At 41.7% G+C, this 238,206-nt stretch overlaps 1 protein-coding gene across 1 annotated transcript; it reads left to right on the forward strand.

Moving 5' to 3' along the window:
* The first annotated feature begins 26,498 nt into the window (after window positions 1-26,498).
* On the forward strand, window positions 26,499-216,472 carry LGR5 (leucine rich repeat containing G protein-coupled receptor 5). Its single transcript, XM_040409920.1, is given in 19 exon segments — window positions 26,499-26,747; window positions 108,060-108,131; window positions 144,969-145,040; window positions 147,410-147,481; window positions 173,307-173,522; window positions 175,216-175,287; window positions 178,906-178,974; window positions 181,296-181,367; window positions 185,422-185,493; window positions 186,916-186,984; window positions 187,072-187,143; window positions 190,898-190,963; window positions 191,169-191,240; window positions 198,172-198,243; window positions 202,515-202,640; window positions 210,855-211,000; window positions 211,378-211,424; window positions 211,426-211,456; window positions 212,135-216,472. Coding segments are annotated over 19 exon segments (2,712 nt in total). The 5' UTR covers window positions 26,499-26,538; the 3' UTR covers window positions 213,220-216,472.
* The last annotated feature ends 21,734 nt before the right edge of the window (window positions 216,473-238,206 follow it).

Genomic DNA, 238,206 nt, shown 5'->3' on the forward strand with positions numbered 1-238,206 from the left:
ATATCATATAGAGAATCTTCATATCAGGCCAGGCTTCTCATGATGTCTCTATGGCAGGTGATTGATGTTTCTCCACCTGTTCTGGCCATAAGTTTATTCCTCGAGAGGATGTTGTCTCTCCAGACATAACATTCTGAGAGCATGAAGGCATGTGCAAGCTAACATGCCGAAGATCGCCAGTCCAATCTTTACAAAATTCATCATTGAGCTGCGATAGATGCCTTTCTCGCTGAAGTCTTTGTAAATGATAATTTTGTCTTTCTGTTTGGTTGTTGGCGTCTTTACAGGGGAAGCGGTGCTCCCTTCCATCTTTCTTCCCCTGGGTATATATGGAGGGCGGGAAAAGTATCCTCTGTCTCTGTTCTTCTTCCGATTCATGATGACTTTGAATCTTGGTCTAGACAGTGGAACTGTGGGGCCGTCCATATTTTCCTCCTCATATCCAGAGCTAAGCAGTTCTTGTGGCTCATCGTTCTCCTGCTTATTTGGAAGCGGCCTGGCCTCTAGGTGACCTCCGAGGAGCAGGCAGAGAACGAGCAGAAAGCAGGCAGTATACATATTGTCTATACTCCGCTCTAGGCAGGAACTGTTATGCACTCTGGAGAGTTTTCGTGCTTTAAGGCAGTAGCACGCAGACTGCAGCGGCAGTTGTGCCGAAATCCAAAAATTAGCTTGAAGGCAAGCGAGATGCTGGACACTGGAACTCTAGAAGAGGCAGCGAACAACTGAGGAGATTATGGTGCACCAACACCTATATACTAGTTGTCTTGTGACATCACCTCATTATAATATGTCTATGACGTCACCTCATTAGCATATCTCCATGACAGCACCTCAATATAATATTTCTATTGATAATTATAGTTCACCATCACTTACCTTCTGCTTGCCGGCTGTGACATCACAATGGCCCTATGGATATTACCTTTAGGTCTACTAGGTCTGGATGGAAATGTTCAGATAAGCTAAATGTCAAAAGAACAACAGCCTGAGGCCACCAATACGATTCCAGCTTTCATATTCTTCAGCCAGGAAAGAAGATTAAAGCTGGAATCCGATGAGGAAATGCTGTGGTATTGTTTCTGGTTGATCTGATAAATGTGGCCAATGTCAGTCTGGGGAGCCTTGGGCCCACCAATAAAAGTTGTTCTGGGTACCCACTGTATAGTTACATGCAAAATATAACCTGCTAACACAGTGGCAGGCAGCAGCAAGACGCTACATGATGAGTGATTATGGGGTCCCCGAAGAGACTTTGAGAAGACGGATCCCAGGGAAAAGAGCACGCTGGCTGGTCTGCCTCTGTACCTACAAATAATCTCAGCCATCTAATGTATCTCTAATAATAAACTTGGTAGTTTGTTCAATATATCTACCCAGTTTTATATGGATTCATAGGCTGGTTGGTAGTGATCGACCGATTATTGGTTTTTCCGATAACGAATCGGGAAAACGGATCGCGCTGCTGTCAGCGCTCTCCGTGTTCCCTCAGCAGCACAGGGGAGAAGGAAGCAGTGTCTCCCTCCCCCCTGTGCCGCTGCTGCCACCAATAAGAGGAGGGGAGGACAAGAGGAGGGGAGGGGCTGTGGCCACTGCGCCACCAATGAAGATACGTCTCTCATTAATTCATATACAGGAGGCGGGAGCTGGTTGCAGGATCACATAGCCGGCTCCCGACCTCTATGACAAGTAGCTGCGATCTGCGGTAGTTAACCCCTCAGGTGCTGCATCTGAGGGGTTAACTGCCGCGGATCGCAGCTAACGCTCATAGAGGTCGGGAGTCGGCTATGTGATTCTGCAGCCAGCTCCCGCCTCCTGTATATGATTTAATGAGAGAGGTATCTTCATTGGTGGCACAGTGCACCCCCCCAACCCCAGTATTAATCATTGGTGGTGCAGTGCGCCACCCCCAAACCCAGTAGTAATCATTGGTGGCGCAGTGCGCCCCCCCAAACCCAGTATTAATCATTGGTAGCGCAGTGCGCCCCCCCTTACCCAAGCCCCCCAGTATTAATTATTGGTGGCAGTGGCCACAGGGTACTTTCTCCCCCCTCCTCAATGGCAGTTCCGATCAGAGCCCCACCAGTGTAAGCGCGGGGATACGATCGGTTACCATGGCAGCCAGGACGCTACTGAAGCCCTGGCTGCCATAGTCAGCTCCCTGCTAATGTGTGTACTATGCACAGAGCAGCAGGGACAGTGTGAGGTCCTATTCACCCTGATATAGATCTATCAGGGTGAATAGGACAAGGGTTCTAGTCCCTAAGGGGGCTAATAGTTAGTAAAAAAAAAAACAAACACACCAAAATATTAAGAGTTAATTTGCCTCCCTTTCTTCCCAGAATTCCAGAGGAGCATGTACGGCCTATAAGTCTCCTCATGCCAATTAAAGTTATCTATGACCCACCCGAAAAATGCTTTTATAAATATGCAAATTAGGCTGAAAAGAGCCCATGGGGCTGTACTTATCCATTGTGGAGACCAGCCCCTCCCCTTTTCTTCTTCTCTCCTCCTAGATGCCCTAACGTCACTATGCTGCCACTGTAAAATCTCACACATGCGCACATTTCCTTTATGTGTTTCCTTGCCCGGTCTGTATTTATCTACTGCCAACAGCCTTATGAAATGAACTGTGCATAGGCTGTTCAGTTAATGAGACTGCTGGCAGCAGATAAATACCGACCATACGGGCGAACACATAGAGAGAAGGTGTGCATGCATTTACAGCTGTAGCATGGAGGAGGAGAGAAGAAGAGGAGGAGCCCCACAACGGATAAGTACAGCCCCCTGGGCTCTTTTGCACCTAATTTGCATATTTATAAAAGAGAACTTTGAATTGAACATAAAGGTATATTTAGCAATGACTGTAGAAGAACTACAATGTCATGAAGGCAGGTAAAAATGTGGTAGAGTGGTGACAGATTCCCCTTGTATAACGCTAAAACCAGTCCCTACAATACTCGCACCACGGCCCTGTGCCCACTATGACAGTTAATGAGAACCTCTCACCGCTCCTGACATGACTGTTGTAATAGCTACATGCATTCCCCATGTAATAACAATTCTGGAACATCTATACTTATGAGACTATGTTGTGCCGTTCCTTTACAGGGAGTGCAGAATTATTAGGCAAATGAGTATTTTGACCACATCATCCTCTTTATGCATGTTGTCTTACTCCAAGCTGTATAGGCTCGAAAGCCTACTACCAATTAAGCATATTAGGTGATGTGCATCTCTGTAATGAGAAGGGGTGTGGTCTAATGACATCAACACCCTAAATTAGGTGTGCATAATTATTAGGCAACTTCCTTTCCTTTGGCAAAATGGGTCAAAAGAAGGACTTGACAGGCTCAGAAAAGTCAAAAATAGTGAGATATCTTGCAGAGGGATGCAGCACTCTTAAAATTGCAAAGCTTCTGAAGCGTGATCATCGAACAATCAAGCGTTTCATTCAAAATAGTCAACAGGGTCGCAAGAAGCGTGTGGAAAAACCAAGGCGCAAAATAACTGCCCATGAACTGAGAAAAGTCAAGCGTGCAGCTGCCAAGATGCCACTTGCCACCAGTTTGGCCATATTTCAGAGCTGCAACATCACTGGAGTGCCCAAAAGCACAAGGTGTGCAATACTCAGAGACATGGCCAAGGTAAGAAAGGCTGAAAGACGACCACCACTGAACAAGACACACAAGCTGAAACGTCAAGACTGGGCCAAGAAATATCTCAAGACTGATTTTTCTAAGGTTTTATGGACTGATGAAATGAGAGTGAGTCTTGATGGGCCAGATGGATGGGCCCGTGGCTGGATTGGTAAAGGGCAGAGAGCTCCAGTCCGACTCAGACGCCAGCAAGGTGGAGGTGGAGTACTGGTTTGGGCTGGTATCATCAAAGATGAGCTTGTGGGGCCTTTTCGGGTTGAGGATGGAGTCAAGCTCAACTCCCAGTCCTACTGCCAGTTTCTGGAAGACACCTTCTTCAAGCAGTGGTACAGGAAGAAGTCTGCATCCTTCAAGAAAAACATGATTTTCATGCAGGACAATGCTCCATCACACGCGTCCAAGTACTCCACAGCGTGGCTGGCAAGAAAGGGTATAAAAGAAGAAAATCTAATGACATGGCCTCCTTGTTCACCTGATCTGAACCCCATTGAGAACCTGTGGTCCATCATCAAATGTGAGATTTACAAGGAGGGAAAACAGTACACCTCTCTGAACAGTGTCTGGGAGGCTGTGGTTGCTGCTGCACGCAATGTTGATGGTGAACAGATCAAAACACTGACAGAATCCATGGATGGCAGGCTTTTGAGTGTCCTTGCAAAGAAAGGTGGCTATATTGGTCACTGATTTGTTTTTGTTTTGTTTTTGAATGTCAGAAATGTATATTTGTGAATGTTGAGATGTTATATTGGTTTCACTGGTAAAAATAAATAATTGAAATGGGTATATATTTGTTTTTTGGTAAGTTGCCTAATAATTATACACAGTAATAGTCACCTGCACACACAGATATCCCCCTAAAATAGCTAAAACTAAAAACAAACTAAAAACTACTTCCAAAAATATTCAGCTTTGATATTAATGAGTTTTTTGGGTTCATTGAGAACATGGTTGTTGTTCAATAATAAAATTATTCCTCAAAAATACAACTTGCCTAATAATTCTGCACTCCCTGTATTATTCCTGCTAGAAGTTATTAATTAATTGCTAGCAGTCTGCAGTAAGGGTACAGAGGGGTGTTACCTGCACAGACTGACTCTATTCAATCAGTGCTGCCATTTTCACACTGTGCAGGTACCCCCCCCCCCCCCCAACTGGTTACCACCCCTCGGTAACCTTACTGCAGACAGCTAGTAATTTATTCATAACTTCTTGTAGAAATAATACAGGAATATCACAACATAGAGCCATGAGAATAGATGCTCCAGAACTGTTATTACACAGGGAGCACATGCAGCTATTAAAACAGGCATATCAAGGGTGGTGACAGGTCCTCTTTAACCGATTAAGGACTCAGCCCTATTTCACCTTAAGGACTTGGCCATTTTTTGCAAATCTGACCAGTGTCACTTTAAGTGCTCATAACTTTAAAACGCATTGAATTATCCAGGCCGTTCTGAGATTGTTTTTTCGTCACATATTGTACTTCATGACACTGCTAAAATTGGGTCAAAAAAGTTAATTTTTTTGCATAAAAAATACCATATTTACCAAAAATTTTTAAAAATTAGCAAATTTCTAAGTTTCAGTTTCTCTACTTCTGTAATACATAGTAATACCCCCGCATTTTGGGAATGATATTTTATTTTTTGGGGATGTTACAAGGCTTAGAAGTTTAGAAGCAAATCTTGAAATTTTTCTGAAATTTACAAAAACCCAATTTTTAGGGACCACTACAGGTCTGAAGTCACTTTGCGAGGCTTACATAATAGAAACCGCCCAAAAATGACCCCATTCTATAAACTACACCCCTCAAGGTATTCAAAACTGATTTTACAAACTTCGTTAACACTTTAGGTGTTGCACAAGAGTTATTGGCAAATGTGGATGAAATTTAAGAATTTCTTTTTTTTGCCTAATTTTCCATTTTAACCTATTTTTTCCACTAACAAAGCAAGGGTTAACAGCCAAACAAGACTGTATCTTTATTGCCCTGACTCTGCCGTTTACAGAAACACCCCATATGTGGCCGTAAACTACTGTACGGGCACACAGCAGGGCGTAGAGGGAAAGGTGCGCCGTATGGTTTTTGGAAGCCAGATTTTGCTGGACTGGTTTTTTGACACCATGTCCCATTTGAAGCCCCCCTGATGCACCCCTAGAGTAGAAACTCCATAAAAGTGAGCCCATCTAAGAAACTACACCCCTCAAGGTATTCAAAACAGATTTTACAAACTTTGTTAACCCTTTAAGTGTTGCACAAGATTTAATGGAAAATAGAGATACAATTTCAAAATTTCCCTTTTTTGGCAGATTTTCCATTTTAATATTTTTTTTACAGTTACAAAGCAAGGGTTAACAGCCAAACAAAACTCATTATTTATGGCCCTGATTCTTTAGTTTACAGAAACACCCCATATGTGGTCGTAAACCGCTGTACGGGCACACGGCAGGGCGCAGAAGGAAAGGCCAAAGGCCATACGGTTTTTTTTTGACACCATGTCCCATTTGAATCCCCCCTGATGCACCCCTAGAGTAGAAACTCCAAAAAAGTGACCCCATTTTAGAAACTACTGGATAGGGTGGCAGTTTTGTTGGTACTAGTTTAGGGTACATATGATTTTTGGTTGCTCTATATTACACTTTTTTGTGCAGCAAGGTAACAAGAAATAGATTTTTTGGCACGTTTTTTTTTTTTGTTATTTACAACATTCATCTGACAGGTTAGATCATGTGGTAATTTTATAGAGCAGGTTGTCACGGACGCGGCGATACCTAATATGTATACAATTTTTTTTATTTATGTAAGTTTTACACAATGATTTCATTTTTAAAACAAAAAAAATGTTTTAGTGTCTCCATAGTCTAAGAGCCATAGTTTTTTCAGTTTTTGGGCGATTATCTTAAGTAGGGTCTCATTTTTTGCGGGATGAGATGACGGTTTGAGTGGCACTATTTTGGGGTGCATATGACTTTTTGATCACTTGCTATTACACTTTTTGTGATGTAAGATGACAAAAAATTGCTTTTTTTACACCGTTTTTATTTTTATTTTTTTATGGTGGTCACCTGAGGGGTTAGGTCATGTGATATTTTTATAGAGCCGGTCGATACGGACGCGGCAATACCTAATATGTATACTTTTTTTTATTTATTTAAGTTTTACACAATGATTTCATTTTTGAAACAAAAAAAATCATGTTTTAGTGTTTCCATAGTATAAGAGCCATAGTTTTTTCAGTTTTTGGGCGATTATCTTGGGTAGGGTATGATTTTTGCAGGATGAGATGACGGTTTTATTGGTACTATTTTGGCGTACATGCAACTTTTTTGATCACTTTTATTACCTTTTTTGGGAAGTAAGGTGGGCAAAATTTCAATTTCCTAATAGTTTTTATATTTTGATTTTTATGGCGTTCACCGTGCGGGGAAAGTAACATGACCATTTTATAGATCAGGTCGTTACGGACGCGGCGATACCAAACATGTGTAGGGAATTTTATTTTTTTCATTTTTAATCAGTGATAAATGTGTTTTTTGATTTTTACTTTTTTTTCACTTTTTTTTGACCCAGACCCACTTCGTTCTTGAATATCCAGTGGGTCTGATGTCTGTGTAATACAGTACAGTACAAGATATATTGTACTGTACTGTATTTTACTTACACTTTGTCTGAACAGATCTCAGCACAGATCTGTTCAGCACCATGGACAGCAGGATGCCTGAGATGGCGTCCTGTTGCCATGGGAACCTTCCCCGTCTGCTCAGTAGTTGTCAGAACTGCGCAGACGGGGAAGGGTAAGGACGGGGCTGTCGGGGGGCTGTCTGGGAGCTCTCTCCCTCTCCATCGGGGGGCTGCAAAGGCACAGCAGCCGATGGGAGAGGGAGGGAGCTCCCTCTTACTGTTAACTTTTTCCATACAGTGGTCCGTACGGACCGCTGTATGGAAAGGGTTAAACGGCTGACATCGCATCATCGATGTCAGCCGTTTATACCAGGGTGCCAGCAATGTGCTGGCACCCTGGTATACCCACTGAACACCAACGATTATTCAATGGGAGGCGGGCGGGGGATCGCGATCCCGCCTGCCGCACCGCCCGCCTCCCGCACCGCCCCCACCGCCCGCAACTCCCCCCCTGCACCACCCGCCGGCAAAAAATCATGCAGGGGTGCAGGGGGGGTGTAAAATATATATTTTAGGGACACTAAAGCTTCTGATCCCCGCGGTCAGGGCCCACGGGGATCAGAAACTGCAGAAAGCGCAGCAAACCGCAGGTCTGAATTGACCTGCGGTTTTCTGCGATCGCCGATGCGGGGGGGTCAAATGACCCCCCCTGCATTGTTATGGGATGCCGGCTGAATGATTTCAGCCGAAATCCCGTTCCGATTAACCCCTGGGGCGCCGGAATACCGATTTCAAGTTATGACGTACCGGTACGTCATGGGTCCTTAAGGACTCGGGACCCATGCCGTACCGATACGTCCTAAGTCCTTAAGGGGTTAATACCAGTGTTTATTATCTCTGTACTGTAACATACCTGCATGCACCATCTTGTAGCTTCATTCCCCCCGTTTATTACAACCCTGTTGTAACATCACAGTATTAATAGCCTCTGTACTATGACATCACTGTGTTCTATTACCTATGGACCATGACATCACTGTGCTATGCAACTTTTGTGTGGCAATGTGTACATTATTTATTTATTTTACTCACTTATATAGCGCTGACATATTCTGCAGCACTTTACAGACATTATTATCACTCACTGTTCCCAGAAGAGCTCTCAATCTAAGTTCCCTATTAGTATGTGTTTGGGGTGTCAGACGAAACTGGAGTACCCAGTGGAAATCCACACAAGCAGAACATAAAACTACATGATTATCCGTGTACTATGATAATGTGTTTATACCACCCATGCTGTGACATCACTGCATTAATTATCTGTACTGGGAATTATTGTGCTCATTAGATCTGTACTGTGACATCACTGTGGTCATTACATCTGTACTGTGACATCACTGTGTTAATTATCTCTGTACTGTGACATCACTGTGTTCATTATCTCTGTACTGTGACATCACTGTGTTAATTATCTCTGTACTGTGACATTACTGTGTTCATTATCTCTGTACTGTGACATCACTGTGTTCATTATCTCTGTACTGTGACATCACTGTGTTAATTATCTCTGTACTGTGACATTACTGTGTTCATTATCTCTGTACTGTGACATCACTGTGTTCATTATCTCTGTACTGTGACATCACTGTGTTCATAACCTCTATATGGCACTGTGTGCATTATCCTTCTATCATGATGCTGTGTTTATAACACACCTGTGTACTGACATCACTGCATTAATTACCTTTCTACCAGGAATCATTGTGCTTAAAACCTATACCCTATGACATCACTGTGTTCATTATCTCTGTGCTGTGACATCACCATGTACATTATCCTTGTATTATAATGCCAGCACCCCTGACAAAGCTGCATTACAGGATCATCACTGTGTGCATTATCCTTGTATCATGATGCTGTGTGTATTATTCCGGTATTGTGACATCACTGCAATAGTTATATCTGTACTATGACATCACTGCATTAAAGGAGTTTTCAGAGATTCTCTTCGAGATTCTGCCTCAAGCCAAGGCAGGAATGAAAAGAAGCATGGAGCCAGCGCCGGGAAGCAGTTAAGTATGCTTCCCTTCGCAGGTCTGCCCAAGAGGGAAGTTTATCAAACACCCCCCAAAAGGTGCACAACCCCTTTAAGATCAGTTTTCCAGTAGGCTGCTTGTCATAATTTGGGCCAAATTTAGGAAATACTGCACAATATTTGATAGATTTGGTGCATCTTTAAGTCTAACACTTCTATCTTACCTGCTTCCCAGCGCTGGCTACCCGCTCATTCTCTCCCCTGACTCGGCTGCTCTGCTGCACTCCCGGGTTGTAAATTTCCATTTTGGCGCCACTGCAGGCAATCGCTGGCAGTGTGGTGACCTGTTCTCCTTGCGTCATGTGACCAAGAAGGGGATTTTGTCAACCCCTTTATCATTCCACTCATGATCGATTCCATCTTATGTGTGAAACCACTCTTATTCATGTGCAGATACTTCACGTTGGCTATCACATGTGTGCTGTGCCATCACTATATTATCCCTATGCATTTTCATGGTCATTAGCAGGGGCGCACCACCAACGAGGTGATTCCCTAATGCGGCCCACATAGGGACAAGTGAGGTTGGCAGCAGGGCACTTATCTGTCTATATTCAACTGTATCGGTGTCCTCAGGATGAAGCTACAGTTGAATGCTGCAGCGGGGCACGGAAGCAATGTCTCCCTGCCCTGCCATTACCAGGGATAGGCTTCAGACAGCACAATGGTGTCATGATGTCGTCATCCTCATGCTGCCTGAGCAAGGCAGCAAACATCTCAGGAGACACCAGGAAGAGGCCTGTGTCCTGCACTGCATCCTGACAGCAGCATGGAGGTAAGTATTTGAGTTTATTACTTTTGTTTGACAGCAGGCTGTTGGTCCACTATCAGGGGCATCATTATAACTCGGGGCACTAAAAGGGGGTATTTTTTGTACTGTCAAACATAAGGGGGGCATTATGCAGACATTGGATCTACTTGTGGCACTAAAAAGTTGCATGTTTTGCACTGGTACACGTTATAACAGGGCATTTTTGTACTGGCACACAGAAGGGGGCATTTTTGTACTGGCACACATAAAGGGGTATTTTTTTTATCCTGACACATATTATACAGGACATTTTTCTACTAGCACACATTATAAGGGAAAGTTTTGTACTGGCACACATTATAGGAGCCATTTTTTAGTACTAGCACATATTGTAAGATGGCATTTTGTATACTGGCACACATTATAAGGGGGTATTTTTTGTAATGACACACATTATAAGGCCTCATGCACACGGCAGTTGTTTTGGTCCGTATCCGAGCCGCAGTTTTGGCGGCTCGGATGCGGACAAATTCACTTCAATGGAGCCGCAAAAGTTGCAGACAGCACTCCGTGTGCTGTCCGCATCCGTTGCTCCGTTCCGTGGTCCGCCAAAAAATTATAACCTGTCCTATTCTAGTCCGCGCTTTGCGGACAAGAATAGACAGTTATATTAAAGGCTGTCCGTGCCGTTCCGCAAATTGCAGAATGCGCACGGACGCCATCCGTGTTTTGCGGATCCGCGATTTGCGGACCGCAAAACACACAATGGTCTTGTGCATGTAGCCTAAGGGATATTATTTTACTGGTGCACACTATAAGGGGGTAATTTGTATTCTAGCACACATTGTAAGGGGGTATTTTTTTGTACTGGCACACATTAGGGAGAATTTTGGTGGGGCATTATGGTGGGCTTTATTACCACTGAGAGACTATGGGGAACATTATTACTAGTACAAGCACTATGGGGGAACTTTTACTTCTGAGGGACAATGGGGGACATTATTACTATTGGGGGTACTGTTCACACTACATGCACTACAAATTACTATTGGTGGGACTTTTGGGAGCACTACTGCGGAGGCACCCTGGCATAATATTATCTTAGCACAATTATTTTTGGGGGGACACTATGTTTATGACACAATTTGTGTCAGTGACACTATTTGCTTGGCACTAGGGCTGAAACGATTACTCGATTGAATCGAGTAATTCGACACAAAAAATGTTTTGCATCGAGGATTCGTTTGTGTCATGTGACCACGGAGTGGGAGTGAAGCGATTGCTATTACTCACCGCTCCATGGTCACCCGCCGGCCCGCACCGCGCGGCACTGTACTGTATCCTGACACATCGTCAGGTCATAGTGCACGTAAGCGTGCACTATGACCCGACGTTGTGTGACATCAGGACGACAGTGCAGCGTGCGGAGAAGAAGATAAATGAGCTGTGGAGCGGCGCCCATACAGGAAAGGTAAGTACTGGTGCTGGGGACATGGCTAGGAGGGGGAGATGGTGGCACTGGGGGGGAAGCTGGTGGCACTGGGGGGCAGTTGGTGGCACTGGAGGGCAAGCTGGTGGCACTGGGGGGCAGCTGGTGGCACTGTGGGCAAGCTAGTGGCACTGGGGGGCATCTGGAGACACTGGGATCAGCTGGTGGCACTGGGGGCAAGCTGGTGGCACTGGGGGGCATCTGGAGACACTGGGATGAGCTGGTGGCACTGGGGGGAAGCTGGTGGCACTGGAGGGCAGCTGGTGTCACTAGGGGCAAGTTGATGGCACTGGGGGTGGCTGGTGGCACTGGGGGAAGCTGGTGGCAAGATGGTGGCACTGAGGGGGCAGCTGATGGCACTGGGGGGGCAGCTGGTGGCACTGGGGGGCATCTGGAGACACTGGGATCAACTGGTGGCACTGGGGGCAAGCTGGTGGCACTGAGGGGCATCTGGAGACACTGGGATGAGCTGGTGGCACTGGGGGGAAGCTGGTGGCACTGGAGGGCAGCTGGTGTCACTAGGGGCAAGTTGGTGGCACTGGGGGGTGGCTGGTGGCACTGGGGGAAGCTGGTGGCAAGATGGTGGCACTGAGGGGGCAGCTGATGGCACTGGGGGGGCAGCTGGTGGCACTGGGGGGCATCTGGAGACACTGGGATCAGCTGGTGGCACTGGGGGGCAAGCTGGTGGCACTGGGGGGCATCTGGAGACACTGGGATGAGCTGGTGGCACTGGGGGGAAGCTGGTGGCACTGGAGGGTAGCTGGTGTCACTAGGGGCAAGTTGGTGGCACTGGGGGGTGGCTGGTGGCACTGGGGGAAGCTGGTGGCAAGATGGTGGCACTGAGGGGGCAGCTGATGGCACTGGGGGGCATCTGGAGACACTGGGATCAGCTGGTGGCACTGGGGGGAAGCTGGTGGCACTGGAGGGCAGCTGGTGTCACTAGGGGCAAGTTGGTGGCACTGGGGGACAGCTGGTGGCAAGATGGTGGCACTGAGGGGGCAGCTGATGGCACTGGGGGGGGCAGCTGGTGGCACTGGGGGGCAGCTGATGGCACTGAGGGGGCAGCTGATGGCACTAGGGGGGAAGCTAATGGCATTGGGGGGGAAACTGATGGCACTTGGGGGCAGTTGATAGCACTGGGGGGCAGCTGATAGCACTGAAGGGGCAGCTGATGGCACTAGGGTGGAAGCTGACGGCACTGGGGGACAGCTGATGGAACTGGGGGGCAGCTGATGGCACTAGGGGGAGGCTGATGGCACTGGGGGGCAGCTGATGGCACGGGGGGCTGATGAGTTTTTATAAATAAAAACAATCTTTTAATTCGTTTTTTGTTATTAGAGTACTCGATTAATCTTTGGACTAATTGATAAAATACTCGATAACAAAAATAGTCGATAGCTGCATCCCTACTGGGCACAGTTATTTTTTAGGGCACTGTATGCCAATAATAATAGTATTTTCAAGAGACTTATCTGTTTGTGCAGAATATTATTGGGGAGAACAGTGAGTACAGTATTAGGGGTGGCAGGATGGCGTGTTCAGAACGTGGGAGGATGATGGAAAAATGGGAAACTAAGATGTCTGTTTGTCAAATTCTGCAGAGACAAGAGATGGCTGAAAGAAATCATCATGGCGGTCTGGTCTGAATGGAGAAGACGAGGAAACACAATGTCTACATCAGTGGATGTAAGAGGTATGTGGCGCTGTATCACACTGTATATTTTGTAGTGCTGTATGTAATGTTTTCCAAGTATGTCTTTAACAGCAGGGCTGGAGAGAAGGGGTTAAGTTAAGAATATGGCATGGGGGAAGGGGGCACCTTATCCATTTTCAGAAAGGCAAGGGGCACCTCTGCACATTTGTAAATGAGTTGACAGCTGCACCTGGGAACTGTTGTCTGAAGTGGGACAACATTATAAACTACGTGAAAAGTTTGTGGTCCTACTACAGAGTTAACAAGAAAAATGCCCTAGAATTCTATAACATGCAGCAAAATGTGGAGAACAACGGCATGTGACAAATTCATTACTTATTTTAGATATCTGTCACCGCGCCAGCACTGAAAAACGGATGAGGGCTTATGTGGCCAAAAGGAGTTGGTAAGTGAGTCAAATTTATTAATATAAAATATTGGTCTACGTGTACGCCGGCCATGAGGTGGCATAAGGAAATGTGTCTAAGGCTTCGTTCACATCACTGTTCAGCCTGTCCGTTCTCCTGCCCCGTTTAGGGGCAGGAAAATGGAAAGGACGGATTCGGCACATAACTGAGCCGAACGGAGCCCATGGGCCCCATAGACTATAACGGGGTCCGTTAGGTTCCCACTCAGAAGAAGATTTTTGAGCGGAGACAAAAGTTGAGCGCGCAGGACTTTTGTCTCCGCTTCAAAAATGTTCCTCCGAGCGGAAACCTAAAGCACCCCATTATAGTCTATGGGGCCCGTGGGCTCCGTTTGGCTCAGTTATGTGCCGAATCCGTCCTTTCCGTTTTCCTGCCCCGAACGGAAAGGCTGAACGGTGATGTGAACGAAGCCTAACGCTCCTAGTCATGTGTGCCAAATCTAGCATAGTAAAAGCACCATTTTGATAAATATGGGACAATGTACCCCATTTTCACTGACTTCTAAGTGCATGCAATCTAGGAAGAAATCATCTGTGATGAAGATACAGTAGAAGCTGATGGAATTGAGAAGCTCCTCCACCTCCGATTACATTCCACATCTGGAGCACCTATGCAGAGGGCCACAAAATATATGGAAGCACGTATGCTGAGCGGGAGCTCATAAATCACAGGGATATGGGCTTCTTTATATGACATTTACTACTGCTACAATACTACCTAGAAGGGCTGGTGTAGACTCCATAGATGTAGGTCCTGTTCACACCGCCAGCATGGCTTCTGTTTTATAGGATCCATTACAGATATGACTGATCCACTATGACATGTCTTATCCATCTGTGCTAACTTATAATGTGTCTGCCAGTTTTTTGTAGATTACATCTGTTATAAGGCAACACAAACCTGATGAATAAGAACTAACACAAGTGTGAATGGAGCCTGAGATGGCACTGCTACGTAACCACACTGGGGGGGATATACCAAGACTCAGGCTCGGACTGGCCCACAGGGGTACACGGCCCTAGTCTCCCACCCCCTACACAAGTGGCACATAACACATTCGATTTACTGCACTAAACACATATATTCCATGTACAGCACCTCAACCAGCCTATGTTCATATAAAAAACTTGTTAGATTATTTATTATATTTGAATGTATCCGTACGGTGGGCCCCCAAAATACATTTTACTGGTGGTCCCTAGGTACCCCAGTCCGACACTGCCAAGACTTGTGGATCCGTCCGCCAGTCTTGATCTCCCTACACTGGCTTGAGATGCGCCTGATTTGTTAAGAGGCAGAAGTTGGCGTAAACTTCACCTATAACTTCCGCCACTTTATGGCAAAGGTTATAGCAAATGTGGCGGCAGCGTGAAGCCACACCTCTAAGCCGCGCCACTTTTTTATCAGCACTTGTTATGGGAACACTGAATATTTTAGATCGATCTCTTGTTAAAGGGGTCATCCCATTAGGACAACGTATTCCCCATCCACAGTATAGGACATGTGTCTGAGTGGCAGGGGTCCGATCACGGGGGCCCCCCACTGATCACGAGAACGGTGGACTGTGTTCCCAAGTTTGAATGGAGCGGCGATCACGCGTCGGCGCTGCTGCTATATTGGGCTTTATGGGGCTGCCAGAGATAGCTGAAAACGAGAGCACGGGCCCCCGTTGTTGAGATCATCTGACGCCCCGTGAGGACGGACACCTGCCAATCAGACACTAAGGGCGACATTTCTCAAATCATATATGTGGTCTAAAAAAGAGATTTTTGCGACATTTCGTGATACTCGCCACTTTTCACAGTGGTCTATGTTTTAGAGCTAAACGTGAGATTAGACCTGGATTAAATGGTAAACCTTACATGATAAATGACCCCCTTTGTCCCTAAACTGTGGATAGGAGATACGTTGTGTTAATGGGACGACCCCTTTAATTACTACTAGCGAATACTACACATCATCAGTGACCTATTCTCATCCAATACTATGGTTCCTTATTAGATGACCCGATACGGGGCCGTGATGAGGGCGACCTGTGATAAAACAGGTAGGTGGGCGCTCCCTTTAATTACTACTAGCAGATACTACACATCATCAGTGACCTATTCTCATCCAATACTATGGTTCCTTATTAGATGACCCGATACGGGGCCGTGATGAGGGCGACCTGTGATAAAACAGGTAGGTGGGCGCTCCCTTTAATTACTACTAGCAGATACTACACATCATCAGTGACCTATTCTCATCCAATACTATGGTTCCTTATTAGATGACCCGATACGGGGCCGTGATGAGGGCGACCTGTGATAAAACAGGTAGGTGGGCGCTCCCTTTAATTACTACTTCGAATACTACACATCATCAGTGACCTATTCTGATCCAATACTATGGTTCCTTATTAGATGACCCGATACGGGGCCGTGATGAGGGCGACCTGTGATAAAACAGGTAGGTGGGCGCTCCCTTTAATTACTACTAGCAGATACTACACATCATCAGTGACCTATTCTCATCCAATACTATGGTTCCTTATTAGATGACCCGATACGGGGCCGTGATGAGGGCGACCTGTGATAAAACAGGTAGGTGGGCGCTCCCTTTAATTACTACTAGCGAATACTACACATCATCAGTGACCTATTCTCATCCAATACTATGGTTCCTTATTAGATGACCCGATACGGGGCCGTGATGAGGGCGACCTGTGATAAAACAGGTAGGTGGGCGCTCCCTTTAATTACTACTAGCGAATGCTACACATCATCAGTGACCTATTCTGATCCAATACTATGGTTCCTTATTAGATGACCAGATACGGGGCCGTGATGAGGGCGACCTGTGATAAAACAGGTAGGTGGGCGCTCCCTTTAATTACTACTAGCGAATACTAAACATCATCAGTGACCTATTCTGATCCAATACTATGGTTCCTTATTAGATGACCCGATACGGGGCCGTGATGAGGGCGACCTGTGATAAAACAGGTAGGTGGGCGCTCCCTTTAATTACTACTAGCGAATACTACACATCATCAGAGACCTATTCTGATCCAATACTATGGTTCCTTATTAGATGACCCGATACGGGGCCGTGATGAGGGCGACCTGTGATAAAACAGGTAGGTGGGCGCTCCCTTTAATTACTACTAGCGAATACTACACATCATCAGTGACCTATTCTCATCCAATACTATGGTTCCTTATTAGATGACCCGATACGGGGCCGTGATGAGGGCGACCTGTGATAAAACAGGTAGGTGGGCGCTCCCTTTAATTACTACTAGCAGATACTACACATCATCAGTGACCTATTCTCATCCAATACTATGGTTCCTTATTAGATGACCCGATACGGGGCCGTGATGAGGGCGACCTGTGATAAAACAGGTAGGTGGGCGCTCCCTTTAATTACTACTTCGAATACTACACATCATCAGTGACCTATTCTGATCCAATACTATGGTTCCTTATTAGATGACCCGATACGGGGCCGTGATGAGGGCGACCTGTGATAAAACAGGTAGGTGGGCGCTCCCTTTAATTACTACTAGCAGATACTACACATCATCAGTGACCTATTCTCATCCAATACTATGGTTCCTTATTAGATGACCCGATACGGGGCCGTGATGAGGGCGACCTGTGATAAAACAGGTAGGTGGGCGCTCCCTTTAATTACTACTAGCGAATACTACACATCATCAGTGACCTATTCTCATCCAATACTATGGTTCCTTATTAGATGACCCGATACGGGGCCGTGATGAGGGCGACCTGTGATAAAACAGGTAGGTGGGCGCTCCCTTTAATTACTACTAGCGAATACTACACATCATCAGTGACCTATTCTGATCCAATACTATGGTTCCTTATTAGATGACCCGATACGGGGCCGTGATGAGGGCGACCTGTGATAAAACAGGTAGGTGGGCGCTCCCTTTAATTACTACTAGCGAATACTACACATCATCAGTGACCTATTCTGATCCAATACTATGGTTCCTTATTAGATGACCCGATACGGGGCCGTGATGAGGGCGACCTGTGATAAAACAGGTAGGTGGGCGCTCCCTTTAATTACTACTAGCGAATACTACACATCATCAGTGACCTATTCTCATCCAATACTATGGTTCCTTATTAGATGACCCGATACGGGGCCGTGATGAGGGCGACCTGTGATAAAACAGGTAGGTGGGCGCTCCCTTTAATTACTACTAGCGAATGCTACACATCATCAGTGACCTATTCTGATCCAATACTATGGTTCCTTATTAGATGACCAGATACGGGGCCGTGATGAGGGCGACCTGTGATAAAACAGGTAGGTGGGCGCTCCCTTTAATTACTACTAGCGAATACTACACATCATCAGTGACCTATTCTGATCCAATACTATGGTTCCTTATTAGATGACCCGATACGGGGCCGTGATGAGGGCGACCTGTGATAAAACAGGTAGGTGGGCGCTCCCTTTAATTACTACTAGCGAATACTACACATCATCAGTGACCTATTCTGATCCAATACTATGGTTCCTTATTAGATGACCCGATACGGGGCCGTGATGAGGGCGACCTGTGATAAAACAGGTAGGTGGGCGCTCCCTTTAATTACTACTAGCGAATACTACACATCATCAGTGACCTATTCTCATCCAATACTATGGTTCCTTATTAGATGACCCGATACGGGGCCGTGATGAGGGCGACCTGTGATAAAACAGGTAGGTGGGCGCTCCCTTTAATTACTACTAGCGAATGCTACACATCATCAGTGACCTATTCTGATCCAATACTATGGTTCCTTATTAGATGACCAGATACGGGGCCGTGATGAGGGCGACCTGTGATAAAACAGGTAGGTGGACGCTCCCTTTAATTACTACTTCGAATACTACACATCATCAGTGACCTATTCTGATCCAATACTATGGTTCCTTATTAGATGACCCGATACGGGGCCGTGATGAGGGCGACCTGTGATAAAACAGGTAGGTGGGCGCTCCCTTTAATTACTACTAGCGAATACTACACATAATCAGTGACCTATTCTCATCCAATACTATGGTTCCTTATTAGATGACCCGATACGGGGCCGTGATGAGGGCGACCTGTGATAAAACAGGTAGGTGGGCGCTCCCTTTAATTACTACTAGCGAATACTACACATCATCAGTGACCTATTCTCATCCAATACTATGGTTCCTTATTAGATGACCCGATACGGGGCCGTGATGAGGGCGACCTGTGATAAAACAGGTAGGTGGGCGCTCCCTTTAATTACTACTAGCGAATGCTACACATCATCAGTGACCTATTGTGATCCAATACTATGGTTCCTTATTAGATGACCCGATACGGGGCCGTGATGAGGGCGACCTGTGATAAAACAGGTAGGTGGGCGCTCCCTTTAATTACTACTAGCAGATACTACACATCATCAGTGACCTATTCTCATCCAATACTATGGTTCCTTATTAGATGACCCGATACAGGGCCGTGATGAGGGCGACCTGTGATAAAACAGGTAGGTGGACGCTCCCTTTAATTACTACTAGCGGATACTACACATCATCAGTGACCTATTCTCATCCAATACTATGGTTCCTTATTAGATGACCCGATACGGGGCCGTGATGAGGGCGACCTGTGATAAAACAGGTAGGTGGACGCTCCCTTTAATTACTACTTCGAATACTACACATCATCAGTGACCTATTCTCATCCAATACTATGGTTCCTTATTAGATGACCCGATACGGGGCCGTGATGAGGGCGACCTGTGATAAAACAGGTAGGTGGGCGCTCCCTTTAATTACTACTAGCGAATGCTACACATCATCAGTGACCTATTCTGATCCAATACTATGGTTCCTTATTAGATGACCCGATACGGGGCCGTGATGAGGGCGACCTGTGATAAAACAGGTAGGTGGGCGCTCCCTTTAATTACTACTAGCGAATGCTACACATCATCAGTGACCTATTGTGATCCAATACTATGGTTCCTTATTAGATGACCCGATACGGGGCCGTGATGAGGGCGACCTGTGATAAAACAGGTAGGTGGGCGCTCCCTTTAATTACTACTAGCAGATACTACACATCATCAGTGACCTATTCTCATCCAATACTATGGTTCCTTATTAGATGACCCGATACAGGGCCGTGATGAGGGCGACCTGTGATAAAACAGGTAGGTGGACGCTCCCTTTAATTACTACTAGCGGATACTACACATCATCAGTGACCTATTCTCATCCAATACTATGGTTCCTTATTAGATGACCCGATACGGGGCCGTGATGAGGGCGACCTGTGATAAAACAGGTAGGTGGACGCTCCCTTTAATTACTACTTCGAATACTACACATCATCAGTGACCTATTCTCATCCAATACTATGGTTCCTTATTAGATGACCCGATACGGGGCCGTGATGAGGGCGACCTGTGATAAAACAGGTAGGTGGGCGCTCCCTTTAATTACTACTAGCGAATGCTACACATCATCAGTGACCTATTGTGATCCAATACTATGGTTCCTTATTAGATGACCCGATACGGGGCCGTGATGAGGGCGACCTGTGATAAAACAGGTAGGTGGGCGCTCCCTTTAATTACTACTAGCAGATACTACACATCATCAGTGACCTATTCTCATCCAATACTATGGTTCCTTATTAGATGACCCGATACAGGGCCGTGATGAGGGCGACCTGTGATAAAACAGGTAGGTGGGCGCTCCCTTTAATTACTACTAGCGAATGCTACACATCATCAGTGACCTATTGTGATCCAATACTATGGTTCCTTATTAGATGACCCGATACGGGGCCGTGATGAGGGCGACCTGTGATAAAACAGGTAGGTGGGCGCTCCCTTTAATTACTACTAGCGAATACTACACATCATCAGTGACCTATTCTCATCCAATACTATGGTTCCTTATTAGATGACCCGATACGGGGCCGTGATGAGGGCGACCTGTGATAAAACAGGTAGGTGGGCGCTCCCTTTAATTACTACTAGCGAATGCTACACATCATCAGTGACCTATTCTGATCCAATACTATGGTTCCTTATTAGATGACCAGATACGGGGCCGTGATGAGGGCGACCTGTGATAAAACAGGTAGGTGGGCGCTCCCTTTAATTACTACTAGCGAATACTACACATCATCAGTGACCTATTCTGATCCAATACTATGGTTCCTTATTAGATGACCCGATACGGGGCCGTGATGAGGGCGACCTGTGATAAAACAGGTAGGTGGGCGCTCCCTTTAATTACTACTAGCGAATACTACACATCATCAGTGACCTATTCTGATCCAATACTATGGTTCCTTATTAGATGACCCGATACGGGGCCGTGATGAGGGCGACCTGTGATAAAACAGGTAGGTGGGCGCTCCCTTTAATTACTACTAGCGAATACTACACATCATCAGTGACCTATTCTCATCCAATACTATGGTTCCTTATTAGATGACCCGATACGGGGCCGTGATGAGGGCGACCTGTGATAAAACAGGTAGGTGGGCGCTCCCTTTAATTACTACTAGCGAATGCTACACATCATCAGTGACCTATTCTGATCCAATACTATGGTTCCTTATTAGATGACCAGATACGGGGCCGTGATGAGGGCGACCTGTGATAAAACAGGTAGGTGGGCGCTCCCTTTAATTACTACTAGCGAATACTAAACATCATCAGTGACCTATTCTGATCCAATACTATGGTTCCTTATTAGATGACCCGATACGGGGCCGTGATGAGGGCGACCTGTGATAAAACAGGTAGGTGGGCGCTCCCTTTAATTACTACTAGCGAATACTACACATCATCAGTGACCTATTCTGATCCAATACTATGGTTCCTTATTAGATGACCCGATACGGGGCCGTGATGAGGGCGACCTGTGATAAAACAGGTAGGTGGGCGCTCCCTTTAATTACTACTAGCGAATGCTACACATCATCAGTGACCTATTCTGATCCAATACTATGGTTCCTTATTAGATGACCCGATACGGGGCCGTGATGAGGGCGACCTGTGATAAAACAGGTAGGTGGGCGCTCCCTTTAATTACTACTAGCGAATGCTACACATCATCAGTGACCTATTCTGATCCAATACTATGGTTCCTTATTAGATGACCCGATACGGGGCCGTGATGAGGGCGACCTGTGATAAAACAGGTAGGTGGGCGCTCCCTTTAATTACTACTAGCGAATACTAAACATCATCAGTGACCTATTCTCATCCAATACTATGGTTCCTTATTAGATGACCCGATACGGGGCCGTGATGAGGGCGACCTGTGATAAAACAGGTAGGTGGACGCTCCCTTTAATTACTACTAGCGAATGCTACACATCATCAGTGACCTATTCTGATCCAATACTATGGTTCCTTATTAGATGACCCGATACGGGGCCGTGATGAGGGCGACCTGTGATAAAACAGGTAGGTGGGCGCTCCCTTTAATTACTACTAGCGAATACTACACATCATCAGTGACCTATTCTGATCCAATACTATGGTTCCTTATTAGATGACCCGATACGGGGCCGTGATGAGGGCGACCTGTGATAAAACAGGTAGGTGGGCGCTCCCTTTAATTACTACTAGCGAATACTACACATCATCAGTGACCTATTCTCATCCAATACTATGGTTCCTTATTAGATGACCCGATACGGGGCCGTGATGAGGGCGACCTGTGATAAAACAGGTAGGTGGGCGCTCCCTTTAATTACTACTAGCGGATACTACACATCATCAGTGACCTATTCTCATCCAATACTATGGTTCCTTATTAGATGACCCGATACGGGGCCGTGATGAGGGCGACCTGTGATAAAACAGGTAGGTGGACGCTCCCTTTAATTACTACTTCGAATACTACACATCATCAGTGACCTATTCTGATCCAATACTATGGTTCCTTATTAGATGACCCGATACGGGGCCGTGATGAGGGCGACCTGTGATAAAACAGGTAGGTGGGCGCTCCCTTTAATTACTACTAGCGAATACTACACATAATCAGTGACCTATTCTCATCCAATACTATGGTTCCTTATTAGATGACCCGATACGGGGCCGTGATGAGGGCGACCTGTGATAAAACAGGTAGGTGGGCGCTCCCTTTAATTACTACTAGCGAATACTACACATCATCAGTGACCTATTCTCATCCAATACTATGGTTCCTTATTAGATGACCCGATACGGGGCCGTGATGAGGGCGACCTGTGATAAAACAGGTAGGTGGGCGCTCCCTTTAATTACTACTAGCGAATGCTACACATCATCAGTGACCTATTGTGATCCAATACTATGGTTCCTTATTAGATGACCCGATACGGGGCCGTGATGAGGGCGACCTGTGATAAAACAGGTAGGTGGGCGCTCCCTTTAATTACTACTAGCAGATACTACACATCATCAGTGACCTATTCTCATCCAATACTATGGTTCCTTATTAGATGACCCGATACAGGGCCGTGATGAGGGCGACCTGTGATAAAACAGGTAGGTGGACGCTCCCTTTAATTACTACTAGCGGATACTACACATCATCAGTGACCTATTCTCATCCAATACTATGGTTCCTTATTAGATGACCCGATACGGGGCCGTGATGAGGGCGACCTGTGATAAAACAGGTAGGTGGGCGCTCCCTTTAATTACTACTTCGAATACTACACATCATCAGTGACCTATTCTCATCCAATACTATGGTTCCTTATTAGATGACCCGATACGGGGCCGTGATGAGGGCGACCTGTGATAAAACAGGTAGGTGGGCGCTCCCTTTAATTACTACTAGCGAATGCTACACATCATCAGTGACCTATTCTGATCCAATACTATGGTTCCTTATTAGATGACCCGATACGGGGCCGTGATGAGGGCGACCTGTGATAAAACAGGTAGGTGGGCGCTCCCTTTAATTACTACTAGCGAATGCTACACATCATCAGTGACCTATTGTGATCCAATACTATGGTTCCTTATTAGATGACCCGATACGGGGCCGTGATGAGGGCGACCTGTGATAAAACAGGTAGGTGGGCGCTCCCTTTAATTACTACTAGCAGATACTACACATCATCAGTGACCTATTCTCATCCAATACTATGGTTCCTTATTAGATGACCCGATACAGGGCCGTGATGAGGGCGACCTGTGATAAAACAGGTAGGTGGACGCTCCCTTTAATTACTACTAGCGGATACTACACATCATCAGTGACCTATTCTCATCCAATACTATGGTTCCTTATTAGATGACCCGATACGGGGCCGTGATGAGGGCGACCTGTGATAAAACAGGTAGGTGGACGCTCCCTTTAATTACTACTTCGAATACTACACATCATCAGTGACCTATTCTCATCCAATACTATGGTTCCTTATTAGATGACCCGATACGGGGCCGTGATGAGGGCGACCTGTGATAAAACAGGTAGGTGGGCGCTCCCTTTAATTACTACTAGCGAATGCTACACATCATCAGTGACCTATTGTGATCCAATACTATGGTTCCTTATTAGATGACCCGATACGGGGCCGTGATGAGGGCGACCTGTGATAAAACAGGTAGGTGGGCGCTCCCTTTAATTACTACTAGCGAATACTACACATAATCAGTGACCTATTCTCATCCAATACTATGGTTCCTTATTAGATGACCCGATACGGGGCCGTGATGAGGGCGACCTGTGATAAAACAGGTAGGTGGGCGCTCCCTTTAATTACTACTAGCGAATACTACACATCATCAGTGACCTATTCTCATCCAATACTATGGTTCCTTATTAGATGACCCGATACGGGGCCGTGATGAGGGCGACCTGTGATAAAACAGGTAGGTGGGCGCTCCCTTTAATTACTACTAGCGAATGCTACACATCATCAGTGACCTATTGTGATCCAATACTATGGTTCCTTATTAGATGACCCGATACGGGGCCGTGATGAGGGCGACCTGTGATAAAACAGGTAGGTGGGCGCTCCCTTTAATTACTACTAGCAGATACTACACATCATCAGTGACCTATTCTCATCCAATACTATGGTTCCTTATTAGATGACCCGATACAGGGCCGTGATGAGGGCGACCTGTGATAAAACAGGTAGGTGGACGCTCCCTTTAATTACTACTAGCGGATACTACACATCATCAGTGACCTATTCTCATCCAATACTATGGTTCCTTATTAGATGACCCGATACGGGGCCGTGATGAGGGCGACCTGTGATAAAACAGGTAGGTGGGCGCTCCCTTTAATTACTACTTCGAATACTACACATCATCAGTGACCTATTCTCATCCAATACTATGGTTCCTTATTAGATGACCCGATACGGGGCCGTGATGAGGGCGACCTGTGATAAAACAGGTAGGTGGGCGCTCCCTTTAATTACTACTAGCGAATGCTACACATCATCAGTGACCTATTCTGATCCAATACTATGGTTCCTTATTAGATGACCCGATACGGGGCCGTGATGAGGGCGACCTGTGATAAAACAGGTAGGTGGGCGCTCCCTTTAATTACTACTAGCGAATGCTACACATCATCAGTGACCTATTGTGATCCAATACTATGGTTCCTTATTAGATGACCCGATACGGGGCCGTGATGAGGGCGACCTGTGATAAAACAGGTAGGTGGGCGCTCCCTTTAATTACTACTAGCAGATACTACACATCATCAGTGACCTATTCTCATCCAATACTATGGTTCCTTATTAGATGACCCGATACAGGGCCGTGATGAGGGCGACCTGTGATAAAACAGGTAGGTGGACGCTCCCTTTAATTACTACTAGCGGATACTACACATCATCAGTGACCTATTCTCATCCAATACTATGGTTCCTTATTAGATGACCCGATACGGGGCCGTGATGAGGGCGACCTGTGATAAAACAGGTAGGTGGACGCTCCCTTTAATTACTACTTCGAATACTACACATCATCAGTGACCTATTCTCATCCAATACTATGGTTCCTTATTAGATGACCCGATACGGGGCCGTGATGAGGGCGACCTGTGATAAAACAGGTAGGTGGGCGCTCCCTTTAATTACTACTAGCGAATACTACACATCATCAGTGACCTATTCTGATCCAATACTATGGTTCCTTATTAGATGACCCGATACGGGGCCGTGATGAGGGCGACCTGTGATAAAACAGGTAGGTGGGCGCTCATAATCAGCTATGATGAGGTGAGAAGTGCTGCCAACCAGAAAGCATAAAACGTGCGATTGGTGGGCGGTTAGACGGATTAGCGATCGGTCGTAGGAACCGTGTCTTAGTGACAACGTATCCTTAGGCCACTTACGGTATATACATCATAAATTGGGACAATCTACACCTCCTGTACCAGCATTTGAAGGGGTTATCCAACCTTTAAAAAATATATAAAAACTGCAGCAAATTATATAAAATAACAAAATATATATATATGTCTTTCCAACCGGAAAGCCCCCCGGTCTTGGTCTCTGCAGTCCCTTGCCATGCCTGGGCACACGATGTTATTTCACGTTTTCTGAGTGTGTGGCGCGTTGCGGTCCGGCAGCGCTGAGGTACTACAAGTGGCAGCAGCTCCCCGTCCTGAGTGGCTCTGGTGCCTGCAGTGACGTCACTGGGCGCGCAGTTCGGGCTCCCGGCTCCGTATAATAACGCAGTGGGAGATGCTGCAGGCAGTGAGGGAGGCAGACACAGCAGAGTGGAGGCTGCAGCCGTTACTTCCCTGGAATACTTACCGTACAGCATGGACACCTCCCAGACCTGCCTGCTCGTGTGCTCCCTTCTGTGCACCGTACAGCTCGTTAGCGCGGCCAGACCGGGGAAGCAGCAGCAGCACCGGAGCTGTCCCGCCGCCTGCCTGTGTGAACAGGACGGGATGATGATGCGAGTGGACTGCTCAGACCGGGGGCTCACTGCCGTGCCAGCTAACCTCAGCATCTTCACGTCCTACCTGTAAGTGGCACCCATGCCCACTCCTTACAGTTCCAGCGCTTCGTCCCTTCCTGTTGTGGCTTGTAAACGTTATTATTGATGCATGTGGCGCCGACATAGTCAGTGGTGCTGTACCTGTCTAGGTGCCATATGATGCACATGCCGTCAGTGCTTGCCCAGGCTAGCTTGGCATCACATGGCACCAATCATACCGACAGACAAATCGGATCATCCATGAAGACGTCTTATTAGATAGTTACTCGTCTCTAATAAGCATCTTATGTACAAGAACGTGTCCATTCTCCGCCATTCCTCCTACATGTCCGCTCCCTGCACTTACCCTGATATGACTGTATAGCATATACTGATGTAGCAGTGCTGAGTGTGTAGATTGAAATGATATCGTGTATGGATCAATGTGCAAATCCCACTGTCATCATAGTACAGGACTACTCTGGTCAATTTAGCATTCATGGGACTGTCAGTGTAGTATAGGACTAATGTGGTTACTTTAGACTATTATGGGACTGTCAGTGTAGTATAGGACTATATGGTTATTTTAGACTAATATGGGACTGTCATTGTAGTATAGGACTAATGTGGTTACTTTAGACTATTATGGGACTGTCAGTGTAGTATAGGACTAATGTGGTTACTTTAGACTATTATGGGACTGTCAGTGTAGTATAGGACTAATGTGGTTACTTTAGACTATTATGGGACTGTCAGTGTAGTACAGTATAGGACTAATGTGGTTACTTTAGACTATTATGGGACTGTCAGTGTAGTATAGGACTAATGTGGTTACTTTAGACTATTATGGGACTGTCAGTGTAGTATAGGACTAGGTGGTTACTTTAGACTATTATGGGACTGTCAGTGTAGTATAGGACTAATGTGGTTACTTTAGACTATTATGGGACTGTCAGTGTAGTATAGGACTATATGGTTATTTTAGACTAATTTGGGACTGTCAGTGTAGTATAGGACTAATGTGGTTACTTTAGACTATTATGGGACTGTCAGTGTAGTACAGGACTATGTGGTCAATTTAGCATTTATGGGACTGTCAGTGTAGTATAGGACTAATGTGGTTACTTTAGACTATTATGGGACTGTCAGTGTAGTACAGGACTATGTGGTCAATTTAGCATTTATGGGACTGTCAGTGTAGTATAGGATTATGTGCTTACTTTGGACTATTCTGGGACTGTCATTGTAGTACAGGACTATGTGGTCAATTTAGCATTTATGGGACTGTCCTAGTACAGTGCTAATATGGTCACTTTAGCTATTATGGGACTGTCGTAGTAGTATAGGACTTATGTAATTTTTGACTATTATGAGACATGGTTGTACAGAACTAATGTGGTCATTTTGGACTATTATGGGACTGTCTTAGTACAGAACTAATGTGGTCACTTTATGATGGGACTGTCATTGTAGTACAGGACTATGAGGACATTTTTGACTATTATGAGACATGGTTGTACAGGACTAATGAGGTCATTTTGGACTATTATAGGACTGTCCTTGTAGAGAACTAATGATGGGGCTGTCCTTGTAGGACAGGACTAAGTCATTTTATCTGTTCTGAGACTATACAGATGGGTAGCAGTTTTTTACATGGATTCCCATCCAGAATCAAAGTGACAGATTAAACATTATTCTGCAGTGCCATAACTCCTGAAGGCACCTTTACTGGATCAGGGACCACCCTACAGAATAAGGGAGGTCTGTCCGATCCCAGCAGGAGCCGGGGAGATCAGGTAGTCCGATGAAGTGCTAGTAGGTCCATTACTGATCTAGGGTCAGGCTCTGTAGCAGACAACGTGTGGTAATATTATTTCTTTTCGAGCTCCAGGGCGCTGTACATATGGAAAGGGTTTACATACATAATGTGACAGACTGGAGGGGGAGAGGGCTCAATCTACAGGGGAACAGCAGGTGAGGGTAGAAGCTGCTCAGACGCTGCTGTGTAATTGTAGGTTGTCCTTATACTATTATTATCTGTATTTATACTATTTTATTCACTATAGAAATCTCCAGCCTTGTGAACCGTTTATGAGAAGCGAAGAAATGCCCTTGTGGGTGCAGAATATCGTTACGGTTGTGAGCCCCTAGACAGGTTTAGCTGGTGGACTTTTAGGGGGGTCATTTATCATTTAAGGTTGTTTTTAAGTCTGGCTTTTTTTTTTTTTGCGTGCCTTCTCCAAATTTATGAACTGGTGTAATGTGATTTACACCTTTCGGTGTAAAAGTAGACCAGGGGGTTGCCTGGCGTGAGTTTCGTCTTTTGCAAAATTTGAGCCATAATCCAATTTAATCCTGGTCTAACCTCACCTATAGACCACTGTGAAAAGTGGGGAGGGTCACCAAATGTCGCCACCGTTACACCCCAAAACGGACATATCTGATTCCATAAATGACCCCCACAGCATCCCTGTGAAGACAAGCTTGTGCTGTGCTCCTGCCAGTCTAGGGCCATTTGGCAGCCACCTACCTATATAGGCTCCTTATCGCGTGGTGTTAGGAAAGCGAGATCCTAGACTGATTTCTGAGAGGAGTTCTATTGATATTCCAGTTACTCCGTCTGCCCGGCCATAACCCAGGTCACTGTAATGGTGGAGTAAACATCCGCATAGAGATCGCTGGATGCCACGTAGGGGTGGCATAACTGCAGGTTCTGGTTTTAAGAATGGGCTTTGTTTTTAAAAAAAAGAAGGGCTTTGTTTCTTCCTTATGGGCGTCTGTAATATGGTATTTCCCACCAAATTAATTTTTTACAGCGTCCCTTTTCTTTTAGTAATGTGAAGGGTTACTTGCCTTTTTTTGGAGGGGGGGGGTAGTAACATGATTTCCTTTGACTGATACAGTGTGAACTTTCATGACCATCTATAATGCAGTCCCTCTGCTTGTCAGGACTATTGCAAGCAAAGCCAAGGGAAAATGTTGATTACAGTTGCAAAAACGTTATCTCTACCTTTGGTTTATGAGACAAGTCTTTGAAGTGTACAAGTAATCTTTAACTGCGATATTAAAACAAAGGAGACAAGTGAAGTCGCCGTACAGGAAGCACGTGCCGGCCTCCAGGAGGTTTACACCAAGAATGGGGCGGCTGCAGGTGTCTTCTAGCACCTTGCGTGTCAACGCGGCAGAGCTGGGATTTGGCTTGATTTCACTCCATTCAACGTGGTACCTTGGGGTGATATGAAAGAGTTAACATAGAGTCGACGTCCTAGGAGGTGTATTTTCTGATGCCTAAAAGAAACTGGTGCACGTGTCCACGCTGCATCATTACGCCATTGCTGGGAAGACTGCAATTCATCAGCAGGGGACAGTTTGAAGTTTGTTCTCAAATTTGTCTGATTCTGTAAAGGTAACGGTCTAGGTGCCAAGTTCATGAGGGTGGCACACAGCACTTAGCACAGGTTAGGGTACGTTCACACTAGCGTTTTTTTTTTTCCGGTATTGAGTTCCGTCCTAGGGGCTCAATACCGGAAAAAAACACATCAGTTTTATCCTAATGCATTCTGAATGGAGAGCAATCCGTTCAATATGCATCAGGATGTCTTCAGTTCAGTCACTGAACGGTTTTTGGACGGAGAAAATACTGCAGCATGGTGCGGTATTTTCTCCATCCAAAATTCCGGAACACATGCCGGATGCGGCATTATTTTACATTGAAATGCATCAATGCCGGATATTGCAATGCATTTGTCAGATGGATCCGGATCCGTCTGACAAATGTCATCCGTTTGCGTCCAGATTGCCGGATCCGGCAGGCAGTTCTGCCGACGGAACTGCCTGCCGGAATCCTCTGCCGCAAGTGTGAAAGTAGCCTTAGGCTACTTTCACACTAGCGTTTTTACTGGATCCGTCAGGATTCAGCAAAACGCTTCCGTTACTGATAATACAACCGTCTGCGTCCGCTATGAACGGATCCGGTTGTATTATCTTTAACATGACCAAGACGGATCCGTCATGAACTCCATTGAAAGGAAATGGAGGACGGATCCGTTTTCTATTGTGTCAGTGAAAACGGATCCGTCCCCATTGACTAGTATTGGGGGTCATGACAGATCCGTATTGCTCCGCATCCCAGGACGGATGTTGCGGTTTGCTCTCTGGTATGGGAACGCAACTAAACGGAACGGAGCATTCGGTTCTGTTCAGTTCAGTTTTTTCCCCATTGACAATGAATGGGGACAAAACTAAAGCGTTTTTTTTTTCCAGTATTGAGTCCCTATGAGTGATCTCAATACCGGAAAACTAAAACGCTAGTGTGAAAGTAGCCTAAAACTAGGCTAGGTCAGGAGTGGCATGCAATTTGTTGAGACAGTCTTTATGATAAGCCAAAATGACAGGAGCTGCCACAAACCACTGGACTTCTGAAGCTGACGGCAAAGAATAGACTATTGGTGTCTATCTCATATCTATCTATCTATCTATCTATCTATCTATCTCATATCTATCTACAGGGAGTGCAGAATTATTAGGCAAGTTGTATTTTTGAGGATTAATTTTATTATTGAACAACAACCATGTTCTCAATGAACCCAAAAAACTCATTAATATCAAAGCTGAATATTTTTGGAAGTAGTTTTTAGTTTGTTTTTAGTTTTAGCTATTTTAGGGGGATATCTGTGTGTGCAGGTGACTATTACTGTGCATAATTATTAGGCAACTTAACAAAAAACAAATATATACCCATTTTAATTATTTATTTTTACCAGTGAAACCAATATAACATCTCAACATTCACAAATATACATTTCTGACATTCAAAAACAAAACAAAAACAAATCAGTGACCAATATAGCCACCTTTCTTTGCAAGGACACTCAAAAGCCTGCCATCCATAGATTCTGTCAGTGTTTTGATCTGTTCACCATCAACATTGCGTGCAGCAGCAACCACAGCCTCCCAGACACTGTTCAGAGAGGTGTACTGTTTTCCCTCCTTGTAAATTTCACATTTGATGATGGACCACAGGTTCTCAATGGGGTTCAGATCAGGTGAACAAGGAGGCCATGTCATTAGATTTTCTTCTTTTATACCCTTTCTTGCCAGCCACGCTGTGGAGTACTTGGACGCGTGTGATGGAGCATTGTCCTGCATGAAAATCATGTTTTTCTTGAAGGATGCAGACTTCTTCCTGTACCACTGCTTGAAGAAGGTGTCTTCCAGAAACTGGCAGTAGGACTGGGAGTTGAGCTTGACTCCATCCTCAACCCGAAAAGGCCCCACAAGCTCATCTTTGATGATACCAGCCCAAACCAGTACTCCACCTCCACCTTGCTGGCGTCTGAGTCGGACTGGAGCTCTCTGCCCTTTACCAATCCAGCCACAGGCCCATCCATGTGACCCATCAAGACTCACTCTCATTTCATCAGTCCATAAAACCTTAGAAAAATCAGTCTTGAGATATTTCTTGGCCCAGTCTTGACGTTTCAGCTTGTGTGTCTTGTTCAGTGGTGGTCGTCTTTCAGCCTTTCTTACCTTGGCCATGTCTCTGAGTATTGCACACCTTGTGCTTTTGGGCACTCCAGTGATGTTGCAGCTCTGAAATATGGCCAAACTGGTGGCAAGTGGCATCTTGGCAGCTGCACGCTTGACTTTTCTCAGTTCATGGGCAGTTATTTTGCGCCTTGGTTTTTCCACACGCTTCTTGCGACCCTGTTGACTATTTTGAATGAAACGCTTGATTGTTCGATGATCACGCTTCAGAAGCTTTGCAATTTTAAGAGTGCTGCATCCCTCTGCAAGATATCTCACTATTTTTGACTATTCTGAGCCTGTCAAGTCCTTCTTTTGACCCATTTTGCCAAAGGAAAGGAAGTTGCCTAATAATTATGCACACCTAATATAGGGTGTTGATGTCATTAGACCACACCCCTTCTCATTACAGAGATACACATCACCTAATATGCTTAATTGGTAGTAGGCTTTCGAGCCTATACAGCTTGGAGTAAGACAACATGCATAAAGAGGATGATGTGGTCAAAATACTCATTTGCCTAATAATTCTGCACGCAGTGTATCTGTCTATCTATCTATCTATCTGTCTATCTATCTATCTCATATCTATCTATCTATCTATCTATCTATCTATCTGTCTATCTATCTATCTCATATCTATCTATCTATCTATCTATCTATCTATCTATCTATCTAATATCTATCTATCTTTCCATCTATCTCTTATCCATCTGTCTAGCTCATCTATTTTTTATCTACAGTTTATTCTGTTTTTTGTGGATTAAAGGGGGACTTGGGGGTCTTCGGGCTTGCACCCTTGGTATTGGACCTTTTCCATTTTTATGGTGCAGTTTTGTTCTGTCTGTCTGTCAATCTATCCAATCCCAAAGGCATTTAGAAAATGTTTTTATTAGCCCGTGCATTTAACCAATGCAATGTTTCAGCTCACATAATGGAGCTTTTCTATGTAAGCTAAAACGTCACAGTGTTCCAGGATCAGGAACTATATGGCTGCCATTACCTACTTGGATATACACTGCTGCTTTCTAATCTGTCTGTCTGTCTGTCTATCTTATCTATCTATCTACCTACCATATCAATGTTATCTATCTTTCGCATATCTATCTATCTATCTATACAAGTCCAAGATAACAGTACTTCCAGTAGATAAGGCAGCTGGGTGCCAGCGACAAGGTCCCAGATTCCGAGGTCCACTCCAAAATATGATGAAATATAGTGAAGTGTTCAAGCAAAGTGCAGCGGAACATGTCTATATTACATAGCAAGTGCATCAAGTACATAATTAAAAAGAAATAAATCACATAATACAATCTATACAATACATGGATGATAGAAAGTATTTATTTCTAATATGACCTTCTGAAGAGTGATATAAAACATGACATAAAACATAATAAAAACTATAAATCACATAATACAATACATTGTATTATCTGATGGATATATTTTATACTATATATGTTTTTACATCAGTCATCTCAATAATGTAGTTCGCACACTTGCTGCATAATATGGACCCAGTCACACTTTGCTTGAGAAAGGCTCTGAGGACACAGCTGAAATATGGACCTGGGGCAATAAATACTTCACTATTTCTCATCGTATTTTTTCTTATCTGTCTTCTGCTTGTCTATCAAGTTATCTATCTGTCATGGTTATTATGAGGTGAGATGGTTGATCTTACTATAACTAAAAGACTTTTAAAACGATTGCTTAAAATGGCCTGAAATGCGTAGAGTCAGTGCTATTTCTCCCCAGCATTGGGTTGTAGTAAGCAGTCACAAGGCAGACAGTAAACTGTTATTTGGGGCTACCCATGGTGTTTATTGTGTTTCTGCAGTCTGCGTTATTTTGTGGTTTATGTGTCTGAGGATACGGCTCTGGTATGAAGAAGAGCTTCTTCTCTTGTGTGGTCGCCTCCAACATCCTGCCTCCGCGTTCCATGTTTGTTTTGATGCCTTAATCCCAGGGTCCTGTTTGCTTGTGTGAAGAACTTTGAGTCTTCCAGATGCTCTGTATGGCCGTCGTTGTTTTATTTCATTTCTGCTCGGCTTCCTTGCTACAGATGAGGTGCCATTAAAGCCGGCAAAGGTGTTCACAAGAACAACAGTGGCTTGAGACAATATGATACCTTTGTCTGGTAGCGTCTACATAGATCAAAGACGCATCTTAGGCCACTCAGGTGTCTCCTTAGAAATTCACGATTCTCCCCAACAATGAACGCATTGTACTAATGTGATTACTCTGCCGAATATTATTCTGCGCTTTCTGGATAATAGAGCGTATTTATTGCTAATATGACCTTCAGAAGAGTAATCCTCTAGGTGTAATCCTACAGCATGTACAAATTAATTTATGCTGCCTGAAGCATTTCGGGATAATGAGACATGCCAAAGATGACAAGAAGCTGACTGGGATTCAAATGGACTAATCCTACCAATAGACAAACTATTTTCAAGGGGTTTTTAATATGATATCCCCTTTCCTAGCTAAAGTCTGTGGCCTTCAAAGCTTGTTTGTGATGTCAGAAGTGTCATCTGATAGTTTACTCACTTCCAATCCATGAAGAAATAGCTGGGCTCCCTCGGAATACAGACGCGGCATTCATACTGTAGCTTTTTCCGTTATTTCGACACTGTAGCCATGCTATCTAGAATGTAGCAGCAATCCCTCCGAGAGTGAATCCGTGGAATGCAGCAGGCAAACTAGTTGGGAGCATGGTGTGACTTTCAGACCCACAACAAGAGCTCAGTAAAATAGCACAAAGCCATAGTTTTACTAGCGAAACAAGCTCCAGATTTAGCTGTTTATCAGTTGCTATTTATCGGAGGACTATCGTTTTTGAAAATATTACATAACGAGCTGCATTTCTGTCCGTTCACTGTCTGGTGTCAAATATCTGAGCCGATGATTCCTCCACACGTAGGTGCCGCATTTCGGAAGCATGATATCACCATGCTTTGGTACAGGATACATATGGGAACAAGTAGAATGCAGTTTATCTATTTTTCACTCTGGTTTTCAATGTGGATTGAATTATCAGATAAGCTAAAGAAGACGCATCTTTATTACATCTGTGTCATTGAATACGTTATCTGTGCAATTCATCAGTGTCCTCCCACTACAATGTCTAGCGGATTGACTTACTCGCTTTAAATGAGCCCGAATCTAGCAGAGAAACCCCCCCCCCCTCCCCTCTAACTTTCTCATACTGTAAAAAGCTTAGGACATAGGAGGAACAATAAACTTCCAGCGTTAGCGTTACGCGATATCGCTTCAAACGGTGGAAAATCGGAAATCTCAGTGTGACGGCTATTGTGCGCTGCACACACCTTTTAGCAGCCCTCTTCTTGTTCCAGCACATTCTTGCTGAAATCACCGCTGCTCTATTTATTTCCGTGCCACTATCAGGATTCATAGTAAGCGCAGTTGCATAATCATTTACTTTGTAGTATTTTCATGTGCCTAGATGAGTAAGGAGAGGTTGCGCGCAGTTAATCATCATACTAGAGCCCTACACACCATTGTTAATGAATGACAGTTTATAGCTCAGTATAAAAGCATTTTTCATGTAGCATGCAGCACAATAGTAGAGCATGCTCCTGGGAGTCATTGGAACAGTGTAAACAGGTGTGAATTAAGCCGCGTGGATTGTGGCGACGAGGCGTACAGGCTGCAGCAATACTGCTATGATCAATGGACACACTGTTTCCTTTCATGACATTGTAAAAACTCTTGTAAAAAAAAAAAAGACTGCCTATAACGTACAAGGTGAAGATATGAGGCAAGTAGGCCCTATGTACCGTGGTGTAATGTCACACTCATCACTGTTTGTATTAGCAAAAGATAGTTGTCATTCCCGCCATTTTGGTAAGGACAGGAGAAAGAAAAGTAAATTGTAACTGGCCACAGAAAAGTCATTTAGACCTGTAAAATAATACACTATGCATTATGATATAATTAGAATAAAAAAATTATAGAGTTAAAAAATTGCTCCAGCCAAAAACGGAGACATCTGCAGAACTCCAGGTACAGTTCTTGTTATTGCTTCCGGAGGGAGAGTAGGAATATCCATGGCACTCCAGTTAGAGTATATGCAATTCTTTTTAATGGTCAAAGTAAGATTAACATCACCTATTTTTCCAAACAGTATTACATATCCAGGAGTAGAAAAAAATATTATAGCCACATTGTATTCCCCGGACGTTTCGGTCTATCATTAGACCTTTTTCAGCGGGATCTCATTGGTGGCAATTCTGGACGCGATGCTCGTCTGTCATGGGGATCAAGAATCCATCATGTCAACATCCATCATGTCATGTGAATTGATAAACTGGTGCTTTCGTAAAAGAGGAAGCCTGGCACAGCATACCTCACTGCAGTGCACATGCCCAGGTAGTACATACATATCAACAGCGCATGCGCAGCACCACTTAGGCTACTTTCACACTAGTGTTTTCAATTCCGCTATTGAGATCTGTCATAGGATCTCAGTAGCAGAGGAAAACGCTTCAGTTTTGTCCCTATTCATTGTCAATGGGGACAAACCTGAACGAAACGGAATGCACCAAAATGCATTCCGTTCTGTTTGGTTGCGCTCCCATCGCGGACAGAATAACTGTGCAAGCAGCGTTTTTTTCTGTCCGTGATGTGTCGTGCGGAGCAAGACGAATCCCTCCTGGCACACAATGTAAGTCAATGGGGACTGATGACGGATCCGTCATGAACACCATTGAAAGTCAATTTTCCTTTGTGTCAGAAAAAACGGATCTGTCCCCAATTGACTTTCAATGGTGTTCTAGACGGATCCGTCATGGCTATAAAAGACATAATACAACCGGAACCGTTCATGACGGATGCATGCGGTTGTATTATGGTATCGGAAGCATTTTTGCAAATCCTTGACGGATCCGCAAAAAACGCTAATGTGAAAGTAGCCTTAGGTGACTCTTCATTGGTAACTTATATATATGTATATAGCACGTGGTGTTTTAAAAAGTAATTTATGAGATTTTGCCTCATCCGAATTAGCATACTGGGAGATCACTTAATATAGTATTGCTTGGTGGCAGTTTAGGGGCCGAAATAGAGGTACTAGGTTATTTTTTCAAAAAAAGTGGTCGGTCTGCGGTGCAGTCCTTGATCTCGGACCATGGTACCTGGAGAAAATGGAGAATATGCCCCCTAAAACCTGTATCTTTTGTGCAGGAAGTTTCTTCATGAACTGGGGAAACTGGAAGTGGGCCAGCCTCTGGCCAGAGCCTCTGGCAGTCCAGTTATCATCTTTCCGGATTCCAAGGCACCAGAAATTGTACAACGAATTATAGACTTTATACTATATTGACATGCAGCAGATTTGTTACAGCTATTTCTACAACCTAGGCAGGTTTTCTGCAAGCTCTATGTAAATGAATGAGACAGTTGCAGAAATATATTCAGCAAATCTGCCACAAGTGAATGTACCCTTTAATGTTCCATTAAATCAAGTGGAAGTTGTTAATAGCTAAAGACCCCGTGTGGCCAAAACATTGCCGCTTTTGCTATATTTTATAATAGCTTTTGCAATAGGCTGACTTTTCATGTCCCTGTTCATCTTGTGCTGTGGGACAGAGTCAGCAGTCATCTTATTATCATCAAAGGGCAGGATTTAAGGGGGCAAATAACACAGGATCCACCATTGATAATCGGTAAGGGGGCAGCTCACCCTCCCTACACATTGACCTCTGTACCACCATGGATAACTCAAGTCATGCCATGTCAACATGTCAACGTCAGCAATTCAGGCAAGATGATGTGAATAGAATAAAATATTCAATGAGAGAATAAAAAGATGGGAATAATAAATATCTTTCAGTGTCTAGAAAAGAACAAATGAATGAATTTCCTCTTTAAAGTTTTCTCTTTCAAAATCAAAAGCTGTAAAAAGTCAATGAAATACAAAGGCATGAAACAAAGGGGCTGACTTTAGTCTTCAGTCGGATGGGTGACAGGAGAAATAACTGTGCACACCTTCACAATGTTATCACCAGAGCAGATAACTCCCTGAAACATTTTCATACATATCTATGAATGATATGGATGCCGTTTTTGTAAGCTTTGGTCTTAATGGTGTATTACATGTTCAGATTTTGTGCCTGATGACCGCTAACAAGCATTCATATGATCAGCGTAATACTGCCACCGATGTTCCTCGATGAAGCGAGTAAATGATCACATGAGAACGAACTTGCACCCCATAATCTTTGCATGAAAAGGCTGGTCTGTCATTGGCTTTAAATTGCTAAATGCGATTGTGTTGCGAAACAGCTAAATGATGATCCACTCGTCTAAACGCACCATAAGTCCAAGTTATTTAAAAAGTCGGATTTGCCCCCAAATAGAACCAATGAGAATGGTTGTACTGGTATCCCAAAGGCCGTTCAATAGCAACATGGCACCAGTAAACCAATCCATCAAAATCTGGTCTGCAAAAGCCATATGGTGGTCCTCCCCTTCTGAAACCTCCAGTGTACCCAAAGAGCAGTTTACGTCCATATGTATGACATTGTATTACCCAGTAGAGCCCACCTAACAGTTTAAAGGGCGCTCTGTGTTTCAGATTGCAAGAGCTGGCTTGAAAATACTAGTAAACTGAAGTACAATGTGTCATGAGAAAATGGCTTGGATGAGTAAAAGCATTCCAAAGTTATTAACACATAAGTTGATACATGTCACATTTGCAAAATTTGGCTTGATCTATAAGGTGAAAATTGGCTGTGTCCTGAAAGGGTTAAAAGGGGAAGGGAGGGATCAAATTCACTTAAAATACTGTAATTACATATTTTCTATATACTCAATATTTTCACCATGCACTGTTTCTTCACTCAGAAGTCAAATTCTTGATGTATTATATTTTGTTATCAATAAGCTTGTGTATATATATTGTGTGGATGTGTGTATATATATATTTATACAATACTGTGCAAAGTTTTAGGCAGACAAGAATGATTTCAAAAATAGAAGTGTTAATAATTTATTTTTATCAATTAACAAAATGTAAAGTGAATGAACAAAAGAGAAATCTAATGCAAATCAATATTAGGGTCCATTCACACGTCCGTGTGTGTTTTTGGATCTGCAAAACACGGACATTGGCGATGTGCTTTCCGCATTTTGTGGACCGCGCATCACAGGCACTTAATAGAAAATGCCTATTCTTGTCCGCAATTGTTCTATTTTTTTCGGGATCGGAATTGCGGACCAGGAAGTGCGGATCCGCAATACGATGTGCTGCCCCATAGAAATGAATGGGTCCGCAATTCCGTTCCGCAAAATGCAGAATGAAATTGCGTACGTGTGAATGGACCCTTAGATGTAACCACCCTCTTCCTTCAAAACAGCATAATTTATTCTAGGTAGACTTGCACACGGTTTTAAGGAATTTGGCAGAGAGGTTGTCCGAAACATCTTGCAGAACTAACCACAGATCTTCTGTGAATGTAGACTTGCATTGTGTTAATTGCTAAAAATAAACTATTAACTCTATTTTTGAAAGCATTCTTATTTTGCAGCGGTTTTCCACACCTGCTTACATCTTTTGCACAGTACTATACATACATACTCAGGTCTATTATAGCTTTCTCCTTTGAGGGCCAGTGCACCCCTATCTTTCTGCAGCCATAAGGCACCTAACCATAGGGGAAGGTGCCTGAACATTAGGTAGTCTAGCTTGCGGGTTCTAGTAAAGGTGTGCTTTTCTATTTGTCTGCTCATGTACTGAATTCTGCCTTTGTACCAACCTTTCCTGCATGCCCTGACTTCTGCCTGTTTACCGTACTGATCCGCAGTTGCTTGCCCTAACCTCCGACTTCTTTTAGATATATGCACAAACCCTGCCTGGCCTGACCTCAGGCTGTTTCCTGACTACAAGTATGGCATGTTTCTTCTTTGCGGCACACTGGTATCTCTGACCCCCGTGGGTCAGCTACCAACTATACCAGGACTGTTCCAAGAGGTAGCAGCCTGGTGGCTCCCCTGCAGTGAAGGCTAGATAGAATAGCGCCCTTAGCACTTGTCCAAAGTCAAACTAATTAGTTGGCACAATAATTCCATACCCACTGTCTGTTACTATTATATATATATATATATATATATATATATATAGAAAAATAAATACACCGCAGCACGTCCATAAGGTGAAAATGTGGGATCCTTTATTCACCCAAGCAGCGACGTTTCGGTCCGCTTGCTGGTCCCAGCAAGCGGACCGAAACGTCGCTGCTTGGGTGAATAAAGGATCCCACATTTTCACCTTATGGACGTGCTGCGGTGTATTTATTTTTCTGGTTGTTTGACACTGTGGTCGAGTGTCGATACCGCTGGCACCCAACATTTGCTACTAGGAGTGCTGCCCTGAACCTTCATCTATTATATATATATATATAAAATTTCTATGTGTATCGGTCCTCAGCTGGGAAATTAAAAAGATAAAATAAATCTATTATATGTATCTATTTTATGTACAGTTTTAAAAGTGTGCAAAAGTTACAAAAGTATACAATTATAAAAGTACAAAGATGCAACTGGATGTAGTGTTGTACTTACATTTAATTTTAACTATTAGCACTATCACTGGGCATTGTACAATTGCTTTCCACGCAATTGCGCCTCTCATGCCCAATCTGAGGATTAGTTAAGAGAATAACATTGGAGCACCACTTTAAATAGTTGCTTCTAAAAGAATAGCAAGTAGAGTAATGGTTACAGAATGTATGTTATGCCGCTTTCAAAGGTGAGATAGCAACAGACTTCTCATGATCCTGTGGAATGCAGGTGTGCACCATACTTTTCAAGGAAATCCAAACAGCATCAGTTCTTAAATTTTTTTGTTCACATTCAGTGTACAAAAATGAGAAGTCTGCACCCATGTGGCACTAGTGAAAGTCAAAGCATGCTCATTTTGTGCACTGAAATTTGCACATTAACCCAAAGAGTTGATTAACCCCTTAAGGACCCAGGATGAGAATGCTCGTCCTAAATGGCCGGCACTTTGTGCATTTTCGTCCTGTGGTCCTTTCTCCCCCCCCCTCCCCCATGTGCGGTGCCGCGATCAGCAGCACGGATCCGTGCTGACAGCCGGATCCCTGCTGCATCCACCAGCATCGGTGATAATGCTGATGCCGGTGGATTAACCCCTCATATGTCGTGGTTAGTGCTGACCGCGGCATATGGGAGGTTTGCACTCCCTCTCCTCATACATCGGGTCCCTGCGCTGCGGTGGCGGGGACCCGATGGTTGCCATGGCAGCCCCAAGCCATTCCAAGGCCTTGGGGCTCGGCATGTACAGAGGCCTATGAGGCCCAGCCTCCAGGCTCAGTTTCATAGGCAAATTATCAGTGTATTACACTATGTATTGTGCTGCATTGAAACAGGGATAAGACCCTGTAATGTTGGTCCCATAGTGGGACAGAAATAAAAGATAATAAAAGTGAAATAAGTGTTTTTAACAATAAAAAAAATGAAAGTTTCAATTAAGAAAAAGCCCCTTTACCATAAAAAGAGACGTATAAAATTGTAAAAAATAGAGAAAAATTAAAAAAACAAACATATTAGGTATCGCTGAGTCTGTAACAACCTGCTCTATAAAAATATCACATGAGATAACCCGTCTGGTGAACACCATAAAAATTTTTATAAAATGAGATCCTAACTGAGGCAATCGCAATCGCCCAAAAAATAAAAAAAGATATGGCATTCAAAAAATAGAGACACTAGAACATTTTTTATTTTTTTTGAAAAATGCTTTTATTGTTTAAAACCAAAATATATATATAAAAAAACAGACATATTGGGTATCTCCACATCCGTAACAACCTGCTCTAAAAATTATCACAAATCACAAAAAGTGTAATACCAAACGATCAAAAAGTAGTATGTACTCCAAAATAGTAACAATCAAACCTTCACCTCATGCCGCAAAAACTGAGCCCCTATATAAGATAATCGCCGGAAAAAGAAAAATAATACGGCTTTCAGAAAAAGGAGACACAAAAAAAGATTTTTTTCAAAAATGCTTTATTATGTAAAACTGAAACAAAAGAAAAATAAAAGTAGACATATTTGGTATTGTCATGTCCACAACAACCTGCTCTATAAAAATAGCACATGATCTAACCTGTGAGATGAACACCGTAAACAAAAAAAAATTTAAACTGTGCCAGAACAGCCATTTTTTGGGTTACCTTGCCTCACAAAAAGCGTAATATAGAGCAATCAAAAGTCATATATAACACAAAATAGTACCAACAAAAGTGTCACTTTATCCTATAATTTCCAAAATGGGCTCACTTTTTGTAGTTTCTACTGTAGGATTTATCCCAGTGAAATCTGACCTCCAAAATCCATATGGCGCTCCTTTCCTTCTGTGCCCTGCCGTGTGCCCGTACAGCAGTTTACAACCACATGTGGGGTGTTTCTGTAAACTACAGAATCGGGGTAATAAATATTGAGTTTTTTTTGGCTGCTAACCTTTGATGTGTTACAGGAAAAAATGAATTAAAATGGAAAATCTGCCAAAAAAGTGAAATTTAAAAATGTCATCTCCTTTTTTCCTTTAACACCTAAAGGGTTAATAAAGTTTGTAAAATCAGTTTTGAATAACTTGAGTGGTGTAGTTTCTACAATGGGGTCATTTATGGGTGGTTTCCACTATCTAAGCCCCACAAAGTGACTTTAGAATTGAAGTGGTCCTTAAAAAACTGGGTTTCTTAAAAATTAAAAAATTTGCTTCTAAAATTCTAAGCCTTATAAGATCCTAAAAATAAAAAAATATATAATAAAATTACATTTACAAAATGATGCAAACATGAAAGTGGACATATGGGAAATATAAAGTAATAACTCTTTTATGATGTATCACTATCTGCCTTAAAAGCAGATAAATGAAAATTGCTAATTTTTCTAAATTTTTGGTACATTTTGAATTTTTTAAATAAATAAAGGTGAATTATATCGACTTAAATTTTTCACTATCATGAAGTACAATGTGTCGCGAGAAAACAATCTGAGAATGGCTTGGATAAGTAAAAGCATTCTGAAGTTATTACCACATAAAGTGATACATGTCAAGTTTCCAAAAAACGGCCTGGTCCTTAAGGTGAAAAATGCCAGGGTCCTTAAGGTGTTAAAGTTGATGTTGATGTTAGTTTCTGTCCACAGAATATATTATCAAATGAAGCCTGGACGGACCTGCAGTGGCACATAAAGTTCAGTCAGTACAGTAATATTCACATCCACATACTGAAGTGGTCACACGTGCTCAGCTCCATCTTTCAACTGCCACAAGCCATATCTACTCTTCGAAGCTGTAACTGTTACAGGTAGAGACCTACTGCAGTAAGAATACACCCCCTGAGGAAGAACACACAGCCCTGAGGAAGAACACACACCCCTGAGGAAGAACACACACCCCTGAGAAACAACACATGCTGAGCTGCCAGCAATTGGAGCAATTAATGGGGGATCTCAGGATCGATGTGACGTACAGGGCTGGTTCTAGCTTTGTTAGAAACAGACTGTCATGTACTATTTGATTTCAGATTTTCATTTTTTACGTCAATCATGGCATGACCCCTTTAAGAAATAATGCACATAGCAGTATACTGTCTCCACACAACCTCTTGTATGGAAGCTGTTATATGGTAGCAATAACAGTCTATGGTAATTACAGAGATTTTGCCGTAAGATTCATTTTGAATGTGACACAAAATAATAATTTGTGACGTGCTCTGTTGGATGCCAGATTGCAGAGACATTTTTTTCTAAGGGAGAATATCCTCGTAATATGGTGCCATACAGTCACACTCAGAGTGCCTGTATCTTCATAGCAGTGTTCCCTTTAGCTATGTGTACCACTGTAAAGATTTACAAGCGGCCTGAGATGGCACAAATAATGGGAATATGTAGGCATAGGTTTTGTGTCAGCATGCTCCTGAAAAACTGCTTGCTGTATATCTAGTTGCCTACCCTTCCAGTAAGCTCATTAAGATTTTTTTTAGATGACCAAGGAAATGAAACATTTCTCTAAATCCTAATAGCACAGACTAATGGTACATGATAATATGTGTTGGTTTATACAAGGTATCTCTACTTCTTGGTGGAAATATTTGGTCAAGCTTGATGCTTAAAGGGGTTGTCTGGGTTCAGAGCTGAACCCAGACATACCCCCATTTTCACCCAGGCAGCCTTAGGAGATCCGGTGACATACCGGGCTCTCCATGGGTAAGCGAGGCTGAGGCTTCTGCTTAGCAGTGGGCCTGTTGGCGTCACCGGCACTAATGGGCGGGCTTTGGCGCTGCCCTAGCCTGTAAAAAGGAAGCCTCTGCCTTGTAGTGTTAAAAACATAAACAAAAAAAAACTTTGCTCTGTGTTATACATTGCAAGGCAAGGGAGAGCATCGGAGCATGAAATGCTCAGATGCTCATATCAGGGGGTCCTCAGGGGTGAAGATAAGGATATGTCCAGGTTCAGCTCTCAACCCGGACAACCCCTTTAAAAAGGTCTAATAATGCTAATCCTTTCAAGTAACAGATGCATATTCATAGCCTCTGACAATGTGCTACATACATGTCAACCAATAAGATACACCATTATAGCATATTTACTTATTAGTAATTCAACTTCCTATGCATTATATAAGCATCTTGTCAGCAAAATACAGAAAATGACTCATAAAGTAATTCTGATGATAGCACGTTATAGTTACTTGAAGAGCTTGCATGACAAAGTATCTCCAAATCTGTTTTCGGCCTGAAGTGCGGAGGACAATTGTCCTGGCATAGGGAGCCTGTTTCCAGCTGTTAACGCGTGCACCAAGCTGACCTCTTCAGTCTACACGCCAACCTAAATTAGAATTTCCTAAAGCGTTCCTTGTTAACCTAGCGTCACTTCACTATGGTAAGCCAGTATTTCACATCTTCCCTGGATTAATGTTATGCACAGGAGTTCTTTATTCTGTGGAAAGATGGATTATAGTTTGCAATTGTGCCCTTTGTATGATAAAAGTATAAAATAGAAATCGAATGTAGGAATATTTTAGAAAATTCTTATGACTAAGCACATTACTACTGCACATTACTTTAAGAGATCCTGTGAAATGAATTACATTATTTGTTTTAAGTGAAAAGTTGTTAGCACTCAGAAAAATATATATTTATATCACTATAATGAAAAATATATATTTATATCACTAGAATGAAAAATATATTATATCACTAGAATGAAAAATATATACTTATATCACTAGAATGAAAAATATATACTTATATCACTAGAATGAAAAATATATACTTATATCACTAGAATGAAAAATATATACTTATATCACTAGAATGAAAAATATATACTTATATCACTAGAATTAAAAATATATACTTATATCACTAGAATGAAAAATATATACTTATATCACTAGAATGAAAAATATATACTTATATCACTAGAATAAAAAATGTAAACTAGAAAAATGTATACTTATATCACTAGAATAAAAAATATATACCGTACTTATATCACTAGAATGAAAAATATATACTTATATTACTAGAATGAAAAAATGTAAACTAGAAAAATATATACTTATATCACTATAGCTAATTAAAAATATGCTATATAGGAGGGGAAGAATTTACCTTTTCCTCTTTTTTCCTTCGCATTTACCCTTTAACTTCATTCCCTGTATCTGTGCTGTGCTTATTTCATACTTTATCTCTAAAATAGAACGAAGGAGTATTGTGCTTGTGGAACCTCCAACTAAAAGCTGAAGCTCAGGCTTGGGTTTCCACTGTAGTCTCAGCGCTGTTTTCAGTGCTGGAACTTCCTCAAGATAGGACAGGGAGCTTGTTTTTTCTGTGTGCAGAAAAGCAATGAGAAGAAGAGTTGTGACCATGCTGATATTGACGTGCTTTCTGCATCAGAATGGACACCAACAAGCGCCATGTGAATGAGGCCTTCTTGTGTTTCTCCTATACTGTATTTGTGTGATGTATATCATAGTATGTTTTATCTGCATCTGTATTTTGTAGATGACAATCTACATTTTTTAATTCTGGTGATCTAGTAGGTTGAAATTGTACAGCTGTATATGCCATATACAGTCAGGTCCATAAATATTGGGACGTCGACACAATTCTAACATTTTTGGCTCTATACACCACCACAATGGATTTGAAAAGAAACGAACAAGATGTGCTTTAACTGCAGACTGTCAGCTTTAATTTGAGGGTATTTACATCCAAATCAGGTGACCGGTGTAGGAATTACAACAGTTTGCATATGTGCCTCCCACTTGTTAAGGGACCAAAAGTAATGGGACATAATAATAATCAGAAATCAAACTTTCACTTTTTAATACTTGGTTGCAAATCCTTTGCAGTCAATTACAGCCTGAAGTCTGGAACGCATAGACCTCACCAGACGCTGGGTTTTATCCCTGGTGATGCTCTACCAGGCCTCTACTGCAACTGTCTTAAGTTCCTGCTTGTTCTTGGGGCATTTTCCCTTCAGTTTTGTCTTCAGCAAGTGAAATGCATGCTCAATCGGATTCAGGTCAGGTGATTGACTTGGCCATTGCATAACATTCCACTTCTTTCCCTTAAAAAACTCTTTGGTTGCTTTTGCAGTATGCTTTGGGTCATTGTCCATGTGCACTGTGAAGCGCCGTCCAATGAGTTCTGAAGCATTTGGCTGAATATGAGCAGATAATATTGCCCAAAACCCTTCAGAATTCATCCTGCTGCTTTTGTCAGCGGTCACATCATCAATAAATACAAGAGAACCAGTTCCATTGGCAGCCATACATGCCCACGCCATGACACTACCACCACCATGCTTCACTGATGAGGTGGTATGCTTAGGATCATGAGCAGTTCCTTTCCTTCTCCAAACTCTTCTCTTCCCATCACTCTGGTACAATTTGATCTTGGTCTCATCTGTCCATAGGATGTTGTTCCAGAACTGTGAAGGCTATTTTAGATGTCGTTTGGCAAACTCTAATCTGGCCTTCCTGTTTTTGAGGCTCACCAATGGTTTACATCTTGTGGTGAACCCTCTGTATTCACTCTGGTGAAGTCTTCTCTTGATTGTTGACTTTGACACACATACACCTACCTCCTGGAGAGTGTTCTTGATCTGGCCAACTGTTGTGAAGGGTGTTTTCTTCACCAGGGAAAGAATTCTTCAGTCATCCACCACAGTTGCTTTCCGCGGTCTTCCGGGTCTTTTGGTGTTGCTGAGATCACCGGTGCGTTCCTTCTTTTTAAGGATGTTCCAAACAGTTGTTTTGGCCATGCCTAATGTTTTTGCTATCTCTCTGATGGGTTTGTTTTGTTTTTTCAGCCTAATGATGGCTTGCTTCACTGATAGTGACAGCTCTATGGATCTCATCTTGAGAGTTGACAGCAACAGATTCCAAATGAAAATAGCACACTTGAAATGAACTCTGGGCCTTTTATCTGCTCATTGTGAAAAGACCATTGTCTTGAGGGATCCCTGTACTATAAAGCTCACCGCTGCAATGTCATTGGCAGTGAAGGGAAGGGTGCGCTTGCATGGAGCGCAGCCTTCTCTTCAACCAGCTGATCGGCGGGAGTGCCGGCTGTTGGCCCAGAGAATCCCTTTAAGACTGACATGGAAAATGCTGGTCTTAATAAATGTCTCCCTATATACATTGAGAACTACCATAGAAATTTACAGCATTACAGCACCCTTTTAGTCAGAGCTGCAAGCTTTTGTTTCTTTACACTGTATGGTGGGGGTATGGGAAGGTGCTATGCATGATGAGATGTAGGGATGGGCAATATAAACGATATACGATAATATTGTCATCAATTCGGCCGACGATAGATATAGATTTTAGTTATATCGCCATATCGCGATAGATGACCACGGAATGGTAGTGAATTGAAGAAGCTTCTCACTCACCGCTCCGTGGCCTCCCGACTCTGTACCGCTTTGTGTTCACACATGGTCAGCGCGCTGGCCGACGCTGTGTGTGACGTCAGGTCCCTCCCAGTGCATGCTGGGAAGAAGACGCACCCCGTCTCCTGCGGACTCCATCAGCCAGTCGTGCAGGAAAGGTAAGTAGCAGGGGCCCGAATCTATCGGGGGGTTAGGGGATGTCGGATGGCTGTGGCATGGGGCTGATGGTCCTGGCTGGGGGACATGATGATGGTGGCAATGGCACATGGGGCTGATGGCGCTGGCTGGGGGACATGATGATGGTGGCATTGGCACATGGGGCTGATGGCGCTGGCTGGGGGACATGATGATGGTGGCAATGGCATGAGGCTAATGGAGTTTTGTAATTTGTATACATACAGAAGAAAATAATACATTGTGACATATCGTAATATCGCACATGCTTCAAATTATATTGTGATATAGATTTTAGGCCATATCGCCCAGCCCTAATGGGATGTTTAAAAAGTTGCCACTTTTTTGTTATATCTTATATGGTGAGTACAATAAAGGAATTCAAGAGGGGTCTGGATGTATTTCTGGAGTGTAATAATATTACAGGCTATAGCTACTAGAGAGGGGTCGTTGATCCAGGGAGTTATTCTGATTGCCTGATTGGAGTCGGGAAGGAATTTTTTTCCCCTTAAGTGGGGAAAATTGGCTTCTACCCCACAGTTTTTTTTTTTTTGCCTTCCCTCTGGATCAACTTGCAGGATAACAGGCCGAACTGGATGGACAAATGTTTTTTTTCGACCTTATGTACTATGTTACTATCTTTATATATAAACAGCAGAATGGTTTTCAAAGATAAGGTATTTTATGTATTTGCATTTTTCTGATTATTTCATCGATATATTGTGTGGTAACAATTATATATATATATGTATATATATATATATATATATGTAGTTATATGTGTTTAACAGTTTGGGAGTATCTTTTAAACAGGCTCAATTGGTTTTGATGTACCTGTATATCTTATGCTGCTTGTTTGACTTCTAGGCAATACACTTAGCAACTGCAATATCTACATCCTCCTTTTCCTATTTGATTTGAAACTAGGGTATTTCTTGGGTCTGGAAAGCCTTAGATACAGTGGCCAGCATAAAGTAAAATATTACTGCTACCTAAATTCTCGGCAAACACTTTAAATGAGATCAGATTTATCTATGTATCTTTGTTGAATATGGTAATGAGATTAAAGGAGTTGTGCAGGATTTTACAAATGATGACCAATCCTCTGTGTAGGCCATCAGTAGTGAAATCGTGGACAAGCCCTTGGAACCTCTTTGTAAATAGTCTGTTTATTCATTATAGTTACTTTATATTTGCATTATATTTATATTTATTATATACGCTATATTTACACCATTTATAAACTATACATATGCTACTCTGTGCCTGGGTTATAGCTAAAAATGACATTTCGGAGACACATTGGGAGAAGCATTGCTGAGCATACTCCATCCTTCCTGCGGTGGTGATTGACACAATATCCCTCACAACTGTCCTCTTTGACGAGACCAGGATAGGAAACAAAAAGCTGAACTGTCAGCTTCCTTCAGCTGTAAGGCTCATTGCATATCTGCACTAGGATTCTGGTATTCTCTTCAGGCTTAGGAACAGAAAAACAAGATCACAAGATTCGGTATGTGCCGGACCCTGCCAGTGTCCCCTTCACTATAATGGGGTCAGTGTAGTTTGGTGTGAATACCTGCAAAATATCACTTCATGCATCTGCTGGAATCTGTGCCAGCAGCTTCTAGCATGCACAAACGTATTTTCCAGGTATACTGGCGCCAATTTATAAAAGGTGAATTAAGCTAACAATATCATGTTTTTGCGATGTGGAAGGAACTCTATGCAGATTTGGCTGGATTCAAACCCAGTGCTCAAGCGCTAACCGCTGTGGTGGCCTTTTCTTTAGTTTCCTGGACCTGAGACTATTTTAATTACCCCCTTCTTGTTAAAAGCTTTATTCATTTTACAGTTTTTGTCTAAATAAATGGATATTTGTACATATAGACATGGACGATATGTTTTATAGGTAGGGCTGCAGCTATCGATTATTTTAGTAATCAAGTAATCTATCGATTAATCCAACGATTAATCAAGTACTCTAATAAAAAAGAACGTTTTCCTTTATAAAATGTCATCAGACCCCCCATGTCATCATCAGACCCCCGCGCCATCAGTCTTCTGTGCCATCAGCTCCCCCCAGTGCCATCAGTCCTTTGTGCCATCAGCTCCCCCATGCCATCAGCTCAACCCCCCCAGTTGCCATAAGCTCCACTGTGCCATCAGCTCCCCCCAGTGCCATCAGTCCTCTGTGCCATCAGCTCCCCCCATGCCATCAGCCCCCCTCAGTGCCATCAGTCCTCTGTGCCATCAGCTCCCCCCAGTGCCATTAATCCTCTGTGCCATCAGCTCTATGTGCCATCAGTTCCCCTCATGCCATCCGTCCTCTGTGCCATCAGTCCCCCAGTGCCATCAGCTTCCCCATGCCATCAGACCTCTCTGCCATCAATCCTCTGTGCCATCAGCTTCCCCCAGTGCCATCACCCCCCATGCCATCAGTCCCCCAGTGCCATCAGCTCCCCCATGCCATCAGTCCTCTTTGCCATCACCCCCCCCAGTGCCATCAGTCCTCTGCCATCAGCTCCCCCCAGTGCCATCACCCCCACGCCATCAGTCCTCTGTGCCATCTGTCCCCAATGCCATGAATTTTCTGTGCCATTATCCCCTGTGCCTTCAGCTCCCTCAGTACCACCATCTCCGCTCCTAGTCTCCAGCAGCCCTTTAATACTTACCTCTCCTGTAGGGGCGCCGCTCCACAACTCTTCTGTCTTATTCTCCGCTCGCTGCACTGTCATCCTGACGTCACGCAGCGTCAGGTCATAGTGCACGCATACGTGCACTATGTCCTGACAATGTGTCAGGAGGACAGTGCAGCGCGCGGGTTGGTGGGTGACCACGGAGTGGTGAGTAGCAGCAAGCACTTCAGTCCCGCTCTGTGGTCACATGACACAAACGAATCCTCAATGCCAAAAATTTGGATAAAGGATTTTTTTGTGTCGAATTACTCGATTCAATCGAGTAATCGTTTTAGCCCTATTCATAGGTTTTCTAAATTACAGTAGCAACCTTTCTGGAAGGTAGCAGGAGACTTTGTAGAATTTAACAAGTGTAAAGGGAATATTTTAAGTACAGGGACTCTTGTAGAAAAATAGTAATTTTCAGTACAGAAATAAACCCACAAATACTATAATTTATCTCCAAATATAACCAGGCATGCTCGACGACACTGGATACTCCGTGGATTTCTTTCTAATGCTGTCTAACAAAACTATTTTTATAATCACTGGAAACAGTTTCCTTCATCTCCTGTGTATTCACTAGCTGTTTATGCTTTCTTAAGCATTTATTTATTTTTTTGCAAATTAGTTTTGGGTGTTTTTGCATAGTAACCACCTTCGATTTTACGGTGTTCACTGCAGATTAAGAAAGACATGTTAAAAGGGTTGTCTCACTTCAGCATTTATAATGTAGAAAAAAGTTAATTCAAGGCACTTACTAATATATTGTGATTGTCCATATTGTCTTCTTTGCTGGCTAGAGTCATATTTTCATAACATTATACAGTGCTCGTATCCAGGGGTTACAACCATCCTGCAATCCAGCAGCAGTGGCTGTGCTTCCACACTATAGGAAAAAAGACCGGCCTCTGGTGGCCATGACTGTGGGAGTCTGCATAGGCCGCCACTTTTTACTATGGTGTAGGAACTTTTTTTAAAAATCTTCCTTCCACAGGTTAGTACAAACTCCTGATTAACTGAAATACACAGAGAACTCTATTAAATCATGGGATATATATATATATATATATATATATATATATACACACACACATATACAGTCGTGGCCAAAAGTTTTGAGAATGACATAAATATTAGTTTTCACAAAGTTTGCTGCTAAACTGCTTTTAGATCTTTGTTTCAGTTGTTTCTGTGATGTAGTGAAATATAATTACACGCACTTCATACGTTTCAAAGGCTTTTATCGACAATTACATGACATTTATGCAAAGAGTCAGTATTTGCAGTGTTGGCCCTTCTTTTTCAGGACCTCCGCAATTCGACTGGGCATGCTCTCAATCAACTTCTGGGCCAATTCCTGACTGATAGTAACCCATTCTTTCATAATCACTTCTTGGAGTTTGTCAGAATTAGTGGGTTTTCGTTTGTCCACCCGCCTCTTGAGGATTGACCACAAGTTCTCAATGGGATTAAGATCTGGGGAGTTTCCAGGCCATGGACCCAAAATGTCAACGTTTTGGTCCTCGAGCCACTTAGTTATCACTTTTGCCTTATGGCACGGTGCTCCATCGTGCTGGAAAATGCATTGTTCTTCACCAAACTGTTGTTGGATTGTTGGAAGAAGTTGCTGTTGGAGGGTGTTTTGGTACCATTCTTTATTCATGGCTGTGTTTTTGGGCAAAATTGTGAGTGAGCCCACTCCCTTGGATGAGAAGCAACCCCACACATGAATGGTCTCAGGATGCTTTACTGTTGGCATGACACAGGACTGATGGTAGCGCTCACCTTTTCTTCTCCGGACAAGCCTTTTTCCAGATGCCCCAAACAATCGGAAAGTGACTTCATCGGAGAATATGACTTTGCCCCAGTCCTCAGCAGTCCATTCACCATACCTTCTGCAGAAGATCAATCTGTCCCTGATGTTTTTTTTTGAGAGAAGTGGCTTCTTTGCTGGCCTTCTTTACACCAGGCCATCTTCCAAAAGTCTTTGCCTCACTGTGCGTGCAAATGCGCTCACACCTGCCTGCTGCCATTCCTGAGCAAGCTCTGCACTGGTGGCACTCCGATCCCGCAGCTGAATCCTCTTTAGGAGACGATCCTGGCGCTTGCTGAACTTTCTTGGACGCCCTGAAGCCTTCTTAACAAGAATTGAACCTCTTTCCTTGAAGTTCTTGATGATCCTATAAATTGTTGATTGAGGTGCAATCTTAGTAGCCACAATATCCTTGCCTGTGAAGCCATTTTTATGCAACGCAATGATGGTTGCACGCATTTCTTTGCAGGTCACCATGGTTAACAATGGAAGAACAATGATTTCAAGCATCACCCTCCTTTTAACATGTCAAGTCTGCCATTTTAACTTAATCAGCCTTACATAATGATCTCCAGCCTTGTGCTCGTCAACATTCTCACCTGAGTTAACAAGACGATTACTGAAATGATCTCAGCAGGTCCTTTAATGACAGCAATGAAATGCAGTGGAAAGTTTTTTTTGGGATTAAGTTAATTTTCATGGCAAAGAAGGACTATGCAATTCATCTGATCACTCTTCATAACATTCTGGAGTATATGCAAATTGCTATTATAAAAACTTAAGCAGCAACTTTTCCAATTTCCAATATTTATCTAATTCTCAAAACTTCTGGCCATGACTGTACACATACAAAAAGGGTTTGTTTGCTTTTTAAATATTTTTAAAAGCATTTTCAACTGATTTTTACAATTGTTTTCATCTCATTAATAAACTGGAACAGCTTGTGCTATACACATAATGGCTGAAATGTTTCTGTATTACAGTGTATAGGGATTCTTATAGGTTGGAACATGGCAGGCCTGGTGGCCTTCAGACAACTACTTTATGACACCTGCTCTGCAACTGCTTTATGTTTGCATACTTATCGTGCTGATTGGAGGACAAATAGAGCTCCCTTCGTGTATCTTAACTGCACAGATGCTGCCATTGACTGCAGCAGCTGAGGTTTTAAATGGCTGGGATTGGAGTTATCCCTGATACCAGCAGTGAGAGCAAGGTGCTTATTGTACAGGGTGGGCCATTTATATGGATACACCTTAATAAAATGGGAATGGTTGGTGAGATTAACTTCCTGTTTGTGGCACATTAGTATATGTGAGGAGGAAAACTTTTCAAGATGGGTGGTGACCATGGCGGCCATTTTGAAGTCGGCCATTTTGAATCCAACTTTTGTTTTTTCAATAGGAAGAGGGTCATGTGACACATCAAACTTATTGGGAATTTCACAAGAAAAACAATGGTGTGCTTGGTTTTAATGTAACTTTATTCTTTCATGAGTTATTTACAAGTTTCTGACCACTTATAAAATGTGTTCAATGTGCTGCCCATTGTGTTGGATTGTCAATGCAACCCTCTTCTCCCACTCTTCACACACTGATAGCAACACCGCAGGAGAAATGCTAGCACAGGCTTCCAGTATCCGTAGTTTCAGGTGCTGCACATCTCGCATCATCTGAAGGCAATCGTCTATGCTGTGAAGATACGAGATGTGCAGCACCTGAAACTACGGATACTGGAAGCCTGTGCTAGCATTTCTCCTGCGGTGTTGCTATCAGTGTGTGAAGAGTGGGAGAAGAGGGTTGCATTGACAATCCAACACAATGGGCAGCACATTGAACACATTTTATAAGTGGTCAGAAACTTGTAAATAACTCATGAAAGAATAAAGTTACGTTAAAACCAAGCACACCATTGTTTTTCTTGTGAAATTCCCAATAAGTTTGATGTGTAACATGACCCTCTTCCTATTGAAAAAACAAAAGTTGGATTCAAAATGGCCGACTTCAAAATGGCCGCCATGGTCACCACCCATCTTGAAAAGTTTCCCCCCTCACATATACTAATGTGCCACAAACAGGAAGTTAATATCACCAACCATTCCCATTTTATTAAGGTGTATCCATATAAATGGCCCACCCTGTATAATACAGCTTGCACCCTGCTCCAGTGCCCTTGCCATCACTGTGACATACTGTTACGGCACTGAATGTCAAAGGGGTTATCCAAGATTTATAATGCCCCCCATATGCCCTTCCCCTCACAGAGGTTGTACTTACCTCGCTCCCCAGCACCCGCCTCGCTTCTCTGAGAAGCGACGCGGGTGACGGGGAGCGAGGTAAGTGCAACCTCTGTGAGAGGCAGGGCATAAGGGGGGCATTATAGATCTTGGATAACCCCTTTAACTACATGCACTCAGTGATCTAATAGTACGTCACTGAGCAGGAAAAGGTTTATGTATGATTAATCCTCACTACATTCTATGCTCTCCAAGCACAACATTTGTTCTATATTTTTGTTGAAGTTTGTCAGGATTTTTTTTTTTTTTGGGGGGGGGTATTTTTAGTTAAAAGGTCCTGTGGCCAGACGTTGATATTTAAGTGTACCACAGTTTTCAAAGAAGTTTGCATAATGGCTGTGCTTCTTTGCACAATCATAACTGTGAAGGAACAGTTATGTTTGGACTTCCCTAAAGTCTCTTGTAGCCATATTATTCCCTGTTTCAGCTGCACAGCTAGATGCATTTCACTCTGAAGCAGTGTGTGTCTCCCTTTTGTTGAATCTGCCAATATTGTATGCAGTACTGTCACTTCCCACTATGTTTGTTTTCTTCTAGGGAGCTCAGAAACCTGATAAGGAGGGAGGGATCACACTTACAGACACATAGGAACGTCTTTGCTCTTCAGAAGCAGTGTATAGTCAGTGCTTCTATCAGGTTGGGGAGCTCAGCTAGTTCTGACATGCCCTCACTTCCTCTCAGCCGTCTTCTGAGTCTCTGTTACCAGGGATGGATCTTGCCTGACAACAGGCAGTGGACTGCAAATTAGTTAGAAGTGAGATCCCTAGTGGCAATGACTTTACTACTTTTTCGGGTGGATGTGGACATATTTTTTAAATGAAGTGATTTAGAAATTTGCTAGTTACTCTATTCTCTATGAAATAAATTAGCGTGAAAGTACGGTGACTCTTAAGTCAATATTTAAATTTGGAAAATCTACATGCAAAGCATTTGTGGATTTTTGAATGCTGTTATTTTTTTCCAATAGGGTTGTCAAAGGAACTTGAAAAAAGCCAGGAAAAATGTATGTTTAACAAGTTTCATTAGAGAAACGACCACCATAAATACATACTTGATTTAATGGGGATTTTTTATGTGCATAGCATGGTGGCTCAGTGGTTAGCACTGGTGCCTTATGGTACTGGGTTCAAATATGACTAAGGGCATTGAGTTTGTATGTTCTAATCATGCTTGTGTGGGTTTCCTCCCACACTCCAAAGACATGGAGAAAAGGCTGGAAAAAAAGCCACATTTTATAGCAGTTTTTCATGCAATTTTTTGAGCCAAAGCCAGAACGGAATTCAAAAGGAATGGGTTATAAAGGAAGTTCTTATATTTCTCCTTCCTGCAGAATTCACTTGATGCTTTGGCTAAAGAAAACTGGCACACAAATAGTTTTTTAAAAACCAAACAAACAATGGGTGTGAAACTACCCTAAAAGAAGCACAATCAACTTCAAGTATACTGATTTAACTTGCAAATTTGGCTGCACTATAGCTGTCTGAGCCCCCCTCCCCCGAACAATTTGTTTTTGTTACTTCTTTCTCTCTTTAGTTTGGCAATACCTATTAGAAGTTTTGTACATCTGCAGTACATCTAGCTGCATTGCTAGTGCAGCTCGAAATTTGCTGCTGGCATCTTGCTTTCATTATTATTTTTTTTAAATTCAGTATTATAGAAAAAAATTGTATCATTTTTAGCTGTTTTTCTTTTTCATTGCAACAGTATTACGCTGTTGAAAAGTGGTAGCTGCAAATACAGTGAAGGAGTTTAAGCATGTATGGGATAGGCATAAGGCCATCCTTCATATAAGATAGGGCCAGGGGCTATTCATAGTATTCAGTATATTGGGCAGACTAGATGGGCCGAATGGTTATTATCTGCCGACACATTCTATGTTTCTATGAAATACAAATATTGTCCTTCTGTAGCAGTCAGCACAAATGATAAGACCTGTTATATAGATAAGGGTATAGGGTAATAATCATGATAATAGTAGGTGTAGAATTAGGATACCAGTATGACAGCGCTATCGTTCTCTTGACAGTTCTAGATAAAGAGGTCCACAGAAGAGCATTGCGCGTGATTTGTAATGCTATAATTGAGTTGCTCACCCTCTCTTCTCTATAGTCAGAATGATGGACTGAATGAGAAAGTTAAGTGAGGCTGTTTGCTGTGCTAGTGGTCCAAACAAGGAGGAAGTTAAAGAGCCAGGACAGGAGAATGCATGGTTTGACTTAAAAAAATTATATCCAGAAAACGGTCAGTTTTTTTAACAAAAATATTACATAGAATATTCACATATAGGTTGTTAATATGTGATAAAACATTTTTGCTGCAAGTGTCACTTTAAAGCACCCTGCTGAATATTGTGGAGTTCTTGCTGCCAAAACAGCTCTGACCTATTGAGTTATGGACTCCACAAGACCTCACAAGTTGTCCTGTGGTATCTGGCACCAATATGTTAGCAGCAGATCCTTTAAAGGAACCAGTCATCAACTTTATGCTGACCTCACTGAGGGCAGCATAAAATAGTGAAAGAAATGCTGATTTCAGCGGTGTGTCACTCATGAGCTAAATGTAAGTGGTTGCCGAGAACCAGCATCATAATCATTGCAGACTGGGCCTTGAAAAGAGTCAAATCTACCTGAGAAGAGTCCTGGTTATTCATGAAGTCCTGCTCTCCTGCCACCTGCTGATGACTGACAGTCTTCTACCTAGTTTTCTCCCTTTCTCTCTGGGAGAGAACTGCCAATCATCAGCAGATGGGCGACCACTTACTTTTAGCTCATGAGTGACACACCGCTGAAATCAGCATTTCTGTCACTAATTTATGCTGCCCTCAGTACGGTCAGCATAAAGTTGATGACAGGCTCCCTTTAAGTCCTCTAAGGGCCCGTTCACACAGTCGGAATTTTCAAAGCGAACAACCACAGCAGAAAATGCTGCAGTTTCTTCTGCAAAGTACACAGCAAGTTTTGACATAATCAAAATCTGCCATGTCAGTGTATATTAAGTTGTGAGGTAGAACCTCCATGGATCTAAATAGTTTTTCTAGCACATCCCACAGTTGCTTCAGATGTGGGGAATTTGGAGTCAAGTCAACATGTTGAAATCTACCATTCTTAAAAAAATATTTAGCTCCACAGACTGGCTTTGCTCATATGCTCACTGTAGGTGCTATTGACAGGGGTTAGCTATGTGGCCCCATACATAGCAAGCTATGATGCACTATATGACTGTGTGTTCTCACACCTTTCTATCATGGTCAACATAAACTTTTCAGCAATTTGTGCTGCAATAGCTCTTCTCTGGGATCGGAGCAGATGAACTAGCCTTCACTACCCACATGCTTCATTGTGTCTTGGTCACCAATGACCCTGTCAATGATTCACCTGTTGTACATTCTTAGACCACTTTTTTGTAGGTATTATCCACTACATATTAGGAACACCCCACAAGATTTTGGAGATTTTCTGACCTAGTTGTCTGGCCTTCAAAATTTGTTCAAACTTGCCCTCATGATTATGAATTTCTTCCAACACATCAACTTCAAGAACTCACTCATCTACTTTCTGCCTAACATATTCCACCCCACAGGTGCCATTGTAGGGAGAATTCAGTTTACTTCTCCTGTCAGCACACTGATATATGAGTTCTTATTAGCCGTCTACTAAACAGATCATACTTGCACCTAAACTCTAAAGCAATTTGTCCATCCCTGAAATCATATGAAAACCAAAAAGTCACCAATTGAATAATTGTGGTGTGAGAAATGATGCTTCTTATTTCGAAACTCTTCTGCTCTTCAGGGCATTTTACTGGTGGGATATAGTTATATAAAAGAATATAATTTATTCTGCTAGGAAAATGACTTTGTAGATCGTCGTTCAGTGTATGCATAATGACACCAATAATACAAGTGTGGCCTCATTTACTTTGTGAATTTCCTTTATCTGTAAATGAATTGTTGGTGACACTCCTTTATTACCATTGTTGGCTTAAGAGAAACACACAGAGCGAACTAATGAGGCGCCATTTAACTGAATTGACAAATTACCCTTCCTGTCCACCACCATACAGAGAGCGTGAGTGGCTCTCTTAGCAGATCCTGCCAGCCAGACGTTATATTGCGTAACAGAAACCAGCACTGGATTTTAATAGGGGAGTTAGTGAATGCGGCTCGAGCATTTGCAGTGTACACAAGTTTTCTCTTGTAATCTTAATTGTAGAGAATTTGGAACCAATAAGAAGCGCCTGAAATTCTTGGTTAAAGATGACATTACAATGAATTTTGCAATGAGATCATTGGGAGCAAAGTCACCCATTCATATTTATCAGTTTTTATATTTTTCTAGACTAAAAAAGTTGCAAACCCCATGTTTGCAACTTTTTAAGCGCCATGGCGACAACATTTTGTCACAGGTGGCTTTTCTGCACCACCCTCTCCAAAAAGGTGCGGTACCAGTAGCCTGGCACATTTATCTTCAATTACAACAATTTTCTGGCTGCCATAGATTTCTGTTTAGGCGCACAGACTGCTGGAGGAAGCACCTAATATGACTGCGGCTTGTCATAAATTGGGCAAATCCTCCGGCAGAGCACAGGACATCACAGACTAGCGTAAAAAATGCCAGTCTATACACAATTGCCCCACTATGTCTTTCCAAGCTAGCAGGTCAACCAATTTACAGTAAAATCTCTCCAAAAGACCACCTCTTTGAGAAGACTACCCCTTCTACATGCTATTCATATTGGCCATGTTGTGCAATTTTGGATGGGTTTCACTGTATGATCCGATCGGAGGTTCTAAAATTAGGGAAATTCTTATGATCTGATCTGAGGTTCTAAAATTAGGGAAATTCTATTGACATCTATATGTTACAAAGCTTTCCCCAGCCACGTAATATAGAAGCTGTGTTTCTAGAGACGACAGTCTGTGTAATAAGGCTTGGATCATTTTGTGAGTATTGTAATATCATATGTACAGGATGAGTCTATAGAGTTGTGTACATGCGCTTTTTCTTAAATTTGCTGTATCTCCGATGATGGTAAAATGACAAGAGTGATGCATCTATGATCGGCCTTTTAACAGTAAGAGACATCAGCATTTTAATTGTGCAGAGAGCTTTCCCTTCAGTCTACTGATATGGGGACAGATTAGTTGAGTTGACTGAGGTTTTTCCCTTGTACCTACTCGTCTTAGTTTGAGTACATAACATTTGACAAAGCTGCAACATTTTCAGCACAAGTTTGCCCTCCAGCGCTGACTCCTGTCACTGTCAATCATTTTCTTCTGAGCGATAATTTATTTGGCACATGACTATGCAGGAATACTGTCATATATGCTCATTTAGAAGTTTCTAATAAACTGTGGCATCACCTACCTCAACGTGATTATATTCATGACATTTCGTGTCATATATTTACATAATTACTCACAGTGGAAGCAAACCATCTATCCAAATGTTGATCTTCCAAATGACATGCTTCTAGGTAATAATGATTAATGGTTCGGTGGTCTGCAGGACTCTGGAGTTGGAGTCGGAGTAAATTTTGAGTGGAGTCGGAGATAGAAGAAATGTACCAACCTTTATGGCTTAAAAAAATGACTTGGTGGTGATGAAAAGCCGATGTTACCATCATTTTCCTGTAATAAATTTGTTATCACTTTTTATCATACCTGAGCCATTTATTTGCACTATAGTTTTTCTTGGTATTTTTTATGAAAGATGCAATAAAATCCCAGTTGATGTTTACATTCCTCCATAGCAAAGATTACAACTATAATTAGATAGTATCATTTAGAAGCGTTATCAATTTGAAGCCAAAGTAATAAAGATAGTAGCAAGGTAAGAAAATTATTAATGCCAGAGAACAAGTATATGGCCGTTTTTCATGCATATGAAGGTCGCGTCTTGGATAGAAATTTTTTATTGGCAAATTCAGAACATGTCAAATAATTAAGCACAGCAAAGTATTAAGTGACACATGCGGTTTATGAACGGGGTCTCATAAAATTGTGTTAGGTAGTGCCTTGGCGTAAGGGCCAACCTTCCATCGCGATTGTGCCTTCATCCTGGATTGCAGATCAGGAGCCTAAATGAGTAATTTATGAAGGAGTCAGAGCTGGAATTAGAGTGTGGAAACAAAGGGGGAGATTTATCAAGACGGGTGCTTTCTGGGCCGATCTTGATGTCCCCTGCACCACATTTACGACGAGGCTCAGGCCTCTTCATAAATTAGACACATCCTCCTGCGGTTTGTGCAGTCCAGCTCAGAGCTGCTGTAGATTTCTAGCTTCATTTGCACAAGAGAACTGGCATAGATGAAGATAAATTTGTCTCTGCTGTTGGCCACGCCCCTTTCCCAACCTTTTCACACCCCCTTTTGGACAAGTGGCGGGTGATGTAAAAAGAGGCACTTGTAACTTTTTATTTTATTTTTTATTTTTAAAGTCACATTTAAAAAGTCTCAAACACACACATTGCAACTTTTAAAAGTCCCTTTTCTGGTGCAGGAGAGATGATAAATCTCCCCCATAGAGCAGTTGGATTTTGACTTCCCAACCCCAATGATGCTTCACAGTCCTGAGTTCATATTTCACCTGTGCTTGGCCCTGGGTACTTGGTTGCCTCTCTCACACATAAAACATACTGATAGATCAGTGTGCTTTTGAAATGTGTATGTGTGTGCAGTTTGTGTACAGAGTCGCTGTATTACATTGCAAATTAGCTCTCTTTCCAAAAAGAAAAGAAAGCTGATCCTCTGATGCCACCAGAGACTAGGCGCTCTCCATAAGGGCTCATGCACACACACGGTCTGCAAAACATGAATCCGCAAAAAAAAACAAAAAAGCGATTATGTCCGTGTGCATTCCGTATTTTGGAGAACAGAACAGCTGGCCCCTAATAGAACAGTCCTATCCTTGTGCCTAATGTGGACAATAATAGGACATGTTCTATTTTTTGGCGGAATGGACATACAGATACGGAATGCTTTAGTTTTAGTTTCTTTGCGGACCCTTTGAAATGAATGGTTTTGCATACGGTCCGCAAAAAAAACGAAGGAACACTTGATAAATAAAATACGTTTGTGTGCATAAGCCCTTAGGAGAACAAGTAACCTCCGAAATGTATCACATTGAGAAGACATTTCCTTCTCTGGTTGTACAATATAGTGTCACCTTAGCCTTTGTCCACTCCATAATAGTTCTAAGGGAAGACCCTGACACATGTGATGGTTGTATAAACCTGTTTATACCGATTAGCGATCTACATCATATTCTGCTGGCTGTTGTATAGTGGAAAAATACAGCAATTGAAAACACATTGCTGTAGTCTGCAATCATATTTCCCCAAATAGGAGGAAAGAAATAAGCCAGACATATTGCTCAGTTCCCAAGTTGGTGTTAACATCAAATTACAAAAACATGGGAAAGCAAGCTTCGCTTGTGTGGTCCTTTTCATCTACCCTTCTGGGTCAGCCTGGGAGTTAACAATGGATCAACAGGTGACAAAAGCAAGGACATTAGACATGACTGAAACCAGTTACATCTTTTGTTCTCTGGTGCCACAGAGGAATGTTATGGCTTTTCATTCATATTTTATGGGGCTTTGTGATCTGCTCCTCTAAAGTAATTCATTAAGAACTTTTAGCTATTTTATGTCATTTATAACTATTCTCACTTGTTATCGTGCAGTGAAAACCAGTCCAATTGACTAATGTAGGCGAATCTGTTTCAAACGTTAGTAAAACGGGGATTTTTAGGATTACTTGGGCTTGCCAGTCACCAGAGTCATGAGTACACTCTTAGTATTTGCAAAGTAGCAATAAACTTTAGTCCAGGTTCACACATGACTTGTGACGTTTTATTTATTTATTACTATCCTTTCCCCCCACATGTTATGCTTCATGTATAGGACCATATTTTTCATTTGGCTGTATTTGCATATTTTTTTGTGCGGATAGCCTGTTGACACAGTCACTTCTATGGGATCATGTACGCATCCATATTTTTTGGCAGATCCATGTGGCTGTAATGCAAATTCTAGACCAGGTCCTATTCTTCTCCATATCGCAGATGAAAATAGCCTTTCTATTAAAAGGAGTGATAAAAATACGGAATACACACAGAACATATCTATATTTTGCAGTTCCCTTTTTTTGTGGACCGAAAAGGAGACATGGCTGTGTGCATGCTGCCCTGTTATGTAATATAGTCACATGATCATCAGCCTTCATTAGCAAGGTGATGCTGCTGATATACTGCAATCGACAGTCATCAGTAGTATAGTTTTCTTTAGAAACCCACATGTCTTTTCCTTTTGGAAAAATATGTAGGGGGAGATTTATCAAGACTGACACTTTCTTCTTGATACCGCCTGTGCTGCAGGAGGATGCGCCTAATTTATGACAATGCACAGGCTTCATCATGAATTAGCCACATCCTCTGGCAGTCCATGTCCTTATACAGCGCTGCCGTAGATTTCTGGCTTTGTTTGCGCCAGAAAACTGGCGTACATTAAGATAAATTTATCAATGTTATTGGCCTTTCTGAAAAGTGGCAAGGGCAAAGTAAAAATTGCTCTTCACGACTTTTGTTTTGTAAGTCATATTTAAAAAGTCAAAAACACATGTGTTTGCAACTTTTTAATGCTACTTTTCTGGCGCAGGGAGATGATAAATCTCCCCCATAGACTGTATACTTTTTTAGCATATACCACAGTTTGATTTAGTATCTCAAAATTGCCTTTGATCTTTTTAAAATCAAATGCTGATGAAGAGTAGCAACTATAGTGGCGATGGGACGTTGCTTTCCGCGGACTCTGACTGTCATATTAATCTGAATTGCTAGTTCCATACCCAAGTATTCTCCCTCCTCTTGTTCTGCCTGTGTCACAGTCATAATTCTGGCATTTTGTTCATAAACCTGAAAGTATACAAGAATTGTGGTAGATAATATGATCAACATCATTTAGCAGAGGATTGAAGAGGTGAGTAATGTCATTTTTATTTTATAGCTTCTGCTGCTGTTATGTTGGATAACACTTTTAATAGGAGGGATTCCATAGATCACATTACTTACATCATGCAGTGGGGGGGATGTGTACTAAGTGCACAAATATGATACCTCTTGCCGCAAATACACGACCTCAATGGATGTATATAAAATCTTTTTTTATTTTCGATTGGTACAGAGCGACAACGCGTGAATATACTCCTTTTTCAAGTCTTTGGGGTCCGAGCTGGTGTAGATGGCGTGGCTGATCACAGAGCTGTGGGATCCATGCTGCTGCGGGTGGTGCGGCTTACTTACATCATGGGGTCAATGTTCTCATTGTAAAAAATGGTCATTTTTTTCCCTAGAAACAGCATCACTGTTTGTGGACATTGTCTGTGTCACAAACTTACCTGTCAGTGCTCCAGCAGTGACATCTCCAGCTTTGGTGCGACTGCACCAGGAGAGATGCGCTCACTAGCTAGGATTCTGGTTCTTGGATTCATTTGGTAGCACTTTAGTAGCATATTGACTGTCGACCTGTTGCGGTCTTGCTACCTAGGGCTTGAACTCCAAATAGGTAGGGAAAGTGGGCTGGGTTCCAGGTCAGGGCTCACTGTGTCTGTGTCACGGCCTTTGGTGTGCGCTGTGACATTTTTGCCACGCTTGCTGTTGCCTGTGGCAATGTGTTGCTGTTTCAGCATACGGGGGCAGTGTCACAGCCTTTGTGGTGTGTGCCGTGACATGGTTGCCTTGCATGTTTTTGCCTGCGGCAACGTGTAGCTTTTTATGCTGGTGTGTGCACTTCCCCTTTAAGTTGTTTCCTCCTTTGTCCGGTGCTGGAGGGGTTAACCACCTTGTTGGGTGTGGTCACTAGGTGCTTCAACTTACCTGTGGCTAGAGGCCAGGAGTCAGTGGTACTCCAGCCATGGTGTATGCTGGAGTTATGCTCCTGGTCTTCATGTTTCATCTCCCAGAGTAAGGGCTCCTAGTGGGACATCGAGGTCTCCAGCGTTGTCTTCCCTCCCTTACATGTGTTGTATGTTTGGTGTGGGGTTATGATTTGGTGTGTTGTAATTTCTAGCTTGGTGTTCCATGTTTGGTGATATCTTCCAGCATGGTTGCTTGACATTTGCCGTTTGTCTTCCTCCGGAAGGGGGCTGGTTTCCCGGAGGAGTGAACCAATAGTTTGTATGCTGCGCTGCCTGGGGCCGCCGTGCATCTTGCTGCATGAGGGTCCAGGCAGTTACTGGTGAGCTGGTTTCCTGTATGTGTTGTTTGTACAGTGCCCGGTTTAGTGTGTGGGCTGCTGTACATATGCACGGGTTCCAGTTGTGGTGGCAGCGGCAGGTAAGTGTGTTTTCCGGTGTTCTGACCTGCCGATCCAGTTGCTGCATATGGTCTTTTCCTTTCCCTGCTTCTAGGCCTTTTGAGACTTCTGTTCTTCCGTGTCCTGGAAGAACAGGGCACCTCTCCTTAGCTCCTTTGTGAGGGATTCTCAGGGCCTCAGGTATCCAGGGTATGAGCTATGAGGTACCATCCAGGTCAGCTCATATGGCGAGGAGTTATGGAGAGGATTAGGGACGCTATAGGAGGTGACCTGTCCCCTTATCCTTGTGTTCAGGCCTAGTTGCTTTCCTTATTTCCCATTCAGCTTAGGGTGGTGGGTTTTCCCCACTTCCCACCGCGACAGTATGTCCCACTAGGAGACCCTCACTCTGGGAGATGAAACATGAAGACCAGGAGCAAAACTCCATCACACACCATGGCTGGAATACCACTAACTCCTGGCCTCTAGCCACAGGTAAGTTGAAGCACCTAGTGACCACACCCAACAAGGTGGTTAACCCCTCCAGCACCGGACAAAGGAGGAAACAACTTAAAGGGGAAGTGCACACACCAGCATAAAAAGCTACACATTGCCGCAGGCAACAACATGCAAGGCAACCATGTCACGGCACACACCACAAAGGCCGTGACACTGCCTCCGCATGCTGAAACAGCAACACGTTGCCACAGGCAACAGCAAGCGTGGCAAAAGTGTCACAGCGCAGACCAAAGGCCGTGACAGTCTGTCCCTACCTACTAATTTAAGAGAATGAAGTTAAGGTGAAAATGACTATACATATGGGCCACTGACAGCAGTGGTGCTGTGTCTCAAAAAAAAAAAAAAAAAGATCCTCCTTCTTTTTCCAAATCTTCTAAAGCCATTTAAATGTGGCACGTTGTAAGTCTAGGTACATTTTTCGGCAGTTTTTGTGGCACTGATTGTATTCTGCATGCCTATTATAATTTACATTTTTGACAGTTATTCAGAGTGACTTCATTTGTTTTTTTTCATTTCATATACTCTGCAGGTAGCCTCAGATTTCCATTCAGTTTGTTAACATTAAATCAACAAGCAGAGCTTCTGAGCCTCTTACAGGGGCTGGAGTAATGGGTTTTGGCAGCACTTGTGCTGCGTGCTGGATGGCCTCTTGCTGAGAATGCTAGCAAGCTTGACTAATTCCCAGTGGTGATAACTTCATAACTCTATTTTCTGCTTTCAAGTCTAAAGGTAATGACTTCATGCTGTTACCTTTTGGTTGGGTGATACTACAGAGAGGGATCAAATATTATTTATGTATGCATAAATAAACATATCCGATTAAAAGCATTCAGTCAGCAATTACGTTTATCAGATGCAGCCTGTCCTCTCTGAGCCATGAAAGTGTAAGGTCTATGCTGTCCATAAACAGGAACATGAAAGAGCTGTTTTATAACAGTGATCTAATAGTGTAGTCTTAGCTACAGTTTGGCCAAGTTAAAATCCAGCCTAAAACGAATTTATTAGGCTGATGCTTGATATTAGCTTTAAACACATTTGAGTTTAAAATAGGGTATATTTAAAGGGGTTCTCCTACAAAAAATATTGTTCATTTTTCAAATCTGCACCTTGATCTGAATACTTTTGTAATTGCATGTAATTAATAAAAATGTATTATAGCCACCAAGTGATTCACTGAAATCGATTTGTATAGTGCCACATTCTGTTTTTTTTTTCTAATTTCTCTTTTCTGCTCACTGAGATGGAAGCACATCCTCAGTTCCATCCTACAGCTGCTAACAGCTACAGTAGAAAAGACACATTCCCTTGGAGCACAAGCCCCTAACCTACTAGCCTGAAATAAATCTAGCAAAGCAATTGGAGGAATGATTGGGAGATCTCTGGATTATGTGAGGTACCGGGCTGGTTCTAAGTTTGTTAGAAAGAGACCGATAAATACTGTATGACAGTGGTGGCGAACCTATGGCATGGGTGCCAGAGACGGCACTCAGAGCCCTCTCTGTGGGCACCCACACCCTGGAAAAAGTCTACCTTAGACTTTTCCTGCCATTTAACAACGCGGGGGGTGCTATGAACAGAACAGGCAGCGCATTGAATGTAGGCAGGCTATTGTAGCTAAATGATAAAGTACATGGAAGATAATACTATATTGGACTGTAGTATTCAGGTAGAATTGACCTGTTGGCACTTTGCGATAAATGAGTGGGTTTTGGGTTTCAGTTCGGGCACTCGGTCTGTAAAAGGTTTGCTATCACTGCTATATGATATCAGATTTTCATTTTTACATTGATCATGGGATAACCCCTTTAATAATTATATGTACACTTTGAACCATGTATTATCGGGAGAAGTCCTAGATGGTATGTTATTCTTTAATGGGTTATCCTATCAAAACTATTGATAAATGCAAAAGGTATGTTAAAGTAAGTAATCATTGAATCGTCTTCTATACGTGTCTACTTCTCTACTTGTGGTAGGAGGGTACAACTGCACAAACTCAGTTCCCTCTGACAAGCAGATAGGAAGCATTGCCAAACTGGATTAATGAGCAGCCCAAAGTCAGAGCTAGCAGACCAAGAAAACGCTGCATGCATGTCCACCACAGCTTGGTTCACTGGGTGGATCCAACTTTTGTTGGTAAAGAAGAAAAATTAAAGAGGGCTCTACCCCTGCCACCACTGTAAGCCATCTCAACAAAGACAAAATATTTGTAATACATGTAAATAAACAACATATTTTAATTTTAACATACACTTTGCATTTATTAATATTTTTCATTGCATGATGTTTTGATTTACTTTATAAATTATGAAAAGGCAGGCCTTGCCTAGTTTAAAGTTCTTGCCTTCATTCTGTATGCCCTTCATCAGGGGGGCCATCCAGCATACTCTTCATCTACGAAGAGACAAGTGCGCACTCTCTGAGACTCCAATAATCAGTACTGACAGCACAGGTCCTATTATAATCTGTAGGAGAATCATGGCTAGGGCACGCATACTGGATATGAAAGCCTAGGAGACATTTTGAGGGGAAATTATTTAGACTGGTGCTTCATACACCAATCATAAACTGAAATTTGGTGGTGTGGAATGCAGTGGTGTGCAGTTTACATGACCCATAATAAATTGGATGCGTCTTGGGTTTACCGCAGTACAACAAGTGCCAATTTATGATGTAAGTTATAGAAAAACAATTTTTTCTTAATACTCGACCCTGCCACTAAACCCTGGCCATTTTTATCACAACTTTAAAAAAAAATGTTGAGAGACCTAAAAATGTAATAAATTTTAGGTCAAATCTGAAAATTTTTAGACAACAATGCTCAGACAAATGGTGTGATAAATTCTCCCTATTGTGTTTTCTCTCAATTTCTATATTTTATCAAGTACATGAGACTAATCAGAGGCAAACTTATGCATTCTGAGCTGATCCTTTTCCATTCAGAATGCATTAGGGCTGAACTGATCCGTTTTGGACTGATTGTAAGAGCCCTGAACGGATCTCACAAACGGAAAGCCAAAACGCCAGTGTGAAAGTAGCCTTATTAAATGCATTTTCTGATTCATTTTTTATTGCCTATCCACTGGATAGGCAATAAAGAAAGGGGGAATTCAGCATGCTTGCCCATTTCTGTATCTTCCTTTGACGTTCATGAAGCATAAATGAGTATGCTAGCTACTTATTTGCCAGGACCAGCACCCCAATCCTCAAGATTAGTGGGTCAGACTCCCGCCATTGATATGCCATAAATTATTTATAAGTCATGTCTGTACCTACATCATCTTGAGTAACTACACTAATAGTTAACTAGTACCAGGGTTGCTTATGACAACATTTGGTAAATGTGCCAAACTATTTAAATCTAGCCAATTGATTGTACCATTGTCTAAAGTTTAATGTGAACACAGAAATAGTTATAATGCCCTATCAATGTGGTTTGATTTATGAATATATATATATATATATCTCTGAAGCATGCTGACGAGAAGATCCTAAACATGAGTTACTGCTGTGGCAAATAAGAATTGTGTTCCTTTACAAGATGTTGTCCCTGTGAAACCTGCAGAAGCTAGTTGGGTGAATAAAAGCTTGGAGAGAGCTGGATTCTTTTATTCCTAATTAACACCTTCAGTCTAGGAAGAAGACTTACAGAAATACCATAAAATGTTGCAGCTGCATTGTTATTCCGCTTGGTTGGTTTGTTAAAAGTCGGCAGCTGAAGTAAAAAGGAGCGCTCAATAGACGTTTTGTATTGTGCCCAAGGAGGTGGAAAAAGCCAACCATTTTATTTTCAAATAGGCAGCTGGCAAGACAGCGTTAAATGCAGCTAAATGTAAGTTTTACTATTAATTTCTAGTAATTGATTATAAATAAAGATTGGGTTAATCTCGATCACCTCTTCACAGTCACCGCACACATGCCACGGCCAGAAGAATTCTGGAAAGGGCAATTTTTGTTGGCTTTTTCTGGCATGAAATGGTAATAGCGAAGGGAGGATTTTTACATAAAAAAAATATAATGGCCCCATGCGTCTAGCACAGTAAAAGCAAACCATTATTCTAAAACCAACGTGTTCAGATAGAAAGGTACAGGGAAATGTTTATTCTTTCCAGCCGCCTGTCTGTACTCCTCGCACAGCCCTTCTGGAAAAGAGAAAAAGACTGCGCCCTTCTAAATGAAGAGATCTACAAGGAGAATCTGCAAGAGGTTGCACAGTTCTTAGCCAGTTTTCTGTGTTCGTGTGAGAGAAGAAAGAAAGCATTTAACTCTGTTCAGATAAATCTTAGTCAGATTGGAAAAATGCAATTAGAGAAATATGTAAATCTAGATGTTCCATCAAATGGTGGTTAAGGGGTTACCAGCTCTCTGCTCATACAATGACTGAACTAAAGAACCTTAGTGTCTGTGTAAGCACCATTGTCTCAAAGGCAGAGCTTGCTGGAAGCAGAGTCCGGCCTGGCCGTGGGAAATACCTACATATTTGACACAAGCCCTGTTTCAGAGAGAAAAGGCAGTGGAATAGAAAAAGTATGGAGATTTTACTGTTGCATTCTAATCAGCCATGATCTGTGTCAGTTGCTTTGATCAGGAAGATAAACTCATTTTCCTATATGCCAGATCAAAGTAATTAGCAATCCAATGCTTTTATGTGTCTTCAAGAGAGAGAGAGTCATAAAAGAGATCAGGGATTGGGTTATTGAGAGCAAAGTCCTTAGGTTTTTGGCTCATCTGAAGCCATTGTTGTTGGAAAATGGGAAAGTACGACAAACCCTTCCAGTTTTTAGGGATAGCAAACAGAGATGAGATTGAGGCATATCTGCAACATTAGTAATGTTCAGTTTTACTATTAAATATAAAAAATGTAGATTTATAATATTACAGCCGTGTTTCAGATGGAAATGATGGGATAAAGGTTTGAAAGTTTGAAAACCTGATAGATTGCTGGTCTCCAATAAGAGGATTCATCAGCTTAAAATAAAGACAGGAGTCTATCATTAATGAGCATTCCACTAGAATACTAGATGACCCCCTCTAACCGAGCACGAAAATATGTATTTTGCACATTTAGATAATGTATTCATGTTTAGATATTTTTCCCAAAAATTTAGTGTAATACAGACATATTGTCTTTGAGCAAGTCAGTCCTTATGCACTCAGCAGACCCATGTACAGTACATACTATGGAGTCTTAGGGACACATTGTCTCAATGTTCTCTTGGGTGTCATTTGCAAGAGATTGTTCAAAAACTCTGCAATATGACACGCAGTTTTATTTCATTTTCATGTCAACAGAATACATCAGAATAACACTTAAGTATTCCTCAGTTTGAAATCAGAGGCATACAGAGGTATAGTAAGGCCACAAGCACCAATATGGGTGCCAGTCTTGTATAAAGCTGTAATATAGGCATGTGCACTGACATCAACGCTTACGTTTCTGAACGGTCCATGATAGATTTTAATGAGTTATAAGTGATATGTAACTGATCGCAATTACTATAAAAAAAAAAAGAGTCTTTTGGGTTCCTTATATGTTTCTTTTAGAATATCAGTCTGTCTGTCAAAAATTATGGTGACGAAACAGAACCTATCACAAAGCCAGCTAAAATATCATAATGTTACTATCATTTAGTATATTTCTCCCTCCTTTAGGGCCATTTACATGGTAGATAATCTGCCTGTAACAAGCAGTGTTTGGAAGTTATTTCCTTCCAGGGGCGGACTAGAAACTTAAAGTGACACCATTTTGTAGTCAGGTCTAAATTAGGGCTGCAGCTATCGATTATTTTAGTAATCCAGTATTCTACCGATTAATCCAACGATTAATCAAGTACTCTAACAAGAAAAAAACTAATTAAAAGAACATTTTCTATAAAACTCATCACCCCCCCTGCCATCAGTGTCCCCCCCAGTGCCATCAGCTCCCTCCAGTGCCATCAGTTCTCCCTCCCATGTGTCATCAGTTTCCCTACCCTTGTGCCATCACTTCCTCCCCAGTGCCATTAGCTCCCCCAATGCCATCAGTTCCCCCTCCAATGTCACTTGCTCCTCCCCCAATGCCACCAGCTCCCCCCAGTGCCACCAGCTTCCCCATGTCATCAGTTGCTTCCCCTCCCAGTGCCATAAGCTCCCCCTCCAATGCGCCCAGCTCCTCCCCCAATGCCACCACTCCCCCCACTGCCATCAGTTCCCCCACTCCCCCTTCTAGCCATCAGTGCCTAGCCGCGGCGCTAGTGAACTAAAATGTCCTGATGATGTGTGTACGTGAGGATCCAGTGCAGCGCTGTGCTGGCAAGCGGGTGACCACGGAGTGTGAGTAATAGCAAACTCTTCACTCACACTCCGTGGTTATATGACACAAACAAATCATCTATGCAAAAAAATTGAATCTAGGATTTTTTTGTGTCAAGTTAATCGATTAATTTGAGTAATCGTTTCAGCCCTAGTCCAAATTGACAGAAGGCAGTACCAACACAAGTAGCCAAATACCACAGTGCATCACAAAATACTGCCCCAGCAGCACAAAATACCTCCCAAAATGGCTCTGTCCCCCTACTCAAGATGGCAATATAGTTAAATTCAGGAGTCAGGAGGGGAGTGTCAGATCATCACTCACATTGGCATTGGCCCACCAGAACGTTTCCCTTTGAGGTCTATGGCAAGTCCACTCCTTTTTAATTCTATATAAATGTACCAGTCCTGAGAATGATTCCGATACATTTTGCATTATTGTCATAATCATATCTCCTTGTGTAAACAAATAAATTTTATGTCCGATACGATCAGATGTGGTCAGTGACCAGCCTTCCTTTGTTTTTCTGTTTGGTTGCTGGTCATATTTAAAGTGAGCAATGATCAGGATTAAATATTCTTATGAACAAGTGTTCAAGCAATTATTGCCTTTTGTAAATGGGCCTTAAATGGGTTCTCCGGGCTTTTAATATTGATGACCTATCCTCAAGATAGGCCATCACTATCAGATCGGCAGGGGTCCAACACCCGGCACCCGAGCCGATCAGCTGTACGAGGATACGGCGTGCACAGTGTGCACGTCTTGTCATCTCCCGTTTCTCTTCCTGCACTGTTGCTGCTTTGCCATAGACATAGCAGCAGCAGGAAGACAGATCTGAATTATGATTTTACTTTTGAAACTACGGCTAGGCTAGGTTCACATGTATGTGGTGAAATTCCAATTTTCTTTTCCAGTATAGGACATTTAAGGCATTAAATTAAAAAAGACTTCCTGTAATTGATGTCCTGTCCGATAAGCTCAGAAGAAGTCATAGCGAGTCTAAATAAGATTGTACCTTCTCTAAATTATTAATTAAGCTTCTTCAAAAGCACGATTTTTATAATGTTTTAATAGTATTAAATCATTTTAATAATAAAGGTTTTATATAAAATGTCAGTTTATAATAGGCTTTCCTTTTCTTGGATGTTAAGTACAACAATGAGGCACGTTTACAAAAAGCAGGGCTGCAGTGTAAGCCAAACTCCGACTCCAACTCTGTCTTCTTTAAATGGTTTATTTGTAATAATTAGTAAATAATTTACTGTAGCAAAATCATTGTAACATCAACATTTTCCTCAACATCATGTAAATAATTGGGCTACTTATAAAATATATTAACTTGTAAATATGCAACAAGCTTTATTAAATTATGCAATATTAATAATAAATATCTAATATTTTTATCTCAAAGTTGGAATCAGTACATTTCTACCAAGTATAAATCCACCGAAAACTGCCACTAACTGGCAACAACTCTTTAATATAAATTCACCTTTTTGTCACAGTCTTGTATGCGATGCTTAATATTGAAGCATTCTCATTAAAGGCTATGGTATCATACAGATACTACAGAACAAATGATATTGTCACATCTGTGAGTGCTCAGTCTGTTTTCAGCTATTATGTCTGTCTGCTCTTAAACCTGTTTAGCGTGGAGGATCCTATAAACCTTTGTTCCTAAATACACTGTCAGGCTATGTATTACCAGATATCGTCATTGTCCTTCAACACTAGCTGACTTTGAGATGTCCATCAGCTGTTAAATCCCCTCTAGGCCTATTGTTCTAGTTGGATCTTCATTCGTCTGTTAGTGACAGTTACACAGAAGCATGGTCATACAGTCCAGCAGGATAAATTCATTAGGATTTCCTTACATTCATTTTTCATTGCATCTATTTTTTACTAAATTCTATACTACTCTATTTTAGATGGAATTTATTAGGGCATATATGATTTTTGTATGAAAAATACATAATTTTAAATTACTACAAGATGAATAGAAATTGTGATATTCTTGCCCTAAAGGACGCACCTGCCCATAAGACAGATCTAGGTTTTAGAAGAGGGAAATAGGAAAAAAACATTTTTTTGATCCGACCGTAGATCAGAACCCCAATCAGACCCCCAATGTTAATCATATCTCAGCTCAGAGCCCCAATCAAACCCCCAATGTTAATCACTCCTCAGATCAGACCCCCAATATTAATCAGATCTCAGCTCAGACCCCCAATCAGACCTCAGATCAGATCCCCAATGTTAATCAGACCTCAAATCAGACAAAAAGTAAATAAATCAACTCACTTCTCCTGTTCCGGACACCGTGGTCAGTAAACCAGAAGAAATATATATTACAAAAAAGACTTACGCCACTTTTGTCTCAAGTTGTGCGCGTGCCATATTTGCACTGTAATTGACGATGCTTCACCCACCCTCATACCTTTTTAAAAGTGGCAAGAAAAGTCAGTGTGACTTAACGGGACTGGGTGAGGCCAGCAAGATTCTGAAAAATGAAAATATTTTAAGCCAAAATAGCACAAAATGGTGGTATGCCTGTTCATAGCAGTGGTAGATTTCCTTATCCTGCATTAAGACAGCTCAAGATGCACCCAATTTCTTAAGAAGCGTATTAAAATTATTAGAATTTTAATACGTTTAATTAATTTGGCATATTATACTCCAGTCCACTTGAGGTTACAACTGGCTTATGAAATGCCAGTAATAATAAATATTTGTGTGCTCAGATCAGAACAGTATTTGGATAAGAAAGGAAGTGTAGATGCTGAAGCCATTAATTAAAAATGGCTGTTTTAGTCGATTGCCTTTACTAAAAATAAAATGACGAGACAAATAGAGGTGCTAGCTTTTACTAATTCGCAACAGAATGACATTCCATGTTTTTGTTACAGAATGTCTTGTTTGTAGCCATGCCTTCAAGTTGAAATAACATCACATGAATGCCACTAGTGAAATAGCTATGTACACAAGACGAATGCTAAAGTGTTCCTTCTGAACAGACCTATTAATCCAGGCATTATTCTGGCCCTTAAAAACTTTCCAGTGGAAGTATGTACAGATTAATGGGAAAAGCAGAGTCTCAAGGTTGAGCTATTTGCCGAAACAGTTTTAAAGATGCACTGATGGTTGACGAATACCGTTTTAACTTTCAATGCCATCAATGTGCCATTGAAGGGCTTGAAGGGAAGTGTCCTCCCACTGTAGAAAAAGGGAGACTTTAAAGGATCTCTGCCGTAGTCTTCTTTCATTGCCTTCCTTCTAAGTGCTGGTTTTTGGAACGCGTGGCTGGAGAAAAAGGCAAGGGGCGCCTCTCCTAGAAAGTGCCAGTAAGCTACCGTATTGTTCAAGTGTTGGGATGGAATAGATTTAACTTCATGGAATGCCACAGCCATTACTTGCTTATTTATTGCAAACACTTCAGTCATACAGACTTAAAAACTCAAGGCTCAGGATAACTCTGCCTACATGTATTGTACCTACCTTGTGATATTGGCTGTGTATACATTTTGACACAAGTTGTTAACATTTGTGCATTCTAAGTCTAGTGCCTTTTCACAGGAAAACAGGCATGTTTAAAGAAATATGTGACATATCATCATGAAAAAAAGCATAATTGTAGTTACCAATAGTATGGTGCTTACTACTATTAAAAGAGTTTTCTGGTTTCCCATATTGATGACCTAACCTCAGGATCGGTCATGAATACCAGATCAGCATGGGTCCGACTCCAAGCACTCCTGTTATCAGCTGTTTACCTGCACGGTGTCAACATTGATGCTCGGTTCCATTCAAGTGACAGCAGATCCCCGACTATCTGATATTGTTGACCTATTCTGAGGACAGGTCATCAGTATGGGAAACTGGACAACACCTTTAACTCCTTAAGCAGCCAGCCTAGTTTGGATTTTCCAGCGATTTCTTTTTTTTTTATCTTCTCATTTCAAAAGCCATAACTTTTTTGCTTTTCCTGTATAAATGTTTGTTTATGTCTGTTATGTTATCTTTATTCTACTCGCCAGTATGATTATAAAGATACCAAATGTTTTTTCTCATGTTTAACTACTTTTACAAAATGAAAAAGCTATTTTTATTTTTTTTTTTGAAAAAAGATTACTATGTGTCACCTAATCTGACACCTATAACTTTTTGTTTCTCTACTGACTGAGCTATGTGAGGGCTCGATTGTTGCAGGGATCTTTAGTTCTTTTGATACCATTTTGGCATACATGTGACTCTTTAATTATTTTTATATTACATTTTTTAGGGGAGGCAAGGTGTCCAAAAAACAATACCAGTATTGTTTTTTGTGGAATAACGTAATAGATTGGGTCAGTGGGATCCTTCAGAAGGCGCCTGGCTGCCATGAAAAATACCCAGCACCATGTAATTGTGTTCGCAGGGTGCCGATCAGAGGATAGAGGAAGCTTCCTCCCTCTGTCTAACCTCAGATGCCGCGGCCACTAAAAACTCTGGCATCTGAGAGGTTAAACTGATGTGATCCCAGTGGTGAGTGCCTGATTACAGCTGTATAATACAGCTGGCACCTGCAACAATGGAGTTGACCATCTCCTGAGCCTATGCCATCTGTGTGACATACTAATGTATTACGGCACACAGTATTAAGAATTGTGTCTGTAAATTATTGATTCTTTTTCTTTTTATTCTTTTTATCATTATATATTAAATACAAAGAAAAACTCCAATGAGCTAGACAAATTTACATGGTCGAAGAAAACAAAATGCAAAAAACATATGCCCCAATTAGTGATGAGCGAATCGACTTTGAATGAAACATGCGAAGTCCATTCGCATAAAACTAAGTTAGAATTCTTTACGGAGCAGTATTAGAATGTATTGACTCCTATGAGCTGAAGTTATTACTTCGCAAAGTCTCGCGGAACTTCGGGTAATAACTTCAGAAATTAATTTCTACTGTTAAAAAACTTTTATGCGAATCGACTTCGAATATCCCTAACCATAATCAAACCACATAGTTTTCTTCTTGAGAAGAACTGTTATTCTCTGCCCTCTCCCATTCCCTTTCCCTTTCCCTTTGGATATATATTTGTTTATAGTACAGATAAGACCTTATGGATGGTGCAATGGTAGGAATAGACAACCTTCTTTAGTTTAATTTGTGGGGTACTGCAGAACAGATGTTACTTTGCACTGTCCATATGTTACTCTATGCAGAGAATACTATTGAGCAGTTCATTCACTACAGTGATGAGTGATCAGACTCAGAAAGAGGATGAGTAAAGGTTCATTATAGTAGACCTATACCTCATGGATTAGACAGTGCAGTGTCTTATGTAAACTTTCTGTGAGATTTCATGGATGCATTATAATATTAAATTGCCTGAGGGGTTTGTATAAGTTGAGGATCTGGCTGGTGTTTTTTCAGTCTAAAGATAAATGATATTAGGAAATGAAGTTAAAGTGTGTGTGCTTGAGCAATCCAAACCGAACATTTTGATCTATTATCCTTGGCTGTTTACAGTGCAAAGAAACTTCAATTAAATCTGTTTGACTACTGAACACTGCAGCAGAAACAAGAGGATTTTATAGGAATGAATGCAACAAAAAAAGTATTTAAACGCTATAGACATCTTGAAAAAATTATTTTTATATACAATGATCAGCCATAACACTGAAACCACTTACAGTGAAAGGTGAAGTGAATAACATTGATTTTCCCATGACAATGGCACCACTTAGGGGATGGGATATTGTAGGCAGTACTTGAACTACGAGTTGATGTGCTAGAGCAGGAAAGATTGGCAAGTGTAAGGATCTGAGTGTCTTCAAAGGGGTTGTCCGTCCCTGTCTCCCTGAACATAAAATAAACCCTACTCACTTACCTGCTGTCTTACCATTGCTCCGTTCCCATCCCCGCAGGACCAGAAAGTGGCTTGGCCCCCTAATCACTGTGGCCAATTACAGACTACAGTGGTTACAGTGGCTTGAGCGCTACATCACTGCTATGAAATAGCATTCAAGCCACTGTGACAGCTGAGGCATGTGGGTACTGGAAGTGGCCAGGGACGGAGCAGCAGCAGGACCGCGGACAGGGGAGTGAGTTTATTATGTTCACTTGGACAGGGGAGGATCCCAACAGTTGTCTGCTCCAAGGCCAGACAACCCCTTTAACATGAATTAAATTGTGATGGTGAGATGACTGGCTTGGAGCATCAAAAATAGCAGATCTTGTGAGATATTCCTGGTATGCAGTGTTAGTACTTGTAGATGAATCTGGAATAATCCTCTGGAACTCGTTAAAAAACTCCATTGTTTTTATTGTTAGTGCTTTAAAACCATCCAGGAGCATAAAAATTATACCTGTATTAGATGTAGCAAAACATCCTTCCTCATGCACCTACCAAAAGTAAATCAACAAAGGACAACCAGTGAATACAACAGTCACATTTATGTGTGTGGTTACCAAAAGCTAGCCCATCTGGTCTAATCCCTCACAAATTGTGAAAGTTTAATGCTGGCAATGATATACACTCACCTAAAGAATTATTAGGAACACCATACTAATATGGTGTTGGACCCCCTTTTGCCTTCAGAACTGCCTTAATTCTATGTGGCATTGATTCAACAAGGTGCTGATAGCATTCTTTAGAAATGTTGGCCCATATTGATAGGATAGCATCTTGCAGTTGATGGAGATTTGAGGGATGCACATCCAGGGCACGAAGCTCCCGTTCCACCACATCCCAAAGATGCTCTATTGGGTTGAGATCTGGTGACTGTGGGGGCCATTTTAGTACAGTGAACTCATTGTCATGTTCAAGAAACCAATTTGAAATGATTCGAGCTTTGTGACATGGTGCATTATCCTGCTGGAAGTAGCCATCAGAGGATGGATACATGTTCTCATTCTGTTTACACCAAATTCGGACTCTACCATTTGAATGTCTCAACAGAAATCGAGACTCATCAGACCAGGCAACATTTTTCCAGTCTTCAACAGTCCAATTTTGGTGAGCTCGTTCAAATTGTAGCCTCTTTTTCCTATTTGTAGTGGAGATGAGTGGTACCCGGTGGGGTCTTCTGCTGTTGTAGCCCATCCGCCTCAAGGTTGTGCGTGTTGTGGCTTCACAAATGCTTTGCTGCATACCTCGGTTGTAACGAGTGGTTATTTCAGTCAACGTTGCTCTTCTATCAGCTTGAATCAGTCGGCCCATTCTCCTCTGACCTCTAGTTTCCACAAGGCATTTTTGCCCACAGGACTGCCGCATACTGGATGTTTTTCCCTTTTCACACCATTCTTTGTAAACCCTAGAAATGGTTGTGCGTGAAAATCCCAGTAACTGAGCAGATTGTGAAATACTCAGACCGGCCCGTCTGGCACCAACAACCATGCCACGCTCAAAATTGCTTAAATCACCTTTCTTTCCCATTCTGACAATCAATTTGGAGTTCAGGAGATTGTCTTGACCAGGACCACCCCCCTAAATGCATTGAAGCAACTGCCATGTGATTGGTTGACTAGATAATTGCATTAATGAGAAATAGAACAGGTGTTCCTAATAATTCTTTAGGTGAGTGTAAAAGTGTCAGAACACATATTACATCACAGCTTGCAGCATATGGGGCTGCTGTAACTGCAGACCGCTCATAATGCCTATGCTGACCCCTTTCACTACTGAAAACATCTACAATACGCATGTGACCATCAGAAACGGACCATAGAACAATGGAAAAAGGTGGCAATAAAAAAGTATATTAAGAAAGATTGAAATGTCAGGTAGACATCATATGGTTTGTGACCATTATTAAGAACTTCAAATTTTATCAAGTAGCCAAGTCCCTTTCTACTTCACTTAAGCAAAGTATTTATGAGTATATTGCTATTGTGTGGTATTGATTCTCAGCATTTTCATTTGCTTGAGAGCATTCAAATATCTAATAATCAGGAAGGACAGTTAAACTAGTCTATTATGTGTGCAGACAGCTTTAAAAGCCGAAGCTCTGTTTCTACTGATGCTTTTCTCCTGCATCCAGAAAGTATAAACTTTACGCGGTAAACAGGAGAAGACCTTGGATATTCGAAATTGGAGAGACGGAACACCCCAAGGTGACAGAAGGTATAGAAATCCTATTATGAACTATGTATGGTAAGTCCAGGTTAACTGGAAAATTTTTATGCTATTGCATTAAAGGCAGAGGGACAGAGATTTTGGGTTTGTCCATTCTTCACCCTTCCAATTTTTTTAAAGTTGCCACCAAGAAAGAAGTACTTGTGGAGAAACCCATACTCATCTGCTCCGTTTCAGCTCCCTGGCTCCTGGCCTCTCTGTATGGGACTTTCTGTCCCCGTCTATCAACATCTGCTCAGATGGGTCACATGCACTGCAACACATGACCCAATAGTGACATGCCACTTGGGAAGACATCACAGCAAAGGCCAGTTGTTGGCTGCAGCAGCACACTTGGCTGTCACGGACGTACCGAGACATACGGACGTTCCCGCGACAGGTGGCAGGAGATCTGTGAGATTGGCAACACGTGGTTTGATCTGACCTGTTTTCCTTTTGGATCAAATGATGTCTGTGTTGTTTCTGGTGCTTGCCACACCTTCTTTCCCCAGATGTGGTTATGGTGGTCTTTTAACCTTCTCTATTTATTGTTGTTTCTCCCACTATGCTATGCGGTTTATAGCTTCTGTTGGACTTTTGGTTAGCTTGTGTTTGGTTCTCGGCTAAGTTCCTGGTGCTACCAATGCTTCATTGAAGATAAGTGTTTCCTTTCCCTTTTGTATTTTGTTTATATATTTGTGTGTGTTTCCTTTCCCTGTTGTTTGTCATTAGGCCTGAGGGAGACTCCTGTTCGTTCTTCCCTTTGGAGGAACAGGTAGACTCAGTCCTGACATTAGTTGCAGGGTCCTATAGGGTGAGATAGGATTCTAGGTATCCGGTGTATGAACTTGCCTACCTTTGGTGCCTGTTCATTCTGGTAGTCTGTCAGGACTCGAGTTAGGGTTTTCTCTAGGAGCTCTCCATCTTCCTTCCCTAGTTTCCAGGCCTTATTCCGGTATCCCCTTTTCCTCCTATGCTCGGTGTGGTGTTTTCCTCCCACACATGAGCGTGACATTGACCCTGTCTGTGCGGAGGTTGACAGATAGGGACAGGAAGTCCAGTGAAGAGATCCATGGACCCTTAAATGGAGTGGCAGGGAGCAGGTGAGTATAGATTTCTCCACAGATACGGCTGTCTGAGTGGCAAATAAAAAAAAAAGAAAAACTAGACACCCCTTTAATATCCATGGGAAGTTAGATAATAGAATTCTTAGGCTTAGGAATATATTGCTTGAACAATACTTCTGTGATATACAGTCTACAGTGCATTCGGAAAGTCTTCGGACGCTTTCACTTTTTTCACATTTTGTTATGTTGCAGCCTTGTGCTAAAATAAAAAAAAAGTTCACATTTTTCCACATCATTCTGTACTCTATACCCCATAATGACAAAGTGAAATAAAGAATGTTCAAAATTTTGGCTAATTTATTGAAAATGAGAACTGAAATAATGCATTGACATAAGTTTTCAGGCCCTTTACTAAGTACATAGTTAAAGCACCTTTGTCAGAAATTACAGGCTCCGATGTTCTTGGGTATGATGCCACAAGGTTTTCACACCAGCATTTGGAGATTTTCTGCACAGCAGATCTTCTCAACATCTGCCAGGTAAGATGGGGACCATTGGGGGGCAGCCATTTTCAGGTCTTTTCAGAGATATTCATTCGGGTTCAAGTCAGGGCTCTACCCAAACCACTTAAGAACATTCACCGAGTTGTCTCTAAGCCACTGCTGTGGCTGTGTGCTCAAGGTCATTGTCTTGTTGAAAGGTAAACTGTCAGCCCAGTATAAGATCCAGTTCACTCTGGATCAGGAGTTCCCAGCCTTTGAAAAGCATCCCCACCATGCTGCACTATAGGGATGGTATTGGGCAGTGCCTGTTTTCTTTCAAACATGATACTTTTTGATTCCAAAAAGTTCCATCTTTGTTCCACCAGACCAGAGAATCTTTTTTTCTCACAGTCTGAGAGTCCTTTCGGTGCATTTTTGCAAACTTTTACTGAGGCCACACTGCCATAAAGCCCAGATTGGTGGAATGTTGCAGTGATGACCTTCTGTAAGTTTCTCTCATCTGCATACATGATCTTTGGAGTTCAGCCAGAGTGACAATTGGGTTGTTGGTCATCTCTCTAACAAAGGCCCTTTTCCCCTGCATACTAAGTTTGGTGTCTAGGAAGAGTACTGGTTGTACCAAACGTTTTCCATTTAAGTATTATGGAGGCCACTGTGCTTTTGGGGACTTTCAGTGGAGCAGACATTTTTGTACCCTTTTCCAGATCTGTGCCTCCACACAATCTTGTGTCTGATCTCTACAGGCAGTTCTTTCCTCCTCATGGCTTGCTTTTTGCTTTGAGATGCATTGTTAGCTTTGAGACCTTATATGGACAGGGTTTCCAAACATGTCCAGTCAACTGAATTTACCAGAAGTGGATCCCAATCAAGGTCTAGAAACCTCTCAAAGATGATCAAGAAAAATGGGAGGTCTCCTGAGGTCCATGTTAGTTTTTCTTTTTTAGTAAATTTGCTAACATTTCTAAAATTCTGTATTCACTTTGTCAGTATGGGGTATTGAGTGCGGATTAATGGGGGGAAATTAGAATTTTTTAATTTTGCACAAAATCACAACATAACAAAATGTGAACAAAGGGAAAGGTTCTGATGACTTTCCGAATGCACTGTATATCAATCTTGCTGTAGATACAGGTGAACCTGTCTTTGTCTCAGGTTGTTGTGAAAGGAGATGTAGCTGCCACATCATAGCTGTGTAGCTGCCATAGTCTACTGCTTCTGCTTTGAATGGAAGAACTTGGGACAGGTGTAAGGAAAGAAGTCATTGTTGTTATGGAATAATCATTACCATCTTGTCCATTACTGCCAGAGTGGTGCCTGTACAGTCACCAGGTAAGGCTGGGTTCACATCACCATTTATTTTTCCGTTCTTCTGATCCGTTAGAAGAACAGGAAAATAAAGAAAAAAAATATAAATTTTTTTCCTTTAGTTTTCTGTTCTTCTGACGGATCAGAAGAACGAAAAAATAAACGGTGATGTCACGTGAACCCAGCCTAAACCAAGACATGGTTAAAGGGGATTGTACAGGTTCAGAGCTGAACCCGGACATAACCTCATCTTCACTCATTTAACATGTAGGAGTGGAGCATCCTAGCATTTCATGCTCGGATGCTCCCCCTTGCCTTGCGCTACATCGCACAGGGTAAGGGCTTTTTCTTTACTACTAGTGACGTACTAGGCTTTACATTAGTATGTTAGGTACACAAATGGGTGGTCTTATATGGCTGCTCTAGGTTGTTTTAGACCCTAGTACAGCTCTATAGACCGCCCATTTGTGCCAGTGAGGTCACTGGGATTGATTCTAGGTGGAGGCCTCCGCCTGAAACAGTGAGGATGTAAACAAAACAGACCTTGCCCTGCACAATGCAGGGCAAGAGGGAGCATTGGAGTAAGAAATGCCCTGATGCTCCACTCGTATATATGCTAAATGAGGTAATGTCATGGTTTAGCTCTGAACCCAAACAACCCCTTTAATGGTAACACACATAATGTGCTAGGGGATTTACAAAAACATCCTGTATGGCACAGTTGTATATGAAACGGATGTGGTTTCAGGATGGGATTTTGAATTCCTGATACTTCCCTTGACTCAAGTAGTAAATAGTGGTAACACTCCATGGTGGGAATTTCTCATTCCATTAGTGCCAGAAAACTGGCATCAAAAGGTCACAAGCAGTGTACGCTTCAGATTCTGGCACGTGGACCTTCTGAGATGAATCAAAATTATTAACAGGAGTGCGCCTCTTGGTACACTTGGCAAATCTCACTTCACAGCAAACTTGATCAAGACTTGCTTTAAAATGTGTTATATCTGAAGGCTTTTACAAAAAGGCAAAAGCGAGGAAAATAACATATTTGTGAATGCAGGGCCTTTAATATTGTCAGTAAAATTCAGTATTTTTTTCTCCCGTGCCCTGCTTTATTTACCCTATGATCCTTTCTTTCTTGTTCTTAATTGTTTGCCTGCTCCCTCTGCTGGAGTCTTGGCTCAACTGAAAGAAAAAAAATGTTTCCTGAAGATTAACCAGTTAGGTGGTGTTTGCTTTGCAAACAGATCATACGTCTGCTGAGCCCTACTAGCTCTTTGATGCAAATAGTCTTTCATGTTCAAAGGAAGTTTTTTTTTTTTCTTCCTCTTTCTTTATAATGGATTTTACAAAAGGTAACCTGAGCAATCCTCTGCAAAGGCAGACAGTTTTACAAGACGTCTTTGGATATGCCGTTGCTATCAAAGTCTAGAAAACATTAAATATATGCCAAATGGAAGGAATTCAGGCTCATTCCAAAAGTCTTACAGTAGACAAAGCACTTAGGTACAACTGCTTGGAAATAGGATAAAACCAATAATGGAGACAGAATTACTAACTATTCAAAGGGCAGTAATGCATTCAATTCAACCTCATTCAGTGCACAATATCTTTCTTTTTATTAAGAACACATGAAAATAATGTATGTATTGGATGGGTAGCTCTGTCTAGTGCACCATAGAGATATCATGATGTGGTAGTTTTCTGATGGAAAGTGAAACAATTCCACAACCAAGCCACTTATGGCCTTTTCTTTTGCATATTCTATACATGTCTTCACTGCTGTGAAACATATGGTAACATTATTTCATCGTAAAGGGAGAAAGACAAGAATGAAAGTATAGTATATTAGATCTAGTATAATAGATACAATTAGGTCCATATATATTTGGACAGAGACAACATTTTTCTAATTTTTGTTCTGTACATTACCACAATGGATTTTGAACAAAACAATTCAGATGCAGTTGAAGTTCAGACTTTCAGCTTTAATTCAGTGGGTTGAACAAAATGATTGCATAAAAATGTGAGGAACTAAAGCATTTTTTAAACTCAATCCCTTCATTTCAGGGGATTAAAAGTAATCGGACAAATTAAATAATTGTACAAACCGGATTCCAAAAAAGTTGGGACACTAAACAAATTGTGAATAAAAACTGAATGCAATGATGTGGAGATGGCAAATGTCAATATTTTTTATTTGTAATAGAACGTAGATGACAGATCAAACGTTTAATCCGAGTAAATGTATCATTTTAAAGGAAAAATACGTTGATTCCAATTTTCACGGTGTCAACAAATCCCCAAAAAGTTGGGACAAGTAGCAATAAGAGGCTGGAAAAAGTAAATTTGAGCATAACGAAGAGCTGGAAGACCAATTACCACTAATTCGGTCAATTGGCAACATGATTGGGTATAAAAAGAGCTTCTCAGAGTGGCAGTGTCTCTCAGAAGCCAAGATGGGTAGAGGATCACCAATTCCCACAATGTTGCGCAGAAAGATAATGGAGCAATATCAGAATGGTGTTACCCAGCGAAAAATTGCAAAGACTTTGCATCTATCATCATCAACTGTGCATAACATCATCCGAAGATTCAGAGAATCTGGAACAATCTCTGTGCGTAAGGGTCAAGGCCGTAAAACCATACTGGATGCCCGTGATCTCCGGGCCCTTAAACGACACTGCACCACAAACAGGAATGCTACTGTAAAGGAAATCACAGAATGGGCTCAGGAATACTTCCAGAAACCATTGTCAGTGAACACAATCCACCGTGCCATCCGCCGTTGCCAGCTGAAACTCTACAGTGCAAAGAAGAAGCCATCTCTAAGCAAGATCCACAAGCTCAGGCGTTTTCACTGGGCCAGGGATCATTTAAAATGGAGTGTGGCAAAATAGAAGACTGTTCTGTGGTCAGACGAGTCACGATTCAAAGTTCTTTTTGGAAATCTGGGACGCCATGTCATCCGGACCAAAGAGGACAAGGACAACCCAAGTTGTTATCAACGCTCAGTTCAGAAGCCTGCATCTTTGATGGTATGGGGTTGCATGAGTGAGTGTGACATGGGCAGCTTGCATGTCTGGAAAAGCACCATCAATGCAGAAAAATATATTCAGGTTCTAGAACAACATATGCTCCCATCCAGACGTCATCTCTTTCAGGGAAGACCCTGCATTTTTCAACAAGATAATGCCAGACCACATTCTGCATCAATCACAACATCATGGCTCCGGGTACGGAAATGGCCAGTCTGCAGTCCAGATCTTTCACCTATAGAGAACATTTGGCGCATCATAAAGAGGAAGGTGCAACAAAGAAGGCCCAAGACGATTGAACAGTTAGAGGCCTGTATTAGACAAGAATGGGAGAGCATTCCTATTTCTAAACTTGAGAAACTGGTCTCCTCGGTCCCCAGACGTCTGTTGAGTGTTGTAAGAAGAAGGGGAGATGCCACACAGTGGTGAAAATGGCCTTGTCCCAACTTTTTGGGGATTTGTTGACACCATGAAATTCTGATTCAACATATTTTTCCCTTAAAATGGTTAATTTTCTCAGTTTAAACTTTTGTTCCGTGATTTATGTTCTATTCTGAATAAAATATTAGAAGTTGGCACCTCCACATCATTGCATTCAGTTTTTATTCACGATTTGTATAGTGTCCCAACTTTTTTGGAATCCGGTTTGTAAATAAAATGTTAATTTCTAATACTTGGTTGAAAACCCTTTGTTGGCAATGACTGCCTGAAGTCTTAAACGCATGGACATCACCAGACGCTGTGTTTGCTCCTTTTTAATGCTCTGCCAGGCCTTTACTGCAGCGGTTTTCAGTTGCTGTTTGTTTGTGGGTCTTTCTGCCTGAAGTTTAGTCTTTACCAAGTGAAATATTGGGTTCAGATCAGGTGACTGACTTGGCCATTCAAGAATATTCCACTTCTTTGCTTTAATAAACTCCTGGGTTGCTTTGGCTTTATGTTTTGGGTCATTGTCCATCTGTATTATGAAACACCGACCAATCAGTTTGGCTGGATTTGAGCACACAGTATGTCTCTGAAAACCCCAGAATGCATCTGGCTGCTTCTGTTCTGTGTCACATCATCAATAAACACTAGGAACCCAGTGCCATTGGCAGCCATGCATGCCCAAGCCATCACACTGCCTCCGCCGTGTTTTACAGATGACTTTGTATGCTTTGGATCATAAGCTGTACCATGCCTTCTCCATACTTTTTTCTTTCCATCATTCTGGTAGAGGTTGATTTTGGTTTTATCTGTCCAAAGAATGTTCTTCCAGAAGTGTGCTGGTTTTTTAAGATTTTGTTTAGTGAAATCCAATCTAGCCTTCTTATTCTTGAGGCTTATGAGTGGCTTGCACCGTGCAGTGAACCTTCTGTATTTACTTTTATGCAGTCTTCTCTTTATGGTAGATTTGGATATTGATACGCCTATATCCTGGAGAGTGTTGTTCCATTGGTTGGCTGTTGTGAAGGGGTTTCTCTTCACCATGGTAATTATTCTGCGATTATCCACCACTGTTGTCTTCTGTGGGCGTCCAGGTCTTTTTGCATTGTTGAGGTCGCCAGTGCTTTCTTTCTCAGGATGTACCAAACTGTAGATTTTTCCACTCCTAATAGTGTAGCAATTTCTCGGATGGGTTTTTTCTGTTTTCGCAGATGAAGGATGGCTTGTTTCACCTCCACGGAGAGCTCCTTTGACCGCATGTTTACTTCTCAGCAAAATCTTCAAAATGCAAACACCACACCTCAAATCAACTCCAGGCCTTATTTTTCTTTTTTTATGTATTGTATTGCATTTTGAGAATTTTAATACATAGAACATTTTGTACAAACATTGTACAGACAACATATCTGCACATCAAATAAAAAATAAAATAAAATATGACACGAAAAAAGAAATGAAAAATGAAAAATATCCCTGCCATTTCTCTATATCCCATGGTGTACGTGGGCGCTCAATGTGGACCCTATGGAGTATAAGGTAAGGGTAAGATATACATAGCTCTTATAACATATCTCAAGATCTCAGTTGCAATCTACCTAGTGTGTTTTTTAATTGCTCTGTCAAGTACCATTGAGTTAGAGAGAAAGGTCTGATCACATTGTCAATTTCTTCCTCTGTAAGGAAATGTAGTAGAAAATTACGCCACCTTCCCACAAATTTTATTACACTCCGTTTCTTATGTCTCTCAGCCTCCCTACATTCCAGTGCCAACAAATCTTTCAGGTTTTGTATTACTTTCTCCCCAGTAGGGATGGCGGGCCATAACCAGTGTTGTAGAAGACTTCTTTTAGTCACCATGCATACATACCATGGAAGAGATTAGGCAAATTACTTTCCCCCGGGCCGTCTGTTCCCCGCCCCTCCCAATAGTGAAACAGGTAGGTTATGGGGGTTAGTGGTATCTCCTGTTTCCAGATATCTCTAATGAATAGCGCAATACTTTCCCATAATGCCGCAGATTGTGGGTCACGTCCATAGCCCATGAAATAGATCAGTCTTGGGCGCTAGGCATTTAGGGCAACTAGTTAATCTATCTGGTCTGTTCGTCGTTTGAGGGAGGTCAAAGGCATACACAGCATTATGCATAATCCTGAAGTGTGTATCTCTCCAGGTTTCGTTCAGTATGGCATTCCTCACGGAACCCCAACCCCTAAGTATCTTGTCACCTGCTTCTTGGTCCCCCAGAATTCTACTCCATGTTTTAAATGCGCTTACAGGCATACTATCGCCAATATTTAACCTGATTTGAGAGTATAATGAGGAAATTGATTCTGGACCTGAACCTCTATTTAGGATCTTGTCAAACCTGTTCGCCTGTGTTTCAAGAGACACATTGGCCAATATGGCAGTAAGGAAGTCTTTGACCTGTAAAAACTGAATGGCTTGAAAAGATCTTAAACTATATTTCTCTGTAGTTTCTTGCTGAGTTAACCACCGTCTGTCAGAAGTGTCCATCATGTGTTGAGCAGTCATGATCCCTTTGTCCCTCCATTCCCTGAAGAGAACACTAGATCTTCCTTGCTCAAACTCTGGATGGTTCCATAGAGACAAATATTTGGAGATCCTTTGGCTAAGGCCAAAGAGTTTCCTAAGGGTCCTCCATGTCGCCCATGTGTGTCTGAATATCACTGAGTTCCTTAGATACATAGGTAGATGCTTTAGGCTGGTATGTAGTAGGGTACAAGGATCCCAAGGGTGACAAAGACTTTTTTCCAGTGAAATCTAAGTGGAAATTGGATCTGCGAACCCAGTCTATGATATGTCTGAGGAGAAAAGATAAATTGTACAATCTGACATCTGGCAGATTCATACCCCCTTTTGACCTCAAGGCCATAACCTTTTTCATAGCTATCCGGGGCCGTTTGCCTTGCCATATGAAATTAGATATTGCCTCATATAATTTGGAGATATCCGCGTGTTTGATTAGTAGGGGCAAAGTCTGCAACGGAAATAAGAGTTTCGAGAAACTCATCATTTTGACAAGATGAATTCGTCCTAAAAGCGATAAAGGCAGATTCTGCCATTTTTGGAGCTCCTGGTTTATTTTCCTAAGTAGGGGGACATAGTTAAGACAGTACAAGGAGTCAGGTTTATGTCCTATTCTAATCCCAAGGTATGTTATATTATCTCTTGCCAACGGTATACCGCAGATAGTAGCATTTGGGCCAGGCTTACCCCCTTTCAAGGCCAAGACCGCACATTTTGAAAAGTTCAGTCTGAACCTCGAAAGTGCCCCAAGCTCAGTTATTTTATCCAAAACCTTTTGTAGGTCTCTCTTAAGGTGCCCCATGAACAATATAACGTCATCAGCAAAAAAAGCTGCCTTAATTCCCGCGTATGGTGCACGCTTATTCAAATACTGTGCTAAAGGCTCTATAGCCAAATTAAACAATAAGGGGGACAATGGGCAACCCTGTCGGCTGCCCCGGAACAACCGAAAGGGTTCTGACAAAAAGCCTGACGTGCTAATTCTAGCCTGTGGGTTTTGGTAGAGTTGAGCAATGTAAGATCTGAAGGGTCCCACTAACACCATCCTATCTAGGACCCGCCCTAACCACTCCCAGTGAACATTATCAAATTCTTTTTCTGCATCTAGGGTGACTAGGGCGGGGTCCGTATCTCCCCTTGCATTCCTCGTCACTTCATCCAGAGCCACCAATACTCTACGCATATTGGTGACGGCCGATCGTCCTTGAGTAAAACCAACTTGCATTGGAGTTATCAAATCTGGGAATATCCCTGCCAATCTTTTGGCCATGAGTTTAGAGATGATTTTCACATCTTGGTTAATTAGGGAGATAGGTCGGTATGAGGCAGGATCCTCAGACGGTTTACCCTCTTTAGGTAGCAATCTAATGTGAGCCATATTCATCTGAGAAGAGAGACTATCTCCCTGAAGGAAGGCATTACCTACGCATGACAGCAGAGGGGAAATTTGTGTCGTAAGAATTTTATAAAAGTCACCTGAATACCCATCTGGTCCCGGCGCCTTGGAGCCCGGTAAGTGGGAGATAGTGGTTTGAATCTCCTCTGCTGTAATGGGTGAGTTCAGTTCGTTCATTTGCTCTTGAGTGAGAACTGAAAGTCCTAGCTTGTCCAGAAACTGATGCCCATCCTCTATATTGTTAATTGGCTTACTATATATCCCCACATAATACTCTTGAAAAACCTGTAGGATCTTCTGCGGATCTGTTTCAATGGACCCCCCTGAGTTTCTGATGTGACCTATAGGCCTTACCAACCGTCTTCCCTTTGCCATTTTAGCCAACAATCTCCCTGCTTTGTTCCCGAACTTATGAAACTCTAGTTCCCAATTCGCTTTATAGAGATTTTCCTTCCTGTCTGCCCATAAATCAAAGTCACATCTGGCTTGTATCCAGGCTTGCTTATATTGTGATGCGCCGAATTGTAGGAATTCCCTGTATGTTCTCTGGACCTCTCTACTAGTTTTAAGGTATTGAGCCTTCGTAGCCCTTTTGAGTCCTGCAATGTGTGATATTAACCGACCTCGTATTACTGCCTTGCCAGCCTCCCAAAACAACATCGGGTTAGTGGCATGTTCTTGGTTTAGGGAGCTATACTCCATCCACCATCCTTGTATTAATTCTGCAAAAGAATCGTCTTTTGTTAGGTAGGATGGAAATTTCCAAATAAACTCATTGCCCTTGGGGGTTGAATCTGCCAGAGTCAATAGAACTAGGGAGTGATCAGATATCACTAAATCTCCAATATGTACCTCTTGTATCCTGGTTAACAGTTGAGGGGCTATAATCCAATAGTCTATCCTTGACCAGGAATGTTGGGCATGAGAATAGTGTATGTATTGCCGATCATCTGGCTGTAAAGTCCTCCAGGCATCTAGCAGTGATGCGTCTTCTAGTAGAGAAGCTAAAAGTTTGCTACCTGCGGAGGATTCAGTTGTAACCTCTTCCATCCGCCTACAGTTTTCTATGGGAAAGACCACGGTATTAAAATCACCCCCCAGCATTTTATCTCGGATTGGGTGTGTCAGTATTTTATCTCTTAAAAAAGAGAAGAAAGGACCTTGAGATGCGTTGGGGGCGTATATATTGTAAATGTTCATGTCACCCTCAGGTCAAGATAGAGTAGTAATCAATAGTCTCCCCTCAGTATCCGAGAAATGACCACAAATCCGGTGCCTGATGTTTTTATGAACCAATGTGAGGATTCCTGCCTTTCTTTGCACCGCCGGAGAACCATGCACCTCCCCCACCCATAATTTGGCCATTCTTTGGAAATCTGATTCCTCAAGGTGTGTTTCCTGCAGAAGAGCAATATCCGTCCCCAGGCGTTTAAGATGGCGAAGCACCATATTGCGCTTGTGCGGGGAACGGAGACCCTTCACATTCCATTATATTACCTTAACCATGATATATAACACCTTGTTCTAATACCTTCACACATTTGGTTCATGTAACGTTTGAATAGCTTGTCAGGGGTATAAAACCTCTATAACTTATAGACTTTAAGAAACATTGCGGAGAATTCTGGTATTTTCCTGAGAGTGTAAGATAACAAACAAGAAAAAGATTCACTAATGCACTTCACTTTTTTCTGGCATTAAACATCTCTCCAACCCTCCATATCTGATCTGATATTGCGGGTAATTAATATACAACCTAAGGAATATAAGGTCTATATGTGTGAGAGGGGTCTTCCCCATCCAACAAGTAGCTCAGCAATGCCTTATATAAACTCGGTCAGAGAAAGAACATAGGAAAACTCACGACAGTCTATGCCTGAAGATGACCCGAGGTAGTCCCGGCGTCTTAGAGTCTGCCACAAGAACCTCAACGAGACTTTGAATAAACGACTCAATAAACGACTCAATGCAGAAAGTGAGGACCAGCAGAAGGTCCACTCACTTTAGTGTTTCAATCCTCAGCGACGTTGTTTCCTCTGCTCTTTGGATGCAGTATTCCCCAGTCCCGTTTCTCGCGCTCTTGAGGCTTGCGATGGTGTAGACGGTGGGTATCGTGGCGGGCGTTCTCTGCCATTACATTGATCCTCAGAGGCGTCTTTTTCAAGGAGGTAGGGGCCTTGTGAGAAGAAAATTTCTGCCTCAGAAGCTGATTCAAACATCTTAAATGCGCCATTGGCACATTTGGCCCTCAGCAAAGCCGGGTACAACAGTTGGAAGCGTATGTTACGTCTGAAGAGGGATGAACATATGCCGCTGAAAGCTCTCCTCTTTTTGGCAACTGAAAACAATGACTTTGTAGCAACTGAAGGTAAGCGGTTCTTTACGTGCGCGATAGGTGACTTATTATCTCCTCTTTATCAGTATAGTCAAGGTATTTCATTATAACTTGCCTTGCTTTGGGAGACGTTATGTTGCTATCTGACGCGCTTCTGGGGGCATTTAAGTTTGGGCCCAATCTGTGCGCCCTCTCCACTTTTCTCGGCGTAGAGAGGCCCAGGGCTCTGGGTAGGTCTGTTTCGCAGATCCGTCACAGCTCTGAAGCTCGTACCTCCTCAGGCAGCCCCACTAACCGGAGATTGCTGCGACGGGAGCGATTCTCCAAATCATCCACTTTCTCTCTTAGTTCTCGGATTTCCCTCTGCATCTTGTCAACTTTTGTGTGGGTGCCACCTAGATCCTCTTCCATGCACGAGGTTCTTTGCTCCAGTTCATCTATGTGATAGCCCTGTTGGGTAAAGTCGTCCTGCAGCTCCGTTAATGCTAATTGGATAGTTACAGCCAGCGATTCTTTTAGATCTGGAGCCAGGCGATTGGCCACCTCTATGGGCATCTGTTTAAGATCCACAGCCGGAATCGGGCTGGATGTGAACAGGTCCTCTTGCGAGGAGGGCAGCTTTGAGTCCCGTTGTGTGGAGCGGGACGCTGTATTAGACTCCTCATTCGCCGCCATCTTAGATGCTGCCCCGCATGGCGCGGCCCCTTGGTCTTCTCCCTCTCCTGACATCTTCCCTCTGCGCAGAAGATACCTCTCAATGTGTCACGGAGTGTTGCTGCGCGTGTCCCAACCTTCCGGTATGGGAATAGAGCCTTATGGCGATGTTAGGAGGGTATCGGGTTCTTGAGGGTAATGGAGCTCAGCTAGATGCTTCACTCCATGCCAGCTCCGGAACCGGAAGTCAACTCCAGGCCTTTTATGTGGTTAATGGAGAATGAAATAATAAAGGAATTGCCCACGAAACAGCCTTTGAGTCAATTGTCCAATTACTTTTGGTCCCTTTAAAAACAGGGTGCCACATGTAAAGGAGCTGAAACTCCTAAATCCTTCATCCAATTTTAATGTGGATACCCTCAAATAAAAGCTAAAAGTCTGGACTTTATGTCCATTATATAACTATAACTTGAATATGTTTTAGTAAACAGGTAATAAAAACAAAATTTGTGTCAGTGTCCAAATATATATGGACCTAACTGTATATGATTGTGTTGTTTCATTTCTCCAGATCAGGTAATTTACTGACTTTCCTTTAGTAAGTTTGTGGTTTTACTTCTGCCTACCAGCAATGGGATCCTGGATTCAAGTCTGCCTGTGGAAAACCCATTTTGAACATTCTCCACATGTTTGCAAGTATATGTGTCTGCATTAATATGTGCCCACCATGAGCATGTCAAAATGACACATTATGAAAGAGATTTATTATTGCTGTCTTAAATTTAGAAATCTTAAAACTAGACCAGGCAGGCTGAGGATGCGCCAAGTTTATCACAGTGGCTTCCTCTGTCTGATAGAGTTGGCACCTCTTGCTAGACATATTAGACATTTTTCCTACCACCACCCTTTGGTTGACTTACTTTAGTCCAATATTTGGTGCCAGAAGTTTGGCTCAGTTTGGTACGTTTTAAACCAAGCCTTTTTTCCTAGACACTTTTTAAAACTGTCTAGTTCCTAAAGCACATAATAAATGTGGTGCAAGCCGTATACGCCAGTTCATTTGTGCACATTAATCCATTAGTCTGGTGCATTTAGCTTTGTAATTCTCACCCTTTGTGTCTAAAAAGTATAACCAGTAAATGGCAGTTTAAAAATATCATTGGAATATTCAGCAACAATTCATCATATTGACTGGACTAATGCAGTGTAAAAAGATTTGTTTACCCTCATTCTGACTTTTTGTCAGATCCTAACTTTTTATGTGTGCCAATGTTGAATTCATTTATATAATAATTAAGAAGCTAAAAGCTTGAATTGATGCCAAATAATGTACATGTTAGCACCATAAGCACTGTGTAGAATAGAATGTCTGGATAGAATATGAAAAAGGATATCTGCCAATGATTTTTTTTTTGCTCAACAGCAGATGAAGAATTCAATAAAGACTATAAAGAATGCCATTTAAATTGATTTGAGAATATTAATTGCTGGATAACAGGCCGAACTGGATGGACAGGTGTCTTTTTTCGGCCTTATAAACTATGTTACTATGTAAGTGATCTTGTCTAAGGCTGGATTCACACACAACATTCAGACCTGGTTATTTTGCTGTTTGTTTCACATTTAGTCTGTTTTGTGGCAAGTGTGTTTTTGACCCTTGTTTTTTTTTTTTCTAAAATGCAACATGTTTTACATTGGCATTTTTATGGCGTTTTCCACCCATAGACTTTAAAGGGGGTCTTGAGAGTAAAATATTGATGACCTATCTTCAGAATAGGTCATTATTAATATCAGCTTGGTAGGGTCCAACTCTTGGCATGCCTGTTTGAAAAGGCTGCTCCAGTGATCACTGCAACCTCTTCCTAGGCCAGTGTTATATGGCCTATGTGCAGCTTCTAGGCTGCAATACCAAGCACAGCCACTATAAAATGTACGGAGCTCCGCTTTGTATGCTGTGAGGATATTTCATCAATATTATACTCCTGTAAATCCCCTTTAATTTTAACAAAAAGTTCAGCAAAAACTGCAACTGCCTTTGTGACCTAAGCTGCAGTTTTTTGTAGCCAAACAGAGGAGACCGTACAAAAGAGAATGGGAGTGTCAGTCTTCCTTTATATTTGGATCCACTCCTGACTTTGGCCCAAAAATCTCCATAAAAAATTGTGTTTGTGATTCCAGCTTAAATGTTCTTCGTAAAAAAAATTTTTTAATAACCAAAACAAAACACTATAGCGATCATTTATTATCCCCTGTACACCTAACATCTGGCACCAGAAAGTCGCAGATTTTGGTGTGCGCCATACTTGTTCTGAATTTTTGGACTTTTTAGGAGTTTTGAGCCCTGTTCGCCACTTTTTTAAACAAGCAGTGTAGAGGGCGGTGCAGGCCTGGCACAGCCAGCTTGTCACATTTGTTGTACTCTACTGTACATCGGCTCCCTTTCTGGTGTAGATTAGCTTTTTCTTTTTGACACATGGACCTGCACAGATTTATAGGTGCACCTCTCAATAATTGTGGCGCATCTGATTTTATTGGGGGACAGGTTAAGACTAGCATGTAATGCACAGGTCTTATTAAGGCCCCTTTACATGAGTAGATAATTGATTCAATCAAGTCATTATTTGAGTCGTTAATGTTCGAACGACAACCCTTTAGATGCACAGAGTATCGTGTAAAAATTTGTTAGTATGATCATGTTTGTCAGGCAAAACCCACTGTGGAATCATCTGTGCTGTAAACGATACCTGCTTACACTTGTGGAATTCTGGACGACAAACAATGATTTAGGTGTCTACATCAGAGATCGCAAGAACGACAAAATAAATGGTTATCACTTGTTGTTCAATGCTTTTACACTGCTCGATAATTGATCACTTTCACTAGTTTTCACAATTTTTTTAAACAATTACCTACTAGAGTTGCACCGGGTATCGGTACCCAATCGATACTTTTAGTCCCGGATCGATACGATACCGGTTCTTACTATTTACCGAATCTAGGCTGCGCTGCTGCGGCACCTGAGGGGTTAATTGCCGTGGATCGGCGGATCGCATGCCTTGTTATTGAGGCCGGATGCTGGGTCTGTGATACCGCCGCCGGCACCCGCTGCCTATACTTGAATTAATGTGTTTTACATTCATTGGTGGCGCAGTGTGCAGCCCCTCCCCCAGTATTAGTATAATTGGTTCCATAAAATTGGTTCCCCCAGTATTAGTATAATTCGTTCAATAAAAAAAATTTGTGTAAATTTTTTTTTTGCATGGTATCGAGTATCGCAATACTTTTTTATGGTATCTAAATCAAATCAAAATTTTGGTATCGTGACCACCCTATTACCTACTGGTAAGGATCCTTTGGGTCTCCCCATGTGTGTAACTCCCAATGGCTGGAATTACACAAGCAGTTTTTGTGTCGTTTTTTGAGACAAAGCCTGGAGCACCCAAGAATAGGTTCTTGTTACTCTTCAATATTAAAGTCCATTGTACACATATCTGTCAATTTGTTTTCCGTTTTTTTGTGCAAGTGTAAACTGGGAAGGGTGGGTTCATTTAAAGTCCTTTATTTATTCTTCTGCATTTTCATCACCGGACAGAATGGACATGGGCTATTATGTTCAGTTTGTGTCAAATGAGGGTGTGTGGTTATTATGTCTGAACGTTCCCAAACAAGTCTTTATCCGATTCGCAATCAACACAAAGTTCTCATAGACCACACAAAACAATCCTTTTTGTAATATAAAAAATTGTTTAGAGAGCTTGTCTTTTTTGGTGTGGTTGTCATATTGGATTTCAGTAGTGAAGGAACAGGATACCTGATATTGCTGCCTCTTTTTATCTAACTGGTGAGAGTGCTTGGACTTAGTGGGTGATGATCACAGTGCAACCCAAGGCAACCTGTATAAAACCTTCTAGCCTGGAGCACATCCTTTTTACAGAACCTGATCTCCCTCACATTAGGGTGTATCAGTAGGCATATTGGGAGGCCGCTTTTGTCATTTGCTGTTATCTGTGTCATAAGCATTGTGCTGTATGCTGCAATTGATATCATGTGGTTCTAGTCTGTCCTTTTATATAAAAAGATTACTGGAGATTTTTGAATAATCAGGCTGCTTTTACCATGTTTATTAGTTAAATTTGTTCTGTAATATGTATATCTAATATATGTATCGTACTGGCATTGTTCAACTAAGAATAGGCTACTTGGTAATATGAATGGGAAACATAAAGCATTGTAATTGGTTGTCCTACATATTGTACTGTAATTGACCCTCTAAGAGCCCTTCCTGAAAAGTTTTAAATATGGCTCCTGATTTGTGTTTACAAGAAATGTGTAATACATATGTGCAGACAAGATTTCCTGCCTCGAAATTGTTACATATCTTTACATCTGGCAATGACGTTAGATCTATCTGATAGCTTGTAAAATCCACCAAGGACAAATGCCTTTAATAAAGGAGCCTTGACCTACAATTTTAGGTAATTGTCTGAAATGTGCGCTTGCATATGTTTATATAATACTGACTACATGTGTGAATTATATTCATTTACAAATGTCTTTTCCTGCCTTAATATTTACTTACTTCAGCTGATATATAATAAGCTCACAGTAGAAAAGTGATATGTTTGTCTTGGCTATCATCCCATATGTCCAGTTATGATATGAAGCACTTCAGATGATACATTTTGTGATATAGGATCTTTTTAGAAACCTACACTTACCTAATGGTTCATGTGTAAAAAAGCTGGCAAGACTGAATACTCATCTAATGAAGATACAGTAATTAATATCCAGAATGGTGCACAGTGTTTTTGAAGGATAATATTATAGTTTTTGGGGCAAGCTATGAAAGTATTAATTGGGTCCACCACCTTACTGCCAAATGTCACATTGATGACAGCAAACATTGTATATGGTATTCTTGGCACAGGTACAGTAGCATGGTGGCTGTATGGTTAGCATTGTTACATTGCATTACTGTGGTCTTGGGTTTGATCCTGACCAATATCTACATGTAGTTTGTGTGTTAACTCTTTGTTTGCCTGTGCTTCTTTCAGGTATTTTGGTTTCCTTCCAGACTCCAAACACATTCTAAGAACTAATTGTCTCCCTAATAAAAAAGCAGACCCTAGTGGATTTTAGGGAATGAGACCCCAGATGGCAGCCACTGATTCTCCTAGTCCAGAACTCTCCAATTGAGTCCCTATGGTAAAAAAAATAAGCACATTTCAAATGTTGTATAGAGGCCTAGTTGTAGTTGCTGCACCTACTCATGCAATGACACGAAGGTAAGTATAGGACCAGATGCAGTGGACGGTGGATGCACCTACAAAACCATGTGGCCATTAACAATAAGCAAGGGACTGTCAGTAGTTTTAGCAATGTATAGAAAACAACTGTGGCTTGTGGGGGCCTTGTCAATTTCAGCCATGTCTCAGCCATCCTCAATATCTGGTGCTACCCTAATAAACTCATTGGGGGTCATTTACTAACCAGAAATGTGCCTATAATAGGCATATTTCTGGCGCAGATTGTGGCGCAAAGGTTCTTTGTGCCGCAGTCTGCGACTTTTCCCCACTCACGCCAGGTCTAAAATAGTGGGTGCGGCGTGGGCAGGAAAAGGGACGGGCCAGCAGGTTTAGGTGTAGAGAATGGCCTAAATGTAAGACGGATAGGAAGCTGTCTTACATTTACAAGCGGTGGTGGATCGGCGCCTCTTCATAACTCCAGTGAAACCACCTCAAGCTATAGGTCGGCATCTAAAATGCTAGTCTTAATAAATGACCCCCATTATTTTTAAACTAGACTGGAAAGTTCAAAATTTGTTGCCACTTTAGCAACATTACAGCTAGTTGCAGATTCTTTTTTCCAACATGGTGAGGGTTAGCAGAATAGAGAGGACATGGCTTGGCTGCCAAGCTCCCATATTTGCAACCAGAATTACTTCTCAATGACTAGTAGTTTTGATTTGGTTACAAATTAACTTTCCTTTGTTTGTGGCTGGCTCATTTCCCCATAGGAACATTATCTAGATATTTCATTCCTTCGGCAATTGAAAAAAAAAGTGTTGCTAAAGGGGCATTATTTTTCATTAGTTACTTATTGCCAAAGATTTAATGGTGCCTGCAGCTATCACCCGTGACACTTTATGAGCATAGACTACAAACATTTATTAAGGGAAGCAGTACCATTAAAGCAGCACGTTTTACTGAGGTTTATCACACAGGTTTGTGTGAGCCGTGAAGTTATTGCCTATGTTACAAGGCAGAAACTTTCCAATAAATTGGGAAGGAACTGCAAACTTATGTCCTTGCAACCAAGTCAGGCCCAAGTGAGTTCTGTAGACTTGAATTGTGGTTTCCTCTGCCAGGAACTACTGTGCAGCCCCATCAGGAAGTGCTCTCCATAGTAATATCACATTACATTGCTGGGTAGAAGAAAAAAATCTGTAGAAAAGAGTGAGATAAATGTGGAAATACATTTTATATTACCTTTTGGTTGTATAGAACTACATTTGTGGGTCAGTTTGTGAATCATCACACACTGTAATTCTATGTCCACACGCCTAAAATGCTGAGGATTTGCCTTTGCTTAATTTCTTATGGCAAATCTGCAGTACAGTACCAGCAAAATGGATAAGAATTTAGGAAATCCTATCCACACACTGCATACAAAAACTGCAGTGGAAATTGATCTGCAGTGCGGATTTTAAATCTGCAGCATGTCAATTTATGCTGCAGTTCTCCTCAACATGTTTCTTTGCAATGGTGAAATCCACTGCCATTTCCACAGCAAAATAAAGGATGTAATACATGCGTCGCAGTTTTTACCTTGGAACTGCTGCAAAAGCCGCAGCAGACTTTTCCTTTGAATTTCCAGGCACGTGCGGATGCAACCTTACACGTATATAGTTAAACCACTTTACAAAAAGTAAAAAGAGTGGAAAATAGGATATCACTTTTTGTAAAGAAAGATGGAATTCTTGTCTCATATGACATTGAAAACGTTGCGGTAGTCTCAGCGATTCCACAATTTTTAATTTGTTTTACTTGACAAGTCATCTTCAATACAATATGCAAAGGTTCAGGTTAGGGCTGCACGTGGCCGAACGGGAGAAGATTGCAATGTCGCACTGCTATAGTTGCCACTTGGTCACATCGAAATCCAGCAGGTTTGGATTTCTGCTGCCAGTCGTATCAACGTGCGGGTTGCAACATGACCATATTCACTGACATTAGTTGCAATGTATAATGGGTCTCTTGGGTTTCCCTCATGGCATCAAGCAATTTTCCCTGCCTGCTATTTTTTATGTCTGGCATTTTTGATGGAATCTGTAACAGAAGCCCCTAAATAAGCCGCCAATGCAGATATGAACTAGTCCTATGACATATGTTGCAGAGCTCCTTGCTCTTTTTGCTTTCGTTTGATATGTCTGACTTCCTGTACTGCAGTATGGAGTTCAGTGCAATAATATGTCTCCCTGAATGAGTATTTACTGGTACTTTGATAACTGAGCATAGGAATCATGGAACTCCATAACTAGTAGGGATCGACCGATATTGATTTTTTAGGGCCGATACCGATACCGATAATTTGTGAACTTTCAGGCCGATAGCCGATAATTTATACCGATATTCTGGGAATTTTCATTTTTGAGAAAAAAATAAATTCCTACACAAATCTGCTGAAAATTAATATGTTTATTGTTAATGTGTATTTTTTTTGTTTATTGTTAATGTGTATTTTTTTTTATAAATCTTTTTCATTTATACTTAATATTTTTGTGTTTTTTTTGTTACTAACTTTTAACCCCCTTAGGGACTAGAACCCTTGTCCTATTCCCCCTGATAGAGCTCTATCAGGGTGAATAGGATCTCACACTGTCCCTGCTGCTCTGTGCATAGTGCACACAGCAGCATGGAGCTGAACATGGCAGCCAGGGCTTCAATAGCGTCCTGGCTGCCATGGTAACCGATCGGAGCCCCAGGCTTACACAGCTGGGGCTCCGATCGGAGGAGCAGGGGAGAGGGGATCCTGTGGCCACTGCCACCAATGATTAATACTGGGTGGGGGGGGGCGCACTGCGCCACCAATGTTTTTACTATTGGCCGGGATTGGGATGGGGGTGGGGGGCGCACTGCGCCACCAATGATTAATACTGGGGGGCTTGGGGGGGCGCACTGCGCCACCAATGAAGATAAGTCTCTCGATCATTCATATACAGGAGGCGGGAGCTGGCTGCAGAATCACATAGCCGGCTCCCGACCTCTATCAGCGGTAGCTGCGATCCGCGGCACCTGAGGAGTTAACTACCGCGGACCGCAGCTATTGCTCATAGAGGTCGGGAGCCGGCTATGTGATTCTGCAGCCAGCTCCCGCCTCCTGTATATGAATGAATGAGAGGCTTATCTTCATTGGTGGCTCAGCAGCCACAGCCCCTCCCCTCCTCTTATGTTCTATCCCCTCATTGGCGGCAGCAGCATCACAGGGGGAGGAGACACTGCTTCCTTCTCCCCTGTGCTGCGGAGGGAACACAGAGAGCGCTGAGAGCAGCGCGATCTGTGTTCCCCATACGTTATCGGTATATCGGCAAAATAGATGCCGATACCGATAACGTTCAAAATCCTCAATATCGGCCGATAATATCGGCCAAACCGATAATCGGTCGATCCCTAATAACTAGCGTTAGAATTTGTCCTTGCTGAAAAAATATACAGATCTTTCCTGCAAAGGGAATTATACGTGCTCACTCGCTGTACTGCTATCTGTGTAAGAAAGTGTGGTGACCACAGTGCCACAACCTTATATACACAACCCAGGCCACAAAGTGCCCAACTCAACCGCCATTGCTGTCAAGAATCAGTGGACTGTGCAAGAATGCAGCATGGCGAACAAAATCACAAGACACAGCTGACCACCACGCACAAACTTCAGATTTTGGATATAAGCACTTTGTAGGTATTCGGGTACCTTCACACTTGTGGTAGAGGATTCCAGAAGGCAGTTCTGTATTCGGCGCAGGCGCAGTGACTGTCGGACCTCTCCCTGCGCCGGCATCTTCGCAGATTGCTAGTGTCAGACAGCTAAATAGGTAAAAATCTGGTGGTAGAAACCCTTTAAAGGTCTGCGCATGCGCAGACCGGAAGAACGGATCCGTTTTGCCAGAACACTTGGGGCCGATCTGGCATTAATGCATTTCAATGGAAATTAATGCTGGATTCGGCATTCTGGCAAGTGTTCCAGATTTTTGGCCGGAGAGAAAACTGCAGCATGCTGCAGTATTTTCTCCAGCCCAAAAACGTAAGAGGGACTGAACTGATGTATCCTGATGCATCCTGAAGGGATTGCTCTCCATTCAGAATGCATTAGGATAAAACTGATCAGTTATTTTCCAGTATAGAGCCCCTAGGACGGAACTCAATGCCGGAAAAGAAAAACGCTAGTGTGAAAGTACCCTTAGGGGGAGAACATACAGTGAATATGAGGCAGCCTCTGAGTGCCAGCCTGTAGACCCCTCACTAGACACATGGTCATTAGAGGTACACCACTGACATTGTTTAATCACTAACTGCATGTACTGTAAGGCCCCTTTCACACAAGCGAGTATTCTCCGCGGGTGCCATGCGTGAGGCGAACGCATTGCGCCCGCACGGAATCCGGAGCCATTCCTTTCAATGGGTCTGTGTACATGAGCATTGGTTTTCATGCATCACTTGTGTGTTGCGTGAAAATTGCAGCATGTTCTATATTCTGCGATTTTCATGCATGCTGGCCCCATAGAAGTGAATGGAGCTGCGTGAAAATCGCATCCGCAAGCAAGTGCGGATGTGATGCGTCTTTCACTGCTGGTTGTTAAGAGATGTTTGTAAACCTTCAGTTCTTTATCACGCGCGTGCAAAACGCATTAAATCGCATTGCACCTGTGCGATAAAAACTGAACGCGATCGCAGACAAAACTGAATAAACTTGCTTGCGAAATCACACATTTTTCACTGACCGCATCCGCAACGCATCCGGACCTAATCTGCTCACGCTCGTCTGCAAGGGGCCTAAGGCATCTTAAAACTTGCAGAGACCTTGAGTGCACTTCACTGTTAGGCTCCTTTCACACTAGCGTTCGGGGCTCCCCTTGTGAGCTCCGTTTGAAGGGTCTCACAAGCGGCCCCGAACGCATCCGTACTGCCCTAATGCATTCTGAGTGGACGCGGATCCGCTCAGAATGCATCAGTCTGGCGGCGTTCAGCCTCCGCTCGGGCACAGCAAGCTGCTTGCAGCGTTCGGGTGTCCGCCTGGCCGTGCGGAGGCAAACGGATCCGTCCAGACTTACAATGTAAGTCAACGGGGACGGATCCGTTTGAAGTTGACACAATATGGCTCAATCTTCAAACGGATCCGTCCCCCATTGACTTTCAATGTAAAGTCTGGACGGATCCGTCTGAACAACTTTCACACTTAGAATTTTTTCTAAGCTATAATGCAGACGGATCCGTTCTGAACGGATCCAAACGTCTGCCTTATAGGAGCGGATCCGTCTGTGCAGACAGCAGACGGATCCGCTCCGAACGCAAGTGTGAAAGTAGCCTTACTTGCACTTGTTTGATTAAAGTGGTTAATGTGTAGTTTATATGCTTTCTTACTTGTTTAGCAGATAGTTTCTTCGGTGTAACTTTCTAAGAAGACATCTTTCAGGAATATGTCATTTGGCTGTAGGGGAGTCATACTATGATTGCAGTGGTTTTTGTAAGCTTGAGGGCTACATTTACACAACCGTTGTGTGTTTTGCGGTCCGCAAATCGCGGATCTACAAAACACGGATGGCGTCCGTGCGCGTTCCGCAAACTGCGGCTCAGATGCGGACCGAAACAACGGCCGTGTGCATGAGGCCTAATGCTTATGGCTTGGGAATTAATGTCTTTCTTTTCAGGCTAGGTTCACACAATAAAATCGGCCGCAGAAAAATCAGTGGCAGAATTATTAGCTGAAAACAGGTCATATTGGTCGTGGTTATGTATTTTAGAACAGTTTTTTTGTTTTTCTGCTTCTTTGGAAATCCACATCAAATCTGGTTGGTTGAAGGGTACTTTACTATTACTATATAGTAGCTACCATATTTGTCTGTTAAGATATAAAAGTAGGATTTGTAGTTTACTTCAGACTGTTATTTATTAAGTGGAGATTGACACTCGCTAAGAGATGTTATATTAGTAGATTCCGTCTTTTCCCATTCTTGTTAGATTAGTAGATTTGTCTTTTTTTCACTATTGTTTATTTGAAAGACATAGGAGAACTGTCGGTGGTGAAATTGTAATTTTTTGGGGGGAAGTTCGGTGACCGGAATTACCGCTTACAGTTGTGATTGGACATGTTCCATTTTGATAGGTCATTGGTATTATAGCTCTCTCCTCTGCTGCATTTGTTTCTGTTGGCCATCCATGTTTAGTCCAATAGTTTGCCTATTTTTTTATAAATTCTTTTATTACATAATACTACGAAAAACAGAAATCAAAGCTTGACATAAATCAATACATTAAACAACTGGAAATACAAAAAGCAATTGCATCCAGAAATATTTACTGAAGAATAAAATGTTTAAACCAAAAATATTATACTAGAGAAATGGTAGGGGGAAAGGAGAGGATGGGAAAGGGGGCATCAGATCTTGAGCAAAGAATACCTACCGGTCCAACTAAGTTACTTGAATCTGTAGATTTGGTTAACTTTATCAATCCATTACTGAATGATTGGAAGGTGATTATGCAGCCAGTGTGGAGGAAGTAGTGGTTAAGCAGCTGGCCGTGAGAGTGTTTTTTGACAGGGAATAGTCTTTCGAAGGCCTAGCTAAAACCACCATGTCAATTGTTATGCAGACATCTGAGCCCACAATTTGACAGAAGCATGGTATTTGTATTTTCTTAGTTTATTCATTGTTTGTCACATAGAAACATAGAATGTGTCGGCAGATAATAACCATTCGGCCCATCTAGTCTGCCCAATAGACTGAGTACTATGGATAGCCCCCGGCCCTATCTTATATGAAGGATAGCCTTATGCCTATCCCATGCATGCTTAAACTCCTTCACTGTATTTGCAGCTACCACTTCTGCAGGAAGGCTATTCCATGCATCCACTACTCTCTCAGTAAAGTAATACTTCCTGATATTACTTTTAAACCTTTGCCCCTCTAATTTAAAACTATGTCCTCTTGTAGCAGTTTTTCTTCTTTTAAATATTCTCTCCTCTTATTGAATTGGGCCCCATTATAAGTTTTGCTGTGTTCGCTATCTCATCACTTTTTACAATTTTTATGTGCATTTTTATGTGCATTACTCTTGTGCTTTAGCCTGTAACATCACTACTTGTTTAATTTTCGTGCTGTATCTTTAGAAGCTTATCTTTGCACTAAGACATTACTACATTTTACTTAAGCTGGGACATAACTGTGTATAATGTTGTACTGTGACAGCAGTATTTCTGTGACACCTGTGCTGTAACTTCAGTGAGTTAAAAGGGTTTTCCAGGACAAAGCAGGTCCCACCTTACTTGCAAATAATGCTTCTGTAGGAGAAAGTTTGTAATATACTTACTGTCTTGAAGTTTCATGGATTGGCTGCTGGGCCCGGAAAAACCTTGATTGCTTTACAGTGGCTTTACCGTGTGTGTTCTGCTTACTGGGACATCACTGGTTGCATTATCCATTTTACTGTGGCATCATTGCATTGTGCCTGTGTATAACGGAAAGACACCAGCACAGAGTGTAGATGAAAATACAGTAATAAGCTTTTCATGTTCTGAACAGGTAGCTAAATGTGCTTGAAGTGGAATAAGACAACTTTCCAAATTTTGTTGGGAGGCCTCCATGGTTACTTGTTACACTCCATTAGTGTAAACTGGGACATTTGCTTATGTAATTATAGCAACATTAAAGGAGCTGCAGGAATATCTGGCAAGTACTTGCTGTGTGGTACATGTGACAACAATCTCCCGTATTCTTCATATGTCTGACTACGGGTAGAGTGGCAAGACGAAAGCCATTTCTTACGAAGAAAAACATCCAAGCCAGGCTACATTTTGCAAAACCACACCTGAAGTCTCCTAAAAGCATGTGGGAAAAGGTGTTAGGGTCTGATGAAACCAAGGTTGAACTTTTTGGCCATAATTCCAATAGATATGTTTGGTGCAAAAACAACACTGCACATCACCAAAAGAACACCATACCCACAGAGAAGCATGGTGGTGGCAGCATCATGCCAAGGGGCTGTTTTTCTTCAGCTGGAACTGAGGCCTTAGTTAAAGGGGTTCTGCACTTTTATTTAACTGATGATCTATCCTCTGGATTGATCATCAGCTTCTGATCGGCGGGGGTCCGACACCCGGGACCCCCGCCGATCAGCTGTTTGAGAAGGCAGCGGCGCTCCAGCAGCGCCGCGGCCTTCTCACTCTTTACCGCCGGCCCACTGACGTCACGACTAGTATCAACTAGCGTGGCCGGGGCTAAGCTCCATTCAAGTGAACAGAGCTTAGCCCCGCCCACTCTAGTTGATACTAGTCGTTACGTCAGTGGGCCGGCAGTAAACAGTGAGAAGGCCGCGGCGCTGCTGGAACACCGCTGCCTTCTCAAACAGCTGATCGGCGGGGGTCCCGGGTGTCGGACCCCCACCGATCAGAAGCTGATGATCTATCCAGAGGATAGATCATCAGTTAAATGAAAGTGCAGAACCCCTTTAAGCTACAGGGAATTATGAACAGTTCCAAATACCAGTCAATATTGGCACAAAACCTTCAGACTTCTGCTAGAAAGCTGAACATGAAGAGGAACTTCATCTTTCAGCATGACAATGACCCAAAGCATACATCCAAATCAACAAAAGAATGGCTTCACCAGAAGAAGATTAAAGTTTTGGAATGGCCCAGCCAGAGCCCAGACCTGAATCCGATTGAAAATCTGTGGGGTGATCTGAAGAGGGCTGTGCACAGGAGATGCCCTCGCAATCTGACAGATTTGGAATGTTTTTGCAAAGAAGAGTGGGCAAATCTTGCCAAGTCAAAATATGCCATGCTGATAGACTCATACCCAAAAACACTGAGTGCTGTAATAAAATCAAAAGGTGCTTCAACAAAGTATTAGTTTAAGGGTGTGCACACTTATGCAACATATTATTTTATATTTTTTCTTCCCTCTACCTAAAAGATTTCAGTTTTTCAATTGAGTTGTACAGTTTATAGGTCACATTAAAGGTGGATAAAGTTCTGATTTATCATTGTATCATTTTTTTTTACATCACAGAAACCTGACATTTTAACAGGGGTGTGTAGACTTTTTATATTCACTGTACATCAGAAACATTGGATAACTATTGGTACGTTATAAGTATAATTTGAGTGCCAAGTTGGTAAAAATTTCTCATTTTAAATACATTACCAACTCAATTTCTTTTCTCTCCTGCAGAGATCTCAGCATGAACAACATAACCAGGCTGCCCTCTGGCACCTTGCATACCTTGCATTATCTTGAGGAACTGTAAGTATGTTTTCCAAATTTTTACAATGCTTTGGACCTATATATGTGTGTTTGCTGTGAGAATAGGAAAACTTCAGAAACCATCTGCACTGACATGTTCAGCGGACACATTGGAAACATTTGTTCTACAAAACCCAAATCCTTGTGATTTGTAGAGAGAAACAATACACAAGGGACAGGACTATAGTTTTTTTTCAGCAGTGGCTTCATCATGCAAATATAAAGTCTAAAACCTAAGCTGGAAAGTTTCTTGGAAATACTTAAGCGACAGGATATTAAAAATTTCGGGACTTCTCATGTTTATTAAAATAGACAGTAAAGTTTTAATGAAAAACGGTTGTTTGGGTTTGATTATGTCATGAACATTGAAATGAAGTTTTATTACAGCATAACGCAAACTAATTTCTTTTAATAAAGAATTTTCTCTCTATAAATGGGACTTCAGGAGAGCCCCATGCTAATTTTATATAGATGCACACACATACTGTATTCTTGTAACTAATTTTCAGATTTGCCGTGGGGTCTTCACTACTATATAATGTGTGTTGCACTACTAGATATCTTAAAGTAATAGTTCCTAAACACAGGGGCGGACTGGCCATAGACCCTTCAAGGAAATTTCCTAGTGGGCCAATGGCCAGGGGCCCTGGTCAGCAGCCGCAGATGCCCTCCTGAATTCAATTGTATGTCCTCAGGATGGTGGTAGAGTTGAATACTGTGTTGGGGGCATGGGAACCCACGACTACCTGCCCTGCTGTTCACCCTCATAAGACACATGCTATTGCTGTCCCTGCCTACTTGTATTGGCCCTGCAGTGTTGTGTCACCCCACCTTCTGTGAATTTGTACCCACCTAAAACATGGGGCCAATTTTAGGTTTTTATCCAGGGCTACTTAAAGTTCCTAGTCTACCCTTGTCCAAACCTGTGTCAATTACCCAAAATTTGGGTAATTTGGATTTTTTCTTGTGTACGAACTTATGAACCCAATATATTTGAAAAACTCCCAAAGTATTATTTAAGTTTCTAAGCTCCTACTGTATATGTGTAAAGTAGGATTTTCCACGTATGCCTTCATAAAGAACACAAATAGATTTTTTATTTTTTTTTGCTGAACCCAAATTAGAAGTACTCTGTCTCTATTTGCTTCCAATTATGAGGATCTAGTAAGTTGGAGCAGTGGTATTTTTCTCATTAGCTGGGACCTGGGTGATGAAATATTCTAGATGAATAATTACCAATTTGTTGTGGCTGCTAAAATGCTTAGAAGTGTTTCAAGTAAAGGCAATGCATCAATTATACTGTTCACTCCATATTTTTTATTCATGTCTCTTCACTTATCATATATGATTTTCTATGCAATTAGGCTACTTTCACTCTTGCGTTAAAGTTTTCCGGTATTGAGTTCCGTCCTCGGGGCTCAATACCGGAAAAAAACTGATCAGTTTTATCCTAATGCATTCTGAATGGAGAGCATTCCGTTCAGGATGCATCAGTTCAGTCCCTCTTACATTTTTTGGCCGGAGAAAATACCGCAGCATGCTGCAGTTTTCTCTCCGGCCAAAAATAATGAACACTTCCCGGAATGCCGGATCCGGCATTAATTTACATTGAAGTGTATTAGTGCCGCATTAAGTGTTCCGGCAAAACGGATCCGGCTTTAAAAATGCAGAAAAAATTAATACCAGATCCGTTTTTCCGGATTATACCGGTTAGACGGATCCGGTATTGCAATGCATTTGTGAGACAGATCTGCATCCGGATCTGTCTCACAAATGCATCCGTTTGCGTCCGGATTGCCATCGACGGAACTGTCTGCCGGAATCCTCTGCCGCAAGTGTGAAAGTACCCTAAGTGTTTTACTTACATTGGGTGAAAAGGATGTTCTAGTAAGTGCTTTTGGCAAATAAAGGAAAATGGCTTTGGGACGCACAGTCTTAAAGGGAGCTATAACTATCTTATATTCCCAAATGAATCTCTAATTATTTGACAAGTTTGAAAGGTAACCAGTATCTTCACCATACAATTGATGCTTTGACTTGGAGAATTACGAATTAGAGAAATGGGAAATTCATATGCATATTTGGAAATCCCTGTGTTATCTGATTGGCCTTCCTTGCAACCACTGGGGAGATCAGATTGCTTGCCACTGCCATACTCATTCTGCATCTCCAAAATCTTATCCTCTAAAGCTACACTTTGACTTAGGACTAGTTTGTGCTGGCATTCATTTCACAGTGATGTCAGCCTGCTTTACCTGGCAGAGCCTGAGTGTTGGAAGTGAATTTGATTCTTTAAGGTTATTCACCCGCATAATAAACTGTCAGTGTTTTTTCTAACCAATCTTCTTGTATATAACAAATACTAAGATTTATAAAGTAAAATTGGTATAACTAAAAAAGCCACATGGCACACAATGACAATGGAAGGCTGGGAAATTAAATTAATGACCTATTTGTTTTATGATTATGAAATATCCATTTATCCTTTATTCCAGATTATAAATCTGCTTCCATCTTGTTCCTTCAGTAACCAGTACACTAAAGCTAGGTTTACACACATATGTTTTGAACCTTTTTCTTCCCATCTTTTTTTTCTTCCATTATTCGCGGGTGACGCTAGGTAGGCTCGTCCCCGTCCCCGCCTGCCATTGGCTACTCCCACCCGACACCAGATGTTTTCATCCGTGCACACGGAGAAGCAGCAGCGGCAGTGCAGGGAGCGGCGCGGGATAAGTATATTCCCTGTGAGGGGCCCGGCACATAGGGGGGCTGTTTATGGTATTGGATAACCCCTTTCATTATTTGATATATGATATACAAAGCTGCCTGAACGATTTATCATTAGACACCATGAAATGCCCTCATCTAAGCAGAAATTTACCAGAAGTGGTGAGAAAAGGGGGTGTGGAGAGGGTGAGTCAAAGCATGTCCGCCAAATTTCTCTTTTTTCACGCCAGTTTTCTCTTGTGAATAAAAACAGAAATCTACAGCAGCTAGGAGGCTGCCATAGGTTTTAGACTGTCGCACAGCCTGCCAGAGGATGAGACAAATCATTGAGAGGCCTGCACTTCTACATAAATTTGGTGCATCTTCCGGCTACACAGGGGGAAACAACCAGCGTGGAAAATGTCCCCTTTAGTGCTTAGTTTAGCTGAGCATCTTTTTAATGCAAACAGCTCGCTAAATCGTGGCTTGCTATTCCCCCTCTAATAAGACCCTAATGCTTTATACTAACCGTTGTATGGATACTTATTGTAAATGCCATTTAAATGCCTGAAACGGATCTTATCAGAGTCAAGGTTAAGAAAAATAAAAGTACAATATTTACATGGACCATTCATGGACATGCATACGAAGGCTGGCGGATATTTAATATTTTACAGTATTTATCTGAAAAATGTTAAGGACCATGAAGGATCCAAAAGAATACTAATAGAACAGATGCAAACTCTATGACACCACTGAAATTAATAAGTTGTGTTGATGGAGTTGTACTTTATAAGGCTACTTTCACACCTGCGTTTAGGTCGGATCCGTCTGGTATGTGCCCAGACGGATCCGCACCTATAATGCAAACGCTTAGATCCGTTCAGAACGGATCCGTTTGCATTACCATTACCATGATAATGCAAACGGATCAGTTTTGACTTTACATTGAAAGTCAATGGGAGACGGATCCGTTTGAAAATTGAGCTATACTGTGTCAACTTCAAACGGATCCGTCCCCATTGACTTACATTGTAAGTCTGGACGGATCCGTTTGCCTCCGCACGGCCAGGCGGACACCTGAACGCTGCAAGCTGCGTTCAGGTGTCCGCCTGCTGAGCGGAGCGGAGGACAAACGGAGCCAGACTGATGCATTCTGAGCGGATCCGCATCCATTCAGAATGCATTAAGGCTGGACGGATCCGTTCGGGGCCGCTTGTGAGAGCCTTCAAACGGAACTCACAAGCGGAGCCCCGAACGCTAGTGTGAAAGTAGCCTAATCAAACATTGTGTCATCAAGTAAGCAAAAAAGCTGGAGTGAATGAAACCGAAAGCAAATTTGGTTATTTAGCAGCAGCGTTTTCAGAATGTATTCTTAATGGTTGTGGAAGAGATATCCTTGAAAGTTATTCCTCCCCTGTCAAGTCTGTGAGAGATGATGGCACATAAGGTTGTGTAAACATGTTATTATCTTTTGAAACCTTGATTTATTTTCATCAGTACTGACATGGAAAATGTGTTTCTAGTATATGGATATGGAACAAATGTGACCAATTCCTTAAAACAAAACTGGAAAACTCGTGTATCTTCTCTAACAGAATAGTCCCAATCAACCAAATTTCCAGGCATGTTTATAGAAATATATAACACATACATTTAACTATAACTCTGGTTAATGAAGCATCGAAATGTTCATCTTCAACTCCTGCCTTTCACAATTTAGTGTCTGTCAGTATATAAACATTTTTGCCTAAAGGCTGGAAGTGCTTTAATACCAAATACAATACCATATACTCTCCTGTTTAGGCTGCTGCTCCAGCTCTGTCTGTGCCAGTCTCCTTTACTTCCAAGTAGTAGTCATGTGGTGTCTAAGCATATGACCGCTACTTCCAATCGCTGGTCTCAGCAGTTTCACCACCATCGATTGGCTGCAGCATTTGCATGCTTAGAAGGCATGTGACCATTGGCTGTAAATAAATGAGACTGCAGTGTCTCAAACTGGTCCTTATTTGTCATATTTTAATTTTAAATGCTCTCAGCCTTCGGGGGGGGGAAAAAAAACATACTTGACAACCTTTTAAATTGTATCATGTATGATATATTAATAAGCATGTCTAAATTTAGAACCCTCTTTAAGGGTTTGTCCGACCCACAGTTTGCACAGATATGTGTGATAGAGAGAGGTACACATGATACTGAGCATTGAATTTACAGGTCCATAAGCAGGCATGTCAGGGGAGGTACGACTTGAAAAAAAAATGAAAAATGCAGAAAACAACAGAGATATATCTAAATGTATTATTACATATCAAAAGTCACATACAGTTTATCATGAAAAATCACCGTCAGGAGAATATGTCACCAGTTTTATGCTGCCCTATCTGAGGGCAATATAAAGTAGTGACAGATACCCTGTGTCAATATGCAGTAGAGTTAAAAAAAAAAAAAATTTTATTAGGTATAACACAAGCTGAGGACTGTGTTAAGCCTGGGATCCTCAATATTCACCTGTTGCTGATTGGCAGCTTTCCCCTTACTGTGTCCTAAATATATATTGTATATAGTGTAATTTAATACCTGTTATTGTAGTTTCACACATGCGGAGAAGCAATCCGGCAGGCTGTTCTGGCAGAGGAATAGCCTGACATAGTTCTCCAGGTCCAGCCTAGCCAAAAACTGGCATTCACCGCCGGAGCCCATTTACAATCGTGGGATCCTGCGTAGATCCGGCCACTCCCCGGCATTTATGCCGGGATTTGGCCAGACAAAAACTGTTGTGTGTTACTATAATTGTCCTACTGAATCACAGCATAAATGCTGGGGAGCTGCCGAATTCCGAATCGTATTCGAGTCTATGGGGTCCGGTGGGCATACGTCACTTTGTGGCTATGCCCGATCCGGAGGACTCTGGATCTGGAATGTGTCAAAGAAGCTTTATTTATAATTTATTTATTCAGTTATTATACATTCCACACATTCACAAAACTAAATTCAAAGCAATAAGTCCTCCACAAATTACCCCGATTCTGGGAAGAAAATTGTCTGTCATCCATGCAGAGTGAAAAGGAAATGTGCAAGTATAGTGTAGTAGTTCTATAAATGTATACATTAAATGTAAAATGATATCACAACTGAAAGATGTGTGTCAAAGGCATGTGCTAGAAGATTTGCACATTGACATCAAACAGATCTTTGCTCTTCTCTGAAATGTGAACCATGCAATGTTGTAATGCTGATATCTATATGATCACCACTTGGAGTAGCTGGACGTATTCTTGTTCTGTCAATTATAATTTTAGGAATTAGGCTGTCCCTTCTCAAAGCAAAATAGGTCTTCCAGCAGTATTAACATCAACGTCTAGGTCACGGAGTTCTGCAAATTTAGTACAAACTACATCGTAACCCACACCTATAATTAAGTAACTTTATAATATGAGAAAAACTGTTGAGTTAAAGAGTTGGAATGTCATAAATAAACCTGAGATGGTGTGAAATACATATTAAGATGTAGTAATGGGTTCTTAGCTGGCAGACACTTGGTCACATGATCCACATGATAGCATTTTGTGTCCTTTTGGGAGACGTGATAATTATTTTGGGCCATCACCACAGTAAATAGTAAATTATTTTAGAACATTCTAGCCAAACTATTACACATTTATGGAAAAAACAAAAATGGATAAAAGGTCATGTATTGCATTGTTTTAAATGCTCAATTAGGATTTAGTATATTTACCTTTTTTTGTGTATTGGTTGGGAAAAGTCTAATGTAAATCTACCAGATTCGTAGTATGCGGACCCTTGGGAGCAGAATATTGCAATGTAAAATTATATTTGTGAACAATACAACTTTTGTAAGCCTCACAATTTCTAAAGTTACAGTTTAGGTGGACATATAGCTCACATAGACGTTGGCCAATCACTTGTTTAGCCATTTACTATTGCACTTTACTACCTAATGAACAGTGTGTGTGTGCGTGTGTCTGATGATTGCACATGTCTTTTTAATAAGGAGATCAGAATATGCTGCCACAATTCTCTGGCATTGACAGGGTTACAGAATTGGCCATGTTGGAATTCAACATGCCTGCTTATTCTTTCCCTCTGCTTCTCCGACTGGGAGAGGATCAGTGGGCCCCCATAATTATTAGATAGTTCAGGGCTCCAGATCGTGTCCAAAAGAATTTAGAGTCTTTTAACCATTTTCAACTAGCTCACTGGAGCAACCAAGCACCATACAAGCATTGCAATATACATGTACAGCGCGGAATTAAAGCACATACTCTTGTACTCTAGCAGCTGGGGACCCCTATGAAAACACCAGGGTGGACTGGGAACTTAAAGTGGCACTGAGAACCTAAAAGTGACCCTTTGTTGTAGGTGAGTCCAAATTGACAGGAGACGGAGCAACACAGGGACAACACGAGTAGACAGTAAACTAGTACTGTAGTGAAGCTCAAAATACCACCCCTGCAGAACCAAATACCACAGTGCAGTACAAAATACCACCACTCTCGCTGTAGTATTCAAGTTTATCACCTGATGATCCTACATTAATTAATGTGGAGAGCATCAGATCATTATGTACATGGCCGGTGGCTGTGAGAAGGGCTTAGGCAACCCCCTTGGTCTTCAGCCTACTGGGAAATTTCCATGTAGAGTCTATGGCCAGTCCATCTCTGGAAAAGATTAAAGCAATTTATTACTGCTTCTGCCTTCTCTTTTTCTCAGTACATAACGCTCATGCTAGGCTGCTTCCTCTATTAGACCCAGCGATCACGTAATTACCTGATGTTCTCAGGCATAGCAGATCAGCTCTGCTTGTATAAAATGCCCCACTGGGAACTACTTTCCCCTGTAACTGGGTCTTCTTTGGATGCCCCAGTTACAGTAAAAAAGTGCAAAAGAAAACATATAATGACCTCTTGTGGAATATATGATAAATTTATTGCTAACTATGTCCTGCTTTAGACAGAGATAATAACGCTGTGATAGCAGGACCTCTCTCAGTTCTAGTCAACCAAACTTAGACAATCAAAGAACCCTATATTAATCTAAGTTCAGTTCAGTAGAACCATTGATAGTCTTCAATAGGCTTCAATCAGCTACCCTTGATATGTTGGAATTTTTTTTACACTTTTTTTTTATTTTATATTCAAAGGTAATCTATACATGCATCCACCCACACTCAATCACATTTCCACATGCAACAATTGTACAATTAGCCACTGAGCAATGTCTTGGACTTACAATGGTTGTTATTATTCACCAGTGGGAATATAAAAGAAAACTTGGTCACTATCCTATCCTCCAACTTAGGTTGAATAGCAGGCGTGATACTAACCCCAAAGAACTGTTTTGCAGCCCCTGCGGCAGAAATGGAGTGTACCTGTTTGTTAGCATCTCAATTTCTATACAAGTCTATGTTTCCTGTGTTTAAACAAAGCACAGATATCCTGTCTGATAAGAAAGGCATTGAAAATGAAGACTATGGAAACAGCCAAGGAGTGTTTCTGATAGTAACTCAAGCTTTGAAATGTTGCCTAAAAAAAAAAAAAAAACTAAACGAATCAGAGTATCTGTGAAGTCTAATGAAGAATGCCAAAAGGATATGCTGCCAAAAACAGTTGATCATTGTTCAAAGGGGGGCATATCCACTTTCTTTTGAGATATTAAAGAGTTTGTTCTGCTCACACAAAGGTAGGGCAAAGCTGGAGAGCTGCCAAGTCATCCTTTGTTCCTCATCACCATTGTGCAGTCATTGGGAGCAGGTGCTTTCACGGAACAAGGGAGAAAAGTGAAAACACATGCATCTAGTGGCTCTAATATGGAGGTGTTATCGATGATCCCTGCACAAATTAGCTTTAAGTGAACAATAACACTTTCTATTCAAATTTAAGGAGACAAGGAGCCTTACACTACACTCAAGACCAGTGCAGCTGGAGAGAAGTTGAAGTCTTTCATTTCATAGAGATTTGCTAAAATCTGTAGTTATAGATACTTCCATCTTGCTCTATATGAATCATAACGTGTCCGGGAATATTTTAGAGATTACGTAAACACCTGTTAATAAGGATGTGTCAGGAGAGTAAGAAAATGGTTTTGAGAATGTAACACCATCGGATGATAGAAGCATAGCTAAACCAGGAAAATACATTTCTCTTGTCTTAAACTGAAACAATTGAAGATAAGTACTAAACATATCAATATCAATTAGCTATGTGAGTTAAACTTCTCTATGCAAAGTCAAAATAATATTCAGTTTCACAAGTAATGTCCTAAGGCTGCTCTTACACATAATGGCATAAACACCATATTTTGCTCCAGAAACTGCCATACATACATTGGGACTTTAAAGGCAACAGCCCCAAAAAAAATTCTTCTAGTTAAAGTAAGCCTAATATTATAAACATTTTTTGGCTGTTCCCTTTTTAAAAAATGCTTATATGCCAATATACTGTATTCCCAGAAAAATGTTAGTATATCTCCACCTGCTGTTTCTGTTGAAAAGACTTTGTGTCCACCTCAGTAAAGCTCCTCTCTCTCTCTGCTCCTTCCTGTGTTCGAGAAGTTCCTGTGCAAGGGATTCTTGGTGTGGTGAGCCAGCTACCTCTGAAGCTGCAGCTTCAGGGAATATCTAGAAATCTAAGTATTTTTTTCTAAAATAAATGTAAATGCAAAAAAAAAATTTTGAATTAGAAACTGGATTTAATGATATGACATTTTTTTAAAATAAATGTAAATGCAAAAAAATGCTTATAATTATGGACTGGATTTAACATTATGCCATAACCCCTTTAAAGGCTATGAACACCTTCAGGGGCAATTTTCTTATCATTGCATTTTACTCAATTTGGGGGAAAAAAAAATGCTTAACTGATCTATGTTAAAAAATGTTCAGCAGTTTTTGTGCTACAGCCTTCAGTTTAAGTATATCTGCAGACTGTCATGTTTTCTGTTTTAAATTGGATTGTCAGAGAACTTTTTTGACGCTAAATTCTAAGGGTGCTGCTACATGTTCAGTAGTATCTGTCTTTAGTTCTTTTCCTCACTTTATGACCTATACCTGATTTTGGCTTAAAAAACTGCATAAAAAATCTGAACGTGTAGCAGCATAAGGATATGGCTTAAATGGGTGTTTATGACCTGTCAGGAGTTCAGAGGCAAGGGCAACATGTTAGGGCTCTTTCACACTTGCGTTCTTGTCTTCCGGCATAGAGTTCCGTCGTCGGGGCTCTATGCCGGAAGAATCCTGATCAGGATTATCCTAATGCATTCTGAATGGAGAGAAATCCGTTCAGGATGCATCAGGATGCATCAGGATGTCTTCAGTTCCGGAACGGAACGTTTTTTGGCCGGAGAAAATACCGCAGCATGCTGCGCTTTTTGCTCCGGCCAAAAATCCTGAACACTTGCCGCAAGGCCGGATCCGGAATTAATGCCCATCGAAAGGCATTGATCCGGATCCGGCCTTAAGCTAAACGTCGTTTCGGCGCATTGCCGGAGCCGACATTTAGCTTTTTCAGAGTGGTTACCATGGCTGCCGGGACGCTAAAGTCCTGGCAGCCATGGTAAAGTGTAGCGGGGAGCGGGGGAGCAGTATACTTACCGTCCGTGCGGCTCCCCGGGCGCTCCAGAGTGACGTCAGGGCGCCCCAAGCGCATGGATCATGTGATCACATGGATCACGTCATCCATGCGCATGGGGCGCTCTGACGTCACTCTGGAGCGCCCCGGGAGCCGCACGGACTGTAAGTATACCGCTCCCCCGCTCCCCACTACTACTATGGCAACCAGGACTTTAATAGCGTCCTGGGTGCCATAGTAACACTGAACGCATTTGGAAGACGGTTCCGTCTTCAAATGCTTTCAGTACACTTGCGTTTTTCCGGATCCGGCGTGTAATTCCGGCAAGTGGAGTACACGCCGGATCCGGACAACGCAAGTGTGAAAGAGGCCTTAGCCATCAGAGCAGTTCTCTGATGGTTCAGTGTAAAACAGAAAGCAAAAAAATTAAATAAATAAATACAGTTGAAAAGTTTAAATACCAACCACATTAAATTTTAGTCCAAAATGAGTAAATGCAATGATAAAAAAAATTGCTGCCAAAGGTGTTCATAGCCTTTAAAGGGGTTTTCCCATCTCAGACAATGGGGGCATATCGCTAGGATATGCCCCCATTGTCTGATAGGTTCGGGTCCCATCGCTGGGACCCGCACCTACAATGAGAACGGAGCTGGGAAATGAGCGGAGGGCTCACTGCGCATGCGCAGCCGCCCTCCATTCCTTTCTATAGGGCCGCCGAAAATAGCCAAGCGCTGGCTCGGGTATTGCTGTCTGCCCCATATAAAAGAATAGGAGCATGGGCCGCCCATGCGCGGTGCGCTCCCATTCACTTCTATGGGAGCAGCGCTTGGTGGTGGACGGACCCTGGGAAATCCGGGGTCCTCCAGCCACAGCGCTTCCCGCTTCGTTCTCGTTGTAGGTGTGGGTCCCAGCAGTGGGACCTGCACCTATCAGACAATTGGGGCATAACCTAGTGATATGTCCCCATTGTCTGAGATGGGAATACCCCTTTAAGGGTGTATTCATAAAAAATGATGCATATGGAAAAAAACATATGATTTGCCACAGTTGTTGAGGCCGTTTGAAAGGGCATCTGTCAGCAGATTTGTATCTATGACACTGGCTGATCTGTTACATGTGCACTTGGCAGCTGAAGGCATCCGTGTCGGTCCCATTTTCATATGTGCCTGCATTGCTGAGAAACATTATGTTTTGATATATGCAAATGAGCCTGTAGGAGCAATGGAAGCGTTGTCATTGCAGAGAGAGCTGAGCCCTTTGCTCCTAGAGGCTCATTTGCATATATTAAAACATTGTTTTAAATGCAGCTCAACTGCAACATCTGGATACACCCTAAACCTAAATCAGTGTGTTGTAAGCAAGAATAGACAGAAGTAGGGATACGCATGAGTACAGAAATGCAAGATTTTTTTTAATTAAAATGCATATATTAGAACCTTTTTCCAGAAAATTCGGAAAGAAGCATTAAAGTATGTTCACATGTTTTTTTTAATGCAAATTCTGACACATTTATTCAGCATCCTGTTGATTTTAATATGGTGTATTTTTAGCCACATAGTTGAAATCTGCTTAAAAAAATAGTGAAATCCCTTCAGGAACCACAAAGTTCTGCAGCAGAAATCCAAGGGTCAATTTCGAATTTCTGCCCCAGATTCTACAGAAAATACTTATTGTTCTTGTCTGACGTGTTTTTCAACCGTGTGAACAGAGCCTAGCATTTAATGTGGTCAATATAATGATAACCATATTATCATGGGACACAACTGTATTTCCACAGTATACAATTCTATGTTAGTATCTGGCAAGAAAATAGTAGCAACCAATTGATTGAACAGTTTAATAATGTGATTGGTTAAGGGTTACGCAGACCTTGCTGAATTTTCTGGCATACATTAGATGAAAATATGAATACAGTAGGTGCACTGAACCAAGCCAGATGCCCCAAGAACTGATTAACGTCTGCCAACTGATCTGAATCATTTTATCCTCCGCATTTTCATCCCTCTTTAGCAAGGACATATATAGAGTATTTTGATGCTTTACTTTCTGAGCCATTAAAACGTATTATCATGTTATGCATTGTCCAAAAGTGAACTCCATGTCCGAAAAAGTGAGTAATATGCAACATATTTAATAGTTTATTCAATCACAGTATAAATTTTGGTATTGGAATCTTTTAAATGTTTCTTTAAATATGATCTAGCCCAAGGCTTGTTATTGCATGTCAGTACTCCTATTAAAAAACATTAGGTGTCACAGGAGAGGCCATCATCTCAGGAGGACAAATCAAGAGCTTTTTATGTCAGGAATCTCACAGGGTTGTTGAATGCTGAGAAATATGTTCCAGATAGTGTGTAAGATGAATGAAGCACTTTGGAGTCCAGCAAATGACTTCATCTTTTCAAGCTAGTGAAGAACAAGCAGATAGTATCTCACAATTTGTGATGATAAAAGTGCTGCATTTAAGATGTCCACAGCTTTATCCAGCTGTACATGACTTCTTTCCCTGGCAATTATTCATTGTCAGTTTGGAATTACAATAATATAAGGATTATTTTCAAGAGCAGCCAGTGCACTGAGAGCTGATTTTTGAGGCATTGGAGCTTATGTAATAATTAAGATATTTATTCTCATGTTATAATGGGCTCTTAAAGGCGCATAAATATAAAGAGAATAAAAATCCATATTCTTATAATAAGCTGTAGTACCTAGTATCACATGCTGTTTACCTAGACATAACATAGCTCAGTCCGAGAAATAGACACAGTGCCTGGGCCGTTGTATACTAAGCCATGTAGACAGACTTTTACCCTCCACTTTCACATTAATCCTAATGTCTTCAATTCAGTTTAACGCCTCAAGGCTCACGTGGACCATAGGTTACAGAGAGGTCAGAATATATTGGTGGGTGGAGAAATGGATTATGGGAGGAGGTTTAAGGCAGTGGATAAGGAGATCCACATGTTACAGACTACTATAGAAGACTAAAATTCTCATTTCTGAAACTTAATGTGGAAAATGAAATAGTGGAGAATTAAATGTATGTTCACTAATACCAGCAGTAAGCAAAATGGGAGGGCTTAAGTCCCTTGTACTGGAGGGAATCATTAATGTAATTAGTGTGGCTGAAACATAGCTGGACTCTTCACATGACCAGGCTGTTACTCTTCAGTGTTTTGCACTCTATGAAAGACAGGGCAAATAGCAAAGGAGATGGAATGTTTATGTTCGGAGTGGTAAGAAAGCAAGTGCGAAAGAAGCAATTGTGGGTGAAGATGATGAGGATGTTGAAATTCTTTGGGTTGAATTACAAAGGAAAAATAATATTTGGTGTAATTCCTAGGTGAGCAAACACAATAGTAATAGTAGCACTCCTTTAAATGCCAGGTGCAAAGTTCCGGACGAAGAAACCACAACCAGTAGTAGAATAGATAACAAGGTAGCACTGCTTGACAAAGGCTCCATAGAGATGAGCTGAAACGTTGCATTGGGTGTAATAAAAGATCCACTTTTTTTTCACGGAATACCGGAGTGCTGCCTTGTTATCTATTCTATTACTGGTGTAATTCCTAGCTACCTCCCCCCACCCCTACATCTCTGAAGAAATAAAAGTCCATCTATATAACCAAATAGAGCGGGTTGAACAAGTTGGAATAATGGTAATAATGGAGATTTTAGCTATTAATTGGGGTCATGGTTCTGCTTCAACTGCAAATACAAACAAAATGCAGCAGCACTGCAAACTGCAAACATTGATTAGATGAACTAACGCAAAAATCATTTGTGCCCATCCACCAAAGCAAGGCAACCGCTTTTAGAAGGGACCATACTTTGTAATGACACCTTTCTTTGTGCCAACTCACCTTAAATGAATTCAGAGAAAGCAGATGTCAGCTATATACTGCACTTATTAATAATAGCCTATTTTAAAGATGGGTTTGTTAGTAATGCATGACCATAATGGATAAAGCCACACTTCCAAATGCTTACTGCAAAAACAACAGACAAAATTATTCAGAACATCCTATAAAATGAAGTGAATGCGCAGGTACATATTGCCATGACTGAAAATACAGTTGGATTGCAAACTGGCTGAAAGAACACTTCCAGAGACCATGTGTCATTAAAGGGGTTGTCCGAGTTATGAAAAAAAATTATATAGCACTGAAAATCTGATATATAACTGAGCTAAGCAAGTTTTATGCAAAAATAAATATATATTTCCTCATTTCCCTGGTTCTTTTCTGGCCCTTTTTGTTTACATGCAATAAAAACACTCTCTGCCCCTCCCCCTGCTCTGCTAAGGGAGTGGATACAAGAGCTGCCCTGAGTGACATGTCTGCCTGCTGGGAGACTCTGCAGCATGTTGTATGTGTAGGACTACAAGTCCCAGCTGTATAATGACATTGCTAAGGGAGTGGATACAAGAGCTGCCCTGAGTGACATGTCTGCCTGCTGGGAGACTCTGCAGCATGTTGTATGTGTAGGACTACAAGTCCCAGCTGTATAATGACATTGCTAAGGGAGTGGATACAAGAGCTGCCCTGAGTGACATGTCTGCCTACTGGGAGAGACTGCAGCATGTTGTATGTGTAGGACTACAAGTCCCAGCTGTATAATGACATTGCTAAGGGAGTGGATACAAGAGCTGCCCTGAGTGACATGTCTGCCTACTGGGAGAGACTGCAGCATGTTGTATGTGTAGAACTACAAGTCCAAGCTGTATAATGACACTGCTAAGGGAGTGGATACAAGAGCTGCCCTGAGTGCTGGGAGAATCAACAGCAACTTGTATGTGTAGAACTACAAGTCCCACTTGTATAATGACACTGCTAATACACACAGGATCTTCCCCCTACCTTCTTGTGCAATGTTCTCTCTAGTATATCAGCTCCAGTGCCCAGCATTGTCTCCTCACTGCCTGCAGAGCTGTGCAGCTGAAGGGGTTAAGAATCCTAGCAGAGAGTAGACGGCAGTGGAGGGGGGCGTGGCCAGCACAGTGACGTCTCGTTTACAGGCTTGTAAACGACCTTTATCAGAGCAGGGAGAGAAGCTGACATCACAGCTCATGTGACCCTCAGTGAAATCTGAGAAACCAGCCACTGGAGATAAAGTGAGTTAATTGGAAAGCTGTTACATTTGCCTAGTTAGGAACATAGAAAGAACAAAAAAATAACTCGGATAACCCCTTTAAATTTTGCTTCGGCAATATCAATTAATAGTTTGCATATTGGCTTTGCAAGCAGACACATGTTGGCAGAATTGCCGATGCAGCCAAAACTGCAGCCTCATGTGGTGGGCTGGGTTTTCAAATAGCTTGTTAATTATTTGCATGATTTTGCTTGTAATACTGTACTTTTACCCACAAAACCATGCAGCAATTAACAGTCATGGTAATGTCTACGTAGTTTTGCAGGGAAAACAGCATCATTGCTGGCAAAATAATGCATATAATAAACAAGCAATTTAAAAAGCCCACTCACTACATTTTGCTGTGGTTTTATGAAGTACTGTATGTGGCCACTGCAATGTGGGTGCAGGCATTTGGGATTAGAACCTCAATCCATATTAATGCCATAATAATTTTGTGATGATCATTTTAGTACCTCCTAAAAGAAAAAAATATATCATATGCACCTAGCTAGACCTCAAAAGTACCATTCAATATGTCTTATCCAAAAGCTGTTGACAGATGACCACATCATACCACATTTCTGCGATGTGAGGTCAATCACAAGATGTTTGGATTCTTACACAAGTTGCTGCAAAGTTTTAGGATGAATACATTTAACTTCAGTATGTGACTACTGTCATAAATACTATAAGCAGTAAACCAATACACAGACACTGTGCTGTCACCATAGAATTTTCTTAAGTGATATATTTCTGTTCCAAGTTAGTTTGTTGTAATCTGCCGTGTGAGATATTACTTGCATATAGAGTTAACATTTAGGCTGAATTCACACACGGCAGATTTATTGCAGACATTTCTGTCACTTGCTATGCCCTTGTCATGCAGCAAAAATGTAAATCACTAGAGCTAAGGTCACAAGTGTTTGCATTAAATCCAGAGATCTATAATAAATATTTTAAAAAATCAGTTATTAAATATGTCATCAATTGACCTTAAAGAGAACCTGTCACAATGAAATGCATTGTAATCTACAGGCATCCTGTTATAAAGCATGAGGATCTGAGCAGATTGATATATATTTTTGTGGGGAAAGTGTCAGTAAAACTTGTAATTGATGGCATTCTCTGTGTAAGTGTGTATACAGAGATAGCTGTCAGTCACTGATAGTTGTACGCGGGTGTTGTCAGTGATTGATACCATTCTATATGTGTGTATACATAGATAGCTGTCAGTCACTGATATTTGTACATGGGGAGCTGTTATCAGTGATTGATACCATTCTATATGTGTGTATACATAGATAGCTGTCAGTCACTGATAGTTGTACACAGGGGAGATGTTGTCAGTGATTGATACCATTCTATATGTGTGTATACATAGATAGCTGTCACTCACTGATAGTTGTACACAGGGGAGATGTTGTCAGTGATTGATACCATTCTATATGTGTGTATACATAGATAGCTGTCAGTCACTGATATTTGTACATGGGGAGCTGTTATCAGTGATTGATACCATTCTATATGTGTGTGTGTATACAGAGATGGCTGTCAGTCACTGATATTTGTACACAGGGAAGATGTTGTCAGTGATTGATAGCATTCTCTGTATAAGTGTGTATTCATAGATCGCTCTCAGTCACTGATATTTGTACACAGACGAGGTGTTGTCAGTGAATGATAGCATTCTTTGTGTAAGGGCTCATGCACATGACCGTATTTTTGTTTCCACTTCTGTTCCGTTTTTTTTTTTTTTTTGCAGCCCATAAGATGAACCATTCACTTCAATGAGGCTGCAAAAAAAACCAAAAAACGGATATTACTCTGTGTGCATTGTGTTTCCGTATGTCTGTTCCACAAAAGAATAGAAATGACTTATTATTGTCCGCATTATGGACAAGGATAGGACTGCTGTATTAGGGCTCAGCTGTTCTGTTCTGCAAAAAACGGAATGCACACGGGCATCATCTGTACTTTTCGCAGATCCGTTTTTTGCAGGCAGCAAAATACATACGGTTGTGTGCATGAGCCCTAAGTGTATATACAGAGATAGCTGTCAGTCACTGATAGTTGTACACAGGGGAGGTGTTATCAGTGATTGATAATATTCTCTGTGTAAGTGTGTATACAGAGATAGTAGTCAGTCAGTGATAGTTGTACACAGGGGAGGTGTTATCAGTGATTGATAGCATTCTCTGTGTAAGTGTGTATACAGAGATAGTAGTCAGTCACTAATAGTTATCCATGGGGGAGGTGTTATCAGTGATTGGTAGTATTCTCTGTGTAAGTGTGTATACAGAGATAGCTGTCAGTCACTGATTGTTGTGCACAACGGGAGGTGTTATCAGTGATTGATAGCATTCTCTGTGTAAAGGCCTCATGCAAACAACCGTATGTATTTTGCGGTCAGCAAAAAACGGATCCGGAAAAAAAAAAAGGCTGACGTCCGTGTGCATTCTGTATTTTGCGGAATGGAACAGCTGGCCCCTAATAGAACAGTACTATCCTTGTCTGTAATGCGGACAATAATAGGACTTGTTCAGACATACGGAAACGGAATGCACACTGAGTACCTTCAATTAGTCCTTTTTTGCGGACTAATTGAAATAAATGGTTCCGTATATGGTCCGCAAAAAAAAACGGGCATGAGACCTAAGTGTGTATACCGAGATAGCTGTCAGTCAGTGATAGTTGTAGATGATAATGTTGTAGATGATAATGTCGGACAGAGCTGCTGTTTTTGGCTAGACACTATCCATTCACTGCATTCACTAATGGTAACACCCAGTTGGACCTCTGTTGCAGACTACTGGCAATTCATTCAAAACATCAAGTAGGAATAATAAAGAAATGACACAACATAGAGTTTAAGTAAAATGATGCTCCAAAATTTTATTACTGTAAATGGGGAATGCAAGTAGTTACTAAAGCATAGATGCCAGAGCAGTTGACAGTTTCTCTTTAAGGAGTTCAAAGGGAGCAGTAAAAAGAAATAAAATCAAAACAGTCATATCTATCTCAAAAATTGCATAGCAAATAAATCAGTACATAGCTGCCAAACCAGCACGTACTAAAAGTCTATAAACTTTGCCTGGTCATAAAGGCCAAAGACACCCTGGTCATTAAGGGTTAATATGTCTGGTTTTATTTTATGACGTGTCACTGTTATAGTTTCATAGTGGAATTACCTCACTGTTCTATGGAAGCACTATGGTTTCAGTCGTTCTACGTTAATAAAATGATATCACCTTCATTTTGTGTTCTGAAATTGATGGTTGTAACTTGTCTGGCATGGTTTGTGTCTAGGAGTGTGTGTGTATCTGTATAATTAAGCTTCACTATGGATTACTATAGGGCAAAGTACTTTAGACATGCAGACGCTGATGTAATGTATTCAAACACAGATAGGGCATGTTCCTTGTACGCTGGATGAAGGAAATGTAGGGGAAATGATCAGTGTTGTAAAGAATAATTGGCATAGAAACTTAAAGGGAACCTGTCACCTCCAACAAACATCCCAAGCCGGAAGCAGTACCTTAGAGTAGCCAGCAGCATCTCTGTAATGATTATTTTCTTCCTGCAGGCAGATGAAGCAAAAGCTGTAAAAACGTTCTTTAATCCCCTGCTGGCACGCTTCTCTAGTCAGGCTTGAAGTCACGGGGGCAGCGGCCTCCTTGCTTCAAGTCGCGGTAACCACGCCCCCTTCCCTGCCCCTTCTCTGTGACAGCCGGCAGTTCGGCTGGCTGTTGTGCATAAGCACTGTCAGTCAGAGAAGGGGCAGGGAAGGTGGCGTGGTTACCGTGACTTGAACCAAGGAGGCCGCTGCCCCCGTTACTTTAAGCCTGACTAGAGAAGCGCGCCAGCAGGGGATTAAAGAAAGTTTTTACAGCTTTTGCTTCATCTGCCTGCAGGAAGAAAATAATCATTACAGAGATGCTGCTGGCTACTCTAAGGTACTGCTGCCGGCTTGGGATGTTTGATGGAGGTGACAGGTTCCCTTTAAGCATGGTAAATATCAGGTAAATGAGGATCAGGCATGTTGGATTTCAACATGCGTAATGCTTTCTTCTATCAAGCACTGCCAAGAGTACCAAAAGCTATCTAATGGGTATGCCCGAGCTTAGTAGGCAAAAGGGTCATCCGTATCTGACTGGTGGAGGTCTGACACTCGGGACCTCTGCCGATCAGCTGTTTGAGAAGGCAGCAGCGCTCCTGTGAGCTCCGCTACCTTCTCTCAGCTCCCCAAACAGCGCCGTACATTTTATAGTGGCTGTGCCTGGTATCGCAGCTCAGCCCCATTCCCTTCAATGGGGCTGAGCTGCGTCCAAGCCACATGGCTGATGAACGTGTCGTCACTTGGCACAGAGAAAGCTGTGAGAAGTTTGCAGGAGCACAGCTGCCTTCTCAAATAGCGGATCCATGGAGGTCCCGGGTGTCAGACCCGCACCAATCAGATACTGATGACCTATCCATAGGATAGGTCATCAGTATTTAAGTCTCGGAAAGCCCCTTTATCTGGTAGCTTATTTGAGGACCTTGTGGATTGAAATTGTCTTAGATGAAAAGTGGTCTTTCATTTTCTAAAGGGTATGTTCACATCTACGGCATGCCTGATCCGGCTGTCAGCCGGACACAAAACTCTGCATGCAACAATTTTTGTCCTGCCAAAATCCAATATTTATGCTGGAAAGTGGCTGGATCACCTGCGGACCCCATTATAGTAAATAGGGATAGAACTGAAACACAGACTGATTCTGTGAGTAAGAAACCTGTTTTCCCTCTCAGGTTTGAGAAATAACGACCACTCTAAACGAGTCCATTGGACAGTATTCAAGATGAATAAGGGCCACATATATGATACATGAATAGAGAATTGCATTATTGTTATCTAATCACAATTAAAATCAGTCTTTTTAAAGGCACAAAACCCTTAAGGGTGAAGTTGGACAAATCCAGGTTTTATAAAGTATTCATCTCAACCACTGATGTAGTGCCAGGTATTATAGTGCAAAGAATTATTACCGTGACTGATTGCCATATCAAAACGGCTCTGTGTCACTCCACTACTATACAGAAAATGGAGCAGCTGTTTCATCCCATCTTTCTCCCTATTAGCTAAGGTCATTTTAGGTTGAAGAAAACAATATGTTTGGGGCTGTTCCAACTTTGGACTTATCCCGAGTGTCAAAACCACTGGAATTTCACAGGCAGTCCATGTGGCATGAAGGGCTTTCTCTTTTCATCCTAATGGTCCTGAGTTTAAACCATTTGAAATCAAAGAGCTAGGGAAAGTGATGAAGTGAGGTTTGGGAAAGCGATTATCTGTGTGAAAACTAAAATCCCTGAAGTAGCCGCACAGTCAGCTCCTACACAGCTGTCCCAGACAGCCTGTGCGCTAAACAGGCATTGCTAATCTACAGGACCAATAGCAGATTTTAATTTTTCTATTAATTCATGCATTTATGTAAAGAAAAAGGGGGTCAGTCAGCACATACATGCATGCATGTTGGTACCTGCATTCCTTGGATATAATGGAGGCCATTTTGGCACCAAAAATGACAGAAATTAAAGCAGGCCCAGCATGCATGTGGAACCTACACTCCCTGAATTGTATGGTAGCCGTCATGGCACATAACAGGTAGAATTTAGTATTAGGAACCCGTCTTACAGAGATCGCCTTGACGTGCGGCAGACGGGCTCAAATAATTTTGTACAAAATGATTTGCCAAGCATCTCTAATTTAGAAGTATAGCACTTGCAATTATTATGCAATGTTGTACTTTATTTGGTTTGCAGATCGCTGTTGCATTGCATGTTTTGTTTTATAATGCATTTATGTAGCACCATCATATTCCACAGTGGTGTACAGAGATTGACACGAGAGAACATACAAACCCCATGTAAATATTGTCCTTTCTCAAACGACGATAAGTGTTCTGCGGTCCACTAATTGCGGATCCGCAAAACACGGATACTGGCCATGTGCGTTCCGTATGATAGCGTGCCCCATTACAAAAATGCCTTCTTAGAATGCTCTTTATGACATCTTTTTTGCGGGGCCGCAGAACGGAACTACGGATGCGGACAGCACAAAACAACTGGAACTGGTCGTTTTTCATTAAAAAAAAAATGAAGGGAAAACCAGATGTGCAATAATGGCCACTAAAACACAAAAATGCTGAAAAATTTCACTAAAAAACTATGTGTCAATCAACCCTCAAGGGGTATTCCCATCTCATGGCAAAGATCAGAATACCCATTTTATTGGTAGCTTGGCTGGCCGGGGTTACAGAAACAGTCGGGCACTGCTGGAGTCGCTGTGCTACACTGTTTTGCCTGAATGGCTGAGATGGTATTAACCTTTTAACGTCATCATAGACCAGGTAAAAAATATTGTATTTAGTTAGTATGATGTTTTGAAATTTTCTCCAGCAGAAAAAGAAATGTAGGGGCGACATGGAACCAATCAAAGTAGAACTTAATTCCACCGTCAGTGCTTGCTCATGAGGGGAACTCTGACCCACATTTACTAATGTGAGTGCAACTAAACTCTGTACCGCAATTTGGTGCATCTAGGTTTAGAGAAATTACCTGTGCCTAGTCCAACAAAGGGGCATGGCTTACCTGTGATGGGTGGTGACTTTAAATAAAAGGGTGTGGCACAACAAGCAACATTCGGCGATAAAATTTCTCCAAAATTCTATCTCAAACTAAGCCAAGCAATAGCTGGTATAGAGCTAGGCCTAGTTCACACTGTGATTGTGAGTCAGAAGCACAGAACGGGTGCAAATCTTTCTAGTATACCTTATTTCTATATAGACTCTACTCCTGGTTTTTGCTCACAGTCACTGATGGAAATCATTGACCAAAACACTGAAGTGTGAACTAGACAGTAGACAAATTTTCTAGCTAGCCTGACTGTGATAACTCTGGTGCATGTCTAGAAAGCCTGTCTAATTTTACCCCATCTATAGGCTTAGTAAATATACCCCATTGTCTGTTTGATTTATGCAATATACTGTATCATATACAAACTACCTGGTCCACACTACTGAACTGGATCCAAGTATAGGGTTCATTGAACTGAGAAGACTGGCAATGTGTATAAACATTGTTCTGAATCTTAGGCAGGGTACCATTTGGTCATTCTTCTCACCCCTTGGCAGACCTTAAAGAGGACCTGTCACCAATGGAAAAAAGTGTGCTGCTTGTATAATCTAACTAGCCATGCTCCCCTGAGCATGGTATACTTTCCCTTACGTCTCTGTGCCCTCCAGCCCCCACCCTTCTTCTGCTATTCCCCTCTAAAGTTACAGCACCACATATGTCAATCAGAAGTAACCAGCCATAGAGGTGTGGCCAGTCACTCCTCTGTTTGGCATGATACCAGTTACAGAGACTCTGCCGACACCAGTCTGAATGAGAGACTGTCAAGTGGCAACTCTGATGAATCATGGTCTCGGGAGAACTCCAAAAAAATTGGATCCACAAAATACAGATGATGTCCGCGTTGCATGTTTTTTTTGTTTTTGTGGACACAATGACATGTGTGTGCTTTCCATATCCAAATGTCCATTCCACAAAAGATAGAATATGTTCTGTGTTTAGTACCAAATGCAGACCATGGACCCACTGAAGTCAACGGGTCTGCAAAAAATAAATAAAACGGATGTAACACAGATGTCACTGGGCCAATACTCGTATTTAGCGGATCTACGTTTTCTGGACCACGAAATACATACAGTCGTGTGCACTAGGCCTTATATTATATGTATTTTTGACCCATAGCAAAGTGTGGTACACTTCTTCAGACTGTATGACCCAATCTTTTTGGTATTCTTTATAATGCCTTCTATGTTGTGTATACAGATGTAGCTGGGCCACAATTGACTCTGATGACACATGTCACAGTGTTTTCTCGTGAAAAAAGCCATTGAAAAAGTCAATTAACATTTTCTTGCCATTGTTTACTTAATGCGTTAACCATTACGTTTAGGTCGACCAAATCTGTAAATAAATATACTCAATAGGAATAGTTTTGTGTGTTTATGTATTTTATTTATATTCTCTGTAGATTTATTGCTGTGTATGTTTTATGATTTAGACGGGCATTAATTTATTTGGAATTTAATGAATCTTTTAAGTTCTTTGCTTGTAGAATTTATATCATAAGTTTGTGTGCTAGTCCATTGTAATTGTACTCCATTTTCTCCTTCATGTTCTTAGATTATATATATAAATGCAAATACAAGTATTTCTATACATTGGAGTACTATAGATATTTGTCAAAACATACTATTTTAAATGGGTTCTCTGATTTACACAGCACTAATGAATGTGGCTTTCTACTGTGGAGAGTCACAGGCCTGGGTGAAAAATCAGCTAATGCCTAATGAGGTTAACACCAATGGGGGGAATTTATCACGAGGGTAATATTTTAAGTCAGTTTTGCATTAGAATGCATTGGTGTACTTTTCTCCAGATTTATCAAACATCCCACATTGAGGGGCATTTATCAATCTATTTACGCCACCATTGTGGTGTAAATAAGTCACACATATGTGCACTATAATATGAGACTTTTTAAGCTACTCAACACTTTTCCAAAGTGGTTAGAAAAGCTAGGGCTCACTAGGAGGGGCAGGGGCAGGTTAGGTACTGCCAGATTTGATATAACTTACAGCAGAAACTGGCCTACGGTATAGCTGAAGTCTACAACAGACCCTGGCTGGTGTACACTTTAGTTTCTGGCACACAGACGGCCAGAGATGCACCTAATGTATTAAGAGGCACTGGGCACAACTCTCTCAAAGGGATCAGTACTGGGGTATGGGAATGCCAATCATGATAAATGTCCCTCACTGTTTGTTAAAATTGGTGCACCTTTAAACCTAACTCTTTCTAGAAATTCAACACCATTTTTTTTTTACTCTGCCCCCTACTGGAGTGAGACTGGAGTGAGTGGTGTTAAAATGCAAAAAGTCACAAAGTTGGTGGCTGCGACCTGTGAAAGGTGAAATGGTGCAGCCCTGTCCAACAATTGTAAAAAAAAAAAAAAAAAGGACTCCGAATGCTAACCCCTGTAATGAAGGAATGGTGTTGCTTGAGGCAAATATTTTAATTTACGTCATGGATAGTGCACACCTGACAAAAATATATGCGTTCTTGGTGTCAACGCATTCAGTGCTACAGAACTGAACATTCTGTGTCATCACCGGACATGTGGTTAGTCAATTTCCACTAGACCTCCACAATGGCAGGTAAATGCAAATATTACCCGACCCCGCTGCAAAATGATTGCAATGATATCAAGAATGGCGAGTCACTAGAGAGAGAGGATACTGGCTTTTCTGCCACTCTTTCTAGACTTTTCAGCCACCCAGTGTATCTATAATAATAAACTGAGTAGTATGTTAGATAATCTACTTAATTTATTCATTGGACTCATAGGTTGGTTAAGATCCTGCATGCTGCCTATCTGTATGTCGTACAGTCAGTGTGCCATGTTATGTGCCACTTGTGCAGGGAGTGAGGGGGAATAGATGCCTTCCGTGGCCCGGGGATCCACCTCCTCCCCTTTGAGCCTGTCCGAGCCTGAGTTGCCCCAGTCCACATGGTATCTAGGTCAACTAAATTCAGTTTTATACATTCAGAATTTTTAGCAAATTTTAATGCAGTAACATGAACATAGGCGTTCTCAGTTGAACAGTGCACTATTCATTAGGGTTTGTGGCAAATATTTGGCCACTTAGCCCAGTGAAATTTAAAGATCACCTAATGACCTTGCACATCTGCTGAAAAGGGTCATTCACTGTCCGAATTTTTATTTTGTTTCCAGCTTTTTCTTCCATAGTAGTTATGTTACCGCAACATTCCAGTGTTATCTCTTGCAGCTGCGTGTCTCATTTTTCCTTAACTGATGACATTGCAATTATTAAGTTACATGTATCTCTAAAGGAACTGTTGAGTTTTCATCACTGGGTTTGTATAAAACTGGGGATTATCAAGTGTGCTTAGAAGCATGCTTGTGCATTAGTCAATGCAACATATAAAACTGATGAGGATGCATGTATGGAGACTTTTTATAGCACTATATTGATGTATAGCCAAAATGGCGTGGTTCCATGTTAGACTACTTTCACACTTGGTCAGAACTGTCCGCCGATCTGCCGCTGACTGAAAGCATTTGTGAGACGGATCCGGATCCGTCTTGTATCTTTTTTCACATTTTTACCGGTCTGCGCAGGCCGGAAGGACGGATCCGGTATTCCGGTATTTTGAATGCCGGATCCAGCACTAATACATTCCTATGGGAAAAAATTCAGGCATGTCTTCAGTTTTTTTCGCCGGAGATAAAACCGTAGCATGCTACGGTTTTCTCTTTTGCCTGATCAGTCATAACGACTGAACTGAAGACATCCTGATGCATCCTGAACGGATTACTCTCCATTCAGAATGAATGGGGATATGCCTGATCAGTTCTTCTCCGGTATAGAGCCCCTGTGACGGAATTCTGCCGGAAAAGAAAAACGCTGTGAAAGTACCCTTAGCCACAAAAATCCATACTTTTGTGTTAAAAAAAGCAAAAAAGAGAAAAGTATTATAGCAGTGATACCTTTATTGGCTAACTAAATAATTATGTTTGCAAGCTTTTATTTTTTTTAAGATGCTAGGGAGGTTTGTCCCTGTCCCCGCCTGCCATTGGCTGCTCCCCCCGACACCTGATGTTTTCATCCATGTACAGGGAGAAGCAGCAGTGGCGGTGCGGGGACCAGAAGCGCCGCAGGGAGTGAGTTAAAGGATAACTGTCACATTTAGACCCTAATTTCAATTTTCATATATGTAGTTACTAATAACATGATATTCCAGAATCAGTTACTATTACACTGACTTACCCCATATTTAATAAGATTTAGCCCTTAGCAACCAGTCTGCATAAAACTGCAATTTCACTATACAGTTAAGATGGCCACCACTGCCCTCACCCTGAGGCTAATCCCGCCTGCCCTCACTACCCACAATGCATTGAGCTCCTCACACGCACTAGCCAGTAACAATAGCCCCCCAAAAGTGTCAGTAACCAGAGCCCTCCCCCTAAAGGGTTAATCTCCTGCAGCACAAAGGGGTCCTCTTACCACATGTTGCTTTCATTTATACACGGAGCAGATGGCAGATCTCCCTTCCCTAGTCTGTGCTGCTCCAACTCTGCATTCTCCAGCTCTGCTGAGTGAGGGAGCGTCTGCCAAGCGCAGGGACAGGAAGAAGTGCACACAGCCCAGGCACTGTTATCAGCTGCTGGGGAGGACCTGGCTTTAATTATTTACTTACAGTCCCTGGCTGTCAGTAATCTGACCTTGCACGCTGCGTGCTCCGTCTATCAACAGATAGACGGACCATGCCTAGCAACCCTATTTTAAGCACAGGTAAAAGTAGACAGTACAGGGAACAAAAATGTGGAATTAAGGGGTAATTGAATACACAGTGAAAAGTTGAAATAGGGCCACCAAGGAGATATTAATCACCACAATCCAATACTCCAAAAAAATATATACGACAGTTATCCTTTAAGAATATTTCCTTTCAGGGGCCCGGCACATAAGGGGGCTGTTTCTGATATTGGATAACCCCTTTAACAATAAAGGTGTCACTGATATAATACCTTTTGTCTTTTTTTTTTACGCAACAGTATTTAACATCATATAGCGCTATATGAAAGGCTATAGATAACATTTATTGGTTAATCTGTGAGATTGAGGGAATCCCCAAACCTGAGTTTGTATTGGGTTTATTGTTAAGATGACTAAGGTTCAAAGCAACACTCAATAAAAAAGAAGCACACCTAAATAATGCAAAGTTAGAAAACATGTTATTAAAAAGAAAAGCAAGGGTAACACCACCTGCCTAATGGTAGTTGGGGTGCCCTAGATATTAAGCGTTTTGTAAAGGTACGAGGCAGGAGATGTATATGCTGTGGCCAGCTAATGATCCTGGAGTCCATAACAAGGCCAATAGTGGAAAGTAAATAAGTCTGTCTTTACTAAAGTGCAGACTGGGAGTTGTAGTACATCTAACAGTATTAACCCATTAGCACAGTTCCAAACAAGTCACACCTGGATCTGAATACTTTGTATTTGGATGTCATTAAAAATGTAGTATAGCCTCTGCGTTATTCAATAAAATGTATCTGTAAAAAGCCACCTACTGTTTGTTCTTTTTCTTATTTCTCTGTCCACCCGCCTGAGGTGGTTGTACATGCTCAGTTGCATTTCAACTTCTACCAGCAGTATCTACTGTTACAGCTGTGACAGTTGCAGAGCTAAAGCTGAATCAGATAGGACATGTACCCTGAGAAAGGACACAGCTCATGAGCTGAATGAGCTTGATATAAATCTAGAAGAGCAATGAATGTAGAGATCTCTTGAACTATGTGAGGTACAGGGCTGGTTCTAGCTTTGTTAGAAATAGACTGCTGTGTACTATATACATAGTAACATAGTATATAAGACCGAAAAAAGACATTTGTCCATCCAGTTCAGCCTGTTATCCTGCAAGTTGATCCAGAGGAAGGCAAAATTCCTTCCCGACTCCAATCAGGCAATCAGAATAACTCCCTGGATCAACGGCCCCTCTCTAGAAGCTATAGCCTGTAATATTATTACGCTCCAGAAATACATCCAGGCCCCTCTTGAATTCTTTTATTGTACTCACTAGGGCTGCAACGATTAATCAACGTTATCGATAATATTCGATAACGGGATTCGTTGTCAACGAATCCCATTATCGAATATTCGGCCGATTCGTTGCTATGCGGGCGGGAGCGGGCGGGAGCGGGCGGTCAGGCGCTATATGCCTGCGGATCCTTGAACTTTAGATCACCGCATCTTTATTACCTTACAATGAAGCTCCAGTAACAGGCAGACCATGCGGCGGCGTAACGACCCTTACTCACGTGACGCGCATGCTCCGCCTGTTTCATTCATAAAGTGGGCGGAGCAGGCGCGTCACGTGAGTAAGTGACGTTACGCCGCCGTCCGCTCTGCCTGTTACTGGAGCTTCATTGTAAGGTAAAAGAAGATGCAGTGATTTAAAGGGACACTGTCAGGCCCAATAAGCATTTTTAGCTATATATATATATATATATGCAGGCATAGGTCTTCTAATGTGTATTAAAGGGCTTCTGTCACCCCACTAAAGTCATTTTTTTTTTTTGGGCTAGTTAAATTACTTATATTGCCATATATGAAAATATAATGGTCTTACTTTGATTCAGCAGTTTCTTCTAAAAACGAAGTTTTATAATATGTAAATTAGGTCTCTACCAGCAAGTAGGGCGGCTACTTGCTGGTAGCAGCTGCAGAAAACCGCCCCCTCGTCGTGTTGATTGACAGGGCCAGCCGGGATCTCCTCCTCCGGCCAGCCCTGTCGGCATTTCAAAAATCACGCGCCTGTGTTCATTCGGCGCAGGCGCTCTGAGATGAGGAGGCTCGCCTCCTCAGAACTCCCTCAGTGCGCCTGCGCCGATGACATCACCGAAATAGAAGACGTCATCGGCGCAGGCTTGCATGCTGACCTGCATTCCCTGGACTTTGTGTTGCTGTCATGGCCCATGAACAGGTAGGAACTAGTGTTAGGGACCACTCAAATGAGACGACCTTGACGCGGTGAGTGGCTTATTACGCTTTGGCCAAAATGTACACCAATGTCTCATCCAGCATGGAGGCAGGGCAGAGTGCTGGATGTAGTGTGCGATCACATTTGCATTTTCTGTTCATTTTTTAAATGGGTCTTTATTACAGATATGGAGCCCTTTTTTCTGTTCAGAGTTGAGATGCTCTAATATAGAAATCTGAATTTTCTCTCTGCTCTGTCAGCCAGCTAATCTGACAGGCTCCTTATGTCTGCTCTCTGACATTATAAACTCATTATAACTGTGTTCTAATCTAACTGATAAGAATGTGTCTTAAATAAGTGTTTATGACCTCTTAGTAAATTAGCGATAAGAGTTATTAGATGACCAGCACAAAGTGAAAGTAAAAAGCATGATTCACACAGCTAGAGAAACAGTTAACTCTTTATGACAGAACGGCTCAATATTTTTAATAAAGACCAAAATAAGTAAAATGCAATCATAAAGAAATTGCCTCCAAGGGTGTACATAGCCTTTAAGTGTAATGTAATGACATGCTGTATTACTGATTACACCAGAAAAACTGTACTATCTTTATGGACCACCCACTGTGTTTTGTTGGTGCTGTTTTAGAGGGAATTGAGCATTTTGAATGAACTACAAGTAACAGCTCCATAGAGCAGCCTTTTGCTCTACAGTCAGGATTTAAGGTAGCTACAAACCCAACTGTTAACCCTTTGATTGCTGCAATGTGTAACCAATGCAGGATCAAAGGGGATTTCCCCTTCTTATTGGACCCTAGTGATTTGATTGGGCGCTGGGTAAACACTCTGCAGTCAGCTCTTGGGACATAGAAATAACTCCAGGACTGTAAATTCAGTAATCCTGCAATTTGCGTCCACTAGTGTTGCCCTAACCGCATCCTGTGCTATAGAGACATAAAGCATAATGTATTAGCACACAGGAGTATGCTAATACATCATAAGTATAAAACAATTTTGTAAGACAGTATATATTTTTTATTTTTTAAATATCCATTTTATTTCATCTTCTTCTCTATACAAAAGAGCACATATTGTAATAGAAAAAACAGCCACTACAGGGTAGTTACTATAAGACAGTAGCAAACTACCCTATCACATAACACAAAATCCTGCACAGATTATAAATATGACTGTAAATTCACCGATAGTATAAAAAATAAACCTATATCCTCCCATCCCCCCCCCCCCCCCCAATTGGCTGTCGTCACTGCATCTCTGATACACGCAGACGTAATTACACTGGTCACTATGTCTAAACGGTCACACGTTCCGATCTCCGTTTCCTCTCCATATCCTCATAGAGTTTAATTTGTTGGAGATACAGAATCCATTCGTTTATCGAGGGTGGGAAGACAGACCCCCAATATTTGACTAGAATAACTTTTGCCACCATCAGACCCCTCATCCAGATCTGTCTGACCCGAGCCGGGACTTCCATATCTAAAGCGTAATATCCCAATATCTCTGCCAGCATCCCAGGGCTATATGTCGAAGAAGACTCCTTCTGTAGACCTTTTTATTTTACTACATTCCCAGAGTAAGTGCCCAAAATCTGCGTTCACATAGCCACATTTAGGACAGCCACAGTCTCGGCCTTTATTTTGGGGGAATTTCGATTGGGTTTTTGGGGTATAGTACAACCGATGCAAGATCTTAAATTGTATTAACCTGTGAGCATTAGAGATTGAGGCCTTTCTTACATTCCTATAAATAGTAGACCATTGTAATGGTTGGCAATGCAGCTCCTGCTCCCATTTATTTGGGCTTTTAAATAGAGTTACAATTGCCAGTGCCGTTCGAAGTTTACTATATAGACTAGCTATCTTAATCCTCTGAAAATACATTCTCTTAATCCTCTGAAAATACATTCTCCCGTGGAAAAATATACCCATTGTTCCTAGAAACCTCATATACGTGTTTTAAACGTGCATACATAAACAGATCTAATAATGTACTAGCTGCTAGTTTATATTCCGAAAAAAGTTTAAAGTGTCCAAAAGCAAAAAGGTGACACACATTAACCACCCCCCCTACGTATCCAATATTCATAATCTGTGATTTTGAAGAATTCCACCAGATTCCTATTCTCCCACAGAGGGGTAAAAGCAAAAGGGTAGGAGACTTTCAGAATCCTCTTAAGCTTATTCCAAACCCTCTGTAGAGTCCAAGGGATCGAAAGAGACCTCCTCTCTCCCAAATACCCTGATTCCAAACATGTAAAAATATTATCAATTGGTTTTTCCATAACGTGCGACAAATATTGTGCTAATATGCTCTCTTTAAATTTACAACAACGTTGAACCTGTGCACATAAATAATAACCTTGAAAAAAAGGAAGTGCTAATCCACCATCTGAATGTGACAGCCATAGATACCTCTGTTTAATCCTCACCCTCTTCCTTCCCCACATTAGATCGTTAATGAGCGACTCTAATCTGTAAAAGAAAATATCGATCCACACAGGGGAGGCACACATCGGGTACATCACAATAGGCAGAATAATCATTTTGACCAGAGCTATTCGATCCGTCTGAGCCAATATCAGTTTCTGCCAAGCGCATATTTTAGACTTAACTTTATTCAACACCGGGGCCAAATTAAGCTCATAAAACCTGTTTATGGGAACCCCAATCTTCACCCCCAAGTAGTCCAAGGTTTCACTGGGGGCAAGGACCCGGACTCCACTCCCCTCATCTACGGCCCTGCGGTTCAGCGGAAGAAGCGATGACTTGGTCCAATTAATCAGATAACCCGATAATTTACCAAAGTCCTCTATTACTGCCATCACATGGGGAAGGATTTTCCATCCCTAGTCCAAAAACAAAATAACATTATGACTCCCGCCTCCCCAAAGCTGTCTATGCAGTTATCTGATCGGATCTTACAGGCCAGTGGTTCAATAAATAAAGCAAAGAGAAGGGGGGAGAGAGGACATCCCTGTCTCATCCCCTTCCGCATCATAATGGGAGAAGAGCCAATACCATTAATACTGATACGTGCTAACGGCTGTTCATATAACATTTGGGTCATTTCTATAAATACCGTCCCCAAACCAAAATGAGACAAAGTGGACCACAGAAAGGACCACTCCATCCTGTCAAACGCCTTTGCGGCATCTAAAGACAAGATGGAGTGGTCCATGCTACCCCCAACAGAAAGATTCAAATACACCCTATAGAGACTCATCTGTATTTGCCGGCCCGGGATGAATCCCGTCTGATTGGAATGTACCAGAGAGGCAATGACTCTTTTCAAACAATTTGCCCAAATTTTAGCAAAAATTTTGTAATCTGTATTTAAGAGCCATATGGGTCTATAAGACCCCATATTGCATTTATCTTTATCCTTTTTCAACACCAAGATAATCACTGCCTCTCTGAATGATGGAGGCAAAGAACCAGATATACAGGATTCATTCAAGACCCGCAAAAAGGTTGGAAGGAGGGATTCAGCATGGTACCTATAAAGTTCAAACAGCAAACCGTCAGGACCAGGGGATGAATCATATTTCAGAAATGGGAGTATCGAACGCAACTCCTCCAACCCTATAGGACGATCCAACATTTCCCTATCCTTCACATCATCCCATCCAGGCGTAGGGTCAGGCTGATGAAGCGCAGAGTAATATTTTGCAAATTCCTCCCTAATCATCTCCGGGGACCTCACCCTATTGCCTTTTGAATTCCTAATCTCACTTATAGTAGTAGCCTCTCTATGATTAGAAACTAAATGTGCTAAGAACTTACCTGTTTTACCCGATTCACAGAAGCGATTTTGGCCTTGGAAAAGAAGCTTATGTTGAGCCTTACTGTATAAAAGTATCTTAAGCTGTAGGTTAGCCTCTTTTAATTGGGATATATATTCCTCATTATGGTGAGTAACTAATACACCTTGTAATCTCCTAATTGTCTCTGTGATCTGTTGTTCCCTTTGACGGAGTTCAAATCTATAATGGTTGATCTTAGTAAAGTATAAACCCCTTATATGGGCCTTTAATGCATCCCACACATAATGAATATGTGTCGTGCCTACATTGAAGCCCCAGAATTCCTGTATATCCTGGTCAATCTGGCCCCGCTCCCCTATCACATCCAACCAGTGCGGGTTCAGTTTGAAGGTTTTACCTGGTGGTGATGGGTCTATCTCTCTGAACGAGATCAGGACTGGGGAGTGGTCCGAGATTCCATGGGGTTCATACTTCATTCTCACGATCTGATGACTCAGATCACGGCTTGCGAAAGCCAAATCAATACGGGACATTGACCCGTAAGACTGGCTAAAGCAGGAGTAAATTTTTTTATTGCCATAGAGGTGGCGCCAGATATCAACCAGCGCCAGCTCCCGGCAAATACTACTCAGAGGAGATCCAGACCGACCCCGCCCAGGAGAGACAGAGAAGTGATCCAACTCAGGGTCAGGAACGGCATTAAAATCTCCGGCTACTAATAATGGGCAATGATTTTTTGTAGCAAGGTATTTCGATAGTAGGGAAAAGACAGTTGACTTATATGGTGGAGGGATATAAATAAACGCCAATATAATCTCCTGCCCTTTCCAAAACCCATGCAAGAAAACAAATCTCCCTTCTTTATCAATCATGTTATCTACCGGTAGAAATTCCATCCCTCCATGAATATATACACTAACCCCTCTTGCATAGGAGGAGAAATAAGCATGATATTCCAAGGACGCCCATTTTCTTTTCAATGTATACAGCCTATCTACTGTTGCGTGGGTTTCTAATAATACCACAATTGCCGGCAAATGACGAACCACCAGATCAAATACCACCGTCCTCTTCACTCTGTCTCCCAACCCTCTCATGTTCCAGAATAGAATATTACGTAGCATAGACAGTATGTAAGTAACCTCCCAGTCCCCCATCTCGGAGAGAGAGACATAGACCTAGAAAGCAAGTGACGACAGCCAATCCCACCCATACCCACCCCCTGAGCACCCCATCCATGGTTGATAAGGAATATCACATTACCCATCAACCTCTTCCAATCCACCAAACCTCCCCCCCCCCCAGCCCCTTCCCCCTTAGCCTGCCACCTCCCCACATTTTTATTTATAGTCTCATCGAGTCCAGCCATTGAGCAACCTCCACCTGTGTAGGGAAGAAGCGGACAGAATCATTATGTACCACCCTCAATTTGGCTGGGTATAACATTGAGTACTTGATGTTTGCTGCTGCTAATCTTTTTTTAACCTCAAAAAGGGATCTTCTTTTAATTTGGGTCTCTCGCGAAAAATCCGGGTATATTGATATCAGGTTACCATCAAAATATGTATTCAATACTTCTCTTTTGTGTCTAATCACCCAGTCCCTGTCTTTTGAGCACACTAATTTCACCAAAATTGCTCTAGGGGGAGCCCCTGGAGGAGGTTTTTTAGAGGGGAGTCTATGGGCCCTTTCCACACAAAGGGTAGCTGCATCATGCTCTGACCCTAAGTTTTCAACCAGCCATTTTTGAATAAAGTTAGCAGGGTTATCCTGTTCTGCGCCCCCTCTGGGAAGCCTACGAGCCGCAGGTTGTATCTACGGGACCTATCCTCCAGATCTATCACTTTCCTTCTGAGCCAAGAGCAATCTTCATCTACCTTTTCTAGTCTCTTTTTTAATAGGCTGTTCTCTAGCGTAGCAGAGTTAACTGCAGATTCCAGTTCCTTCACCTTTAGTCTCAATTTAGTCATCTCATCTCTGATTATTGTGACATCTCCTTGCACTATTGAAAGGGACGAGGCCAACTCTGCCACAGAGGTACTGGTAGAATTTACTACTCCCAGTATATCCGAGAGTTTTTATTAATACTCTCAAAGCCTTCACTCTGGGACGTGGTATCTTTTAAAGTACCAAGCTCTGGACGGTCCGTATTGACCACTCCCTGCTCAACCTGTGGGGCAGATCTTTGCACACCTTCCCGGGTTTTGGGTGGTGGAGACTTCAGAAATGTATCTAATCGTGCCTGGGGGCTTCCACCCAGGCCACCTTTCGGGGAAGAGATCCCTCCTGATTTACGGTATTTAGACGGCATTTTTAGGGAGCCTAATAGGAGACCACTATATATAAATTCACACAAAAAGAATCTCAATATTAGAGCCGGGCAATATGCAATGCAGGAGGACCTCCCGTACCAGATCCACTGGCGATCCGGATCTACACGGGAGGTACCCCGCGTTAAGTATAAGACCCCCGCGGCCTATTTCGTGCGCATAGAAGTTGCATTTATAGCGTATGTAGGAAAACACATTAAGCTGTACCCAAAATCGCACCCACATCTACATCCACTTAAGATCGAAATATATAAGTGGAGGGCTCCTTTGCCCCCGAATGTCACTCTGGGTTGAATAACAATGTGTCACAGATGGCAGTCTATATCAAATAGCAAAAGGGCATAGAAGGGGATAAAGACAAACGCCACTAAATATCTGATGGTCTTGGTAGATGCGGATGTCCTATAGTTCAGCAGTGGTAGAGCCCCCAATATGCCCCTTCCACCCAATTTTGTCAAATCGCGCGGTTCAGTGCCTCCCGGCACCTGATATTAATACAACGGGCAAAAACATCCAGACACATGGACAGAGGCAGACAGAGGGACCTCACAATCACCGGTAGCACTGGACCACCGCTGGCATTCCTCTGTGGACTCACCCCCTCTCAGGCACACCAAGAGGCTTGGGTCCAAGTCCAGTCTCCACAGCTGACCCCACCGGTAACCACATCAAACGGACTATTCACCGGGGACCACTGAGATGTCCACCTCCCTCTCAGGCGAGAAAGAAGCGCAGCCGCACCCACACGTCCGGACCACAAGGCCTCCACCGTCTCCCGTCACCCACCGGAGATAAGTATCCGAACTTCAGCCAGACTCCATCACCCTCCGGTCAGGAAAAATAAATGGTCATACCAGTTCGGGATGCATCTCAGGGCATCTACTCCAGCCCACGGATCAGCGATTTCTACTTTCCACAGACGGCGGATCACGGCCTATCTCAAGCACCAGCTCCAGAGCGGACGCAGCTAGGGTCAGCGTTGGACATCGGAGAGGGGGGAGGGACGGATGGAGGAGGAGCGCGGCACGCACCCCTACCTCATGCCGCTTCGCTCACAGCGTTTGCTCACTGACGAGTCTTCAAGACAGTAATTTATTAATCAGATTATAAAAAAAAATTGAAAGTGTAATTGAAAATCTTTAAATAAAAAAAGCCTGCAAAATAGCAATAAATAATTAAAAAATAATTAATATTTTACACAAGCAAAACACTTTTTAATAATCCACATGACCAAAATAACAAAAACAAGTCACTTCACAGGTTATTTAGTGTGAAATATACACAGTGTAAACAATAAAATACTGAAGAAGAAAAAAGAAAAATAGCTGGTCATTAAGGGGTTAAAGACAAATATTGAGGGATGATGACATCACGCCTTTATCATTCACTGTCGAAAAGCTTTGCCACAGTGCACTACCAGGTCATGCTGAGTGATGACCTCTTTTTTGGCGCACACATTGAAAGCACATATGAGGCTATATACAGGACAGTCAACAAAAAACATTTACATTTCTTATTGCTGCCTACTCATAGGGATTACAATTATGTATTTAAGATGGTAAAACAGCTACGCCTGACATGCTTGTTTGCTGAATAGTTATGTATCAAGATGAATCTCAAATGAGTTCCACATGACGAGAAATGGATTTACTTGTGTTATTTTCTTTTCTCAAAATCTGTGCAGACGTCTTGCAGGAAATTACTTGACATACATTCCCAAGGGAGCTTTCGCTGGACTCAACAGTCTCAAAGTTCTGTAAGTAGATCAAGCATTTGTTATGTATATTTCCGATTACTGTTCCTAATTGCCCTGGGCCACTAATTATAGTGTTTTTGCCTAAATTGCTTGAGCTTTTAAACCAATAAACCAGAGAACTTGCTATAGTATAGCACATGAACTCCCTACATAGCCTTGTAGGTAAAAAATAGAAATGGATATGTCGTGACTTCTAAATCAGCTGTAAAAAGTGAAAATACAGGACAGAAAAAGATGTGCTTGTTAATAAGAACATCTAGTGATGATAGCTTACATCTGGCATGAAATGTATGATGGACGCAATGTAACATTAGCTTCCAGTACAATTTGCCACATTACTTATATAATTTTCGATATTGAGTTGAACATACTCCTGGGTAAATGTCCCCAGACTAAGACCCCTTTACAGTCAACTGTAATGAGGTGCCCATTGAGATCAAAAGGTGTTTAATTGTGTGGATTCGAGTGGTTCCCCTTAAGCAGGAGCTACTGTTTGCAGTGGCTTTTTATTCTGGCTAATGGTGTTGTCTGTGATTCGATAACCAATCTTATTGCCTCGTTGTGGCCTTTGGTGGCCATAAATTTACACTACAATCAGGAATTCACTGTGGGGAGATTACTCTAGCTAATAGTGTGGATGCTGAGGGGCACTTTTTTGATGAGCATCAACAACTCTTCTTCTGAGGTCCTCAGAAAACTCCTTAGTTCATGCCATGATACGCGTTCACAAACATGTGCTTTGAAGATCAGACTTTAATAGATCCCTGCTCTTTAAATAAAACAGGATGCCCACACACACCTGATTGTCATCCCATTAATTGAAAACACCTGAATTTAATCTTCAAATTATCCGCTAATTCAAAAGGTTCATATACTTTTTCCATCACAGACATGTGATATTGGATCATTTTCCTTAATAAATAAATGACCAACTCTAAAATGTTTACTCATTTGTTTGAGTTGGTTATCTTTATCTACTTTTAGGATGTAGTAATCTAATGTAGTTTTAGGTCATATTTATGCAGAAATATAGAAAATTCTAAAGGGTTCAAAAAGCACCAATGTATGAAGAGGACAGACGCGTCTTTCTATTCCTGTATTTTATATACCAGAAAAATAAAATGAACAATACAAAAGGTTCAGCAACAGAGTGAAATATCCAGTAAAAACATCCAATTTTATTTGAGTCCAAATATAAAAGCTATATCCAAACAGAGAACCCCGATGCCTCATTAGCCAGGATCTTCCACTATGTTGAAGTGGATCTGAACTCTCAGACAACCTCTTGTATGATGGATGGCCAGTACAGAGGGTTAGTGAAATAACCATACAGTAAAATGGAGCTGTCCTCTCCTAGTGTCCCCAGGAGCAGCTCATCCTGAGACAGGTAATGCAGGCAATTAGATGACTATGCTGATTGGTAGAATACTCCAGTCAACAACATGTAGTGGCGGGCAGCAGCATCTGTTGAACATGGTTTCAAGTTGCAATGTACCAGGAAAGACCATTAAATGTTTTAAAATATGGTAACTGGAGGGGCCTCTGGTTATATACAGTCAGGTCCATAAATATTGGGACATAGACACCAATTCTAACATTTTTGGCTCTATACACCACCACAATGGATTTGAAATAAAACAAATAAGATGTGTTTTAACTGCAGACTGTCAGCTGGAAGGCACATATGCAAACTGTTGTAATTCCTACACCGTTCACCTGATTTGGATGTAAATACCTTCAAACTAAAGCTGACAGTCTGCAGTTAAAGCACATCTTGTTCGTTTCATTTCAAATCCATTGTGGTGGAGTATAGAGCCAAAACTGTTAGAATTGTGTCGATGTCCCAATATTTATGGACCCGACTGTACTTTTCTTTTTTGTGCACTAGCATTGAACCTGAATCTAATTTACATTGTACAAACTATACCAGCTCTGGATCCTAATCTCAGACAGTCTAAAGTTCAGTAAATAAGTTATACAATGACATTTAAGACACTGACTGAACCCACTGTCATTTATAGTGACTTATGCAGATTTCAAAATGAGAATGCCTTCTTTGAAAACGCAGCTGAGTAAATATGTCTGCACGGTGTGTTGTTATTACCATTGTGTAACTAGCAACTGCTATTGAAGTCACTTTGTTGCTAAACAGGTGAATACCTGCCAGCGACCTACAGGAATCTGCTTGCTGATGCATCCTCCTGTAGTTTATCTCTAGGTCCTGGAATCTTTTGGAGAAAGAGCAGACTGATACTATTGTTTTTTATGTTTGTTGTCGTGTGATATCTTTACATGTTAAAGGTTTAGACATTGCACGTGAGCATACATTTTCTTTTTACAATCATTTGATATACCTGTCTTTTTGTTAGGATGTTGCAGAACAACCAGTTAAAGCAAGTTCCAAGTGATGCTTTCCACAACCTTCGTAACCTTCAGTCTTTGTAAGTAGAACATGAAAATGATGTCAATCATGAATTGGACCCAACATGAGCAGGCGAACCTTGTGCTTACTCAGAATCATTGTGCATTAGTTACAATCACTATATATCCTTATCCACATTGATAGCTGTATTATCTATCTATCCATAGCAATCTTAGTCCATAAAGGGTGTCCAAAACTAAGAAATTCTGGAATATGGATGTGTATATGTATTATTTTTTCTTTAGTTTATTCATTTATATAGAGTAAGTATATTCTTGAGCACTGTACCTACATTGTCATCACTCACATCAAATCCTGTCCACATTTGGGGTGCACAGTCTAAATTCCAAATTAACCTGCCACTGTGTTTTTGCTGTGTGGTAGAAAACCTGCATAGACATGAAGAGTGCTGCAAGGTAACAGTGTTACCATGCTGCCTCAGTGGGTGTTGCAAAACGGCACAAACAGCTGAAAGATGAGGGTGCCAGGAGTGAATATGCCATACATAAATGTCTCAGATGGAAATACTTCTTTAAGAGTTATTTAACCCCTTGGGGACCCATGACGTATCGGTACGGCATGGTTTTCCCGAGTCCTTAAGGACCCATGACGTACCGATACGTCATGTGTTGTTCCGATCACCGGCGGAATATACTTAAAGAAGTATTGGAATGCATTGTAAAGGATTAGACCCCCAAAAGTTGAAGTCCCAAAGTGGGACAAAAAATAAAGTGAAAAAAAAGTTGAAAAAATAAAGTTTTCCCCCCCAAAAATTAAAAGTTTCAAGTAAAAATAAACAAAAACGTAATTTTCCCCAAATAAAGTAAAAAAAAATAGGGGGGGGGGGGGGAGTATACATATTAGGTATCGCCGCGTCCGTATCGACCGGCTCTATAAACATATCACATGACCTAACCCCTCAGATGAACACCGTAGAAAATAAAAAAATAAAAACTGTGCTAAATAAACAATTTTTTTGTCACCTTACATCACAAAAAGTACAACAGCAAGCGATCAAAATAGTACCAATCTAACCGTCACCTCATCCCACAAAAAATGAGACCCTACCTGAGACAATCGCCCAAAAAATAAAAAAACCGGCTCTATATAAATATCACATGACCTAACCCCTCAGATGAACACCGTAAAAAATTTAAAATAGAAACTGTGCTAAATAAACCATTTTTTGTCACCTTACATCACAAAAAGTGTAATAGCAAGCGATCAAAAAGTCACACGCACCCCAAAATAGTGCCAATAAAACCGCCATCTCATCCTGCAAAAACCATACGCTACCCAAAGTAATCGCCTAAAAACTGAAAAAATTATGGTTCTCAGACTATGGAAACACTAAAACATGATTTTTTTTGCTTCAAAAATGAAATTATTGTGTAAAACTTACATAAATAAAAAAAAATGTATACATATTAGGTATCGGCGCATCCGTGACAACCTGGTCTATAAAAATATCACATGATCTAACCTGTCAGAAGAATGTTGCAAATAACAGAAAATAAAAACGGTGCCAAAACAGCTATTTCTTGTTATCTTGCCTCACAAAAAGTGTAATATAGAGCAACCAAAAATCATATGTACCCTAAACTAGTACCAACAATACTGCCACCCTATCCCGTAGTTTCTAAAATGGGGCCACTTTTTTTGCAGTTTCTACTCTAGGGGTGCATCAGGGTGGCTTCAAATGAGACATGGTGTAAAAAAAAAACAGTCCAGCAAAATCTGCCTTCCAAAAACCGTATGGCATTCCTTTCCTTCTGTGCCCTGCCGTGTGCCCGTACAGCTGTTTATGACCTCTTATGGGGTGTTTCTGTAAACTACAGAATCAGGGCCATAAATATTGAGTTTTGTTTGGCTGTTAATCCTTGCTTTGTTACTGGTAAAAATGGATTAAAATGGAAAAGTTGCCAAAAAATTGAAATTCTGAAATTTCATCTCCATTTGCCAATAACTCTTGTGGAACACCTAAACGGTTAACGACGTTTGTAAAATCTGTTTTGAATACCTTGAGGGGTGTAGTTTCTTAGATGGGGTCCCTTTTATGGAGTTTCTACTCTAGGGTTGCATCAGGGGGGCTTCAAATGGGACATGGTGTCAAAAAAAACAGTCCAGCAAAATCTGCCTTCCAAAAACCGTATGGCATTCCTTTCCTTCTGCGCCCTGCCGTGTGCCCGTACAGTAGTTTACGACCACATATGGGGTGTTTCTGTAAACTACAGAATCAGGGCCATAAATATTGAGTTTGGTTTGGCTGTTAACCCTTGCTTTGTAACTGGAAAAAAATTATTAAAATGGAAAATCTGCCAAAAAGGGAAATTTTTTAATTGTATCTCTATTTTCCATTAATTCTTGTGGAACACCTAAAGGGTTAACAAAGTTTGTAAAATCAGTTTTGAATACCTTGAGGGGTGTAGTTTATAGAATGGGGTCATTTTTGGGTGGTTTCTATTATGTAAGCCTCGCAAAGTGACTTCAGACCTGAACTGGTCCCTAAAAATTGGGTTTGTAACATCCCCAAAAAATAAAATATCATTCCCAAAATGATCCAAACATGAAGTAGACATATGGGGAATGTAAAGTAATAACTATTTTTGGAGATATTACTATGTATTATAGAAGTAGAGAAATTGAAACTTGGAAATTTGGAACTTTTTTTACTAATTTTTGGTAAATTTGGTAAAAAAAAACTATCTCAGAATGGCCTGGATAAGTCAAAGCGTTTTAAAGTTATCAGCACTTAAAGTGACACTGGTCAGATTTGCAAAAAATGGCCAAGTCCAGAAGGTGAAATAGGGCCGAGTCCTTAAGAGGTTAAAGGGGGTAGTCCGAGTTCAATAAAACCTCGGAAAGCCCCTGTAAATGTGCCAAATAACAATAAGAGATACCGTACTTACCCTTTTTCTTCCCCGTTTCTTCCATCGCTGCTCTCCGATCCTCCCGCCTCTGAGGTCATCTTCCTGGCTACAGAGGTGATGCTCCCTGCACACAGGTCACCATGCAGCCAATAACTGGCCTCAGCAGTACCCAGAACATCACCGCTCCAGCCAGGAAAACAAACAGCAGTAGGGAGGATGGGAGCTCATCACTGGAAGTGGCAGGGGAGAGAAGAGGTACATATCTGTTCTTTTGTTATTTTAGCACAATTACTGTGATTTCCTGAATTTTTTACTGAACTTGGACACCCCATTTCAAGTTTTCTACCTTTCAATCAGGGTGGATAAAAATCAATGATTTAAAAAATAAAATAAAAAATATTTTTTTGATTTAACCACCTCAGCCCCCAGTGCTTAAACACCCTGAAAGACCAGGCCACTTTTTACACTTCTGACCTACACTACTTTCACCATTTATTGCTCGGTCATGCAACTTACCACCCAAATGAATTTTACCTCCTTTTCTTCTCACTAATAGAGCTTTCATTTGGTGGTATTTCATTGCTGCTGACATTTTTACTTTTTTTGTTATTAATCGAAATTTAACGATTTTTTAGCAAAAAAATGACATTTTTCACTTTCAGTTGTAAAATTTTGCAAAAAAAATGACATCCATATATAAATTTTGCTCTAAATTTATTGTTCTACATGTCTTTGATAAAAAAAAATGTTTGGGTAAAAAAAAAATGGTTTGGGTAAAAGTTATAGCGTTTACAAACTATGGTACAAAAATGTGAATTTCCGCTTTTTGAAGCAGCTCTGACTTTCTGAGCACCTGTCATGTTTCCTGAGGTTCTACAATGGCCAGACAGTACAAACACCCCACAAATGACCCCATTTCGGAAAGTACACACCCTAAGGTATTCGCTGATGGGCATAGTGAGTTCATAGAACTTTTTATTTTTTGTCACAAGTTAGCGGAAAATGATGATTTTTTTTTTTTTTTTCTTACAAAGTCTCATATTCCACTAACTTGTGACAAAAAATAAAAACTTCCATGAACTCACTATGCCCATCACGAAATACCTTGGGGTCTCTTCTTTCCAAAATGGGGTCACTTGTGGGGTAGTTATACTGCCCTTGCATTCTAGGGGCCCAAATGTGTGGTAAGGAGTTTGAAATCAAATTCTGTAAAAACTGACCAGTGAAATCCGAAAGGTGCTCTTTGGAATGTGGGCCCCTTTGCCCACCTAGGCTGCAAAAAAGTGTCACACATCTGGTATCTCCGTATTCAGTAGAAGTTGGGGAATGTGTTTTGGGGTGTCATTTTACATATACCCATGCTGGGTGAGATAAATATCTTGGTCAAATGCCAACTTTGTATAAAAAAATGGGAAAAGTTGTCTTTTGCCAAGATATTTCTCTCACCCAGCATGGGTATATGTAAAAAGACACCCCAAAACACATTCCCCAACTTCTCCTGAATACGGAGATACCAGATGTGTGACACTTTTTTGCAGCCTAGGTGGGCAAAGGGGCCCATATTCCAAAGAGCACCTTTCGGATTTCACTCGTCATTTTTTACAGAATTTGATTTCAAACTCCTTACCACACATTTGGGCCCCTAGAATGCCAGGGCAGTATAACTACCCCACAAGTGACCCCATTTTGGAAAGAAGAGACCCCAAGGTATTCGCTGATGGGCATAGTGAGTTCATGGAAGTTTTTATTTTTTGTCACAAGTTAGTGGAATATGAGACTTTGTATGAAAAAAAAAAATATATAAAAAAAATCATCATTTTCCACTAACTTGTGACAAAAAATAAAAAATTCTAGGAACTCGCCATGCCCCTCACGGAATACCTTGGGGTGTCTTCTTTCCAAAATGGGGTCACTTGTGGGGTAGTTATACTGCCCTGGCATTTTCCAGGGGCCCTAATGTGTGGTAAGTAGGTAAATGACCAGTGAAATCCAAAAGGTGCTCTTTGGAATATGGGCCCCTTTGCCCACCTAGGCTGCAAAAAAGTGCCACACATGTGGTATCTCCGTACTCAGGAGAAGTTGGGGAATGTGTTTTGGGGTGTCTTTTTACATATACCCATGCTGGGTGAGAGAAATATCTTGGCAAAAGACAACTTTTCCCATTTTTTTATACAAAGTTGGCATTTGACCAAGATATTTATCTCACCCAGCATGGGTATATGTAAAATGACACCCCAAAACACATTCCCCACCTTCTCCTGAGTACGGAGATACCAGATGTGTGACACTTTTTTGCAGCCTAGGTGGGCAAAGGGGCCCATATTCCAAAGAGCACCTTTCGGATTTCACTCGTCATTTTTTACAGAATTTGATTTCAAACTCCTTACCACACATTTGGGCCCCTAAAATACCAGGGCATTATACCTACCCCACAAGTGACCCCATTTTGGAAAGAATAGACCCCAAGGTATTCGCTGATGGGCATAGTGAGTTCATGGAAGTTTTTATTTTTTGTCACAAGTTAGTGGAATATGAGACTTTGTATGAAAAAAAAAAAAAAAAAAAAATCATCATTTTCCACTAACTTGTGACAAAAAATAAAAAATTCTAGGAACTCGCCATGCCCCTCACGGAATACCTTGGGGTGTCTTCTTTCCAAAATGGGGTCACTTGTGGGGTAGTTATACTGCCCTGGCATTTTCCAGGGGCCCTAATGTGTGGTAAGTAGGTAAATGACCAGTGAAATCCGAAAGGTGCTCTTTGGAATATGGGCCCCTTTGCCCACCTAGGCTGCAAAAAAGTGTCACACATCTGGTATCTCCGTACTCGGGAGAAGTTGGGGAATGTGTTTTGGGGTGTCTTTTTACATATACCCATGCTGGGTGAGAGAAATATCTTGGCAAAAGACAACTTTTCCCATTTTTTTATACAAAGTTGGCATTTGACCAAGATATTTATCTCACCCAGCATGGGTATATGTAAAATGACACCCCAAAACACATTCCCCAACTTCTCCTGAGTATGGCGATACCAGATGTGTGACACTTTTTTGCAGCCTAGATGCGCAAAGGGGCCCAAATTCCTTTTAGGAGGGCATTTTTAGACATTTGGATACCAGACTTCTTCTCACGCTTTGGGGCCCCTAGAATGCCAGGGCAGTATAAATACCCCACATGTGACCCCATTTTGGAAAGAAGACACCCCAAGGTATTCAATGAGGGGCATGGCGAGTTCATAGAAATTTTTTTTTTTTGGCACAAGTTAGCGGAAATTGATATTTTTTATTTTTTTCTCACAAAGTCTCCCGTTCCGCTAACTTGGGACAAAAATTTCAATCTTTCATGGACTCAATATGCCCCTCACGGAATACCTGGGGGTGTCTTCTTTCCGAAATGGGGTCACATGTGGGGTATTTATACTGCCCTGGCATTCTAGGGGCCCTAAAGCGTGAGAAGAAGTCTGGAATATAAATGTCTAAAAAATTTTACGCATTTGGATTCCGTGAGGGGTATGGTGAGTTCATGTGAGATTTAATTTTTTGTCACAAGTTAGTGGAATATGAGACTTTGTAAGAAAAAAAAATAATAATTCCGCTAACTTGGGCCAAAAAAATGTCTGAATGGAGCCTTACAGGGGGGTGATCAATGACAGGGGGGTGATCAATGACAGGGGGGTTGATCAATGACAGGGGGGTGATCAATGACAGGGGGGTGATCAATGACAGGGGGTGATCAATGACAGGGGGGGTGATCAATGACAGGGGGGTTGATCAATGACAGGGGGGTGATCAATGACAGGGGTTGATCAATGACAGGGGGGTGATCAATGACAGGGGGGGTGATCAATGACAGGGGGGGTGATCAATGACAGGGGTGGTGATCAATGACAGGGGGGTGATCAGGGAGTCTATATGGGGTGATAACCACAGTCATTGATCACGCCCGTGTAAGGCTTCATTCAGACGTCCGGATGCGTTTTGCGGATCCGATCCATCTATCAGTGGATCCGTAAAAATCATGCGGACGTCTGAATGGAGCTTTACAGGGGGGTGATCAATGACAGGGGGGTAATCAATGACAGGGGGGTGATCAGGGAGTCTATATGGGGTGATCACCACAGTCATTGATCATGCCCCTGTAAGGCTTCATTCAGACGTCCGGATGCGTTTTGCGGATCCGATCCATCTATCAGTGGATCCGTAAAAATCATGCGGAGGTCTGAATGGAGCTTTACAGGGGGGTAATCAATGACAGGGGGGTGATCAGGGAGTCTATATGGGGTGATAACCACAGTCATTGATCATGCCCCTGTAAGGCTTCATTCAGACGTCCGGATGCGTTTTGCGGATCCGATCCATCTATCAGTGGATCCGTAAAAATCATGCGGACGTCTGAATGGAGCTTTACAGGGGGGTGATCAATGACAGGGGGGTAATCAATGACAGGGGGGTGATCAGGGAGTCTATATGGGGTGATCACCACAGTCATTGATCATGCCCCTGTAAGGCTTCATTCAGACGTCCGGATGCGTTTTGCGGATCCGATCCATCTATCAGTGGATCCGTAAAAATCATGCGGACGTCTGAATGGAGCTTTACAGGGGGGTAATCAATGACAGGGGGGTGATCAGGGAGTCTATATGGGGTGATAACCACAGTCATTGATCATGCCCCTGTAAGGCTTCATTCAGACGTCCGGATGCGTTTTGCGGATCCGATCCATCTATCAGTGGATCCGTAAAAATCATGCGGACGTCTGAATGGAGCTTTACAGGGGGGTGATCAATGACAGGGGGGTAATCAATGACAGGGGGGTGATCAGGGAGTCTATATGGGGTGATCACCACAGTCATTGATCATGCCCCTGTAAGGCTTCATTCAGACGTCCGGATGCGTTTTGCGGATCCGATCCATCTATCAGTGGATCCGTAAAAATCATGCGGACGTCTGAATGGAGCTTTACAGGGGATAATCAATGACAGGGGGGTGATCAGGGAGTCTATATGGGGTGATAACCACAGTCATTGATCATGCCCCTGTAAGGCTTCATTCAGACGTCCGGATGCGTTTTGCGGATCCGATCCATCTATCAGTGGATCCGTAAAAATCATGCGGACGTCTGAATGGAGCTTTACAGGGGGGTAATCAATGACAGGGGGGTGATCAATGACAGGGGGGTGATCAGGGAGTCTATATGGGGTGATAACCACAGTCATTGATCATGCCCCTGTAAGGCTTCATTCAGACGTCCGGATGCGTTTTGCGGATCCGATCCATCTATCAGTGGATCCGTAAAAATCATGCGGACATCTGAATGGAGCTTTACAGGGGGTTGATCAATGACAGGGGGGTAATCAATGACAGGGGGGTGATCAGGGAGTCTATATGGGGTGATCAGGGGTGATTAGGGGTGATCAGGGGCTAATAAGGGGTTAATAAGTGACGGGGGGGGGGGGTGTAGTGTAGTGTAGTGGTGCTTGGTGGGACTTTACTGAGCTACCTGTGTCCTCTGGTGGTCGATCCAAACAAATGGGACCACCAGAGGACCAGGTAGCAGGTATATTAGACGCTGTTATCAAAACAGCGTCTAATATACCTGTTAGGGGTTAAAAAAAACACATCTCCAGCCTGCCAGCGAACGATCGCCGCTGGCAGGCTGGAGATCAACTCTCTTACCTTCCGTTCCTGTGAGCGCGCGCGCCTGTGTGCGCGCGTTCACAGGAAATCTCGCGTCTCGCGAGAGGACGCGCCGGCGCGTCCAGGAGGAATCAATCAACCACCTCCAGGACGCGTCTGTGCGTACAGCGGTCCGGAGGTGGTTAAATCAGATTTTTTTTATATAAAATGCTTTTTGAGGAAAATATATTACCATCCAAAGGTTATTCCATCATGAAATAAAGATTAGTTTTTTAATTATGTAGAATAAGGCTGTACGTAGACTCCCATATTGTTGAATGGATTAGGCAGTGGCTGCTTTCAATGATATATTTGTAATGAAAACAGGAAAATGAAGCCCCATTGGTGGTGTTTCAATGGCTTTGTTTTGTGACACCATTAGACAGAGTGACAGTACGTAGTAGCATTTCTAAGCAGCTGTGAAGCAGCCGTGAGATGGAGTGATAGGACTTTGAACAGAAAAGGCACTATGGCAAAAGGAAGAGTTTTGGTTGAAACCTAGATTGCTTTGTTCATTCAAGCTGGTGGGCCATTTTTAGTTTCCTGTTTCATGCTGCTCACCAGGTGCCTCTTGGTTTTGGACTTGAACAAGGAATGCAATTTCTGGAACAAGTTAATCAATTAGGAGGACAGTGGATGGGGTTAAGAGCTTTAAGGCTTTTGTTAGAATCTGCATTTGAAGTAGGTAATGTTTTGTGTCCATTGTGTAGCAGAATTCGCAAAGATCAGGTAACCCCTGTTTAAAGGCATGAGCAGCTGAGAAATGGTAAATGGTAAACGGTAGTTAACTCACTATCACAACTGCTATCTTGTCCTTTGTTCAGAAAGAAAATGACTTGTATTTGGCTTTTATGAAAAAATTCCTGAGAGGAACTGAACTCCTAACTATTCAGAGAAGAGGAAGACTGCTACATTGTATCTGGGGGCGAAACATTTGCTGGTAGCCGAATACACATTTCAGTTGGACATTTTCACATACATTACTGCATGTACCAGGAGAGCAGTGTGAGCTAATTCCCTGCTGTACATTCAGCAGTTTTGTAGAATAGCTTACTAAAAATATCATGCACAAGACCGTATATATTTTGCAGTCTGCAAACCACGGATCCACAATGGTGTGCATGAAGCCTAACATTGAGAAATGGAAAGTCAATCTGATGTTTGTTTCAGAGAAGATGGATTTATAGAATTTATAAAAGATTAAAGGTCTTATCGCATGTTAGACCCCTGTTCTGGAGATAGGTGTCGGTTCCAGAGGTGGGACCTGCATCTTTAATACATTTATGCTTTTTTTCCTTTCATATGCCGTAAGGTAGAATGGAAAACCCCTTCTCCTAAGTCACATTAAAATTGGAAAAAGCCTCTCAAAAATTTCACTTTATTTTGTGCGAGCGCTCCATACAGTATTAGAATGTATTGGCTCTTATAAGCCGAATATTATTACTTTACCACTTGGAACCAAACCCGAGTTTGGGAAATGTTTTTTTTGCATTAAAAATTGATTTATGAAGTTATTATACAAAGTCTCGCGAGACTTCGAGAAGTAATAACTTCGGCTCATAGGAGGCAATACATTCTAATACTGTATGGAGCGCTCGCTCCGTACAGTTTTCAAACAAAGTATTATGCGAATAGACTTCAGATGTTTAATCCGAAGTCGATTCGCTCATCCCTAGTCATAATTTAAAAAAAAATTCTCCTAAATTTTTCTTTTGCGGGATTAGTTGTAGCTTAGGAACCATTTTGGGGTGTATATATAGTGCATTGAATAACTGTGAGGGAGAAAGATTTAAAAAAAAACTGCAATTTTAAAATTATTTTGTGGAACTTACAGTGTTCACTGTGTGGTATAAATAACATAACTTTATTATGTGATGATAATGTCACATTTCTATATATTTTTTTCTCTCCCCCTGCAGGCTGTAAGCTCCCCAACTGCACCCCTCCTCCCCTAGATTGAAGGGAAGAGACAGCTGCTTTAGCTGCTCATGTATTGTTTGAAAGCTGACATGATTTCAAACAATACCAGAATCACAGCATTATCTTCGGTACATGGGACGATATCAGTGTTAGAATTCAGGATGCAGTAAATGCAGCTGAAAGTAAAAGCAGGTTTTCCGCATTTATTCCTGACTCTATTTCTAACAGTGACATCTCCTGCTTATGTTGTGCTAATGCTGTCATTTTGGTCTTGGTCTTTCATACAAGACCAGGCCCATGTCTCTTGCTGCTACCAATTAGGAGATATGAGCAGCTAAAGCAGACACCACCCTTCCCCTTCGGCCCGAGCTGTGCTTGGACAGAACAGTAAGTGCTTTTCCCACTATCCGAGCTGAGCTCAGGCAAAACAGTTAGGTGGTAAAATGGAATCTGTCACTATGATATTAGACTATTATCTGCAGTAATACATGAGTAATACTGCAGATAAGAAGTCTAGATCCCTATTTGTATTTTTCCACTGATCCCCTTTTTCCCACTGTCAACATAGAGCTGTGTTGAAATACATTGTCAGGACTGCCTTGCATGCACACGTGACTCCTCTCCTGTGGCCCCATGTTGTAGGGTGGTTCAAATTGACTAAAAGTGAGGCAACAAAAGTAGACAGGGATAACAGAAGTAGGAGGTGACATAATTTAGGGTAGTGAAATACAAAAAACATTAGACTATGTGCAAAATACAATAGTGAAGGGTTTTTAAAATTATATATCGCCTTATAGGATAATAACTGTCTCCCTGTATCCTAGTACTTAGTATAGGTACACTAGTGTTTCATATACCTGAAATTAACTGCCTTTATTTACCAATATTCTTACACCTTGTTGTATCCTTATGAATATGTATCTGGTACCGATTTACACCACTGTTGGTGTTCTGTTACTCTGTTTATTTTCTGATATTGAAAATAATATATTTTAAAACTTAAAAAAAAAAAAAGCAATGGCTGATTTTCATTAGCTGATTTCCAGTACATTTTTATTTATTACTTTTGTCAGCTTTTTTAAGTTATTTCAGTGACTATTGTGGGTTTTTCTTTCTTTAACGGAGAGGTACCAACAATTTTGTCCACATGTGTACATGTATTCAGTGAAATCTCTGCACATTCAGCCAAGTGATTGACAGGCTTCACTGTGTGAGCTTGCATACTGGAAGCCATCGTCCATTACTACTTCTGGCTTCACGGACTGAGCCTCTCTGCCTTGTTCACTCTCAGACCACTATGCCAATCATTGTCTGTGACCACAACATGTAGATCTGTTAGGGGGCTATACTCTGTGATCACTGAGATTGTAAGTGATGTCATTTGATTGAGAGATACAGTCAGCATTACATCATACAGTCCAGAAGGGGACTAACTTAGATCTTGTTACACAGCTTGTTGTATTTGTTATATGAAGTTTAATGTTGTCACTGAACTTCAAATTTTAGTGTGCAAAACTTTTTATTATATTACGTACATCCAGTAAATGATAGCAAGAAGTTGCTAGCCAGATGCTTTTATTATAGAGAGGAAATTCATTGCATTTATACTGTACATTTATCCAATGTTTTCAAGTGATTGCTCCAATAATAAGGGACTAATGAACAGTTAGGCTCTGCTCATATGTTCTTCACAGCTTCTGTGTTCTGTTTTATAACAGCAGCCATGCCGTTGTGCAGGATTTATCATGCTGAATGCTGTGCTGTGTATGTGGAACTGCCGACAGGCTTTGAATGGGACCTCAAACAGCAGAGTGAACATATCCTGTGTTAATATACTGAATATGTCTATTTTTGACTGTCATCATAGTATGTGCCTAACCTTGGTTTCTTTTGCTAGTGCATTTTCCGTAAAAAGACTTTTAGTTTTGCTTATTTGTAGCATGGATTAGTGCCCATAAAAAGTTCTGGTAACTCAAAACAAAAAACATATTCTAGGATTTTTAAGGTCTGGATCACATTTGGTTGGCTGACATCCAATGATTTGAAGTATTTCTTACGACTTATGAGTCGGAGGACTTATGAGCACGTTCTTGTCACTTTTAAATAGGCGCTTCACTAATATGTGTGTTCATTTCTGGTGTCCATACTTAGCTGAACACTCCAACATCATGTAGTGTTCCAGCCCGTGAAATAAAACAATTCTTGCCTTCGAGGTACGTCTGGATGAAGCGTGTAAACATTTCAGCTTTGTCCATTTGTTGATAGAAGTTTGACTTGTTTGGATTTATAATCTACATTTTCATTGCAAACATTTGTCAGAATTTTGACACCTAGAGTTTAACCATTGTAAAGACCTTGTATGTTTTGGAGTGGTAAGGCATTAGAGGAGAGCTGAGGCAATTGGTGTCGTCTACATACAGTTGCAAGAAAAAGTATGTGAACCCTTTGGAATGATATGGATTTCTGCACAAATTTGTCATAAAATGTGATCTGATCTTCATCTAAGTCGCAACAATAGACAATCACAGTCTTCTTAAACTAATAACACACAAAGAATTAAATGTTACCATGTTTTTATTATAACACACCATGTAAACATTCAAAGTGCAGGTGGAAAAAGTATGTGAACCCTTGGATTTGATAACTGGTTGAACCTCCTTTGGCAGCAATAACTTCAACCAAACTTTTCCTGTAGTTGCAGATCAGATGTGCACAACGGTCAGGAGTAATTCTTGACCATTCCTCTTTACAGAACTGTTTCAGTTCAGCAATATTCTTGGCATGTCTGGTGTGAATCGCTTTCTTGAGGTCATGCCACACATCTCAATCGGGTTGAGGTCAGGACTCTGACTGGGCCACTCTAAAAAGCGTATTTTCTTCTGTTTAAGCCATTCTGTTGTTGATTTACTTCTATGCTCTGGGTCGTTGTCCTGTTGCAACACCCATCTTCTGTTGAGCTTCAGCTGGTGGACAGATGGCCTTAAGTTCTCCTGCAAAATGCCTTGATAAACTTGGGAATTCATTTTTCCTTCGATGATAGCAATCCGTCCAGGCCCTGACGCAGCAAAGCAGCCCCAAACAATGATGCCCCCACCACCATACTTCACAGTTGGGATGAGGTTTTGATGTTGGTGTGCTGTGCCTCTGTTCTCCACACATAGTGTTGTGTGTTTCTTCCAAACAACTCAACTTTGGTTTCATCTGTCCACAGAATATTTTGCCAGTACTGCTGTGGAACATCCAGGTGCTCTTGTGCAAACTGTAAACGTGCAGCAATGTTTTTTTTTGGACAGCAGTGGCTTCCTCTGTGGTATCCTCCCATGAAATCCATTCTTGTTTAGTGTTTTACGTATCGTAGATTCACTAACAGGGATGTTAGCATATGCCAGAGACTTTTGTAAGTCTTTAGCTGACACTCTAGGATTCTTCTTCACCTCATTGAGCAGTCTGCGCTGTTCTCTTGCAGTCATCTTTACAGGACGGCCACTCCTAGGGAGAGTAGCAGCACTGCTGAACTTTCTCCATTTATAGACAATTTGTCTTACCGTGGACTGATGAACAGCAAGGCTTTTGGAGATACTTTTATAACACTTTCCAGCTTTATGCGAGTCAACAATTCTTAATCATAGGTCTTCTGAGAGCTCTTTTGTGCGAGGCATCATTCACATCAGGCAATGCCTCCTATGAAAAGCAAACCCAGAACTGGTGTGTGTTTTTTATAGGGCAGGGCAGCTGTAACCAACACCTCCAACCTCATCTCATTGATTGGACTCCAGTTGGCCGACACCTCACTCCAATTAGCTCTTGGAGATGTCATTAGTCTAGGGGTTCACATACTTTTTCCACCTGCACTGTGAATGTTTACATGGTGTGTTCAATAAAAACATGGTAACATTTAATTATTTGTGTGTTATTAGTTTAAGCAGACTGTGATTGTCTATTGTTGTGACTTAGATGAAGATCAGATCACATTTTATGACCAATTTGTGCAGAAATCCATATCATTCCAAAGGGTTCACATACTTTTTCTTGCAACTGTATGTGTATGCACTTTCCTGGAAGTATACTTATTGGTTTACTGGTATTTAAATTACTTTCATATAGCAGTTTGTTAATGCACCATGTTTGGCATTAATCTATAATCTTTTTTTAGAACAGTTTTTATTGACATGATTGAATACATTTTACAAAAATACGTCTGGACTGTAGCACTGTGCAAAATAGAATCAATTACAAGGCTATCAAAAAAAGAAATACAAAGAGCAATACTAAGGGTATCAAGGTTGTCCGCTTTATTTATATACACTGCTCAAAAAAATAAAGGGAACACTTAAACAACACAATGAAACTCCAAGTCAATCACACTTCTGTGAAATCAAACTGTCCACTTAGGAAGCAACACTGAGTGACAATCAATTTCACATGCTGTTGTGCAAATGGGATAGACAACAGGTGGAAATTATAGGCAATTAGCAAGACACCCCCAATAAAGGAGTGGTTCTGCAGGTGGTAACCACAGGCCACTTCTCAGTTCCTATGCTTCCTGGCTGATGTTTTGGTCACTTTTGAATGCTGGCGGTGCTTTCACTCTAGTGGTAGCATGAGACGGAGTCTACAACCCACACAAGTGGCTCAGGTAGTGCAGCTTATCCAGGATGGCACTTCAATGCGAGCTGTGGCAGGAAGGTTTGCTGTGTCTGTCAGTGTAGTGTCCAGAGCATGGAGGCGCTACCAGGAGACAGGCCAGTACATCAGGAGACGTGGAGGAGGCCGTAGGAGGGCAACAACCCAGCAGCAGGACCGCTACCTCCGCCTTTTTGCAAGGAGGAACAGGAGGAGCACTGCCAGAGCCCTGCAAAATGACCTCCAGCAGGCCACTAATGTGCATGTGTCTGCTCAAACGGTCAGAAACAGACTCCATGAGGGTGATATGAGGGCCCGACGTCCACATGTGGGGGTTGTGCTCACAGCCCAACACCGTGCAGGACGTTTGGCATTTGCCAGAGAACACCAAGATTGGCAAATTCGCCACTGGCGCCCTGTGCTCTTCACAGATGAAAGCAGGTTCACACTGAGCACATGTGACAGACGTGACAGTCTTGAGACGCCGTGGAGAACGTTCTGCTGCCTGCAACTTCCTCCAGCATGACCGGTTTGGCATTGGGTCAGTAATGGTGTGGGGTGGCATTTCTTTGGAGGGCCGCACAGCCCTCCATGTGCTCGCCAGAAGTAGCCTGACTGCCATTAGGTACCGAGATGAGATCCTCAGACCCCTTGTGAGACCATATTCTGGTGCGGTTGGCCCTGGGTTCCTCCTAATGCAAGACAATGCTAGACCTCATGTGGCTGGAGTGTGTCAGCAGTTCCTGCAAGACGAAGGCATTGATGCTATGGACTGGCCCGCCCGTTCCCCAGACCTGAATCCAATTGAGCACATCTGGGACATCATGTCTCGCTCTATCCACCAACGTCACATTGCACCACAGACTGTCCAGGAGTTGGCAGATGCTTTAGTCCAGGTCTGGGAGGAGATCCCTCAGGAGACTGTCCGCCACCTCATCAGGAGCATGCACAGGCATTGTAGGGAGGTCATACAGGCACGTGGAGGCCACACACACTACTGAGCCTCATTTTGACTTGTTTTAAGGACATTACATCAAAGTTGGATCAGCCTGTAGTGTGTTTTTCCACTTTAATTTAGAGTGTGACTCCAAATCCAGACCTCCATGGGTTGAAAAATTTGATTTCCATTTTTAAATTTTTGTGTGATTTTGTTGTCAGCACATTCAACTATGTAAAGAACAAAGTATTTCAGAAGAATATTTAATTAACTCAGATCTAGGATGTGTTATTTTTGTGTTCCCTTTATTTTTTTGAGCAGTGTAGATGACATATCCTCTGGATAGGTCATCAATATAGATCTGTGGGGGTCCAACAACCGGCACCCCTGCCGGTCAGCTGTTTCAAGAGAAGGCCGCGCTCATATGAGTGCTGCCTTCTCTTTATTGTTTACCTGCTTGCTGTCGCAACCGCAGCGGTGAGCAGGTGTAATTACACCTAAGCCATCCCATTCACTTCAATGGAATGGCTCCTTTCTATTCAGCCTCTGCAGTTGCAACAGCAAGCAGGTAAACAATGAAGAGAAAGCAGCCTTGTTTTCAAACAGGTGGGGTTGCCGTGAGTCGGACCCATGCCGATCTGATATTGAAGACCTATCCTGAAGATAGCAATCAAAACACGGTCATGGCAGCATCTCCGGTTCCATCTTTATTACTTGTACTGAAAAGAATGTGTACACACCAGCAGCAACGAGAAAGGCTACTATGTAGCCGAAACGTTCCTGCTGGTGTGTACACATTCTTTTCAGTACAAGTAATAAAGATGGAACCGGAGATGCTGCCGTGACCGTGTTTTGATTGCTGAACTGTGGGCCGCTGAGGATCTGCGACGGTAGTTGGGCTGGTGCATTCCGGTGTGGTCGGTGAGGTCCGTGGGTGCTGCTCTTCAATTTTTATTTTATACTATCCTGAGGATAGGTCATCAATATACCGTAAATAAAGCGGACAAACCATTTAATGTGGTAACAAGTATAGAGTGTGTTCCAGGTCCTGAGGATCCACACAGTATGCGCAACCAACACACGAGTCATGAATAACTGGGGATACCGTACTAAAAGTGCTGAGAGATCATCCACCACCCTGTCTCCCCGGGAGGGAACACGATGCTAAGGAAAGGCTCAGTGAAAAGGAGGGAGCTTACAGTTTTATTAACGAATATAGGCATAGGCTACAGGGGCCTTCCATCGGGACTAATTCTGCGATGGCCTTTTGGGGGGCGCCGCAAGAATTGTTGCGGCTAGGGGTAACCTGAGCCCTTAGATACTACTCAAAAGTAGGTTACGCAGGCAAGACTAATAGAGCCGATATACAGACTACCAGGGAGACAGGACAGAAGGAGCATCACAGCCTGACAGCAGAACTTAAAAGGAAGAAAAAACAAATGGAAAAAAAACAACCAGTTTATAAAACTGTGGCAAGTCTCATCTGCCTAACTTACTTCTGAGTAGTATCTAAGGGCTCAGGTAACCCCCCAGCCTTGACAATTCTTGAGGCAGCCTAATGGCTATCCCAGTATCAGAGCTTGACTCCACCCTTATCTGACTAATGAAAAGTAGGAGAGGACATCAGGACCTTCAAATGGGAGATCAAGAGACTATTTATCAATAGTCATCCCTGGTACCATGTAGTTGAGGCGAAACCTGAGTGCAGTTTAGAACAGGTCTCTTTGGGAATAAATCTTTACTTCATGTATAAACACTGTGTATGCATACATGCAAAAACTATATTCTGGCAGCTCGACAGAGCACAATCTCCAGATCATAATGTACAGTCGTTTTCTAATTATCTGGAATGCACACGGGCAGAATGAGGCAGATTAGCATCATTAATTAAAATATAATTAAAATAATAATAAATAAAAAAATACTAAAACTTAAGAAATCATTGTGTCAAACCAAACTTACATCCTTAGGCACACATTCCGCTATGTGCATTGATTTTTACTTTTTCCCCATACATCAACTGAAAGTTGATGTACCTGCTGTGACACATTTCTATCCTAGAGGACATTGAGTTTATGGCCACATTTAACTCTTTCTTGATGCAGTTTTGAATCATAAAAGCAGACGTACAGTGCATTCGGAAACTCTTCAGACCCTTTCACTTTTTTCGCATTTTGTTATGTTGCAAAAAAATTCTAGTTTTCCCCCAACCATGTGCACACAGTCTCCCTTAAATTAAAACAGAATTTTAGAAATGTTTGCAAATTTATTAAAAAGGAAAAACTGCAGCATTCGATCAATCTGGGCTTTATGGCAGAGTGGCCAGAAAGAAGCCTCACCTCAGTAAGGCTACTTTCACACTAGTGTTCAGAGCGGGTCCGTCTGGTGTCTGCACAGACGGATCCTCTCCTATAATGCAGACGTTTGGATCCGTTCAGAACGGATCCGTCTGCATTATAGTTTCGGAAAAATTCTAAGTGTGAAAGTTGTTCAGACGGATCCGTCCAGACTTTACATTGAAAATCAATGGGGGACGGATCCGTTTGAAGATTGAACCATATTGTGTCAACTTCAAACGGTTTCTTCCCCATTGACTTACATTGTAAGTCTGGACGGATCCGTTTGCCTCCGCACGGCCAGGCGGACACCCGAACGCTGCAAGACTGATGCATTCTGAGCGGATCCGCATCCACTCAGAATGCATTAGGGCTGGACGGATCCGTTCGGGGCCGCTTGTGAGAGCCTTCAAACGGAGCTCACAAGCGGAGCCCCGAACGCAAATGTGAAAGTAGCCTAAAGGACAAATGAAAGTTTGCAAAAAAGCACCTAACGGACTGTCAGACTGTGAGAAACAAGATTCATTGATCTGATGAAACCAATAACTTTTTGGCATCAATTCTAAGTGTCATGTTTTGAGGAAACTGGCCATTGCCCAACACCATTCCTACTGTGAAGCGTGGTTGTGGGGGTGTTTTTCAGCAGCTGGGACTGGGAGACTAGTCAGTGTTAAAGGAAAGCTGAATGACACAAAGTACAGAGACTTTGTGTACTGTGTGTTCTCTCTTTCTCTGATCGTCCCAATTCCTGTCAGGGAAGCAATCAGAGAAGGAGCTTTGTCAGAATCCACTCACCACAAACGCCACTCTTATGTGTCCCAATCAGTGACACAGATCAGTTCTGTGCCTCATCAGCCATCATCTGTCATCATCAGTTCTGTGCCTCATCCCCTGCCTCACACATAATTAACCCCTGCAGTGCCGATTTGCCACTCTTCTGTGCCTCATTTGCCCCAGTCAGTGACAGCTAAGTCCTGTCCAGTCCTGTCATCATCACCTCATCCAGACACCTGTCACTCCAGCCTGTCCGTCCATCAAGACACCTGTCACTCCAGCCTGCCCGTCAAGACACTTGTCACTCCAGCATGTCCGTCCGTCAAGACACCTGTCACTCCAGGCTGTCCGTCAAGACACCTGTCACTCAAGTCTGTCCGTCCGTCAAGACAACTGTCACTCAAGTCTGTCCGTCTGTCAAGACACCTGTCATTTCAGCCTGTCCGTCCGTCAAGACACCTGTCACTCCAGCCTGCCCGTCAAGACACTTGTCACTCCAGCATGTCCGTCCATCAAGACACCTGTCACTCCAGGCTGTCCGTCAAGACACCTGTCACTCAAGTCTGTCCGTCCGTCAAGACAACTGTCACTCAAGTCTGTCCGTCTGTCAAGACACCTGTCATTTCAGCCTGTCCGTCCGTCAAGACACCTGTCACTCCAACCTGTCCGTCTGTCAAGACACCTGTCACTCCAACCTGTCCGTCTGTCAAGACACCTGTCACTCCAACCTGTCTGTCTGTCAAGACACCCGTCACTCCATCCTGTCCGTCCATCAAGACACCTGTCACTCCAGCCTATCCATCAAGACACCTGTCACTCGAGTCTGTCCGTCCGTCAAGACACCTGTCACTCCAGCCTGTCCATCCATCAAGACACCTGTCACTCCATCCTGTCCGTCCATTAAGACACCTGTCACTCCAGCCTATCCATCAAGACACCTGTCACTCGAGTCTGTCCGTCCTTCAAGACACCTGTCACTCCAGCCTGTCGGTCCATCAAGACCCCTGTCACTCCAGCCTGTTCGTCAAGACACCTGTCACTCCAGCCTGTCAGTCCGTCAAGACCCCTGTCACTCCAGCCTGTTTGTCAAGACACCTGTCACTCCAGCCTGTCCGTCCGTCAAGACACCTGTCACTCCAGCCTGTTCGTCAAGACACCTGTCACTTGAGTCTGTCCGTCAAGACACCTGTCACTCCAGCATGTCCGTCAAGACACCTGTCACTCTAGCCTGTCTGTCCTTCAAGACACCTGTCACTCCAGCCTGTCTGTCCGTCAAGACACCTGTCACTCCAGCATGTCCGTCAAGATACCTGTCACTCTAGCCTGTCTGTCCTTCAAGACACCTGTCACTCCATCCTGTCCGTCCATCAAGACACCTGTCACTCCAGTCTGTCCATCCGTCAAGACACCTGTCACTCCAGCCTTTCCATCCGTCAAGACACCTGTCACTCCAGCCTGTCCATCCATCAAGACACCTGTCACTCCAGCCTGTCCGTCAAGACACCTGTCACTCCAGCCGATCCATCAAGACTCCTGTCACTTGAGTCTGTCCGTCCGTCAAGACACCTGTCACTCCAGCCTGTCCGTCCATCAATACACCTGTCACTCCAGCCTGTCCGTCCGTCAAGGCACCTGTCACTCCAACCTGTCCGTCCGTCAAGACACCTGTCACTCCATCCTGTCTGTCCAACAAGACACCTGTCACTCACGCCTGTCCATCCGTCAAGACACCTGTCACTCCAGCCTGTTCGGCAAGACACCTGTCACTTGAGTCTGTCCGTCCGTCAAGACACCTGTCTCTCCAGCATGTCCGTCAAGACACCTGTCACTCCAGCCTGTCTGTCCTTTAAGACATCTGTCACTCCAGTCTGTCCATCCATCAAGACACCTGTCACACCAGCCTGTCCGTCCATCAAGACACCTGTAACATACTCCCAAGTAAGCACGGGCATTATAAAAAAAAAAAAAAAAACGTTCGTATTGGAACAAAGATATTCTTTATCACACCCCTCTTCACTGTCTTGCCATGCCCCGGACCCGTTTCGAAGCTATTCAAAGATTTCTACACTTCAGCGATAATAAAGAATGCCCACCCCCCAAGCGACCCCAGTTATGACAGACTCTTTAAAGGTAACCTGTCACCTCCAACAAACATCCCAAGCCGGCAGCAGTATCTTAGAGTAGCCAGCAGCATGTTTATAACGATCATTTTCTTCCTGCAGGCAGATGAAGCAAAAGCTGTAAAAACGTTCTTTAATCCTCTGCCGGCGCACTTCTCTAGTCAGGCTTGAAGTCACGGAGGCAGGGGCCTCCTTGCTTCAAGTCACGGTAACCACGCCCCCTTCCCTGCCCCTTTGCTGTGACTGACATCCGGCAGTTCGGCAAAGCCAGCCAAACTGTCGTGCATAAGCACTGTCAGTCACAGCGAAGGGGCAGGGAAGGTGGCATGGTTACCGTGACTTGAAGCAAAATACAAAGGACAAACGGGATGTTCTTGTGTTAACTACCATCCGTGCAAATCAGTCCACCCCAGTCCCAGTCCGAGGAACCACAGAGCAGAACACCAAGCCTGTGTGTTTCCAGGATTACAACCATTTCATGGGCGGAGTGGATCTTTCAGACCAGGTACTACAGCCCTACAGTGCCTTAAGAAAATCTAAGGTGTGGTACAAAAAATTAGCTATACACCTAACCCAAGTGTCACTATATCATGCCTTTGCCATCCATAGAACAGTAGGTCATGGGGGGACCTTCTTGGAATTTCAGGAAAAAAATAATAAAAAAATAGATTTTTGGCGTTCAGGAAGGAGAGGGCAGTATTTCAGTCAGCAGTGCTTCTGGGGTCTCAAGAATAATACATGGGCAGCATATCCCTTGAGTACTTCCCCCTAAAAAAAAAAAAAAAAAAAGGCGTCCCCAAAAAAGGTCTTGAGTTTGCTCGGTTAGAGGGATTAGGAAAGACACCACTCACTACTAGAGTGTGGTGTCTTCAAATGCGACATGGTGCCTGAAAATTATTCCTGCAAAATCTGCCTTCCAAAAGCCACACAGTGTTCCTCCCATTCTGAGCCCTGCTGTGCGCCCATACCGCAGGCTACAAGCACATATGGGGTGCTTCCTTAATGGGGAGAAAATGGAGAACACATACTGGGGTGCATTTTCTCCTTTAAAGGGAGTCTGTCACCTCCATATGGCCATATACAGTGCTTACATGGCTCTGTAGCACACCTATACAGGATTGTAACGGTACCTTTGTTCTTTTCTTTAGACTTGCACCAGCAGGAAAAACTAAGTTTAATTCATATGCAAATGAGCACTCGCAAGTGCCCAGGGGCGGCATTCAGTGTGTAGGTGCCCAGGCTGCTCTGCCTTCTTTTCACTTTACTCTTCCCCAGCCTCTTCCTTTGCCCTATCGATGAGGCAAGAGACTTGGATGGGCGGGCAAAGGCAGAGACTGGGGAGGAGTAAAGTGAAAAGAAGGCAGAGCAGCCTGGGCACCTACACACTGAACGCCGCCCCTGGGCACTTGTGAGTGCTCATTTGCATATGAATTAAACTTCATTTTTCCTGCTGGTGCAAGTCTAAGGAAAAGAACAAAGGTACCGTTACAATCCTGTATAGGTGTGCTACAGAGCCATGTAAGCGCTGTATATGGCCATATGGAGGTGACAGACTCCCTTTAACCACTTTTGAAAGTAAAAAATTGGGGTCTGCTAGTAATTTTTAATTACGAGGTGAGTGACACTTGCGCTGCTGTACTGTTCTCTCTGCAGCTGATGTTTCCACCAGAATTGCTGCTGCCTGATATTGTGGCTGAGTGTCCAGCCTGATCTCACTAATTGGGGATATCTAAACGCTACACATGCTCGTAGAATACCGCCGCTGGCACAGAGAGGGTTGAGAAATCATACATCTATACAGGACACTTATTAACAATCCCCTAATATATAGTAGCAAAGTCTCTACCTGAATTGGTGGACGATCATTCAGTAGTTTAGTCTAGTCCTGATGTTCGCTAACAGTTCTGCGCTCCGGAAGAACTGTTAGCACTACTTGGAACATCAGGCCCCAATTTTCAAAATTTTGGGTACATTTTTTATTTTTTTATAAATAAAAATGACAATTTTTTACTCAAATTTACCACTGTCATGAAGTATAATATGTGACAAGAAAACAATCTCAAAATGGCTTGGATAAGTAAAAGCGTTTTAAAGTTATTACCACATAAAGTGACACATGTCAGATTTGCAAAAAATGGTCCTTAAAGGGACACTGACAGGGCCAAAAAGCATATTTAGGTATATATATGACCGTACAGGTCTTATAAAGTGTATTAGAATCATGTAAGTATCCCCCCTGTCCACCTTATAACTACAGTAATGTGAAGTTTTATAACCTGCTGGAATCGGGTTCAATCTGCCCAAGGGGTGGTTTTTCACCTCAGCTTGCGCCCAGCCAGCCTCGCCACAACTGCCGTTTGAAGCGCCGCCTAGCTCATCAATATTCACTTCGCTGGGCGGCTACTAGTGTCCCCAGCTATTTTCAGCACCCTCACTGGCCGGGATCGCAGGGGGGATACTTACATGATTCTAATACACTTTATAAGACCTGTACGGTCATATATATACCTAAATATGCTTTTTGTCAGTGTCCCTTTAAGGTGAAAAATGGCTGCGTCCTGAAGGGGTTAATGGAAAACTGATCCAATGTGCTCTGGACCTCAGACTGGGCCGAAGGTTTACCTGTGAATTTCCTTGAGTGGTGCAGCCAAAGCCCTGACTTGAACCCAATCGAACATCTCTGGAGAGACCTAAAAATGGCTGTTTGCCGACAGTACCAATCCAACCTTACAAACCTTGAGAGGATCTGCAGAGAGGAATGGTATAGTATTACCAGGTGCAGGTGTGCAAACCTTGTGGCATCATACCAAGACGACGAGGCGATAATCTCTGCCAAAATTGCTTCGACTAAGTACCAGGTTAAGAGTCTGAATACTCATATCAATTTCATATTTTAGTTTTTCCTTTTCAATAAATAAAGATTTTTAACATTCTGTTTTCACTTTGTCATCATTGAGTATGGGAAACAATTTTGAACTTTTTTTTATTTTAGCAGAAGGCCACAACATAACAAAATGTGAAAAAAGTGAAAGAGTCTGTGAAGACTTTCCGTATGCACTGTATACTGCTTCTCTTTTTTGCATTCACTCCTGGTTTTGGCTTCAAAAACTGCATCAAGAAACCTGAACATATGGACATACCCTCAAAGTTACACAGTCCCACTAAAAAAAGTATCAGAAAAAATGCTATAAAGTAAATCTACAGAAAGGAGATGACCAAAAACAAGAACATATTTATGAATGACCCCACAATGTGTTTCTCATATACAGCATCCATCTCTAATACAGCCTGCTCAGGGGGACAATTATTGACTAATTAGCTACTTTTATTTGAAAGGTCCAGAGTTCAGGTCAGAGGTCACTAGTGCTGTGCTTTGTGAAAGAAAGACATATATGGAGAAAACAAATTGCTGCATGTAAAATTGAATAGTAGGTCCGAAATATGTCTGACATTGACGCTTTCTGACTTCTGTGTTGTGAAAGAGTGGTACCTCTCTTAAAGGGAACTTTTCAGCAGTTTCATGCTGCCTAACCACTGGCAGCATGCATTACTGTCAGGCTCCTTCATTGGAGACAGCTGTTTTACTCTGAAAATTGTGGCTTTTAGGCTACCTGCACATGGGTACGGGTGAACGCACATAAGATCCCCACGAGTTTCCGTGCAGATTTATCTGCATTTCTGCAGCATATCTGCACTAATGTCAAACAGGTTTTTTTTTTGGTGTGGATTTTATACTGTTTTGCTTCAGATCTCATCCTTCTATTGCAAAGGGGGAAATCCGCAGCTAAAACCGCAAACATAATCGAATTGCTATTATATTTGAAAACTGCAATGCAGGTCAATTTCCGCACTGAAAAAAATCTGCAAAGTGTCCATGAGATTAGCGTACTCTCATACACTTTGCTGGTGCTGTACTACGCTGCGGTTTTTCCACATCTGTATTCCGCAACGTCTGCAGGTGGCCTTAGAGAAAACACTTCTCTCTAACCCTGGATCTTTCTCTGAAAAGCCACAGAGTTTCAGAGTAAAACGTAGCTGTCTCTCATGAAGGAGCCTGTTGGTATATAATGGTGCCGTGGTTCAAGCAGCATGAAACTGCTGACAGGTTCCCTTCCCATAAAAATAGTGCCAAAACACAGGGGTGCTTACAACGAACGGTCTTAAAGTATTAACGGCTCATTGGTGTCATCCATAAGAGGAAAGCACCTTATGAGAAAGACGTCTTTGTTAAGCTGTGCTTTGGTATTTGTGGAATAACCTGAGTTGTAACATTGACAAGGTGTTTGGTTTTGATCTGTGTAGTTTTATTAACTGCCTGTAAGACATTCCGTTTTTGTTCTGTGAGGACAGACAGACACACCGAGTAAAAGTTGGTGACAATATCCATCAAACACATTGACCAATTCATTATACGTGTGCTTTTCTGCATTTGTGCAATTAGTCATAATTCACTACCAATATCATGGCTTGCATTGGATCAGTAGCTCTACTGTGACTACAGCCTAAGGTTATTACTAATGTCAAATGAATCAGTACCCTAAATGATAGCAAATCTGAGATACCAAAATGTCTGCTCTTCTCTCCTTCTAGGCGATTGGATGCCAACCATATCAGCTATGTGCCACCATACTGCTTTAATGGTCTGAATTCACTTCGACACTTATGGTTGGATGATAATTCTCTGAATGAAATTCCAGTTAGGGCACTGGAAAGTTTATCAGCTCTTCAGGCCATGACACTGGCATTAAACAAGATTCACCACATACCAGATCATGCATTTAGGAACCTCTCCAGTCTTGTGGTCTTGTGAGTTTATCTATATGTCTATTTGATTGTGGGGCACATATTATCACTATGATGAGATCACTAGCAGAGTAAACTTTAGGGGGATTCCTAGGAGGATTTAGAGGTCTACGATTTATTTTTAGTCTGAATGAATCTGAATGTTGGAGCTACAGGATTTAGGTAATCATATTGACTGTTGCGTCAAAGTAAATAACAGGTCACCTCACCCCCTCTGCAGTACTTCACCATATCACTGTCCTGAGGATAGAAATACAGTTGAATTCAAAAGGGCACCAGCAGTCCCCATCCATGTACATAAGTACCGGATGCTCCTAGCGATAATTAATGCTCAGAGCATGAGATCATTATATACCTGGCTTCAGATGGCTCCGTGGGCATCGTCCCACCAGGAAATGTCACTGTAGGGTCTATGTTCAGTCCACCCCTCCCCTCAATCAGCTGTTTAATTTAACTGTGACAAGGTGTGCCTCCTGTTCATACAGTAATATACTAAGCACAGCACCTAGCATTGTATAGCAGCTGTGCTTGGTATTGCAGCTCAGTCCCATTCACTTGTTTGAGACTGAGCTGCATAAAAACCATGTCACCAATGCATCTGACGTCACAACCCAAGAAAAGCACCACGGCCCCTTCCAACAGCTGATCAATGGGGGTCTTGGATGCTGGACCCTCACCAATCAAATATTGATGACCTATTCTAAGCATAAGGTATTCAATATTCATCTCCGAGAAAATCCCTTTAACTGGGTCATTATGCGTCTTGCATTAAACGTACAGTGGCTAGGATTCTTATGAATATTTCTAAATCCCTTCTCCCTGTCTATGGAAAACAGGCATTTAAAAAACATACATCTTTCAACAAATTAAACAGTGACGTATGGCCCATATGTACAACAATGAGCTATCTTGTTTGAAACTTGTAGGTTTGCACATTATACTGCTGCATTTTAATACACCTTTCAGGAAATTGTATGCCAGAAGGAATTTCCATTTCTCTTTGGCGGAAATACTTCCCCAAATAAAATGTGCCGCAGGCAGACATTACATTGGGGTTTTTTTGTTGCAGGAGCCTCAAGAGACACATAAGAACACTCTGCTTATTAACATTGAGTTAAAGCAGTTCTTCCGTAGGTCTAAAGAAGTTATTGAAGTTTTTTTTTTTTACACCAGTGTAATAAGTTTCTAATAATGTAAGCAGAATTTTAAAAACAGACCCAATTTTATGGGTTTATGATAAATATTATATTACAGGAAAACTAGCCGACATAGTAATGTGTCTGACATACTTTTCCATCAAAGTTTATTCACTTGTGAATTGCACCACTTGAGACTGCCCAACTCTCTTCACGAGTTGGTCTCATAGAAAGACCAATGGAGTGTATAGTGTTTTATTATTCTGATTGTGTTTTATGTATTTGTATGTTAAAATGAGGAGGTACATGGAAAAAGCAATCCAGCACATCTTCACTTCAACTTATTCTTTTACTCTACAACAGCTGCCAATCTTTTTGAAGGAAGAAAGTGAAAGCCTCAGGAGCATGCCCTCCAATAAATTCTTTCGCAGTGCTTGACTTGTATACAATAAGTGCATGGTTGAAAACACGCTTCTTTAGAAGCTTCCATTGAAGACGTTTGCATAGGTTCACTGTGCGCAGCATGCTATCCTGACTGTGCTTTTAATGTTCCCCTGCAGACATCTCCATAACAATAGGATCGACTCCCTGGGAAAGAAATGCTTTGACGGGCTCCACAGTCTGGAGACTTTGTGAGTTGACCTCTTATTTGTTTCATTCCTTTCACTGTTTTCATTGATATTCTAAAAAGAATAAAAATAGCTCAAAAGCCAAACATGCTTTTTGGCTTGCCTAATTGGCAAGTGTTTAGTGCAATTGTTCATATGATGACTGTATAAAACAAATCCTGTATCTAATAACAATGCCTTCTGTGCCATTTCTGAGCTATAACTCATGCTAACTCAGTAGAAGATCGACCATATAGCTGCAATTCTATACTTTTATTCATATTTGCATGTATTATCTTTATATTTAAATTGGCTGTACACACTAATTTGTGTTAAAGAGTTTTTATTTTTATTTTTTTTCAGAAAAAGATAAAAGGGTCTTTTTTTGTCATGGGTGACCCATACAGTTGTGTTAATAGCAGTCCGACATCACTAACCTAATCAATCACTGTTTTTTGTCGAAATTATATTTCTACATGGCAAATAATTTACTAGCAGGTGTAGTAGAGTAAAAGAAATCCAACTGTCATGCCATGTATGCTGCTGATTCTGTGTAATTGGATCACTATTTGTAAGGTGCATGTTCAAAATAATAGCAGTGTGGAGTTCAATGAGTGAGGTCATTCATTCTTTGAAAAACAGGTGGCAATTATTGCCCTGATTTAAGGAAGGAAGGCAGCAAATGTACATTTTTGTGCATTTCTCTCTGAAATTCTGAGGAAAATGGGTCATTCGAGACATTGTTCAGAAGAACAGCATACCTTGATTAAAAAGTTGATTGGAGAGGGGAAAACATATAGAGAAGTTCAGAAAATGATAGGCTGCTCAGCTAAAATGATCGCAAATGCTTTAAACAGGCAACCAAAACCTGAAAGACGTGGAAGAAAGCGAAAATCTACCATTCAGATGGATAGAAGAATAGCCAAAATGGCAAGGACTCAGCCAACAATCAGCTCCAGGAAGATCAAATAAGGTCTAATGTTACCTGTGAGTACTGTTACAATTAGAAGACCCCTATGTGAAGCCAAGCTATCTGAAAGAAGCCCCCGCAAAGTCCCACTGTTGAAAAAAAGACGTGTTGAAGAAGTTACAATTTGCCAAAGAGCACATTGACTGGCCCAAAGAGACATTGTGTGGACTGATGAAAGAAAGATTGTTCTTTTTGGGTCTAGTGGCCGGAGACAGTTTGTCAGACGACCCCCAAACACTGAATTCAAGCCACAGTACACTGTGAAGACAGCGAAGCATGGTGGCGCAAGCATCATGATATGGGGATGTTTCTCATACTACGGTGTTGGGCCTATTTATCGCATACCCAGGGATCATAGATCAGTTTGAATACATGAGAATACTTGAAGAGGTCATGCTGCCTTATGCTGAAGAGGAAATGCCCTTGAAATGAGTGTTCCAACAAGACAACGACCCCAAACACACCAGAAAAACGTGCAACATCTTGGTTCCAGACCAACAAAATTGACGTTATGGAGTTAAGATCCCAATCCCTGGATCTTAATCCAATAGAAAACTTGTGGGGTGACATCAAAAATGCAGTTTCTGAGGCAAAACCAAGAAATAGAGAAGAACTGTGGAATGTAGTTCAATCATCCTGGGCTGGAATACCAGGAATTTCAGTTTATATAGTGAATGTATGAGTTTGTAAAGAAGAATACAAACATGTTTTGATTTGGAATAGAATGTGTAGTGTTCCCAATGCATTTGTGTGTATGGAAATAAAATCTATTAGAAGGATTTTGAGCTTTATTCACTTTTTTTAAACACACTGCTATTATTTTGAACACAACTGTATGTTTGTAGGCTGTGTCTTAATATTGCAGCTCATCCCTATTCAATTGAGACACAGCTTTAGACCAGAATGCAATAAAACAGGCCCTTTTTTCTAATACTGGAAAACACCTTTATGAGTTTGTGCACATTATTCTTAAGAGCCTTCATTGAGGGCCATGATGCTAAAGTGAACAGAGCCTAAATTTAACATATGTCAAAGAAACCAACAGGAAACCAAGATTGGGCATGATGGATTTCATGTTAAACAAACTTCATTTTACCCTGAAAAAAATAACCTACCTTTTTTATATTGATTGTCCTCGTCCCTGAAATTATTTGATATGAATGAATGTGTTAACCATTCACATGTAATAAGCTTGTCCAGTTACTGTTCGCAGTGATGTTCTCTTCTCTGGCGAGTTGTAGGAGCTAGATAAGGTAGAAGTAGAACTCGCTGTGTGTCTCCTGAAATAATTGTGCTGTCTTCAGCTCTGAAGTGGCACCAGCCAGCTTACAAAGGCTTAAACAAAGTACATATTTTTTGTTTTTTTGGCAGCACATTCTCAGCGGTAGTGCTTTCTTTTACAAGGATTACGCCTTCTTTTTTAACTATGTTTATAATAACATAGCCCTTAAATCCAGAGATGAAGTGTAGTTTCCTCCCTAGTAAATAATATAGTGATAAAAAGAAGATTGCAGATTCTAGGGCAAGGCCTTTCATTTAGCTGCAGAGAGATCTGTGCTCTCTGCACCACACAAGCTCAAAGTGTGCACATCAAAAACGTCAAATCTAAAAAACACAACCAGGCAGAGAGGGGGGTCCCACTCCTACTGTACCATACAACAAGAGTGTATAATTAACTCCTTGCTACAGTGTATTTTGTATTACTTCCACTTACATACATACAGTGTTATTATAGACCTGTTGTTATAGCACACATTTTATTTCTGTGAATTCTTTAAGAAGATCAGAAATATTACATAAGAGTTCCTTTACTGCATGTTAAATATGTGCTTTATTCCTATCTGAAGATATTATGGATTTATTTACGTTACTGGCCTGTAGCGTGTCACTCCATTATGCCAGTGACCGTGTGCTAAGATGTCCTGTCCTGTCATCTGGTAGTTTACGTCACCCTTGCCACAAGGACTAAAAGGGCATTGACATCAGAGTCCTCATCCTCACTACCACTATTCAGGATAGCTAGATGATTTTTATGGTGATTGAGGCAAAAATGCTAGATAACCTAACGGGTAGTGTTGTCATGAGGACACTGGTGTGGTGCAGCTGCAGGTTTTATGTCAGTAACTTCTAATGGGCCCTTTACACGGTCCGACAATTGAAATGATCATCGCTAGCCAGCATTACTAGTAACGATTTTTAGCGATGATCTTGCAGCCGGGAAACAACGAGTCAATATGGGGAAGAGCAATGGCATTAGTGGTCGCTCCTCCTTATACTCCGGTGGAGCTGGAGGAGATCGGTACATGTAAATGCATCAGTCTCCTCCGCTGGCGATCAGCAGATTGTCGGGAAGGAACGCTTCCCTCCTGACAATCTGCTTGTACATTGTCCCGTGTAAAGTGACCATAACTATGTTAACTCAAGACAGCAACAAAGTAGTGAATGCTTTTAAAGCTGTATTTAAGGTACAAATCTTATTTCCAAAATGTGTAATTCAGTTTGCCTAACAGCTGAATATAATTTTATGGTAGAAGCTCAGCCTGCTGTTTAGCATTTTCAGCCTTGTAAGAGTTTACAAGCACCAGTTTTTTCTTCAGTTGTGTGGAATTGTTTGCATTAATGCGCCCTCTGCTGGGATTGTGCGTCTCAAGGTGTTCTCTCTTCAATTTTAGAGATCTGAACTACAACAATCTAGACGAGTTTCCTGCTGCTATCAAAACCCTCAGGAACCTTAAAGAGCTGTAAGTAATTGTACAATATTTACAGGATGTTAACCATCTAAGGCTCCATTCACACGTCCGTAATAATGGGTCCGTTCTGGAAATTGCGGAACGGGTGCCGACCCATTCATTCTCTATGGGGACGTAATGGATGCGGAGAGCACACTATGTGCTCTCCGCATCCATATTTCCGGAGCGCATCGCCGATTTTCCGGTCCGCGGCTCCGGAAGAAAATAGAACATGTCCTATTCTTGTCCGCAATGGCGGACAAGAATACGCATTTCTATGGGGGTGCCGGCCGGGTGTATTGCGGATCCGCAATGCACTACGGACGTGTGAATGGATCCTAAATGCTGTCCAAAGAATTCTACAGTATCTTACAGTTATATTGTTTTCTCGAATGACATCACATGTATTGTTTACTTTATATCAAAGGGCATACATACATACTGTGCCATAGAGACAGCCCCTGTAGATGCTATCAGGCCTCTGCAGTGAAGGGCCTATAGTAGGTTGGCCAGAACCTTCACAAGGACTGTCTTCACAGGGACTGCAGTATTAGCAAACAAAGTGCAAAATAGGTAGAGGCACAAAGACCTCCTATCCCAAGTGACTTGGAGTTTGGTGGCTTCAGTCCTTGCTAGTGGACTCAATCCACTATGTACCGCTGTATATATGATACTGCTCTCTAAGGTATAAACTTTTTCAGTGTTACATCCCTATATCTGGTTACATTTGGATTAAACAGGTCACTGGTCTCTAAGAATTTACCTTCACGGAGGACAAAGACCAGCATGTCTGTCTTTCAGTGGTACAGTCATGTATATGGGATATTCCCATGGTATTCTGTAGTATGAGATGTTTTGCTCAACAGCTTATCCCACAATATATATTTGATCAGTTATCACAATGAAAACCGAGATTCCCAACTCAAATTAAAGAAGTTTTCCACTTTTAACAATCTCTTTTTTATCAGCAAGAAATAGAGAGACAATACTCACAAATCATTATCAGAATGAATCCAGTGGTTTAATCACCCAATGATCCTCATGGCCTGAGAATGAGTCCATAGAAGAACTGAAATGTTGCTGTTCATTGGGTGATTAAACCACCAGATTTATTCTGAATATAATTTGGAGTTCGGCCTCTTTTTTCCGTGTTTTACTATAAAAGGCTTTGGTCAGGCCTTTAAGGCTTGCACCCTTCCATCTGGAGGCTGTTGGCTGTGCTGCTCCACAACCACATTGTTTCTTTTTACCAGCAAATGTTCAGTACAGCAGCAGTACCATCACCGTTCTCAGTAAGTTCAATGTGCTGTCTGTCTAATGGTTTAAAGACCAAGCAGTACAAAGTCTATCCACATTAGACACCCAGGTGCAGCAAATGAGTTAAAGAAGTGTCGAATCCCTCCAAAGTCAATAAACTAAATCCAGATGCAACTCAGCCAGTAGCAATCCTCAGCAAGTGGCATTTATCATGTAGACAAAGTTAATAAAGGGCACTTAAGGGCCCTTTACACGGGCCGAGAATCTAAAAGATAATCGCTAACGAGGTGGTGTCGTCTACCGCCGATTACTGGATAAATGAGCGAAACACTCGTTTTTTAATCCGATAAATTCATAATCCGATCGCGCGTACACAACAATTAGCATGCTGTGTGTCCATATTGCCGCCTTTGCTGGCTTGATTCATTTTCCATTGCATTATACACTGCTTGTTTCCATAGTTATGACCACCCTGCAATCCTGCAGCTGTGGCCGTGCTTGCACACTACAGGAAAAATCACCAGAGTGCACGTACATAGGCAGGCGCTTTTTCCTATAGTGTGCATGCCCACGGCTGCTAGATTGAAGGCTGAAGTGAGACAACTCCTTTAATACTGGGATTGGTTGGTGTGAATTGTCAACTAGGTGGATTACAAGGAATAGGTTGTTTCTGGACTAACAGTTTTTGTAGAGCACAGACATGCTAGGTCCTCCAGATCAAGAGACTTTCTTTGTAGTCGGTCTCCCCTGTGGCTAGTTAATGATGTTCCTAAATAGGAGACAACCCCACTCAGTTTTCATAAATGTTTTAAATCAGACAACTCTTTAAGTAAGAGAAATAGGAGCAGAGCTCCTCTATGAAAAAATGTAGATAGATACCTGAAAGCCTTGTTTAGCGTGCAGAAAAAATATCTATGCTAGTGTGGAAATGTTTATTTACTATGCAAAGTTAGATTGGATTTGTGGGAAGAAGGTAAAAATGTATACATAATCCTTCCCGAACTGATGGTCTAGCCTTTTCTAATATCATTGCCTAAAAATATGATATATGACTTTCTTCACATTTCATCTTTTAGGGGATTCCATAGCAACAATATCAGGGCTATTCCTGAGCATGCATTTATTGGGAACCCTTCACTTATTACAATGTAAGTTGATAATGCATATGATGTGTCTTAGATCGGTATACTGGTTATATCAAGTGACCCCCACCAATCTAATAGTTATCCCCTATCCTGTAAATAGGGGATAATTTGATTTAACCAGAATTCTGCTTTCAGGTTGTGATTTTTCTAATATGTCCTCAATACCAGAACATGGTCTTGGGAACTGAATAATTCTGTGTAGTAACATTTTGAAAAATATGGTGTAACAATGGAAACTAAAGGTATATATAATATAGTAATCTGTTTACATAATATACAAACTTTTAAGGTATGCCACACAATATTTTAAAGAGGTTTCCTAGGAGTACAATATTAATGACCTATATTAATGACCTATTCTCCAGAGAGGTCTGACTCCTGGCCCCCTCACTGTTTAGAAGTTTAAAAAGACTGTCGGACTCTGTAAGCACTACAGCCTCCTCACATCTTACCAAGCACAGCATTGTAATCGTATAGCAACTGTGCTTCATATTGCAGCCCAGGCCCATGCACTTGAATGGCCGTGTGACCAATGAACGTGATGTTACTGGCCTAGAAAGTGGCCGCAGCACTTACTGAAGTGCAGTGGCCTCTTCAAACAGCTGATTGGCGGGGGTCCTACCACCACCAATATGATATTGAAGACCTATCCTGATAGATCATTAATATTGTACTCCCAGAAAAACTTTCTAACAGATTCTGATTAATAAGAATGGAGATAACACTGAGAACAATAAATGTTAATGGGTCTCAGGAATGTATGAATAGTAAAATACCAAATACGCTCAAATAACAGTATCCATCCATCCAGTATCCATCCAAGTTCTAGTGTCAGTTCAAAATCACCTTGGGAAATCTTTGAAGTCATTAATGTATATATTAGGGCTGAAACGATTACTTGATTGAATCGAGTAATTCGACACCAAAAAATCATTGATGCAAATTTTTTGCATCAAGGATTCGTTTATGTCATATGACCACGGAGTGGGAGTAAAGCGCTTGCTATAACTTACCGCTCCGTGGTCACCCGCCGGCCCGTACCGCGCTGCACTGGATCCTGACACATCGTCAGGTCATAGTGCACGTAAGCGCCCACTAGGACACGACGCTGTGTGATGTCAGGATCCAGTACACTGGGGGACATGGAGGGGCTGATCCGATGGCACTGGGGGATATGGAGGGGCTGATCTGATGGCACTGGGAGACATGGAGGGGCTGATCCTATAGGCACTGGGGGACATGGAGGGGCTGATCCGATGACACTGGGGGACATGGAGAGGTTGATCTGATGGCACTGGGCGACATGGAGGAGCTGATCCGATGGCACTGGGGGACATTGAGGGGCTGATCTGATGGCACTGGGGGACATGGTGGGGCTGATCTGATGGCACTGGGGGACATGGAGGGGCTGATCTGATGGCACTGGGGACATGGAGGGGCTGATCTGATAATCTGATAGCACTGAGGGACATGGAGGGGCTGATCTTATGGGACTAGGGGAGTGGGGGACATGGAAAAGGCTGATCTGATGTCACTGGGGGACATGGAGGGGCTGATCTGATGGTACTGGGGGACATGGAGGGGCTGATGTGATGGCACTGGGGGACATGGAGGGGCTGATCTGATGGTACTGGGGGACATGGAGGGGCTGATCTGATGTCACTGGGGGACATGGAGGGGGTGATCTGATGGCACTGGGGGACATGGAGGGGCTGATCTGATGGCACTGGGGGACATAGAGGGGCTGATCTGATGGTACTGGGGACATGGAGGGGCTGATCTGATGGCACTGGGGGACATGGAGGGGCTGATCTGATGGTACTGGGGACATGGAGGGGCTGATCTGATGGCACTGGGGGACATGGAGGGGCTGATCCGATGGCACTGGGGGACATGGAGGGGCTGATCTGATGGTACTGGGGGACATGGAGGGGCTGATCTGATGGCACTGGGGGACATGGAGGGGATGATCTGATGGCACTGGGGGACATGGAGGGGCTGATCCGATGCACTGGGGGAGTGGGGGACATGGAGGGGCAGATCTTATGGCACTGGCGGAGTGGGGGACATGGCAATGGATGGCATGGAGGGGCTGATGGCACTGGGGCAGTGCAGCTGAAGGAACTGGGGTGGGGGACAGCTGAAGGCACTGGGGGAACGGAGCTGATGGCACTGGGGTGGGGGAGAGCTGAAGGCACTGGTGGAACGGAGCTGATGGCACTGGGGTGGGGGAGAGCTGAAGGCACTGGTGGAACGGAACTGATGGCACTGGGGTGGGGGGTAGCTGATGGCACTGGGGGATAGTAGATCTGATGGCACTTGGGCTGATCGCACGGGGGGGAACGAAGGGTGTTGGCGACTGATGGCAGGGGGTCTGATGAGTTTTTGTAAAGGAAAACAGTCTATTAATTTATTTTTTCTTATTAGATTACTCGATTAATCGTAAAAAAAATAATCAATAAAATACTTGATTACTAAAATAATCTAAAATAATCTTTTAATGCAGCCCTAGTATATATCATTTAATTACTGGGATTTATCAGTGTACAATTTATTGCTGCAAATCTGCTTGACCCCAAATGAATCTTAGTATAGGACCACCAGCCACATCTAAAGGATGCATTGGAACATGTAGAACATGAAGTCATTTAAATAGCTGTCATTTCCATATGGGGCTAAAAAAGAATGTGATTAATGTAAAGCAAGATAGGAAATAAAATTGACATATTCCAGCTCAACATAATCACATTAGATTCAGGCTTTGTGCTACACACGGATTGAACCGAGATGATTGTTTCAGAACGTAAGGACCATTTAAAGTAAAAACAAAATTCACCACAGTGTGGCTATATAATCCTATAACCAAAACCACACTCCACACTGGAATGATTAGGCAATTGAGCAAGACATAAAACAGCTCACAATGCTGGTAAATCAAAGAGGACAATTGTAATTCAGATGTTGAGCAGCACACATTGTTGAAAAGCACAACCCCAAGGTTCAGAACACCCAAATTATAAAAGTTAAAGGGAATGTGTCTTTAGAAAATGACATTGTTTAAATCACGTTTTTACGTTTAACATATTTTTTTTTTTTTATGTTGATGTTATTTTTAATTTTCCATGTCAACAACTATATTTAAACATAAAATCCTGCAGTTTTCGCACTGGCCACTAAGCCTACGTCTTGGTCTGTACAGATCACTTTACTGCAGTTACCTGCTTATCTGTTATTCCAGTCCTGCTTGTAAAGATATAACCTCTGTGTAAAGATAAGGCACAATCCACCATTCACAGTTGGTGATTCTCAAAGCTTATCTATTCTTTCCTTGTACAATGACCTCTGCACAGGTCACAGAGCATGTCTAGAAGACTCTCCTATAGAAGTCAATGAGCTCCCCTCCTGTCCTTTATGTCTATTGCCCATGTGGCTGCCATAAAGCAACTTTTTAATGCTTTCTAAATGCTGTTAGGAACACGTCAGGCAAGATGGCCGGCCCATAATCAAGTTCAGGAAAGAGAATAAAAAATCTGTAATCAGAAAATAAAAACGTATAAAAAAAATTAAAAAAAAGGACATGTGTTGGAATCTGTTTTTAAGAGGCAAAAAGTTTTTGGGTGACACATTTCCTTTAACCCTTTGAGTAACACAAAAGAAAGTGAAAATTGCTGTTGGCCATTTATTGTTTTTCACTGTCTTAATAAAGTGGTGGGCATCACTTATATTGTTTGTACCATATTGTATATACCACAGGTCTATTATGTTTTACTGCATTACAATTTACTGTTGCATTCAGACTGATCATACGGTAAATATTGCTGTTTGATCCTTATGTAATTCTTTTGCAAAAGTATTGGTATATATTAAAACACATGCAGAGATATGGGAAAATATACACTGCTTAGAAGACGTTTCTGGCTATTCATCTACAGCTTTCTAAGGAGAATAGGAATTGTACTTTCCTGAAGATTGGTACAGCATTGTATGACATTTTCACAGCCTCTGTTGTAAATGTTGAGTTTATGTCTGTGTTGATTTTCATTCTGCTTTTTTGCAGCCACTTCTATGACAACCCTATTCAGCATGTTGGAAGATCTGCATTTCAGCACTTGCCAGAGCTCCGGACTCTGTGAGTTGTTAGCATGTTAAATAAATACTTCTGAGTATCTGACACTCAAATCTGTCATGGACAAAAAGTTTATCATCGAGACCTTTCCACATCATCAGGGTGACTTTGTGTCTAGAGAACTATGGAATAATGGTTTGTTCTCAAAGCATTTTGTTGTAAATGTCAAACTCACTCATTCACTTTCGTAGGAGATTGCACCAGAAACACAAGTCTGTTGTATGTCTGAACTCGCAGACTTGCCACAATGCATGACAGAAGGCAAGAACACCCATGTTCTCCACTTGTGGAACACTTTCTGGAAGCTTAACAAATGTAATAAAAAGGATTCAGCATTTTAAAGCTAAACTGGATTTGGGGGGTACTATCTCTTCTTGGGAAGAGAGCGCTTTAATTGGTGTGAGAGGACTTATAGGCCATACATGCTCCTCTGGAATTCTGGGAAGAAAGATATGCAAATGAGCTCTTAACAAGCTCTTCCTCTAATGCCAGCAGATGTAAGGCAGCTATCCTATAAGTCAATGTTTGACCTTTTCAATAAGCCTTGAAACATCACTTGGATATTAAATAAGCCAGCATCTCATCTGCAGACAGCTGATGCAGCAAACTTTAAATTGATGTTTGCCCAACACAATGTCAGGTTAATGCTTTAAGTGTCAAGTTAAAGGGTTTCCCATCTAGGACATTTATTGCATTTTGATAGGATATACCATAAATGTCCTTTTTCTATCTGAAAAACGGAGCCCCCACCATGAATGTGGAGCACACAGTGCATGTGCGGCTTTTTGCCTTTCTCAATTCACAGCAATGGGTCCTCTGAAAATAAGTGAGCACTGGCTTGGCTATTTTCAAAAGTCCCATAGTAGTAAACAGAGAGTATGGCGCGTATGTGCAGTGTCCTCTCCTTCCGAAAATATTCCCATAGCAGCAAATAGAGAAAGCCACACTTGCTCTCCATTAACGGAGTGGGCCCTGTTCTTGAGATGGGGAACCAAATAGAGAAGAGCAGGTTGGGAATTTCCATGGTCTCCTCTTTTAATGGTGTCATTTACAGTGCCTTTATTCTCTAAATAGAGGTGAGCATTGACATACAGTATCCCAACAGCACATCTCCTCTACCTATTGGCAAGACGCAAACCAAATTATTCTGTACTGGGAATAGTATATATATGAAATTATATAAGGAATATAATTTTTACATTGCTAAAGTAAGTTTCATTAGGTACATTTTCCTATAGGATTATATGGGCTTGCAATGTGTACAGCCAACAGAAACCTCATCTTTTTGGACCTGCAGTAGATTGTTGTTTCTTTTGTGCATTATTTCTGTAATTTGCTCATATAGCATTGATCTTCAAAGGTTTTACTTTTTATTTTATTTAATTTTTTTAATCCATTGTCATCGTATGTGTTATTTACTTATAGGATCCTTAATGGGGCTTCACAAATTACAGAATTTCCTGACCTCACTGGAACCACAAGCCTGGAAAGTCTGTAAGTCTTTATTGCTGGCCTCACATGTACTTACAGTACTGTTAGGTAATATCAGTAACTGATTAGAATATAATGGTGTTTCCACAGAACCTTAACAGGGGCACAACTGGTCAGCCTCCCAGGTGTAATCTGTGATCAGCTGCCCAACCTTCAGATGCTGTAAGTAGCACGGAAATTAGTATTATTTTATGGATATCATGTAATTCTCACACTTTGGCCTGTATTAGTAAATCAATCCTTCACTGCAATCCTCCCCTTCTCAAGTAACTGTTGTTTTAGTCAGGGGAAAATGTGCCTGAAGCTAAGATGAAAAGTAATGTAAGAGCTTTCTGGTGATTATTAAAATATATGCAGTAACCAGCTATTAGAGGAGAATTATTTGCTACCAATAAAAACAATAAATCATATGAATCAAAGTCTACTTTGGCAATGATATGACACTTGGTTTGATCTCAGTGCAGTTGACGCTGGGAGAGCAGTACACCTATGGGAGAGGGAGAATCAGATTTCAGGGCAGATTATCTGTGTGCTTTAGGAAGGAATTTAACAGTTTTTTAATACTGGAATAGCTGCCCTACATTAAACCCTTAGCCCAGCTCTGTGCATGCAATGTCTTAGGAGAGGGAGGGAGATTGTTTTATGGAATTTTGTCTGTGCTTGTTAAGATATGGTTCAAAGGTAGTGAATGGTCCAAGAAATATTGAGCTCAGCCATGAAAGAACACAGTTTGTTCTATCTTTCCAGCAATTAGAAGAGAAAAAAATGAGTAGTACAGGACACAGAGCCTTGAACTGCTCATTTACTTGACTACATTGTGTGTGTGCAAAGCTCTTTGTGTATGAAAATCACCGACTGCTACAGTGTTCTCAGCACACCATACAGCATCTCCTCTGTAGACCATGCCATCCTGAGGTCTGCTATTCACAACTGGCAATTAAAATTCACTCAAGACAAAGCTTCCCAGCTGCGGACGGCAGAGGAATCTGGACACCCCCCTGTCACCCAAAATGTTCTCCCAGGCTTATGACATGAAACTTGGCTGCCACTGGAACCTGTCTCCATAGCTTAACTCCAGCCCTATGTGAGGATATAAACTTTGAGGAACAGTCAAAGCACTGTAGAATCTGGAACCTGGGTGTAGAAAGTATCTAAGCACAATCGATGCATATATCATTATGTACAAGTGACAGTTGATAAGGATTAGACATGCATGACTTAGCTGCAGACTCCCAGAGTTCCGATTTATTTTGTCTTTAACCTACCCGGAAAGAAAAATGATAATTTATGACAGCAGCTTTTAGATCATTGTGCATACATGTGGTGTTCCTCCACTTGGCATTTGGCGTATTAGCACTGATTACAATTTATTGCTTTATTACCAGCGTGAGTGTTGTAAACCTTCCACAAATATGCCAGACACATTTGTGTTTTAAAGAGGAAAAATTATCTTTATAGACATGTTGTGGTTTTGGTCTGTAACGCCTGTATATTTGCAATGAATAGAATTCAAGTTCAGCATTCCAAAAAAACAAAAACTGCCTTGCAGAAACCTTAAGCACATTGGGATGTTCTAAAAGCCAAAAATGTGAAGTATTTACAAGAAGAAAATGATTAGGCACAGATTTATACTATATTTATTACATTCATTATTTTACTCTCTCTGTTATTAGTGTGGAGACACAGTATTACACGATTGATGGAAGTTTGTTTTGTGCTAGTTTATTTCCATAAACACTTGGGTACATTTGTGCAAAAATATGTGTCTGGATAAATGTGCATCAAGAGTTCCTCATACAGCATCCAGATGTCAAATTTTACATTAATAGCTCCAAGTGCTGTACTTTTCTGTAGCTAGATAAAAGGAAAAAACCCTGGACATATAAATAGTAATTTTTAGCTCTATATAAATAAAAATGTGTATTATCGTGGCTATGACCAATGGCATATTAAAGAGGAACCTACTGTTTGGGCCCTGACTAAGGTTGGCTTTAGGCCATTTACCTTGTATACAGGGATCCCCTTCACCAAAGGCATTACAATATCAAATACACCTAGGTTCACATCTGCAGTAACTCTGATAGTCTGTTCCGGCAGAGGAGAAGACTGCCAGACCACTGCAACCATACTGGATCCCCCCTCACTATAATGGGTTCCATCAGGTTTCTGGCATGATTGCTGGCTTTCTGGTGGAAAAATACTGCTGCATACAACATTATTTTTTCCAGCAGAGAGCTGGCAATTTTGCCGGAAACCCTATGGATCCCACTATAGTCAATAGGGATGTGGTGAGCTACGACGGTGTTGTAGCCCTCCAGATGCCTATTCTGTATATACAGTATATAGTAATACCCTACACCAGGGATCAGCAACCTTCTGCACTCCAGAGCTGTTCTTAAACTACAACTCTCAGATTCATCCTTTCACTTCTATGGGAGTTACAAGAACAGCCAAGTAAGTGTGCATGATGGGAATTGTAGTTGTAGTTTCACAGCATCTAGAGTGCCAGGGTTTGCTGAGCCCTGCTCTATACCTCCTGTAGTCTGCTTCTCTGCTGGAACAGGCTAATGGATTTACCGAACAGCCTAAGAGAGTAGGCAAAATCTATTCAAATCTGAAGGAATCATACTAACAGGTATAAATGGGTAATGAGAGACACTACAATGCCACACAAGTCGGGGTAGGCCACATCAAGTTTTGTTTAGGCAATTTGTCATAAGCATAGTGACACTGCAGTGAAACTGGTCCGCATTGCTGTCTAATAGCAAGGGCATGTGAACAGGATAGATAATCCATGAACTTCTATGGTACAAAAAAGGGGATGTGTACTTCTCCATCTTGCACACTAATTTAGGATACTGGGATATTGTCTAGTTTAGACCAGTACTAATATAGGTCAGGAGTCAGGACACTAAACTGTAATCATGTTGGTGTGGACCTTTTCTTCTATAAGGGATGTAGGAGGTGGTGTCCCCATAGCTGTGGCAACGTGTAGAGTGGAATCAGTAGTGGATAAGAGGGCTCAGTATTGATTTGCTTTGATACCCCCTATTTTCCATCTACAATCCTGGCTACATCCTTTGTAGGTGAATCTGTTGGCAGTTGTAGTCATCTGTCACTGTGATCTTGAGTCCTGGCTTAAAGTTTAGTGGAAGATTGAACACTGAATATATTTGTAGACGGATATTTACCTAATGAATTTCTGTTTGAGCTTTGAAAGTTTACAGCAGCCACAGATCTTTGCGCTCATGGTGAATTGGCAGGGTTTGCAAATTTTGACTGTGCATGATAGACATATTAGTGAAATAATGGTACTGGAGATATATTCAGCAATGAGGATATTGTATCTTGTATTAGCCAATATAAAACAATAAAATACTAAATCCCAAGTTGAGCTCATCCAATGAAGTAAGAAGTATAACTCCAACAATGTGATCACCAAACACTATAAAGCAGTCCAGATGTGTCTGACATGCGTTCAATTTTATCTGGCTCTTGTCCAGTCCTCCATAACCATGATTAATAGGAAATACTGATATTTATTTACGTGCTGTAGTAAATTTCTATCATGCAAGGTAGCATTAGAGCACTTAAGAGGTAATTTAATTTGCTTTGAAGCTGCGGAACAAGCACGGAAAGCTCTTATTCATGCAGGAGCTTCATCTCATCTGTATGTAATTTGATTGCCTTTCTTAGAGGTGCATGTATTGGATTTCAGTCGTAAACCTCTCTGTCGTGCTTTCCAGGCCTACATGGCTGGATACAAAGATTTAAATACGTTTAATTGACCTGACGGATTAGTTAATATTTATTTTATTCCTTACTTTATTAGCCAGTGCCCTCCCCATTTCTCCTGGAGATAATCAAATAGGTAGCATCACTCTGGAGCTAAAACACATAATTTCTTATTTTACAGAGATTTGTCATATAATCTTATCAAGGATTTGCCCAGCTTCTCCGGGTGTCAACGACTTCAGAAGATGTGAGTATTTATTACAAGCGCAGGTGTTTTACAGTTAATTCTTTCACTGCTACTTAAGCCTTCCAAGCCCTATCACTTTAGTCATGAAATGCCTAATACCATTAGCTCCATCATGTTTGGGTTACAGGGGATATGATTGTGCGGAAAGGTTTGTTATGAAATTTCACGCTTCAACTCTGCGCTTATAATTTGTCTGTCATTATAGAGATTTGCGTCATAATGAAATCTATGAAATTAGATCCAACACCTTTCAGCAGCTGACTGTCCTGAGATCATTGTAAGTGCTCTCCAAATCTTTTACTTGTTTGATCCTATTTTATGTAAGGCTTTTAAGTACTTTAATTAAATATACCATCAAGCTAGCAATAAATTAAAAAGGACACAATACTCTTAAAAACCTGTTAATCTCTTGTGGCAATTTAGTGGGTACATACCCTTTGTTACTGTTAATATTAGGCTACAATCTTCATTATTATACATATAACATATCTGTTTGCAATATACAATTGGTTAAAATTAAAAGCAGGCACTCACCAGCTGGCTAGTCTAATAAGTAGTAGCTTTATATAATAATATAAAATTTACAATAAAAAGTATACATAAAATGTTAACATAAACTGTTTAACATATAGTGCACTGGGGGTAATAGAACACTATGGTATCTAGCTTAAGTTGGCTAACTGAATGGATATTAGGCTGTTAGGTCTATCGGTGTATAATCAAATTCATATAATCAAATTAATGTCCTGTGTAAGGTAACACAAATACAAATAACACAAATGTCCTTCTGTGAACAGAAACCTGTGGAGAATAAAATGGAAATCCTGTGAAAAATAAGTGAAACAAAAAGTATATATACTGGTGATAGGTTTTCAGTGAATAGAGTGTTGAATAAGGTCGTGCATAGACCTAGTAGCGATTCCTCAAATGAGGTGTATATTGTTTCAATTCAGTAGCGATTCCTCTATGCGCTAGAAAGTAGGGCTTAGGTAAAAAATGGTCGGGTTTTAGAACTGGGGCGTCCCCCTAGTTCTTCAAACCCTCTTACCTTGCCCTTAGTTAAGGCTAGACTCTTTAGGGGTGTCTCTCTCCTGAACGCTAGGGTCCTTAGTGCAAAATCCAGTAGTGTAAGAGTTTCCTCTCGCCGGTCTCAGCGTTCCACGAGGGTGCTTCCTTGCGTCTTAGCAATCAGGAAGTAATCTCTCAAGTTCTCGTGGTCTCGCGTAGTCTCGCGATAAGTTGGTCCAGCTAAATTTACACTGGATTGTAGATGCAGACTAGACGATACTCTTCCAACTGTTTTTATATTCGGATTAAGGTGGGTAATTACTCGCAGGAACCAGCCAGACGCGTTTCGAGGGTCCTCCCTCTTCCTCAGTGGCTAAAGTGCGAGTGTTACCCTTCTTACTTATATACTATGGTTCTCTGAGGTCCCACCCAACTCCGACATGGCTTTCACTTGTTCTAATTAGGTTATATCTTCAGTGCAGAGTACTACTTAAATATATATGTATAGACTATTTGTCTTACTAATTTATATAATAATCTTTATTGTTTAAGATACAATTTAAAAGTATATATAAGAATATAAATAGTACAAATATATAAGCTCTAGTTTAAAATCCTTAGTTATGTAAATCTGGGATAACAATCACTTGTTTATTCCTTTTCCGTAATAATTCCAGGTATTTGAACAATCCTCCAAAGCCCAGATAACACAAAAAGCGTCCTGAGAGTTAAAAAACGCAAAGGACACAAAAAATACAAAAAACGCATCAAAACCGCACCAGATAGCTAAAAAACCGCATATGCGTTTTCGGTGCGTTTTGTGTCAAAATCTTCTCCTACATTCATCTCCATGAGTCCCCATCACTTATAACTCCTCCTTCTCATCAAAGATATCTCTGGATGTTGTACATTGGATATTCAGTATTAGCAAGTGGTGTCTCTATATTTTTAATCTAATAGATATATCCTATCTTTAATGGTTAGAGCTTATCTTCCCTTTTTCCTTTTATGAATTATCGGGGGAGGAAGGCCCGCCACCGAGGGGAGATCCTGGTGCCATAAAATAGCCAACCACAGGATGTCCCGTCAGAGGGGGGCATCCCTCCCTAGAATCTATAGGAAACCAAATAACTCAAAATCTGAGTTCAGTCCCCGTGGAAGGAGGGTTTGGAAATCAAAGATTCGCCTGGATTCCTGCCTCGACATCCTAGCAATATGGTCTCCACCTCGCCAGTGTATATCCACCTTTTCGAAGGCCATGAAAACCATACCTCTTGGGTCTTTATTATGGCATTGTTTATAATGTAATGACAGGGAGTGTTTTTCATAACCGTTTTTTATGTTAGTCACATGTTCTGCCAACCTCTTTTTTAAGGTGCGTTTGGTCCTCCCAATATACTGTTTCTTGCATTGGCATTCTATTATATACAGTATATTCTTTGAGCTACAGGTCAAAAATTCTTTAATTTTCCACGTAAAGGAATTTACCCTTGATTGAATCTCAGTGGTCTTCCTAGGGAATAATGTAAGTTTACAGATTCCACAGCTCCCACATCTATAGAAGCCACTGAGATTCAGCCAACTTTGGATAGATGTTTTATTCTCTTTATTTCTATTTTTGACTGATGGTGCTACCTTTAAGGATAGATTTTGTGCTCTAGTATATGTAATTTGGGGGCCATTACCAATTAGAGGACCTATTAATTTATCATTCAATAGATGGTGCCAGTGTTTCCTTACTATCCCCTCTATTTGTTTGTGTTGTTTATTAAAGGGTAGTATAATTCTAAAATGATCTCCTTCTTTATCTTCTTTTATATTTTCTACAAAGAAGGTATTTCTATCTGTGTTCTGTACCTTGATCAGTGCTTTATCCAATACATTATTGGGATATTCTTTATCTAAGAAACGCTTTTTCAACAACTGGGCCTCCCTATCAAAATCTGCTTCATCCGTACAGTTTCTTTTTATCCTCCTAAATTGTCCCATTGGGACTTCAAGCAGCCATCTAGGTAGATGGCAGCTTGAAAAAAGGATATAGCTGTTACGGGATACCTCTTTCTGGAATGTGCTACATATTAATTGCTTATCTTGCACTCTGATTAATAAATCTAAGAATTCTATTTTTTCTTCACTCAGATTCCTTGAGAAGCTCAGGTTATAGATATTATTATTCAATTTTTCTAAAAATAAATCTAGATCCTCTCTCGTACCTCTCCAGACAAATAGGATATCGTCAATGAATCTATGCCAGAGTACCAGGTCTGCCCCCATCATGTGCTGAATCTGCTCTTCTTCCCACTTAGCCATGAATAAATTTGCATAACTAGGGGCAAACCTGGTACCCATGGCAGTTCCCCTGGTCTGGAGATAATAATCCTGGTTATAAGAAAAATAATTATGGGTCAGAATAAATTTCACCCCATCTGCTATAAAGTCTATCTGTTTCTCCCCAAAATTGCTATGAGTATTCAATTGATTTCTTAATGCTTCAATTCCCTGATCATGATTAATAACCGTATATAGGGAACTTACATCTAAAGTCCCCAATATCCAGTTTGTCTCATATTTAAGACCTTCCACTATTTGTATGACTTGCGTTGTGTCTCTAATGTATGCAAAATTCTTTTTTACACTAGGTTGTAGGAGTTTATCTATATATTCTGACAAATTTGAGGTTAAAGAGCCTATGCCAGAGATGATTGGTCTTCCTGGGGGGTTCACTTGATCTTTATGAACTTTGGGCAAACAATAGAATATTGGCATTCTATGTTGAGTTTTGGTAATGTATTTAAACTCATGATCATTTAAGATACCCTTTTCCCACCCATCTCTGGCATAGTTTGTCAGTTCCTTACTATATTCATTAGTGGGGTCCTTCGATAGTCTGGAATATGTAGCAGTGTCTGATAACTGTCTAAGACATTCTGCTTCATACTTTTGAGTCTCCAGAATAACGATGGCCCCTCCCTTATCCGCAGGTCGTATAGTGATATTTTCAGATTTTTGTAGTTGTTTTATGGCCTGTATTTCCTGAGTGGTCACATTATTACCTAATCTTCTATTCACATTTAATTTCCTAATATCGGTTTCCACAGATTTTTTAAAAGCTGCCATCTCATGGCCTATCTGTTGTCTTGGATACATTTTACTTGCCAACTTCAATTTGGTATGGACAAACATATTATTTTCAGTGGAATTCATAATTATGGGGTTCTTCATACAATATTTTTTAAGGCACAATTTTCTAACAAATTTCTCTATTCCAATATAGATATCAAATTTGCTAGCTTGTGCTGTAGGGGCAAATTTTAATCCCTTGTTTAATAATTGGATCTGGGTTGGCGTCAGAGATGTTTTACTCAAATTTATAATTGGATCTAACTCTTTTTGGGTATTCAGTTTCTGTATTGCCTTCTTCCCCTTTCTCTTTCCCCTCCTTGTCCCTTTTGATCGTGATAGTGTTGATACCGATTCGGGATATAACTCTCCCTCCCTCCCTGATAATTCCCCTCCCTCGGGTTGTATTGGGTTTCTTGATGATAATCCCTGTGTCTCAGGTTGTATTGATGCCCCATCTCCCGATGATGATTCATTATCGGAGGGGATTTCGCCCGTTCTGATGTTGTGTGTTTTATTTGGCGCGTTTTCGTTTTGTGGTGTGGAGGGGTCCCATCTAAAAAATGATTGTTCATAATCGGTTCATATCTATTTCTTACTGGGATTTCATACTCATATTGTCTATCCTCTCTATTCTCTCTAATGGCATCTTCATTTATATTAATTACATCTTGGTTTTCTCCTGATGAATATTTATCTATTTCTTTTCTAGTGGTTTTCTTCAATTTCTTACTTTTTTTACTAACTATCTCCTGTTCTATTAATCCTAAATTTTTGCAAATCCTTTGTTGCCAATTAGTGATTTCTTCACTAATGGGGAATGTCTGTAGTAATTCCCTAATTTTTAGGATTTTTTCTGTAGTTTCCTCCAAAATTTTATTTCTTCTCTTGATAATTAGTTCTACTAGTGCTATAGATTGTTTCATCAGGAGATTGTCCCATTCTTCCCTAAATGAGTCATTTAATAAATCCGTCGCTGGGTTCTTAGATAGCTGTAAACCCTTGGGTATAATACCTAATTCCAGGTATTTCCCCAATGATTTAATTTCCCATTTCTGCTTTAATTGCCTTATCAGCAGTGTTTCCAGTTCTCTAAAGGACTCTGTGACGGATTTCTCTTTAGATCCAAAGTTATTGATATTAGTTTCTTCAAAAATAAAAGTCTCCAATCTTGTATTCTGGTTTTCTAGAAACTGCCAGATGTCCATACTGACAAATACTGGGGAGCTCAACAATATTAGGTGAATAAAATGGCAAATAGAGCAGATACGGTATATATTGTGGCTCACCCGTATCTGTCAATGTGGTTAGGGTGCTCTGTTTTTTGGATGAATCACCTATTCATCCAGCATAGAGAATTACAATTGGTTAAAATTAAAAGCAGGCACTCACCAGCTGGCTAGTCTAATAAGTAGTAGCTTTATATAATAATATAAAATTTACAATAAAAAGTATACATAAAATGTTAACATAAACTGTTTAACATATAGTGCACTGGGGGTAATAGAACACTATGGTATCTAGCTTAAGTTGGCTAACTGAATGGATATTAGGCTGTTAGGTCTATCGGTGTATAATCAAATTCATATAATCAAATTAATGTCCTGTGTAAGGTAACACAAATACAAATAACACAAATGTCCTTCTGTGAACAGAAACCTGTGGAGAATAAAATGGAAATCCTGTGAAAAATAAGTGAAACAAAAAGTATATATACTGGTGATAGGTTTTCAGTGAATAGAGTGTTGAATAAGGTCGTGCATAGACCTAGTAGCGATTCCTCAAATGAGGTGTATATTGTTTCAATTCAGTAGCGATTCCTCTATGCGCTAGAAAGTAGGGCTTAGGTAAAAAATGGTCGGGTTTTAGAACTGGGGCGTCCCCCTAGTTCTTCAAACCCTCTTACCTTGCCTTAGTTAAGGCTAGACTCTTTAGGGGTGTCTCTCTCCTGAACGCTAGGGTCCTTAGTGCAAAATCCAGTAGTGTAAGAGTTTCCTCTCGCCGGTCTCAGCGTTCCACGAGGGTGCTTCCTTGCGTCTCAGCAATCAGGAAGTAATCTCTCAAGTTCTCGTGGTCTCGCGTAGTCTCGCGATAAGTTGGTCCAGCTAAATTTACACTGGATTGTAGATGCAGACTAGACGATACTCTTCCAACTGTTTTTATATTCGGATTAAGGTGGGTAATTACTCGCAGGAACCAGCCAGACGCGTTTCGAGGGTCCTCCCTCTTCCTCAGTGGCTAAAGTGCGAGTGTTACCCTTCTTACTTATATACTATGGTTCTCTGAGGTCCCACCCAACTCCGACATGGCTTTCACTTGTTCTAATTAGGTTATATCTTCAGTGCAGAGTACTACTTAAATATATATGTATAGACTATTTGTCTTACTAATTTATATAATAATCTTTATTGTTTAAGATACAATTTAAAAGTATATATAAGAATATAAATAGTACAAATATATAAGCTCTAGTTTAAAATCCTTAGTTATGTAAATCTGGGATAACAATCACTTGTTTATTCCTTTTCCATAATAATTCCAGGTATTTGAACAATCCTCCAAAGCCCAGATAACACAAAAAGCGTCCTGAGAGTTAAAAAACGCAAAGGACACAAAAAATACAAAAAACGCATCAAAACGCACCAGATAGCTAAAAAAACCGCATATGCGTTTTCGGTGCGTTTTGTGTCAAAATCTTCTCCTACATTCATCTCCATGAGTCCCCATCACTTATAACTCCTCCTTCTCATCAAAGATATCTCTGGATGTTGTACATTGGATATTCAGTATTAGCAATATATATCTGCTCTGTTTGCAATATACGTTGTTTTGTGCTGTGTTTTAATTCTATCGGACTAAACATAGACTTTTCCTATAGGACAGCTTCAATAGCAACTATGTTTCAGATTTGTAAAAATGGGGTCATTTTTTGGTAAATGTGGTCTATGAACTGTCCACCATGTTTTCCAATATATTACTTCTTTTTTAGGTTATATGACAATTGTCATAAAGGACAATGCTGTAAACACTGTTGTAATTTTCATATACCTAGTCTTATTGCCTTCTTTTGTTGTATACAGGGACTTGGCCTGGAACAAGATAATATATGTTCATCCTCACTCATTTTCATCTTTGCCTTCCCTTATCAAATTGTAAGTTGCATTTTAATTGGTTGTTGTTAAAAGGATTGGCCACTTTCTAGCTTCTGGTGACCACTGTGTATATAATATGACTATATGGCACTGATTAATAGAGCCTTTGTTGATATTCTGTGCCGTTTGGTATCTTTCATAAGCCATGCCCCCCTTGTTAGGCAAATCTTCTGTGCTGTCCGCATAGTGGTCTGGTCCATGAGATGTCCACTGATGGAGAGTAATGTGAAATCATCTCCATGTGATGTCTCCTGCATTCAAACACACTGCTCCTGCGCTAAACTCCCAACACTGCAAGTACAGATCACAGGTGAAGTCTGTTTGAATAGAGGAGACATCACATGGAGGTACTTTTTGCCTGGTCATATAACCCTCCTTCAGCAGCCATTTTAAGGACAGGACCTCCATGTGGACAGCACAAAAGACTTGGCAAACAAGGAGGCCTACCTTATCAAATTATAGATTGCGCAGAATTTCAACAAAGGATATAATAAGTTGCATATAATCATCTTACACATTGGTCAACAGTAACCAGAAGGTGGCTAACCCCTTGGTACCATTGTGTGTTCCTTATGCACAGTTCCCAATTAAAGGTTGATCTCACACTTATAAGAGGTGTTTTTTAAAACATAATTTAAGAGTGGAAAAAGTTCACAAATATTAATATTTTACAGAAATGATCTAAACTATAAACAGTTATTAACAACTGTCAGTGATGTCATGCCCTATGATGTCATTTACACTCTTTCCCACCATTTTATAGCTTAAAATGTGTAAGAAAATTCAGAGTTGTTTTGTTGGGTACTCACACTGGAAAGGTGTACAGATGTCCCTGTATGTGATATCACCATTGATTATCCCAAAATCTTGTTTTGGAAGCACTATATCACTGCTTATTATAGTATTCACACCACAGTGTTCAAACTATAAAAGAGATACCATACTTATATTAGGGTGGGGACTCACAAGTATTACAGGCAGAAGGGGGTGGCTGCTTTGTATTACAGATGCCCACAAATAAGGCTTGTATGAGGTGCTAGTCACAAGGTCACATGTTTTGCACCATGATGGCTAGCCGTCTTGGTCCGAATGCTATTAGATTAGGTGGAATCAACTTTAAATCATGTTATTAAAGATATTCTATACTTACTGGTTCAAGGCATGTTTAAATACCTATTTACAACAAATGAGTATCTGCTAACAATTGTTATTTTATACTGCCCTCTTACAAGGAAGTATAGACTATCTTTTTCACTGATATGAAGACAATCAGAAGTTGGGATAGAGACAGCTTAAAGTTGCCTCCTGTGAAGAAGTGGGATATTGGGATTAACTTGCAAATATATCTGCATTTTTTGGTTATGTTTATTGGACATTAACTTCATGCCCTTCTCTATTTTCATACATCACTTATGCTATACCCACAACCCTTTTCCACATTCCAACTTTGATTCCTAAAAAATTATATTCTTCAGTAGATGCAAAAGCTAAATGACAGCTAATTCTGATGCTAAGCAGGGAAATGCGTACCAGAGTCCTGGGATGTGACACTTTCTGTATTGTTTGCTGCATATGGCAAGCATCTATTATTGGTGAAGTAAAGCACTGTGTAAACTACTGCTAGTCTTCGCAGCTAGCACATGGTTTATAGCAGCTGAGAGCCACAGGTTAAGAAGCATCATTGGGTATATAGCCCTGCTCAATACCAGTTACCAGTGGCATTAATTTGAACAATGTCAGCATACAGTATGTATGTATTAATAGCTGCAGTGTTTAATATGTTATTTCTGTTTATTACATGTTGTAATCACATATACAGTTGCTGTTCAGGAGCAGATACCTTATACTGTACAGTCGTGGCCAAAAGTTTTGAGAATGACACAAATATTAGTTTTCACAAAGTTTTCTGCTAAACTGCTTTTAGATCTTTGTTTCAGTTGTTTCTGTGATGTTGTGAAATATAATTACACGCACTTTATAAGTTTCAAAGGCTTTTATCGACAATTACATGACATTTATGCAAAGAGTCAGTATTTGCAGTGTTGGCCCTTCTTTTTCAGGACCTCTGCAATTCGACTTGGCATGCTCTCAATCAACTTCTGGGCCAATTCCTGACTGATAGCAACCCATTCTTTCATAATCACTTCTTGGAGTTTGTCAGAATTAGTGGGTTTTTGTTTGTCCACCCGCCTCTTGAGGATTGACCACAAGTTCTCAATGGGATTAAGATCTGGGGAGTTTCCAGGCCATGGACCCAAAATGTCAACGTTTTGGTCCCCGAGCCACTTAGTTAGCACTTTTGCCTTATGGCACGGTGCTCCATCGTGCTGGAAAATGCATTGTTCTTCACCAAACTTTTGTTGGATTGTTGGAAGAAGTTGCTGTTGGAGGGTGTTTTGGTACCATTCTTTATTCATGGCTGTGTTTTTGGGCAAAATTCTGAGTGAGCCCACTCCCTTGGATGAGAAGCAACCCCACACATGAATGGTCTCAGGATGCTTTACTGTTGGCATGACACAGGACTGATGGTAGCACTCACCTTTTCTTCTCCGGACAAGCCTTTTTCCAGATGCCCCAAACAATCGGAAAGAGGCTTCATCGGAGAATATGACTTTGCCCCAGTCCTCAGCAGTCCATTCACCATACTTTCTGCAGAAGATCAATCTGTCCCTGATGTTTTTTTTGGAGAGAAGTGGCTTCTTTGCTGCCCTTCTTGACAGCAGGCCATCTTCCAAAAGTCTTCGCCTGATTGAGGTGCAATCTTAGTAGCCACAATATCCTTGCCTGTGAAGCCATTTTTATGCAAGGCAATGATGGCTGCACGCGTTTCTTTGCAGGTCACTATGGGTAACAATGGAAGAACAATGATTTCAAGCATCACCCTCCTTTTAACATGTCAAGTCTGCCATTTTAACCCAATCAGCCTGACATAATGATCTCCAGCCTTGTGCTCGTCAACATTCTCACCTGAGTTAAGACGATTACTGAAATGATCTCAGCAGGTCCTTTAATGACAGCAATGAAATGCAGTGGAAAGTTTTTTTGGGATTAAGTTAATTTTCATGGCAAAGGAGGACTATGCAATTTATCTGATCACTCTTCATAACATTCTGGAGTATATGCAAATTTCTATTATAAAAACTTAAGCAGCAACTTTTCCAATTTCCAATATTTATGTAATTCTCAAAACTTTTGGCCACGACTGTATATGCTTTAAAAAATTCAAAGTTTAAGTTAAAAGCTGATCTGTACTTGTCTGTTCTTGTGATCTGTAGTCCCTGCCTATGCAATGTCATACATAATTTGTCACTTTTTTTTACATAAACTTCTTCCGTGCTCATCTATCAGATTGTAATCTAGAACTGTATGCTCTGTTGGGATTTTCACCAGGATGTGTGTTGACAGTAAAGCAATAGCATAAAAAGGTCAAAAAGTTGAATGAATGTGATACAGCCATATCAGTAATAGAAACATTATTTTGCTTTTATCTATTCCACTCTAAAAGTATTTATCTGGAAGTTCAGATCTGAAGTGTGTTGTGGGCATGTTGTCAAACCTAAAACGTACGAATATCAACCAGTTCTAAGGCTCCGTTTGGCGCCTCTGTCACAAAATTTGTTAAAAGTAGTGGAGAAGAAAGTCCTGCATGGAGGACTTTTTTCTCCGCTAAAAATCCATTCTTCCAATTGGAAACCAGATTGATCCCATTATAGTCAATGGGGTCTGTTCAGGTCCAGTTATGTGCCAAATCCAGAACTTAAGTTATTTTTGTTATTCTGCTACTATAACAGGGCAGAATAATGGAAATAACTAATGCTGATGTGAAAGAGCCCTAAGCTGTAGTTCTGTCACCTTTGCCTTCAAGCATTTTTTTTGTTACTTAAGAGCGGGTAGCTAAAGGAGAAGCAACATATTTCCTTTTTCCTATACCTTTAAGACTATTAGCATACTTATAACAACCTTATTATAGTCCAAGCAGAATCCTAGCCACAATTGAATAAAACAGCATATTTAGCAGTACATTTTTGCTACTTTTGCATTTTTCCTGTGATAGTATGAATATCAGCCATATTGTTTGTCACTTTTGCATTAGTAATAGAGTGAAAACGTAATTCATAAGTGACAAACAATATGGCCAAACTTTGGTTAAGTTCTCAGTTATGGCTATTTCTACTTTCTGGCAGAAAGGAAAATCAATCAGTTGGGTTGAACTTTGAGATGTGGGCATTTACATGAATTAGATTTGATTTCCATGTTGTCTCTCTTCCTAGGGATCTGTCCTCCAACCATTTGACTTCATTTCCTGTTACTGGTCTACATGGTTTGACTCATCTAAAATTGACAGGAAATACGGCTCTGCAAGAACTGATTCCATCAGAACATTTCCCAAAGCTCAGGTGAGCAGGTCATTATAGTATTTGCATAATCCTTTATATACAGTAAAGGGTCCTTTACAGGGGATGAGAATCGCACAGATTTTCACTAGCGATGATCGGGCGTTGTAAATCGGGTAATCCGATCGCTTGTGCGCACGCAAAAATGATCGCTTACCCGCAGCATATTGTGCCGTGTAGACACAATCTCCTGCCCGCAAACAATTGGTCCTTATGGGGAAGAGCAATGGCATTAGCGATCGCTCCTCCCCATGCTCTGGAGGAGATTTACGTGCAGTGGTCCCCTCCACTAGCGATCAGCAGATTGTCAGGTAGGAACACTTCCTTCCCGCGAATCTACAGTAATCATCCCGTGCAAAGGGACCTTAAGTCTATTAAGTTTTCATGTGGGGTGCTAAACCCTATGAGCATTCTATTTATTATGCTAATTGTTGAGTACAAATATTGTCAAGTGTAACCTATGTATACCTTGGGAGGAAATTTACCACAATTCGTGTGGCTGTTGCGTCTTTAGTTTTGGAAAGGATGTCATAAAACTGACAGCTAGAATCAGATTGATAGTTATGGACACTACCTTTAGTTTTCAACTGCACCATCCTGATTTGTTGCCATCAAATCAAATTAAACAACTTTCTCTCTGATTAGAAACTTATTGGAGAGGAGGAGAAAAGGACTTGATCTTGTACTGCCAGACTAATTAAAGCTAAGGCTACATGATGACATGTGTTACTACGGTATCGATGGAAGCAGTTATGCTGTAGTATAGGCAACAAGCAATGCTCCCACAGCAACCTGAATATGTTTGCCAGTTTTACCATGGGTCATTGAAGTATTTTCACATTACAGGCATGTCGCTTCTCGCTTGTTTGCATATGGATATAAATTGGTGCTATATTATATTAACATATAAGGACTGTAGCCCTTGTAACCATCTAGAGCTAACTTTGTTCTGAGTTGTAAAGTTTAAATAAATAAAAAAGCACTAAGGGGGTCATTTATTAAGACCGGCTGTATAACTCCTGTATCGGGCAGTGGATCCGCTAAAGTGAAGAAGAGGCTCCGGCCTCTACATAACTTTGGCGCATTCAGCACCAGTCTAAATGTAAGCCAGCTGTCTTTCTCTCTTACATTTAGACCATTTTGGGCACCTGAAACAGGTGTAGAAAATGACTACACCAAATGAACAAAGGGACACACATATAAAATAATCGCAAATTTTATTAAGTAATTGACATTACAAAAAACATGAAAAAAATTTAATATTAGCAGCAGCAATGCAGACTAGCGCTGCGACAAGCAGCTCATTTGCCGGACAAAGAATAAGCCTGATCCTAGGGCAGGGGAACTCCAACAAGGAACCTAGATGCCGCATAAAGCAGGCAATATTGAAACAATCCTCACTAAGATGTAAAAAATCCCTGTTAGGTGTGTGAAACTACACTAATATGAGCAACTATGAGGGCCAAATACAAAGCACCTCCAAACAAAAAGCCCATAGGCAGTAATGGAGACAACATTAGTAGTAATAATAGGAGTGATAAAGCAGCAGCATATTACCTAAGAAAATGATAAGATGGGCCTGCAGATCTGTCCCCTTCCCCCCACACACCAAGCCCACTTTTTTAGACCTGGCGTGAGCGGGCAAAAGTCGCAGATTGCGGCGCAATGAACCATTGCGCCACAATCTGTGCCACAAATATTCCTAATATAGGCTTATTTCTGGATAATAAATGCCCACATAAATTGATATAGATAATATACATTATATTAAAATGTTATTGCACATTATATATTAACATGGACCAAAACTAGGACAGTTTATATGGGAGTGTTATGTCGGCGTTCTGGCCCACCACCGCTCCTCTTCTCCTAGTAAGGATTACCACCACATTCCCTACCCGCTCCGTTGCTCCTTTTTGCTGTTAGCTCAGACCTAATCTTCCCCAGCCAATGGTTGGGTACTTCCTTTGTTGGGGGGAAGGAGCTGAGCAATAGCTTCTGGTTCACTAGTGTTCTGCAAAGGTGTGCTCTTTCTACATTACTCTGCTCATGTACTGACTTTCACCTGTTTCCCGGATTTGACCCTTTGCTGCCTGAGCTGACGTCTGCTTGATCTCTGTCTGACCCTCAGCTGCCCGATATTATTGGATTGCACAAACTCTGTCTGCCCTGACCTTGGTCTTTCCCTGACTACGGTACTGCCTGATCCCTGGTGTCTCTTGACCCCATGGTTCAGTCGTCACATGAACAGAGATACTCCAAGAAGAAGCAATCTGGTGGTTCCCCTGCAGCGAAGTCCAGATCCCTATATAGGGGTGAAAGGGTGAAGGCCAGGGGGCCACTTAGATAAAGTCCTTAGGAGTAACCCCAAACAAAACCTGTTCAAGTGACACAGTGGATCCACATTCACTTCATAACGACTAGTTTGGGAACATCTACTCCCAAGATCTGTCTATACTTTATTAACCATGTTACCTGAATGTCACCTTTTCTGTAAGCTTCCAGGTTCATTCTATATCCTGTCCTTTCTCATATTTTTCCTTGCACATGTCAGATACTCTATTAAGCTGTCATCAGGACATGACTACTATTGTGGTAAAAGCAGAGTTGTACTTGAGGAATACATTTTTTGTGTGCAATGGAGACACAATGGGCCTCAAACAAATAACTGTAAAGGCAAGTAATAGCACGCCTTTGTTTTAATGCATTTTCTATGTTTGTAATTTATTGTTCTTGTTAAGCGCTGAAAATTACGATGAATAGCAAAGAAAAATATGTCTGCCACATTGTGTGCTGGAGCAGAGAGGTAGACAATAGTTAGCACGCTAGAACTTCCCATTAATCTCACTAGGGCTGAAGCTTGCGATCATCAACATTCTTCCACTTTGGTAAAACAAAGGCTAATGTGACTGTGAGCTCAAGTCCAATTACTCATCACAGGTACTTTTATTTACAAAAAACTAAGGGGAAACGCCAAGGAGTAAGGCTTCAATTATATTGACTATATCATTACCAGAACATCATGCCATGTTTTATAGCCTATGTCCTTTATGAAGTGCTGCCAGACTCGCTTCATGTTGCCTTAATGAACAGCTGGTGTTTACATACAGCTATTTCCTACCACCATATTGGATTCACATTTGACAGACTTCATCACATGAGGTTGTCCAGTGCACGGTACCAGTAATACCTTTAAAGGGGTTCTAAACATTTTAGAAAAAAAAGTTGTTCAACTATAAAATCAAAGCCAGGAGTTTTCATATGTTTCCATGCCTGAATTCAGAAATATGTATAGATCTGTTTGTATAAAACAATTAGGAACTCGATAGCTAACCCTCACAACTATAATACAGTGTATTTGTATATTAGTCTAGACTATATAGATAGGCGAATCAGTGAAAATTTGCTTCTTCTGCAGTTGGCAGATGTTTTAATTATTGAGCAAACGTCTTCATATAAGACAAATTTGCGTTTTAATACAAAAACTTATTTTGTCCTCCATTGTCTTATATGGCTAAACACATCAACATAATGGGAGATTTGCCCCTCTGTGTTCTTGAGAAAAGTCTTAAGGCACATTTACACTGTGCCGATGAGCAGACAATTATAAGGAAAGAAGTGTTCCCTCCTACCTGCTCGTCAGTGGAAGGGAATCGATCATCCCTCATCCACATACAAATTTATTGTTTATGGGTATCAGAGTACTGCTTAGACAGCATGATCTGCTGCCCAGAAACGATGATTGAGATGTCCGCACCAAAGATCATTTCACCCAAGGAACAAGCGTTTTGATTGTTCATCATGTGCCTTTAGAGTTAAAATCTCTTTTAATGTGAACTCAGTTTTTCAGAATAAACTCTCTTCATTTCACAGACTTAAGATGGCCAAAATAAGTGCCAATAAAATGCTTATGGGATCCAGTCATTCGTCTTGACCAAGAGTGGGAAAGAATTGAGTTATTTTGGCTAATAATTGTATTGCCAGGAAGAGCAGTGCCAACGGGATAAAAACACCTTTCAGATGGATATCCGATGTTTCTTATTTGGCTCAAGAAATACTTATCTATATCTTTACAAAAAAAAAAAAGTATTACTTGTCTTCAAGCATGGGTGGGTTGGCAATAGAGTCTTACAGGGAAATTTTTCCAGTGGGCAAATGCCCATCGGATGGCCTGAGTCCTCCTCATGGCTGCCAGCCAGGTACATAACAATCTAATGCTAATGTATTTTGTGCTGCACTGTGGTATTTGGTTCTGCTGGGGCAGTATTTTGTACCTGCCTACTTCTGTTGCCCTGTCTTCTGCCAGTTTGGATTCACCTACAAGATGGCATCACTTTTAGTTTTTCTTTTCCCGGGCGACTTTAAGTTCCCAATTCCCATCTGTCTTCAAGACTTTAAGTTCCCAATTCCCATCTGTCTTCAAGACTTTAAGTTCCCAATTCCCATCTGTCTTCAAGAGTGTACAGTAGTGACTATTGTCTCAGGGGACCCCTCAATATGTTTCCAGTTCCAGGGAACCACTATTCTCATTTCTGCTCATGAGAAGCTTAGTATAAACCATTCTATAATTGTTGCTCTGTGCTATGCTTTGCCAAGCAACTTTGAGCAGGCTGAAATTAGTTTTACCATCTCTGCTGTAAAAATAATAAATCTTGTTGTTACTGTGTCTGGGGAAACCCCTGACCCCCTTCCAAGGAAGCATGGTAAAAAATGTATGCGTAATTCCTTAAAATTTGCCATAATTCTGTAAAATTTGCCATTTATCGTCGCCCATGCCATTGCACCTAAATCTAGGCACGTCACATTTCCACATTGCCGTTCACATTGCGAAAGGGGCCCATAGCAGACATTTATCTTCATTTACGCCAGTTCTCTGTGAGCTCAGAGATGGTGTACATTTCCGTTTAGGGGCATGGGCTGCCAGAAAATATGCCTAATTTATTATGTCAATGTAATACTACAGTGTATATAATGATATTCATTAAATTATGTAAGAATTTTAGGAGACTACACCCACTCCTAGGAATCTCGACAATTGTTTTTATGCACATTTTAAAAGTGACAATTTATTTATTTTTTGCACAAAAATCACATGCTCCATAATTTTCAACTTTCTTAAGCAAAAAAAAAAAAAAAAAGGCACAGAGCAATTGATAAATTCCCCCACATTTGGTCTAAATACTATAGCTACATTGGGCCTAAATATTATAGCTCTGCAGTGGACATAAAGGGGGTCATTTATTAATCTGAAATACTCCTAAGAGCACTTTCACACTAGCGTTTTTGTTTTCCGGTATTGAGTTCTGTCACAGGATTTCAATACCGGAAAAAAAACTGATCAGTTTTATCCTAATGCATCCTGAATGGGAGAGCATTCCGTTCAGGATGCATCAATTCAGTCCCTCTTACGTTTTTTGGACGGAAAAATACTGCAACATGCTGCAGTTTTCTCTCCAGGCTAAAAATACTGAAACACTTGCCGGATCCGGCATAATTTACTTTGATGTGTATTAGTGCCGAATCCGGCAATAAGTGTTCCGGCAAAACGGATCCGGCTTTCCGGTCTTTGTATGCGCAGACCTTTAAAATGCAAAACAAATATCTACCAGATCAGTTTTTTCCGGATGGACACGAGAGAGAAAGATCCGGTATTTCAATGCACTTTGTCAGACGAAGCCGCATCCGGATCGTATGACAAATACCATCAGTTTGGTCCTTTGCCGCAAGAGTGAAAGTACCCTAAAATTAGGCGTATTTCAGGTGCAGAGACTAACCGTTGTGCGCTATCTGCGACTTTTCCCCTGCTCACATCTGGTCTAAAATTATGATTGTGGCGGGGAACAGGCCAGTCTTATTCATCATTTCTATGCCTGTTTTCAGATGTAGAAATTGGTCTAAATGTAAGACAGCTCAGAAGATTTCTGTTCTTAGAACTGTTGTGGATGCGCCGAAGTTATGGAGAGGCTTCGCCTCTTTATACCTCCAGCGGATACACAACCAGCTATGGGCCTTTATTAATAATGTGCCCCAGAGTCCTTGACAAGCCAGTCAACTGTCAGATGTAGAGAAAGCTGCTAAATCTATATTCAGAAAGAGTTGAGTAGGGGTGGGACCTTAATCAAAACTCTGCCCACGAAAACCATTAAGAAAACACACATGGAATTCTGGAGGATCACGTGTAAGTTATGTTTAGAAATACATCCAGTGAGACAAAAATAGACACCATGATGGAAATAGTTTAATAAATGAGCATGGTATTCTGGAAAGGGTTTCATTGGATGAGATCAATGAGACTGAGATATATGCTGAGGCCCACACTTAGCATTGATCTCTCTTTTACACAGTAGTTATTTAATGTACCTCAAGTATGAGGTTGCAATAAAAAAAAAGCATTTTCCAAGCACCATTACACTGATTATTTCACTGTGGAATACTATTTGCTTCTTTTGATCTTCTCTATTTAAATGAAGAACATCAGAGCACTCTTCCATGTGCCTATAACATTACTGTAATAATACACTTAACTGAGAAAGCAACATGCTGTTACTTACTCTGTCTGTTATAGACAACTTCTGTTCAAGTTGCCCATGAAGTTCCACCAATTTACCTCTATAAATAATGTGAGCCAAGATAGACTAACAATATACAAAGGGGGAACGCTTGTAAAAGCAGAATAATTGTTTCCTGTGTTCATTCGTTGCAATTATGTGATGCCCCATAATTCAGAATGGGAAAGCAGTGCTTGTGACACATTCATTCTGTGCCTTTGTACATTTAAATAAATAACAGGACATTAAATCATCTACTTGCTGAAAACATGCACAAGATAGTTGAGATTTATAAGAGCATTGGGCTGTAATTGCGGTAGTTCTTAAAAGAAAAGATTACATAAAATAACTGCAATTAAGAAGGCCAAATAAAAGTCACATAGCTATGTAGGAATCAAAGAGGAGGCCGTAAATAATATGTTGTGAAGACACATACAGCCTATGCAGGGTGATAGAAAGCTGAATACATTCCACGCAGCCATTTATTTGCAACTGTCATTGGTGAAAAAAGCCCGAATTGTTGTCTCCACTTTAGCATTTAAAAGGCAAACTGTGTATATAACCGCTCTCTGAACTCCCATATCCAACACTCCCAGCGGCATATATGAGCATTGCGCTGTAGAAGATGTTCGGTGTTCGGTGACCGCAGCAAGTATTAAACACATACATTAATGCTGCCTCTCAAAAATTACAAAAAAAAAACATTGTAGTACTTTATTAAATGGAACCTGACAAAACAAGATATTTCACACTGATCTGAGTCCTGGTTCGTCCTACATTGTTAAGGGGGTCTATATTATTTTATTTTTTTACATTTTGTTCCGGTTGATGGTGTGATATAACGCTATTGAGGTGATGATGAGAATTTTCTTACCAGGCCAGCGCTATTCAGGCATCTGCAATCTGAGTAGTTAGTAGCACTTCCAATATCATGTGCCATACATTCAGCATGCGAGTCTGGCTACACCCCGCCAACGTACTTTGGTTGAACATGCACAGTCAGGCAGCCTCAGGCGCTGTGGAAGTACTTTAACTATTTTACGAAGCTGCTGCTGCTGCTGCCACTATGGATATCTTTGGGGTATTTTTTCAGAATTAATCCTATTTACTGATATTGGGCTCTAAAAAATCCATTGGTTTTTCTCTGTACAGCTGTATACAGCGGCTCTGACAGCACAGTGTGTAGCCCTTATCTCTGAACTCCTGACAGGTCATAAACACTTATTTAAAGAGGACCTTTCATGGTTTTGTATTGATTGAGATAAATACCTTTACTTGGGGGTCTTAATGATTCTCATGTGATATTTACAGGGATAAAGATTCCTTTAACTCAACAATAAAAGTGCAGAAACTTTACTATTATTACTTATTGAAGCCTAAGTCTTCATGTATAAATATGCACAGGACATTTTACTATATATCTATTGTCCTCAAGATTCTTATCTACAACTTCATACAGTATGAAATGAGGTGAACATGGTTAATTTACAAATCTGTATGACTTTTACCATTTTATCTCTTCATATGCTCTGAAAAGCACCTTCTTCGAAAATTCCCACACTTCCCAGTTGTGACAACAATGACACATGTAAACATAAAAGCCTAACATTTTTATTGCTAGGATTATCAAACCAAACTAAATTAACCTTTTATCTTTTGATATTGGCAGGGTTATGGAAATGCCATATGCCTATCAGTGCTGTGCCTTTGCAATTTGTGAAAGTGTCTTCAAACAATCAAGCCAGTGGAGCAAAGATGACAACAGCAGTGTTGATGAGTTTCCTCGAAAGGATTTGGGAATACCACATCTGCAAGGTAAGATCCATTTGTTTCACCTGCTGCTTAAAGACTGACAACCACAGGGGGAGCTATATGTATGATAAAAGCTATGAGACAGGACTTTGTGGGGAAAATAAGTGATTGTCACCACTGCTGAGTGGCTCTAGGTCCTCAACCACTTTTTAGTAAAATTCCCATGAGATTTTACCTATTTTAAGAACTACTCATCATCATGTCATCGATGATGACTTTACATAGTATTCCAGTTTACTGCAACTTCTAAAAGGCCCCTGGGTTTTACAGAAAGTAACCCATCCCTAGCATACTGGGTGGGATATGTCTGATTGATGGGAATATGGTAAATATTATTAAGGATGCTTCACTATATTGATATAATATAATTTACCCTTCAGATGATCGGGACTTTGATGATTTTCTTCTCGATTTTGAAGAGGATATAAAAGCTCCTTCACGCCGTGCAGTGTACACCGTCTCAGGTAATATGAAATTCCTAATACATAGTGCTGTTGTTTATAATCTTGCAGTACATAGGTGATAATTGCAAAGAAGAAAAAATCACCACAAATATACAGTATTTCATATTTTTTTTAATGCATGGCATCTTCTTTTTTCGTGTCTTAAAATGCACCTCATAAGTAATTACTATACGAAGCAAGTTTTTTGCTCAGAAAAGTACTGGCCATTTAATCTTTGGTCTGAGAGGTTGAGTGACTTGACTACATTAAAGGGGTTTTGTTATCTCATACAATGGTGGCATATCGCTAGGATATGCCACCAATTTCAGATAAGTGCGGGACCCGCTCCCATCTCCAGAATGGGCCCGTAGAAGTGAGCATAACGTGACCCACACCTATTTGACATCGATGATCTATCCTAGCAATGTGCCACCAATGTCTGAGATGACACAACCCCTTTAAGTGCTAGTAAAGACTTTGCAGACTTAAAGAGACTCTTTCCTAACCAAGTAGGTTGAAAAATATTTTTGCCATCTTCATCAGACATGATACAAAAAGTCATGTATTCTTAATCTATTCCATAACACATAAAAGGTCTCACTCCACCTAGTAACTTCAACTATTGCAGCTTTATAGTAATTGCTTTATAGATGCTATGTTGTGTAAGAAGTAATATCAGGCCATTTTGTCATTACTACAGGACCGTTTAAACCATGTGACCACCTGTTTGGAAGCTGGCTGATCCGTATCGGAGTGTGGCTGATCGTTCTCCTAGCTTTTATTTGCAATGCTTTGGTGATTGCCACAGTCTTCAAACATCTATCTTATATTCCATCCATAAAGCTTCTAATTGGCCTTATAGCCATTATGAACACATTGATGGGCCTTTCCAGTGGGGTCCTGGCTACTGTTGATGCTCTGACCTTTGGACAGTTTGCTCAGTATGGGGCTTGGTGGGAAAACGGAGTTGGTTGTCAGATAACTGGATTTCTGTCCGTGTTTGCAGCAGAAACCTCCATATTCCTTCTCACTGTGGCTGCACTTGAGCGAGGACTTTCCACAAAATGTTCTAATAAGTTTGAATCAAAATCCTCATTTATAATTGTCAAGTTGTCCATAGGCTTTTGCTTTATTCTTTCCTTGGTAATCGCAGTATCTCCACTGTTGAGTGGCAATACATATGGGACCTCGCCATTATGTTTCCCACTGCTTTTTGGTGACCCCTCTTCTATGGGCTTCATGGTCGCTTTAGTCCTTTTGAACTCGCTATGCTTCCTTGTTATGACAGTTGCCTATACGAAACTTTACTGCACGTTAGAAAAAGGCGAACTAGAAAATGTGTGGGACTGCTCGATGGTAAAGCATATAGCGTTGCTCCTCTTCACTAACTGCATTCTCTACTGTCCGGTGGCCTTCTTGTCCTTTTCCTCCCTGTTAAATCTTACTTTTATTAGTCCAGAAGTGATTAAATCAATTCTCCTGCTCATTATCCCATTGCCTGCATGTTTAAATCCTCTGTTGTACATTCTCTTCAATCCGAATTTCAAGGAGGATATTGGTGGTCTGAAAAGCACAGATATGCTGTGGAGCAGATCTCGGCAAACTAGCCTGTCCTCTATTAATTCAGAAGATGCTGAAAAACAATCCTGTGATTCTACGCAAGCCTTGGTGACCTTTGCAAGCTCCAGCATTTCATATGAGTACCCATCCAGCCCTTCATCATACCAGATGACTGAAAACTGTACATTATCAACTGCAACCTATGTGTCTTGTCACTGACAACATGGCCACACGGTACTGGCTCCTGTACTCGAGACATAAGCCTCTCTTTATTCACTATCATTGGAGAATAGTATTGGTTTGTCTTTGCTGCATCCATATGAAACCAATCAGCTATGGTATTTCTTTTGGATATTGTCTGAAAGATAAACCTTGGGATTTATCATTAATCTTTTACAGGGTTATCTTGCCTTTCCATCACATCATTTCCTCTAATTAAACCAAAACTGAATGCCCAGAACGTTGTCAATATACTCCCAGCTGCCAGGATTTCAGTATTCATAACACATAAAATATGCTGCAGAGCCACCTCCATATAGTAAACAGCTTGACTTTAAATCTATTACATGCAGATCTTACAATCTAATACACTGCACAGCTCAATATTTTGGAACACACATGATCTGTTTCCAACAAACCATTCCTCTTTCACTGATCAGCCATTGCCACTTTTAAAGAAAGTCTAGAGAGACCGTTCATCAAAGAGCCAACGAGAAGACACAAAGTCCTTAGTTGTCACACGTTTCCCTGATGTTCATATGTGATGGTTATGCTTTGGAGATCACGAATCTTTCTTCTTGGATTGAGAGACAAGGACTGCTGATATGTATGTGCCCTAATGGAATTAACAAGTGTGTCATGCTTCCACGATAATAATGCTTGTGTCTTCTAACCTGCACTTAATACAATAAACTAAAGAAGTTGTTAGGCTGTCTCTGGTATTGCAGCTCAGTCACATTCAAGAAAATGTAGTTGAGCTGCAATTCCAGACATAGCCCATCATCAAGAGTTTCTGAAAGAAAATAAAAACACACCATTTTTCAGTCTAAATGTCCTTTACAACCAATTATTTGGAAGGAGTGTTCCTAGGAACTCTTGTTCCCGATAACTGCCGTAAAGGTGGCGACGATCACCCAGTGAGTGAAAGCATAGCTGGTGTGGTCACCTAAATCATCATTTCACTGTTTACTCAGGACAAACTACTGCCCTGAAACATTGATTATGTGGACAAGCGATCACAGAAGCGATGTGGGCTTCTAAGACAGCATTTTGAGTAGGTAAGAAAAGGACATAGACAATGAGAGGATGAATTTATCCGCTATTGCAGCTGAACATATATTCACACTAATGCACTTAGTGCCTTCAAACATGGCAGATTATGTTGTAGAAAATTTCTGCGACCGAAAATGAGTTCCATTTTTCTGAATATCCATATGCTTCCCACCAAAACAACCCCAATCGGATGAGTGGAGCTGATTTTTGGTTGCAGACATTTTCTGCCACAAAACCTGCCGATTGTGAAGGCGCCTTCACTGTGCCATGTGGATACAAATGATCACTTAACCATGGAGAATAAACTATGTTCTATCTAGTCATTTATCCATTATTTGTACATATTTCTATATCACACTGAGTGTATACAGAAACACATTATGTTCTCAAAAGTAAAGGTTAACACATAAGGACTTCCTTTTGGAGAACTTTGAATATTGAAGTTACAATCTTTCATTTAGGACACATAGGATCACTGCTATATGATGTACTTTTACTAGGTAAAATCAACTAATGGTGAACACCATCAAGTGTAAATGTTGACAAAAGACTGTTTTTCATCTAAAGGATATGCTCACCTTTCTGTTGGCACCTCTCATGCAGCATTGTATGTTGAGAACTGTAATATCGTGTCCAGAGAGGGAAATACTATTTAAATGTGACCGGTCCTATATAGCTGCATTGAATATTGTATACTGTATGATTCAGGTTTTCATTTCATTGAAACAGCATTAAACCTCACTCAGACAGGCATGTTGTACCCAAGTTTAACAGTCCATATTCCAAGTGTAACACTCTGGGGGAGATTTATCAAACTTGTGTAAAGTACAACTGGCTTAGTTGTCCATAGCAACCAATCAGATTTACCCGTTTCATTTTTCAAAGGAGCTGTAAAACATGAAAGGTGGAATCTGATCGGTTGCTATGGGCAACTAAGCCAGTTCTTCTTTACACCAGTTTGATAAATCTCCCCCTCAGTCTCCTCATGATTCTACTGAACAATAGTGATCTATGATGCTGTAAGTCCAGTTCAGCAGAACCATAGGACGTCCACAAGTTACACATGGAAAATAGACTGTTTAACACTGGAAAATTATGCCTTGATCTTACACAATACACTCCTGAGCACTTACAGTAAGCTGTTACAATATATGGATTGCATATTACAACTTGGTTGAACTTGACGGACTTATGTCTATTTTCAACCGTATCAACTATGTAACTTCCTAGTAATTTGACTATAATGTTTTTTTACTTGTGTATAAAACGTAATCTGCAGTGTCTGCTGCCACAAATGGCAGGCATGGATTGAAATCAACAGACAATGACTGTCCTGCCATGTCTTCTTTTCACTACTCAGCAGCAAGCATTGACCCCGCTGTTCACTGGTCTCCATTAGACTCAAAACTAGGCAACCCCTCTAAATAATTACATTCAGCGATAAGCAGATATATCCTAGCACTAACCCAACAGTCACAATGCAATGTTTTAGTGAAATTGGGCAGATCACTTATCAACTCTTTTCAGAAAATTTGGAATGTATCACTATCCAAAAAAAAAAAAAAAAACGAGATAAAGGGATTATAGGTCACAGATGTTACAATACAACTTTTTATAACCAGGATTTATATATTGCTATATATAGGGCTCTGATATTTTTTAAAATAAAAACAGCCATATAACTGAAGCTGGCACAGGCCACAACATCCAACCCATTCTATATTTTAGTTAATCCATTATGGGAGTGTTACGGTACAGTATAGAATGGTTCTGGACTTCAAGCAGTTACAAATGTAAGGATGACAGACTGAGGGGATGAGGTTTGTGTTACTTCATATATAATAGGCCTAAAATCACACATTTAGGAAATGGGGAAACATTTATGGGCAGAACATTGTATAAAATCCATATAAATAAACCTAAAAGCTCTCCTATAAATAGAAATAAGGTTTTATTTTTATAAGCATGTTTGGAATATTGTGATTAGATATGCGTAACTTTGACATGAGAAAACTTAATTTTTATGAGATTTGTAAATATAGATCTGTATTTATTACTTTGGCAAAGATACAATAACATCAAATGGTATAAAGTGGAAACAGCTTCAACATGTTTATCCTGCTCATTGGTTTTATTGAGGTTGTTACCTGTATATACTGTATATAAAAGTCTAGTGTCTGTACATAGGTAATACCTGCTTGCTTTTATATTGGTGTAACAAATATATGCAATTTGTAATAAAAAATTGTGATGAAATAAAATAATGAAGAGATTCTGGTTTGTTTCTAAAATATTAAATCAAGGCTAGATGGATTTGATGTATAGGCAGCTGAATGGAAGATCTATCTGTCTTCATGTTTCTATGTTACACTCAGCAATCAGCAAACTTGAATTGGTGCTAAGCCTGTGTTCACATCACGTTTAACGTATAAGTCAGGGGGGAAAAGGATACCAAAAAAAAAGGCCCTTTTTTCATATTTAAATTTTATTATGTCAGTAAAGTTTTTTCTTAAGTAGGCATAGTATTTTGTACTGTGCAAGTGAATAAAAAATTATTTATTTATTTTTCTCTTCACTGCCTTCTGAATTGATCATTACTCCTGAACTGAACATTCACTCTCAATTGACAGCTAAAATACTGAAGGATTAGTTTACATGCTACCCTTAGTACTATGGGAAGTGTAGTGGAGTGAGCTGCTGAAGGGAGATGTAGAGACACTGTAGCTGGCTCTAGTATGTTTTATATCTCACTTCAGTACTGGAGACACTGCTCAGTGTTTCTACAGTCAGGTCCATAAATATTGGGACATCTACACAATTATAACATTTTTGGCTCTATACACCACAATGGATTTGAAATGAAACGAACAAGATGTGCTTTAACTGCAGACTGTCAGCTTTAATTTGAGGGTATTAACATCTAAATCAGGTGAACGGTGTAAGAATTACAACAGTTTGCATATGTGCCTCCCACTTGTTAAGGGACCAAAAGTAATGGGACAATTGGCTTCTCAGTTGTTCAATGGCCAGGTCTGTGTTATTCCCTCATTATCCCAATTACATTGAGCAGATAAAAGGTCCAGAGTTCATTTCAAGTGTGCTATTTGCATTTGGAATCTGTTGCTGTCAACTCTCAAGATGAGATCCAAAGAGCTGTCACTATCAGTAAAGCAAGCCATTATTAGACTAAAAAAAACAAAAAAAAAAACAGAGAGATAGCAAAAACATTAGACGTGGCCAAAAAAAACTGTTTGGAACATTCTTAAAAAGAACGCACCGGTGAGCTCAGCAACACCAAAAAACCCGGAAGACCACGGAAAACCACTGTGGTGGATGACCGAAGAATTCTTTCCCTGGTGAAGAAAACACCCTTCACAACAGTTGGCCAGATCAAGAACACTCTCCAGGAGGTAGGTGTATGTGTGTCAAAGTCAACAATCAAGAGAAGACTTTACCAGAGTGAATACAGAGGGTTCACCACAAGATGTAAACCATTGGTGATCCTCAAAAACAGGAAGGCCAGATTAGAGTTTGCCAAACGACATCTAAAAAGCCTTCACAGTTCTGGAACAACATCCTATGGACAGATGAGACCAAGATCAACTTGTACCAGAGTGATGGGAAGACAAGAGTATGGAGAAGGAAAGGAACAGCTCATGATGCTAAGCATACCACCTCATCAGTGAAGCATGGTGTTGGTAGTGTCATGGTGTGGTTCTCTTGTATTTATTGATGATGTGACTGCTGACAAAAGCAGCAGGATGAATTCTGAAGTGTTTCAGGCAATATTATCTGCTCATATTCAGCCAAATGCTTCAGAACTCATAGGACGGCGCTTCACAGTGCAGATGGACAATGACCCAAAGCATACTGCAAAAGCAACAAAAGAGTTTTTTAAAGGGGAAGAAGTGGAATGTTATGCAATGGACAAGTCAATCACCTGACCTGAATCCGATTGAGCATGCATTTCTCTTGCTGAAGACAAAACTGAAGGGAAAATGTCCCAAGAACAAGCAGGAACTGAAGACCGTTGCAGTAGAGGCCTGGCAGAGCATCACCAGGGATGAAACCCAGCGTCTGGTGATGTCTATGCGTTCCAGACTTCAGGCTGTAATTTACTGCAAAGGATTTGCAACCAAGTATTAAAAAGTGAAAGTTTGATTTATGATTCTTATTGTGTCCCATTACTTTTGGTCCCTTAACAAGTGGGAGGCACATATGCAAACTGTTGTAATTCCTACACCGTTCACCTGATTTGGATGTAAATACCCTCAAATTAAAGCTGACAGTCTGCAGTTAAAGCACATCTTGTTCCTTTCATTTTAAATCCATTGTCGTGATGTATAGAGCCAAAAATGTTAGAATTGTGTAGATGTCCCAATATTTATGGACCTGACTGTATATAATGTCATCTATGCTGCTGCAGCTTCTGAGGGTATGTTACAAAGAGAAAGGGGAGGGGATCTCAACTTCTCTATGGGAGAGATCATAGCAGTTAATCTCGACCCACTAGTTCAGGAAAAGCATAGAATTAGATATGAAGCTTGCAGAGGGGAAACTGGTTAAAACCTGTAAAAATACATATATAATGGTCAGATATAGTGCTGCTTCTCATTTATACACACAACAGCTCATCCTGAAAAGGCATACAAGCCAAAGGTGTTATAGGCTAAGGTAATTTCTAATTTGTACACCTTTGGGGGCATTTTTTCTTTTATTATTGCATTGTACTCATTTTGAGCTAAAAATCATTTTTTAAGTTTGTCTTTATTTAAAAAAAAATATGGAGCCCTCTTCTCTGTACAGGGCTGATATGCTCCAGTAGCAGGATCTGAATTTTCTCTCTGCTCCATCAGCCAGCCCACCTGAGGGGTCCCTTATCTCTGCGCTCTGACATTAAAAAACACTGCTCAACTCTTATCTTACTGATAAGAATGTGGCTTAAATAAGTGTTTATGACCTAAATTAGAGATAAGAGTTATTAGATGACCAGCACAAAGTGAAAATGAAAAGTACATTCACACAGCTAGACAGTTAATTCTTTGCGACATAACGGGTCAATATTTTTAATAAAGACCAATTGAAAAAATTATTTTAAGCCCAAAATGAGTAAAATGCAATGCAAGGTATACATAGCTGTTTCTATTTGTTCTGACTTTCTATGTGTATTATGCTATTTAAAGCATACATGTAGAAATTCTTAAGGGTTATGGTAATTCTTGTCTGGGATGACCTATTTATGAATAAAAGAAAACACCTAATTTATTTAGTAATGTTTTTTAATGATCTTTTAATTACAGAATAAAAGGTGAAAACATTATTAAGCTGTTATCAAAGGGCTTCCCACTCCTAGAGTGAATCTTGTGTCTGTGGGACAAATGTCACCAGAGGACCCTAACAACCCCTTTTAAGGGTTATCCTTTTGCATTCTGACAATAAATATGAAAGAAGGTTGAAGGTGCATTACATATAGAGAGCAGCACAACACGTACGAGAGTGGCCTTTGCCTCAGCAGCCCATGTCAGTATTATGCTATAGTTCCCATCTTGCATTGCTGACATCTATTCCAGAATGTTCTCCTCCCCCTGTATATACATGGATGCTGTAAAGCATTTTATATTTTGCTCCTTGCTGCTGAACCTCTCACTTTTGTTCCTAGTTACAGCCCCCATAACTCCTAATGCTGGGACTGATCGCGCTCGACCAGCAAGCTGAACTGCAGGTCATGACCCTTGTGGGTGATTATGTAAGAAACTACTGAAAGTTTTCATCACTAGATGTTACTTTAATATAATTCAGCACGAAAACAAGTTACTTTTGTAATATACTATCTGTTACAAATATTCTCAGGTTTAAAGATATTCCCTTTACGTCATTATAATGCTGCCCCCTGGTGTTTATTCTGTATAGTAATGTGCACATTCACCTACTGAGTTGGATGAGTGGGTCACGCATGTTCAGTTCCATCCTTTAAATGCCACCAGTCAAATCTACTCTTGTACAGTTACAGAGAGAGAACAGTATCAGAAAGGATGTGACCCCTTAAAACGGACACACCCCATGAGCTGCCAGCCTGAAATACAGTAAATCTAGCAGAGCAATTGGAGCAATAAATGGAGAGATCTCAGTATATATGTAGCTTTGTTAGAAATGAATTGTCACGTATTATATGATGTCTCATTTCATTTTCTTTATATCAATCCAATTTAAGGATTTTTACTTTGTATGGTATACTTTCAGTAAGTTTCCCATAACGGAATACCCCTATAATTGTTTTCACCATTAGCTTAGTTCAAATATATATGCAGTCCTAATATTACATAGGGGTGCTTAAAAAATTATCACAGGCATTTATGTTGCAACTGGAAGCTTCAAGCGGAAGTTCTGTCTAGGCTGACTGCTAGAGACACTGCTGGAGGGAAATAAGGCTCATAACAGCAATGTAGTGTGAGTGAGAAGTAGGGTGACATTAGAAACTAAGGGCCTGACTTAGGGTACTTTCCCACTAGCGTTAGAAGAATGCGGCAGGCAGTTCCATTGTCCGGTATTTTGTCCGGTCAAATACGAACGGAAGACATCCTGATGCATACTGAACGGATTGCTTTCCATTCAGAATGCATTGGGACAAAACTGAAGCATTTTTTTCCGGTATTGAGACCCTTTACCGGATTTCAATATCGGTAAAGAATAACGCTAGTGTTAAAGTACACTTACCCCCTGAATCATTAGAGAAGGCTCATTCATGATTGCACTTTGGACTTCCACTCAGCCAGCGATTGGCTCAGAGGGTATTTCCTCTGTGTCGAGAGGCACCAGGACGCAGAGACCAGCTGTGATCAGACTTGGAATTAGTAGAGATGAGTATGACGTATATTGTTTTTTAATGCCACTCTGAGCCTTTAAAAAAAATACTGACAGCCCTTTAGAGGGGTTCTCCCCAAAAAATATTATACTTTTGTAATTGCATGTAATTAAAAATTCTGTATAGCCACTGAGTTATTCAATAAAATGTATCTGTATAGCACCACCTGCTGTTTGTTATTCTTATTTCTCGCTCATATCATTGGGGGACACAGGACCATGGGTATAGCTTGCTTCTGCCACTAGGTGGCGACACTAGGCTGAAAACTGTTAGCTCCTCCCCTGCAGGCTATACCCCCTCCACCCTGGAGAGAGCATTTCAGTTTTTAGCTTAGTTTCGTAGGAGGCAGACCTCCCTGCTTAGCAGGGTGGCTCTTTTGGAAACTGTATTTTTATTTTTTATTTTATTAGGTTCATGGGGCACAGATTCTGTCTCCCTGGGAGGCTAGCCGGTGTCGGTTGTCCCACCGCCTTGCCCCCCCAAGAAGACAAGTGGATCAGGGCAGCCTCGCTCCCCTGCTTCCTACCAGCAATAGGGCCACCTACTCACCAGCCATATACTGCCCGGACCCCTGATGCCTTCTGCCAGCGGTCGTTGGGTGGCCCTGCTGGGACGACATCTAAGGGCAAAGTCCAGGGAAGACAGGTGAGTATTATTCCCCTCTCTCCCTCCCTTAGCTCCTCACCCCTGTCTGCTGGGTAGCGATCTCCCTCCTGTGTCCTCAGATCCTCAGCGGCGGTGGTACGGCACTGGTACTACCTTCGCAAGGCGCACAAACTAGGAGCAGGCTTACTAGCAAGCGTCCCAGATCAGGTCGTCATTACTCTTCTGACGACTCTGCATCCCCTCCCGTTTCCCGATCTCAGACGTCCTCCATTTTAGGTGACGCACTATCAGATGGTGAGATTGCGGACTCAGATACGGAGCTGGACCTGGAGCAGTCTTCCCAGATTGCATCTATGGTAGATAGTCTGATTTCAGCTATCTGGGACACTTTCCAAGTTCAGGAAGAACTCCCCTCCACCAGCCACCAGGCAGTGTCATTTTTGCGTACAAAGCAGACCCCTAAGTCCTTCCCTGTACACAACGACTTTTCCGTTGTTGTAGCAAAGGCTTGGGACCAGCCAGGTTTTCGCTTCATTGTCCCAAAGAGGTTAGACTTGCTCTACCCTTTTCCAACTGATTGTGTGGAAAAATGGGCCTTACCTCCGAAGGTAGACCCACCGGTCACTCGCCTCGCAAAGAACACGGCTATTCCTGTGGCGGATGGCTCCTCTCTCCAGGACCCAGTAGATCGGCGCATTGACTCGCTATCGAAGTCGGTCTTTGCAGCCAGTGGTTCAGCCTTACGCCCGATCTTCGCATCGGCATGGGTAGCCAAGGCGGTTTCGGAGTGGGCCCTTGTGATCAATCTTCCTCCAGCGGAACTCCAGTCCTTGGCGGTACAAATTTCGCAGGCAGGAAAGTACCTCTGCGAAGCGGCTCTGGACGCGGGGACGATGGTCGCCCGTTGCTCGGCTCTCGCAGTATCTATCCGCCGAGAACTGTGGCTTAAAGTCTGGTCGGCGGATTCATCCTCCAAACGTTCTCTTTCAAGACTTCCCTTTGCCGGGTCTCGACTCTTTGGTACCCGGCTAGATATTATTTCGGAAGCAACATGGGGAAAAAGCACCCATTTACCGCAACCTAAGGCGAAACGTTCCTTTCCTCCTAGGGTCACATCTCGTCCGGTGGCCTCACCTGCATCTAGGCCACCTAATCAGGACCAGCGAAAAGGCCCATCCTTCAAACCCCAGCCAGCATGGCGTCCGCAAGCGCAACAGTCTCGTTCCGCTCCCGGGAAACAGCCCTCAGCATGAAGGTGCGGCCCCACCCTTACAGGTGGGGGGTCGTCTCTTTCTTTTTCAGGAAATGTAGCAAACTCATATATCGGACGCTTGGGCACGAGAGGTAGTGACATCAGGATACAAGATAGAATTCAAATCTATCCCACCCAACCGTTTTTTCCTCTCCCAGCCGCCCAAGGATCCAGGTCGGGCGGCTGCTTTCTTCCAAGCAGTCCAGTCCCTTCTCATACGGGGAGTGATAATTCCGGTCCCCTTACACGAAAGGTTTACGGGTTTCTATTCAAACCTTTTCGTAGTACCCAAAAAGGAAGGCGATGTTCGCCCAGTGGGAAACAATGGAATAGACGGCTCTACTATTCAAGCAGATGATCGAGGTGCAAAGCTGCTAGAACTGACTCACCCAGTCAGGGGTAGACTAATTGAAAATAAATAGATAAGCAGGCACACTCTGATTTGGGTCAGTCTATTAATTTATTTGTATATATGGTAGTTTGTAGAGTGTATGATATATTAAAATAATTGAAAATAAATAGATAAGCAGGCACACTCTGATTTGGGTCAGTCTATTAATTTATTTGTATATATGGTAGTTTGTAGAGTGTATGATATATTAAAATAATGTTACAATATAATAAAGCAGTGGAGATGAAGAAGTGTATTCTGCTAAATGTCCTTTTAATAGATAATAATGATAAAGTGTGGGAATAAGTTGGTCACCGCTGAATGGTTACCAGCTGGTAATTAAAAGGTTGCGCTAATAGAAAAATAAAAAGAATAATAATAGTGCGCTAGTAGAAAATGATGCGCTAGTAAAAAATTATGCGCAAATGAAAATAAAAATAAAAAATAGTTGTCCTTATTCATGTGGTTTTATATAAAACAGTCTTTTCATAAAATAGTAGCCTCAAGGTGGAGGGTAACTGGAGGGTAAAATAGTGCACCTTTATCCCTATCTCCCCATATATAGGATAGTCTTATTTGAGGTAATAGTCACTGGATAAGAGATAAATAATAAGAGATAAATAATGCGCCTTATGTCTCCTTTTATCTAGTCACCGCTGTTCCATGGAGGGTAAATGATGCGCCTTGTAGGTATATGTAGCTGTCAGTCGATTTTCATAAAGCAGCGTGCATGTACATTGTAATTTATATATAGCAATATATATCGTTGTACTTCTTGTGCTGGGCTGTGGGAAGAAGGGATGCTCTGTGCCTGAGTGCGGCGTCCCGCACTGTCTCTGGCTACAGAGGTCACTTACCCTTCACCCGGCGCTGCTGTATTCTGTCCTGTGGCGGTGATCGGCTCTCCCTGGGCGGCTATCTCGAATCCAGTTTAGGAGTCGGCGGCTTGTCTCGTGTTGCCAAGGACGCCAGGGGGCGTGGTTCGCGCGTCTGGAGAGTGACGTAAGCTGTCACGTGATCGCGGTTTTCTCCCGGCTTGTTCTGAATGGTCCCGGCCTGTTCTGAATGGTCCTCTTGTTCTGTTTTGAGTAATGGGTATTCTGACAATCCTCTGCTCCTTAAACGTGTTTCGGGAGTCTCTCCCTTCATCAGTAAGTGGAGGATTGTAGTAGATGCTGGGGTATTTATAGGACAGAAGTAATCAGCTCATTTGTGAGCTAATTATCTTTGTCAATCAGTGTTCATATTTTAATTGGTTGCCTTGTTCAGATCGAATATGCCAGATTCTAATTTGGCACATTTAGTTTGTGGCAAGAGTAAACTTTATGCAAATTGTGGAAATATAAAGAATAATAAATAAAGAAAGAAAATAAAGAGTATTGAGAGATATGAAAAAATGTGTTTAATTGGGACAGATCATTCCTTTAGTCGATTTTTCTGGATATTATAGTCTTATCTTTTATTCCGTGAAGTAATGGTAATAGTGTAGGTTTATTGACTAGGAACCTACCTATAGGTAGTGGGTCAGATATCTTATTTACTATATAAAGTAATGATAGCATATTTAATGAGTTATATTTTGGGTTTCTATAGTATAGAAGGATATTTGCTGTGTGGATCTTCACAAATTAATGGTGTTTATGGTGTAATAGGGTAATTGTTGCAGGCTTAGTTGATTATTTTGTGTAGATTGAGGACTTCTTTATATATTTATTGTGGATGTGGATCTTTGTATATCTTCACTGTGTTGTTAAAGGTTCCTGGTTGTTGGTATATAGTGAGATGTGCCCATTCTGTCACTGGTCCGTAGTATGAAAGACCCAATGAATGTCAGGGTTTGTCATCCCTATATATTCCAAAGAGGAAGGACAATGCAGAACATAGCAAGAAGGGTAGATAAAATTCAGCATAGGGAGGTACTTGCTGTGTAGGGGAATAGTTATTGTTGTAAGTGCAGGTTTGATTGATTCTTTTATGTAGGTTTGAGGCTTATTTGTGTATTTAGTATGGATATGAATTTTTGTGTGTTTTCCTATGGTGTTGCTGGTACGTCCTGATGTTCCCTGATTGTGAGCACATAGTGGGAAGTACCCATTATGTCACTGGTCCGTAGTATAGAAAACCCAGTGACTGTTCGGGTTTATCATCCCTGTATATTCCAAAGAGGGTGAACGCCAGCATCACACCGTAAAGAAGGGGGGGGGGGGGGAGAGCCTAAATAGGTTCTTAATCTAGATATAGATCTTTGTATATTTCACTGTGGTGTTGCTGGTACATGGATTTATGGGGTCTTGTTAGTGAAATAATGGATAGTGGAATAATAAGGGACGGCCGTCTGCCAAGGAGCAACCCGGAAGAAGTAGAAAAACCCCTCCGGTTACTCGTCGGCAAGCGGTAACCCCCCCATTAGAGGAAACCGAAAATTTCCATCTCTGCGTTCAGTCCATTTGGCAGCACAGAGTAAAATTCGAAGATCCTCCTGGATTCTATTCTCGACATTTTGTGTATGAAATTGCCCCCCCTCCAATCTTTTTTTACCTTTTCAAGTGCCGTATATTTTAGTCCACTGGGCTCTTTGTTGTGAGTTATTCTATAGTGGTTTGCAATATGTTCGGATACTCGTTTTTGTAGTGTTCTTTTGGTGCGGCCAATATACCGTTTTTGACATGGGCATTCTAGAGCATATATGACTTCTGTTGAGCTGCATGTTAAAAATTCTTTGATTTCTTGTTTATGGAGGTTTGTTTTGGATATGACGCAGGTGGTTTTGGGAAAAGATGTTGTTCGACAGTTCTTGCATTTTCCACATCTGAAAAAGCCTGTGATGTCTGCCCATTCCTGAATTGTTGTTGACTGTCCTATGTTTTGTTTAATGGTGGGGGCAATTTTTAGGCCTAAATTCGGGGCTTTAGTGAACGTGATTAGTGGAGTATCTGTAATGGTAGACCCTATTGTTTTATCCTGTTTTATGTGGTACCAATGATTGTTTATGATCCTTTTGATTTTTTGGTATTGTGGGTTGTAGGGTAGTATGATCCTGCATGGTATGTCTGACTCTTCTTGTGTCTTAGTTGTTTTGTTGAAGAATGATTTCCTTTCCATTTTCTTGACTTTATTTAGTGATGTTTCTAACAATTCAATGGGGTATTTTTTATCAATAAATTGTGTTTTCATTTTCTCCGATTCTTCTTCAAAATGAGATTCTATTGTACAATTTCTTTTGACCCTACGGAACTGTCCCCGTGGAATATTTGTAAGCCATGATGGTAGGTGGCAACTGTCATACTGGATAAAGATGATGTTCGCCCAGTGCTGGACCTCAAGATAGTGAATCGCTTCCTCCGCATCCAACGGTTCAAGATGGAGTCACTCCGCTCTGTGATTGCCTCTTTGGTACAGTGAGAACTCATGGCATCGATAGACATCCAAGACGCCTACTTACATGTTCCCATCGCACCTGCTCATCATTGTTTTCTTCGTTTTGCCATTTATTCATGTCACTACCAGTTCGTCGCCCTGCCATTCGGCCTAGCGACAGCTCCGAGAGTGTTCCTAAAGGTGCTTGCCCCCCTCCTGGGTCTCCGGCTCTCCTCCCGTATCTAGACGATATCTTGATCAAAGCATCTACAGTCTCCCAATGCGAGGAGAGTCTTCAGATCACTTTGAGCACCCTGTTCCGCTTTGGGTGGATAGTCAATCGGCGGAAATCCTGCTTATCTCCCACCACACAAATCAGGTTTCTGGGCATGATACTAGACTCAGGTGCAGCCGTGGTACGCCTGCCATTGGACAAGAGCGTGGACATTCAGAGATCTATACGCATATTACTCCAATGCTGCAATACTTCTATCCGCAATTGCATGCGGGACGTTACAGCAATACAATGCTAACAGACGCTCCCTGCTTGTGAGAGAAATGCATCTAGCTGTGCAGCTAAAACATAGAATAATATGTCTGAAAAAGACATTAGGGAAGTCCAAAGAATTACCTTTCACAGTTATGATTGTACAAAGTAGTATAGCCATTATGATTTTTTTGTTTTTTAAAGTCAGGTATGCTTTTTTTTTTTTTAAATCAGATAATTTTTATTTGAGTTTAATAAAAACAAAATATTATTACAGTAACAACCCCTTACACCCACCAACCCCCCTCTTCCCACCCACCCCTTCTTCAGTCCTGCGACCAAGTAAAGTCCAGAGTCATTTCCGTGATAGTCTTTGTATCACCATACACCATTAACATACTCTCTCCCATATATCTTCCGTAACCGCCATTCCATCCCTTGTCCTCAACAGCTCACATATTCATCTTTCATCCATCCAACATATAAATGGTCACCATTCTTCCCAGCAGGCAAGAAATAAAATAAACCAGCACACAATATTTTGGACATTTTCCACCCAATATACTATTAATTAATGTTGTTATATCTCAACCACGAGAACCATACTATTTCAAATTTTTTGACCGCTCCTCTCTTCTGATAGACATACCTTTCCAACTTTACCAAGATGTGAACCCTGTCTATTAACTCTTTCAATGTAGGTGCTTCTGGATCTATCCAATGTTGTGCAATACTTTTCCTGGCTTGATATAAAACACGCATAATGGCCGTTTTCTTTTTTGCCATCCCTGGCTGAACTTTAACACATCCTAAAACACACACTAGTGGTGTAACCTCTATGTTAGTTTGGAACACAACATTCATCCAGTATCTCCTAAGCTTTGGACAGTTCCACATCAGATGGATTAGATCAGCTTTATGCCTATTACACCTCGGACAACAGTCATCTGCTCTATATGCCTTCTTTTTCAACAAAACCGGGGTTCTGTATACCCTGTGCATCAAGTACAATTGTGATACCCGTTGTGCTTCACTCACTGCTATGGTTTGAAAATTCTTCATTACTTCATCCCATAAGTCCTCATTTAGATCTCCAATGTCAGCTTCCATTTCCCGTATAATCCTAACGGCCTATTTTTATACTGCACTTCCATCAGGTCATGTAAGAAGAGATATTACCCCATTTGTGCTCCCCTGCGTTGTGGTGAGGTCTATAATACTATGCTTTGGTGCCTGAACAATGTTTTTCATGTTTTTATTTGCGATCGTATAGCATGTCTGAGCTGAAGATAAAGATAAAAAGAGTTATGTGGTATATTAAATTCTTGTTTTAGTTGTGCAAATTCTTTAGATTGTTATTAGAGAATAACTGAACCATTCTATTAAGACCATACCTCTCCCACCCCTTTGTTTCTGACACTTTACCTACTTCTTTATACATATAGTTCGGCCATATTGGTGTATATTTTGTATATCCCAATATTTTAGCCATAGACCTGGCTTTCCACCATATTTTGTGTATCACTCTCAATATCTGATATTGCGCACCTCTATCATAAAAAGTACCCTCCTCCAAGGCTGATAGCAAACATTTTTTCCCTATAAGGTGTTTCACTATTTTTCCCCGTCTTGTTTAGGTTTTTTTTCACTGTCTCCCCAACCCCCTGATAATGCTGCAGTTGGGCTGCGACATAATACACCCAAGGTCTGGTATAGCTAGTCCCCCATGCGTTTTAGGCCTCTGTAATGTACTTAATTTTATGCGAGGAACACCTCGTTTCCATATAAGATCCTTAAAAATTGTATTAACCTTGTGGAGAAAACGGATTGGAATCCATATTGGAGCATTATGGACGAGGTATAACAGTTGGGGCATAAGAATCATTTTAATAAGGTTGGCTCTGCCAATCAACGTAAGGGGTAACTTAGTCCATGCTTGCATTTTACTCCTGAACTTTTCAAGTAGGGGGTACTAGATTCAATCACTATATTCTCGAGTATCAGTAGATATTTTCACCCCCAAGTACGTAAAGGATGTAACAACTTTGAGATCCGATGACACTAGCAAAGACGGATTCACTGTTTTAGATAAAGGCATTACAGTAGATTTTGACCAATTTATGGTCAATCCAGATAGTTGGCCAAAGTCATTTATAATCTTAATAGCTTCCGAAAGGGATGTTTCCCAATCTTCCAAAAATAACAAGTCGTCTGCATATAATGCAACTTTTTCTATAAGATTCCCATATTGAAAACCTTTTACTAGACCTGCACTTCTAAGGGCTTCAGCTAGCGGCTCTATCGCCATTGCAAACAATAGTGGTGACAAAGGGCACCCCTGCCTAGTCCCCCTATAAATATTGAATGGGTCTGATAAATTACCATTTACTCTTACGGACGCTCTAGGACTAGCATATAATAACTGTATCCATTTTATGAACTCTGGGCCAAAGCCCATCTTCTGGAGTACAGACCACAAATACCGCCATTCCAACTGTCAATGCTTTGGCCGCATCAAGAGATGCGACCGCCCGCATTCGAGGTGTGAACATGACCTGCCTGAATATTTAAAAACAGACGCCTAATATTCACCGCTGTGGACATATTTGGCATAAAGCCAGCTTGGTCGGTATGTATAGAGACGTAATTACTGTATTTAAGCGATTCGCCAGCACTTTTGCCAATATCCTTCACATCCACTGGAAGCAAAGATATAGGTCTATAAGAGTCAGCTTCTAGAACGTCTTTTACCTGGTTTTGGTAACACCACAATTATGGCCTCATTCATAGACAGCGGTAAACTACCCAAACCCTTAGCTTCTTCACACACCTCCAACAACTGAGGCAAAAGTGTTGAAGCATAAGACTTGTATATTTCCACCGGTAACCCATCTTTGCCGGGGGCTTTATTATTGGCCATATCAACTGAGGGGCTAACTCCATTTCTTTTAATGTTTTAGGCCCCTCAAGCATATTCCTCTGATCCTCAGAGAGGACATTTAAATGTAACGGGTGTAGGAAGCCCTGCAAATCCTCATCCGGTGCACGCATCTTAGTCTCATATAAAGAAGAGTAAAATGTGTGCATGATTTTCAGTATATACTCTTGTGATGTGTGTATGTTCCCCTCCCTATCCCTAAGAGCCGCTATGTATGGCTGTTTTGTTGTTGGGCTTTAGAGATTAATGCTAACATCCCTACCTGCCTTCTCTCCTTCTTCATAATGGGATTGTTTTGAAAAGAACCTTTTATTTTGTGCAGTTTGTAGTAGATTGTCGTTTCAGTTTTTGTTGTGGCCTTCCCGCCATCTCTTTTTCCATTGTTACGTCCGGTGAAACAATGTACTCTGCTTCTGTTGTTTCCACCTCAGCCATTAGTCTACGTACATTAAACCTGCATTCATTTTTATTTTTATTTATGTCAGCTATTAATAACCCCCTTAAGAAAGCTTTCATTGTATCCCATACTATCATTTTGGGGGCTGATGGATTATTAAGTGTGAAAATTTCCTTCAATTTCTCCCCTATTCCACCAATATCTGGAAGTATATGCAGCCAGTACGGATTGAATTTCCATACCTTAATGCTTTATGTTTGGGAAGATAGAAAGTCAGAGCCGTTGCCATTACTGGGGGAATGATCTGAGATCCTTCGTGGGAGATATTCCACCTTTTGGCATATTGTCCCATGCTCTCATTACCCAATATCATATCTATCCTTGACAAGGAACCATATGTTGTAGAATAGCATGAATATTGTTTTGTTTGTGGATGTTTCATCCTCCAGTAATCCAACAGGGAGACCTCCTGAATTAATTTGCCAAACTGAGTGACACCACCCCCTGCAGATTGTGGACCCCCACTCATTCTATCCATATCAGTATGTATTACCGTATTGAAATCTCCTAACATTAAAACCGGGACCTCTGGTAGATCCGTCATAAAACCCAGAGCAGTTCTGAGCACAGTAGGGGAATACGGCGGCGGTATATACATTCCTATTATAACACATCTTGTATTAAATACAGTACAATATAAACAAATAAATCTCCCTTCAGTATCTATTTTTGGATAGGCATTTGAATGGTATATTCCTGTGTATGAGAAAGCTCACGAGACCCCTTGCATAATGTGGAATAGGTAGCATGGAAACAATGCCCCGCCCAACGAGGACTGAGCAGCGATGTCTGTTCTTTAGACAAATGTGTTTCCTGTAAGCAACAGATCACGGGGTGGCATTGCCTCATGCTATCCAATATTGCCTTTCTCTTGTTGTTATCTTTTACCCCTCTGACATTCCAACTAACAAATTTAATTGTTCCTGCCATCTCTACACGTTGCACACATATTCATCGGGTAGAACACTATATAAATATAAGACATATCAAGACATTTCTCTGGTGTATGGTATACAAACCAAGCTCTAACATAGTTAGTCTGAACTATCATGGTCGCAGTATCTGAACAAACAACTGGTAACTTCCCCTTTAACAGTTTTGTCTCCAAAAAGACAAGGTTAGTGCTTCAACCTCCTCCACGAGTCCCCACTACAACACCGTTTGATTGGCCCGTGGGATAAAACAGCACCCGCTGCTGAGGCCTAGCACTGGTCAGCACTTTACCCTTAGTAACTGGGTTGGCTAACCCTAAAAACTTATCAACACTTAAATTGTTTATGTAGTATAAATCCCTCCTTTACCTTATAGGTCTACTTGCTCCCTCTGCATTTTCATATATAGTGATATTAACGGGCTACTGAAACCTGCTAAATACTCTGATGCATATTTCAACCTTATAACAACTGTTATGCAACCATTACAGCATTCATACCCTCCAATCACGCCCATATATACTCATTCTGCCAGATGATGAGCAAAAAGTATGCCCACACAGGAGCATGTTCTTTATCATCTCGGATAATTTCATCTGTTGTTTTCCGCCAATTGCCGTTCATGTCGATCCAGCCATCTCAGCGCCTCCTTCGGATCCTCATGAAATGTTGTATTTCCCAGTGCGACAATTCTTAGCTTGGCTGGGTAGATCATGGAATAGGATACATTCAACGCCCTAAGGCGACGTTTAATGTCCAGGAATTTAGCTCTTCTTTTTTGCACTTCCTAAGAGAAATCTGGAAAAAGCGCCACCTTCTGCCCGTTAATGGTAAGGTCAGCCACATCTCTGGCTTTTCTCAGTAGAATGTCCCGGTCCTTGTAGTGTAATATTTTCATCAAGACTGGTCTCGGGGGTGCGCCCGGAGGCAACGGGCGAGTCGGAACTCTATGAGCCCTTTAGACCGCAAATAGTGGTGTCAGCGCCGCCTCCCCAAATTTTTCTTTTAACCAGGTTTCAAAAAAAGTCTGTAGGATTAGCCCCTTCGGTTTTTTCAGGCACTTCCACCAACCTTATATTGTTACGGCGTGACCGGTTCTCTAGGTCATCTTGTTTAGCCGCAATAATGTCTAGACGTCGCATATATTCTGTAGCATCACGCTTCATGGGTGGTATGGCATCCTCAACTGCTCCCATTCTTTCCTCCAAAGCTGAGGTGCGCTCTGCCAACTTTGTCATGTCATGGCGGACTATAGTGACATCCTCCTTTATAGCACCCACTTGCACAGTGAGAGCATTCAGTGATTTGCCGCACTTTGATATAGCATGCATAACATCTTTCAGGGTGGGTTCATCAGAGTCAGAGTCCTGCTCCCCTGTGTCGATGTCATCATCTTCTGACTGCAGGGCATTGTACCTGTTGGATTTAGTACTGTGCGCCCCTGCAGCTGCTTCTTTTTCAGCCACATCATCTGCCATCGATTCTTCTGTGACATCGGTGTCCTGGCATACTTCTCCAGCCTCACCGCTGTATCTCTCTGCACCTCCACCAAGCGGCTCTGTCGGCCTGGGGTTGCCGCTCCGCCATCTTGAATATCTCTGTCCCCGCTTTTGGCGTCCTTTTTTATCTTCATGGCCGCGATTTTTCGGCCCTGCTGCGCACCGGACAGGTCAGTAACGGCCCAGAGGTAGATTAGGGGTTGTTTGTGAGCTATATTCGCCCGTTTACAGGATATATTTGCCGATAATGCAGTCAGGTATGCTTTAAACTCACTGGTGCATGACAGGAACCAAATTCTGAAGGTCAATGGATGGCAAAAGTATGGCGTACAGGTAGATAGCGGATGAATGATAGTGAACAGAAATAGAGCAATACTAAGCTGATCTTATCTGAATTCAAACCAGACAATAGCCAGAACCATGCAACAGCAGAGCAACAAACCAACCCTAAACACAGCAACATATTAACCCGTTAAGTACCAGCGCTGTACATGTACGGCGCTGGCTACTGTGGCTTAAATACCAGCGCCATAATACTATGGCGCGCTGATCAGGCGGGTGCAGGAGCTGCACCCGCCTGATCAGCTGCAGGAGTCCTGCAGTGACTGATAGCCGGACCCCTGCTATTTACGCCGGAATCAGTGAAAACACCAATTCCGGCGCATTAACCCTAGATGTGCCGCAGTCAGCGCTGACCACATGCGATGTGTGGAGAGGGAGTACCCCTCAGGTACCCGCACTGCTGTGACGGGGACCCAATGGCTTGGACAGCAGCCCAATGCCTTCCCTAGGCATTGTGGCTGCCATTCTTGTGAGGGGGGATGGATCTCACAGGCAGGAAGGCTGTAAGTGTATTACAGTGGTAATACACTTACAGCAAATGCATTACAATACAGAAGTATTGTAATGGATTGTTCAGGGGATCAGGCCCCCAAAAGTACAAAAAATATATATGGCTCTCAGAAAATGTCAACACAAAAACAAGATTTTATTCTGTTTAAAAAGGCTTTCACTGTGTAAAACTTAAAGGGGTTGGCCACTATATAAGTAATTTCCACTGTATAGTGGGAGGTAGGGTAAAAAAGAGTTTCCTAATATACTTTATTAAAAAAATCCAAATGGTAATGTTTTTATAACGAGCCCCGCTCTGCATGCAGCTAGTTCGTCCATGGCTGCACGCGACATGGAGGAGCTTTAGAGAAAGCTCATCCATGGCTTTATTCTAACTGCACATGCGCTACTTTTCCTAATAAGAGCAGCGCATGCCCAGTCTGCCTCTCCCACTGGCACGCTCCCTGCTCTGACTCTGTCTCTACAACCGGCTTATTTCTGTCAGAGTTCGGAGCTGGAAGAAAGTAAGAGCGCGTCTGACCCCCGAAGCTGCAGAATCATATATATTGTGGTTTATTTTGCTGTTAAAAATTGAATAAGAAAAAATCTGCGCCACCAATGATAATTAACCTTTAATGCAGAAACACATAGCCAGCACCCGACCTCTGACAGGGAGCTGCGATCAGCGGCAGTTAACCCCTCAGGTGCCACACTCGCCTCCTGTATCTGTAAGAGGACCTTTCATGGGTCTATACTTTATTAACTAAGTAGCAGGACATGTAGAGAGGCGCCCAGGGACCTCCCTGCACTTACTATTATATCTGGGCGCCGCTCCATTCGCCTGCTGTGGCCCCCCATTACCGTCTCCCGCGCTGTATGCTAAGTAATAGCATCGGAACACCAGCTTCTCTCCCTGGGCGTTCCTTCTTCCTGGCTGTAGCGCTGTCCAATCGCAGTGCAGAGCGTCACAGACAGGGAGGTAAGTTTTTTTTCCTCCCTGGCTGTGATGCTCTGCGCAGTGATTGTACAGCGCTACAGCCAGGAAGAAGGAACGCCCAGGGAGAGAAGCTGGTGTCTCCTCCCTGGTGTTCCAATATTAGTAGTTAGCAAACAGTGCGGGAGAATGTAACAGGGGCCACAGCGGGCGAACGGAGCGGCACCCAGGAATAATAGTAAGTGTAGGGAGATCCCTGGGCACCGCTCTACATGTCCTGCTACTTAGTTAATAAAGTCCGGACCCATGAAAGGTCCTCTGGTTAATTATCATTGGTGGCACAGTGGCCACAGTCCCTCCCCTCCCCACTCTCTCCTCGTTGTGTGATGTGCGCGTCGGGCGCATGCATCTCCGTTCCACTGTATTGCCGCGGCCCAGCAAACAATCTTCCTGGGCTCGGTCCTGGGCCGCGGCCCAGCTGTTGGGGACCGCTGTGCTAGAGTATACTAATGTTTTGTGGGAGATTACCTCTAACAGTATTTTCTCTGCCCTGCCGCAATCATTAAGAGGTGGACGCCTCTTAATAATTATGGCACACCTGACGCCAGTGCAACAGAAATAAAGACCAGCATACAAATAATTCCTCCCTATGAAGGAAGCCATAGGGTGATAGTATTGTAGGATAGTGCAAGTTCTGGTGCAGAATCACTCTTATAAGGATGACTATCATCCTTTAGGCCGGTTAGAGAAGGACATGGCATGGTTTTAAGTAACTTCTTGTTATTGTCCTGGCTGACGCACTGCTTTTATGATGTAGTTTGTATATCATATTGACTAATGGGATATTTTAATTTTATTATAGGTTGAGTTTTATGTGGTGATCTGTGTAATTACATTCCTTTTGGATAAATATGTCTTTGGTGACTGGTGGTTGTGTGCGACTAGTTTCTGTGAGCCCCTGAGAACTGTATATAAAGAAATCTTGCCTGTGTTTTCCAGGAGATGAGCCATGTCCCCTTCTCTTCTCCTCCACACTGTCCTATGCAGTGTAACATGCTGATGACATTACGGGTATTTCTGTGACACCTCATATTTAGAGAGAGAGAATACTTGTGGTAGGTTAACAGCATGATTGACACAGTATGATTAAAGCTATGGCTTAATTGCTTCAGTCTTTTCCTTGTTTATGTGCACAGATGTCCTGACAGCACATATTATGACTCAAAATGGTAACATTCTTATGTTCGCTTTTGATAAAGTAGACTACATGCAAAACTAAGCCTTTTGTCCATTAGAGAATTGTATTTTATGACAAATTACACAGATCTAGTTGACTAGTCTTTCACTTGAGTTTAGTCATACACATCTAATTACATCTCATGGATCCTATAATATAGCATTTTGGCTGGATTCACACATGCATTTTTTATGTCGTTTTTTGAGTCGGGAGTAGATCCAAAAAAAGAAAAATACATAGGAATGGCTTGTACTTAGCATCTCCTTTATATCCACTCATGTATTTTGACTTAAAAAAACTTTATAAAAAAATTCACATGTGTGATTCTCTCCTTTATAATATAGAATCAAGAAGAAATTGCATGTCACATTTTCTGGCAGATTTATTTTTGTTTTATTTCTTTTAAACTTGAAATCGATCAAAAAAGCTCTTCAAGGAGTTATTCCACAAAAAGTATTACTACGTAATCTATAGGGCATTTCAAATTAAATATTATTGCAATATACAGTATGTGCAAAAATACTGTTAGTTTCTTTCTGTACATTTTTCCTCTTTCTTAACGCCCCTTGCTGTTTACCCTTCTGCTCCAACTGCTCTGCAGTCAGTGGTGGGCTCAGTAGCTTCCCTGCCTGGTGCAGAGGATGGGAGTCGTAGTGGCCCTGAAGAAGTGTTGTGTCATAGTGTACTCCCTCAGGCGATTGCTTCCTGGGGATGGGTGCAGTGGAAATGTAGTATTGAAGAATGAGGCCAGAAGTGAACATATAAAAGTCTTTTTAGTAAGTCCAAAGCAGAACTTCTCTTGCACCAGCAAGGATTATGAAGGCAGGCTAGATAGCGGCAATTTAGCACTTAGGTCGTACTGGCCTAGGGATGTTGTGTGTGATGGGTGTCCATCGCCTCGCATCAGTGTCTATAGATGCTGGTTATAGCAGTTCACTCTGCTGTTTAGCATTTCAAGACTTCACTTGAGGCTTTGAGCTGGGAAGAGAGCAGTGGCGAACACGTGAGTCACACTTTTTTTTTTATGTTAAGGGACACAGGTCTGGCCAAAAGAGGTTGTAGGCCCCAAGGTCAGAAACCCCTTTAAAGAAGCTATTTAAGCCCAGATTATCTCCAAAGGCAGCATTGTTCCTGGGTTCAAACATAATGTTCTGCATCTGCATTTAACACTGGATGTATATTGCAGGTCTCTGGGCATACACCGTATGGGTGGGTGCCCATAGCATTAGTTCAGCCTCCTCTTATCACACTCCTCACCAGGAGTCTTTCTCACCATTCTATTGCATCTGACTTGCTGATCTGTCTCCTTTACAGTAGCATGCTTGTGGAAGAGAGATGCCATCTTCTCTCAAACCCTGGGGCAGCACCTCCATATCTGCAGCCAACTCCAGGACTGGTCTGCAGCCTCTCGTAATCAGCCAATTGGCTCTCGTGGTGGCACCTTTGCATGGGAGACTCCCTTTCCATCCACTGTCGCTTTCACTGTCTCTTTGACCATCTCCTGCTCTCTTACAGGATGCTCTCTTCCTTTGTATGGGCCTCTCTGCTGTCTTTCAACCCAAGGCCTCATTACCAGGCCTTTACATTGTCTGCAGTAGAGGGGTGGTGACATACCATGTCGCCTTGCCTCAGATCTGCCCAAGATGGCACCACCCAGCACTTATATCAACTCCTCCTTGAAAGGTGTGTCACCGCTTGTCACCAGGGCCCATCCTACTATCCCCTCAGAAGATGACATGCTAGCCACATCCCCACTTGTCAACACTCTCTCCACCTTTTCTTCGGCAAAGTGGAGGTCAGCATCAGAGCATCAGTGCTGTCCACACCTCTAGAAAGGGCAATGTCCTCTCCTTAAGGTAGCTGCACCTTATGGGCATCACATTTGAGAATATATTTTCTTTCTTTTTTTTAACAAAGTATGCCTAGCCTGTCTTACCCAAATGTGAACTGAGTTTCAAAACTGTACAGACTAAAGTTAATATATAAAAAATAATAATAATACAGACAGAAAGCTGAGAACTTGCCAGTGCATGCTCCAAATCATGAGGGGGCTGGTCAATAAGTGCCTGATAGTCTCTGTTTCCAGGTATTTTTACGCTATGGATGCTCTACTCTATATCAGCATGTTTTGTCTTCCATAAACAGGTTCCA

Source organism: Bufo bufo, chromosome 1, assembly GCF_905171765.1.
Source record: "Bufo bufo chromosome 1, aBufBuf1.1, whole genome shotgun sequence".
In the NCBI taxonomy this organism is placed as follows: Eukaryota; Metazoa; Chordata; class Amphibia; order Anura; family Bufonidae; genus Bufo; species Bufo bufo.